The 234,439-nt window shown below is 29.9% G+C and overlaps 29 protein-coding genes, 1 long non-coding RNA gene, 1 other non-coding gene and 3 pseudogenes across 48 annotated transcripts; 20 read left to right on the top strand and 14 right to left on the bottom strand.

The window, feature by feature from the left end:
* The first annotated feature begins 4,229 nt into the window (after nucleotides 1-4,229).
* Nucleotides 4,230-6,188, top strand: LOC114187558 (cytochrome P450 71D10-like). The gene is made up of 2 exons (XM_028075837.2): nucleotides 4,230-5,187; nucleotides 5,437-6,188. The coding sequence occupies exons 1-2, from the start codon at nucleotides 4,249-4,251 to the stop codon at nucleotides 6,046-6,048; spliced, it is 1,551 nt and encodes a 516-aa protein (XP_027931638.1). The 5' UTR covers nucleotides 4,230-4,248; the 3' UTR covers nucleotides 6,049-6,188.
* Nucleotides 6,189-7,896: 1,708 nt separating this feature from the next.
* Nucleotides 7,897-8,826, top strand: LOC114186537 (vacuolar iron transporter homolog 4 pseudogene; annotated as a pseudogene).
* A 1,579-nt stretch (nucleotides 8,827-10,405) lies between these two features.
* On the top strand, nucleotides 10,406-13,487 carry LOC114186987 (cytochrome b-c1 complex subunit 6-1, mitochondrial). Its single transcript, XM_028075084.2, has 4 exons — nucleotides 10,406-10,585; nucleotides 11,526-11,610; nucleotides 13,010-13,099; nucleotides 13,184-13,487. Coding segments are annotated over exons 1-4 (210 nt in total). The 5' UTR covers nucleotides 10,406-10,583; the 3' UTR covers nucleotides 13,217-13,487.
* Nucleotides 13,488-22,326: 8,839 nt separating this feature from the next.
* Nucleotides 22,327-26,709, bottom strand: LOC114187937 (serine decarboxylase-like). The gene is made up of 6 exons (XM_028076365.2): nucleotides 26,571-26,709; nucleotides 25,527-25,879; nucleotides 24,004-24,235; nucleotides 23,723-23,916; nucleotides 23,498-23,634; nucleotides 22,327-23,017 (listed from the first exon to the last, which is right to left on the bottom strand). The coding sequence occupies exons 2-6, from the start codon at nucleotides 25,852-25,854 to the stop codon at nucleotides 22,451-22,453; spliced, it is 1,458 nt and encodes a 485-aa protein (XP_027932166.1). The 5' UTR covers nucleotides 25,855-25,879; nucleotides 26,571-26,709; the 3' UTR covers nucleotides 22,327-22,450.
* Nucleotides 26,710-29,337: 2,628 nt separating this feature from the next.
* On the top strand, nucleotides 29,338-30,949 carry LOC146885954 (uncharacterized). Its single transcript, XM_085674453.1, has one exon. The coding sequence runs from the start codon at nucleotides 29,455-29,457 to the stop codon at nucleotides 30,727-30,729; it is 1,275 nt and encodes a 424-aa protein (XP_085530579.1). The 5' UTR covers nucleotides 29,338-29,454; the 3' UTR covers nucleotides 30,730-30,949.
* A 15,259-nt stretch (nucleotides 30,950-46,208) lies between these two features.
* Nucleotides 46,209-50,193, bottom strand: LOC114186556 (WAT1-related protein At1g68170-like). Of its 2 annotated transcripts, none has more exons than XM_028074491.2 (7): nucleotides 49,886-50,193; nucleotides 49,507-49,569; nucleotides 47,961-48,077; nucleotides 47,587-47,842; nucleotides 47,330-47,488; nucleotides 47,001-47,152; nucleotides 46,209-46,597 (listed from the first exon to the last, which is right to left on the bottom strand). In XM_028074491.2, the coding sequence occupies exons 1-7, from the start codon at nucleotides 50,074-50,076 to the stop codon at nucleotides 46,387-46,389; spliced, it is 1,149 nt and encodes a 382-aa protein (XP_027930292.1). In that variant the 5' UTR covers nucleotides 50,077-50,193; the 3' UTR covers nucleotides 46,209-46,386. The 2 variants fall into 2 exon arrangements, with proteins under 2 accessions (XP_027930292.1, XP_027930293.1); XM_028074492.2 differs by having other exon boundaries at nucleotides 49,703-49,963.
* Nucleotides 50,194-57,887: 7,694 nt separating this feature from the next.
* Nucleotides 57,888-60,113, top strand: LOC114188988 (WAT1-related protein At1g25270-like). The gene is made up of 7 exons (XM_028077684.2): nucleotides 57,888-58,224; nucleotides 58,388-58,450; nucleotides 58,560-58,676; nucleotides 58,748-58,997; nucleotides 59,096-59,254; nucleotides 59,333-59,484; nucleotides 59,570-60,113. Exons 1-7 carry the CDS (start codon nucleotides 58,031-58,033, stop codon nucleotides 59,841-59,843), a joined length of 1,209 nt encoding a protein of 402 aa, XP_027933485.2. The 5' UTR covers nucleotides 57,888-58,030; the 3' UTR covers nucleotides 59,844-60,113.
* Nucleotides 60,114-72,977: 12,864 nt separating this feature from the next.
* Nucleotides 72,978-75,054, top strand: LOC114187118 (WAT1-related protein At1g68170-like). The gene is made up of 7 exons (XM_028075252.2): nucleotides 72,978-73,241; nucleotides 73,324-73,386; nucleotides 73,472-73,588; nucleotides 73,704-73,953; nucleotides 74,029-74,187; nucleotides 74,267-74,418; nucleotides 74,507-75,054. Exons 1-7 carry the CDS (start codon nucleotides 73,039-73,041, stop codon nucleotides 74,748-74,750), a joined length of 1,188 nt encoding a protein of 395 aa, XP_027931053.2. The 5' UTR covers nucleotides 72,978-73,038; the 3' UTR covers nucleotides 74,751-75,054.
* Nucleotides 75,055-75,548: 494 nt separating this feature from the next.
* On the top strand, nucleotides 75,549-77,452 carry LOC146885955 (thionin-like protein). Its single transcript, XM_085674832.1, has 3 exons — nucleotides 75,549-75,817; nucleotides 76,169-76,219; nucleotides 77,298-77,452. The coding sequence occupies exons 1-3, from the start codon at nucleotides 75,697-75,699 to the stop codon at nucleotides 77,324-77,326; spliced, it is 201 nt and encodes a 66-aa protein (XP_085530958.1). The 5' UTR covers nucleotides 75,549-75,696; the 3' UTR covers nucleotides 77,327-77,452.
* Nucleotides 77,453-79,821: 2,369 nt separating this feature from the next.
* TRNAV-CAC (transfer RNA valine (anticodon CAC)) lies at nucleotides 79,822-79,895 on the top strand. Its single transcript has one exon. It is a non-coding gene; the product is annotated as a tRNA-Val (tRNA).
* Nucleotides 79,896-85,621: 5,726 nt separating this feature from the next.
* TLP10 (tubby like protein 10) lies at nucleotides 85,622-88,963 on the top strand. 2 transcript variants are annotated; one of them, XM_028076664.2, is made up of 6 exons: nucleotides 85,622-85,852; nucleotides 86,149-86,216; nucleotides 86,757-87,188; nucleotides 87,289-87,376; nucleotides 87,756-87,888; nucleotides 87,979-88,963. In XM_028076664.2, exons 3-6 carry the CDS (start codon nucleotides 86,841-86,843, stop codon nucleotides 88,691-88,693), a joined length of 1,284 nt encoding a protein of 427 aa, XP_027932465.1. In that variant the 5' UTR covers nucleotides 85,622-85,852; nucleotides 86,149-86,216; nucleotides 86,757-86,840; the 3' UTR covers nucleotides 88,694-88,963. The 2 variants fall into 2 exon arrangements, with proteins under 2 accessions (XP_027932465.1, XP_027932466.1); XM_028076665.2 differs by having other exon boundaries at nucleotides 86,840-87,188.
* Nucleotides 88,964-91,247: 2,284 nt separating this feature from the next.
* Nucleotides 91,248-93,312, top strand: LOC114186743 (protein BYPASS1-LIKE pseudogene; annotated as a pseudogene). Of its 2 annotated transcripts, none has more exons than XR_014995658.1 (2): nucleotides 91,248-91,440; nucleotides 91,812-93,312. The product of XR_014995658.1 is annotated as a protein BYPASS1-LIKE pseudogene, transcript variant X2 (transcript). The 2 variants fall into 2 exon arrangements; XR_014995657.1 differs by having other exon boundaries at nucleotides 91,816-93,312.
* Nucleotides 93,313-94,490: 1,178 nt separating this feature from the next.
* LOC114186699 (uncharacterized) lies at nucleotides 94,491-100,164 on the bottom strand. Of its 2 annotated transcripts, none has more exons than XM_085674261.1 (15): nucleotides 99,733-100,164; nucleotides 99,546-99,637; nucleotides 98,356-98,513; nucleotides 98,113-98,174; nucleotides 97,796-97,990; nucleotides 97,632-97,686; nucleotides 97,219-97,452; nucleotides 97,056-97,138; nucleotides 96,512-96,707; nucleotides 96,322-96,381; nucleotides 95,987-96,232; nucleotides 95,563-95,821; nucleotides 95,264-95,469; nucleotides 95,101-95,151; nucleotides 94,491-95,012 (listed from the first exon to the last, which is right to left on the bottom strand). In XM_085674261.1, the coding sequence occupies exons 1-15, from the start codon at nucleotides 99,918-99,920 to the stop codon at nucleotides 94,722-94,724; spliced, it is 2,376 nt and encodes a 791-aa protein (XP_085530387.1). In that variant the 5' UTR covers nucleotides 99,921-100,164; the 3' UTR covers nucleotides 94,491-94,721. The 2 variants fall into 2 exon arrangements, with proteins under 2 accessions (XP_085530387.1, XP_027930474.1); XM_028074673.2 differs by having other exon boundaries at nucleotides 97,237-97,452; nucleotides 99,733-100,163.
* A 7,354-nt stretch (nucleotides 100,165-107,518) lies between these two features.
* LOC114188898 (bidirectional sugar transporter N3-like) lies at nucleotides 107,519-109,092 on the top strand. The gene is made up of 6 exons (XM_028077563.2): nucleotides 107,519-107,692; nucleotides 107,845-107,881; nucleotides 107,969-108,182; nucleotides 108,281-108,442; nucleotides 108,520-108,639; nucleotides 108,716-109,092. Exons 1-6 carry the CDS (start codon nucleotides 107,641-107,643, stop codon nucleotides 108,953-108,955), a joined length of 825 nt encoding a protein of 274 aa, XP_027933364.1. The 5' UTR covers nucleotides 107,519-107,640; the 3' UTR covers nucleotides 108,956-109,092.
* Nucleotides 109,093-111,341: 2,249 nt separating this feature from the next.
* LOC114187215 (akuammiline synthase 1-like) lies at nucleotides 111,342-112,968 on the bottom strand. The gene has a single exon (XM_028075401.2). The coding sequence runs from the start codon at nucleotides 112,955-112,957 to the stop codon at nucleotides 111,626-111,628; it is 1,332 nt and encodes a 443-aa protein (XP_027931202.1). The 5' UTR covers nucleotides 112,958-112,968; the 3' UTR covers nucleotides 111,342-111,625.
* Nucleotides 112,969-114,528: 1,560 nt separating this feature from the next.
* LOC114186540 (G-box-binding factor 4-like) lies at nucleotides 114,529-117,121 on the bottom strand. 6 transcript variants are annotated; one of them, XR_014995955.1, is made up of 6 exons: nucleotides 116,299-117,121; nucleotides 116,132-116,203; nucleotides 115,612-115,799; nucleotides 115,435-115,518; nucleotides 114,955-115,036; nucleotides 114,529-114,798 (listed from the first exon to the last, which is right to left on the bottom strand). XR_014995955.1 is itself a non-coding variant. In XM_085675246.1 (5 exons), the coding sequence occupies exons 1-4, from the start codon at nucleotides 116,593-116,595 to the stop codon at nucleotides 114,956-114,958; spliced, it is 480 nt and encodes a 159-aa protein (XP_085531372.1). In that variant the 5' UTR covers nucleotides 116,596-117,118; the 3' UTR covers nucleotides 114,529-114,798; nucleotide 114,955. The 6 variants fall into 6 exon arrangements, 3 of the variants coding, with proteins under 3 accessions (XP_085531372.1, XP_027930276.1, XP_085531371.1); XR_003605106.2 differs by having other exon boundaries at nucleotides 114,529-115,036; XR_003605107.2 differs by having other exon boundaries at nucleotides 114,529-115,036; nucleotides 115,770-115,799; nucleotides 116,299-117,119.
* Nucleotides 117,122-119,982: 2,861 nt separating this feature from the next.
* LOC114188983 (Fasciclin-like arabinogalactan family protein) lies at nucleotides 119,983-121,274 on the top strand. The gene has a single exon (XM_028077674.2). It carries the CDS (start codon nucleotides 120,186-120,188, stop codon nucleotides 121,086-121,088), a length of 903 nt encoding a protein of 300 aa, XP_027933475.1. The 5' UTR covers nucleotides 119,983-120,185; the 3' UTR covers nucleotides 121,089-121,274.
* A 2,294-nt stretch (nucleotides 121,275-123,568) lies between these two features.
* On the bottom strand, nucleotides 123,569-125,331 carry LOC114189150 (uncharacterized). The gene is made up of 5 exons (XR_003605575.2): nucleotides 125,194-125,331; nucleotides 124,986-125,077; nucleotides 124,824-124,903; nucleotides 124,040-124,151; nucleotides 123,569-123,915 (listed from the first exon to the last, which is right to left on the bottom strand). It is a non-coding gene; the product is annotated as an uncharacterized LOC114189150 (long non-coding RNA).
* Nucleotides 125,332-127,968: 2,637 nt separating this feature from the next.
* On the bottom strand, nucleotides 127,969-130,932 carry LOC114186880 (Late embryogenesis abundant (LEA) hydroxyproline-rich glycoprotein family). Its single transcript, XM_028074944.2, has 2 exons — nucleotides 130,015-130,932; nucleotides 127,969-128,385 (listed from the first exon to the last, which is right to left on the bottom strand). The coding sequence occupies exons 1-2, from the start codon at nucleotides 130,666-130,668 to the stop codon at nucleotides 128,299-128,301; spliced, it is 741 nt and encodes a 246-aa protein (XP_027930745.1). The 5' UTR covers nucleotides 130,669-130,932; the 3' UTR covers nucleotides 127,969-128,298.
* Nucleotides 130,933-133,262: 2,330 nt separating this feature from the next.
* LOC114188776 (protein-protein interaction regulator family protein) lies at nucleotides 133,263-137,474 on the bottom strand. The gene is made up of 10 exons (XM_028077416.2): nucleotides 137,254-137,474; nucleotides 137,078-137,182; nucleotides 136,900-136,965; nucleotides 136,473-136,649; nucleotides 136,261-136,374; nucleotides 135,916-135,987; nucleotides 134,740-134,823; nucleotides 134,537-134,637; nucleotides 134,159-134,243; nucleotides 133,263-133,919 (listed from the first exon to the last, which is right to left on the bottom strand). The coding sequence occupies exons 1-10, from the start codon at nucleotides 137,329-137,331 to the stop codon at nucleotides 133,518-133,520; spliced, it is 1,284 nt and encodes a 427-aa protein (XP_027933217.1). The 5' UTR covers nucleotides 137,332-137,474; the 3' UTR covers nucleotides 133,263-133,517.
* Nucleotides 137,475-140,306: 2,832 nt separating this feature from the next.
* LOC114188008 (mitogen-activated protein kinase kinase kinase 1-like) lies at nucleotides 140,307-146,293 on the top strand. Its single transcript, XM_028076483.2, has 8 exons — nucleotides 140,307-140,911; nucleotides 143,636-143,720; nucleotides 143,845-143,907; nucleotides 144,776-144,933; nucleotides 145,180-145,252; nucleotides 145,354-145,413; nucleotides 145,554-145,664; nucleotides 145,774-146,293. The coding sequence occupies exons 1-8, from the start codon at nucleotides 140,436-140,438 to the stop codon at nucleotides 146,137-146,139; spliced, it is 1,392 nt and encodes a 463-aa protein (XP_027932284.1). The 5' UTR covers nucleotides 140,307-140,435; the 3' UTR covers nucleotides 146,140-146,293.
* A 612-nt stretch (nucleotides 146,294-146,905) lies between these two features.
* LOC114188007 (kinetochore protein) lies at nucleotides 146,906-149,929 on the bottom strand. Its single transcript, XM_028076482.2, has 4 exons — nucleotides 148,819-149,929; nucleotides 148,422-148,668; nucleotides 147,931-148,077; nucleotides 146,906-147,335 (listed from the first exon to the last, which is right to left on the bottom strand). The coding sequence occupies exons 1-4, from the start codon at nucleotides 149,898-149,900 to the stop codon at nucleotides 147,117-147,119; spliced, it is 1,695 nt and encodes a 564-aa protein (XP_027932283.1). The 5' UTR covers nucleotides 149,901-149,929; the 3' UTR covers nucleotides 146,906-147,116.
* Nucleotides 149,930-150,816: 887 nt separating this feature from the next.
* On the bottom strand, nucleotides 150,817-165,568 carry ESP (separase). 2 transcript variants are annotated; one of them, XM_028077269.2, is made up of 27 exons: nucleotides 164,856-165,568; nucleotides 163,632-163,809; nucleotides 163,460-163,555; nucleotides 163,100-163,234; nucleotides 162,538-163,004; nucleotides 162,233-162,341; nucleotides 161,953-162,078; nucleotides 161,030-161,290; nucleotides 160,806-160,922; nucleotides 160,404-160,625; nucleotides 160,213-160,323; nucleotides 159,738-159,881; nucleotides 159,285-159,650; nucleotides 159,113-159,202; nucleotides 157,807-158,070; nucleotides 157,588-157,711; nucleotides 156,706-157,482; nucleotides 156,147-156,384; nucleotides 155,420-155,522; nucleotides 154,771-154,944; nucleotides 153,931-153,986; nucleotides 153,603-153,832; nucleotides 153,267-153,501; nucleotides 152,607-153,012; nucleotides 151,911-152,150; nucleotides 151,696-151,783; nucleotides 150,817-151,609 (listed from the first exon to the last, which is right to left on the bottom strand). In XM_028077269.2, exons 1-27 carry the CDS (start codon nucleotides 165,467-165,469, stop codon nucleotides 151,098-151,100), a joined length of 6,483 nt encoding a protein of 2,160 aa, XP_027933070.1. In that variant the 5' UTR covers nucleotides 165,470-165,568; the 3' UTR covers nucleotides 150,817-151,097. The 2 variants fall into 2 exon arrangements, with proteins under 2 accessions (XP_027933070.1, XP_085530729.1); XM_085674603.1 differs by lacking the exons at nucleotides 163,460-163,555; nucleotides 163,632-163,809; nucleotides 164,856-165,568 and having other exon boundaries at nucleotides 162,538-163,012; nucleotides 163,100-163,222.
* Nucleotides 165,569-166,857: 1,289 nt separating this feature from the next.
* LOC114187051 (Ribosomal protein L10 family protein) lies at nucleotides 166,858-168,985 on the top strand. Its single transcript, XM_028075170.2, has 7 exons — nucleotides 166,858-166,978; nucleotides 167,106-167,362; nucleotides 167,451-167,509; nucleotides 167,766-167,826; nucleotides 167,975-168,065; nucleotides 168,150-168,226; nucleotides 168,610-168,985. Exons 1-7 carry the CDS (start codon nucleotides 166,951-166,953, stop codon nucleotides 168,718-168,720), a joined length of 684 nt encoding a protein of 227 aa, XP_027930971.1. The 5' UTR covers nucleotides 166,858-166,950; the 3' UTR covers nucleotides 168,721-168,985.
* Nucleotides 168,986-170,034: 1,049 nt separating this feature from the next.
* LOC114188138 (Lung seven transmembrane receptor family protein) lies at nucleotides 170,035-174,012 on the bottom strand. Its single transcript, XM_028076684.2, has 5 exons — nucleotides 173,626-174,012; nucleotides 171,424-172,345; nucleotides 171,210-171,305; nucleotides 170,848-170,984; nucleotides 170,035-170,425 (listed from the first exon to the last, which is right to left on the bottom strand). Exons 1-5 carry the CDS (start codon nucleotides 173,862-173,864, stop codon nucleotides 170,248-170,250), a joined length of 1,572 nt encoding a protein of 523 aa, XP_027932485.1. The 5' UTR covers nucleotides 173,865-174,012; the 3' UTR covers nucleotides 170,035-170,247.
* Nucleotides 174,013-175,011: 999 nt separating this feature from the next.
* Nucleotides 175,012-176,641, bottom strand: LOC146885956 (uncharacterized). Its single transcript, XM_085675145.1, has 3 exons — nucleotides 176,602-176,641; nucleotides 175,690-175,905; nucleotides 175,012-175,457 (listed from the first exon to the last, which is right to left on the bottom strand). The coding sequence occupies exons 1-3, from the start codon at nucleotides 176,639-176,641 to the stop codon at nucleotides 175,216-175,218; spliced, it is 498 nt and encodes a 165-aa protein (XP_085531271.1). The 3' UTR covers nucleotides 175,012-175,215.
* A 3,642-nt stretch (nucleotides 176,642-180,283) lies between these two features.
* LOC114187569 (mitogen-activated protein kinase kinase kinase 1-like) lies at nucleotides 180,284-183,740 on the top strand. The gene is made up of 8 exons (XM_028075845.2): nucleotides 180,284-180,894; nucleotides 181,300-181,384; nucleotides 181,522-181,584; nucleotides 182,443-182,600; nucleotides 182,845-182,917; nucleotides 183,027-183,086; nucleotides 183,255-183,365; nucleotides 183,452-183,740. The coding sequence occupies exons 1-8, from the start codon at nucleotides 180,428-180,430 to the stop codon at nucleotides 183,650-183,652; spliced, it is 1,218 nt and encodes a 405-aa protein (XP_027931646.1). The 5' UTR covers nucleotides 180,284-180,427; the 3' UTR covers nucleotides 183,653-183,740.
* A 3,228-nt stretch (nucleotides 183,741-186,968) lies between these two features.
* LOC114189262 (protein SUPPRESSOR OF GENE SILENCING 3-like) lies at nucleotides 186,969-189,290 on the top strand. 2 transcript variants are annotated; one of them, XM_028077993.2, is made up of 5 exons: nucleotides 186,969-187,047; nucleotides 187,797-188,113; nucleotides 188,225-188,311; nucleotides 188,429-188,619; nucleotides 188,747-189,290. In XM_028077993.2, exons 2-5 carry the CDS (start codon nucleotides 187,810-187,812, stop codon nucleotides 189,017-189,019), a joined length of 855 nt encoding a protein of 284 aa, XP_027933794.1. In that variant the 5' UTR covers nucleotides 186,969-187,047; nucleotides 187,797-187,809; the 3' UTR covers nucleotides 189,020-189,290. The 2 variants fall into 2 exon arrangements, with proteins under 2 accessions (XP_027933794.1, XP_027933793.1); XM_028077992.2 differs by having other exon boundaries at nucleotides 187,797-188,311.
* A 1,137-nt stretch (nucleotides 189,291-190,427) lies between these two features.
* Nucleotides 190,428-196,544, top strand: LOC114186977 (UDP-Glycosyltransferase superfamily protein). Of its 5 annotated transcripts, XM_085674364.1 has the most exons (16): nucleotides 190,506-190,584; nucleotides 190,678-190,718; nucleotides 190,948-191,019; nucleotides 191,377-191,467; nucleotides 191,560-191,702; nucleotides 191,990-192,060; nucleotides 192,651-192,732; nucleotides 193,128-193,229; nucleotides 193,417-193,472; nucleotides 193,816-193,850; nucleotides 194,547-194,751; nucleotides 194,896-195,105; nucleotides 195,374-195,433; nucleotides 195,543-195,582; nucleotides 195,769-195,990; nucleotides 196,302-196,544. In XM_085674364.1, exons 3-16 carry the CDS (start codon nucleotides 190,993-190,995, stop codon nucleotides 196,353-196,355), a joined length of 1,398 nt encoding a protein of 465 aa, XP_085530490.1. In that variant the 5' UTR covers nucleotides 190,506-190,584; nucleotides 190,678-190,718; nucleotides 190,948-190,992; the 3' UTR covers nucleotides 196,356-196,544. The 5 variants fall into 5 exon arrangements, 4 of the variants coding, with proteins under 4 accessions (XP_027930869.1, XP_027930871.1, XP_027930866.1 ...); XR_014995628.1 differs by lacking the exon at nucleotides 190,678-190,718 and having other exon boundaries at nucleotides 190,428-190,584; nucleotides 195,543-195,673; XM_028075065.2 differs by lacking the exon at nucleotides 190,678-190,718 and having other exon boundaries at nucleotides 190,429-190,584.
* Nucleotides 196,545-202,040: 5,496 nt separating this feature from the next.
* Nucleotides 202,041-203,008, top strand: LOC114186684 (basic blue protein-like). The gene is made up of 2 exons (XM_028074661.2): nucleotides 202,041-202,246; nucleotides 202,599-203,008. Exons 1-2 carry the CDS (start codon nucleotides 202,075-202,077, stop codon nucleotides 202,796-202,798), a joined length of 372 nt encoding a protein of 123 aa, XP_027930462.1. The 5' UTR covers nucleotides 202,041-202,074; the 3' UTR covers nucleotides 202,799-203,008.
* A 1,723-nt stretch (nucleotides 203,009-204,731) lies between these two features.
* LOC114189145 (basic blue protein-like) lies at nucleotides 204,732-205,496 on the top strand. The gene is made up of 2 exons (XM_028077851.2): nucleotides 204,732-204,961; nucleotides 205,196-205,496. The coding sequence occupies exons 1-2, from the start codon at nucleotides 204,793-204,795 to the stop codon at nucleotides 205,393-205,395; spliced, it is 369 nt and encodes a 122-aa protein (XP_027933652.1). The 5' UTR covers nucleotides 204,732-204,792; the 3' UTR covers nucleotides 205,396-205,496.
* A 1,280-nt stretch (nucleotides 205,497-206,776) lies between these two features.
* LOC146885957 (uncharacterized) lies at nucleotides 206,777-207,800 on the top strand. Its single transcript, XM_085675146.1, has 2 exons — nucleotides 206,777-206,937; nucleotides 207,548-207,800. Exons 1-2 carry the CDS (start codon nucleotides 206,805-206,807, stop codon nucleotides 207,619-207,621), a joined length of 207 nt encoding a protein of 68 aa, XP_085531272.1. The 5' UTR covers nucleotides 206,777-206,804; the 3' UTR covers nucleotides 207,622-207,800.
* A 5,340-nt stretch (nucleotides 207,801-213,140) lies between these two features.
* On the bottom strand, nucleotides 213,141-218,752 carry LOC114186575 (Acyl transferase/acyl hydrolase/lysophospholipase superfamily protein). The gene is made up of 7 exons (XM_028074527.2): nucleotides 218,166-218,752; nucleotides 217,891-218,034; nucleotides 216,144-216,216; nucleotides 215,707-215,812; nucleotides 215,514-215,610; nucleotides 213,830-213,925; nucleotides 213,141-213,748 (listed from the first exon to the last, which is right to left on the bottom strand). The coding sequence occupies exons 1-7, from the start codon at nucleotides 218,664-218,666 to the stop codon at nucleotides 213,584-213,586; spliced, it is 1,182 nt and encodes a 393-aa protein (XP_027930328.1). The 5' UTR covers nucleotides 218,667-218,752; the 3' UTR covers nucleotides 213,141-213,583.
* A 7,104-nt stretch (nucleotides 218,753-225,856) lies between these two features.
* Nucleotides 225,857-227,610, bottom strand: LOC114187456 (putative plastid-lipid-associated protein 4, chloroplastic; annotated as a pseudogene). The gene is made up of 6 exons (XR_014995727.1): nucleotides 227,230-227,610; nucleotides 227,001-227,114; nucleotides 226,720-226,818; nucleotides 226,383-226,457; nucleotides 226,223-226,290; nucleotides 225,857-226,093 (listed from the first exon to the last, which is right to left on the bottom strand). The product of XR_014995727.1 is annotated as a putative plastid-lipid-associated protein 4, chloroplastic (transcript).
* Between the last annotated feature and the right edge of the window lie 6,829 nt (nucleotides 227,611-234,439).

Genomic DNA, 234,439 nt, shown 5'->3' on the forward strand with positions numbered 1-234,439 from the left:
TTAATTTTAATAAAAGCAATCATAACATTATATAAAAAAAAATTATGTACATTTTCCAGAAAATATTCAAACCCTCGTTACTGACCTCAACTAACTACTACCCCTTTATATCAATATTTATTTATTGTGTATGAGTGTGGGTATGTTTAATTTTTTAAATTAAGTATGAATATAAAAATATATAAGTACATATTAATTCCATTACCATCTCATATCGTTCTTGGTACTTATATCTATCATCCATGATTTTATATCTTTTAAATTATTAAAATATCTTTTGACAGATAATTTACAAAATTTATATTAATTTTTCTTTAATATTAACTTTACAATTTATTTATAGTTATAAATTTGATCGTTTTAATTTTTTTTTTCATAATTATTTGATTTTTATCAGGTTATTATTTGATATTTATATAATTATAATTTTATTCTTAATATTTTATATTATAAAAAATAAAATATATTATTTTGATATTAAATATTTAATAATGTATGTAAAATTTACTTTTTTACAAGAAAATAATTTAATCAATATTTAAAAGGTTTAATTAATCGTAAGGTACCCAGTTTGGTACTAGAGTGTCAAATTGGTACCCGCTTTTAAAAAAGTGTCAATTGCATCCCAACTTTTGAAAATTGCTTCAATTAGGTCCCTTCCAGACAGAGTTGACTAACGCCGTTAGTCAACGTGCCACGTGTCAATCTGTGGTTATTTTGATTTTTTTTAAAAAAAAATTAATTAATTTTTTAATTTTTTAATTTTTTTAATTTTTTTTTTAAAAAATTAAAAATGCCACGTGTCAAGTCCCTGTGTGTGCCACGTGGCATTGTCAGTGTCACGTGGCATTGTAATGCCACGTGTCGGTGTCACTATTAGATGTCATTGTTTTGATTTCGATTTGGTCCCCATTTATGTTTTTTCGTTTCAATTTAGTACCTACTTATGTGTATTTGATTCAATTTTGACATAATAATTTTTAATAATTAAAATATTTTTTAATAAAATTAAAAGTAATTAAGTATAAAAGTTTAAAAAAAATTAAGTATTTGATATTTATATTAAAATTTAGTGGTAAAAGTCATTTTAGTACTTATAAATAGCACAACATTCATACAAATAATAAATTTGGTCTGAAATTAAGAGAAACATTATAAATATTAGTACTTAATTTTGTAAAAATATTTATACTTAATTATTTTTAATCTTATAAAAAATGGATTACAAAAATATTTTAATTATTAAAAAAAAATTGGGACAAAATTGAATCAGATACACATACTTAGGTACTAAATTGAAACAAAAAGACATATGTGGGGACCAAATCGAAATCAAAACAATGACATCTAATGGTGACACTGACACGTGGCATTACAATGTCACGTGGCACTGACAATGCCACATGGCACACACAGGAACTTGACACATGGCATTTTTAATTTTTGTAAAAAAAAATTTTAAAAAAAAATTAATTTTTTTTAAAGAAAAAATAAAAAAAAATACAGATTGACACGTGGCACGTTGACTAACGGCGTTAGTCAACTCTGTCTGAAAGGGACCTAATTGAAGCAATTTTCAAAAATTGGAATGCAATTGACATTTTTTTAAAAACGGGTACCAATTTGACACTCTAGTACCAAACTGGGTACCTTACGATTAATTAAACCTATTTAAAACTATAAGAAACACAGGAACGCGAGTATGTGTATATGGCTCCTGAAGAAAATGAGAATGAGATAAAAAAATAATAATATTGATCAATCCGTCCATATCTAGACCAGCATGATATTATACTCCATGTTTGTGTACAGTAATTATTCATATATTTTAAAAAGTCTTGAATTTAGTTAACCCATGATAAATTCATAAATGTCATTGACAACCGTAATTATTCATATATTTTATACTCCATGTTTTTCTTATTACGGGAACAATATTTTAGATTAAAAATATTTATTTTTTGAAAATAATTTTTGAAACATCCAATTCGAAATATATTTTTTTTAATTGAATTTTTCGAAAAATATTTTCAGATTCATAAATGATTTTCGAAGCATGTATTTAATTTTTTTATTATTATTATTATTTTGGAAGATATTTTTAGATTTAGAAATATTTTTTGGAAAAATTTAATCTGAAAAAAAAAAATCTATTTCGAATTGATGTTTTGAAAGATATTTATAAATTTGGAAATTCACTCCGAAAAAAAATAAAAATAAGCAATGAATTTTTATTATAATTTTAGTGAAGGATAATCTGGGAACTACAACTTTTATGGGGATGTAGGAAGAAAAAAGTGGTGCGCAGAAAGCAGAAGTCAAGCCTGTGTGGTCTCGTTCTTCCTGGGCCAACTTATCTGGTGAGGAAGATCCAACTAATGCAGGCCCAATAAACCCGCTACCCATATAAATTAAGACAAAAAAATGCAATTAAAAGAATATCAAAAGTTTTATTTTTTAACTTTAAATGTACATTGAAATAATAAAAATATGAATGTAAAAGAAAACGTTATATTGAAAATGTCAAAGATCATATAAAATGATATTTTTTTGTTTAATTGACATCCGTGTGATATAATATATTTACAGAGGCGTAACTAGGACCGACAATTAGGGCTTGCAGGCCCGCAAAAAAAACGCGGGGTAGGCTAAAATAGTGAGTGTACAGGTCCGCAGTGGCCCAGCCTGCATAAGTCCACAGCCTGTGCGGACTGGGCTGTGGCCCACATAAAATTAAAAACAAAAAACTTGTACTTGTGTATATTAATTATTTTTTTATGGACTCTTGCATTAACGTTTCAAATTTTTGTATAACTGGAGAAGATAAATATTATGTATTTTTTAATGTACTAAAATTTAAAGAATACATTGTGTATGTCATTGTATGAATATGATGAAAATGTTGAATTATCAATTTATCATCCAATTTCCTAAAATCTTTATTTAATTTAATGAATTTCTTAAAGTTTCCAATTTTTAAACATCGAAAGTTTTATTATAAAAAATTTAAAAAGTAAAAAATAAAAATAAAAATAAAAATAAAGCAGGTCAGCCCGCGGGCCCGTGGACCAAGAAATATGCGGGACAGGCCAGTGTTTCCAGCCCGTATAAAGTGTGCAGGACGGGACAGATCAACCCGCATTGTGCAGGCCTTATGCGGGTCGGACTGACCCACATTGCCACCCCCAGACATAACCTTGTTTGCATAAGTCAGTTATGTCAGCAATTTATTATAGAAAAATGATTTTTTAACAATTAAATTTTAACAATTTTTTCTTACAATTTTATATCATTTTTAAACAGTATTTCATTTTTAATTTTTTTATACTTTTAAATCAATTAAAAAATATTATATCAAATTATAAGAAAAAATTGACAAAATTTAATTGTTAATCTATCATTATTCTTTATTATAACTACAATCAATGAGAAGTAAATAAACTAAGAGCGAGTACGTAATCAATAAAATTAAAAATCGAATAAATTATATAAACTAAAAGTCCAGTTAAATCTCAAATAATTATCTTAGCATTGAAACAGAAAAATATGGAAGTGACCAGTGGATCCATCTATACCATGGAAATGAGAAAAACAACAAGTCTGTCAATTTAAGTGTCAGATATTTACGATGATAACCACTGGAAAACTAGGCTGAAAAAAAAATCAACAATACATACTTTAGTGAAGCATTAATCATATTTATGATAGAAACATGGTAATAAAAAAAAGAATAAAAAAAAATAAACATAAAGAATTTAATGTAGTTCAAGGTGTATGTTTATATCTACGATTACACTAAGATTTTTTTTTTATTGTCTTATTTCTAACAATTTCATCATAATTGAATTCACTTAAATATATTGCGTACAAATTAAATAAAAAAAAACGACATTTTATACCTCAAAAAGTCCATTTACAAATGTTCAAATTATTTCCCTGAAATTATGTATCTCTTAAAAGACTTAAATTTATCGGAAAAAATACTTAAATTTATTTGTACGTGGATGTCAATATTATGATAATTATAAGTATTGTACAATTGATAATTTTTTGGTTCATGGTAGCCATAATTTTTATGGTATAATTAAGAGCCACATGTTTCATAATTGTAATCTAAAGGCAACAAATGTTGTCCACATTCTCGGGATGATAAACAACAATTTATGTGGATGACAAGTGACAACTAGTTTCCCTTAATATATATAGATATACATATATAAAGTGGTAGATGCCCTGGTTTATTCATTCATGCTTTTTTTTTCACGGTTCCTCCTAGATCTACCATCATATCATATGGCCATGGAGGTTCGTGACTACTACCATTTCTCTGTTTACTTTATTACTTCCATTCTCTTTGTTCTCTTCATCTTATACAAATTACTTCAAAGTTGGGGTTCCAACAATTCTGGTACCAATTTACCTCCAGGACCTAGGACACTACCTCTCATAGGAAACTTACATCAGTTGATAGGTTTATTGCCACATCACTCCTTAAAACTTTTGGCAGATAAGTATGGACCGTTAATGCACTTGAAACTAGGAGAGGTATCCAACATCATAGTCACTTCACCAGAGATAGCCCAAGAGGTTATGAAAACACATGATGTTAATTTTTCCTATAGGCCAAACCTTGCATCGTCCAGAATAGTTTCTTACAATAACAGTAACATAGTCTTCTCTCAATATGGAGAATATTGGAGACAAGTACGAAAGATATGCACAGTGGAGCTACTAACGACAAAGCGAGTGCAATCTTTTCAGTCCATAAGAGAAGAGGAGGTGACAGAACTGGTTGAGAAAATAGCTGCAAGTGAAGGGTGTGCTATTAATCTCACCCAGAACATTTTCCCAATGACTTATGGAATAGTGGCACGAGCGGCTTTTGGAAAAAAAAACAGATATCAACAAGTGTTCATATCAAAGATTGAGGAGCAATTGAAGCTTATGGGAGGGTTTTCGCTAGCTGATCTCTATCCTTCTAACAAAGTGTTTGAAATGATGGAAAATGTGAAGTTTGAGAAAATTCATAAAGAGACTGACAGGGTTTTGCAAGACATAATCGAGGAACACAAAAATAGAAGCAATGGTGAAGTAGTGGAAGATCTAGTTGATGTTCTTCTCAAGTATCAACAGGAAAATGATTTTGAAATTTTATTAACTGATGATAACATTAAAGCAGTCATCCAGGTTGGTGTATACTAAACTCCTAACTTTTTAGATAGGGTGTGAAATAATTTATGATTTAAATGAAAAGTTGATTGAATTTTCAAAGGAAAAATTCAAAAATTGACAACTTTTGTATTTTGAAATCTTACAACAATTCATTGGTCTTTTACTTTATATACCGCTCTAACTTTTTCATTAACTTAGGATTGTATTCGTTTCGAAACTACAATTGTTTTTAGATATATGATAATATTAAGCCATATTTTACAGGACATATTTATTGGTGGAGGTGAGACTTCATCTTCCGTAGTGGAATGGGGGATGTCAGAACTGATAAGAAACCCAAGAGTGATGGAAAAAGCACAAACTGAGGTGAGAAAAGTGTATGGTAGGAAGGGACATGTGGATGAGACAAAAATACAACAATTGGTATACTTAAAGTCCATAATCAAAGAAACATTGAGGTTACACCCACCTGTGCCATTGTTAGTTCCCAGAGAAAGTAGAGACAGGTGTGAAATCAATGGATATGAGATACCCTCTAAGACTAGGGTAATTATCAATGCTTGGGCAATTGGAAGAAATCCTGAGTATTGGACTGAAGCTGAGAGTTTCAAACCCGAAAGGTTTCTTAATAACTCCATTGATTTTAAAGGTGCAGACTTTGCATTTGTCCCATTTGGTGGTGGAAGAAGGATTTGTCCAGGCATTACATTTGCCATTCCCAATATTGAGTTGCCACTTGCTCAGTTACTTTATCATTTTGATTGGAAGCTTCCCAACAACATGAAAAATGAAGAACTTGACATGACTGAGTTGGGTGGAATTACTCTCAGAAGAAAAAATGACCTCTACTTGGTCCCAGTCACTCGTCAAACTTAAAATGTAATGTCTAAGACCACATGTAAAAATATCATAAACTATAGTTAAGGATGACTTTTTACTACTTTCTTGACAATGATTTTGTAATAAGACTATGGTTGTATCTTAAATAGCATACTACATTATGAAAGTTTATGTTACATCAAGTGTTTATTTAAAAATATTTTGGAGAAAAATTGTAGAAATTTAAATGTAATAATTACAGTATAATAGTATAGAAAGTTACAATGTTGAAATTTATGAATTTAGAAAAACAAAAATCTTTAGAGCTCTTGTTATAATTGTTATTTTTCGGTATTAGTTTATCCAAATATTAATTTCTCAAGAGAAACATCTTAAATTTTATTTGCATCTCATATTCTTCTTAGTACTTATATGATCCATGCTTTTATATTTTGTGAGTTATTAAAATATCTTTAATTTGTTAGATAATTAATAAAATTTATATTATTTTTTATATTAACTTTGCAATTTATTTTTAGGTTATAAATTTGATTGTTTTTACTATTTTTTATATTATTTCATCTTTATTTGATATTCATATTCATATAATTTAATTTTTGATATTTTATATCGTAAAAAAATGCATATATTTATTTTGATATTGAATGTTTAATGATATCATAATTTATCTGAAATTTACTTAAAAAAATAATTTAATCAATATTTAAAATTATAAAAGACACATAGGGACACATACATGTTTCCGAATGACATAAAAAAATTATTATTCATAAAGTCATCCATATCTACTGACATGATATTATATTCCATGTTTGTGTAATTATTCATATATTTTAAAAAAAATCCTGAATTTATTTAACCGCATGATAAATTCATAAATGTCACTTAAAAAAAAGACTTACTTTTTTTTTTCTTTCTACTGGAACAATATTTGTTATGATTCATGCTTCACAAGGCAAAGTGCACATTTTTATAAATTTATATCCATCAAACATGTGTTATGTCTAGTAAGCTTGTATTCAATTATACTATATGCTTATGTTACTCTTTATGTCATTGTATTTTTATTATACATTTGTCAAAAAAAAAAAAAAATCTGTAGTTAAACATTTTACCTTTTCTTAAATTTGCAAACGACAACTCTTTATTTAAATAATTAACATTTTCAAGCCAAAATCATATTCATGAACAATACATTGAAAAAGACTTAACTTTAATTTCTTTACAGCAATTAAAGAAATTTAAACTTAAAATAATTTTTATGATTCACGGTTCACAACATCTCGTGCATATTTTCGTAAATTCATCCATGCACAAATATTATAATCTACTATATTTAATTATATTCCATGCTTATTAATTATACAGCTGTTAAAATCTTTATTTCTGTATTTAAACACTTAATCATGCTAAATTCTACTTATAAAATTGGACTTCATTACTTTTCTTTTGTCATACTCTAAAAGGTATTGCTTTTTTTTTTTTTCTTTTTTTTTTATCTTAAACTCTAAAAAAAATTGTGGTATCATAGCTTTGCCATTTGAGTCTAAACATCCATTGATAATATTTTTAGTACTGACAATTTTCTTTTAATATCATAGTGATATCTCTGGTCTTGGAACATAGAAAAAAGGAAAATAATTTTTCAACTATTAAATTTTAACAACTTTCTCTTATAGTTGTAGGTGTCATTTTCTAAATAATTTTTTATTTTTTAATTCTTAATCTTTTAAAATCTCTTAAAATATCTCACCTCATGCTACTATAATAGAAAGTTGTCTGATAATCAAAATATCATTCTTCTATAAAAAAAAATGTCATCTCAAACTGCTTCTATTCAGAATATTATCAAAATTTAGTTTCTTAAAAAAAATATTTTTTATAAATGAATGACGATGCAATAACAAAAGTGTAACTTGTTGCAGCAATGGGTTTAAAAGTGTCGAACCAGGAAGTGGAAGAAGAGAGAGACGAAGAGGGAAAGGGTTTGGACTATGCGAAGAGGGCACAGTGGGTGAGAGCTGGTGTTTTGGGTGCGAGCGATGGTTTGGTGTCAACGGCAGCCCTGATGATGGGAGTGGGGGGTGTGGAAAGGGATGATCAGAGCATGATTCTGTCTGGAGTGGCAGGGTTGGTGGCTGGGGCTTGCAGCATGGCCATTGGAGAGTTTGTTTCGGTCTCTTCACAGTATGATATTGAGTTGGCTCAGCTGAAAAGAGAGGGAAACATGGATCAGAAGCATAAACTCCCAAACCCTTATTCTGCTGCTTTTGCCTCAGCCCTTGCCTTTTCTCTTGGTGCAGGGGTGCCACTACTTGCTTCCGCCTCTGTGAGTAGTCACAGGATTAGGATGGCGGTGTTAGCGGGTGTGGTGACCCTTACCTTGATTGTGTTTGGAGCTTTGAGTGGCTGCTTAGGGAAAGTTTCGAGGGTGAAGTTCATTTGTAGGATTCTGATTGGAGGATGGATGGCCATGGCAGTTACCTTTGGTTTAACAAAGCTTGTAAATGATTTTGGAATATTACTAACATGATTTACATCACCTTTATGCCTAACTAGCTACATCTTCATACTTACTTTCTTTCTTCTTCTCTATGTGTAAGCCACACTGGTTCAAGCATCCAAGAAGTGATGTTCAACATCCACCACAAATTTCAGTTGCATTCATATTTGTTAGGAGTTGGGTTTCTTCTGTTTTACTAGTTCCCTTTGCCTTTCGCTACCTTGTATTACACTGTGTGTATTTCTATTATAATAAGATTCTCCATGCAAAGTAACATTGACTGGGCTTTCTCTCAAACACCTTCCGTGCAAGTTTTACTCTCTTTTCTTATGACTTGCATATCACCCACAATGGAAGAGAAAATCGGTGTATCATAATACTTACCTGTAGATGTATGCTTTTCAAATAATATATTTTTGCAACAGTTGTTTACTCTGCCTCAGATTCCATAATTCCATAATCAATACTACATGTTTTTTTTTTGGTTATCTTTAGTTTCATGTGTTTTCTCTTCTGGAGGAGTTATAAACCATATATGAGGTAAATGGAAGAAAGATATTCTATAAAGATGGATTAACTTTTTTCTTGTTATTTTTTATCCTTGTTTCACCCTATAGATTTTAATATAAAAGTGTTATTTATTTATGCAAATAATCTCATTGCATTATGAAAATTTGGAGAAAAAAAAAATACTAATTACTGTAGTCGAACTTCTGAAATTCTTTTTGCTGGTTTAAATATTGAAAGTATTTTAGTATTATTTATAATCAAATATATTTTAGGTTAGTTATCTTTATTATTGAAGATGTAAAAGTCAATTAATATATATATATATATATATATATATATATATATATATATATATATATATATATATATAGCTATTTCATATAAATTTTTCATTGACTTGGGTGTTTGAGTTTTATTTTGTAATGGATTTTTTATTTTTTTAATTTTAGTTAGAACTCATCTAAAAGAAATTACATCAAATATGTGTATTTGGTGTTATATAAGTAGGGGTGACAATTAGGACCTGGTCTGTCGGGTGGGTCCGCGATAAAAACGTAGGGTAAACTAGGGTAGTGAACCTGCAGTGGCCCGATTCGCATAAGCCTGCAACCTGTGCGAGTCGGACCACAAACCCGCATAAATGGACCGGATCGACCCACATTGCTACACCTATATACAAGTATGTGTATTTAAAAATAAATAAAAAATATGTATATTTCAAAATTTGTAACACGGATAAATGTTATACAAGGATGTGTATTTCAAAAATTCAAGAATATCACATGTGTATATTTTTATAACTTTATTTTGTCATTTATTCCATATTTCACTTTTAATCCCATATTTTTATAATGTTAAGTAGTTTTTTGTACATTAGTATCTATCTATACCATCCTCGTGCGTATAACATTCATATCACTTAAAAGTTGGAGCTAATATATGCGGAAAGCGGAACTGGATTGCTAATAATTTAAATAAGAAATATATAATTAAACGATATCATAACTTTATTTAGAAACCACGAGATATAAGATGACTAACATGACAAAAAAAAAACTTTAATTTAAAAGAAGAAACTAAACAGAACTATGTTTGTTTTTAATTAAAAATGTAGTTACTTATTAATAATAATCTCACAATTAAAAAGACACAAATACATGTTCGAAAGTTCAAAGAACAGTTTAAAAATTGATATCGTTTTTGAAAAATATAAAAAGATACACCTTAAATCTCAACAGAGAAATATTACAGTGATTTGTAAGAAAAAGAGAAGTGAGGTGCATTTTTTTTTCTTTTTTTTTTAATTTCATTATCTATTAAATGACCATAAAAAAGATGGTAATTTTGTGCGAGGAATTGTGGAGTTAAAATGTAAAATTGAAAAAGAAATAGGCACAAAAATCTAATTGTGGTTGTGGTATAATTTGACCAATTATACCCAAATCGGATGCAACCCTAATTGGCACGGTATTATTTGATCCAAAATACAAGCTCTTCAAAACCCAACCAACGTCGACACTGCCCACCATCATCATCAAAGCTCTGCAACGATTCTGCAATGTGAGTCTCCGAGTTTCTCTCTTCCTTTTATCTTCTAGATCTATTATTTTTCTTTCATTAATGGTGGCCCTTCTTACGTCTATCTGAATCTAGGGTCTCGAAGTTTCGCTGCAATTGATTTTGTTTTTATTTGGCACGCTTGATTGCCCCAGATCCTGTGGAGATCGAAAATGATTTGGGGCTCTCTTTCAATTTGATTCAAACGTTTATTTATTTCTTTTAATGCCGGGTTTCGCGACACACTGTGCGAACTGAAAGATGGTGGTTTGCTGATTTCAAGTGTTTTAGGTGTGATCCCTTCTGAGATTGCGATGATATAAGGCTAGAGTTTGTAAGGGATGCTTATTAGGTGTATGCCACAAGCCGATGTGGTTTATTGAAACCTAGTTATTGATTAATAGTCTATATATTCGGTGTTTGTTCGCTCGTGCTTTTATTTGCGTTGTGTTATGTTGTGCGTGGGATGAATTCCTTCGAAAATGATGCTTTGATGACTTCTGTGATGGGCTTGTGTTGTGTTTAGTATAACCATAATCTCTTAGGACCCAGACAAATATGTACTGATGGAACCCTTTTTTTGTGGAAAAGATAGTCCTGGTTCCCTTCACAGATTTGCATAAGCATTGAGTTTTTTTTTTTTTTTTTTTTTTTTTTTTTTTTTTTTTTAACTTTATATGAATGGCTTTTCTAGTGCCGATTTAAATTATCTTCATTAGTAATTTATAACTTAGGTGCCACTCTATTGTCTTCAATTCATTTGGAAAGTGTGGCATATTTTTGAATTTGGTTAATTCAATTGGTACTTAAATTGTAATTGTGGTGTCACGGCAATAGCTTTTGCCGAGTCTTTCGCATGTTTTACTTTATTTTTTTTCTATTTTACGCATTCTATACTATTTATTGCATTTCATTTATGTTTGAATTGTTTTATGAATCTTAGGGCCGACGAGGAACCTGTTGATCAGAAGAGATATCTTGAAGATTCTTGCAAGCCAAAATGTGTAAAGCCTTTACTGGAATACCAGGTGTGCTTTTCTTGAAGTGTAGAATTATATTTTGGATCATTTAAAGACGAGATTTATTCTTAAATTAAATTATCAATATGATATTCTTTTATTTTGAAAATTTTAAAATCAGCTATAGATTGAGTTTTCATTTATTGGTTAATTATGATATTCCTCTTCGAGATTTATTCTTTTAAAAATTGAGAGGGTACTAGTTAGAGTGTAGAAATGAAGAGAACAAAGTACAATGTAGGGAAGAAATATTGGAGTTTTCTGGTTTATTTGGCTTAAGGTATATGATCTCATTATCTGGTGTTTTATAGCTTATGAATGGCTCGATAGATATGAAGCTGAATTATTATGTTGAGCTACACACAATGATAATCTAGCTATTTTTCTTTTATTCTGATATCTTTTTCTATTTAATTATATTCTATGGTGAATGGAAACTTGTGCTGTGTTCTTTTTTCTTTTGGAGGGGGGTAGTTGGGATTCTGGTTCCAAATAAAGGAAGTTTGTACAGAACTGCTGGTAGAGGGATTAGCAGCGTGTGAATAAGGGTTTGCTTGGTAAACTACTTAAGAGTTTATTGAATAAGTGCTTATCTTTGAAGTTTTTATGTGTATCATGTTTCTGCAATTTCACAGAAATTTGGGTAAAACTGTTTTCATGTAAACTGTGAGCTGTTTAGCTAAGCTATCACGAGAGCTTATTGAAATGAGCTGAAAACAGCTTATGGATATGTTTGACCCAAACAGAATTGTCATAAGCACTTCCAAACAGTATTGTTAAATAGCTGTAATTGCACTGCGAAATTCCTTGGATTGGTGATAGTCTCTCTTTCTACTATTGCAACTGCTAAGGGTTTTTGGCATGCATCCTGCATCCTCTTCATCCCCAGCGAGTCTCTGCCTAAATGAACTTTTGAGCTAACATTATGCTAATTTTAATGCATTTTATTTTTATTTTCATGAATTATGATATGCATATGAAATGTATGTGACTCTATGATATAGCGGAATATTGGCTTTCCACGATATTTTGCAATTTGCTTTACATGATACTGCTCCCAAACCAACACTTTCTCAATTGCGTATGTTTATAAGCCTAGATAAGCTCTTCTAACTGATCCCTAAGTGTTTTTCACATAATTTTTGGTAGTGTTTAAACACAAGTACAAAAGGAACTTAATCATAGGGAATCCTAGAAGTTACAGTTTTAATGAGAAAAAATTTCATGGGGGACTTCCTCGTGCTTCCGCTCCTCTCTTTTTACTAGAGAACTAGTACTCATATCATTTGTGGGGCACCTTAGATTTTGACTTGTTAGACGAACATATACCCAAGTGAGTGTTAAATTGACAAATTTTTTGTTCGATCTTTTTTTTAGCTGAGAAAAGTTGTCGTTTAATTTGCTACAGGCGTGCATTAAAAGGATACATGGCGATGAATCCGGGCAGAAACACTGCACTGGACAATATTTTGATTATTGGTTTTGTATTGACAAATGTGTAAGTATTATTTAGTCAGTAAATAAGCAGAGTCATTTGGTTTGCTTGTGTATTCTGTGACAAGATCATAATCCTGTAATGCAGGTCGCGCCCAAGCTATTCACCAAACTGAAGTGACAAAGAAGGATTTGATGGCTTATTGTCATTGCATTCTGTTCTATTTTCATTCCCAAATAACTTCGTCTGAACTTTCGATGTTATAATAACCAACCTATCATCCTGGTATGGTTATTATTGTGTTTATTGTGAAGTTTTGAGCCTATGGAGGAGACCTTAGATTATGATTAATAAGAACATTATTCCGAAATTTGGAAAGATGTATTCTGGAATGGATCCAACGTTGTTATTGAGTTTTGTAGTACGAATTTTCTTGTTTTTTCCTGTTTAATGGTTGCCTAAAAAAATACCCCTGCATAAAAAACTAGTCCTCCAATTACATCTATTGGTGGCATTAAGTAATGGCTCGGTGCTTCAACTTTTTTTTATCACGCGGCAGATTAATATTACCTTAAAGATATCTCGTTTCATCTGAAAAATCAAATTTCTCAAAATGTTTTAGTTATTGTGGGATGCATAGATGCTGCAAGGCAAATTGTTCGATAACATTGCCGGATCAAACATGATTACAGTTATGGAAATATAAAAATACTCTTATTGTCCTTTTAAATAATATACATAGTATTTCCAGAATATATTATTGAAATTCATTAAATTCATTAATTATTAATTTTTTAATGGTTAGATTATAAGTTCTTTTTATAATTATTGATTTCTCAATGATCACCAAAGAAAAACTATTAAGAAAAAATAATACATTTTAAATCATGATCAAATTCCTTTTTTCAATTAATTCTTGTTGTTTGAATGTAAGTAGCATTAAGCTCATCTATTACATATTAAGAAAAGAAGATACTACCAAAATTACTACAATACTCATTTTCTTTTATTGACACGTGTCATAAAAATTAGTTTTTTCGTCATTTTAAAACTCTGGTAAAAAAGGATCCGGGTTCAAATCTTATAAAAATCAATTTGTTTTTATTTTTTTCATTTATTTATGATTTCATTTATAATATTAATTATAAATGATATTATTATTTGTATTACTTTTATAAGTATTAATATTTCTAATTATTAATAATACTATTTATAGTGATAGTAGTAAAATTATAACAAATTTTAGTATTATTATTATATGGTACTATTATATATTATTACTATTAGTAGTATTAACATTATATTATTAGTAGTAAAGTTGTTATTCTTATTGGTAATATATATTATTATTATTATTATATATTTTTGTTAGTAATTACATCTCAATTTTTATTAGATTATGATAAATTATTCTTTTGTCTTAAACTTAAAAAAAAAATACGTATATTGATAAATATATGATTAGTTTAAAATTTTACTCCAACATTTCATTGTTGATATTCATACCCATTCAAATTTGAAGGATTTGTCGACCTTTATTGAATTATGTCAATCTTTGACAAAAACAAACAAATTAAAAATATTTTATTTGATTAATTGTCTAATTTATTTTATTTAACTCTTATGTTACATTTTCTACAATGAAGATTATCAAAACAAAAATCGGAATAAGATGAAAAATGAATTTCTTGAACGCAATATGGTTATTTACATTCAAAAAAGGAATAATTAAAGATTTTTATTCCGAATAAATTATTGATGAGTTCAAAGTTTTTTACTATATGATTTCAACTATAATATTAATTATAAATATACTATTATTTTTATTATTTTTGTAAGTATTAATATTTCAAATTATTAATAATATATTATTATAAATATTATTTATAGTAATTGTAGTAAAATTATAACAAATATTAGTATTATAATAATAATAATAATAATAGTTATTATTATTATATGTTACTATTATATATTATTACTATTAATATTATTAACATTATTAGTAGTAAAGTTATTACTGTTATTTGTAATATATAATATTATTACTATTATATATTTTTGTTAGTAATTACATCTCAATTTTTATTAGATTATGATAAATTATTTTTTTGTCTTAAACTTAAAAAAAAAAGTATATTGATAAATATATGATTAGTTTAAAATTTCACTCTAATATTTCATTGTTGATGTTCATACTCATTCAAATTTGAAGGATTTGTCGATCATTATTGAATTATGTCAATCTTTGACAAAAACAAACAAATTAAAGATGTTTTACTTGATTAATTGTCTGACTTATTTTATTTAACTTTTATGTTTCATTTTCTACAACTAAGATTATCAAAACAAAAATCGGAATAAGATGAAAGATGAATTTCTTGAACGCAATATGGTTATTTACATTCAAAAAGGAATAATTGGAGATTTTTATTCAGAATAAATTATTGATGAGTTCAACGTTTTTTCCTATATGATTTCAACTATAATATTAATTATAAATATATTATTATTTGTATTATTTTTATAAGTATTAAAATTTCAAATTATTAATAATATATTATTATAAATATTATTTATAGTGGTAGTAGTAAAATTATAACAAATATTAGTATTATTATTATAATAATAATAATAATAATAGTTATTATTATTATTATATGTTACTATTATATATTATTACTATTAGTATTATTAACATTATTAGTAGTAAAGTTATTACTCTTATTTGTAATATATAATATTATTACTATTATATATTTTTGTTAGTAATTACATCTCAATTTTTATTAGATTATGATAAATTATTTTTTTTGTCTTAAACTTAAAAAAAAAAGGTATATTGATAAATATATGATTAGTTTAAAATTTCACTCGAATATTTCATTGTTGATGTTCATACTCATTCAAATTTGAAGGATTTGTCAACCATTATTGAATTATGTCAATCTTTGACAAAAACAAACAAATTAACGATATTTTATTTGATTGATTTTCTAATTCATTTTATTTAACTCTTAATGTTTCATTTTCTACAACGAAGATTATCAAAACAAAATTCAGAATAAGATGAAAGATGAATTTCTTGAATGCAATATGGTTATTTACATTCAAAAAGGAATAACTGGAGATTTTTATTCCGAATAAATTATTGATGAGTTCAAAATTTTTTACTATAAATTATTTTGACTCCTCCAAAATTATTGGTCAAGATCCATCACGGGTTATTATTATCAACTATAATTAATAATCATTATTACTATCAACTATAAATATTATTATCATTATTATTAATTATAATTATTTCTATTATTATAGTACTAATATTATTATATTACTATTATTATTATTAAGAACTATAATTATTATAATAGTTATTATTATTATTATTATTATTATTATTATTATTATTATTATTATTGTTGTTGTTGTTTTTATTATTGTTGTTAGATACACATTTTTAGGGATGTCAATAGGTCGGGTAGGGTACGGGTAGTAGTCCCCCCATACCATACATGCTGGATAAATATCTGTCATGTATCCGTACCCATATATGTCAGGTACCCACTTATTTTTTTCATATCCGCAGGTAACCACGGGTATCCGCGGATATTTATAAAATTATTTAAGAAACAAATATTTAATCATAAATTGAAATAAAATAAAATACATCACTGTCAAATTTTAAATATAAAATTCAAATAAACTCAAGTTCATACAAGTCCAAATAATTATAAAAATAAATATAAAGTGACCTTCAACACAATGAAAATTCTTTAATTAGTGCTTTGATCAATAAACTCACTTTCTCCGATTGATTCCTGACAAATAAATAAATAATAAAATTCAACTGCCACGTTTTAAGTATTCTTATTTTGATTCCATCATTTGACAACAAACATACCATACACTGTCTATATAGGGTTTGATGTATATGCCCAATTTCAAAGAAAGGAAAGAGAATAATGTCAAGGGGTGTACCTAGAAGAAGACAATGTACCAATACTTGAAGTTGGAAAAATGAAGACAGAAGAAAAGACAAGATGTGCAGCTTAGAAAAAATTAGGTCACAATGTTTTTTACTAATATATATATATATATATATATATATATATATAGGTATTTTTATGAATTAAAGTTTAGTAGGTACGGGTATCCACGGGTACGGATACTATGATACTCGTACTCGCTCAGTTAACATGCAAGTATCAAAAATATCTGTACCCGTGGGTATCCATTTTTAATATTCGTTTCCTACCGTTGCGGATACTTACGAGTACATATTTTTTTGACATCCCTAGACATTTTACTTTTACTTACTATGTAGGAATCATGTTTCAATTACTTATTATTTTTATTTGTTTTGTTGTTCATTTATCTTTCCATTTGAACAATTATTTCAATTTAAAAAAAAATAGTTACTAAAATTAGTAAAACAATAAAACTGAAAAATAATTTTTTATTATAAATAATTATTTAAATTTAAAATATAATAATTAAGAGGATAAAATTGATAAAATAAAAAGGACACCAAAGATGTTTATCTCTTTATATATGTAGTTGTATTAATATTATTATTATTGTTATTATTAGTAGTAGTAGTATTAATATATTTTTTTTATCATTACGCAATATTATTATAGTGGTATTATTATTATTATTATAATTAGACACATATTTTACTTTTATTTACTACGGTATCATATTACAATTACTTGCTCTTTATATTTGTTTTGTTATTCATTTTATCTCTATGTCTTGGTATTTTTTGAATTGAAAACAAATAGTTACTAAAATTAGTAGAATAATAAAACTGACAAATAATTTTTTATTATGAATAATCATTTAAATTTAATAAATAATTAAGAGGATAAAAAAGTAAAAACAAAAAAAAGGACATAAAAAATGTGTATCTCTTTACATATTTAGTTAGTGTATTATTATTACTATTATTACTATTATTATCACTACGGAATATTATTATAATGATATTATTATTGTTATTATCACTACAAGATATTATTATTATAATGGTATTATTATTATTATAGTTAGACACACATCTTAATTTTATTTACTACGAGATCATATCTCAATTAGTTGTCCTTCTTAATTGTTTTGTTGCTGTTGTATATATCTTTATATGTAATTATAGATTATTAGTATGTCAACATTAGCCTTGGTATTTGCATTGACATTAATATTTATAAGATAAACATTATTATTATTATTATTATTATTATTATTATTATTATTATTTGTTTGTTATTATTAGTATCATTATTATTTTTATTATTAATATTATTACTATTCATAGTGATGTTATTAGTATAAGTGCTTTTTTTAATTATAAAAAATGTTATTATACTAAATACTTTTGTTAAATAGATTTTTAATCTTTTAAAATTTTTATAATTTATATTAATATTATTATTATTTTAATGGTTAAATGAATATAATTACAATTATATTATTATTCTAAACGTATTTGAAATAAATAAAAAAATTGGATACACGAGTCATATACTATTATAATTATTTTGTAAAATCAATTAATTACATAATATTGTGATATTAATTTTATTTATTATATTTAAAACTGAATTTACAAATTCATTTAATTGATAATAACATTTACAACAATATAACCTAATTTTCATGATATTTATTATATTATTATTATTATTATCAATTATAACTCTAATTATTATTATTATTATTATTATTATTATTATTAGCTCTAATTATAATAATAATTATTATTGTTATTATTATTAACTATAATTATTATGATTAGTATTACTACTAACTATAAGTATTATTATTATTATTATTATTAACTAATTTTTTTTTATTATTATATTACTATTATTATTATTATTATTACTATTGCGCCTGTGTGTATGCATTTTTTAAATATACGTGATATTATAGTAAGTGATGATAATGTAATGTTATTAAGTTATAATATATAAAATAAAATTATATTTATTAAAAGTAAAGTGAAATATATCATAAAAAATAAAAGAATAACGGTTGATAAACAGAGAAAAAGAAAATAGCAAAGATAAACAATTTTATAAAAAAGTTTGTAAAAGTAAGAGTCAATTTTCAAAATTTTTATAAATAATTATATTTTAAAGGGTAAAATTAGTATTTGAAATGTGGACACAAAAGAGATAATCTCTTTATATATTGTTATAGATTATTATTATTATTAATTAGAACTATAATTATTATAATAGTTATTATTATTATTAATTATTGTTTTTATTATTATGTTTACATACACATTTTACTTTTACTTACTATCAATGAATCATCTTTTAGTTATTTGACCATTTTATTTGTTTTGTTGTTTATTTATTTATCTCTTTATATATGTAGTTGTATTATTATTATTTTTTCACTACGCGATATTATTTTAGTGTTATTATTATTATCTATTATTATTGTTATTATTATTATTATAGTTAAATACACATTTTACATTTATTTACTACGTGATTATATCTCAATTACTAGCACTTTTTATTTGTTTTGTTGTTCATTTTATTTTTATATTTGTGTAATTATTTGAATTATAAAAATAGTTACTAAAATTAATAAAATGATAAAATAGACAAATAATTTTTATTATGAATAATTATTTTAATTTAACAAATAATAATTAAGAGGATAAAATTATATAAACAAAAGAGGACACAACAAATGTATATATCTTTATATATATGTAGTTATTGTATTATTATTATTTTTATCACTATGAGATATTATTATAATGGTATTATTGTTATTATTATTATTATTATTACTATTATTATTATTATTATTATTATTATTATTATTATTATTATTATAGTTAGACACACATCTTAAATTAATTTACTACGGGATCGTATTTCAATTACTTGTCATTTTTATTTGTTTTGTTGTTAATGTATATCTTTATATATAATTATAAATTATTATAGTTGACATTAGCCTTAGTGTTAGCATTAATATTAATATTTATAGCATAATTATTATTATTATTATTGGTATCATTATTATTATTATTATTATTATTATTATTATTATTATTATTATTATTATTATTCATAATGGTGTTATTATTATAAGTGTGTTTTTCTTAATTATAGAAAATTTTGTTATACTAAATACTTTTGTTAAATAGAGTTTTAATCTTTTAAATTTTTATAATTTATAATTTATATTAATATTATTATTAGTATTTTTAATGGTTAAATAAATATAATAGCAATTATATTATTATTCTAAAAAAATTTAAAATAAAAAAAATAAAAAAATGTTCGCTCAATTAACTATATTATATTGTGATATCAATTAACTATATTATATTGTGATATCAATTCTGTTTATTATATTTAAAATTGAAATTTTTATTGCATCACTTAGATTTACTATTTCATTACTTTAATAACAATATTTACAACAATATAACTTAATTTTCATAATATTTCATTATATAATACTTTCACTATTTTATTATTTAATATACAAAATAAAATAAATACGTCCCGTGCATACGCACGAGTCAATATACTAGTGAATAATTAAAAAAATATGAACGAAGAAAATCTAAAACATATATATGAATTTATTGGAGCTCTTCATTTATTTTTTTATTTTAGTTTTGTTACGTATTGATGGATGTCCAAATTTCAAAGAGAACGTACTTATATGTTGTTAGGAGACAAAACTTTAAAACATTTACCAAACAAATTGTAATTTATTGAGTGGATCTTCAAAATTCTGAATGCACTTTCTGTATCTACAACTTTTGTTGACATAAGTAAATCCAATTCCAGGAGAAACTCATTTATGTCGAGTTTCTATTTTGTTTGTCTTCTTTAAAGATGGTGTTTTTTTGCCTCCTTCATTTTAGTTCCTTGTCTCTCAACAAATCTGCTTGTACACTAATCGTATATTTTCTTTGACTTGATCTCTCTCTGCATTTACAATAAGCAAAAGAGTTAAAATTTCAACTTAATTACTCATTTGTATTTGAATACTAAGAATATTTTTCTCATAAATCAAGGTAAAAAAAAAAACAAAGTTCAAACATAGGGAATTTTAACAATATAATTCAATTATGCTCATAAATGAAGCGACACAGACACTTAACAATAGACAAACAGTGATAAATAACTAAACAGAAATTCGTTGATAACTCGTGCTTCGGAATTTGTGGACTAGTAAGTGTTCATATATATGGAAGTTAGTTTTTGTTACTTCCAAGTTTGATGCTCCTTTATTTTTCTTCAGCGGAACGCGAGTATTTTCTGCGTGTTGATACTTTGGAATTAGAAGGTTTGTGACAGTGTTATGTCAATCCTTTTATATATATATATATATATATATATATATATATATATATATATATATATATATATATAAATATATATATATATATATAAATATATACATATATATATATGTATATATATATGTATATATACATACATATATATGTATATATATATATATATGTATATATATATATATGTATATATATATATATATATGTATATATATATATATATATATGTATAATAAAATAAATAAAAAATATATGTATAAAACGAAACAGTTAAAAATATAAAAATAGTAAATTAATTAACAATTATGTATACCTACCCCGTGTATAAAGGCATGGTTAATTTTGATCTTTACTAATTGCTCTCATGTAGAATCATTTTCAATTTAGTACCAACCTTTACATAGCTGATAGTATGATGCACTTCATTTACATTACATGTATAAAATTGACATGAAATTATATATATGATAAAATTTCATGTTAGTTCCTGGAACGAGAGAAGACGCAATTATAATCCAAAGGGTACTTACTGATATGTAATCTTAGACAAGAAAAATCATAATAAAAAGTTGTAAGATAAGTAAATTCATGTTACTGGTGTAAGCTCTGTTCTTCCCTAACCTTCTCCCTCTCCACCACAATTTTTCTTTTTTTTTTCCTTCTGAAGCCCTAAGACAAAGCAACTAATACAGCACAAGACAACTCTCGTCAAACTAAACAAATTCTCAAGAATTCACTGCATTAAGAGACAAAAAAATATGATAATAAATTCAAATTACGATTTTTTTTTCATATATATATGTCTGTTTTATCTGTGACTTAAAGATAAACCAAACATAGACATTAAATCTTTTATCCTTTTGTTTTAGCTTTTACTCGGGTTACGAAACCAATGTTGATAACAGGCTAAGTAGCGGAAAAAGTAATAACAATTAAGGCATAAGAGTACGGACAGCAAAGAAGATTCTAAATGTTATTAATAACATAAAAATTCTGAGAACAAAGACAAGTAAACTGCATAACACTCCAAAAATCAACTACAGCAACAAACTCTGAATTGGATGCTGCAATTACTTGTGCAAAGCACAAAGGCAATTCTTTTCACCTACATCCGACGATATACAGTAAGGTTGATCCTTCCCATCTTGAAACCAGGTAGCACGCTTCTCCAGAAGCTCGTTCAGAAAATCATTCAGCTTCTCAATAGTGATGTTTGGCATGACCACCACATGTGCAATATTCCCCTTGCATGCTAACTGCCACTTGCGTACAAATTCCTCATCATGTGGCCTCTCAAACACAACCGTGCTGCTCAGCTCATTAAGCATTGCACCAATCCCAGCCTCAACAAGGCGATCTTTGAAGTAGTGTGCATTTCGCAAGCATTTCTGAACTTCTTTCTGAAAACCTCTATATCCTTTCCGATTCAAGGTATACCAAAGGAATATGGGAGCATGACCATTCCGACTACCCATGATCGTGGCATCCCTAGAAGCAAGGTACTCCACATCCCTAGAGAGAGCATTGACATAATTCAATCTTGTTATCTGCACACCACAAGGCATGGGACAACCTACAAATTTGTGGCCAGAAACACTGACACTGCCAATAGGCTTCTTAAAAGTAACTTTTGGAGCCTGAAAGCAAATACAACAAATGCAGAATATGGTGAGGTTCACACAAGATGGGTTGACCAAGAAGCATGAAATTTTAATCTTGCCTATTTCTAAATATAACCAATATATAACAAAATAAGCATTCCTTGACTTTAAAATGGAAACGGAATGATACGGTTTCATGGGCATGTAAAATAATAGTGACAGTCACATTTATACTTTATATAAAGTGGGTTGATCAATAAGCATTAATAGACGTTCTGCTATCATTAAAATTATGACTTTATAGCAAAAGCACAAATATAAGACAAAATGAGCCACCGGAAAATTGACAGGTTACGCAAGGAAGAACCAAAATGATGAAAATTAAACCATTAAACCAGAACACAAGTATAAGAACACATCACGATTTTCTATTGGAACAAATAAGGACAACAGATGAAAATCCCATCATTAGATCTCATACAAGTTAAAACAATTTATAGTAACATCTTCACATACTCGTTTCACGAAAGGCATCATGAGACCAAACAAAGCCCCGTCACAATGGATGTAGAATCTGTCCTGTGAAAATCCTGCTTCTTCAAGTTTCTTTATGACCATATCAAGATCATCCACAGCTCCTTTCACAGTTGTACCTGCAATTGTTTCAGTTGTAAGGGTTAGAATGAACAAGGTAAAGAGGAAGGGAATGGGAGAGAGAGAAGAAATGACTAAGAAACTTGCCTATGTTCACATTTACAATTGCTGGCTTGTCCTGATTTTGAAGAAGCTTGTCCTTGAAATCATCACAATCAATCTCCCCAGACCAAAGAGTATCAACCTTCACACATTCCATTCTGTACATTCGAGCAGCTTTAAAAACAGAATAATGTGACTCTCGTGAGGCGTACAAAATCCCATGTGGGAAAACCTCTCTCCTGCACAAGTCATATAACCATATTAGATGTTCTTTACAACCTTGCCAAATTTTGAAGATGAACAAAATAAGACTAGCTAAAACTAACCCAACAAGGATGCCATGGAGATTTCCTTCTGTACCACAGTTTGTAATATAGCCCCAATACTCGTTTTTCTCCAGTTCCCACAGTCGGGCAAACCAATCCAAAACACCAACTTCAAACTGTCGGGAGTGGACACCATAGTTGCTTTCAATAAATGGATCTCCCAAGTTGTTTATGGAAAAATGCTGAAGTTGTGAGAGTGCACCATAATCGAAATCCAAATTATAGGGGTACCCTGGAATAAGTTTTTCATAAATTTAACGAGTTATACTCAACTCTAGAGGGTAATTGAAGAGGGCAACAAAAGTTATGCATAATCCTGATAAAACTATTTGAATACTGTGTGTTTGTGAACATGGTATACCAAGGCAATATCAAGATAATTCAGAAATAACATCGAGGAAGTTATCAATTCACTCTAAGAATATAACAAAATATAAACAAGGGCAAAGTGTATTACTATTACATTGAGGAAGTTGTAAATTCATTCCAAGGTAATAAAACATCAACATGCAGACTTCAAAATCAGGTAGTATTTAGCTCCAGAAGAAGACAGATTACTATGTAATGAAGCCACAAATTATCAAAAGTATCAAACACTGCAATAGACACAATCAAGAGTGCTTCCTAAAGCTTGGAAATGAAAGATTATCTACCCAAGTATAAAATGATGAGGGAATAATCACCCAACTAAATTGGCACAGGTCCAAAAATCCTTGAAAAACCAAGAATATTATATCAAAATATCTCAATTTGAAAATTCAGGACTTGAATTTACGTCCACACACTGGAATCTCCTATATTGCGTCAATTTATTCTCAAGATTTTTTTTATGAAAATCATCAAGGTCTTGGACTTTCAGAGTTAGAAACCATCAAGTAAATCCAGACTTCAGAATACACATAGGATTTACGTGTAGATGATTCTAATTCTAAGGAGATCATTTTTATGGCTATGACAATTACAACAAAAGTTGTAGTAAGAAAATAGTTTTTTTATGGACTAGCATATTGTCATCTAATGCATCGTTATGTGAAGAGTCTTGTTATATATGTATAGAGTTTACATTATACACTACATGAAAATCCTTAGAATAGAGGTTGTCCTGCTACCCGGGCTCTAAAACACTGTTTGTGACACCTGGATTACGCAGGTAGGTTGAATGAATTCCAGAGTTATGACAAGAACATGCTGGGATTTCCGCTACAGATAAAAGAGAAACATGAGCCGAACAAAGGATGACATGGGAGCAGATGAGCTAAAGAAAGAAGTACAGGTTCAGTGCTAATTGGTGATTGGTAGTGCTAGGTTAGGTTGATACCAGCAATAAGCAAACTGAATTTACCACATACGTATATCAATTGCTTAGTCATAAATCAGAGTGTGAAACCTCTCGTAAATTAAGCAAAATCCCAAGGGGAAAATCAAAAGCAGTATCAAGATCTGTATGGATTGATTTTGTAAAAAACGTACGTAAATGTAGTCAAAAAGCAATAAGATCACCAAAAGAGCAAATATTGTCAAACCTAAATGATGTTTTGTCCTTTCAGTCAAAGCTCTTTTGTATCTGGCCAACACACCAGCCATATAAGCTTCCCGGTCCCCAGTAACATCGTCGTCTGCATCAGGCTCTGTGACTTCCAGACACATGGTATGGATATTTCTTCCCAGAACTATTAGTCTTTTCTCTTTTCCCTTATTGATCTGCACCTCTTCATTGACACTGCCATTGTCTACAAGTGAAGAAGGTACAGGATCCATGATTAAAGCTGTTGCGTCAAAATCCTCAGGCAACGGTTCAACTGCTCCGTTGATTCTCGAGTCCTCATTTAAAGTGTGAACACTCCCAACCATTTTTTTATCAGCAACACGAAAGCACCTGAAATAAATGGATTGCAAGAGCAAATTAGAAAAATGAGAACTAAAATCTAAAAAAAAGATAAAGCAAAAGACCAATTAGCCCAAAGACAGATGTGAGAAACCGAGTTTTCACATATGAAACCAAGCCATCACTCAAATCCGTGTATAGATTTAAGGAACACAACCTACCGAACCGCACAGTTTCTATCAATCAAAGACAAAACAAGACCGCGCAAAAGGAGACGGAACCGTCAATGCAAAACAACATTTATACACAGATCTATTTAATTTTCCTTTGAATACACATATTCAAAAGAATTAATTCTAGGTCATCATTGTGAACTCAGCCACCAATAACAAAACAAAGATTAACATTCAAATGCTCAATCAGCAGAAGATAATTCAACCACGTCTTTAAAGCCATAACTAAAGCAGCGCGTATTCCTCAAACACTCTGGAAAAGTAGCAAGGACTTTTTGCTATGACCTATGGCTTCACAGAATCACAGCATAATCACGTGTACAGCACATGCAAGCTGAGAGAACAACGATCTAAGCAATGAGAGATGGTAAAATGCAGAAACACGATACGGAGAATAGAATAGGCACACAATATTGTTAATACATTAGGAGATCATGCATAGTTAAATTAAAAGACGTAAATGGAAGTAAGATGATAGATCTGAGAGAACATGAAGAAGAAGAGCTAACCGCAAAGAGAAGCGTTGGAATCGACAAAGGAAAGAGAGAAACGGCGAAAGACTCGGCCTCTGGCACAAGAGAGATGCAATAATGCGGGCCAAAAGGAGTAGCACCACTGAACTTCCCTCCTTTTATACCTGCATCAGATTCCTTCACGCGCTTCAACTGACTACCCTACCCACAGGCATGAGTCTGAGGTGGACCACATTTTTTCTCCATTGTCCCTACAAAGATCTTAGAATCTATGCAAATGAGTTCCCTGCAGTTGCTGTTTCAGGCGCACGAAATCTCAACCCTTCGATTTATATATATGATTAAAAGTCTACTATGAAAATTATAATGATCCTTAGATCGTAACTGCACCGCCGTGCAGGTGCTTTTTAACTGTAGGAAGTCCTTGCTTATAAAATATAAATAATAAGTACAAGATAGAATCTCCTACTTTCTTTTTTATTCTTTAAATTGTATAATATAATATAAAACACGGGTGTGTTGGTCTGTAATTATCCTTGGTTACTTTTTAGATTCTAAAATTACCTTGCAACATCATTTCCAAAAATAAAAAATCTTAGGAGATAGAAAAAAAATGAGAATGTAAAAATCAGTACAAATAATAGTAAATTTAATATAAAAAATGAAAAACTTAGATGTGTTTCGGTTTTGAATTTAATTTAAACATGTATTTGGTCTGAAAATTACATAAAATAATTTTTTATATAAAATTTGAATTTTAAGATAATAAAATAATGTTTAATATTTATTAATAGTTAAATTTCATTTTAAGTTAGTAAAAATCCTTGAACCAGTTCACAAATGTAACTTAATGCCCTGCTGAAAATTGATGCTTTTGCTTGCTTTTCTCTTTCAAAACATGTTGCTTTCATAAAAAATCATCCACCAGATTCTTTTTTTAGTTTTTCATAGATACACGAATAAATTAAATACACACAAAAATAAACATTTCAAAAGCGATGCAACAGGAGATTGTATGATCATTGATAGTTTGAGAAAAAATTATTATTGTTTTGTTTACCATTTAAACTTGTATGGATTTTGACATTGACTTTAGAATAAGTATCCTCCTATATTATTTGTCGGGAGCAATCATCTATTGACTAGTAAGGACTGAATCACCTTACATTGGTTATTTATACTGTCTAGGTTGTTTATTTTCTGTTTTCTTTATATATAATTTTTGTGAGGTTGCTATATTTATAATCTTAATTTTAGCTTATATAAATAAATGATTTACAGAATTATATAACTAAAAACTAAAAATATTACAATATGTCTGCGATGAGTAAAATATAATTAGAGTATAGACCACTCTTCAAATATACTCATATATGTTTATTAATGTTTAATTAACTCTAAATAATATTATATTTAAGGGTTGAATGTTTTTTTTTATTTCTTAATTTTAGTAAAAATAATAATTAGTTTTTCTTTTCTAAGTTTTAAATTATTATATTCACTCAATTTTAAAAGTGTGTGAAGTTTTATTCTTTAGTCCAATTTTATTAAGTTTATTTAATGTTTTAAACTTGTTTTATAGCATTTCTCGATTAATATGGAAGAAAAAATATGTCAAATATAAAAAACTTAGATACTATCATAAAACATGTTTGAAATATTAAATAAATTTAACAAAATTTGATTAAAATGACTAAATCATGCATTTCTAAAATAAAAAATTAAATTGAAACAAAATTTCGAAGAAATATTAATTACAATTTCCACCGATAAATAAAGACTTATATCAGCTCTAATATCTTATTTATTTTGTAACTTTTTACTTAAATGCAGTCATTTTATAAAATTTATATTATAACTATTTTTTTTTTGTAAAAATATATATTTCTAAAATATTAAAATATTTTTTACTTTTATGATTACTGTTTTATTGTTTAAGATTCATAATTTTAAATTTTATACATGTCAATATTATTTACCAAGATTCAAATATTAAATTTTATATCATATCAACATAATTTAATTAGGAAGTCACTTAGTAAACTTACTAAGATGGTGTAAATGACTCTAATGAAGATACCTATATAGAAAATTTGACATGTATCACTTATGTACGAAAATGTTCATGTACAAGTATTTATAATTTATGTTCCTTGATTATTTCTCATTATGTCCTTTTAATTTTCAATACATTTTGTTTTTATTTAATTATTATTATTATTATTATTATTTTTATTATTATTAGATTTCAATACCACCTTAATACCTCTTTTGTGTTTATATCTCTATTTTTTACTTAATCTTATATCACATATATCCATGTATTATAACATATAAATGAAAATAATAAAATAATAAAATATTATAAATATTATAATGGTAAAATATTTTTTTATTTTTTTTTATTTTCTTTAAACAATTTTCAATGACACTTTAAAATAAATAATCGAAGAAACTATTTATTATTGGGTGATATAAGAAACAAGGAATAACCAAAGGTAAGATAGTATATGAAAAATACATTTTTCCATGTTTTATTATATATTGGTGGGTTCCTATTATGCTTATACTTATTTAATTTGTTAGTTGCTAGTCAAAATAAATTAAATTTAACATAGACAATCAAAGGCAGGAAGTTCAAAGATGTTTTACATACTTAATAAACTATTTTTTTTTTCATTTAAGTTCATGAAGATAGTAAATTAATTGTATTTATAAAATTTTAGCAATTGGTTAACTGGGTATTTACTTTTTTTTTTTTTCTGTAAGGAGAAAGGAAAAACTTGCTACTCGCAATGATAGCGCGTGAAAGCTGTTTCCAAATCCATTGAGGACCCCCAAATCTAAAAAATGTGAAAACCCTAGACATTTTATTTCCCTATCAGAAGCTTCGATCTGAATAATAGGAGTTTCACCGGCGATGAAGCTCCTCGAATCGAAGAAACGAACAGAGGTGCAGCCAGAGTCATCTGAAAATCTTTCAGACTCCGTTCCGACACACAAAAAAACTAGGGATTTGCCCAACTTAACCGAATGTCATGCGTGTGGCTTCAAGGTTGACGTCTGCTCCGGTAAGAACAGACTCCGAACCCTTTATAGCGAATGGCGTGTAGTTCTCCTATGCAAGAATTGTTTTTCTTCCGTTGAATCTTCCCAAATGTGTTCCTATTGTTTTTATGGAATGTCTCTTGAATCATATCGTTGCAATCAATGTCAGCGTTCTGTTCACAAAACCTGTTTTTTGAAATACAAAAATGCTCCTCCGTGGTCCTATGCTTCTGTGGGCTCTGAATTTTCTGTCTGTGTGGATTGCTGGATTCCTAAACACTTAGAGCTTTCCAGAAGAAGAAAAAGAAGAGTTATGGGTGGTGAAAATGGTGGGATTATACTAGAGAAGGGTAGTTCTAGGGTTTTTCCCGATGAAAATTTGGAGAGGTCAATGGAGGATTTGGTTGAGGACGCAAAACGAGTGGTGGGGGAGAAGGTTGAAGCAGCTGCTAGGGCTAGAGAGGGGGCAATGAAGAAAGCTTTGGTGGCGAAAAGGGCGGTTGAAATTGCAAACAATGCTTTGGGTCTAGTAGCAAATAAGGAAGAGTGTGGTTTGAATCCGCTTCTCAAGAGGGATGCTTTTGAAGTTCTTGATGGCTCTGAATTGACTTTTGAGTTGCATCCGCAGTTTAATTGTTTGCCTAGGATATCAAAGAGTTGCTGCTTATTGAATACAAGTTCCCTGGATATTCCTATGATGTTGTCTTCTAGTGTTGATTCGTCTTGCAAAACATCAAACTCAAGGAATACCGATTATCGTTATAAGCATGAAGTGTCCTGTGATGATAAGCTATTAGCGGACTCTTGTAAATCTTTATGTGAGCCTTTGGTTTCTGTAGGATCTTTGGATAGTGGTTCTTCAACTGGTCTGAATGTTCTCTGTATTGGCAGAAGTGGCATGGAAACTGGTTCAAAAGTTGGTGAGCCCACAGCTGAATCTGATGGTGAAGGGATCGGGGAAGAGCTGCAGAAGGAAGGGGAGGGAAGTTGTTCTGACAGGATAATAAATGTTAGTGAAGATAGTGGCATGGAACTTGATCGTAAGCAAGATGATTCTGCTTTGCATAGGGAAAAACTATGCATTGGGCAACCAGATCGATATTTCTTGAAGTATAGTAGGAGAAATTGTAGTTTGAAATCAAACTGAGATAGTAATTAGCTAGCACAAAATCTGTTAGAATGAGTTAGGATTGTACATACATTGGGGTTCCATGGCACTCAGTCATTCAATGTTTGTTTGTGAAAGTGGATATTTTAGAAGCCATCCTAGGAGGGAACAGATTTACAGTTTTTTTTTTTTTCTCTTATTTTGGTTAAAACCTAAAAAAGCTCTTTGATATCTTTTATGACTGTTATCATTTTTGACATTGTGGCCTCTCTTCTGCTTTCGTATGAAAAATGAATAAAGTTTTTGTTTTAAGAACGTTAAAGTTGACTGGAAAAAGCAAGAATGACAAGATAAGTATTAGGATTAATTTCATTGATGACATATTGAAATGATAAGCTACACATGGCTGAAAATAGTACTTCATAGCACACCTGTTAACTGTTTTACTTTACTGGCATTTCAAAGACATTATTCCATAACAGATTTATTTCTTAGGTTTTTTTTTTCTTGATTTCGTCCTATCAAATCTCTTATTTATCGTTTTACTTAATGCTTTGGAAAATATTTTGCAGACTGTGTACCCTTCATAGTTTAATTTTCAATACATTTTGTTCTTATTTAATTATTAATATTTTCAGATTTCAATACTACTACCTTAACGGGAAAAAGTGAGAATGATAAGTATTACTAATTTCATTGATGTCATATATATTGAAATGATATATATTGAAATGATAATAGTAATTCATATCACACCTGTTGGCTGTTTTACTGGCACCTCAAGGACGCTATTCTATAACTTAGATTTCTTTCTTGATTTCGTCCGTCTTATCTATCAATTCCTTACTCATCTTTTTACTTGTTTTAATGCTTTGGAAAATATTGCAGTTTTGAAAATGTGATTACATTGACCATATATATAAAATGGTTAAGTAGGATTTGACCAATCAGTTGTATTTTTAATATGATCTCATCTCACACTAATTATCTTTTCTAATATTTGCTCTTAGATAGATAATCATATAATAATTTAATTATCTAATTGAAATATATAATTATAAAATTTGATATAATTTGGATTGGTCAATCGAGGATTTCTTAAAAGAATTATACTTTTTAGATTTTTTTTTCTGAATTTTAAAATCTATCTAGTTTTAACACTTTAAAAAAAATATCTTAAAAGAAATAGAAGGGGAATTTCATTAGACTAAAAATAAGAAAAAAAAAAAGAAGAAAGGAAGATGGTGAATAAGTATGTATGTGAATGGATTGTATTTGTAATGAAATTTGTTTTAAAATGTATCCGAAAATATTTTTTGTGGAAAAACATTTCACATGAAAAAGTGCATGTTTTTTCTGCCAATTTTTTTTTTTTGTAGCAATAAAATTTACAAGAAATAAACGATTTTTTAGTAGTCTTTAGATGCAAGAAAGGAAAATATATTAAATTCATCTTAAATATCTTGACATAAATAAATTGAGAATGAATTGCATTATATTTCAAAATTATTATTAAAATAATATATTAATATTTTAAAATTTTACAATAAATTTGATCAGAAGTTAAAAAAAAAAAGCTGAGTAAAAAAATAGTTTCACTATAGATCAAATTTTAATACTCTAAAAATAATTAATGACATTACCTTTTTTTTATTAAAGTATTTGGCTAAATTTAGTAAATTATTTAAATATGTTTAAATGTAGCTAAATTTAAAGTTAGATTGAAATATTGGAGGAACATGATCATTTTTATTTGGAATATACATCTAAATAAATAATTTTTTTATTGTAATTTATTACCGTAAACTTAATTTTTTTTAATTTGGTGTTAATATATATTTTTCTAATTCATTTTAATATTCGTCTATTTTACTTAATTTGATCATTACTTACGATGCTTAAGTAATTAATGATCGTTTAAATAATTAATGGACAATGAATAGTGTTCATCAATGAATAATAGTCGTCACATATTATTTCATAATTTTTTTTTACTTTTATTTTTATTTAAAGAAATGTTCACTTGTCAAGTCAAGTCAAACTTGTGTTATGTGTCAAGCAACATTGTATTATGTGTCAACATTGTATTTGATATTCAATTTAGTTCACATATTTTGTTTTTGTTCAATTCAAACCAATTTGTTTTTAAAATGAAACAATTTTTCCTCTCTAAACTAATACCAAATTTAATTATTATATAAATATTATACTAATATTTTTATTAAAATTCATATTTTTATTACATATTTTTAATTTAGAGTTAAAGTTGATTTAAAATTAAAATAAAAATTTTAAAAGTAAAGATTAACATCATTGATTTAAAATTTTAAAAAATTAAAAATAAAATAATATAATCGATTAATATAATATTGTATGATATTTTTATGTAGTTTTTATTTCTTTACGTGATTTTTAACCTCTTATAATTTTAAATCCAAAATTGGTCTCTTCTTTTAAAATTTTCATTATAAATTTAAACTAACTATAAGAAAAAATTATTTAATAAAAATATGATTTTTAATAAAAATATCATTATAAAATTTATATAAAAATTTAATTTAATTTCAACATTTTTTATAATAAATTAAAAAAATACAAACCAAATAGTATTTAAAAAAAACGATGGTGTCCACACACCTTTTTCGATTATATACAATTACTTTCAGAAATCACACCATAAAAAGAAAAAAGAAAAATAAATTATGTAACTGGGCATGCATTAATAAGGATAATGACATAAATACCACATTTTTCCCTTTATTTATATATACATATATATATATATATATATATATAAATAAGGGATTTCCTCAAACATTTTATAATTTCAACTTTATTCTTTACAATTTAATTATTTATTAAATTTTAAAAAATTAACGGTTACTTTTACAAATTTTTATAAAATTATTTACTTATTTCCTTCTTCTTTTTTCTCCTACTATTCATCAACAATTATTTTTCTCATATTTTCTCCATACATTTCACTTTAATTTTTATAAATATACTTTTATTTTGTTCATTAACTTAATAACATTACAATATTATTAATTATTAATATAATTCAAAAAATACGTACACACAAACGCGATAGCACCTGTGTTTACGCTTATTTATATATATATATATATATTCAACACCTCCAAAAAAGTATTTTTATTTTAATATATAATATAAATTGAGATAAATCAAATAAAAATATTAATTTTTTATTAGACATTAGACAGAGGTGGAAGGTAAATAAGTGTACCTTGGTGTATATTTTGTCAAATAAGGTTTGATGTATATGACCAATGTCAAAGAAAGGAAAGAGAAGAATGTTAAGGGATGTAAGTTTGCGGGTACAGGTATCCACGGGTACGGATACTATGATATCCGTACCCGCCTCGTTAACATGCGGGTATCAAAAATACCCATACCCGCGGGTAGCGGGTATCCAGTTTTAATATCTGTTTTTATCTGTTGCAGATTTTATCCACGGATACTCGCGGATACGAATTTTTTTGACATCCCTAATCATGGATAAATACCCCATTAAATTTCCTCTTTCATCCCATAAAAAGCTTCCCAAAAATAATTTTTAGAATTGTTTATTGTACTTAGAGAATAAATTCCAAAAATTATAGGGTGCAGAAAGAAAATGATGTTCTTTCTTTCACCCTTTACCGCCCTTCCTGCCAACGACCACATGACCACATATAGAGTGTAACAAGTTACTGGCTTCACCTTTTAGTGTGTATAATCAGTGGTTGTTCAGATTGGTGCCAGAAGACCATCCTCAGATAAGGAAAGGAACTACTAATAAGGAAATGAATTAATATACTTAAGTCCAGCAAGAATTTGAAAAATCTCTGCTTGATTTCAAACATTTGAATAACATCAATTTTCTTTCTGTCCTTACTTTATTTTTTTTTTCTTGTGTTGCATTTCTTAAAATCCGTAAGAGAAAGAAAAAGAAAAAGAAAATAAAATAAAGAAAATACAAAAAGTAAAATAAAATAACGATGAAAATAAAGATAAAAGTAAAAAATGAAAATAAATATGAATTGAAATAAAATAAAAATGAAAAGAAATAAAATAAAATAAAATAAAATAAAAGTAAGATAAAAGAACACTCAATCAGTTTTTGATATATATACTTTTCCCTTTTTCTTAATCATCATACATTCTTCTCTTCTCTTCTCTTATACAAAAAGCATATACAGCATATACGTAACATCATAAATTGGATGCTAAGGTATGTTTGTCCGTCTTTACATCATTTGGAGGAAAGTTACCATCTAAGCTGATTAATATCATATCCAAATATATTTTACCATAACTTAAAAATAATTATTGAACACATCAAATTTAAAATAGGAATTTCACATACCTCATATCACACATACAAGATTTTCAAATCTAATTCAGAACTCAAACGAATTACATACACCCCGTGTATATTTTGGGTAAAATTGAAAATACTCTAAAAGTTGAGGGTGGAGAAGAAAACAATGGGTGTAGAAAGAAGTCTCCTTTCTAAGATATAATAATATTATAATATTTAATTCTCAATGTTTGTGCGGTGTAAAAATGGATTGTATAAATTTGTGCGTTTTACTTTGTGATTTGTAGTTGATTAAATTGTGCACCTTAATGCGTGATTTATAGCAAATTAAATATTTGTGCACTGCAGGTGCGTGGTTTATGGTGAATTAAACTTGTGCGCTTTAATGCGTGATTTATAGTAGATTAAATCCGGTGACTCATCCTGAGATTTGTAGCAGATTAAATTCATGCGCCTTAGTGTGTAGTTTATAGCAGATTAAATATGTCTAGCTTAGTGCATGGTTCATATCAGTGCGCTTTAGTACGTGGTTTATAACAAATTAGACCAGGAAAGGATACCAGTACAAATGTTGTTGATTTTCATTTTTATTTATATATATAAAAGAATAAAAAAATGAAATAATAAAAAAAGATTAAAATTAAAATTAGATAAAATAAAGTTAAAAAATAAGATAAAAATGAAAATAATAATATACATATTCGTATTGTGTTTTTTTTTTGTATTTTTTTTCTTTTCTTCCAAATTATTTTTTAACTTAATTTTATTTTTATTATTTATCCGGATAAAATGTGGTATCGAAGCACTATCACCATCGTGTGGCCATGTTCTTCCGCTCGAAACTCACACTAGCCGCCGGCAATAGCCGCCGACGATTTCTTCTACCCTTTCTCTGTTTTTCTTTTCTGATTCTGTCACTTTGTTGGTTTTCGGTGTGTTTTGAAAATGCTGGAGCAATGACTACTATTGTTTTTTAGAATAAGGTATATGTAATATAAGATTATGCATATGATAATGCAGATATTCAGACAGGTATCACTACATTTTATTTTTCTAATTATTTCAAAAGATTATCTGAAATAAAAAATTATTAAAACTATATATGAGACGGCGTGGTCGATGATATATTTAAATTTAAATGACTTTTAATATATATATATATATATATATATATATATAATATAATATAAACTATAAATCTATATTAAAAGAATATTAGATCACTATGCATTAATGAAAGCAAGGCCACTATGCAATTACACCATGCAATGATACCGAATTCAATGCAGACAAATGTTTCACATCAACTCACAGTGTAATAAGAGCTTTGCGTCTGGACTCTGCTATCATGTTTAAAGTTAAATTACCATATTTAAGTTCATTTATTACAATTTTTTGACTATGCATTTGGCTTTTTTATTTGAAAATTTGTATTTTTTATTCCAAATACATGATGGAAAGGGACGGAGAGGAGAGACCCTGTTTTGAAAACATTCAGTGCTTTTGGAGCCTGGAATCATCTTCTTCGACCTTTCACACTTTATTCAAACTATATTCCATCTTTTAAATCCCGAAACTAGGTTTCAGTCTTCCAAATGTAAAAATGAATGAAGGCCGGAAGAGAGGTTGAATGTGTTTTGTGAGATTTTGGTGTTCTCGCATTTCAGAGTGAAATATGGATGGATGGTGGGATGAAAGTGAGTTGTGTGACGAGACAAAGATGAAGATGAAGGTGATGTGCGGTGCGTGATGAGATGTGAAAATGCCAGAAGTTCAGAATATACCTCTTGAAACTTCTTCCTTCCCAGAACTAACTTGGTTCCTTCCCAGAACTAACTTGGTGTTCTTCTCCCAGCTTTACTATGTGATTTATAGTTGATTATATTTGTGCATCATAGTATGTGATTTACAGTCGATTAAATATTTGTACACTGGTGCGTGATTTATGGTGGATTAAATTTGTGTATTTTAGTGTGTGGTTTATAGTGGATTAAATCCGGTGACTCATCCTGAGATTTGTAACAGATTAAATTTGTGCGACTCAGTGCATGGTTCATAGCGAATTAAATTCGTCTGCCTTAGTGCGTGGTTCATAGCAAATTAAATCTATGCGCCTTTAATGTGTAGTTTATAACAGATTAAATATGTCTAGCCAGTGGTGGATCTTGCTCGACATTTGTGGAGTGCCAAAATACACTTAAAATTTATATATTTAATTATGGATCCGTAAGATTATTGAACTCAATAATAATTGAATCAATACTAAAATTTTTAGTTATATTTTGTTTTTAATGTAAATAATCATATCGTTAGCAAAAAAATTCATCTTCAATTTTATTTTGCAATCTTATTTTGATAATTTTTATTGTAGAAAATTATCTTTTTGATATAGTTGTAGAAACAAGAAGAGTTAAAATAAGACGAGACGGATTAAAAAATCAATCAAGTAGATGTAATTGATTTCCTATTTTTGTCAAAGATTGATTTTTTCTATTTTCTTCTTCACTGTAGCTTCCATTTTATCACTTTTTAAATAATTAATTTATTCTTTCATTTCTTCATCAATATACTTATGTTTTAAAAAAAAATACTAAAAGATAATTTATCATAATCTAAATAAAAATTGCGATATGTAATTAATAAAAAATATATATGATAATCAAGTCACAATTAAAAAATTAAAAACCAGTTATTAAAAAACATTTAGTGCATTTTTTTTTCTTCTATATTTATAAAAATGAATATACCAAATGCTCGTAAGATAAAAAATAATATTAATTATTAAACTAATATTTTACTATTAATTGAGAAAAAAAGAATTACTTTTTTCTTCAATAATAGAAGAAAGCATACAAAAATGAGAGCACAAATAATGAATTTTTGTTCTAACTTCCTTTTTTCTTCATAAACAAAAGAAAACAAAACAAGTAAAAGTCTAAAGTGGATACAATATGTGAGAAACTCAAAAAACAGTGTGAGAGAAAATAAAAAATATCTTAATAAATTTATTTATTTTTTATTAAATTTAATTTTATGCTTTATTATTTATTAGCATTAAATGTTATATTTTATAAAATAAATAAAAAGGTACCTATTTTAATTCTTATCAATTCCCAGTATATATTTTTATTATTTAAAAATTTTCAAAAAATCAAATTTCTTATACATAATTTAAAAAATTAAAAACAAAATAATTTTCATATAACATAAATAAAAAAATTTCAAAAAAAGTTGGGGGCTACAACACCCCTCTGTACCTTGGTTGATCTGTCTCTGTGTCTAGTTTAGTGCATGGTTCATATCAGTGCGCTTTAGTGCGTAGTTTATAACAAATTAGACCAGGAAAGGATACCAATACACATGTCTTTATTTTCATTTTTCCTTTTTCATATATATATATATATATATATATATATAAAAGAATAAAAAAATTAAAATTAAAATTAGATAAAATAAAAATAAAATAAAATAAAATAAAATAAAAATAAAATAAGATAAAAATGAAAATAAAAATATATATATTCGTATTGTGTTTTTTTGTATTTTTTTTCCTAATTATTTTTTAACTGAATTTTATTTTATTATTTATCCGGACGAAACATGGTACTAACCTATGTGTAAACAAAAATAATGTGGTATTTTCCCCTCATCTTCTCCATCAGTTTGACTCAGCTGCCCACACAGCTGAGTCATTAAAAAGCTCATAATCACGAAGGTGGGATGGGAGTTGTGTAACTCTAGTTGATCTTCTAGCACCATCAACAACAATAGGTGCTTCTTGTTCCACTGGATTTTCATCTTCAAATAACACTTTGGAAGTACTCAATTCTTCTTTAGCGGTTCTCCAGGTCCAGCTGCCTGATTCATCAATTTGAAACTGGATCAAGCAACTTGTATCCACCAGTCACGTGGTAACCGATCAGGCACATGCTTATAACACAATGAGCCAAAGATTCTGAGGTGTGAAACGTTGGGTTTGACACCTGTTCATGCCTCTTCTGGTGTCATCATATCTATACACTTGGTTGGGCACCAGTTTTGTGGAGGTACTCTTTCTGTCTGTGTGTATTTGTGGCATACCAATGCACTGTTACATTGGATTTCTTCAATCTATATAAAAAAACTAAGAATTAGTAGTCTAAAAACCCATGAGAGCATGCAAATGGCTTGGAAAAATACCAAACCAGTGAAACCTGTCAAAGTCAGTGGAATGGATTTATGTGCAGGGTAGTCTTTATTTATTTGGGTAGTGGCTAACATAAAAAATGGCCTATGTCTATGTCCTTTCAAGAGTATGAATCCAACCAATCAATGTAAAAAGAGTCATCACAAGTTCTGTAGCACTAGCCTACATGCCTGAAATCACAAAAGAATGAAAAATAGGGACAAGTCTCACAAAGGGAATAGTTTGTCAAATCTGATTTGCAAACTCATTTATCTTGTACAAACTGCTCAAAATGAATGAATGAATCATGTAACAATATACTAAGAACTAATCAACTCAGACTAACTTCTACTGATCCATGGTTAGTTCAAAACCATAATAGTGAACGTATAATGGTGCAATTTCTAAGAACTCACCTAAAAACACTAAAAATCTATATAAGCAAGTCTAAAATGACAAAGCAACGCTGAAAAACATATTAGCAACTCAGAATAACAAGAAAAACCGAAAATCAATACCAAAATGTACCAAATTCATCAATAAGTTAATAAACCAGTAAATTTTAAAGCTAAAATTATACTAAAATCTACTTCTATGAATTGCAACAGCAAGGGATATATCCAATTTGTTTGTACATGGTAAGGAGTGGATATTCTAATGTTTTAATCCATACTTGCTGAATAGTGCAGCAACAACCTGATTACAGAAATAGGATCCTTCATCACTAATTATTTCCTTTGGCATTAGCTTTTGTGGCTTTAGCCTCCATCAAGATGATCCACTGAATATAAGAACAGAATATAAAAACTCATCAGGATCCACTGAATTTTCTATACGGCTCAGATGATCTGCTACTTGATTTCCAGCTCCACATCTATTTTTAATTGAAATATCACTCATATTAAGTTGAATGTAATTGCAAATATTTAGATATTTCTTAGAATTGAAATCAGTGTTTATGTATTTTATTTATTGTAAATCATATTTTTTATTAATATTTTTAATTTGCAGGTGGAGTTAGAAAAAGAAGAAGTTCAAGTTCAAATTGATGACATAAAGAGAATGTACGGGAGTGTTAATGAACACTTAGAACAAGTAAGTATCACACATTATGACAAGTTAATAATATATTTTATGAAAAGTTGTTACCTATTTCTTTATGTTTAGTTGTTACATAATAAAAAAGATATAATAGATACACAACAATCAAAATAATTATATTAAATATATAAACACAAACTAGATCTATAAAAAAAAACAAAAACATATAGATTGCATTCGGTTTTTTATATTCTTCCCTGCAAAAATAAATTTGGGGTCTAAGGACCGATAAACAGATTTGAAAATATTCTCTAAAGATTCAAATCCAAAATTAAAAACAAATTAGAACTTACAAGTATATAAATATTTTTCTGACTTGAAATGATTATTTATATATATTTTTATTGTAAATTATACATTTTATAATATTTACTTCAATTTGCAGTTTATGATAGATCATGGAAGGCTAGGAGAAGAATTGGAGTGGAAAGAAATGTACCTTGAAGAAATCAATCAGCGTCTACAAAGGGTAAGTAATGCAATTTATTTTTATCTTATAAACTAGACAATGACAATTAAATAACATTTTTAATCGTAAATATTCATTATATATTTTTATTACTTGTTTTGGAAACATGTTCATAAAATAATTAGTAAGTTTAAGTTGCAAAAGCTTCAAGACTATATCATAAAATGATTCAAGGTATATATGTATGGTGAAGTAGCCAAAGAACAAGAATGGCCTAAAATCACTTCAAGAGTTGTAACCAAGACAACTAAGTCATTACAAGTTCTAGTTAAACTAGAAAACAGGATTGTATCATACAAAGAATAAATTCATCATGGCTCGAGTCTCACTAGGGTGTAATTCTGAAAATTGATCTTAACCAAACCCTTTTCATGAAAAATGGTTTAAAACTATCTATGCATGAGTGAATTAACACAATTAAAGACTCTATCAAACTGAAAATTGGTAATCTAGCTAGATTTAAACCAGAAAACAGCAAAATCAGATAAATAAATTTCATTGATGTTGTGAAATGCTTTTAAAACAGAGAAAATATAAAAAAGATGTAAAGAATAATTCTAATATATTATTTCAAAGAATAGGACATCATATATATATATACGCTTAAATTATAACTAATACAATATTTGACATATCTCAACAGAAAAATCTAACACTGTATGCAAATGCATGAACATGATTAAAAGTTCATCAAAGTTACATATCTTTTTACAATTAATTTTTTTATTTATTTTTATATTCTTAATTGGAATACTTATCTGATTTTATATTTACAGGTACAACAGAACAAGAAAAGAAATGATGTAAAAGAAGCCTTTTGGAGAAAAATGGTGGAAGGGGTTGCTCAGATTGGTGCACTCATAACCAGTCAGGTTATTAGTAGAAGCATAAATGATGATGTGACAAGAGTCAGTTCTACTTCTTTAGTAACCACAACTCTCCTAACTCCGATGGTTGAATATCTTAGTAAAAAACGTAAAAATAATAGAAAAAGCAACAATCAACGACAAAATAAGTATAAATTATTTAAAATTATGATATTATTAACCGTGGGGTATTTTTTGGTAGTATAATACCATTTATACTAGCCATTTTCTTTGTTAATTTTATACCTAGAACAATAGTCATTGTTGGAATTACCACTTTGGCTCTGCTGATACTTGGTATTAAAGAAGGAAAGATTAGAAAGTTGTCATACTTCAAGCATTGCATGACGGTTGTAATTGGATGTTGGATATCCATGGCCGTATCAGCAATGTTATGTTTCTATTATGTTTGTAAGACCTTTGACATTGAAACTATCATCTAGGTTAGATTTTATGTTTGTATTATGTTTGTAAGACCTTTGACATTGAGACTATAATAATATTTAATTCTTAATGTTTGTGCGATGTATAAATGGACTGTATAAATTTTTGCATTTTACTATATGATTTGTAGTTGATTAAATTTGTGCACCTTAGTGCGTGATTTATAGCAGATTAAATATTTGTGCATTGGTGTGTGAGTTATGGTGGATTAAACTTGTGTGCTTTAGTGCGTGATTTATAGTGAATTAAATTCGGTGATTCATCCTCTGAGATTTGTAGCAGATTAAATTTGTTCGCCTCAGTGCATGGTTCATAGCGGATTAAATTCGCCTGCTTTAGTGCGTGGTTCATAGTAAATTAAATTTGTGCCCCTTAGTGTGTAGTTTATAGTATATTAATATGTCTAGCTTAGTGCATGGTTCATATCAGTGCGCTTTAGTGCGTGGTTTATATAACAAATTAGACCAGAAAAGGATACCAGTGCAAATGTCGTTGATTTTCATTTTTCATTTTTCATATATATATATATATATATATATATATATATATATATATATATATATATATATATATATATATAAAGAATAAAAAATAAAATAAGAAAAAAAAGATTAAAATTAAAATTAGATAAAATAAAAATAAAACAAAATAAAATAAAGTTAAAAAATAAGATAAAAGTGAAAATAAAAATATACATATTTGTATTGTGTTCTTTTTTGTATTTTTTTTTCTTTTCTTTCTAATTATTTCTTAACTCAATTTTATTTTATTATTTATCCGGACCAAATGTGGTACTATAAAATTAATGATGCGCGTGTGTAAGCAAAAATAATGTTCAACTCAAACTTAAGCCACTACATGTGGAGCACTATCACCGTCGTGCGGCCATGCTCCTCCGCTCGAAACTCAGATTTGCCGCCTGCGATGTCGGCGGCAGTTGTTTCTGCCCTTTGTTGTGAAAATGTTGGAGCAGTGAGTAATGTTTGTTTTTTCTGTTTTATTTGGTGAATTTGAGGTTGTTGAAGGTGAATGGAGAGAAAATGGTGAATGGAGAATGTTTTTGCATACAGATAACACATAGCTATCTAAACACAAAAGCAGTTATATTATTCATGCAAGTGCTCTCAAAACCAGTTATGTTGATGCAGTGCGTACCTGCTGGAGACTTTTTTTAATGGTGCCAATGGTTCTCCTTTCCCTCTTTTTCGTTCTCTGGATCGCAAACAAGGAAATATTTTTCTCTGCTTCAGACAGGAGGCCACCCTTTCTCCCAAAGACCAAATATAGAGCGCACGTTACTAGCTTCTTCAAAAATGTTAATAACATCAACTTACTGTACCTTACTTTCTTTTTTCTTTTTCTTTTTTCTTCTTCTTTTGTGTTGCGTTTTTTTTTTGAAGGAAAATGAGATTTTGACAAAAAATACGTTGACAAAGTTTACAGACTTTTTATAAATAAGATTAAAGTAGATTAACTTTTTATTTTTTAATTAAAAAAAATAATAAAAATAGTATTTTTTACTTTATTTAGTAGTTTGTCAAAATTTGTCAAAATTTTTTTTGTTAATGTATCATTTCCCGTTCTTTCCCTGTTGGCGCAACAAATGCACGTTCAAATTTTGTTTCTTATGTGCTTTTGGGTCTTGGACAAAAGAGAAATGTTGGGGTGGCTGGAAGATAACTTGCCTCGTACCTTTTGATCATTGACAAGAAAATTCAAACAGGGCATATAATGGGAAACTAGCATGACAAAGGGAGAGAGCCGTTTGAAGGAGGACAATTTCCTAACACCCGGGGAGAGGATTTTACAATCTTTCAAAAATACAGTTTGATAACACACAGGAAAAGGCAACACAGAGGGAGAAGGCGATGCTCTCTGGAGAGACCTTGAATAGAGAGGATTACAGAAGAAGAATATAAAACGGGAGAATAGCACTTGAGAAAGGGAGAGAAACGAGCGAGCCAAGGAGGAAAGAACTGTGAGAGGTGAAGCCACCAACTGATAAAGACTGCAAGGTAGGTACTTAGGTACTTCCTCTGAATACTCAAGTGCTTGAATGTTTAAGATTAAACTGATGCAATTGTGTGCTTGAGAATGTGGTCGTATATTGCGTGTCATTTATTTGGCTCATTGAATCTGTTGTGTGCGTCATTTTTCTTCTTTCATTCATTCACCTTTGTCGAAACCAATCATCTCCATTTTCATTCTCCTGCAACCTGACAACATTCATCTTTAACTCACAGCAGCATCATATTTCACTCTTGTTCTTTACCAACGACTAAGCACCCACACTCAGTCCTAACCAGTGCCACCATCCCTTTCGGCTTTCATCTTCAAGCACAGACTCATACCTTCATCCAATATCAAACTTTTCTTCTTCATTTTTTCCATCACCATCGTTCATAATCCGCCAACACTTTGACCCTTGAATCAGCCACTTATACTCGGACACAGACCCATTCTATATTCATTTTCATCAACACCGCAGGCATCACTGTAACTCCTCACCATTATCATACACCCATAATCACCTTCATACTCTATCTGCACCAAAATAATAAAAAAACAGAGAATCTCCGTTCACACCAAACCGGAGCCAGGGCCAAATATTCACGTTTCATCTTTCCAATCACACACAAATTCATTCTCCCATGACAACCCAGCACAAATAAAAACAGAAAAGAGTCGGAGTTTCGCCTATGCGGATCATGTGCGAACTAGCTTCTCCAAAAATGTTAATAACAGCAACTTACTGTACCTTACTTTCTTTTTTTCTTCTTCTTTTGTGTTGCATTTTTTTTAAGGAAAATAAGGTTTTGACAAAAAATATTTTAACAAAGTTTACAAACTTTCTATAGATAGGATTAAAGTAGATTAACTTTTTATTTTTATTTTTTAATTAAAAAGAAGTAATAAAAATAGTACTTTTTTACTTTATTTAGTAGTTTGTCAAAATTTGTCAAATTTTTTTTTTTAATGTATCACTTCCCTTTTTTTAAACTCGTAAGAGAAAGAAAAAGAAAATACAAGTAGTAAAATAAAATAACGGTGAAAGTAAAAAATAAAATAAGTATAAACCAAAGCAAAATATAATAAAACAAAAAAAAAGTAAGATAAGATAAAAATAAAATAACAACAAAAACTAAATATATATTCTTTCTTAAATTTATACATTTTTTTTCCATCTTTTTATCTTGTATTTCCATTTCTTTTACATCAATTTTACTCTTTATTATTTTTTTATCGTTGTTACCAAGATGAAATTGGGTATTGTCACCGTATATCATCGAAAATAAGGAAATCTTTGTCGTTATCTGTGGTCATAGTCGATAACCAGTTGTGTCACCGACTATGATGTATTGATTCGATTTGTGTCATGTATTTATGTTTGACACGTATCCGAATTTGATATTTTAGTACACTTTGTCGATATTTATCCATGATAAAAAAAATACAACACAAAAAAAAAAGTAAGGTAGAATAAGAAAATTGATGTTATTAAAATTTTTGGTATGAAAAATATATTTTTGGGTTAAATATGTTTTGATTGTTGCCTTTTATTTAATCTTCTTTTTGCTTGTGCACTTTTGTAGTTAATTAAATAAATATTAATTTAGAAATTTTTATACCATAAATTACAACGAGACAAATTCTAATCGTACCATCCATAAATTATAATAGTTTTTTTTCAAGAAAGATAAATAAAACAATTTAATAAATTATTACAGGAATTGGTTTTTTCAAGAAAACCATGTTTTTTTTTTTCATTTTTATGGTGTTTTAATTCAACTTGACATTTGATTTGAAAAGGAGTAGAGTACATAAGAAAGGAAAATTTTGTACCAATTTGGGAAATTTACGTTGAAATCCTATAAATTACGTGGATACCCACATATCCTGAATATTTAAAAAATGTATATATTTTATAAATTCTTAAATTAAATTATAAAAAATATAATATAATATAATATAATATAATATAAATTTTAATTTTAATTAAATTCAACCTAATAAAATATAAATTAAATTTAAGTTAATAAAATATAAATTCAAAAATTCAAAATTTTCAAATAAATAAATTATCCTCTTACCTCGTCCAAACACACCATAAGAAAAATATCAAAATGATACTACAAATAGGCTAAGCCATTTTTCAAGTTATGCTGTATATATAGAAAATGAAGGAACAAACAAGAGAAATGAATTTATAATTAGCCATGCCTCACCTTCTCCAACCCTACAAAAAATTCCCATAGCATGTTGGGGGCAATTAGAAAAGAATGGCAAGCTATCTACATTACTTGGCATGTTTAGGTCTTCTGACATATTACTTCTCTCCATTTACTCCAACCGCAATTACTTCATTCGCCTGGCTATTGCTATTGTTGCTCTTTTTTTCTACTGCAGGTTTGACCATTATTTCAACTGTGTCTAATTTATGGGTGCTTTCTGATGAAACCGCTTTCTTCATCATCTCTTTGCTTTTGCCCCACAAAACCACGTATAATCCGCAAATAATCATCACCGATCCAATTATGCTGAAATCAACAAAAACTAAATAGTTAAAGGCTTCCATTACCATCTATGTGCCAGCAAATTTCAACAAAAAAAAAAAAAAAAATCCCCCATTGTATCAACCAGAGATGGTATACATAAAATAAAAACTACTTTACCATGATCCAACTCTACATCCCACCCAAACACCAAATAGCTGTGTGGTTTTTCCTTTTTTGGAGGATAGGCCAAATACTTTATTGTAAGTTGATGAGTGAGGGGATATGTCACTTAGCAGAGAAAATAGCTTCGATGTTAACCATATGTAACACAACTATAGTTGTATAAAATTTATTTTGTAAGGGTATACGTATGTGTATTGGAGCATTACATAAGCATTAATTATTGCAAAGATGAGACAACGACAAGCATTAAATATATATTTACCTGCCAAGGTATAACTTCTCGTCCAAAATAGTGGATCCAGCAAATGCCACAACCACAAGCATAAGAGGGCTAAAAATAGAAACAAACAATGGACCTCTGGCGCGTACACACCACGAAATCACAGCCACCATCACTCCAGAAACCACTATACCCTGCATCAATAATTCACACATGAAAAACCTAAGTATATGGCCTCAATTAGTCAATTATAGTAGTATATTCAGTGACAGAACATGATAGTCAATGACGAAGACATGGAGTTAGTATATATGAGTCCAAATAGAAATAAACATAAAAAAAATAATGAATAGGAAGGATAGAATACATACCGCATAAGCTACAGTGAAGAGTCTGATATTCCAACCCAATCTCCACTCATTCAAATCCCTTTCAACACAAAATGCATAAGAAACGGATAACAGTGCCCCCATTAGGGACATTAAGGCTGTGCTTGAATACGGACAAGGGTATCTTTCACTCATTTTTGCCTGCGCTATAAGATTACTCATCAAAACCAAAACCATGTTCATATAAACAATTCTTCAAACACCTAAACGTCATTGGCTAGAACGCTAATGAAACCGACCTGAATGATAAGCCATAGTGCATAAGAGACGTTGCTTGCGACAGACGCGAGTGCACCGAATATGGTCATAACGCCAGAAGTAGCGTGTGGATGTACGACATTGCCGTTTGGATGGTTGAAAAGATTTATGTGGAACGACAGCATCTGAACTTCTGGGCCTTTCACGAAAGTTAGAATCATTGCTCCACTAATTCCTGTTATCGTTCCAATTATCTTCGCTTTCCCTGCTCCTGTTCTTAAATTCAATCTCTCCAATCTCAACACATTCAACCAAAAACACAAACATATTATATTGGACTTTCATTTTAATCAAAAGTTAAAACGACTACAATCTGAAAATATTCATGGGTGCTTTTACATGCAAAGCTTCTTACCCGAAAGAAAGGGATATGATGAAGGTGAGGGCTGGGATGAGATTGGATATGGCAGTAGTGAACGTTACTGAAGTTAGAGCGATTGCTTCCATGTTTAGGTTTTGAGGCAATGCTCCACTGCGTATAAATCATCACAAGTATTCTACATATTCATCAATTGCTACACAAATATAATACACACAGAATAACACACCACTGACTAAGAACACAATGAAAATGTAATATTCATATTTTGAACATCCACCTATAAATAAATAAAAAAATCAGTTAACAATTAATATATTAATATGTTAGTCATGTTTTTCAACTGAATATATATTTTAATATAACAAACGAATGAGAAAAGGTGGATTGATATTATTCTCCTCGATTATTAGTTCTTATTCTCAAGTTTGTAGGAATTCCAATGTTAGTTAAAGATTCATGTTAGTGAAAAAAATTAAGACGAGCCGCATATAAAAAAAAAGTTACAAACTCATTATCCTAATATTAAATTAGAATTGGTGTTTTAATTTGTTTTTATATGAAATTATCCATACTTTATCGGTATTAAATTTCTTCAATAGTTGAAAATACTTTTCAAAAATAATTTATAATGTCTGGAAGAAATAACATTTGAGAAGAAAATGGTCAGATAACTTTTGTTTTTAGAGGAAAAGATAGACTTAAGTAATTAAAAAGGAAAATAATATTTTGATACTCACTTTGTGTGAAGTACGTGCTTGACAACTATTTTTAATAATATAATATTATAAATTTGAAATAAAATAATATTATATATAATTTTTAAAGAGTCATATAAATTAGGAGATATAGTGATCCATTATTATATTTAAGAAACATGAATTTGATAGAAAAAAAAAAAAAAAGCCATGTAAAACTTTGAAGATGAATGAAGCTAAAATGGGGTTAAATGTTGGGGTGGTACAGTACATATATTCCATACTAATTTCAGAACTTATTCCTTTGTTTTGGCCTCTTATAGCCTTCAGTTTAAAGCTGCAAAAATACCATGTCTCCTCGTTCAAAAGAAATCTATCCATTTAAAGAAACTCTAGAAATCTCTCGCACTTAAATCTCGCAACAATAATAATTGATGGTCCCAGCTGAACTTTAAAAGTATAATTGAAGAGGATAATTTGATAAATACCAATAATCACCACCTTCATAAGGGTTAAAGAATTAAAAAGTTATTAATATGTTGCTTAACTTCTTAATTAATCAAAACAAACACTCTAATAATTAGGCTTAGATTAATATAAGAAATTACTCGCACAGATAGAGAAACTTGAATGTTATTTATTACTTATAGTAATTAATTAAAACTATGGGGCATGTAATGATTGGAATTATATAATGATTTTTGAGAAAAATGGGTGTTAGTGTGCATGGTTGAATCTTAACGTGTATAGCAACTCCTTTTCAAAAGTTGATGAAAAAACAAAAGAAAAACCAATGAAATGAAGTAGCAGAAAGAGTTAAGAGAAGGTTACGATTCTACGTGGAAGAGCATATATGGAATATGAATAAAGAACACATTAGCTACCCAATTAAGCCGCATACGAATGCCTGAAAAAGTATCGTCCAAGTCATCTTCTTCCTCGTCTTCCTGCAACAAACACCATATTCATTTTTTTATTCATCGTCATCTTCTTAATTTCTTCATGTGGGTACCATATACACTATTGCTATTGCTTCTTAATTTATCCCAAATAGTAACCAAACAAAATGAAAAGACCCACCCACAAATCATTTTCTTGGCTTCTTAAGTGGTTTGGTTGGAAAAAAAAAACCATTCTTGAATTTCGATTTGACTGCGAAACAAAGAATATTCTTTTCCATTTTGATCATTTCCAACATCGTAGCTAACAAAAATCTGCAGACAGAATCAGAAAATGAAAGAATGAGGAAAGAGGAAGAAGAACCTTTCAATAAGAAAAGCCAGTGGAGAAATGAAAGCAGTGGCAAAAACATAGCGGTAAGCAACGATGATACTCAAGTTCATGCCATCGTTAAGTGCGAGTTTGTAGAGAACATTGACCCAAGCATTTGCAACCTGCACCAACACCATTAGCAGAACTGGTTTCAATGCATGCACCACGTTCCACTTCTCCATCGCAGTGTCTTGATAAGTACCAAGAAAACAAGAAAAGTGAAAGAAAGAAAGAAAGAAAAAGAGAGAGACGCAATATATAATTTATGTTGTGATGCACTTGGGCTTGCACAGAAAAGAGAAGAGAGAAGTGTTATTTATGGACAGAGGCAGAGTCAGTGCACTGTAGATTCCACAAAAATAAGTGGTGCTCAATTATTTTCCACACTCCTTTTTCTGGTTTTTATAACACCAAAAAACAATAATATCATTTTTTTTCTATGACATAAAATCCAATTCGTAATAAAAATACTATTTAACTTAATAAAGAACATTATTTGGATTTATAAATATAAGAATATAAATTGTTGTAATAATTATTTATAATTAATAATCTTATTGCCCTAATTTTTAATTTGTACTAATTTTTGGACAATTTTATCGTGAGTTTTTTCTACTGATTGAGGTCATTAAAAGTTGTTTTTCTAGATACGGTTGTTTTTATTGTGAATTCATTTTTAGAGTTTGCTGTCACTTCTCGTGTAATTAAAGATAAGATTTGAAGATGTCAACGTTGTGTTTTAATAGCTTTGCTACAAAAAAAAAATTGTTAGTCATCATTTTGTAACAGTTAAATAACTTGTTATAAATGTTTTTATCTTTGTTAATTTTTTTAATCATCTTAATTTTTTATATTATTTTAAATTTAATTAATACTTTGAAAAAGAAATAAATGTTTTTTCTTTGACTGAAGATCACACTGGATTGTAAAGAGAGTGGTCATTATTAAGAATAAATATTAGTCTGATTAAATTACATGAAATTAATGTGTTCTTTCAAATAAAACCTTTAAATTAGCTAAAGAAATTTATATGCCGTGTAATTAAAGATGATTCTTCGAGTCCGCCAAAGTTGTGTTTTAATGGCTTCGTAAACACGAACAGCTGAAAAATAATTTTAGGCTAATATTTGGATACGACATGCCAAAATTGGGGATTTTTTTATTTTAAATAAAAAAAAATAGACAAACATCTAGAGACTTCACAATTAATTAATTAATTATATATATATATATATATATATATATATATAAAATTAATAAGAAGTGTTTAAGTTAATGTAACTACCTCGGGCCTGGTCCATTCCTTTTCTTTCTTTTTTTTCCTTTCCTCTTTATCTTTTTTTCTTTCTTTTACGTATTCACTTTGTAATCTATCCCTTTGATTTTTTTTTTATTAATTTTATATTTAAATTTGAGTTTGATAGGATCAAATTGAATGGCATTAGTAGTACTAATGAAATTAAATTTTATGTGTATCATTTGGTGTAATATATTTACTGGACATAATTCTATTGAGCAGATCTTATCTAGATAGATTCATGATTAATTTTAGATTTGATCTGCCCATAATATTTTGATGTGTTTAGCGCATTTGATAAATTCATTCACTAAGCAAATCTTAATCCGAAAGCAATTAAGAAATATTTTTATTAAATTTTCTAAGCAAATTTTACTATGCTAGCTCTTTTTTTATTGTTTTTGTTTATGTTTTGGACATAAATATTGTGATTTTAATTATAGGATAATTATGGTTGAATTAATGTATGATATGTTGCAATAGATAATAATATTAAACATTATAACTTATAATGAAATTTGTGTTGTCAGATATAGTTAAAAATGAATATGGTATTAATTTCTAGTAAGACATGTTTAATATATTTTATCTTTATTAGTTATTTAATTTTGTACCTATATGCCATCAATAAAACTTTAGTGTATGCATGATAGTATAAAGTCTGAGGTTTTAATTATTTGATTTTGGGTAATTTTATTTTTATTTTTTTCAAATTAGATGACATTATGATATGATGTTGGGTAGACTATTATTCCCTATATTATTAATATCAAAAATTAAAAATAACATTTATCCAAATCAAAGGATTAGAATTTTTTAATTAAATAAAAAATATAATTTCTCAATTGAAAGAAATAGAAGTATATTTAAGCCGTATAAAAATAACTAAACAACACATTATTGTATTAATTCTTTTTCAATGTCATTCCTAATTGCATTTATAAAAAACGAATACAAATCTATTAAGTTTGATTAATCATTTAAAGTATATTTTTGTAAAAACCATAAAACGAGTGAATAATATTAATTAAAAAAAATGGCGAAACCAATAATATTAATTCTATCTTGTTGGAAGTCCCACGTCGACTAGAGATAAGGTCAATTCATAATATATAAATGAGATGCAAACCTCACCTTACAAGCTAGTTTTGTGGGGTTGAATTAGGCTTAAAATTCACTTCTAAAATCTTTATAAACTTTTTAGGACAAATTATTTCACGAATGAGATGAATATATCTTGGCGTAAATTTGTTTTAAAATTTTTTCTTATAAAAAAATGAAAAATTCACTTAAAAATATATGTTATAGATATTATATTTTTTTTTAAAAAATAGATTAAACAGTATTTTTAGCAAAGAAAGATAAAGTTGGGAAAAATAGATATTTTTGTGGGAGTATGATAACAGAATAAATCATTTGAAAAAGAAAATGAGACTAATAAGTGGACAAGGAGCTTCTCCGGTGAAAGTCTAGTGTGTGCAGTGGAAGTCAACATCAGCTGCATGAATCTCAAATATGAATTATCAAATCAGAATATTTTCATACGCTCTTTTGTTATTTGAACCTGTAATTTGGTATGGAACTGTATTAGTTCGGTTCAAGCTATTTGAATGAATGGTTTTTATTTTAATGTTAATAAAACCATTTTTTTTTCTTAAAAAAACCTAAACCATAAACTTTATTCTCTCCTCTGATGCGAATTGTTGAATTGAATATTATCTAAATTACTATTTCATACATACACATATTTGAACTTCAAGTGCGTGCCACGTAAAATATTTTATTTTAATATTTTGAGTGGGTTTGTGTGGCTGGGAAACTGTGTAACTTGTTTTCAGTGATTCGCCAGATCCATTCCATTTTTATCATTTTTTAAGGCAAAAGTTCTTTGGTAAAAAGATGACGAGCGTGCGTAATTCAAGAACCAGAATACAATCTTACAAAGCCAATAGATTTTGGTGTTGGTTAGATAAAACATCCTGTGTTTTTACAACTTTTTATATATATATTATTAACGACAAATAAAAAATTATCAAATAATTATATATATTATTAATATATCATTTCTTGATTAATAGGGTGAATGTGCTCGGAAAAGGTGGATAATGATATTTTAACTACTAAATTTTAATCACTTTATCTCATAACATGAAGTGTGATCTTCTAAGTAATTTTAAAATATTAAAAATAAAAAATAAAAATAAAAATTACTTAGATGATGACACTTAAGATTATAAAAAAAATTATTAAAATTTAGTAGTCAAAAAATCATTTTCCTTTTAAAATACTTTTAAGCGTGTTTCTTGGACAATTGTTTGAGATTGTAACTTTGAAGTTGATGTAGGTTGGGATCTAAAAGGAGAAGCAAATGTCATTTTTGATGTTTCATGCTACTTGGTTAAACCACAAATAGTGCACACCCAAGCCAAAGAACACATGTAAAGTAGCAGAAAAAGGATGAGAGTTAGGTTAGTGGGGGTCGCAGGATTCCATTATTTTGTTTCTGAATAAACTAAAGAGAGACAAAACTTTTAAAACTTTTTTTATATCTTCAATCTTGTACAACTTTCATTGCTGAAAAAGAAAATCTTTAATCTTTCGTACCCTCTCAGTAGAGTTGAATTGAAGTATTTAACGTGAGGATAGTGTAAAGGGTTTTTAGAAATGCATTAACTATGGGGCAAGTTTCCTTTGATATATATAGCAAAGTTATTAGTGCATGGTCCTTGACGTGCACTTTCTTCTTTGGGTGAGAATGCACTAGCCCTCGTGAAAATGGACTGAATTTTCCACCAACTTCACCCACAAAAGCAAAACTTAGCCTCTTCCATTAGAAGCAATCACTTTTTTTTTTGCTCAAAGTGTTTAGTGATCACTTGCCACCTACAACCTACTCCAATCATCCATGCATGCTTTCATGCTGAGTTTTATCTTTGAAGAGTTTGAAAAGATTGGTAAAACCCAACAAAAATAGAAAGAAAAAAGAGAGGCAGAAAGTAGATTGGATACCCTTCAAAACGTGCCAAATACCTTCTTCCACCATCGCATCTTTTGGCAATGAATAACATTCCCACTATATACTCATTAATTAATCTCCTACACATTCCTACACAATATTTTTTTCAAGAAATTCTCTATTTATTGAGTTCACTTCTCTAAGTGTGTTTGAACACTAATTAATTATTGAAAAATTATATTTTGACTCCATTTTTTTTTTTACTTTCATTCTTTACTCTTTGATGTAATTTAGTGTGAGTCCTTAAATGGTTCAAAAAAAAAGATAGTAATACATTAATCAATTATCCACACTAAGTCACGTCAAAAAGTAAAAAATGAAAGTCAATAAATAAGAGTCATAGTATCATTATCTTTAATTATTAATCAATTGTAATTAACTCGATTTATAATTAACACTTCATTAACTATATCCAATTTCCTGATTATACTTGTAAAGTCCATACACTTTTTTGGTAATTATAAGTTAATAATATATATTTTAATACTAAAACATTTTTTTATAATTATACGATTCCCAATAAAATAAGGTTCTTCCCTCTCTTCCTGAGAGGAAAAAACACTCACCTCTCCGAACTCCTCAACATCGACTATTACTATGTTTTATTTATTTTTTTTGTTAAATATGATTTTTATCCCTATAACTTTTAATTAATATTAAAATTAGTTTATCTTTTTGAAACTTAAATTTAAAATTAATGATAAAATACAAATGAAAAATATTAAAAAATATTTTTAATTGTTTTCTTTTTTTCAGATAATATATTCATTTTATAAAATATTAATGAAAAATAGGTATTATGTGCTTTTATATTTTTTAAGAAAATATAAAAATAATAATAGTTAAAAATGATTTATGATGTACAATTACATGTAAAAGTAGCTTACATTTTTTTTATAATTTTAAAATATAATTAAGATAAAGAATATTTATATAGGACGTTGGTGTTGCTGTCTTTGAAGTGTGAAGAGGAAAAGGGGTGCAGACAACATAGCGGTCCAGGCCCAAATGGAAACTCTCTTTCAAATACACGCTGATTTCGCTTCATTCAACCCTACGCGTGTTAGGGTTATGAGAACCATGTTCCATCCATTGCGGTAAAAATTCAAGAAAAAAATTCAACTTAATACAAGTTAAAAGTCATACATTAAATAGAAATGGAAGTTGAATAATATATAAGAAAAAAAAACATAAACACTAAACTTATGTCTTGTATGATAAAAACCCAACAAAAATTAAGATAAGGAAAAATGTATTGAGATAAATGGGTGGGACAAACATATTTTGTCACGATAAAACTTGACTTACCCATTAAAAATCCAAGAATATGAATTGAATATTTTTAAATTAAAAATATGTTAAGTACAATTATTTTATTTATAATATACTATTTGAAAACTATGGAACATACACACATTCATTAATTGGTAGCTGTTAAAGTAACCAAGACTAAAAATATAGGGTGAATCTTAGTGGTGGCTGCGTTTGTGGTGAATGGAGAGTAGTCAAGAACATTCATTATTCATCACCAATTACTCACACAACAGAGGAAGTAGTTGTTTCAATTTTGAACTCTCACTTCTCATTACAACATCAAAATACGCTTTCTCCTCATCAAAATAACTCCATGAACACAACAAATATAGTATTGTGAAAAGATGTGTAAAAAGGTACTTTAGAACAGTGGTTAAATTAACGAATCTGGGTGCTCCATAGAACAGTGATTAAGTACCAATACTTTCTATATAAATACTATAAAATAAAACATTTCTATGTGCCTGCACTACTTGTAATATTTTTTTTCTCCCTTGCCACTTCAAGCAAATTTGTAGGTCGTTGAATACGAAGATGGAGTTGTCTTTTAACACTAAATAGATTCTCAGTAGTGGAGCCCCAGGAATTTGTTTCAACCTTTAATTCTTTTTTGAGTTTGACAAGTTTCTTTTTTTATATTTTTTTCTCCTTTTATTAACTCAATTACAAATTTGATTTTGTAAAGATAAATTAAACCCAAACTTATTTTTTAATATAATATCAGTGTGATATGTTGATACTATATATTATTAAGTTATTGAATCACATGTATGAAAAAACACATATCTCTACATCAAGAATAATTAAAAAATAAGTTTAATTCATTTTTTTAATGTAAATTAGACTTATCATTCCTTAACTCTGTGTTGTTTTTCCTAATACTAAAATTAAAAAAGAACCATGATATCTTTTCGATCTATAATGTTGTGCAATCATCAATGAAAAGAGCTTGTTGTTGGATTTAATGATAAATAATCTAAGTTATCAACAAAACAATGGGAATGCACTATAATTTGGTGGTAGTTGTATTACACCAAAAGGAAAAGTAGTTCTATATACACAGATGTGACACTAAGTTATGTTATTTATTTTCTTTGTACTAAATTCTTTTCTATAACTCTTTCAAATTAAATTTTAATAAGAAATTATTTGGCAAATTTGACTTCCAGTCGGCAATATTTATTAATCGTTTGATAACTTATTTGAGTTTAACAATGGTTGTGATAATTGGTATATATTAAAGATATATTTAACAAGTTTATCTTTTATTTTTATTTTTTTAACTTTGTAGACATTTTTTTAATCTTTTTAACTTGTGAACAAGAATGTTAAGTATTCTTTTTATACATAAGTACGACCATGCTGACACATGTAGTAACCAATACGGCAATTGCTTTTAAGACAAATATAAGTACTTTTAGATATTTTAACAATTTTTAATTAATTAAAAATTCACTTTTATAATTCACATAGTAAATATTTACATCAAATGCAATTTCATTTCTAAGATGAAACTCTATATCAAAGTTTTTATAATGAAACTCTAATTTTGATTGAAAAGTAACATTGAAATCCCTCAAACAAATAGTTTTGTTTTTAGAAAATAACACCAAAAACATTTAAATATATGCATGTAATTTTTGCTCTTGATTATATATATAGTCGCGTTGCGATTTTACTCTTGTTCAAACATATTACTACGAATCCAAAAAGTAGAAATCAAGAAGTTAATCTGAATTGGACTAAATGTTTAAAAAACTGTTTAGAATGGTTGTAAGGAAAAAATTATTTTGACCATCTACTTTTTGTTTTATTTAACAACTCTAAATAATAATTATAAAGTATTAAATTAAATCATTTAAATAAAATATAAATTAAATTATTGAATAAAAGATTAATAAATAGGGTTATGGAATGGTATAGTATAAGTTTCAGAGAGTGTTAACTTGTCACATTCTAACTTTAAGAACTAAGCACTTGAAAGAAAAGGAAAATTATATATCATTTGACACTCACCTTTATCTTTTTATCTCCTGTGAATAATTTCCAAGTCCTATTAATATATATTACCAGAAAAAGGTACTCTGAATAATATATGGCAAGTGTGGAATGTCCCTGCTCCTAGTCTCGTAGCACCATGTCTCAACATATCCTGTGAACTGTGCTATCTGACGTACATGCAAACACCATTAACACATGCCTGCAAAATTAAACATTAATTTTTGACTTAACCTTTAACGCCATGAAACCACGATGAAATGCACTTGATGTAGCAAATTGACTAACTCGCGGTGCTTCCTTGAATTTGCAGATCTCAGTGTTTTCCACCCACCATTTTTTTATATATAAACAACCCATGCTTCAGCCATAAATAACTCCATACCGCTTTCTACGTTCTTCAATCGCAAACCCTTTTGCACAAAGTTACTTTTGATCACATAGACACACACATCTGCTTCAAGTGTTAGTGTAACAGTTGGTGACTGTGAGTGATTGCACTGTGTGAGCAATGAGAGATATAGGGAAAGTCGTGCATGGCTTGAAACCAGCCCTGCTGATGCTGATGGTGCAGATTGCATTTGCTTCCGTGAACGTGCTCTACAAACTTGCCATAAATGATGGAATGAGTGTGAGAATAATCACTGCCTACCGTCTCATTTTCGCAGCAGCTTCTACAGTTCCTCTTGCTCTTATTTTTGAAAGGTCCATACACAAATTTTTCCATTGTTTGAGATTATTGCATGTTTATGTCTCTGCCAATTTTTACGTGACATTTTCATAATCTTGCATCATTCAATAGTTTATCGTGAGCTTCGTATGTTTCTATACTTCCTATGTTTACTGTGTCCAATGTTACTATTTGCAGGAAAAACTTACAAACGCTGACTTGGAGGGTGATTTTGAAGTCATTTTTCTGTGGACTATTCGGGTAATTACGTACACTCACTCAATTTCGTTTAACAATATTATAAACTGTATCATGAGTAAAGCTTTCGACATTATTTATGTTCTCACATGATGATGCAATAACGTGACAGGGGAAGTCTATTCCAAAACCTTTATTTCGAGTCCTTGAAATTGATTTCAGCAACATTTGCTTCCGCTGTTTTTAACCTCATTCCTGCAGTCACTTTTATCTTGGCCGTCACTTGCGGGTACGTATCACTCTTCAACATATTCAGATATTCAATGTTCGTAAACTAACATTCTTTCTGAATTTCCATAGTTTCGAGAAATTAAATTTCCAAAGGGTAGCTGGTAAGGCTAAGGTGTTGGGAACGATAACCGGAGTTGGCGGGGCAATGATGTTGACCTTTCTCAAAGGTGTAGAAATCAACATTTGGAACTTCCACATTAACCTTTTGCATAAAAAGGGTACCACGGAAACACTAAATGGTGACTCTGGAAGTAAATTGCTAGGAGTTTTTTGTGGTCTTGGAAGCTGCTTGTGTTTTGCATTATGGCTCATTATTCAGGTTAGCTTAAGCTTAAGCATTAATTACTGAAACTAATTTGTCTGATTAGTGACAGTGTTGTGGTTATATAATTGATTACTATACATATGATACTTCAGGCTCAGATGAGTAAAGAGTTCCCAGGCCATCACTCAAGTACAGCTTTGATGTCAATAATGGGGGCAATTCAAGCCACTGTTTTTGCCCTGTGCATTGAGAAGGATTGGAGCCAATGGAGATTGGGTTGGAGCATTAGGCTTCTAGCTGCAGCATATTCGGTATTCTAAATACACACTTAACAATTAATTAGCGTATTAGTTTTGTGAAGTAAAATTAATATATTGGTGTTTTTGCAGGGAATTGTGGCTTCTGGAATAATGGTTGTTGTGATAGCATGGTGTGTGAGAATGAGGGGTCCATTGTTTGCATCTGTTTTCAATCCTCTTCTGCTAGTGCTAGTGGCCATTGCTGGTTCCTTGATGTTGGATGAGAATCTATACGTAGGAAGGTATGTACCAAATCTAATGCACCTCAATTAACATTATTCCATAATGATGATTAAGTTATTAGTTTACTGAAACATGTTTAATTAGTGTGATAGGAGCAGTGCTAATTGTGATGGGATTGTACATGGTGCTGTGGGGTAAGAGCAAGGAAATGGAAAGAGTGAGTGACTTAGAAACTACTCCAGAATTAGAAGAAATTGAGGTTGTTGTGACGTGTAGGGCAACAGAGGATGATAAAAGTGTGTACAGCAACGACAAGTACACCTGTAGTGAGAGGAACATTATTGAGAAGGATAATGATGATGCTTCAAAAAGCAGAGATGAAGGACAAGACAACGAAAGTAATGGGAAGAAACCTTGAAGGCCTAAAAAGTACAAGGAAGAATATAGAATGACAGAGGGTACATAGTTGGATGCAAAGCAAACTCATCTTTTCTTTTCTTTTTTCCATTGCTGCCACCTTCAAAAGGGAAAGATTTGATAGTTTACCCACACAGATGACAGATCCAACTTTATTCATAACCACTTCTAATAATTTCAATCTAAGAAAATATTTATTCTTCTCTTGAAATAATATCTGAATGTAAAGTGATTCATCTTGCAACTATGGAAGTGGATGAAGTACGTTTTCGATGCCATGCAAATTTACATTTAACACAGTTTGCGCTGTTATGAGTGGACACAAACATGTTCATCAAACCTTTGGGTCGCTGTTTGTTGTCGTTCGAGGTGACTTTTGGGTTTTTTCTTTCCTCTCCTAGGCCCATCTCGATTAAAATGACACACGGGAACAAATATAAAATATATTTAATTTAATTTGATTTGTTTAATTTTAATCAAATTGAATCTATCACTCAAATTGGTTTAATTTGAATTATTAATTTAAAATATTAAAGTATTAAATAACTTATATTTGCCTTTATTTGTGAGAAAGAAAATTTTATACAGAATTATTTTTTTTAAAACATTAGGATGGCAAGTTAGCATTCAATTCTCGTGGGATTCAAAATGCATTAAGATTATAAGAGATTAAAAAGTTCAGAGAAACATGTTAAACATATTATAGAAACAACTCATAGTGATAGGGATGTGGTTGACATTATTACTGACACTAGTAATAGTGTCTTTAAAGATAATTCTAATGTCAACAAAATCTAATTAGGAGTTTTATGAAATTTTTTAACAAGGACTCGAACAAAAATTTTATGAAAAAAAGATTCATTTCACTTTTTTTTATTTGATTTGATTTTGTTACTTTTCTTTTATTCATGTATATTTAATTATTTTTTTCATTTCATTTCTATTCTTTTAATAATAAATGTTCTCTTCCAATTTTACTATTAAGTCACTTGTTTTAATTTTATTTAGTCTTTGAGATTTTATCAGTTTTATCAATACTGTGTTCCACTAGTTTATTACTTTATTTTAATTTTGGTAAATCTTTTACTAAGCCTATTGAAGTTTTGTTATATTTTCTACTTTCTCTTAGTTATTACTATAAATGCAAGCAATTGCTATATAGCTATATAAGGAAAACTACCTTAAATGATGGAATGTAATATTACTACAATTGTTTGAGATTTGTTTGATACTTTTTGGTGGATGGAAGTGGTTCATATTGTGCACGCATACGCATTAATAACGATGGATTTAAAAGAGTCCTAATAAAATATATTTGATACCATAGACAAATTGAAAAATAAGTTCAAAATTGCATCATTTTAATCTTTAACAGAATACATAGTTTAAGTAGAATTTGAGTTGCAAACATGTTTTGAAATAAATTAGGATATGTAAATTAACTATTACATTAATATAAATATACTTATAAAGCATTGTTTCATTTGGATTTAATCATAAAAATTATTTTTTATTTAAAATTAATGATAAAAATAATTTAGTTTTAAGAATGGTATTCTAACTTTTAATATAATACTTTATTTAAAATAAATTAAAATATAAAAACTGATAATTACATAAAAATACATATAATCATAGAGTTCCGAGCTACAGTAAATTAGCACGTATTTACTATTAGGCGTAGTTATTTAGAATTAATTTTGTGAAAGCTTAATAATAAAAAGAATTAAGTTATAAATCTTGAACTGTAATTAACATTCGGCTATTTAAAAGATTTAATGGGAAAAAAAATTAGAATTCAACATTCTTAATTAGAAGTCCATAGTCAATTATGTGTTAAAATAATATTGTTCAACTTTTCTCCTGATCACAATTGTTTCCACTAAAATTTGAAATTATATTCATTATTATATATTAGTATAAGAAAAGCTTGACTCGAATATTTTAATGGATCAATTTAAATCAATTAACATAACTTATATATTAATCTAATCATATATAAGAATTTTGTTCTCCCTATTGTCATATCAAAACTTTTATACATCAACAAAAGTAGGTCGAATCTGTCGCAATAATTTGATTTAAAGCAAACAAATTGAGTATAGGACAACAGAAGAAATTTGAATAGAAAAAAAAAAAGTACCTCTTAATTATAAGGTAATACATAAGAAAAAGAAGACAAAAAATATATATATTATTTATGAAATTTTCCTTTTTTTCTCTTCCGACCAAAAATACAAAGGTATCATATACTTTTATCATCCCTAACTTTTGAGAACCGTCTATTTTACTTCCCTTTTGATGTACATAAATATTGCAAGAGTTGGCACAATATGCAACTTACATTGTGCTGTTTTAAAAGTGTGTTTTCAAAGAATAATATTAGATGCATAGCTATCAATATGATTAAATTTATGGAAAGAAAGAAAAATATATCTGGCTTCCAAATAAACAAGATAATATTACAAATTCAATTTGACAAACCCAATGATAAGATTGTTTAAATATTTCATTTGAATGTTTGTATACAGATTGCCCAATAATTTATTAGTCTTTATATTTAATTCAAATTAATTTACTACTGAAAATAGAAAATAGTAATAAAATAATTAATGTTATACAAAATATTTCAAATAAATATAATTACATTTCATTCAGGTGTAAATTCATGTGTTTGTCATCTTATACGAATGAATATAATCTACTTTAATAATTTACTTTCAATAATATTATCCATAACACTTACATATTTTTTCAACAATATATTCCATAAACATTATCATTTTTGTATATTATATTTTTGCGTTATATTTTAAATTATGTGTGCTTATCATTTTGTAAGTAATGAAGGGTTATTAAGAGAATATATTTCATATATTATGAACAAAATTACTTTTAAACTTATGTATAGAAACAAATTATTATTATTATTTAGTATATTGTAATAAGTAATTTAAAAAAAAAACATGTTTAACTATTTTATTACTTTTATCTTTAAAACATTGGTTGCGATACATTTAAAGATAAATTATACTATAATCAATAAAAATTGTACTTTTACTTTGAAAATAACAATACATTATAATTAATTTATAAATATCTGAGTAAATTAAAATTAAAAAAATAAAAACTTAAAAGTAAAATATTGCGAGGAAAAGTAAAAATAATACTGCAAAGCAGCAACTATTGATAATATAAGAAAATTATAAAAAATTATAAAAATTAATTATATGGAACTACTTTATTCGCAAAAAAACAAAAAGGATAACTGCATTACTTAAATTAATTGAATTACACACCTAAAATAACATAGGTATTTAATTGTAAAATATTAATTCATCATCTTAATGACTTTAATTAAGGTGTTTTATAGTTAGCGGCAAAGTAATTGTAATTAGGAATGAAAAACAAAACAATAAAAAACATTAGGTATATAAAACTAACAAGAAAATTTTTCTGGAGAAACCAATTAAAAATATATTAATTTATACATGAAACGTGTTTAATTTTTTTTTTACAACTTCTAAATCCCTTATTTTAAAAAATAAATAAATTCGATATAATAACATGAACTAAATATTTAGAGACGTAGAAAATTGTTATCATGAGATTTTCTCTGTTCTAATTGATAAAAAAAATTATTTTAGAGGTAATATCCTCGCTCAAATAATAATTTTATATACAAAGTCTATCTTGTATTAAAACCCCGACACAATTTACAAAACTAAGACTTCTTAAAATGATACTAAAATAAAATTCTACACAATTAGGTCGTGTGAGGTATTTTAATAAAAGTTTATATAATATTTTTTTACCTCAGCCTATAATTCAAATAATTAAATGGCATTATTCAAGATTAATACATGACTTATGGTCTCTGAAAATTCTTAGAAATGATAGGTTAGGATAGAATTAAGACAATAATTATTCAGACTTCAACATGTTTCAAATTCAAAATCAACTTTATTTTATTTGAATTATTAATATACCCATATGTATTTAATACATATTTCAGTACAAGTGACCTCTTCAATTGATTTTTGAGTATATAAGATTCTCATAAGTATTATAATTAATAATTATAATCATCATTTCCATTAATAAAACATTGCAACAAAATCATCACATCACATTAAAACATCAAAACAGATAAATGGATATATCCATATTTATGTCCGTACCTATTTATTTACTATTTCAAAATTCAATTATAAATTTTAAATATATTTAAAGGATTTAATTATCTTGAAGATCGAGAGGTCCGTACAGTACATATAAATCTTAATTTTAAATTCTTATCTTCTCATGAGAAAAAGAATGACGGACAAATAAAATAAAGTTAATAAACTTAAAATTAATTTTAAGAAATGATGAAAAGAAAACAAATAATAGAGTTTAAAAATATTTTAAATGTTATATTTTTCTTCTATTTAAATTCTAACAATATTTTTTTATAGTTATAAATATTATAATAGAGGAAAAAACTAAACTAATAAATAATTCAAATTTAAATATAAACCTTTCGACTTTTGAACTTTATTCTATATTAAATATTGATAAAAAAGATTTATGTCAATAAATTATTATATTATAATAAATCAATACTTTTATACTACTTTCTTTGTTCAATTGCGGTAATAAAAGTAAATATATGAAACTGAGTCGGGAAACAAAAATAATAATATAAAAAGTCATTGAAATAATATTTTATATAATAAAAAATCAACAAATAAAGATGTCAAAAAAAAGAGAGAAAAAGTTAAATGTATATTTTAAAAACAATTTGATACACCGTAACTTAGATTGCAGAAAAGAATAAAAATATATAACTGAAAAGGAAAAAGTACCATATGGAAATCTAAAAAAACTTGTTTATACATTAAATGAGCCGAACTCTTTAGAGTTTAAAGAAATTAGAACTGTCAAAATGGGTAATTCGGTTCGTCCCGGCTCGATCCATCATGGGTTAATAATTTAGTGAGTCAATCCAACTTGGCTCATTTTTTAGCTAGTCAATAAAGTTCGAATCTGGTCCGGCCCACCACGGGTTGACGGGTTAAACGGGTTGGCTCACGGGTTCACTTAATTAAAAAAAATACATTTTTTTATTTTTTTTTTCAGTCAAAACTAAATTGTAATTCTAATTAAAATCTAAATAAAATTTAATACAATCCAAATACAAACCAAAATAAAAAAAATACAAATTATTCATGTGTTGGATAAAAAAAAAACCTAACATGACCCAGATGTAAAGTCCAATTTAATAAAAAAAATAAAAAACACTTGTATGACCCTTTTATCTACGGGTTGGTGAGCCAGGTTGGCTCACCACGGGTTCAACTCGGGTGAGCCGGGTTCTAGATGAGCCGGGTCAAAAATCAACCCGTATTAAAATTTGTAAAAGAATTTCAACCCAACCCGACTCGAACCCGTGGTGAGCCGAGTTGGCTCGCGGGTTCCAACCCATTTTGACAGCTCTAACAAAAATTATTTAAATGAAATTAAAATTAAGATACAAGAATAGATAATATAAGTTTTCAAAATTTTTTATGTTACTCGGTTAAGATTTTATTTGATTTACATTAACCATTAACAAAATTAATAATATTTCGTAGTGACGTAATATAAAACGAAAAAAAAAATGTAAAAGAAAGATGCAATAATAATGGTTGTGGATTATTATTGTGGATTTTAGCTTTAATGATTGATAATTTATTAGTGGAATTGTAACAATGTTAGAAACAGCAATGGTCCATTGGTAGCATTGATACAATTTGCCCCCTCTTTTATAGCATGCATTGTGCAATTGTTGCAGATTTAAATTAGTGGAATGTATATGCTTCGTTACTAACCAACTCTTCAACAATAGTTTCCATGTCAAATTATACACCTACTGCCTCCTTATTGTCTCTCATAATTGTTTTCTTTCAAGTCTAATGCTCTAAAACACCTTTTTCTTCCTAAGACTAACTGTCTCTTTGTTTTTAAGGATAAGGAATGAAGAATGATATGTTTACAATTTTAAGAAAAATCATGTGAATAGTGATGATAAATAAAATTATATTTATTGGTATTGTTTAATAGATTCCTCCTCCTTGTATTAATCGAGTATGAAAAAGAACATAGGTAATATTTGAAATTTTAAATTGTGTATTTACTTAAATTAATAAAATATTTATAATTTATAAAATATGTATTATAGAACTTTTAATTTACTTAAATCAATATATATATATATATATATATATATATATATATATATATATATATGATGTCCAAGAGATCTTGTTAGGATATGATTTTTAAATAATGGCCATGATACTACGTTAAAAGTGAAGTTTAAGTCTAACTCAATTCCATAAAATCAGCTTCTAAGGTGAGGTTCCACCTAAGAATGACAATACAGGCCAGTCCGGCCCGTCCTGCCCCGCACAATTTATGCGGGCTGTAATCACTGGCCTGCCCCGCACAATTTATGGGGCTGTAATCACTGTCCTGCCCCGCACATCACTTGGTCCGTAGGTCCACGAGCTAGCCCGCTTTTTATTTTTTTTTTAAAATTTCTATGATAAAATTTTAATATTTAAAGTTTGAGAAACTTCAAGAAGTTCACAAAATCAAGTAAAGACTTTGAGGAGTTGGATGATAAATTGATAATTCAACATTTTCATCATATTCATATTCATACTATGACATACACAATGTATTTTTTTTTTAATTTTAGCACATTAAAAAATACATAGTCCATAAGAAAAGTAACTAATATACATAAGTGCAAGTTCTTTTTTTTATGCGGGCTTGCAGGCTGATCCGCACGGGTTGCAGACTACTACGGGCCAGGCTACTATGGGTCTACAGGCCGGCCCGACGAGCCAGATCCATATTGTCATCTCTACTTCCACTCCACTTATATAATATGAAATTGTTTTATTTATAGTCGATGTGAGACTTCCGACCAGAAGAGATATACGATAATGAAATTCAAATCCACTTCACCACCAAATTGTGGTCGTGAACAAAATGGTTGAGAAGTGAGTGATTGTTATAGGTTTTTTTCTCTTTCAAATTCGATCTAACCCACAAATTCATCGCACCTTAGAATTCACCACAATTGTGCACCATCACCATCATATTAGCCAATTGCACAAGTCAGTGTTATTTTCATTCAACAAGTCATTTGAAATTATGAATAAAAATAACAAAAAGAAGTAGAAGGAGAAGGAAAGAAGTAACACCACCTCCTACAATCGCCACCATACATCATCATTGTCGCACTTTCTGAGCACCTGTAATTAAAGAAAAGAATTGGAAAAACCGGGAAAGTTTTAAGAGGTTGTTACTTAACAACCAAGTTCTTGCTTTGTGCAGGTAAAAGAGAGAAAGGAAGATTGAAAAGGACAAGGTAAAATTATGGGTAGAAAATGAGAAACCCCTGTAATCCTTATAAAAGGAGAAGAAAAAAAAAAAAACTTTTGACTTGGTTCTTTACATTCTTATAGTTATTCTACTAGATAGTGAAGAATTTTTGTTTCACGCAGTTCTTTAATTTTCATTTTCACATTGAAAATTTGTCGTATACATTTTAAAGTTTTGTTATTTATTTATTTTCATTTAATGCTCATTTTCAAGTTAAACAAAGTAACAGGGTAGAACATTGACTATAAAAAGTTGAGAGCATGAAGATACCGAATGTATTTTGATGTAAATTGTATGGTGGCAATGTAACTACAAAAAGTGTTTGCTCCATAAGTCACTAAGTCTGAAGCTTGTAAAAACAAAAATTGCTATGTTTCACTCTCTGTTCAAACCAAATAGATGTATGCTATAACTGTGTAAAATATGCTCTGAAATAAGGTTACTGTGGCTAAAGATGACTTAAATAGTGAAATAGTTTGAGGAGTTTAAGTGTTTGGGGGTAAGAGAGAAGGGGATAAGTATGAGTGTGAAAATTGAATCAAGAATCGAATTGTAAGAAATGTAATTTTTTTAGATATCATTTTCTAACTCGTGATTAATTAATATATGGTTAAATAGGTGAATTGTAATGAATAGACTCAATTTATATTTATTGTAATATGATAAGTATATAAAATAATTATTAATGAAAAAACAAAAAATAATTAAATGAATTAATTTAATCCACTTAACTCACATTACAAAAACATTTTCTTATAAAAAGTTTAACCTTGTATTTGGATTTTGTATTTCAACGATGTCAAAAAAATTAAAATACTTAATAATTAAATTACTTATCATTGAATTTTCTTTATTTTTTAAATAATTAATTTGAATATAGTAATTGAAATATTTTAAATTTTAATTTTCTTGTTTAGATAAATGAATTTAATTTTTATTTTACGATGAACTCAATTCTATCTTTGAGCCTAAGTATATTTAGTTTGACGCTTAATTCGGTACGACTTATCTTGACTTTTGGTTCAAGTCGACCTTCGATTTGACTTGACTTTCAGTCCGGCTAGATCTTCGACCTAAACCACTCTATTCGACCTTCGATTCGATTTGATTGTGCTCGACCTTTAATCCAAACCGGCTTGTCTCGACCTTTTACCTGATCCAACTCGACTTTTTGGACCAGTAGACATCTTCTGTCATAACCAATGAATAATTCCACAACTTGAAAATGTTTTATTTCTTTCATTTTTTTACTGTATTTCAAATTCTATTGTTTTAGTTATTTGAAACACTTTCTTAAAATTTATAAATTTCAATTCTCTTTTAATTTTCTCATTCAAATATATTATTTTCCATACAAAAATTTTAAATTCTTCAAATAAATAAATTATTCTCTTAAATTATATTATCCAAACACCCAATAAATGCATTTAATTAATTCCTATAAGGCATGATTAGTTCACTTGAAAACACTCCTTATATGTAATTTATGAGGTGTGGTGGAAGTACTGTTCACAGATGGAAAGAACATGCACATTCACACATTTTTGCCACCAAAAGTTATTCCCTTTCAAATCATCACTTTGATTCATTGAATCATGCTGCTTGCATTTTGCCCTTTTAGGGATATATCTCACCACCATCGCCTTTCTTCCTTTAAAAAAAAAAAAAACTTTAAACTTCCACATATTATTAATATAAAAATTAAATTGTTAGCCATAATTAAAAAGCATAATAAATAAAGTTATTTTAAAAGACTATTATTAGGTCGATATTATCGGGTTTATTATCCACTGATTATCGTTAACACGCTTAATCTTATCTGAATTATTTGAAACGGGCCTACAAGGTTTGAAATGTTGAGAACACTAAGACGTTAGTTGTAAAACACTTCTGAGACATGTTCTGCTTCACCCTTCCTCGGCAGCACACAGGCACCAGTGTCAAACTATGATCACTACTTCAACTTTTAGCTTCATTTATGCAAAACATTGTCTAACTTTTACCATTTCATTATTATTTTTAACAAAATTATACTAATTAATATTTTAACGAATCAGATTCTCACAATATATGAATAGTTTAAGTCAGTTATTGGTCTGCCATGAAATTATGCAAAGTCATGAAAAAATATTGCACCAACACAAATTCAATGTACTACATTAATTACTAATACATTATACATATTTGTTTATTAGTTATTTATTTGTTTATATAAACAAAAAAACTAGAACTATCAAAACGGATAATTCAGTCCGACCCGACTCGACCCACCACAGGTTGATTATTTAGCGAGCCAACCCAACCCGACTCACTTATTAATGAACCAAAAAAATTCGAACCCGACCCGACTCACCACGGGTTGGTGGGTTAAACGGATTGACTCACGGACTCATTTAATTAAAAAAATACAATTTTTTTTTATTTTTTCGGTCAAAACTAAATTATAATTCTAATTAAAATCTAAATAAACTTTAATACAATCCAAATACAAATCAAAATCACAAAAATACAAATTATATATGTGTTGGCTAAAAAAAACAACTTAACATGACCCAAATAAAAAGTCCAACTTAACGAAAAATACTTGCGTGACTCTTTATTTGTGGGTTGGTGAGCCAATCAGGCTCATCACGGATTCAACCCGGATGAGCCGAGTCAAAAATCAAACAATACTGAAATTTATAAAAAAAATTCAACCCAACCCGACTGGAACTCGTGGTGAGTCAGGTTGGCTCGCGGGTTCCAATCCATTTTAACAACTCTAAAAGAAAAACTAAAAAAATAAAATAAAAAACTCATGACTTACCTCTGAGTAAAAATTAGGGGATAAGATTTTACTACAAATGGTTATATTGACTTATATAAATATCATCGGATAACTTTTTTTGAAAGAGTCATTCATTTAATTTTGAAACAAGAAAATAGTAGAGATATGAATAAATGAAAAAGAGAATCAAGAAACAGTGAGTTGCAAATACATATACCAAACTAATACCAAAAATAGTTGAAATATTAAGAGTGTTGTAGAAAGGAATATCAAGAAGGAATATATTTGATATATGGTGGGTTGTGAGGATAAGGGATTTGGTGCTGCCAAAAGACTTTGTTCCTTTGATTTTGTGAAGTACTTGTGAGAGACTCAGAGAAGGAGCATCGGAAAGTGGCTCCACGAACCACTGCGAAAGTAATGCTCTCAACACAGGTATAGAGTCAAATATACCACATGTACTCTATTTTTATTAACAACTTGTGCAATCACTTTGTGTGGATTATAAATTCATAATTTTTGTTTCACTTTCCAATAATCCTCTAGTCCTTTTTGTACCAAATAAACATTTAACTTTTCAAAACCTTCTACAAATTAACAATAATGGGATTTTTCTTTTCCACTTTTGTTTTCGATATTGCCAGATATCATTTACAAGCTTATCTTTCGGCTACGATTTGATACGATACGATGGAGTTAATAACAATTATCTCTAAAAAAATTTCATTAATCAAACATTAATGAAACAGTACGCAAACGAAGTGATGCATGATTACGCCTTAAAATATAGTTAACAAGATCAATTTAGAAAGACGAAAAGATACATGGCAATTTCCATAAAGCCATAAAACGAGATATATAGCCCCAAAAGACAAGACTTTTCAAAAGCCAGACGCATGGAAATTTTGGTAAAGCAATGATTTTGATGAATGATAAAAAATTGAGGAGGCTTTGGTTTTGGTTTTGGTTTGAAGGTAGCAGTAGCATATGATATATAAGTGTAACATTAACATAGCAATGAGTATGAATGTAGCATATTCTTCTAAAACATGAAACCAAAAACATTGGATAAACTTATGTGGTCGTAGGCCATGGTTGAGGAGCAACATTAATTGAATCTGCTGAACGGTTCAAGTAATCTTCGCACAGGAATTGGTCCAGTTTGTCTTCCACTGTCCTCTGCATCTGTCAGCTTCAAACCAAAGCAATGCCAAGCCAAAAGCGTAACGTCCAATTGGCAAGACGTCCCGATTGACCTATTTTTTTTTATTTTACTTTACTTTTTATTATATTATTATTATTTTATGCCTTGCACGTGCCAATACAACTTAAACCTAAAACCACGTCATATTAATCAATATGATGACACGAGTGATGAATATTATGTTTGGTAAACATGTTAAATCAGCTTCTCATTAATTTCTATCATTAAACCGAAAAAGTCGTTTGACTGATTAGTTGTGTTTGGTAGTATCTCATTAACCTTGTAGCTTTTATGATACATTACTTTAAATATTTTCCTTTTAGGTTTATATTTTTATTATAAAATAATTATTTTTTATTTACTCTTTTTGTGTAATACAATATTTTTTTTTTGTTTTTGTTTTGTATTTCACTTTTTAATTTTATCTTTATTTTATTATTTTAGAAATATATTTCAAAATATCAATAATAAATTAGCGTGAGAATATTAATATGCAACGATATTAAAACATAATAATATGTCCTTTCAAGATTACCGGTCAACATAAATAAAGTGTAACTTTTTCGCTATGATATTGGAAGAAACTAAAATATAACTTTTTATTTAAGTGTATGTTGTACTATTATATATTTGTTTGATACTTTGACACATGATATAGTAGAATGTACAACATGTAAAATTATTGATTGAAATAGAAAAAAAATTGACTAAGTTTTAAATTAAAAATTATAAGATTTTTTAAACAAAATTATACATACATAAAATTATATTTTTTATGAAATAATTAAATAATTCAATAAACTAAATAACTTTCGCTTAACTACATCAACTAACTTATGCTTAAACCAAATCAATAAACTAAACATTTATAGTTATGTTTGTTCAATATAGTCTAGTTTTTATTAAATATGCATATATACATATTTAGTTCTTTAAAATTATATTGAAGTTAATTATGGTAACGATTTTTCCATTATCAAAAATAAAGATATGTACATCGAAAGGTTCGAAAAAGAGGTCAAACTTTTTTTCATATGAAAGTGGTCATTCATAATATTCCACGGTTCGTATTGTCACGTTTAAAATACCATTTCTGAATATAAAATAAATAAACGAATATAAATTAGTACTCTAAATAGTATTAGTATTAATTATCAAAGATTATGCTGTTTACTTCTCTATTCTCTTTATTCGTTTGTGCTAATTTGTAAATATACTGTTTTGATATAATAAGTAAAAATATTCATCTATTTCATTTGTCTCTTTCTTGACATTCAAATCGTTCAATCTCATTACTCACCTTTTCTTTATATTTATAATTTTTTTTCCAATTAATTTAAATATTCCCACTCATCAAAAAACAATATAATTTTCTTCTCTCTTTCTTCTATACTTGATTCACTTTCTTTTCTTTCTTTTCTTCCCATCGAAATGCAATGTTATTAAATGTTACATTGATTAAGCTGTGAAAGAAATTTGTGGTGATAGTTTGGTAAGCAAAGTTTGGAAGGACGTACGTATAATGCAGCAAAGCAAAGCAAAAGGAAAACCAAGTTTTGTTTAAAGAAGAGATGATTGAATATATTATATATATATGGTTTTCTTTTGTGAGGTAAAGTTGCATAAAAATAATAGAAAATAATTGGCGAAGTCCTTGGATGAGAAACACTATTTGGAATCTGCATCTTCATTATTCATGTATGCATCCCTCCCTCATCATAAGTATAAATACCCCTTTGCTTCTCACTCCATTATCCTCACATCGCTCCCAATTTCCCATTTAAGCTCACTTTCAACCAAACAAACACAATGGTAGAAATGAAGGGAGTGATGAACGCAATGCATGGGTTGAAACCAGTGTTGCTGATGGTGTTAGTGCAGATTGCATACACTGCTGTCAATGTGCTTTTCAAACTCGCCATAAACGACGGAATGAGTGTAAAAGTTGCTACAACGTATCGTCTCGCTTTTGGATCTGCTTTCACTGTTCCTCTCGCTCTCATTTCTGAAAGGTCCATCATCATTTCCTCACTCTTCCACCTTCTTCTCTTTGTTACTTTAAACTCAAGGGTTTCTCTTTTTTCTTCTGTGCAGGAAGAAAAGACCAAAGATGACTTGGAGGGTGCTTTTCATGGCATTTCTTTGTGGATTATTCGGGTATAGTGATTACTTACTATTAACTGTAAATGCTGATTAATTACTTAATTAATCAATCATGAACCAACTAATGTTATTATTACAGGGGAAGTTTATTTCAAAACCTTTTCTACGAGTCCTTGGCTTTAACATCAGCAACGTTTGCCTCCGCTCTCTACAATCTCATTCCAGCTATCACCTTTGTGTTGGCCATCTCCTGCGGGTAATAATAAAAATCATCACTTGCCACCATCTAACACTGTTTTTTTTTTCTTTTTCTAAATATTATTCATTAATCATGCAATTAATTGAAGTTATTTTTGTTAAACTTTGTGTAGTTTGGAAAGGTTGAATTTGAGAGCAGCCGCAGGAAGGGCCAAGGTGTTGGGAACTGTAATTGGGATTGGTGGGGCAATGGTGTTGACTTTTATCAGAGGTGCAGAGATTAATATCTGGCCCTTCCACATCAACCTTATGCATCCACGTCAGCACCAAGAGAGCCACGTGGCAGAGTCTAGCAATACATTGTTGGGGGCTCTTTGTTCCATAGCAAGCTGCTTCTCTTTTTCTCTCTGGCTCACCATTCAGGTCTGCTCAAACTCTTTAATTTAACCTTTTTCAGTTGCATTTTTCATTTCTGATATGTGGGTTCTTGTGGCACAGGCCAAGATGAGCAAAGAATACCCTTGTCACTATTCGAGCACGGCTATGATGTCTACATTAGGAGCAATACAAGCCGCAGCTTTTGGTTTCTGCTTCGAGAGAGATTTCAGCCAATGGAAGTTGGGTTGGAATATTAGACTACTTGCTGTCGCTTATTCGGTATATATTCTTATTTTAATATTATCATATATAATTATATAAGAAAGTTTTTGATTTGAGTTAAATTTAATTATTGCAGGGAATCGTGGCCTCTGGAATAGTAGTTATTATTACAGCATGGTGCATACAAATGAGAGGGCCTCTGTTTGCGTCTGTTTTCAACCCTCTGATGCTTGTGCTTGTGGCTATTGCTGGTTCTTTGATGCTGAACGAGAGCTTGTATGTAGGAAGGTATGTTCTGGATCTTAATGAATTTTATCATTTGGGTGTTGATTATACATAGTATTCATGACATGGTTTTGTTTTGTGTTGCATTTAGTGTGGTTGGGGCAGTGCTGATTGTGTGCGGGTTGTACATGGTTCTGTGGGGTAAAAGTAAAGAGATGAAAAACATCACTCAGTTAGTGCCATCAGAGACCATCCGAGAAGCCGAAGCCGTAGAAGTTGTTGTCGTGTCCACGCCAATGGATTATGAAAAGTGCGACCACAACAACAACCGAAGCGAAATCACTGCTACTACAAGGAATGTCGACAAAGATTGTGGGGATTTTAACAAAAAGTAAGGAAGCTGATGAAGATATTCGACTATAGGCGGAGTAAGGGATTGGTCACACTTGTTTTTGTGTTTGATTCTTTTATTCCACTACCAGTCAATCAACTACACTACACTTTACTCATCGTCATATATAATGTAACTGTACCATAAACTTTAACAATTTCCACTACCAATCAAGGGCCTAGTGTAACAAAATAATTTCATACGGGCCTCTACTTTGGGCTTCTGGCCCATGAATTGTAAGCATTAGAGAGGTCGTTGTTTTTTATTTGCCAACCAAAATAAATAAATAGAGTATACTCTATTCTGAACTTGCATTCGAAACTGATTAAAAATTTGGACCAACTTTTTATACTCTCATAATACCTGTTTATTTTAGTAAGTATTTATTTTTATAAAACGGATTAAAAATGAGTATAAATATAATTTGTAGTATTTTAAGTGAAGTGAAAAAAAGAAATTGTCGAAAATGATGAGGCATGGTTTTTGGATGCGGTCACCGCTTGAACCGAACTTGGTTAAATCCACGTGGCTTGACACTATTGACACGCAATTTAAGTTACGGGTAGCAGAGAGTAGCTATCACAATCTGATATAGTAGAAAGAAACATATGCGTGAGAAACATGACTACGAAATGATTAATGGACAGAAATCCATCCACACAAATACCACAACTGAACGCATTCATGGGCCTTTCTTTCATCCCGCAAAAACATTGTCTGGGCCTTTCAAGATAATTTAAAGAAAATAAAATACGCGTTCTTGTTCTCAAATTCCAACGGTCTTCAAAATTGGTGGCTGTTTTTATCGTGAGCAGTGCATGCGTCTACGGCGTTCAGATATGGCTTGGCATTTCTGTAATTTCATGGAGTAAGGATGGTCGTTTAGTTAGCGTGAAGTGGATAAATATGAACCCAAAACGTACTTTATTTCATTAGAGTGAAAGGAGAAGATGAAGAAGATGATGGCTGCGATGATGCTTTTTCTTCTCATCGCTTCGCAAATGGAGAGCGTTGTTCCCGACGCCGCCGATTGCCTCGACGGTTGCACTACTGGCTGTGTTCAAAGAGACTGTAAGTCATCAATCATCGTTCTCGTTACCATTTCTCTCTTTTTTTTTCTTTTTTTTTATCTTAAATAAATCTTCATTTATGATAAAATATCTTGATTCGTTTCTTTACTTCTATTCTATCTCTGATTCCTCTTTCACTGTGCTTAAAACTGTTGAATCAGCTTAATCATGTAAAATCACACTACACTCCAAACCTTAATGGAAGAATTTGCCTATCGTTTAATCACGTAGTACAAACTGCTTTTACATCTTCAATGTTTCGCAAAATCAGAAGAGGAAATTAATAAAATTAAATTAGATGTAGATTTATTAAGATCTTTATGATGATGAGAGTTTAAAATGTGGCATGCAGCGAGGCTTCAACAACGATGTGAACGCAAGTGCAGCATCAGATGCGGTCCAGGTAATAATCCTATATATTTTTTTGGTCATACATTAGTGTAAATACGTTTGTCTTATCAATTTAATTAATCAATTATGTGTGCTTAAATTGATTAAATTAATAAATAAAACAGAGTCTTAAATTTTAAGGCCTTCTTCGAATTGTTTAAATGGAGGGATTTAAAACGAAATGAAATAGAGTGCATGTCATTTTTATTTTTATTTTTGTTAAAAGCTACTAAGTAGAGTTAATTTTATTTTTAATTTTAGATTCGTTAAGTTATACTTTCATCTCTTTACATTGTGTTTGATCTTGGTATTTTCCTTTCCTGAATCTTATGTTTGTGCTGTGCCATAGGGCTCCGAATTCATTTCGGGATTTCTTACACTTCTTCTTCTGGGCTTTTGAAACTCTTAGGTTCAAAAGAAAACTGTATAATGCATTCACATGATTTGGGCTGGCAGAAATTATTTGACGGGTTATACTCAGAATTTAGTACATAAAATTAATTTCAAGCTCTTACATCACAATATTTTTTATGAAATTTTTTTTAGGAACAACAATGAAAACTTTCATGGTATCTTTCTGTTCATCAAAGTTCTTTTTAGGAAAAATAAATAAATAAAACTTTAGCTGTATTTTTTTTAATAACGAATGTTTTTATTTCAAATATAAATAGAAAAGCTACATTTACTTGAAGCGGGTTTGTTTGAACAAAATGACTTATAAAAAACTTTGGGTTTTTTTTTTCTGTTAATTTACCGCGTTTAAGAACAAATGAAAAATGATTGTCAGTTATCTAATGATTTAAAAAATGTTGATATTTTATATAAAGTGTTTTTTCATAGGTCTATCTAAAACAATCTTTTATTTTACATGAGTTTTAGAAGAATGTATTATTTTTTACTCGTTCTTTAAATCTGTATGTTTTTAAAGCATAAAAACTGGTGTCAATTTTGAATATCAGTCTTGGTGGTGTAGTTGGTTATCACGCTAGTATACTCACTAGAGGTCCCCGGTTCGAGCCCGGGCTCAGACATTTTTAATTTTTAGATACCATTTTTAGGTTTTGTTTTAACTTTTTTATTAAACTTTACAGATTCGACAATCAACGAGGAAATGGGTTGATAAGTAAATGAAGGAGCGAAAGCTAAGCATGGTTGTTTCTGTGTTTGTAATAACATCTAAATAAGCATCGTTCTGTGTTCCGAATAATGTTTTATCGTATAAGGCAATAAATCCATTTGCAATAAACTACTGTCTACGTTACCAACACTTACTTTTATGAATTACTAGTTCCATTTTTTATATATTTCACTAAAAATATATTCTCAAATCCTCTTTGGTTGGATTAGATAAGTTTGTATTATACAAAAAATGTTGTTAAGTTGCGCAAATGAAAAGTTTTTCTGTCATCACACATAAGAGAAATATACATCGGGAGGATGTTCTTATATGAAAGTGAGAAAAAACAAATTTAGATTTCAGTGGCTTTAAATTTTTATTTCACGTGTGGCCCCTTGAGAAAAAAAAGTCACATGACGTGTTTTATTTTCTATCATTTATATATGATCTAAGGTTTCTCACCTAATATTTCTAAAAACTAAACGAATTTTAAGTTGATTTATGACTTGTATACTTTAATTAGAGAATAACATAGTGTAACAAAATAATTTGATATGGGCCTCTACTTTGTGCTCTTAGCCCATGAATTGTATGCATTAGAGAGGTGTTTTTTTTTCTTATTTGCCCACCAACATAAATAAAAAGAGTTCGGAATAGATTGGAGTGCCGAATTCAGAACAACTATTTTTTATACTACAATAATTGCTATTTATTTTAGTAAGTATTTCTTTTATTATTTTATATTTATAAAACAAATTCAAAATGAGTGTAAATGTAATGTGCCTTATTTTAAGCGAAGGAACCAAAAAAAAAAAAAAGATATAGTCGACAATGATGAGGCATGAGAAACATGAATACGCGTGAGGTAACGAGTAGATGAATGGTATCTTTTTGAATGGTATATTTTGTTCATGAAAACTACTTTAGGGAGAAAAAAAACTTTAATTGTATTTTTTTTATAACGAGTGTTTTTGTTTTAAATACAAATACATAAAAGATATTTATTTGTGTTATTAATGAAAAAAGGAAATGTTTTAACTAAACTACATAGAAGTAGATGAATTCGAGTAGTAACTTCTTCGTACCTTACCTTCTGGATATTTATCCTACTTGTTGGATAAATATTCATCTCGTACTTGTATTCATATCTGTTGGGTATCTGTTATGCACGTATGCGCCTATTTTTTTCATATTCACGAGTACTCGCGAGTATTTACAAAATTATTTAAAAAACAAATATGTAATCATAAATTGAAATAAAATAAAATAAAATACATGACTTTCATGAATTTTAAATAAAGTTCAAATAAACGCAAGTTCATATAAGTCTAAATAATTATTAAAATAAATATAAAATGACATTTAACACAATGGAAATTCTTTAATTTAATAAGTTCACTTCCTCAAATTGATTCCTGAAAAATAAATAAAAATAAACAAATAATAAATCTCAACTGGGTGTACGTGGAAGAAGACAACATACCAAAAAAATGAAGATAAAAGACAAGACAAGATATGTAGCTTAGAAAAAATTAGGTCATAATATTTTTTACTAATATATATATATATATATATATATATATATAAGGGTATTTTTGTGAATTGAAGTTTATCGGATACGGGTATTCACAGGTACGGATACAGACTTTCATCTCGCACGGCTCCTAAGTGATAAAAGAAAGAGGATAAGTTCTTCTTTCTTTTTTGATTACTTTCCTCGCGTATGTATAAGACCGAATCCTTTTTATTTTGAATTTTCAAAAGGATTACTAATCCTTAACTTTTCGAGGAATCCTTCATCAATGGTTGTGAATGATCTATTTTTCTCAATCTTTATGACTTGTTCCTACGGAACCGAGATCGAAAACATTAAGAATAAGAAATAGAACCGTCTGATTTGATTCGTTCTCAATAGCCACGAGATGATCATCTTAGGGTGATCCTTTTGTTGACGGATGCTCCTATTATACCCGTAGTCTCTGAAGGATGAGAACTAACTATGTAGCATCTACATCGAGAATTCAAGTATTGTATACGTCATTAGTCCGATCCTTTGTAGGAACTACCCGTAATAACAAATTTGCAAAATGAATCTGTTTATCATAAAGGGATTCGTTGTTCCTGACTCTGCTTCACCTTAATTGTTATTTGAACAAGTAAAATTATGTATTGGTCGGTGTGGGAATAACATTTCTCTTCGGCATGTCCATTTTTAATTAACATGTGGATATCAAAATACTTGTACCCGCAAGTAACAGGTATCCATTTTTAATAAAAAAAAATTGGCATCCCTAATCTCGAGTATTTTTTTCATAAGTCTATCTAAAACAATCTTTTATTTTACATGAGTTTTAGAATAATATATTATTTTCTAGTCGTTCTTTAAATCTTTATGTTTTCAAAGCATAAAAACTGGTGTCAATTTTGAAGCAAAAGGTGTAGCTGGGTTTTACTTAATGTATCATTATATACAGAAATAGTTGAACATTGACATATCTGTCTGGGTGGTGTAGTTGGTTATCACGCTAGTCTCACACACTAGAGGTCCCCGGTTCGAACCCGGGCTCAGACAAACATTTTTCAATTTTTTTTAAGAACCCTATATTCTGAAATCCTCTATGGTTGGATTGGTTAAATTTGTATCATACAAAAACGTTGTTAAGTTGTGCCGATGAAAAGTTTTTCTGTCTACATTGGGATGATCGTTCTTATATGAAAGTGAGAAAAACAAATTTAGATTATACAATCGTCAATGGCTTTAAATTTTGATGTCACGTGTGGTCCCTTGAGAAAAAAAGTCATAACATCTAAGGCTTCTCACCTAATGTTGATATCTTTATTTCACTTGAAAATTATAAAAGATAACGGTTATAAGTCGTTTAAGTATATATAAGTAATGCTTAAACATTTCTTAGAAGTGTGTTACAATATTACCTATTACTACAAATTCCAAACACAAAAACAATCTTTCGTACATAGATTTATTTACAGTATAAGAAACTTAAATTTGAGAAAAAGAGTATCAAGAAGATGTTAATTAGTTCAAACAATATATATATATATATATATATATATATATATATATATATATATATATATTGATGAAGATTAGTTTACTAATATCTATATAAGTAAAAACATTAAACAGATGGAATTGGAATTATAGTTTGAAATCAGCAAAACATTAAAAAGTCAGGAAGAATTGGAATTAATTTTATGGAAAAATGAAAAAATAAATGATGACTTCTATTTTAGAAAAGGATAATAATATTTTAACCCACATTTTTTTACTCACTATTTCAATTTTTATCACATCATATCACTAAAAAACATAATAAATAATTTAATAGTGATTGAAATAATAAATTAAAAGTGAGTCAAAAAAATATAAATTAAAATATTATTATCTTATAGGAAAAAAGAATGTCATGTTTCTTACTTACATCTTTCTCGTGCATTATTAATCTTCTATTAGTCATAAACAAGTACATATTTTCAAGGTTGAACCTAAGATATTTTAAATATATTTAACAACTATATCGCCAAAATGAGTTTAAGTACGTGAAACAATATTATTTACCGTAAATTTGACTATAAATTTAAATTCGGTTGAGTGTGAGTTGACATATTACACATTAAAAACAAATTTTTATTTTTATTATTTTTTTACTATAATCATTAAATATTTGTAATTATGTACACCGACAAAATCTTTAAATACTATAATATTGTTAAATAATATTTAAATAATTTTGAGATTTAATTTATTTATTATTTGATTATATAAGTTCACACTTTAATTTTCGATGTTTAATAAAATAAGTAAACAATTTAATTGTATTAATATAAATAATAGAGTTAAGTCAATTTACTCTAATTATAAACATTGTATTAAATTTATAAAATAACTATAGTATATAAAACATTTTAAATAATCAATTCATGTAAATAAAATAAATTTAAATTTTAACACGGTTTATGTAGACTAACCCATATAAACCAAATTAAGCCATTGTTTGCAACTTACTTTTTTAACTTTTTTTTCCATTATTTACAACAAATAACATATTAAATGGTTATTTGTATACACTTACATATTTTTTTTATCGACAAGGTAGAACAAAGATAATGCAATAAATTTGAATTTCAATCGTTACAAAATAAAAATATAAAAAAAATTGAATCCAAGCATTAATTTCTGAAAAAGCAACAATTGAATTTGGTGATGAAGAGTTGGAAGATTTTGACGAAAGGCAAAAGTAGTTGGGTCTATAATTCAGTCTTGTTCTTGGCTCATAATGGTGCCATGAAATGCAACTCCCAAATACCTTCACAAACAGGAAACATGGACCCTACAACTATCTTCAAACCTATGTAATCCACCTAAATTCTGTTCTCTCATAAATTCATAGGAAAATTATATTTTAATTTATATTTTTTGACTCATTTTTAATATAGTACATCAATCATCATTAGATCATTCTTTTTTACTCTTTTAGTGATGTGATGTGATGATCTAATAATGGTCGAAGTTGTGAATTAAAAATAAGTCAAAAAAATGGGTTAAAATATCATTGTCCAAATCTATCATGTATTTCTTTTTATTTATCTTATATTGATCTTATCTTTCGTCGACATGAGATTACCAACACACTTTTTCATGTCGAGACATATACATAATTCTAACTCATAAATATGAGAAATATTCTTTAAATCTAATTCAATTTTGTAAAAATGATTTATAAAATTAAATTTGCAGTCCCTTATATACCCAAAATTAATTTATACCTGGTCTATATAAACTTCTAACATTTAAACTAAAATTAAACGAAAAAACTAGTTAAATGAAAACTATATAAAACATTATATTGGTAAATTTAAATTTAAATTAAACGAGAAAAAGAAGTTAAAAGGAAGGTGTATAAAACACAATAGCTATGGTAAGGTAGAGCGATAATAATTGTATGAAAGTTGAATAATGATTAATGAGCGTTGTCTCGTGGTTGGTCAAAGTCATACTTTCAAACCAAAACTCCAACCTAAAACAATCAATCATTAAACTTAGTTCAACAAATATTATTTTCGTTGGTCATAAATAACACCTAAATCAAAATGATTTAAAATTTATGAAACTGAAATGGGAAGTGTAGTTTATGAAAATATTAAAATACCGTTTCGAAGTATTTAATTGGTTTTACTACGATTAAGAACTTTGACACAATAGCATAAAAACGGAGAAGAAAAAATTGCAGTTAATGAAAGTTTGGGTGGGAAGAAAAAAAGTAAATGAAGTATTATACTTTGACATTGATGTAAAATCATTTTATTGCGCAAGCTACCTCCTGCAGTATAATAAGGTACCAGTTGTTTCCAATTTATCCGCATGAGTAGATATGAGTACTAGTTTACCTATTAGATCAATATGTTCCGTATTTGTTATACGGGAATCTATATTTTTTTTTAATATTTATGAATATTTGGTGATATTTATAAAAAAATAATTTAATATTTAATAATATATTTTAATCATAAATTTAAATAAAAATATAATGTATAGTATTTATAAATTTTAAATAAAATATAAATAATTTATTTAAATAGAGTTGAATAACAGTTTATAAAAAAAACTAGATATTTTAAAACTAATTAATAAAGAATAACTCATTCAAACTCTCAATGTATTAATATTTTAATCATATTTTTTTAATTATCTTTTAATTTAGATTAAAGTATAACGCATGTACATATACTATGATATCTATATCTGTCATATTAACATGTGGGTATAAAAAATAAAGTTAAATATGTTTTTGGTCCTTTAACTTTTAGTGAATTTTACAATTAATCCATTTCGAAACTTTGGATCAATTTAGTATTTCATCTTTCGAAATATGTGGATTTAGTCCTTTTAATCAAATTTTGTTAGATTTATTTGACGTTTCGTACACATTTCATGATTGTGTTTAAGTTGTGTATATTGTTTGACACATTTTTGCTTTAATGTTAAGTTAAATACTATTATAAAATGCGCTTGAAATGTCAAATAAATTTAACAAAATTTGATTAAAAGGACTAAATCCACGTATTTCGAAAGATAAATGACTAAATTGGTCCAAAATTTCAAAATGAACTAATTTCAAAATTCACTGAAAGTTAAGGGACCAAAAACATATTTAACCCTCAAAAATACCCATATATGTTAGCTGCAATTATCCATTTTTTATCAGTTACAAATTTTATCCGCAGATATCATGGAGACAAACTTTTTTGACATCCCTAATTATTCTTTTCATGTTTTTTTTTTTTTAACTTTAGTATTGCTTTTAAAATATAAATTAAAGAAAATATATTTAAAAAACTAGCTGATAGCTAAAATTTTATACTTAAATTTGGGAAAATATTGAGTCGTAAATATTTGATATTGTGTTGTTGTAATTTAATTAGTTTTTGAGATAGATATTTTTGTAAGTTTTTTTTAATTAAAGATGAATTATTTTGGTTACAACTTTTACTATTACAATTATTTTTAGTAAAAACTTGAAATAAAGCAACGTAACATAATTTTCAATAATTGTGATACTTTTATTGTATGAAGAGACAAAGAGAATAAGTAGTGAAAGATGTTGCTGCATCAATCTTAAAGAGTATTGTGTTGGAAATGTAAAAGGAAGAAAAATACTATTACTTGAAACAAAGATTAAAAAAGAATACAAATGAGATATAACATCAAACGTGTAAATAAGTGAAAGCATACAAATAAATACTTTAGTAAATTTATGCTGTGTGTTTCAGATTAGAAGGAAATAATATACTAGAATTTTCCCCTTCCAACACAAAATTTATAAAAAATTATAAATCAAAGGTAACATATATCAGAAAAAAAAAACAGTATTGATTATAATATTTATTAGCGTTTTGAGTATCATATCAGTATTTGGTATCTCTAAATTTTCAAATTATAAAATAAATCTGATTTCTTTTAAAATAAAGATAATAATTTTATTTTTTAAACAAATTAAAGAAAAAACCCTTGATTTTATACAAACTAAAAGTATTAATTCCAAATTATAACAAGGTTAATAATTCACTATATACACTATAATGAATATATGAATTACAAATAAAGTCTAGAAATTAACATTATAGTGCTTCATTTATTTACGACGATTTATAAAAAAAAAGTATATATGATATATATTAATTCGTTATACTTAGGAGGTTCCCACTCAAAGTCACATTCTAAGTTTCTTCTACAATTATTCTCTCAAAAAGGCTAAGATGAATTTGATCTTCTTGAAGGTGTATGCATTATTATGACACCATTGTATCATTAATTAACATGAAACGGGAAATACTTTTATAATTTCACCGAATATACTTTATTAGACTTTTTATCATTCAGTACCATATAATATAATATAATACTTTTCTTTTTCAGGTTGTAATTTTGAGTCAATACATTGTTTTCTTTAGTACATTTTGATGATTATAGTAATAAATAGATAAGTATGTTGATATTATAAAGAACTTAAAAACAAAATAATGAAGGTGAAAGAACATCAATAACGACAAATTAGCGTGATAAAAAAGATAATTAACTTTATTAGGATATCATTTTCAGATAATTTGGATATATTATTTTTTAATTAGTAAATCAAATTTTAAACAACAATAAAAATTTCAATGTGTTATTTATAAAAATTATTACCTGAGAGGTTCTAAATAAATATAAATAAATAAGACAAAATTATGGTGGATGGATAATAAAATAATATTTAAAAAAAAACATATATAACATTCAATCGGTTTAACGTGAAAATAAACATTATTTTCTGTGTCTTAATAATATATAAGAACCGATAATTTAGAAACCTCCCTTTCAGCTGCATTTAAATATTCATTGAATCCATTCATTACATAATCCTATGTTTTAAAAAGTCGTTGGGGGTTTCCTTCAAATTAAACTGATGTGTTTAGTTTGAATTTTCATAAACTATTGGTAGAAGGAAAAAACATGTCGGAAAAAACAGCAGAAGAAATAGAAAATTGTTAATATTTGGAATAAAACATATAATAATGATAATGATAATGGCGGAGAGAGTGAGCACATGACATTACTTGCTGCTTGGCGCAACCTTTATGGTACCATTTCTTCACGGAGACCAAGTGGCTACATTAAACAGAATTACGTTCATTGTTAAAAAATAAAAAAATCAATATTTTATATTCTACATCTTTTAAATAAATAAATAATTGAACTACATTGCTTTTTATTTATTTTTTTACTTCAAGAATTACATTTAATGAAAGTTTGGAGTCCGGACATGAGAGAGGAAGAGTAAGAGAGAGAAGAGGGAGGTGTAAGAAACTGGGAAGAGAAGATGTTGTTGTTCCCATTCTGACCTAAAGCTTGTGTCTTTCTGCTTCGTTGTATCTTCTGCTGTGTAAAAGTGATCCCTTTTGATTCTTCTGTAGATTTCATACCAGGAACTAGTGCTAATACTTCACCCACAGATCTCTGTATTCTGGGTATGTTCTTTCCCAAATTCTAAGTGTTTTCCGTCGTTTTAATTTTTTCTTTTATTCTGACAGTTTGTGGAGGGTTTCTTCAAATCTGGGTCTTTTTAAATTGTACTGGGTCCCTGTTGAAAATGCTGGGGTAAAGGGTCACGGTTTTCAGTTTTGTTAAGTTTCTGGAAGGAAAATGGTGGGGGTAGAAATGGGGTTATTTTGTTTCCAGTGTTTGTGGGAGGCAAATCTGAAATGATACAGTGGGATTTGAAGTTTTGATGAGTTTTCTTCTGACACTTTGTTGTTGTTTGCAGACGAAGGCTGGTTTTTGATCCGGCTTGGGAGTGTTGATCGACTTGATTTTAACTGCGAGTTTAAAGAGGTAGTTTCTTCTGGTCCTTGGTGTTCACAATAATGGCGAAATATAAAGAAAATTGAAAGCTTTCCATTTGTGTACCTGCAAAATTGGCCGCTGAATTGGTGATAAATTTTCCAAATTTTTTGTAATTAATTAGTTTTATGTGGTTAATTGCGATTTCAGTATAAATTCCAAATACGATTTACAGGATAACCAAACCCTGGCTTTTTCAATAATGGTGGACACAAAATGATGGCGTTTTTGCGTGTGTGTTTGTTACCATCTAATCATGATAATGCTATTTTGAGCTATCCTTTTCGATTGGGAGTGATGACCAAATATGTAGTCTTTGACACGCGTGTTGCTTCTGGCATTTCACTATCTGCTTTCGAACCCTATTGACTTAAATTGTTGGCAATACATGTTTCACTAACTTCATGCTTAAATTGGAGAGTTTGAAAACTGTGGTTGATTCATAGGAGTGTTTGTTTTGGATTGTAGTCTTAAGAGAGTATTTTTTGGTTGGAAAGATGAAGATTAATAAGTGTATTTGGTGAATGGCAGCCATTTGGTGACAGTGGTTGGATATAGTACATCAGAAGTTCACACATGAGATATATATAACTATTGTTGGGATCCACCTGCAGAATGTCATTCCGCAGCATAGTTCGTGATGTGAGGGATAGTTTTGGGAGCTTGTCTAGGCGTAGTTTTGATGTCAGACTTACGGGTCATCATAGAGGAAAATCTCAAGGATCGGTGCAGGATTTGCATGATCAACCTCTGGTCATTCAAAATAGCCGCTGGGCGAGTTTGCCCCCAGAATTGCTATTCGATATCATTAGACGGCTAGAGGAGAGTGAGAATACATGGCCTTCTCGAAAGCACGTTGTTGCTTGTGCTGCAGTTTGCCAGTCTTGGAGGAACATGTGCAAAGATATTGTTAAGAGCCCAGAGTTCTGTGGCAAACTTACATTCCCCGTGTCCTTGAAGCAGGTTAACTTTACTTTTTGCTCAAGATTTGTTAGTTTTTATTAACCAAGCAATGTTATGGGTTGAAGCAACACCCTGATTGTTTGCTCCTTTTGCTTTTCAGCCTGGACCACGGGATGGAATCATTCAATGTTTTATCAAACGAGATAAATCTAATTTAACATACCACCTATTCCTTTGTCTCAGCCCTGGTGAGTTTTCTATTTGCACATTTTGTTAATGCTCGGTTTTGTATGGCTGCATTGATCTTTACATGCTGTACAAGATTTGTTTTTGCAGATGTTTACTCTGTATGCATGTGTGTAGATCTTTGCATGAGTTTATAGTGTGTAGATCTTTACTTGCAATACTGTAATTTATACTTGAGGCAGTCACTGCCAGTGTTAGAGGATAATTTAGTTTCTGTTCATATTTTCTCATTATTTGCTCAAACCAGTCTTCACTCATTGCTCTGTGAATGGAAATATGTTAGTTCTCTTATGATTGGTTTCTGTGTTTATTATTTCCCTTTAAGGCTGATTTGAAGAGAAAGTGTGATCTTGTTTGATAGCATTACTTTGATTTTTGCAGCTTTGTTGGTTGAAAATGGGAAATTCCTCCTTTCTGCTAAGAGGACTAGGAGAACAACTTACACTGAGTATGTCATTTCCATGGATGCTGACAACATCTCTAGATCAAGTAACACTTACATCGGAAAGCTGAGGTGAGTTAGTTCACTTCTTCCAAAAGAACTGTTAAATCATGATTTAAAATTTTAGAACAGGGAACTCATGAGATTTTGTTGGACTTTCAGATCAAATTTTCTTGGTACAAAGTTCATTATATATGATACGCAGCCTCCATACTCTTCAGCCCATATATGCCCTCCGGGAACTGGAAAGACGAGCCGCAGATTTTACTCGAAAAAGGTGTCGCCGAAAGTTCCATCTGGGAGTTACAACATAGCTCAGGTAACATATGAACTAAACGTGCTTGGAACAAGAGGCCCCAGAAAGATGCACTGTGTCATGCACTCCATACCAGCTTCAGCACTGGATGCAGGTGGCACTGTTCCCGGCCAGCCGGAGCTTCTTCCCCGTTCCCTCGAGGACTCGTTCCGGAGCATCTCCTTTTCCAAGTCTCTCGACCGCGCCATCGAGTTCAGTAGCTCGCGGTTTTCCGACATCAGTGAATCCATTCTCGACGACGATGATGGCAAGCTGAGACCTTTGGTTCTGAAAAACAAGCCTCCAAGGTGGCACGAACAGTTACAATGTTGGTGCCTTAATTTTCGCGGGCGAGTAACCGTTGCCTCTGTTAAAAACTTTCAGTTGATTGCTGCCACCCAACCTGCTGCCGGAGCACCCACACCCTCTCAACCGGCTCCACCGGAACATGATAAGATCATTCTTCAGTTTGGGAAAGTTGGGAAAGACATGTTCACCATGGATTATCGGTACCCTTTATCTGCATTCCAAGCTTTTGCAATATGCTTGAGCAGCTTTGACACCAAATTGGCTTGTGAATAAGATAAAATGAGAAGGCTTTAAGCGAGAGAGCTAATGAAACAGTGATGATGGCATATTTCCCTTTGTTTTAGTTTCGTTTTCCTATTTTCATTATCAGTGGCATGGCATGGGAATAGGCAATTGTTGTTACTGAATTGTAACCGTAGTGCATCTCTGATGTAATAGGATTTCAGAGCATTTTTAACATACGATGTTGCTATGTTTCTTTGAGTTGATTCTGCCAAAACAGACCGTGATTTAACATATTTTAGGGTGTGGTGTTGTCTGGTACATGTTTGGTAATTGAGAGAGGAAGGTGTAAAGTGTCACATGGTGGTGGGCACCGAATAGATTGGTGTTGGGAGTTGTTTGGGAATGAGGAAAATAATGGTGCGTAAGGAGAATTATGGACATGGGTTGTCTCATTGTTGGACCCATTCCAATAGTGATGTTTCACTTGTTTTTGGAACATATTCATCTTTCAACTAATTATTGTACAAACAAGTGACCGTGTCAGTAGGTTTGATAACTATATAACATCACTTCAACTTCTCCTCCTAAATTTCTATTAAAAAAAATAATTTATTCAATTCTTAAAATTTTATATTTTTTAATTGAGTTTTTGTTGTTAGTCATGTGGTTGGTCATTTGTATTGTCAGTGGTTAAAGAATTTATATTTCTCATTAAATCTGTACTCATATGATTTTATAGTTCCAATCAAATATCACATTTAAATAATAATAAAAAAAATTGTACATTATATCTATATAAAAACATATTTTCATTCTAAACTAAATATTAAAATTAAAATCTCACCTCAATTGATGATAAATATAATTGGAAAATATAAAGATTTTGAACGTTAAATTGAACAATATTTTTAACAGATACTTAATTGAACATAATTAAATTTATAAGAAATTTAAATCTAAGTTAAGTTATATTTTTATTTTCCTCGTGAAGACACTAGAATAATATTAATCCAAAATAACGATCATTTTACTTTAATTAACAACAAATACTTAGTTTAAGTTATGAAAGAATTTCATTTATTCTTGAACAGTGTTAGTTTAATTATTGCTTAAGAAATAGTACCACTTTAATTTATATTCATGAACTAAAACGAAAAAGAAAATGCAGACAATAATAAGGTAGAAAACTTGAAACTTTTTTTTTTTTGAAAAATTTCACTAAGCAATTTCCTTTCCAATTAAGAATTTTCTATCCACTTACTTTAGGCAATAGAGTCTAGTAAAACAGAAAAAAAAAACACTTTTTTTAGGCTTTGTAATTGTCCATGTGCAATTCTAGTAATTATGCTTTATAACATGATTCATCACTTCCTTAGTAATGATAAAACAAATGGGTCATAGCATTTACTAAAATTTTGATAGAGAGTATAAACCCAAAAGTAATGTTTTTTTTTTTTTTAATTGTAATGATTTGTTTAAGTTGAAATAACTTTTCATTTTTGTTGTCTTCTTATAAGTTAATAAGATTGGAGCGTTGAATTGTAGCATGAGATTTGGATAATATGATTGAAGATAAGAGACGTAGTGGTTGGAAGTCAACTAAACATGTTGAGATAAAGTCAAACAATTATTAGCCACCAATGAAGAATCATAGAGCTTCATATCATACACAGCAACCACAAAAAATGAAAGCAAATTTTTTTTTACTTTGATTTATTATTATATTTTGGGAAAATAGCACCATATCCCCAACCTCCCAAAGCTCTTACAATTATAGAATAATAAAAAAGTCTTAGACATTAAATAAAATGTAGCTGATTTAAGTCCACTCCAATAAAAAAAGTAGCAAAAAAAGAAAAAATAAAGGTGCACATTTTATTTTTGTGAATAGTTTATTATAATTATCAGTTTCTACATCATTGAAATTTTATTTTGTGGGCTGCTAATTAAAAATAATTTTAAAAATCATATGAAGTTATTGTTTTATTAAACTGCGTAACCAATCTAAATTTAGTTTTGATTGAATTTAATTTCATATTAAAATTAAATTAAACTATGTGATATATTACATACAAGTTGGTGATTCAGGACTTTATTTTTTGTTAGCAAGATGTGAAGTCTAGTAAACTTGAATAATTAGTTTTTTCGACAATAAATACTTATTAATTCTATATTTTATTGATTTTTATTCTTGAAAAATAAAAAAAAATGCATCCATTAACACTTTTTTTCTAGTTCAATTTAGATAAAGCATATTAATAACAATCAATAAGTAAAAATAAAACATTTCTTACTTAAATAATATCTTGTTTCTTCTTATTTTTAGTACTTTGTTTTCCTTTGCATAATATGATAGTTTAGAATAATATTTTCTTTTAAAAAAACCTGGTATAAGTGTTTTTATAAGTTTATACATAAATAATTTTAATTTACACAAAAAAAAATGTTTTATTTTTTCTTTTTAATTTTCTGTTAAAAATAATTATAAAAAATTTACCCATGCCTTTTGTCTATTTTTAATCCTATTTGGAACACCCAAAAAAATGAGCCTAAATATTTTTTAATTTGAAGTAGCAAGAAAATGATCTATTGCATTCTCTTATTTTCCCCAAAAGAAAAATAGTATTTTTAATTTTTCTTGCTTCAGCCGGCATCAAGCAAAGCGAGAAGTTTGTGAATTGGCCATGTCCCATTGCCACTGTTCTACGCTTCCTTTCCTTATCTGTTACCTCTTCAACCTCCCAACTTCCTATTTTCTTTGGCTTTTCACCTGAAACCTGAGTTTAACGATAAAGGTACTTAATTTCTTGTGTTTTTCTTTTTCCTCCTTGCATGGTTTTCCTGCATTTTGTCTCTGACGCTTAATTGTGTGGTGTTTAGAACATAATTGAATCTGGGTATTAGGATATTAACAGGTTTTAGCGTCGGGTGGGATGTTAAGTTTCATTCTTGTTCGTAACGTTGCTTGCTTTTCAGTGAGTTTGAAATGAAGGAGATCAAGATCAAATTATTGGAATTGTAATTTTTTAAATTTGGTTTCTAGTCCAGGATCGGTGTTTGTGTGATTTGTTTGCTTAAAGGGATAATTTGATCACTTAAGGATTAACTAGTAGCACCTTCAATGTTAATTATGCTGAACTTCTTAGCTTTTTTTTACTCGTTGGAGACAGTTACTTGGGATGCAAATTGAAGCAAGGAGTGTCCACGCAGCTATTTTTGATTGGTTCTATGTGATCTGAGGTGTTTGCTCACTGTTTTTCTGGAAGGGAATTTTTGTGCAGAGTTGTGACTTGTGACAATGTCCTCTACTGATAATAATCACAACCCTTCTCCACAAGTTTCTTCCTTTGGCCGCTCTATGTATCGTCTCAGGCAGGAACAGGTTCATTCTTTGGAAGAGAATCACAGATCCGGTACCAGGGATTCGGAGCTTGAATCATTCCAAAAGCAGGTTACTGATCGATTTGAGGACCTGTTCAGGGCCAGTGACGATGAATTGCTCTCAATTGAGTGGATACAGAAGCTTCTGAATGCTTTTATCTGCTGCCATGAGGAATTCAGAGCTATTCTGTTGAACAACAAAGAGCAACTCTCGAATTCCCCTCTGGACCGATCAATGACTGAATTCTTTGAGAGGCTGGTGAAGGCACTTGACATTTGTAATGCAAGCAGCAACGGGATTGAGAAGGTTCGGGCGTGGCTAAAGCATTTGGAAATTGTCTTGTGTGCGTTGAGTTCAAATCAGAGAGCATTGAGTGAAGGCCATGTCCTGAGGGCAAGAAAGGCACTGATGGATTTGGCAGTGGCAATGTTAGACGAGAAAGATTGCAGTTCAGTTTTTCCTCAGCGTAACAGGTCTTTTGGTCGGAATAACACGAACAACAAGGATCATCGCCGCCACTTCACAGCTCTTTCTCGATCACATTCATGGAGTGTATCAAGATCCTGGTCTGCAGCCAAGCAACTTCATTCAATTGCAAGCAATTTGATTCCCCCTCGTGGGAGTGAAATTGTTGCAACAAATGGGCTTGCGATTCCTGTTTATACCATGAATTATGTTCTGTTGTTTGTTTTGTGGACTCTTGTTGCAGCTGTTCCTTGTCAAGATAGAGGCCTGAATATTCAGATGTCAGTTCCACGGCAATTCTCATGGGGCGTTCCGGTTACTTCACTTCATGATCGGATCAAGAAACGAGAGCGACGAAGCTCAAATGGTTTGTTGAAGGAGATAAATAAAGTTGAAAGTTGTGTTCGGAACATGACTGATTTGGTAGATTCAGTTCAGTTTCCAGTGAGTGATGAGCAGAAAATGGAAGTTGAGGAGAGGGTGAAAGAGCTAAGTGTTGTTTGTGGAGCCTTAAGAGATGGATTGGATCCATTGGAGAGGCAAGTGAGGGAAGTGTTTCGGAAGATTATGACTTGCAGAGCTGAGGGACTTGATTACACAAGCTAGCTACGTTATTATGCATGCAGATGCAGTGCCATGAAAGTGTTGCATTTCTTGCTGGGTACCATTGATCATCAAATGTACATTTTTACATCTTACCACCATTTTGGAAGGAGGAAGAGTGATTAGATCAGTTTACCAGAAAAATCAACCTTTCTTGTAATGGATTGTATTTATGTCAATACTCGTGAACAATAATGATGATATGATTATTTGAATATTTCTGATTTCTCTCATACTTGTGATGCTGTTAATTTTTTCTCTCATAAGCTTAACTATATTTTTAATTCTTTTAGTTTGGATTACATGTGATATTAATCTTTTGAATTTGATTTGAGTTAATTAAGTTTATTGTTAAGGTTTTTTATCCTTACAATGTTTGACATGACATGACTTGCCATTAGACAATAATTTCTTTTATCTCCATGCAAATAAGGAGATGTTGTCTTTTAGTTTATTCCATGAAAAATACAGTAAATCTGTTTTCTAGTCAGTGTGACTTCATAGCCATGGAAGGTTTCTTCCTGCCATAGCAAACAGGTGAGTAACGAATATTAAAATTAAAAAAAAATAAATTAGAGGGATTAGAACAAAAATGGATATATTTATTAAAAGACCTATCAATTATTTCCCATTTAAATCCTAATTTCACATTTTATAAAATCTTTCCAATTTTGTTATTCGCTATTTTAAAGCTATTTTTTTATCGAGAATGTATCATAATCATACACCTAAAAATATTTGAATGGAAAAAGAATTTGAAGATTATATGGAAGAAAGTTTCTGAAAGCACTATATTAATTTAATATTAAAAAGCAAAAAATAAATTATTCTAAGAAAACATAAAGAACAAATTTATACAACTAACAGAATGAAAAGTGTAACTAATCTTTTTGTTCTAGAATATTTCCTTTTTGGTACAAAGTTGTGTATGACTGAGCATCGATCTTTTCGTACTAATGTTGCTGATTAGCAGCTTTATATATTTTATTTCAAATTGAGAAGCAACAGAGTTTAAATTTAGCAGAAAACGTGTAATAATGTCAAGAATTGTTTTGAAGTTGCTGCCATTAACAAGTCAAGCAAGAATCTTGAAGTGGAGGATAATTCTGCTTTTGTCAGTTGGATGATGATGAATTGTTGAAAAATGAAGCAAGAAGGAAGAATAATTGATCCTTTTTTGGCCTTTTATAAACGTCCAGTATAATATGCTTGTAGAGTAAAAGACAAATTAACGGTAAGCATGCGCAAATTGAGGGAGCTGATAGAATCAAACTCTACAAAAGTGAGATAAAAAAAAAAAAAAAAAGCATCAGAGTTAGACCGTAGACAACGGCAAAACATTTGGCATAAAAACAGTTGACACGACACTGGACCACTCCAATTGTAAAGTGTATAGAAGAGATAACTTTGACTAAAATTCTTTGAATTCCAATGGTTTTTGTATACAAGGTTTTACCTATTTTCCTAATCCTACACATGGTGTTGGTTGTGCATGCCAATTCCAACGAAAAAAAATAATTGCATTGCCATCTAAGTAGTGCTATGATCTCAATGCAGTATTCACAATGAATCTATTCACTGAGTTGTGGAAGTGATGTGTCGTGCAATTTCCCTGGTATTCTAATACTAACAAAACAGCTCTGGAAAAGACCACATTATGAACTTGACAAAAATGTCACATTCCAAGAATTCAATATGAGCAGCACGTCCAATAATTGTGTTGAAGCTCCTCTTGCCGTAGGAAGAGGTTCCGAAGTTAATGTCACAGCGCATGACAACACGATGGTCAGAGTTAGTTCTGAGTTGGTCCAAGCAATTATTTAACATCTCCAGAAACACTTTCCCTTGTTTAGAAAAGTCCAACGTAGCTGCTGGACTCAGTTCTATTCTGGCAGAATGATATGGAACATAACCATCCTGACACGTCATGTGCAGAAAACATTATGATATGATAACAAGTTCCGTATTACAAACATTACAAACATTTAAAGAAAATATTTGTTACCTGAGGTGAGGATAAAAGAATCACATTCTTAAAGTTTGTCAGTGTCTTCTTCTGTAGTACAAGATAAAGAACAGCATTATATACTTTGACAAAAACCCTCATAATAATTAGAGAGTTGGGATGAGAGAGCAATAGATAAGGCAAGGTAATTTGAATTCAATACCTTTGAAAGATTGTATATGAAGGTGTTCTCAAGATCATGGTCATCAGTGAAAGTTAGTTGGTGGATGCATTGTGTGCCCTTGATCTTCTTCAAGAGCCACAATCCTGAATTGAATAGAGAGTTCGAACTATACATGTAACCCAAGTGTGGACCAGATATAGAAACGTATGTACACAAGTATCTTAGATATGGCTCCATGATGCTTTCTGAAATTAAAAATAAAAGAAGGCACGTTAATGTCCTAGTTTAAATTTTGAAGGGTATTATTATTCTTCATTCCTTCAAAACTCTGTAAATACCTGCCAAAGCAGCTCTCACAATGAGGTTCCCAATAGAATGACCAACAAAGCTAATCTTAATATCTTTCAAGTTTCCAACTTTTGAAGCTCTGTCCATCTTCTTTTTCAGAAAAGAGATCACTTCCTGAGCAAGCCGCAATCCCATTTCTCTGAAGTCTTCAGATGTTTTGTCTTCGTTTGACTCAGACATAAGAACATGTATTTTGGGGTCTAATAGAAGCCACTGGTTCCGAATAAGCCGTAAATCTAAATGATGTCCCTGCTTGTTTAAGGGGCAGAGGGTGTACTTAGTCAGACAAACCAGTCATTAAACAACAAATTTCATAAACTTCTATTAATAGTAAGAGACAAAATCATCAAAGCAAACACCAATAACCAGAGTAAAAGACAAAATCATCAGAGCAAACACCAATGTGAAGCTTGCCTGAAACCCGTGAACAAAAACAACTACTCTCAAAACATGGTCATTTTGTTGTGGGTGATTCCCAGGCAACTTGATTACGGCTTTAGATCCATTTTCCAGGATATGTTTATCTTCGGCCTCAAAAGGAAGGAAATATGACTTCACTCTGGTAGAACGGTACATGTTCTCCAAGCGTTCTACAATAATGATAGGAACACGCAAAGGATCTTCATATATATACATGTCTTGAAGTGATCGATTGTTGATCTGCATTGAATACAGATGACAAAAATACAAATCATCAGGAGAAACAAAAGTTGTAATCATAAACATTCCACAAGTAAATAACTACTTGCCTTCATTTGTGCTATACCACGCCTATGAAGTTCAGCTCGCATTGTTGCAGTCTGAATGGGCTGAAAATAAAATCATTTTTAAAGAATTTGATAAGCTAATTCACATGAAGCCAATAAAATTATTAGTTTCAAACTCATGAGATAATTTATGAAGCTTATGGATCAGATATAGTGTAAACTGTATAATTACATCATCACTAAACCTCCTTGTACTTGCTAATCTACCACCACGTAAGCTACGATACAATGATGTCCCTTCAACTCCATTACTCATGTACTGGTGAGGCATATCAACCTTGGAGTACATCATCCATATTGACCACTCAGTTCTTCGATCGTTAGCCCATGAGTTACGCAGAAATTCCAGTATCTTTGTTTTATTTTCCCTGATGAAGGAATGAGAATAAAAGCGAAGAGAAAACCCATGTCATTGACTAGAGAGTGCTTAATGTTATTATGCTCGAAGATATTTATCTGAGTGCATCTTTCTAATAAAATAAGTAACAAAACATGTTTAGAATAACTAAGCCTGTAGATCAGGCTCCTTCATGCCTAATTATACTATGCAAAAATGAACACAGAAAGCAGCCTTTTCCAGATACCATATTGGTCATAACAGATACACAGACACTGCAGCATTAACTTATTGGAAATGAGGCTATAATGACCTCTAAGGTTGCTGAACTCATAATTATTGGGATGTGTAATCACTACATAAATAAATTTGAGTATACCTGTGGAATTTCAGAAATGTATTCCAGAGATATAAGATCTGACTCCCAATAGACTGGAAGGAGTTTAGCATATCATCCCAAGACTGTTGAAGGCAAGAAGTATTATTGAGTGCACAAAGAATCTAAAACATTAAAAAGGCATAACAGATAATAAAGCATTCACTTTGCCAGAATTATGAACCTCAGCATTGACTTTTGTCCCATCAGACAGTTGAAGTGATGTCCCATCATCGGTATTTTTTTCATGAGCAGGAGAAGGAGAATTTAATGATTTAGTAACAACTGAATCAAAATTAATTCCGGCCAAATCAATAGCTTGGTTAATTCCTCTGCTTATTCTTAATAGGTCATCAAGCAGAATATCATGTGCAGCCATCAACTCTTTGACGAACGCAGCCTGGTTTGAAAGAATCAGATACAACTGTAAGCAAATATATATTGAGATAAAAGTTGCAAGAAATTAAGAATCTTATTCAATACTGTAAATCACATTTACAATATCAAATTAAACACTTTAATGAAGCAAGGATTGCTGCTATGAAGTTATAAAAGATTTTCTATCATAACAGAACACACCTTGTTTAACCTAAGGTAGTCTTCACGGCCAGTTCCTTCAGAAGCCAAAGAATTACTGGTACAATATTAACGTTTTTCAGAACAGAAGTTATGTTACTATCTAACAGAATTTATGGCAATGCAATGGTTGCTACTTGAACCATAAAATATGAATTCTGACAAACCTTGGTACCTTCAGTTGTGGTGTGCGATAACCAGATTTTAGTAGACTGATATGAACACTAGTATCAACAAGAACTGCATGGAAAGCATCAAAATATACAGGACAATATGAATGCAATCCCAGAAGAGCTTTAGGAGGGATTCTGTACTCGTGAACTGAAGCTGCACATGCATCCAATGAACTTTGTATCTCTGGCCTGTTCAATTACAAAACAGTTTAAGAAGTCAGAACCTCTAATCATAATCAAGTCCAGTTCAATCTGTGTCCGATCTGTAACTTTCACTCAATGAATAGAACAGGAGAAAGAGAATAACTAACCCCATTTCAGGTGTTGGAGTGTGAAAGAGCTCAAACTTCAAGATAACAGCAGAGGACTTCGCCTGGGGATAAAAATAATCATCAGCAAAGATATTTCTTATAGAAGAATAAAAAAGGAAAACATGGCACTTTTTCTAACACTTTTTTGCACTTGACTAAAACAAAAAGGTTATCCTTCATTTCTTATGTATACTACAGGTTATGGTTTACATGGAAAAATAACAGCGAGAAATTAGAAGTTACCTCATGTACACCATAAGATAGATAGAATGAGATCATTATAGAGAGAAATACATCCTGCCTTGCATATCTGATCCGGAATGATGGTGTTGAAAAACTGTTATCTTTATCATCAATCATCCAAACTCCACAAAAATTGTCAGCGCTACTAACTTCAGGAGCTGCAGCTCAAAGAAAAGATGGACACTAAGATTTCTCAGTCTAAGAAAATATAGTGCTAGACTGCAAACTAACTGAGCAAAAATGTAAACCCCCAGCATATCCAGCATGCTAGTTCTAATATCTCACAAAAACAAAAGGGTAATGCAGTTCAAAATAGTAGACATAAAGAATTTGAGAACATATCCCAATCAAGAATAATATGAAGTTGAATACAGAAAAATACACAGGCACTGGAACCCCCATTCCACATTTGTTTGCACACAGAGATATCCTTGACACTAGCTGACAACTTATCCGAGAAAATGAACAACATTAGCAAAATCATTCAAGGAACAAAAAGAATAAGTTTGGAATGGTTAAATAAAAATTATGATAAGCTCAAAGAATCAAACCCGATTTGCTTGTATAGAAAAGTAAAAAAGAAAACGGAAGAAAAAACAAGAAAGTTCGGTTCTTAACCCAAAAAAAGGCATAAACAAGTTAGTATCAATTTGTGGCTCATTGATATAACCTTTTCTTGGAATAAAACCTAATTACAAAAACTTCAATCATTTGTTTCCAAACTAAATAGCGGAATTCGGCCACTTCAGCATAGCACAATGAATGAGACATATACATACGAGTGACGCCCATGTTAAACTCCATTCAGAAGACAAACAGAACACCACACTCATCAATCATCACAACTTATCACTTTGGTGTAAAAATTGAAATAGACCTACATAAGATATAAAAACAGTAGGTTCCATGTGAGAAAATGTTTGTGCGAAAATCCCAAACACTCCCACCCAAAAGGAGCCCTTGAACATCACAGGCACAATAATATCACAGGACCAAAAAAATTGTGTTCAAGTTAACTAAATATAGATTACGGCAAAACCTAAAGTCAACAACTAGAAAAGCCTTATCCCATAAAGTAAGGTCCGCCACATGAATAGCCCCACCGGGCACGTTAAATACCAAATTCTCGAATTGAAGAACATAACTGCAACTAAACACTAATATTTCAAAATATTAGGAATGTACTTCACCTTCATACTGAACAACCCGGGCAGGAATCCCGGGATAGGAGTCGTCATCGTCATCGTCCTCCCATCTCATGGTAACCTTGATTCTGTACCATCTGCACAACAACAACAAGAACAAAAAGAACTTAAAAGACAAGTTTTTAAATGTACATAAAACAAAACCACACGAACGACATAAATAAAAGATTACCCTTGTTCGAAAAGGTCGAGATTGTGAAACCTATGAATGTAAACAGCAACTTCGTAAACAGCATCCAGCATAAGGGGTTGGTGATTTGGCTTACCAGAGGAGGGAGGTTGGTGGTGGGCATTGAGCAACCTTTTGGTTGACAAATTGGTTTGATTCAAACCCACAAACCATCCTAGTCTCCGAAACATATGTAGTGTGTGATGCAGGCAGACACAGTGATACTGAATGCCCAAATGATCATCACTCAGAATTTCAATGGAAGTTGAGCAAAACCCATTAGGTGTGAATAAAAAAGAAACAACTTTACATGGAAAATATGAAGGCTGAGAAGAGAATTGCAATGTGCGTGGGGTGAGGGGATTTGATTAGTTAGAGTTGGGAAAAGTTGGGACTAAAGTGGAAGAGGGGAATGGAGTGTAGGCGTGGAAACAACAAGAAGAAAGCATAGTAATAGCAATTGTTTTTCTTTTTTTGATTAATATTAATATTAATAATTGATGGTTTTGGTTGGCAATGGTTGCACAAGAGAGGGACCCAAAGAGCATCATTTTCGTCAACCCTTTATGGCAGGTGATGTTTTGCTGTTTTTTAATCATAAAAAAGATCACAAAAAGGTAACTTTGAAAATGGCACCAAGGCATGTTGTCGTGTCGGTGCTGACACACACCCCATTTCTACTTTTCCTTTCATGAAGGTTTCAACTGTGCAGATCGAAATTAACGGGCAGTTTCCTCTTCTATCTTCTACTGTTACTTTACCCTCATCTTCCTCTCTCTCTCTCCTCTGCCTTCAGTTATTGCTGTTGATATTATTCTCTGTTGATGATATTATTGTTGGGGATATTTGTACCATGATATTGTTTGGATTTGTTATAATATAAAGGATTTTTATCATAAAAATATTATTATTGACTCATAAAATGAATATTTTTAAACTAAGAATTATATATTTATTTCTTTTTATTGTATTTAAATTAAACTTTGTGTTACTGTAGAGTTTGAAAACAAATATTGACGTTAAAAGAAAAGGTAAATGTGATAGGGATAACTTACAATTATTCATGTATTCAAATTAATGTACATAAACTTTAGAAACATTGAATTCTTATTTTCCACACTTTTTCAAGCCCAATTTTTCTTATTATAAGAAGTAAAAGAGGGAGAACTTTTCTGTTTTGTTTAAATTTGTTTACATAATCACAGTGTTAGTGTTGTCATTGAGTCAGTGCAAATATTTATGAGGTGGTTTACTTTCCTTAGTTTCATTTGATTAATCTAAAATCATTTTTAAATAGTAAAAATCAAGTTAGAATGTACCTTCTTAAAAAAATAGAACTTTTAACTTGTTTTTGTAATATTATCTATCTATAATACTTTTATTTTGTATAAAACATATTAAAATAATAGAAAAAGCATCAATATTTTAAAGTGTTTTTTTTTCTTATCAACAATAATAAACAAATTAATAAAGAGGATATTTTTATGTCCATAAAATACATACCTAGAAAAATAACTGTAGTACAAAATAGGTCATGAAGACATGTATTTTCATAAATGTTGTCTTCTTTTTTATAAGATTTCAAACGATCTGCATATTTATAAGAGTATATTTTTTCATTATAATATGAACGTCTCGTTGCAATGTATTTTTATTTTATTCGTATTTTTCTAAAAAATGATTTCTTTCCAGTATAAACAATTAACACAAAAAAAAGTATCTTTTTATTTTTTACAGGATCCTTTTATTATTCTTTTTACATAATAATGAAAGGTAAAAGGTATATATACATTAATTGCTTCTTATTTTCTTAATAGAGATTCATTAGTTTCAAACTTTGACATTAATATATATATATATATATATATATATATATATATATATATATATATATATATATATTCAATTATAAATATTAATTTAAAAAAAATGTCGAATTACAAATATTACCTAGTTTTAAATTAAAGTTAGTCAGTGTATGTTTTATATAAAACTGAAATGAAACAATAATAAATAGTTTTTTAGTGATTTTGTATCCTTAAATAAGAAATACTAATATTTTTACGAGGAAAACGTAATAGTATTTAGCATCTACAGAAGTAAAAAATGATCGTAAAAATAAAATAATAATTGTTCTATATTATACGTCTAATGAAAAGTCGTATATTTAATATAACTATATTTTAATTGCTAAATTGAATAACTCTACCTGTTTCGCTTTCTATAAACTGTTTCAGAGAAAAGAAGATTGTTTCCAATAATTGCCTTTTTAAAATTTAATGAGGCATTAAATACTTTTCTGGATTATGCTTAATTAATACTCATGCATTTATTAATAACCGTATCAAAACCTTAAATGTAAAGGAGAGAATATTTATTAAATGCAACAGATATTACTGTTCAAATAAAAATAGTTGTTACGCATTTATAAAATTACTATTCTCCCCGTTTTTTAACTGACTTTTTTTTTTGTTTTTATTTATTTATTTATCGTTTCAATATTTAAAATAACAATCATGTCCTTTCCATTTATTATATAAAATTTAGTAAGAGATCTATAACACCATTAAAAATTAAAGGCTACAAATACAACTCAAAATTGAATTACCTGCATTAAATCAATACCACAAAAGTTAAAAAGTTTCCAACTTGATCCTCAAAACAAGTTCACATTCAGAAATTATAATTAACAAATACTGTAGGTTCCCTTAGTCAAGTTTCCCTGTTCTTCAAAATATTCCAAAAATAGAAATAGATAAGGAATAAAAATCATCCAAATAATTTATTGTTTTGTTTAGACTTCAAGGAAATTACAAAAGAGAAAAGAGCAAACTACTTGAGGACAGAAAGAATAATAGGAGATGAAAGAATGTAAAAGATAAAATTAAAGTTGAAGTTATCTCAAATCATGAATTCTTCTATTAACACCCCTTCTAATTTTCGTATACAACAAGTCCGAACTCATAAAATTGTATTTTATGCAGCATTCCTAAAATTGTTTTTAATCTCCAATTAAATTACATTTTCTAAATACATTTTTCATACTAAACCTTTTTTAATTTTCACTTATAACAAGTCTGAACTAAAAATTTACTTTAGACATGTTTTATATAAATCTTTCATGCTAAACCTTTTTAATTTTTATGTACAATAAGTTCAAACCTGTAACACTTTACTTTACACACCACTCCTAAAATTGTCTGTAATCTCCAACTAAAACATCGATAACTAGACATTAAAACCAACTCACACACATCTAACACATTTTAAATACATCTTTCATGTTAAACCTTTTTAATTTTTGTGTACAACAAGCCCAAACCGAAAACTTTACTTTACGCACCACTCCTAAAATTTTCTTCAATCTCCAACTAAAACACCCATAAATAGACACTAAAACTTACTCACACACATCTAACTCATGTTCTAAATATATCTTTCATGCTAAACTTTTTTAATTTTTCTGTAAAACAAGCTTAAACTCATAGGCAACACTCCTAAAATTGTCTTCAAACTCCAACAAAAACACCCATAACTAGACACTAAAAGTAACTCACATCCATTTAATACATATTCTAAATACATCTTTCATGCTAAACCTTTTTTAATTTTCAAGTACAACAAATCCAAACTCGTAAAACTTTACTTTATGCATCACTCTTAAAATTATTTTCAATCTCCAACTAAAACACCAAGAACTAGACACTAAAATTAATCCACACACATCTAGCACATGTTCTAAATATATTTTTCATGTTAAACCTTTTTATTTTTTGTCGTGCAACAAACTCAAACTTATACAACTTTACTTTATACATCACTCTTAAAATCGTCTTCAATATCTAACTAAAACACCATAATTAGACACGAAAATTAGCTCACACACATCTAATGCATATTTGAAATACATCTTTCATGCTAAACCTTTTCAAGTTTTGAAACAACAAGCCCAAACTCATAAAACTTTACTTTACCAATCACTCCTAATTTTATCTTCAATCTCCAATTAAAATACTCATAACTAGCGAGTGAAACTAACTCACGCACATTTAACACATATCAAAATTTATCTTTGATTAAAATAAAAATTACACGTAGTTTAAATTTAAGTATCTGTTTTCAATTTATTCCATTCACTCGGAAAAATAACTCATCACCATATTATTAAATATCTAGAAAGTATATTTTTATTTGACGTTAGTCACTATTTTTTCTTATACGACCCGAACATATATTTTAGAAAAACAAGATTAATAATCACACAATACCGTTATTATATAGAGATAATTTAATAGAGAAACAAGATATATTGGAACCCACCATTCGTTCCTTTAAGATTTGAAATTTCCATATACAATATAGAAATGCATGTGAAACAAGATTAGAGACGAAATTTCATTTCGATTTATACGTACAATCAATAAAATTTGTGTTCAATTGTTGTGAAATTCTTATATAAAATATATAAATGTCAAAGTGAAGGTGCCATGAAATAAAAATTGAACGTAAGATAAGAGGTTGATCTTAAAATAAAAGTTAGACTAAAAAATTTGTCAAACCAAAAATGGGGAAGAATCTCATACAAAATTGTCTTGTATATGAATAAGAGGATATAGAAGAGAGTGGGAGAAAAACACACTCAACATGCACAAAACCTCCTTTTGAATAAATAAAAGTGTACTAAATTCAAATAATTCCAAGTTTTGAATTGTGTTTGCCATTATCGTGGAATCAGTAATTATGGTAACAATGAAGCTCAAAAACAAATTCATTAATAAGTTTTGTCATGGCCTTTCAATCTGATTCTCACCTTTTTACTCAATTTTGCCTCCAACATTGTCTCTTACTTACCTATTCCTTTTCGATTATTCCCCCTAGTATCACATGCGTGTACGGTTAAATTAAATTAAATTGAATAAAATAAAATAAAATAAAATCATTCATCTTAATCAAATACTTGTATAATATAAAAAAAGATTTGCATAACTACAGCCAGAGAGGTTGTAAAAGAAAAAAAGCTAATACTAGAGTGAAATAATGTCTGAAAAAGAAAAAAACAAATATGATGAAAATGTAATGTAATATTATTTTATTGAATGAATATAATTGCAAATTTTAAATAACTAAATAATGTGATGTTATATTTATACATGTTGACTTTATGTATTATAATTGCAATATCACGATATTAAATTAATTATTGTCGCGTGTAATATTTGAGTATGGATTCTTCATATTTGAAGATTTAAAGTTGGTGTTCCTATTCTTAAAAACGGTAAAATATAATGATTTCACATGACCAATCGGTAGTGTTATGCTATAAAGAATAAAAATTGAAATTTAATATGCTTACGGCTAAAAACTTATTCCCTTCATCTACTGTGACTAAGATTTAATATTCTTTTACATAAACTTAAAAACAACGATAAATATATATATATATATATATATATTTTAAAACAGTTATACTAAAATAATCTTTCTTTTTCAATAGATATGTTATTTTTTGTAAAATGGATAAATAATTTGAAGACAAATTGAAAAAAAAAAAACTTGATTCGAAGTGAGAATAATCATTAATTAATTTATTTTAGATAATTAAAACTACATTTGTTACTATGATGAATTGTTGGACGAAGGAAACATTATGTACTATAAAATGATGTTATATAAAAAAGTGTACAAGTAACTCTTTAAAAAATGAATATGAATCGTAGTAATTGCGTGTCTTCAATGCATAATATTCGTGTATTAATTAAAATTGGCAGCACCTACCTTCAATGCATACCTTATTTTGATGTCCTAAAAATAAAAATAACATGAATGTAGCATTTATGAAGATTACGTAATTATTATTTTGTTTCATAATGCACACGGTTGATGTATTAAATTAGGGTGACATGGTTGATGGGGTGTTCTCAAATAACAAGTCTTTCATAAACACGAAAAAAATATTTTCATTTGATATCACACGAACGAACATAATTTTTATTCGTATGTGAAAGCCCAAATAAACCATTGTAAAAAATGTGTAGTGTAGTAATCAGACAATCTTTACCATTTGCTAGAATGAATGAATTTCATCTTACCACTCTAAAAAAATTAGTAAAATAAAGTGAGTGTAAATTTTCAATGTTTAATCAAGACATGGACCAATTTTATATAAACAAAAAATCAAAGGAATCTATAGGTAATATTTATTGGATCTGGTAACCAATGTCCTAAGAGTACTGATTAAGGATAATTAATATATATTGAATCGTACAAAAATACATATTTAATTATGATATTAAATAAAACCTGACTTAATAATCAATTTTATTTTATTTAAAGGACAAAAATAATTATAAATGTTGTACAAATGTATTTAATATTTTATTTAATGTTCACTGATACAAATTAAAAAATAATTAAATAATAAAAACTATATTTTAATATTGTTAAAAGTTGAATATAATTAAATATAAAAAATTTAAATTAACAGAAAATAGCAAAAGAAATAAGGTTAAACATGTAAAGAATTTACAAAAAAAAATAAATAACTAAAGTATCAATTTGAGCATAGATCTTACAAATCTCAAAGACCTTGTTTTATATCATTAAATTATTGTCTAAAAATTTAAAAAGATATTTTTGTCTTTATAAAATCTATTATATACATTTATATTATTTTAATTAATATACTTAATTATTTTAATTTTAAATATAAAAATGATGAAATCAATGCACATTAATTATCTCTTAACTGTGACACCAGTCAGCATTGTCCATATTTATTTGCTTATTAAATTATTAGTAAAATGATTTTCCTTACGACAAAATTAGAAATATTTGTTTGAAGTTTACACGACTAAACCTATCCTATCCTATGTCTACCATATATACTTGAAACCAAAAATTCCATAGATTTTCATAATCAATAGCGGGAATATTCTTAAATATTTGTTCAGTTTCAAGGCCATAAGATAAGAAAGAGAGATTAGTGAGTTTGTTAGTTAAGGTAAAATATTTTATGCCAAACACTAATGATATGTATAGCAGAAAACTGAAAATCACTTGTGTCACTGTGAATCAAACGACATCATCTGAATATTTACTTCATGCATGGTGAAGAAAACTACACCAAATTGCTTCTTCATATGTTCCATAATATCAGGTAGAACCATCTTTTGCCACAGAGTTCTTCTGTTTTCTAAAGCAAATAATCAAAAGATGCAAAAGAAATATTAATTAAGTGTATATTTTGTTAAGAGAATATTAATTTGTTGGTATGCAATTAACGTTTATAAACGATGGGACTGAGATCCTGAATTGGGAGTAGTAGAGGAGCTCAAGCAATGAAAGCAATCCCAATGATTGAGAAAAAGGGATTCAATAGTAAGAATGAAGAAATAATAACAAATGTGTTTGATGGAGTATCTTATTTTGTCCTGCTCCTACCTTTTGCATAGCCAGAAGAAGCCTTCAAAGCAAGAAAACCTTGAGTATCAGACAAAACACCAACACAAGACCAAAGAAATAGTGTCACCATGCATGCACTGTGTAAAATTTGCATGGCAGGTGTCAGCATGTTATTCAGAGATGTAAAATTTGTCACGTAGAGAAATGAAGTGCCAAGTGCCACCAAGGCAAAATGGTTTTTGGGTACGCTACCTACTAAAACAGATTAATCCCTCACGAACCCTGAATGACTTCATTACGCAGTACTAACATTCTCACTCATTCCCCTAACCAATAATAACGATACATGCTTTTATCTTATATTGTGTATAAATAGGAGGAGTTGCACAACACAACACATCCTCATTCACTTCCTGCACCAGATTGAAGGGGTTGCTTTGGAATAAACCCACCAAGGTTTCCTCCTCACAACCCCTAAAACTCTAAACACCAACACTCCAATCATATATCATGGCCATCTTGGGGAGTCACAATCCTCTTGCAGCCACTTTTGGCATATTAGGTAATCTTCAACTAAATCTTCTTCTTCTTCTGCATGTGCTCAAATCATATATAGTTGAGTTATTGGTTGATCACAAATTCATTCCCTCAAATGCTTGTTCAGAATATACCATAACTAACACCTACGTAATATTCTCCTTTTCAATTCTTCAGGAAACATCATTTCCGTCATGGTATACCTGGCTCCGGCGTAAGTACACCATTCATTCTCTGTATCAGATTTCCTCATTCTGTTTAAATATAATTAGATTTGATTTTCCCTTGAATGAATTCTCAGGCGAACGTTTCAGAAAATCTACAAAAAGAAATCCACCCAGAGTTTCCAATCTCTACCTTACTTGGTGGCATTATTCAGCTCTTCCCTTTGGTTGTTCTATGCATCATTCGACTTCAAACACTCCCTTTTGATTATCACCATAAACTCCTTTGGATGCGTGACAGAGATCATCTACATTCTCATCTTCGTAAAGTATGCGGATAGGGATGCCAAGGTATGTGTGTGCCTCAACTCAAAATAACTAAAACTTTTTCCATAATTTCTCTAGCTTACTGATATACCTAACACACCTTCGCCAATCTTTAATAACAGAACTTAACCATTAAGCTGTTTGCGGTAATGAACTTGGGGTGCTTGGCCTCGATCGTTTTGGTAGTGCGTTGCGCTGTCGATCAAAGCAAACGAGTCTTAATCATTGGATGGATTTGTGACGTGGTTTCAGTGATTGTCTTTGCATCACCTCTGAGCGTTGTGGTAAGCAAAATTTTCAATTCAACCAAGAGATGCTAGAGTCAATTTGCAATACTCTCTAACTAGATATTTGCGTGCAGTTCCAAGTTATAAGAACGAAGAGTGTACAATTTATGCCCTTCTGTTTGTCATTTTCCCTCTTACTGAACGCCATAATGTGGCTTGCTTATGGTTTGTTCAACAAGGACATGTGCGTTGCGGTAAGTGCCTATTACCACTACATAAAATTAGTAACAGAACTTCATCAGATATTAATTAATTTGATTACTATTGCAGATGCCAAATGTGGGTGGTTTAGCACTGGGACTGCTTCAGATGTTGCTACATGTGATTTACAGGAAACGTGGTGCGACGGAGGAGGTAGCGACGGAGGATGCAGTGAGAACCATTGTGGTGGTGATGAATCCATTGGGGCCTGCAGAAGTGTTTCCAATAGCAGTGAAAGATGAACATTCTGAAGGTGGAGAGGACGATGCAGAAGGGAAAACCGTGGAAGCCAACGATTGCCCTCTGTGATACGTATAAATAACACTACTTTGTTCTGTTTTCTGCTGCTGCTGCTGCACATGATTCTCTGAATCATTCTATCATCTTATGTTATGCTTGTTCAAACCTTAATATCAATCAAAATATGCTTTACCTTAACTAATTAATTCATTTACTTCCTTTTTCTCAATACTTCCATTGCTTTTACGGGTTAAAGGACAATTAATTAACAACGACAATCAAAGAAACAAAATCATCTAAAGTTTTGTACCAATATCGATGGCGTGATTAATATAATCCACCGCAGCTTTTTGAGATAACTTTTCTTAGTTAAACTTCAAAATCACTGTGGTTGGTTTTGTGAACGAAAATCGAACTTCAAAATGGGTTTTGTGGTGTATTTATTACCTTAGCTACTTTAACGGTGGCTGTTAAAACACAAAAGGTTGATTGTGCATGAAAAAGCGAAAGATATGTTTCCGCCAATAGTGTTGCTTTTTCCTCCTTTTTGTTAGCGTATCGTATCAGTTCATGACTGTTAGTATCAAACATACGAGGTTTACACTTTGTCACACGATCACAAACGTTAAAATAACGTTATAATCTCTTTCTGAAAACAAAAAATTAAAATAGTATTTATATCAATTAATTTCCCAATGATGACACAATCATATATATATATATATATATATATATGCTGAATCTGGGCCTTTAGAAAATTGAAGCCCAAAAACACTTGTCCAAACCAATAGGACAAAACTATGTACACAAATGGGCCTGTATTCGAACAATGGTCCGTTTAAATTTCACTAATTTATAAAATTTATTTTCTTAATTCATGATATTAATTAAGGAACACAATTCGACATTATACATGTATTATTTAATTCAATTAATATTATTTTGTTAGACAATTTCTTTAAATTAACAGTTACGAAATTCATATCATCATTATTTTTCACTACTTCAAAGTTTCATATATGTTTGAAGTTCATAAATCTAGATATTTTTAATTGAGTGTTTAACTTTTTTATTGCATTGAATAATATATATATATATATATATATATATATATATATATATATATATGAAGTATATATTTTTAATTTTTTTTAACTTGTCTTAATGTACTAAAAAATGTGAAGTCATGTGAATAGAGTAAATCGATGATTAATGTATACTTATAAAGTATCTTTTATCCTATTAATTAAAAACATGTTAACATCTATCGATAACGATAGTTCTTTAGTCACATGATGTGTAAACTATTAAAGAGAACATGAACTTCGTCATCTCATATATTTTCAACCAAAGGAATGAAAATAATTTGTCTTTATACACTAATTGTTATATCTTTCTATATTAACACTAAAATCTTACATTTGTTAACATATGAAAACAAGAAAGATGAAGGAACAAAATAATAGTCATGACACCTAATTAATTGAAAAAAATAAATAATATGTACTCATTTGAATTGAAAAATATATATAAAAAAGAATCCAATACTTAATAGACTAAACTAATTATCAGAACTTAATGGCAAATGTACAAATTTATGAAAAAAACTAAAAGTTAATTATTTTTTCAAAATATGTTTTTATGCGTATATTGTTTTATTAGATACTATTTTCTTAAATATTGAAAATGATTACGAAATTTACATTGTTTTAAATAACTTTTATTCAACCGTAAAGAGTGTCTATACAAAAATTATTTAGTTTATGTTACAATTAGTTTATTTATTTAAATACCGTGATCTATTTTATATATGTTATTTAGTGATGTTTGGTAAGGATCGAAGATAAGAGTAGTTGAGCTTTAAGTCAATTCCTGGTGAGAAATTTTTTGTTTTCCTACCTAAATCATTTTAATAATATACAGTGGAACTTACAGTAATGAAAAATTGTATATTGCTTATCGTTCCGGCCAATTTTTTTTTCATCGTTTAGTTGAAAACAAAAACTAATTCAACTTTCGGCTTCTTTGTGTATTTGGGTTCGATTTCATCTCGAAATTGCAAAGAAGTCTGTAGATTTTTTTTTTAAACAGGATTAAGTCATCAGGATGGACAACGATATTAAAGATAAAGTAATCTGTTAGTATTATGGTGCTTGATTTAGTCTCATATTGCTTAGAATTGTAATTTGTGAGATGTGATTTTTTATTTTACTATATAAGAGACCTTATGTAAAGCTTTGAGATATACTAGAAATAAACATACTTCCAGTGTAATTGTGAACGTAGACATACTTATACGTCGAACCACGTTAAATTCTCTGTGTTTTTTTTTTCCTTTATTCTTTTTCGATTAAGAAGAACGACAGTACAGAAAAGGACAGAAAAAAATTTTCAACGATTCTATTTTACAAATTTATGATAAAGAAACCCCAAAATACAAAAAAAAAAACTTCAACTTTCTCACTATTCTCATCACGTTGGTGGATGGTGTTTTCTTGTGTGGATTCATTCAACTATCAAAGTTTTATTACCAGACACTGATATTTTAATATTATTATTTTTTATTACTATTTGATATTATTTTACGTATCTATTTACTTTTTTTTCTTTTAAAAAAACTATTTTACCTTTATAAAAATTATCAAAACGGAGTAAAATAACTTTTTTTTCAATTATTACGTAATATAAGGTTGTGATTTGATGTTGAATTGAGACATAGTCTATACTGATTGAGAAGATTCAGAGAATAACAGAGGGATTAAGCAAAGCATAGTGTAAAAGATGGTGATGTTGTTGAAAGAGAAGCATGTGGTGGTGATCGAGGGTGACGAAAGCTTCAACTCCACCGTCTCTGGTATCCATCAGAGCGATGGTGTTACTAACCATCTTATTCACACTGCAAGCCCACACTGCTTCGCCCCAACCAAAGTCAACCTCACCCAGTGGAAACCTGCACCAACTCGAACACTTATAAACAACACTATTCTTCTTCATAACTTCACCTCTTTCCTTCAAACTCTCCATAACCACTCCAAAACCACCATCTTCTTTCAACTTCTCTGCCTTACTTTCCACAAACTCCCTCATACTCTCCCTCATCCTCTTCACCATCACCTGCAACTCCAACTGCGCCTCCTCCTCCACCGTCACCGCGAATGGCCACACAAAGTTCCCCAAGGCGCCGTCCGCCACCGCCGGCTCCATCCGGGGACGGAGGTTCACCGCTTGGAACAAAACCGAACGCTTGAACGGCGCCGTTTCCGAGCGAGAAGCCGAGAGGGCGCATTTCCATATCAGTGCAAGCACCACCTCCACCCTCGAAGGTTCAAACGCGCAACCTTCTCCTATTCTCTTCTTCAGCGCTTTCACCTTCGACGCTTCGAAAACGAACCTCCTCGACGTGAAGTTCTCCGACGAGGCGGTGTTAATGGACGCGGTCACTGCAGGAGCGGGAAGCTCTCTCGGAGGAAAGAGCGCTGCGCCGGCGGCGAGTTCGGGGTCTCTCGTAGGGGTTTCTCCGGCGCACGCGGCGGTCCAGGTTTTGAGGAGTGCGATGACGGCTGCTATGTCGGCGATTTTGTGGGAGAGAGAAATGGTTACGGCGGTGCCGCCGCAGCGAAAGGAGGTGAAGCGTACGAGGAGGAGCATGGCGGCGTTTGTTGAAGTTTGGTTATCGGTGGAGGGGAGGAGACATTGGAGGGTGTGGAAGTTTGGGGCTTTGAGGATGTCGGAGAGAGAGGTATTGGTGTGGGATTGGATGAAGAGGGCACCGACGTCGTTGCAGTGGAGGGTGGTGGCGCTATGGAGGTTTCCGGCGAGAGGGTAGAAGCGGGTCAAGGTGTGAGAGAGTGAGGTTTGAAGGAGTTGGGATTTGGTGGAGAAGTGTGGAAGTGTGTGAGGGAAGAAGAAAGTGATGTTGCCATGGATGTTTGGGAAAAGCTGGTCAAGTAAAGAGAGTTTGAAGATTTGGAGGTGTGGTGGTGTGGCTATGGAGGGTTTTATGTATCTTCTCTGCTCCACCTCAAACTTTATCTCTTCACTCATTTTCTTCTTACCTTCTTCTTCCTTCATTCCAACTCTCTCATGCTTAGGTTACTTACATTACACCCTTATATAATAGAAAAAAATATATATGTTTTGATAAAGTTTTGTCGGCCAAATTTTTATAATTCACACGTGGTAGTATATTAATGGATGTAAAAAAATTTGATGTAACTTAAGAAGAAAAGAAAAATGTTTGATATGTTTTGAAAAAAAAAATAATAAAAAGTATTATAATCCTATATAATATGTCCACTCTATTTTCATGCATAATTTTCTTACTCAAACAAGAAAGGGTGAAAAAGTCAATTTGTCCTTTCAAAGTTTCAAATTAAGTTAATCTAATAATGTCAACAAGTTGAAAAGTTATATAAATATCTTCAAAAGTGAAAAATAAATCTCAATATATTTTTAATGTTAATTTTGATTTGTTAAACTTAACAATTATACTTAAAGAATTCGTTGACATTATAAATGTACATTTGAACTATTTATTTTGATTATTTTTAAATTTTCAATTAAGTTTTTCATTTCTATTTTTTTATCACATTTTCAACATTTTTGTTCACACATTTCATTTTTGTCTCATTTACTTTTATATTACGGTAGTCATTTAAAACTAAATATTTATAGTCTTAAGGTGTATTTTATAGTCTCAATGTTAACTTTGAAATACTTTTTACACTGCCCTTGATCAAATGAATATTTGAGATATTACATGAAGCACGTGAAATGAGTATTTGAACCAGAGACATTTTTTAAATATTTTAAGAAATTTCTTTTCCTTATAAGTTACCAAGGTACATAAAATTTCTTGTATTAAGTATTTTATTTGTATCTTTTAGATTTTAGACCGAATTTTAAAACTACAATATCTTATTAATTAATATTATTTTTAATGTTTCATTTAGTATCAATTAATAAATTAATAAATATAGAGAGAGGATATAATTTGATTGAAAACCATAGTTTTCTTTAATTTTAAATTTAATCTCTTTAATTTATTTACAACCAGTATAATAAAATATTTATTATTAACAGTAAATACATACTTCATATTATATTTTATTCTTTCTAAATGTATTCAATTTCACTTTTTATAGTTACAATATTTTTGAAGAAAATTATGATGATCATTGTTTGAGTTCATGATATTACACAACATGTCTATTTTATTTATATTTACAGTAACTCCTGTAAAGGATACACACGATAATTAAATTCAAAAATCAAGGGATTAGTATGATGCAAAAAAAAGTGTGAATGTAATGTTTCAAGTGCTCGAGGAAGGGAAGATTAAGGATAGAAAAAAAGTTGTGTACTTCACAAGTCTCATGAGTGATTAATGTAATTTACTAATATTTTTATTACATTTTTAATTTAAAGCATATATTAAGTTTTGATATAGTGGTTAAGTAACTTGCCAATATATAACAACATAATATTTTCTCCTAACTCAAATACAAACAAAGAAAAAAAAAGTAATAAATGTTTCATATATTTAAATATAAACCAATTTCAGCCATTGTTTAAATGTTTAATATGATTTGAAAAGTATGATATTTACATTTTGAAGAAATAAATTGCAGACTAGATAGGCATTTTGCAGTAAAAATTATAAATGAAAGTTAGAATACTATTACAACATAGTCCATGTTTATCAGTGTATCCTCCCTAAAACATGAAAAAACAGACGATCTAATTAACATTACTCATACATTCTAATTTCAACTCCCTTCCCCCAAATATATTAAAACATTACTTAGCTTCAGCTTCAGCTTCAATATCCATCAATAGTGAACCGGTAATAAGCTTCAGCTTCAATCAAATTAGTCCATTTTCTCTATGCAGCAATGTAACTTGGAATGATCCTGCAAAATAATCAGCAAAGCTATGTGTGTATAAATTAAGCTTTCAAATCTTTTCCTCTCTGTTTCATATTTACCCTTCAACACTATCATGCATCATTTGTTTGGTATCTACACTAGGACTTCAAAACTAGTCCGTGAGGACTAGCAGCATATTACATCACCACTGTGCTGAATTCACTCGCCGAAGCATTCGTCTTGGTTTACTCTTCTCCTCAACTGGAATAAGGCACTCCATCAGCTGCACCAAAAAGAGTAAAAGGACACTGAATCACATTAACAGACATGCAACAACCACTTAAAAGTTAACTATGAAGTTCACTTCACTCTCTAAACTCTAGAAACAAAAATATTACTCCTGATCTCCGATTCATACTTAACCAAGAGATGTAAATTTAGGTATTGAAAGTGATGCACTGTATGTAGCAGGTTTAGAGTTCCAAGAATATCTTTCCACCAAATTCCAAGGATAAGTGGACACATGGCACATTTGAGAGTAATTCAGTGAGATTCAATAGTCCATCAAGAATGGTAGGCAAGACAATTTAATGGGCAAAAGACTATATGATCTGAGTGAATGAGCCAAAGGTAGTTCTTGAAAGATCCCAAAAGAAAGCAGAAATTGAGATTAGACCTAACCTAATTTAACCACTGCAATTATATGGGTAGGTGGATTGTGTCCTTCACATTGCTACAGCAATTGTATGGTGCAGCTGATCAAACCTAACCCACATGTTTGAAAGGCAGTTAAAATGTGAACATTAATTGACTTCTCTGTGAACATTATTATTACACTTCCTTCCTAGGCTGACTCACCCCATGAACTGCTGTTGTTCGAATTCAGCATTCAATTCATAGTTATAAAAGCAAATAAATGAAAGTTGACTTGTTTTCTTGAGGCATTCAAGAATTACGCCAGTCCAGTTACATCATCACCCAGGTTGAAGCAGAAGGGAAGTGGATACTGTACATACCTGATTGAACCTCTGCTTTCTCCTTTCAGCCTGCATACAACAATACCCAATATTTCATAAACTCACGAATCGTATGTTAACCAAAAGAACACGAAAATCTCCAGAAAGAATCGACCAAGAAAAGGCAGATTTTCACAGAAGATGCGACCCGAACAAAACGATTTTTCTTTACCAGTTAAGGTTTGAAGTTCACACTTGAATCATAGAAAAGACAGAATAGAACTCGGAGTGAATTTGGACAATGTTAATAACTTTATACATAGTACTCTGGATTCGGAAAAAGAAAAAGAGAGAGAGGGGAAACTCCTCATAACAATAATAATAATAAATTAATAAAAAAGATGAGGTGTGATGAAACAAACCTCTTCCTTTAACAATCGAGCATTCTCTTCCTCGAGAAGTGTAACCAAAGACTCTAACTCAACTGTATAAGCCTGGAAACAACATACATCATCATCATCATCATCACAAACTCACACTTGCCGAACAAGTTTCAAATAAAAAAAAAATTGAAAAAAAAAAAGAGAACCTGTTTGCGTTCCCTGGACCTAGCGGCAGATTCTCTGTTTTTGATCATCCTTCTCTGTTTCTGAAGAGTAGCCCTATCCACGACGGCTTCCTCCACGGCCTTTCTCTTTCCCCTTCCCCCATGAGAGGGCGGAACGGCGTCGTTTCTGGCAACGGAGGTCAACAACAAATCGTGGAGGCTGATTGCCATGTCCTGAGACTCAGCGCCGCCGACCACCTCGTCCCATACCTGGCTCGAAATCGAACTCTGCGCCGCCACATCGGGATTCGTCGTCACCACCACCTTCGACGATGCCATGTCGTCTTCCGATTTCTGCGTTTGGTGTTAGTTATTATTATAGAGAACAGAGAATAGAGAATAATAGGGAATAGAATAGGGAATAAATAAATAATCATCACCAAACTCTCCTCACTTCTCCCAACACATCACAACAAAATTGTTTTAAGCCTAAACCCTGCTACAACTTTTAACACCTTCTGATTCCTACGTAACAAACACTATTCATAAATTCCATCACAAACTAGCCATTAATGTTACTCTCTAATTTCCACTTTTGCCCCGCAGGATTTCAAAATTCATCAAATTTTGTAATATTTAATATACTTGTATGTTTGTAATTGCAATATATTTTGTATATGCAACAAAATAATGGATTTTTAATATTGGAAGTATAATTCGGTGGATCGAGAAAAAAATGGAGTGGTTGGTGGAAGTGTTAATAGTGGAAAGACAGTGTTTGGTAGATTTGGTAGGATTGGTAGAAGAATGAAGTTTGTGTTAAGAAAATGGTTTTGAAGAAAAGATGGATCATGGACAGCACAAAAGATTCGTGTGGGATTAAGTAATTGATTTGTGAAATGTTAGGAGATTTAAGAAGTAAATAAATGATTGGTGGAAAATAGAGTCGGCAGAAACCAATTAATATTCTACTATTCTTTTTTTACAAGAATGCAATAAATTAGTAGCAACATGTCACACTCAACAAAAGCAAAAACAAAACATGATTATTCATGAAAAGTGGATTGAACGTGCATGAAAATCTAAACGCGTTTTCATTACCGGTAACTGCCAAAAGCTGAATAAAAAATTTTAAATTTGCCCTTCTTTCTTTTGGATCTCTTACAAAGAACTGTAGTGAGGTGATTAAACTTTAGATAGTAAATGACCGCATCATATATAGCTAACAAAAAATTGAAACGTGATTGAAAAAACTAATGGGTAGTGAAAATAGAATTAAAAATTATAATAATCACTCACCTTCTATACAAAATTGATTTCTAAATATTTAAAATATTTAATTTTATGTAATTTGATATAATAAATAATAAATAATATTTTTAATTATTTTTATACAATAAAAATTACATGAAGTAAGTTAGTCTTCAATCTGTTTGATAATGATCACGTGAAACAAATCATTTTATCCAGAATTTTCATATTTTAAATTGCATTGACCATTCGCTTATTGATCAATGATAATTCTGGTAAGAAGTCTGAAATTGCGTGGAACTGTATGATTTTTTTGTTTAAAAAATGAGTTTATATAATAATAATAATAATAATAATATTGATAATTGTTAAATTGCTTTAATGTGATGGCTGATCAAAAGAGATAAAAATTTCCTAACAGATAAGTTTTGGGTTTTACAAATCTAACATATAAGCCTGACATATCCAACAATAAGAAAAATGTTTTCTGTATTGGTAAAAAGAAGGAAAAAGTGCGAAGTATTTTAGTCACGCTGAGATTTCTTTCATATTAAATATTAAAAATAATATGTTTAAGATATTCACTTGAAATATTTTAGGTGTAGGATTTCAATTTTACAAAATTTCATGTTAAGGCGAGATTATAATATGAAAAGAAAAAATCTCAGAACAAACTCTCAAAATCTTAAAAAACTTGTTTATATTCTCATATAAATAAAAATTAGATTGAGACTAACCAAAATTTAATTAAATGAGATCTATGATTAGAATGGAAATAAGATAGTCTTATATCTTAATCTAATACGCAATTAACTTTATGTCAAAAAGATGTTAGTTTGAGTTACAAAATATACCTAATTTCATGAACTGGTGAATGGGAACAGCACCTGCATTATAAAAGAGATACGTAAGTCTAACACGTTTTAATTTTTATAAACTCGTGTCTATGTATTATAGAACATTTGTCAGTGTAACACGTATTCAAAAGTTTTAATATTTATTTGTCGGTTGTGCAAAACTTGTGCGTGTATGGGTTTACATAAACCACTATTATAAAACATTTCCCAGTATCACATCATGTATATGCATAAAATTATAACTGTTGAAAGGTATGATTGAAAATTATTATCAACATAAAAATGTAATAATAAAGAAAAAAATCAGTTAACACACTCCTTACCACCGGATTCCCCACCTAATTTTGTGTTTAATGTGTATAAATAATTTATTGAAGTTAATGATTTAATTTAGAATATTGTTCAAACTACGTGTAAAAATTGTTATCTTGATAGAGATACTATAAGAAAATAAAAATGGGTTCATAATATTAGTAATTTATTAACCAAGTTAATAATTTATATTTGGGTCAATTATAATGTTAAAATAAATTAATTATACAACTTTTTGCACTTAAAAAAGAACAAGTTGGTGTGACATAATCAAACCGGAACATATAAAAGGCAAGTTAGTTTCTTGACATATGGTGGAAGGATGATACTTCACCTCACTATAGGAAAAATAATTTATTATTTTTAGAAATTAAATGAGTTTTGTGTCAAATCATCCTTACCTATTACACTTACGAGGTAGCAAACAATTGATGATTATCATTCGTAAAGTGAATGGTTTCTGCAGTTCTTATCTAGCCAAAAAAAGTAAATATTTGAATGACAATTTGTAAAAGGATTTTAATAAAAGTTTTTTTTAAAAGAAAAAGTAATGAAAGATAGCGAAAAATATTATCAAATGAGTTGTCCTTACTTAACAAGTAAATTACATTGACAAAAATTTGTTTCTATAAATAAACTTTTAAACCAAACACTTAGTTAAATAACTGTACTAAAACAACCTCATTAAAGAAGTACTTACGGAAAATGTTTATATGAATATAGTTTCTCTTTGGTTAATTAATACAAGAGTAAAAAATATCCGATAAAAATGAGTTTATACATTGTTCAAATTCTTATGTGATAAAACAAGTTAAATAATAAATTAAATATATGGATTAGTTCAAAAGTTTTTTTAATTCTTTTTAAACGACACGATAATTTCAGCTTGACAAGCAAGTAGACTATAATAATCTGTCTCGTAATCATTTTCGTTTGAGATTACAAGAACCTCTATGAGATGTTTAAAGGAGAACTAACCGCAATATGGTATTATGAAATTTTTTATAATTGTTGTCCTATTCATAATTTTAATATTGTGTATTTATAAATAAATTATATAATGTTATAATTAAAAACTGCAATACAAATTTATTATCATAGATATAAATATCTTTTAAGTATAATATAATTAAATTGTAAAATAAATTTTGAACAATATACTCGTTTATGTTTGTTAACTGTTACTTAGTTTTAACCATATTAAGTTTAAATACGTTAAGTTGTTTTTTATTTTATTTTAAGAAAATAAAAAATGTGATGTTTTTTTAGATAGGTGTGCAGGAAGAAACATATGAAGGGTGCAGGAAGAAGCGGGCTGTAATTTATTTAAAAAGGGGAATTGAAGTACAAGAAGGCCCAGTGTTAAAAAGCCCATGAAAGAAGGTCCAGAAAGAAAAGGGGAAGAAGGAGGGTGGGAAATTGGCAATAAAAGACTAAAGTATGAAGATAACGGTAGAACTAATATTTTGAAAGAAAAAAGGCGCGAAAAGAAGAAACCTGATCTTGAAAATGTGGAGGAGTTTTGGTGGAGTGTGGGTGAGGTGCATCGTAGTAGCGATATTGCTGAAGGCCGTTAGTGTGATGTGCAGACCCACAAGAGAGTTTGATTCCATGCTGAGCACCGTACGGGCCAGAGGGTACGACCTCTTCTGCAACGCAATCGTCACCTCTGATCTTCAAATGGACATTCTCTTTCATCAGAACGACAACAAAGCCACCTCACGCGCCTTCACCTTCTTCGCTCCCACCGACGCTTCCCTCTTCGCCCTCGACATGACTCAGACCGCCTCCTCTTACACCGATACGCTCCGTTTCCACGTCGTCCCTCGCCGCCTATCCCTCGCCCACCTCCGCCTCCTCCCCGACGGTTACACGCTTCCCACGCTCCTCCCTCAGCGCTTTCTCCAACTTACGCGCCCCAATTCCTCCGCCATCGCCGTCGGCGGCGTCGACGTTGCTTTCCCCGGCCTCTATTACGGCCACTACTTCGCCGTTCACGGCCTCGCGGGAATTCTCAGTCCCCGATCCAACGATTATCCTTCGCCTTCTCCTTCGCCTTCGCCGGCGGAGTTGGCTCCTCCGATTCGTTCAAGAAGCAGTCCTAAATCGCCGGCGAACCAACCAGTTCTTGCTCCAGTACCGAATTTCGCTCCGTTGCGCGTTTCTCCGGTTGACGCTCCGGCATCGGCTACTTCGCCGGTTGGTTCTTCAGAAGAGGAACCTGAGTGGAAAGGTTATCCTCCGGCAGGTTTGCCTCCCAGATATCCTGGTTCAGCAATATCACAGCCACCGGAGGGATATTCCGACGCTTTGGCTTCAGCTCCGGCGCCTGAAGCATTAGAAAGAATGAGAAAGTGTCTGAATCCCGTTGGAGGATTGGAAGAATCTGACATGCAGTGCCATTCAGCATGAATCGTGCATTTCAATTTGAGTGACACTCTCACTGCCACCGAATGCAAATTAAGTTTCCTTTTTGTTTCTTTGGCCTTTTGGAGTTTTAGAAATTTCAGTGTATATCTCTACAACTAAACAAAAAAAGTGATTTGTTGTTGTTGCTTACACTTGCTTGCTCCCTCATTTTTGCCAATTCTCCATCAATAATTAATTAGATGTTGAAATGACAATTAATTAATGAACAAGAATCTTACTGCTATGAAAAAATCATAACAAATACATGAAATTTATTATACTATAATAACTATGATACCATCAAAAAGGAATCTTGAAAGTGTAATATTGAGACAAAATTGTTTACAAAGATGATAGTAATGGCAATATTTTGTAATTTCATTTTACAAAAGGAGCTTTCTTGAATATCAGATTTTGGTTTCATCATGTAATAGAGATTGAAGAGTGAAACCTGCTGACTTTGACCAATGGAAGAATTTGTTAGGTTAGGAATGTATTGTGTATTGAATAAGTTGAATGGATGGTCAACATTCTGAATTCTTCCTCAGAGAATCATGCTATAATTTTTGTTTCTTCGTTAGAAGAATGGTACGTGGAATGCACGTAAAACTTTTATTTTCTAAGAGAATAGAAAAGTTTGTCAAATAAGAAACGTATCCACGTGCTACTGTTATAGTAAAGTAATATTAAAATTATTTAATTTATAGCGTTATATTTTTCATTTTCCTTTCAAACCAAATAAAGAAAAGTATTTATTTCTCGAGTTTGTTGTCATTCAAAATATACAAAGAGATCGATTCACCACTACGTGTTGAAGACAACAAATTCCATAAAGAAGAAATCATTTAAAACAGAAAACAAAAGAAGCAGTTATTATTAACTTTTTTCTATTATTGGTTGAAAACAGAAATCGTTTATGTTAGAGTTAGGGTATTAAGTCGGTCTCCTTTATGAGGAAGGAACAGAATAAATCAAAATCCTTATGAATGAAGGAGTGGATAAGTAACTTGCAGAAGCATGTTTACAACCCAACGCGCAAACGTGTGGTTTAAACATAGAAAGCATGATGATGAAATGATGACAGTGGCACCAAGAAAAGGAAGAAAGAAAGAAGCATGATGGTGACATTAATTGAATGGTAATAAAGATCACAATAAAATATAGAAGAAAAGAAAAAGGAAAAAACTAACGAAAAGATTAAAGAGGGAAAAAGACAAAGGTAACACGTATGTATATTTAGTAAGCGATAAACAATAGTTTTAAAAGAGCCTATAAAACGATTTCTGGGTTGTGTTTTGTTTCAGCGTTTTTACTCAATCTCAATGGCATGCGAAAAGGGGAAGAGTTGTGCGAAACGAAAAAAACCTGGTATGTTCACGCAAACGGAGATTGAGATGGCGAGGCAGCTCGTACAACTTAGCAACAGCATCACAGATTCTAGCAATGGCATCACAGGTAGCTTGAACAGCGGCGAAAGCGTGGAATGGAAATGGAGAAAGAGGAACGATAACGATATTAGTGATGCAGTAGAAGATGTGTTGGCAGAAATAGAAGAAGATGAAAGCTTAAGGAGAAGAAACAACAGGTACCGCTACATTCAAGATTTGTATAATTCCACAAGATCAATTGAGACATGAGCACTGCAATGTTCAGAAGATTGAATAGTATGTATATATTAGCGTGGTTAGTCATGTGTGAATGGGATTTTATTCAAGAATTTTTTTCAGATTACGCTTTTAGAAGTTCAACAAGGTTAAAACAATAGTATGCATCGAAGATGAATAACTTACAATTGAAGAAACCCACAACGTCGCATGTTCCTAGGTGTTACTGCATTTACATAGTCGAGTTGATAATGGATTAAGGCAGCTTCCATTTACATTGCCACAATAGAATCCAAAATCCAACTATAATTTAGTAATAAAGGTATGAGATTACTTTCTAAAATTATAATCCAATCTGGGTTAATAAATAATTGACTTCAGTAATTTAAATTATATTCCAAAATTATCATACTAGCAAGAAAAAAAAGATTATTATGACAAACAATTCAGAAACATGATAAATTCTAGGTTTATTTTTCTATTTTATCTTCTAACAATTCATTAAAATTAACTATTTTAAATTATTTTATGACTTCTGTATATAAAAACTAGTCATTTCAGATAATCTAAACAAAATAGATAGTCCTAATATAACTACTTTTTAACTTATGTGTCAAAAGATCAAATTTATTTCACGCAATCTATTTTAACTATAATGAATTATATCTTGTGGTTTATCGCACACTGAATGTACCACAACAAAACCCCCCACATCAAGCGGTAGCAGTGGCGGTACGTTAGGAATATAAACAATCTAATTCGTACGGTGTCGTACAAACAATAGATTAAGACAAATATAAAAATATTCATTATAGTCGAAATATACAGACGGGCATTAACAAGTTTAATATGCAAAGTTTAAACCGTTCCACTATCGCATAAGAGAGACTGATAGATAATTGTCGAATAGCTATCAAGTGAAACGTGAATTTCACCAATCGGTGCTAAAGTTCAAACGCATACAGGTTGGCTACAAAATTATCAACAATATACATTCACTATAAAGAACATAGAATGTTTGATTGATCAATTTGAAAAGAATTTCGTATAAAACTAAACATCTAATTCTTCGTAACTAAGAGCTTCAATGCTCAAGATGGAAGACACATTCTTTCAATCGCTGCAATTTACTATGATCAAAGTTTCTGCTCGGTCACTTGAGGTTGCTTCTTTTACAATAAGCATCAGAGAGGCAGGGTCGACAGTCCAGTCTTGCTGTAGTACATCTAAATTATACAACCAAGCATGTCAATAATGATAAGAAAGAGAGGGTGCAGACAGTCCAATCCAATTACAAAATATAATCAATATCCAATTTCAAAAGCTTCTAGGATAGTGAAAATTACTTACAATTTGTAGCACCATCCTCATTCATTCCCATAAATAAAGCAATGTCTTTAATGCTTGCTTATTGTTGAATAAGCAGAGAGAAGCAGCTGAAACATCTCCTCTGTGTAAAGTTCTGGAAAAGTTTATTGGTGTTAACATTTTCATCGTACTAAACACCAGATATAGGTGCACAAAGCTATTCGGAAAGCAATATAAAACAAGCATATTTTATCAAACAGTACATTACTACTTCACTACTTTTATGCAATATCCATACATCCTCTATCTTCAGTACATGTTAGACCAAGAAATTACAGCATTCGTCAACATATTTTCCAGTTATATGTGTAAGGAAAGTCCAACCAAAACATTTTTAATTTTGAGGTTTAAAATATAATACATTTTGTTCTCGCCAAACTAATTATACGGTGCCATTGCTTTCATCCATTATTACGTGAAGAATAACACTGCATACTGTTACATAAAACCATTTAAACAAATTAATTGATCCACACACGCACGCTTCACCAATTTCCCGACCCAGAAAGTATAACACATAGTCTATAATTAACATTCAACCACAAGTAACATGAAACGGGATAAAAAAAGTGAGGACAACATTTTTTATGAAGCTATGATCTAGGATAACAGCTTTCGACTCAGAAACACAACAGAATTTACATATATACAGTTGGATTGTTTAGAAGATATTCGAAGTGACAAAGTGAGTAAAGTAATAGCCATTTCGTTCAGATATACAAGAATGTAAAGAGCGAAAACAAGAAGAGAACTAAAAGATAGATACATGTCGTGAACATAATAGTGAGCGAGGAGGTGAATGGTGTAGGGCCAATCGTCCTTGTAAGCAATGCCATCAACTGCAACCTGAGTGAGGATTCATGAATTTGAAGTAAGCCACAAACGCTAATGAAAGAGGAAAAGGAGCAAGAATCAGATAGACAGCTACCTGAAGCATTAGGTTATCGCATACATCCGCAACTTTGTCGTACGACTTCGAATCCAACGTAAAGAGAAATCCATCACTCTCCGATCAAATCCCTATAACAGCAAAACCCAGAAAACTCAAACTAATTAACGCTAACCACGAAATTCAAATAAAATGGTCAGTTAATAATTCTCTTACGCTACCAAACACGGCATTAGCGGAGCCATACCTCAATTCGATGCGATTGAAAAGCTCAAACCAGCTTCTGATTCTCCGGCGGAAACGTATATAAACGCTACGGTAACGACGTGGTTTTTGCATTTCTATCCGTGACAGTACCAAAAGGTGTGCGCTCTTCCAGCCCAACGAAGTATTGGGTGCCTGTAAGTAAGGCCCATAAGGCCCAATATTAAAAAAATATATTGGGTGACTGGGGGGTCTTTATTCCTGCACCTCCAAAATTTCTTCTACACTCAAAAATTTCTTTAAATTCCCAAAAAATCTTTTGACTATTTAAGGAAACCAGGAAACACCACACCCCCAAAATTATGTCGACTTCCGAAAATCAAAATATATTACCGGAAGTCGATTTTCGGAAATCAAAATATATTACCGGAAGTCACTTCAAGAAGTCAAAATGTATCACCGGAAGTCAACTTCCGGAAGTCAAAAATTATCACCGAAAGTCAACTTCCGAAAGTAAAAAAATATTCTCGGAAGTCGACTTCCGGAAGTCAATAAACATTCTCCGACTTCTGTAAGTCAAAAAACAAATTTTATTTTAAATATTTTTAATTCTTTTTAAAATTTATATTTTTTAACTTTTAATGATTTTTTTAGTTTATTATTTTATTTATTTTTTATGTTTTCATATTTCTTGATATATTTTTTTTTAAAATATTAATATCTATATATATATATATATATAATTTTATTTTTATTTAATATACTGAAAAATAAATATAAATATAAATATAAAAATAATTAAAATTAAAATAATATTAAACTTTAAATAAAAAAACAAAAAAATTATTTTGCTTCATTTAATTTTATTTAATATTTAAATTCATTTTAAAATAATAAAACTTTAAATTGAAAAAAAAAAGATAAAAAAGAATACATATATATATATATATATATATATATATATATGTATATATATATATATATATACATATATATATATATATATATATATATATATATATTCGTTTTTTTTAATTTTTAATTTCATTATTTATATATGTTATTTTAAATATGATTTTTTTAATTCTTTTTTATTTTAATTAAATTTTTAATAAATTATATAAAAATAAATTTAAATTTAAAAACATAAAAAAATATATAATTGAAACAATTTTAAAATTTTGATTAAAATTAAATATTTAAATTTTAAACAAAATTAAAAAATTCAAATAAAATATAAAATACTATGCATATGAAATATATAAATAAAATAATTACAATAATATCAATAAAATTAAAAATAAAATTAAAAAATAATTTAAATTAAAATAGTAAAACTTTAACTCAAAAACAAATATATATATATATATATATATAGATAGATATATATATATATATATATATATATATATATATATATATATATATATATATATATATATATTTAACTTTAAAGTTTTATTATTTTAATTTAAATTATTTTTCAATTTTTTATTTAGTATTTTTATTACTTACTTTTTTATTTTTTAAGTAATTTTTTTTTAAAATTATGTTTTATAATTTTTAATATGTGTTTTAAAAAATAAAATAAAATAAAAGTTAGAAAATATAAATTTTAAAAAGAATTAAAAATATTTAAAATTGACTTAATTTTTTTATCTCCGGAAGTTGACTTCCGGTAATGTTTTTTTATTTCCGAAAGTCGACTTCTGGTAATGATTTTTGACTTCCGAAAGTTGACTTCCGGTGATATGTTTTGACTTTCAGAAGTCAATTTCCGGTGATATATTTTGACTTACGGAAGTTGACTTCCGATGATATATTTTGACTTTCAAAAGTCGACATCCAGAAGTATTTTTGGGGTGTGATGTCCGTGAGTTTTCTTAAATGGTCAAAGGATATTTTGAGAATTTAAAGAAATTTTGGAGGTGCAGAAAAAATACTTGGAGGTGTAAGAAGAAAGACCCTAACTGGGGTTACGTTGCCGTATGGTGGTCTTGTAGTTGGGCTAACATTACCGAATAATTGTAAGAAAAATTATTAATCATCTATATAAATATTACTTTCCTTCTATATTTATTTTATAATTTGAAAACTATTGACGTTGTTAATATGTTTTCAGTTATATTTTATTTACAAATTATTGTAGCAGTAATTTATTACAAGAAATGAGATATATAAAAACGAATATTTGGCATATATACATTAATATAAAACATTAATAGGTATAGAGATAAATGTAACTATAAATGCAAGAACTTTAATTTAACTAAACACTTTATTTATTATTTATTTTAAAGCCTTTTATAGTGAATGTTTTGAACTCAATCGATGAAATAAGGTAATCAACCTATGAAATCGATTAACTCATGAAATGGACAGCATTACTTTTTCAATAGCGGTGGAATATTCTAGATGGCAAGAGTAAGTTAAGTGAAATAAGTTTGGATATAGCAATCGCCAGTGATGCACATACCTATTTTTATGAAGTATGTCATAATTACAATAATTGAAGTGGTAATCAAATTAGCGAAAATAGAAGTAGCTTTATAGGTTGACGCATTGTGATAGTACCCTAAAATCCGCGAATAGAAAACATCACGAAAATTGTTTTGTTTCCTCAATAAGGCTCTTGGTGTTCACTTTAAATTTTCGACCCCAAATGATTAAAAACAATTGCCATATAAACAGGTCTTCTTCTTACATGGAATTTGAATATTAATCAAATGAGCAAAACTTGTTGTGATGCACTTTCCAAAAGCAAAAAAAGAAAAGCTGAGAGCGAAAAAGGTTGAAAAGTGGAGAGAGGAGGAGGAAATTAACAAAAGCTCATCAGCAAGGAACGATACCCTCACCCACTCATTTGATCTACTTTACAGTTTACACGTTGTTCCGCAGATTTTTGTCTTCTAAGTGAAGTAACCTATTCAAAAGAATTCTGCAAAATTCTCAGAAAAATGTTAAATGCCCTCTGGTTTCATATATTTTCCAAAACCTGTTCCCTCCAATAACCATTTCAAAGTCCCTCTAACACCCTACCCAAATTTTCTCTCCTCGTTTCGTCCTTAAATTACTCGAAGAAACGAGGATCGGGTGAGAAATTGCGAGGAAGATAAGGATATTGACACTGCCAACAACAGTGATATCATCAAACAGTCAATCCATCGAATCCACACTGCTTGTAAGACAGAGATTGCTTTCTTGGACTGATCACAATAGCACAATCCACCGAAACCTGTGTAATTCAGTTCTTGTCGTTAATATATGAGTAAGAGTAAAGGTAAAAGAGGTTAATGAAAAATGTATTACTCTAACAGCAGTAAAATCAGAATGTGAACACAGAAGAAGAAGACCCCATGTGCCGCACCGCAGGAACAGGATAGTCACATGGTGAAGACTTTTCTTGGGCTTGAAAGAAAATTAAAGTAGCGTTTGACATTTCACATTTGTAAGCTTGGTTTTTGGTCTATTCTAACTTTAAATTGTAAAGTGGAAACAGAGCATGACAAAACATGCACAGTTAGTTAATCTGACATCTAATTGCATCACCCAAGGTGAGAGGAACCCAAAGAAAAAGTAGTCCACCCCATTAAGTTTTCTTTTTCGAGAAAAAAAAAATGGCGAATTTTTTTGGGAGAGAAAAAGGGTACTGAGGACAAACACCATAATGAACATTATTGAGCTTCGGTTGGTGTTGATACCGTCGTCGTGTAGTAGTTGGTAGCCTGGACTACGAATCCAGCGACCCGATTCAACACTTGTGGGGCCTTCAAATTTTACCATTTTCTTTGCATTTTCTAATCCTTCCTTCTTCGAGTCTAAACTAAACCCCCAATTCCACAGTTTTTATATTCCTAATTTCCCATCATAGTCCTGGTACATTTAAAAATTTTCCGATTCCTCGAAATTAAGGATTTCACCATTGTTATGCCCATAAAACAGAGAAACTGCACTAATCAAGGTGAGAAAAGTTCTACTGATGCGCTCAAGTTATTGGAATGTCTGGCCATGCGATTCAGACAAATGCATAGAAGAGCGTGAAAAAAAAAGGCACTTAACAGCTAGAAAAAAGTGGTACCCCGAACTCGATTTCACGGACTACTAGTAAATAAGTTTAAGAAATATAAGTCTGGTTATTTTTAAATTAAAATGCTTACTATATTTAAAAACAAATATTTTCTTTTAAAATGTAGAACACAAGAATATTTAAAATCAATCTAAGAGTGAAATATTAGTAGAATCGTAATTTCATTAATTAATTAAGAGAAGAGGAAATGTGCCTGTGTGGGAAGGAATAAAAAAAACGAAAAACCAAACACTAAAGTGGAAAGGAAAGGAACATCCTTGGGGATGTATCCAAAAATGAGAGAATGTGATCCAGCAATGCAAAAGAAGAAAAATATGGCAAAAAAAATAACTAAAAATGAAGAAAACAAGTCAAAGAAGTACAGAGGAGACGAAGGGGATGAAGAAACAGAAGCCTAAGATAAAATTCAGACAAAAAAACTGAATAACAATGTCTTCAAATATTAATATTAAGGTAAAACAAAATAGCTTTCGGCGCAGGTTATGTACAGTAACCGTAGAGTAGTGTTCTCAGCGGCGCACTTTAGCGAGAGGAAAAAAAAAAAGAGGTAAAGAAAAAGTAGAGTGGGACAGAGGGTAGTGGAATTGGCGGTTGCGGCCACTTCCGCCATAACATTTCTCACTCACTCTCTCAATCTCTGCCATGGCAGAGAGATGAGTAAAGAACCATAACCTTCAATTCCAATTTAAAAGAAAGAGAAAAGAAAAATTGCGAAGAAGATGCATGTTTAAGAGTGAAAATGTGAGGTAACCTAAATTAGGAAAGAGGCAAATTTACCTGAACGCCAGGGGAATCGAAGTTCATGACGCGGATCTTGGCGGAGACATCGCCCAGGACGCGGAGGTCCACGCGGTCGTTGAGGGAGGCGTCGCGAATCAAGTCGGCGGCGTCGGCCTGGAGGAGATTCACGCGATCGACGGAGATGGTGGCGATGACCTGGCGGTGGCTATGGGGCTGCTGGAAGAAGCCGGGGACGGTGGCTTTGCCGAGGGGGATCCCGCGGTACATGACGGTGAAGCTGGACTGGCCGTATCGGATGCCAACCTTGTTGGGGTTGGTGGCGGCGAAGAGGAGGCGAATGGTGAGGGTGAGAGAGGCCGTGGAGGGGGGAGTGGATGTGATGCCCATGTACTGCACGCCCACCTGCTCCAGATCGAACTGCGGCTTCTTCGGTTTCACGGCGAGGATTATCACCAGCACCACCGCTAGCACCAGCAGCGCCAGAAACGAGAATAGAAGGAAGAGACAACAACAGCACCCTTTGAACGACGCCGACGACGACGAGCGAGCCGGCGTTGTGGGGTGGTACTGCCGGTACCCGTTGTAAGACGAATGTGCTGCCACTGTCGGCGCCGCTTCCGCCGCCGCTGCCGGTGGCCATTGTCTTCGCTCGCCGTTTGGATGTGGGTGGTGGTTTGCACTCGGAGCCATTCTCTTTCTCTCTCTCACTCTCTCTCTCGATTCTTTGTTCTTCTACAGTGCGTGTGAGTGTGTAGTTCTAGCAATCAGAAGAAGTTCGGAACCGGACACACAGAGAGAAAGAGGGAGTGAAGATGGCTTTTGACGATGAGGGTGACCCCTCTTTGTTATTTGCCAAAGTTAATGTATCTATAAAATAATACATTATATTACATTACTCATAAAATTTATTTAAGACTTTCACAAATTTCACAAATTTGTTTATGTGCTTATGCTCTGTAACTATTAATAAATTAGAAACAAATTTGGGATATGATTGTTACACACATTAATAACTGACTCATTGTAACTGTAAACGTGATCTGAAATAGTGAAGAAGACAATACTAACAATGTTCTTAACCGGAATATATATAAAAAAAATGTAAATTAAGAGAATAAAAAATGGAAATTCGGATTATAATAATTATTTGGAGAATATTATCTTGGTTCGGATATTCGTCAACACTGTGATGTGTCTGCATTCTAAGATTGTGTTCTCGCACAAAGTATATTCTTGACATTAACACTAATCTACTGTTTTATAATCAATTACCATTATGTTGTCTGAAGATTAAATCAGTGCCATTTGATGCATAACTTAGTGTCATTATTATAAGATCTTAATGGTAGGAGGTTGAATAATAGGAACGAAGTGTTACCAAAAAAGAATATTTTTATGGAGATATAGTTTCACGTGTGAGTTAAAATTGTATACAAATTTGAAAGTGGGTGTCTACATCACAAATTGTGAAAATATTAAACATTTTGAAAGTGACAATGACGATGAAGATTATCTTGAAAGTTGAAACGGTGCTGACGAATAGCTGCAATTGAAGCGTGTATTCTCCATGTTTTAGCTGAAATAAAATCATTAAGTTTGCATATTTCTTGCTCTGTGAGATGAGAAGATATTGAAGCCCGCTGCACCATAAGACTTTGAATTCTGGGCCCAACAAATTGGGCTACAATGTATGTTTGTGGCCCAATTTAGATTGAGGAACAACGTGAGTAAAGCACTTGGTTAGGTTATTTCAACATCAATTTGATGATTACGTTTCTCAAAGGTATCACAAGTTGGTCACATTGGGAGACATAATTTGATTAGTTAAAGGCAACTATACAACATCTTTCTTTCTCACTAAGAAATGCCTACAACTTGAAGAAATTCATTCTTACCAATTCACCTTCTTCTTCTCTTATTATGATTGAAAGATGAATGTTTCTATTTTGATGACAAACCTTAATTGAGGATGAACACGTATATTTAGAATGAAAAAATAATGTGTCAAAATTTTGATTAAAGGTGAGTAAGATTAAGACTGAGAAGGAAAAAAAGGAGGAGGGTATTGGTATATTGAATTAACTAAAGAGAATTAATGATATAAGACGATAAAATAAAACAGAAAAGAAGAGGAATTAAAGGAGAAGTTTTACAATCCCTCGGAATCATTTTCCCATCTTTGGTCGTTGGAAAGTTTCCTTTCTTCTTTGTTTTAGAAAAGCAATGTCGCTCAGAGCTATCCAAATGATGTTCCTGTGTTCTTCATTTTTTGTTACGTCCAAAATGGAACATAATAAACAATCTCTTCTTTCTTAAGGCAATGATGCTTTACACATCATCACATCGTAGACTTCTATAACTTTTTACGCAATTTTCTTTTATAATACAGAGAAAAAAAATAAAAATTGAATTAGTTTAAATAGTAATTTTTTTAATTAAACTCAATTGAGTAAAAGAAAATACATAAAAATTAAAGTGAATTATCACTAAATATAAATAAATGTGGCCTGTAGGATAAAAGAAAAATAATATTTATAATATTCTGCAATATGCTAATATTTGTATACATAATATCCACTTATAAGAACGTCCGCATATCAGTCTTATCCAGTCTTGTATTTTTCAATTTCAAAATATTCATTTTCTATACACATTTTGTTTAAAATAGAGTACTTTGACTTTTTTTATGAAAACGAACCTGTTAAGTAGAAGCACTCCTAATCCATTGCCATGAATAGAAGTTAATAATAAAAATGCACAAACTTTAAATGGTGACGTAAGTGCGATGACCAGGTAACTAAGGCATTAATTTTAAACAATTACCAGGTCAGTACTCTAAAATGGTAATGTCAAAAATTATATATATATATATATATATATATATATATATATATATATATATATATATATATATATACACACACACACACACACACGCAATTATTAAATTTACATGGTTAATTTTATATCAATTTTATTTTTGTATGAAAAATCAAACCAAAACCAAAATTATAATTATAATTTTAAACCAACTCGAACCATTGGAACATGAATAACGTAAAGCTCGTCACACTTCAACAGAATCAAATTCTGACACGACTTGTCTCAGTTCCCTAATTTATATTTGTAATTCAAATATCGAATTCATGCCTACCTACAACTAAATATTTGCAGATACTTTATCAAGATTAATACCCAAATACATCTAGAAAAAACTCGTTACAAAAAATATTCTCGTCCCTAGTTTTAGTTTATTGCTCCCTGTAAAATATTAAGGCCAGATGAAAAGGAACGCGATTTGAATTGAAATGAATGCATGCTAAGTTTGCTCGTTAAGGGCACAAACCCGACAAACATGATGAGCATTAATCTAATTCTCCAAAGGGTGTTAACAGTAGAAAGAGAACAAGTGATAAAGTTCAGGTTAATACCAGAAAATAGAAAGGCTGCAAGTCCAAATAAGTAAGCTTAAAATAGCAAGGTATAAACTAAAAAATTATATAACTCAGAACTAACGAAAATTGTGACCTTGTGCATGATCACTTCCCTTCCGCATTGTCGGCATCAGGTGCAGGATCTGCAATGGCCTTACCTGCTTCCGACTTTGTTGTTTCATCAATCCTCCTACCAGAGTCATCGTCTAATTCATCATCCATCATGTCATCCTCTCCCACATTTATATCTTCCACATCATCATCATCATCTTCATTATTGTTTCCACCTGGGATCTTTCTTTTCTTGGGACCATGCTCCAGCCTATGAGTATCCAACTCTTTGTCCATAGTCTCCTGTAAATTCTGGTCATTGTTTGCTTTCCTTGCGTTCCTTGCATTCTGCCATCTCTCCAATTCCTTCTCAACATTGCCAAGGTACTGCTCCCTAATCTGTTTCTGGTACTCAGACACTTCCTCTCTTCTTGCATTCTTCCATTCCAGGAATGCCTGCAGATTGAAAAAGGTATACATACATATTACCAAGAAGAAATAAGATATGTTATAAAATACCATAAACCTGAATCTAGTGCGATAGTGAGCAAGCACTCGTAAACCCCAATTTAACAACAATAAATAACATCATTATTTGAGATTTAACAGGTCAATCCTGGTTCGCTGTACATGGTGTTCCAAAATCATGTTTTAAGATGAAGACCAAGAGAAATTGAATGTCTAAATTTGTCAACCTCTTCTTTGCGCTTCTCAAGTGACGTTGGATCTTCATCCAAGGGCTTGTTAGGCAAGTAGTAGATTGGAGGTTCTGCTTTAGTCCTACAAAAATACATGCAACAATCAATCAAAGGTTCAAATAAAAACTTTCACATGTCTATCTAAAATCCTGCCATTAGCAGGAAACATCCAGTCATCAAGTTGAGTCAACACTACACTGCACATGAATAGAAACTTATCTTCGTCTGAGTAAAATGTGAATATGGACACTTTTGGACCAAAATTAAAAACAACCTGCATAGTATACATGATTTGATGTCAGATATAACTAGACCAGATTGGAAGATACTACATGATACTCATGCCTCATTAGTTTACAATTGAATAGGGCAAACCTTATAAAATTGCTTAGTCTTTTATGATGCTCACTCCAGCGAAGAAACAGCAACTCCAATTTCTTTTCTTCTGTCTTAGCAGACACACGAGCCCTAAGGGTCTGATGAGAATAAAGGAAACAATATATTAGTTAGTGAGGATCAACATGAAACTTTGTTGACTATTATGAATAGAAAAATAATAGTAATCATCGAAAGCTAACCAAGTCTCTCCTTCGATTTTCAGCAATCTGCTCACGCTCTTCTTTCCTAAGCCTTTCACTTTCTTCACGTGCCCTTTGCTCCGCCTAGGAAATAATTTCAAGGTATATGAGATTATTCTGAAGGTTCGGATGCTATTATAAGTGAGAGAGAAGACAAAGTGGCAAGAAAAATTCAGTGCTTGACATGTTGCTCAGAGAGCTTGAAATTGTCACAACATAAAATATTGCATTGAAAAATCCCTCATATAATTATATGATGGCACGTTGCACCCCAATCTAGTCACTGATTGACTACTTCGTTAATTTTAGCCTTGGACAACCAAATTGGAACTTAAGTTAATCAATAACTCTGACTACATTTTCAGGTACATATCACAGTCACATGAATGTACGCGTTTCCATTAAAAGAAGTTGTAACAGCCTTTTTTGGGACTTTGGACCACGTAAAACTTGTCCATTCAATTAGCAGGCATTATAATCCCAACCGCTAGTCATCTACGTATCATATACTGTCACTAACCACTAAGATTGATGGCAAATTAGATTAGGCTGGGTGAAAATTTGATATAAGGTCAATAGATTAAGGAGGGAAACTGCAACTGGGTACAATAATCTGAGTTGGCCAACGGCAACATTAATTTCATGCATATGACAGAAATAAAGAGAAACAAATAATAGAAAGCATTATTTAAAATTGACTTACATATGATCAACCTAGATATGCTGCGGTTATCAATGCAAGGGGATGACTTAATAAAAGATAAATATGTATTTCTAAGTCTTATAATAAGACATGAACACACTTAGATGTCCCACTATAAATGCAAGGCAGTGGCTTAATAAAAGATGAAAACATAACAAGACCCAGTTGACAGTATACAGATTCCACAAATTCCACGTATTAGGAACATTCAAAATGAGCATTTATCTAACACAAAAAGATCTAAAAATATTCATTCATCAAAATGTTTCAGTAAGCTTTTTTATAAAATATCAATTCATATTGCTATTAACAAAGGTGATAGTCACAATTTATCCAAAGGTATAGTTCAAAATTATACATAACCTTGTAAACAAGATAGGCTCACTGAATTTTTTTTCAAGGACGTTATTATATTTATAGTCAGTGATGGCATTGGGTACTGCATCTTAACAGGAGAATGGACATGAACTTACTCTTTGCAAGGAATTGGATCTTCGCATGTATGCCTCTGTTCCCGAGAGTTGCATGTCTTCCTTTCTGAATTTCTGAAATAGTTCAGAATAAAGGACATGTAAAATATAGAAATAATAATGTGAACAAATGGAGTTGATGAATAAATCAGAGACACCTGCTTACATAACGGAAAAACACTCGTAAGAACGTTAAAAGTGACACTAAAACAGTGTGAGACAGAAAATTCAAGTTAAAAGCATTTATTGAGAGAAAGCGATAAGTGAGAGAATTTAAATGTGCACTATATATAAACTACAGAGCTGATCTTAGAGATGTCCTAAAACCAAGCAACTAATTTAACATACCTCCAGAGTTCCCAGAAGCTGACCCAACATTCTTTTATTCCTATTAACCAAACTGGGATCCTCATTCTTTGGCAGTACCCTAGGAACATGTTCCGCGGTGGGAATATCAGAAACCTGACATGGACAACCGGCTAAAGTTTTAGATATACAACTTTAGACCAACAATTTTTAGATATACAACCTGACATGGAAGAAAACACATTTCTCTTTACCGCCTTGGAAGTTCTTTGATTGCCATCTCTCTTAGACCATCCACTTTGGTGAGAATTGAAGAGGTTTCTATCACTCTGGACCACTGCACCGGTCCCATTCACACCTTCAACAGCTGAACCCTTCTCCTTTCCATCCTGTCCCGCATCAGCATCTTCAGGCAACTCGCCATCATCCACCTTCATTCGCAAACACACCTTTAGTTAAAAACACATCCTGTATTCCCCTTGTGGAAGAATGATGTACAGGGGGAGGCCCACGACAACAATGAATTTTGAAGCAACAGACCCACCCACTTCTCATATATTCATATATTATCAACAATCGAATATGGGCAAACAAAGCCCCAGAAAAACGAGAGAAAAAAATAACTTAAAAATCAAAAGTACCAAGCATACACAACCAGATTCAAGAAATAAGTAACAACACCTTAACCACAGCGGATGAAAGCCGTCGTTTCGCAGGAGGTTGATCTTCAGAATCATTCCTGTCTCCCTGAACAGTAAATTAAAAGTGCCAACACAATTAAATCTAACACCATGATATTAATCTTTTCAAATATTTGAGAAAGAACCCTAATGAGAGAGTGAAATTCAGAAATACTAACAGAGCGAATGAAGGGTCTTTGGCGAACACCACCATTAGTTCGAAGGGCAGGACCCGCCAAGGCACCTCTGCGGAGGCCACGAGGATCTCGAAGCCTCTCCGTAATCTACAAAAATCAACCAACATTAGAAAGAATCGAACACATTTAAGATATCTGTGTAGAGACAGAAAGAAAACCTCGCGCTGTTTGCGAAGAAGCTCATCGATCTCGTTGCGGAGTACTTCCTCCGTCTTTTCCACCGCCGTGTTCCCCATCGGCGTCAGCACTGCACTCCACGGCTACCACCGTTTATTGCCTTACGAAAACCCTTGCTCTCTAACTCCTACCTTGTTTCCTTACCCACCAGAAAAAACCCTTTTCTATGCTAACCTTTTTTTTTTCTTTCACTAATTACTTTGTTTTTCTTATTTATATGCTGCTTCCTTTTTTATCTATAGAAACTACGAAAAAACGATGAGAAGAGTTAATTAAAAATGAAAAAGGTATTTTATGGTTAACTTTTTTCGCAAAATAATATTTATTAAAAAGGTTAAACAAAGTATAATTATTGAAAACAATAATAATAATAATAATATTAATATCTAGATATTCATTCTTTTATATCCACATTTCATAATATATCGATTATATCCTTTATAATATAATTATTTATTAAATTTTTAAAAATTAATGATTATTTTTATCTATTTTTTATAAACCTTTTTATCTTTTTTTATTTTTTTTATTCATCAACAAATAATTTTTCTATTTATTTTACTTTATTTTTAGTAAATATAAATTTATTTTATATATTAACTTAATAACATTATTATCACCTACTAACATACTATAATTTATATTTAAAAAATTACACACATGCACAATAGTGTCTGTGTACTAGTTAATAATAATGAAAATTATTTTCAATAATTTATTTATTTGAAATCTATCTTTTAAAAATATATGGGTTTTGAAATTTTATATATTTTTTTAAATTTCATTTACAATTAAAGAAATTTGAAATTATTAATAAAATTAATTAATTTTAGAAATTAATCATATTGCAAATATTTAAATGTAAAAGATTTTGAAATACTAAAAAACAATTCATTCATGATTGATTAATTAATGCAGAAATCTTTGAAAATAATTTATATAACTATTATCCATAGCAAAAGCAATGTTTAAATCATATTTCAATTCATGTTTTAAAATAAAATAATTATTATCTTAAAAATAACACATTTATACTTATCATTTTCTTTTACAAAAACCTTCTCCGTTTGCTCGACATGCATAAACAACTCATCATTTTTCTTTATCAACTTATTTACGATGTTCTTTAGCGTAGTGTTCTCCATCTCCTAACACTTCCTTAATTATTTCTACTGTTTGAATACTTTAGATCATAAGAAATAAGTTATTGATTCACAAAAAAACCAATATAAATAACGATTATTATCTTTTACAGATATGATAGTTTTAATCATCATAAATTATGTGTATGATAATTTTAAAAATTGTCACAATTTGTATCATAAGAAGATATAATGTAACATTTTCAAAACAACCATCAAAACATCCGACATCTATAATGATATTTAAAAAAGATTTTTTTTTATCAACATCTCAAAATATCAATTTTATCATTTAAATATAATAATTTATTAAATTTTAAAAAATTGATCATTGTTTTTACAATTTTTTATAAATTTGGTTATCTCTGTTTATTTTCTTTTTTATTTATTAATGGTTATATGTTTCACTTTATTTTTAATAAATATAATTTTTATTTATATATTAATTTAATAACATTACAATATTATCACCTACTAATATAATATCACACATATTTAAAAGATACAAATACATGTACACAATAACATCTTTATTTACTTATAGATTAAATTAATAAAATACAGTAATATATTAAGAAAAGTCAAAGTTGGCTCCCAATACAAATAAAAAGAGATTATTTAGAAGATTTGGTCCAAATCAATTCAATTTCATGTCTCTATATATATTGTAAATATTTATTTATTTATTTAACCTTTATAAATACAGCTTTTTCTATTGATTTTTAAACAAATTACTCACCATAAATACTAGGATGATTCTTAATATAAATTATGACAGCTAAAATTGATATCATATCGTGGTTAAAAAACAGTTTTAATGTAAATAATAACGTTTCGAAATGCTATTCACATCATATAATAGTGTTTTGAGCTGTCATAATTTAAATATTATACTATTTATAATTATCCACTTTATATTTATTGTTTCATTATTCAATAAAATTAATTTTTATAATGATAAATATTAATATATAAATTTATAAAATACAAAAAATAAATTTATGATGTAAGATAACAAAGTAATTAGATCAATGATTCACTATTACAGCCATATAAATATAAAAAAAAAAAAAAACATTTAGAATCATGCCCATAAAGTAATTAAATTCATGATCTTAACCCTAATTCGGTGACAGATATATTTTAAGTTATAACTTGGTACACGAATCACACCAAATCATTTTTTAAATGACATCAGTCTAGGCTGGAACATTCACTTAAATATGTGAGAAATTAATCTGTTTTTAGAATTTTTTTTTTTTTTGGAAAAAACTTTCATTAAAAAACAATTTATTGACCTGACTGTAGTCTTTGGGAAAGTGGGAACCTTCTTAACTCTGGTCTTAAAATGTTAATTTTAAACTTAAGTTTCTATTACAACGGGGTGTTTGTATTTTTATATAATATAAATAGATCAAATGGATTCTGCATGTGAAACACACTTGGAACCTTCATTCACCCAACCCTTAATATTCAAAATTCTATGATGTTTCAATGCACATTCTTACATATCGATCTAGAAACCCCTTTGTTACTTTTTAGCATTATTAAATTCAGTTTAAACAATAATCTGTTAATATTATATCTGTAAGAAGCAAATTAGCCAGACTTATTATTTAATAAATTCAACTTATTCCTTTTAGTGCAAACTGTTTTGTATAGATTTTTCAAAAATTAAAAAAATTAATAAAGTTATTGTTATAGTTTATCAATCTCAAATTTTGTAGTATTTTATATAACACAAAAATAATACATATATACTTAATAAAATAATGAATAAAATTAGAAAAGATGGAAGGAAAAAAGAAATAGTGTGTATACGCGTGTGGAAGAACATCACAGAAGGAACAAAGACTTCACTGTCTCTATTCCAACTCTTGCATTTGCCTCGCAGCTACTCAACTCAACTCATAATTCACCTTCTCTCACTCTCTCTATATAATGTGTGTGTCTGTGTGTTTGCGCCCTAAGTTAGGGCACGCGCAAACACACAAATTACATTACATTATTTCACTTGACAAATGGATAGTGCAACTGGAAGAATTGACGCGGCGATTAAGAGTAGTAGTGATTCGATTTCGGGAAACGGAGAAGGCCGCGTCCATGGATTTGGTTGGGCAGTGGACAGCGCCGTAAGGAGTACGATTGCGTCGAATTCTGAAATATCCTCTGTCCATGGATTCGGTTGGGCAGTGGAGAATGGCATCAAGAGTAGCACTGCGCCAAATTTCGAAACACAGGACACTGTTCATAGTATCCGTTGGGCGGTGGACGATGCAATAAGGAGTAGGGTTGCACCAAATCCCGCTCCTCTCCACGGTTTTTCTTCGGCCGTGGATAATGCCATCAGCAGCAAGGTTGGTGCCGAAACAGCAGCTGAAGCTGAAACTGATTCTGAAGCGGAATTGAAAGAGGCGTGGTATGTGGAGGGGTCATGGCAGAAGGGTGAGATGTTAGGGAAGGGCTCCTTCGGCACAGTCTATGAAGCCATCTCAGAGTTTGTATTCTCTTTTCTCCTCATTTCCTTATCAATTATTCTCTTACCACAAATTTTAAATCATCATTTTTTTTCAAAATTATATAACAAAATATTTATAAATCAATTTATGCCTAAAATAACAATAAACATTTTTTTTTGTCTTTTTCGACGCTTAAGTTCCAAACATGTAAAAATTATTAATAAATAGTTACTTTATTAAAAGAGTATTTTTATTTTCTAAATATAGTATAAATGAATGATCTCTTACTTTTTCTACTAGATAGGATAAGCTTTACGCACTGTTAGTTTCATCCGATTGTACTTTTTAAGTGAATTTGCAAGCACAAATTTCATGCAAAAAGCGTGTTCCTTTTTATGCGATATACAATGAAATAAGAGTGCAAATTTGAGGATTGATGATTTAATCCATCCACTCAAAACTGAGATAATTTGCTTATATTTCATATAACATTACGGAATCGTTTGAAGGTGAGTGCTGGTTTTACTTCTAAAATTTGGGAAACAATAATAGGATGTGTGTGAATTGAATGCACTAGCGGAAAGAAAGTAGCGTGGACTTTTGAATGCAGCAAAATGGCACTGTGGTGGGTCGTTGGCGACGAAGATGAAGGAGGTGTTGGGGTGTGGTGGGGGAAGAAGATGAAGGAGGTGGTGGGCTGTGGAGGAGGTGGTGGGGGATGAAGCTCGTACATGTGGCAGAGGAATGATGGTGCATTCAAGGGTATATGCACCGGGTCCATTGTGTGTGTGGCACTGGTTACGTAACCGTGCAAAGAGGAGAATGACATTGGTCGTGTGTGTTTTGTTTTGTTTTTTAACATTTTTTTTGTATAATTTTGTTTAAAATTGAATCGTATAACTTTTTTTTAAAATTTAATTGTATACATTTTTTTACATTCATACAAATTTAAATCTTTTTATTTTAAAATTTCATATAATTTTAATATTTTTAATTCGTATTAATTATTTGCAATTATTTTTATAACATCAAATTACAAAATCATTCTCTTTTTCTATCAAGGGTATTTTGATAATTTTTTAATTCTATCTATCTTTACAATTTATCTTATCTATCATATCAATTAAATCTTTATAGAATTTATCTCGAAATCCACTTACTCCATCCTATAAATTCACTAAAAAAAACACACAAATTCATTTATTCATATCACACAAATCCATCTTCACATTTTCCTCCAAATTCATACATTCAAAGAAACACACCCTTAACCTAATTTGGCCCATATAAGGACGAAACCTTACAGTTAGCAGTTAAAAATATTTTTAATTTTCATCCGCGAATTAATATTGCTAAATTCGTGTTTAATTTATGTTAATGTATTTTTGTTTTTTTGTCAGATTTAAATCATACTAACACTTTTTTTAGTGTTTTTCAATTCGTAAAATTAACCGTTAGTTTAAAACTGGCGTGATTGATAAAATAAAGAATTTTATTTAGGAGAACAATATGTATTTTAAATTTAATTAAATATCATATAATATTTTTATTTTATATAAATTTTTAATTTGTTATTAATTATACAAGTAGACCTCACAGAAAGATCGTTACTTTTAAATACTTTTTTCAGTCTTTAAGGCTTTGTTATTATAAGTAGTTTAATATTGACATAACTGACAAAATAAAAACAATTATTGAAACGGTGATTTTTTTTTTTTTCAAATTAACTTAATTAGATTATTTTCAAGTATGCAACTCAATTAAATGTTGTATTTCTTATTATATGTTATTAATATAATAAGTATTTTTTTTTAATTTTCAATGGTTGTGAATGATTTATATTACTTTTAATATTGTTCTTACTTTTCAATACAATAATTTACTTTAAAATATAATATAATTTACTTTTACATTTTAATTCAGTCATTTTTAATAATTGTACTATAATTTATTTTTGTAATATATCTATAATAAAAAATATGTATTAAAAATAAATTAAGTAGGTATTAAAAATACAAAATATTTTTTAGAAAAATACAAAATTTAAGGTTAATATGTTAAAAACAATAAAAATAATTTTCATAATACTTAAAAATAATTTATATGTTATTACCATATTTATATAAAATCATAAATATATTGTTTAATTTAATTAATTATGTACCTAAAAATAATCTAATTATCTTGATTTACTATATTACAATAATTATATCAATTATTATTTTTTATTTTGTTACACATATAGAAGTTTTTGTATAAATGCTATAAACACTGTTTCACTTCTAAATAGTCTTGAAAATACAAATTCATGTTATTTAACAGGTTTACATAGCAATTAAATCAACTATGAAAGGTTAAAATTAAATGTGATTTTTACCGTGAGTGTATTTATTAACGATTTATCCAATTCACTTATATTATGGTTGAAATTTACTATAACACAAAAGCTTTTCTCACCCAATACACCTATATGTATGTATACATCATGTACATGTCTAGAATGTAGAATCATAACATCCAAGAAACATTTTATTCCGCGTACATACATTCCATTGAAAATTAATAACTTGTATCGAAGCATTTTTTAAGATACTATTACTTATCTGTGATTGAGGACATTATCTACGGAGAATCTAGTTATGAAATTCTTCTTCACCCCTAACTGATAAAGACTTTACAAAGGACTCCGATTATTTTTATTTCACACCACTGAACATAGACGATTTAGTTAGTCATCCGTTTCCTTCTGGTTTTGTTTTCAGAGATGGATTCTTTTTTGCTGCAAAGGAGGTGTCTTTGCTGGATGATAGAAGGCATGGCAAACAATGCATTTTCCAACTTCAGCAGGTGAGAGGATTCGGTATATAACTTGTTTTCTCATCAAACCTGTTAATATATTATGTATTCTTTTCTAACTTTTACAGAAGCATTTGATTTGATTATATATGAATATTTTTGGCCTTCCATTCAGGAAATATCTCTTTTGAGTCAGCTCCGGCATGACAACATCGTTCGATATCTAGGCACAGACAAGGTATGTTGCTTTCTAGCTGGCAAGTCTATTATAATTCATGTGTAGGGCAGATTTAATAGTGGGGACGTTAGGCTTGTTTAGTGTGTTTTATCCAAACATGCATCCATACTTATTATTTAACAGTCTCTCTTTGCTCCCCTGAATATGATTATGGTATTTGGGAAAGAATACTCACACTTTTAGGAATGAATAATGTAAATAGTCATTATGTACATTTACCAAGCATTTATTTGGCTGAAATTTTTTGGTTCATTAAGCCTCTTGAACATTGAGGCAAATGTACAGAAGTACATGCTAATTGTTATTTACAAAGATGAATGGTCACGGGTGTCAAACGACATAGCTTTATTTTATAATTAGAAAAAAGGAGGGAATCAGATGCCAAGGGGAGGGGTTAAAGTATTTTTCTGTTTATCAATGCATAGTGCAAGTTCATCAAATGTGTTTGTTTTGATATCTTTGAAGTTGTACGAGTCTGATTGAGTTTAAAACTGCAAACGCATATAAAAGTTGCCCCATGATGTTTTTTCTTTTAGATTGCTAAGTTTTTCTCTTCTTACTAAATCCTTCACCCTTAGCAGTTTTACAGAGTTAATACCACTCTCGTAAAATTTTCATGTTTAAATGATGTAATAGATCGTCCATTAGAGTATATATATATATATATATATATGAATTCCTTCTGAAATATAAGGATGATTTCTTGTACGATTACTTGTACTTTCGTCTGTACATGACTTGCTTTTGTGTCATTGTTTAGGTGATTATCCTGAACTATTTTTTACCTGATTGTATTAAGAGTAATTGCATTTCAACTATTTTCTCTTCTCTTTATTATTATTGGTATTTACATTCCATTATTTCTCAGGATAATGATAAGCTGTATATCTTCCTCGAGATTGTAACAAAAGGATCATTGGCAGTTTTCTATAAAAAGTATCATTTAATGGACTCTCAAGTTTCTGCATATACAAGGCAAATTTTAAGCGGCTTGAAGTATCTTCATGATCTTAATGTGGTTCACAGGTAACATGAGTGAGGTTTATATCTTGATGCAATTCAACTGTTGTAGCCAGTGTAAAAAAATTGCTTACTTGGAAACATTTTGATTTTTTCTTTTGTATCATGAAGATTCTATTGATATCCTCTCTAAACGAGTATGTAAATCACATTCTTAAATTTGGATGCAATGGTAGGAAATAGATGAGAGAGATACTTTTTAATTTACTTGGACTTGCTACATTCTAATTTTTATTTCATTCAAATTACAAGGGACATCAAGTGTGCCAATATACTGGTTGATGCAACCGGGTCCGTCAAGCTTGCAGATTTTGGTTTGGCAAAGGTACTGTAAGCAAAACCCACTTTCTGAAGTCAACATCTTATCGTAGCAAATTCCAGATGTTAACTACTTGCAATTATATTGTTGGTCTTTTTGCTTTGTAGGTTACCAAGTTAAATGATGTTAAATCAATTGGAGGCTCCCTGTACTGGATGGCCCCTGAGGTTTGTCTCTCTCCCTGAATTGGTCGTATAATTTAGTTTAGCATTTATACCAATTGTCCTCACTAGATTCACAATCACCATTTTCAATCATTTGAAGTTTCGTAATGTGCCTATAATGAGTTTGAATTGTTGGATCATAGGTTGTCAACTTGAGGAGTGGTGGATATGGGTTAGCAGCAGATATATGGAGTTTAGGATGCACAGTGTTAGAGATGTTGACTCGTCAACCTCCTTACTCTCATTTGGAACCGGTATGTCTGATACTTTACAATCTTTACTATCGTCTTTTCTTTATCTTCATTTCTATATTCCTAGATTCATTGTCTAACCCTCAAAATACTTTTCATTTGTTACAACCAGAAGCAAGCAGTAGTTCGAATTGGCAGGGGTGAACTTCCACTAGTTCCGGAATCCCTATCCATAAATGCCCGAGATTTCATTCTTAAATGCTTACAACTTAACCCAAACAAACGCCCAACTGCTGCTCATCTACTGGACCATCCATTCGTAATTGCTCAACAACCGGATCATCCATTCACAAAGACATCTTCTGCTGCTCATCTACTGGACCATCCATTCGTAACTGCTCAACAACCGGATCATCCATTCACAGAGAAGACATCTTCCGAACTAAGGTCTAAATTAGGGTTTAAACTAACAACGGCTCAAATCAGATACCTGAACGGAGATCAGATACCTGACGAACTCCAAACCAATAAAGTCTAGACAATTTAGACTGATCAACGCTACTTTTTTTTTTGTTAAATATGTTTTTGGTCTTTCAACTTTATGTGAAAATTGACATTAGTCCCTCTTCGAAACTTTGGTTCAATTTAGTTCCTCAACTTCAATATTGTGTGGATTTAGTTTATTTTCTTAAGTTTATTTGACATTTCAAATGCATTTCATGATATTTTCTTAGCTAATATTGAAGTCAAAATGTGTCAAACGGTATAAATATCTCAAATATTATCATAAAATGCATTTGAAACGTTAAATAAACGTAACAAACTTTGCTTGAAAGAACTAAATTCACGCAGTTCTGAAGTTTTAAGGAATGACTACTTCCAATTTTTACTAAAAAGTTGAGAGATAAAAAACATATAACCCCTTTTTTTGTAATTGTTTGTTTTAAATCAAATATGACAGACCATGATTTCAGGCTTGAAATCTCAATATGTTCCTAGTGCGAATGGCTCTACACACACTCAAGCAGGAAATCTCCTCGTAACATTTTTATCACCCATAACATAAGCATCGTATTTGAGACATTCCTACCAATTGTTCCTTTTCTTATTTCTTATTTTCACGATACAAAAAAATCAAATTACAGCAGTTACTTTTCCGCACGAGGAACTTACAAACTAGTAACATTTATAGATTTTTCAATGGAGGTTGTCAATGTTGGAAAGATTGCCCGAGAAAAGGCAGCAGGTGACACAATCTGACTACCAGAAATCGATAAAACAAGAAATCGCTTGGAAAGAGGTAATGGGTGTGAAAAGACCTATGATATCAAATTGATCAAATGGCTAACATTGATGATTTGCAGCGGTCCATCGTTTTCTCCACACAGAACTTTCTGTACAAAAACAAAAGGGGAAAAAATTACAGAAATTAAATGAAAAACCTTGTTAGATCCTTGACTTTATAAAGACTAGTCGACATATAACTTTCTGTACAAAATTGTCAAATCATTCGTATCACTGATGAAGTCTCATTTTTTTCTCCAAATGTCCCCCTACAGCAATTGAGACAGCAGCTGCTGTTTCTGATAGATCCCTCCTCATCTCTGAAATTTTAGACCCCACATGTTCTTTGAACTTAGAGACTGAATCAACCAACTTAAAGAGTTCACCAGCACGCACTTGAATTTCTTCTTCACTTTGTTTAATCGCTTTCTGCAACTTCAATTGGGAAGTCTTGACGAAAATGGAAGTTCATTAGATAAGGTATCGTCACATAAATCACACACTACATTCAAATTTAAAAATATGTTGTGTTTATACCAAAAACGGCTTGATGTCCCTAGGATCATCTAGAACAACGCACACGAAAGCTAAGTCTCAAAATGAATGTATTAATGGATTCAACATCATGCAAGAGCAGTTCCCCTCTTCACTCAAAGTACTTCCACAAAGACCATCAACACGAACTAAGCATTAAATAATGCCGAAGAAGCTAGAAGATGAACATAGCAACTATTATGCGTTCAAAATACTTACACAAAAACACTCGTTCAGGTGCACGGTATGAATAGGAACTCAAAGAGAAAAGTTCATAGAAACACAACAATACAATGTGAGAAAGAGGATAGCAAATTAGATAAGTATTCATTCAAAAATTTAACATGTATCAAATAATGAAACAGACTTGTCGACGTGGATAGTGAAATTTGTTATAACCCTAGTTCATCGAGACACAACAACAGCAAACACATTCTCCTAAACTTGAAGGATTCTTAGCATCTCAAATTCAATATATTATTAAAATATATAATCACAAAAAGGAAATTACCTTGAGAACCTCTGCTGCCTCTTTTTCCATTATATCCATTTCATGATCTTTTAACTTGACTTCCTCCAACATTTTATTAGCTTCAGCATAACACGCGCTTGTGTATTCCTGTGTTTCCTTCTTTTTCTTGTTTAGTTGAGCTTTCATCTGTTAGATTAATCAACAAGCAACAAGAATGGAGGTGAAACAGAAGTCATCACAATAAAAGTTAACTCGTCAGTTCAATACCCAGTGAAATTTCAACAGAGTGCAACGGAACTATCTAGCTGTGCAAGTTCCAAATTAGTGAAAACACTAATCAATGCAAGGCATGCTAACACTTAAACTTTCTAATATAAGTGTTACGATCCCCGTATATCAAGTTTGTTATTATCTATGTCAAACAAATCATTTATCATATCTAATTCTCAATCCACTATTACATAAGCCAAATGAAAACTAATTACATCAGATACCACGTGACAAACATAGCCATACAACAATACACTTACTTCATCAATGCGCAACTGCACTGCTTCTAGCTGATTTTTTTTGTGTTCAAGCCTCGCAGCATTTTGATCGGACTTCTGCCGAGTAGAGGTGCACTCTTCTCGTTTTTCCATAGAAACCTTTTTTATTTCATCAGCAAAGGATATAAGGGCAGGTTTCAGCATGATTTTGTGATCAATGCCCATTATCTCAGCAGGAGTAGTCCCCTTGCCATTCAACACATACTGAATTCCATTCCCAATCTTCAACCTACAACCACACTCAATCAGTAACATTGACATGACCTAAGAAATCAAGACTCACTGCAATGCAATATTCGTTAGCTAGCATCACACACAATTTCCTTGATAATAAATATAGCATGGCAGTGAATAATGAAAATGGTGGTCAAAATGTAACCTCCTAAGGGCTTGGTTACAGTCCAGAGCGAGAGCTTCTAGGTCGTTGATTTTGTGCGAGATAGTAGTGTCGATCTCCCACATCTTCTCTTCCCACGCATTTCTCGCATGCTCCAGCTCCGCAGTTTCCCTCTCCACAGTCTGTAATTCTCTCTTCATCCTCTCCACGTCCCTCGGATTGATGGTCTGCGTCTCCACGCGCCGCTTCAGCTCCTCGTTCTCCTCGAGGATCTTCTCCCTCTCCGCCTCCTGCGCTTTCAACTGCTTCTCCTTTTCCGCCAAAACATTCTCCGCCTGCTCGATCCGCGAAGACAGCTCATCGATCATCTTGTGGAACTTATTTACGTCGTTCTCCAGAATCGCCTTCTCCTTTTCCAGCGCCTCCTTCGGCGAGGGCGAGGTCCGGAGCCGCTCCAGCTCAGCATTCAGCTCCGCCACGGAGCGCCGCGCCTCGTCGAGGCGTTCCTTGGCCGCGGCAGCCTGGTGTTGGATCTTCTCCTGGATGCTGCGGTCGACTTCCTCGACGGCATCGTCGTCGCCGCGGATGTAGTGCATGTAACTGTTGACAGTGTATTGGTTGATGGCGTTGTGCTGTTTGGGGGAAGAAGCGATGTGGAAGTGAAATTTGGCGATCTGAACTAGCCAGTGAATGAGAGCGAGGAAGCTTGGCCATTGGTGAGGCGCGGCTGGGGAACGGAGAATTGATTTGTTGATTTTGAAAGGGTAATTGAGGCGTTTAAGGAGGAAAGGAAGATCCTCTTCGAGTTTGGAGGAGGGGAAATCGAGGAGGGAGAGGAGGAATTTTAGGGTTTCGAGGATGTCTTTGGCAGAGGGGAAGGTTGTTTTGAAGGTGATTGGGAAATTGTGCGAGGAGAGGAAGGAGTTGATGGTGGAAACCACCGTTTGCTGGAACTGCCGTTCTTTGTAGAAATCGAGAGTGGGACGTCCGCCGACGCCGACGGATGAGGGGCGGCTGCTGACGTCGGAGTCGCGGGAAGGGTACTGGCGGTGGTGGAAGTCGACCGGAGTGGGTGGCGGCGGAATGAAGGAGTCCTTCGGTTGGCGACGCGCGGTAGGTCTCATCCTGAGATTCAAATTTGAATGTGTTAGTAATTCTCACTCTATTATAGGTGCTACATGCCAAGTGTACAGTAATTATTAAATAATTAACTAACTATTTAACTATTCAGAATAAACTTTGGAGAAACAAGCTTTAACAAAAGATTAATTGGAATTTTGAAATAAGTGCGACGAGTGAGATTACGCGCGACAAGTGATGTAGGAAAATATAACCTTAACGCATGTAAGTACGCTAATTATGTTTCATTTTAAATATTAGATTTTATTTATTTATATAAGTATTCGATACAATTTTTTAAATGGGATAAAAAATAACAACAAAAAAGTGAAAGAAAAATAATGCATTTCGTGTTTTTTATTTACATAATAATTGACATAATTTAATGAACAGATAATATTTCAGATTAGTAAATTGTTGAATTTTGGAAAAAAACCGGACAAGTGAAAAAAAATCACAATCCTAATGCACATAATTACGTTATTTATTTTTCATTTAAATTTTAGATTTTATTTATTTATATAAGTACTATATATAATTTTTTAAATGAAATAAAAAAATAACAAACAAAAAAGATAAAGTGAAAAAATAATGCATTGTGTTTTTTATTTACGTAATAATTGGCATAATTCAATGAAACAGATAATATTTCAAATTAGTAAATTGTTGAATATAATGGACAAAAAAAGTCATAGATTACGAAAATAATCCTGTAAAAAATATTTTATCTAATTGAACTAATAAATTTGATGTACTAAATCATTCAACCTAAAATTATCTCATGCGTTTTAAAAGGAAAAATGATTATTTAGTGCATGGACATCTTTGAGACATTATTATTAGTCTGTCTGTTAACATGAAAGTTGAACTAATGCATTATGTTACACTGTTATTACCGTTACACACACTGCAATGCGACTATTATTTAACTGCAGTTCGAGTGATCATTGTAAAAATAGAAATTAGATGAGAACATATAGTTCGAGTGTTAAGTATACAACATTCATTTATCAGAACATATATACAAATTGAACTCCTACACATGGATACAATTCTCCTTTGCTCTTCTCGAGTGTGGAACGACAGAGATGAATGAAGAGATAATGAAGCCTCACTTTGCATGCCCCCTATAAAGAGGCAAGAAAAAATAAATAAAAAATAAAAGTTAAAAAATATAAATGCTGTTGAATTGGTGACTCCGGTTAAATGTTCCTTTTCCTCCAAATTCCGGTGGGAACCCCATAACATACTGGAGATGCCCCTGTCAAGAAAGGAAGAGTGCAAACTTCCCGGGCCTGACCCATGAAAGCTCCAATTTTGCGTCTGTGAGCACAGTTCTTAGGTGACTGGTTCTCGGCCAACTGTAATTTCTTCTGCGGAGCTTTCCTCTTTGCTCTACCCTTGCAGCCCTTCAAGTTCATGGCTTCAAATTCTTCAGACAGTAAGTTGCATTGACAGCATTCCGATGACATATCTGATCTTTCTTTCAACCATGCATCGTACATTGCCTTACCAAATCGATCGATATCCTTGTCTGTCACTTCCCATAGATTGCCAACAATGGCCGGAGAACCAGCCAGCAGATATGACAGGGGAATGCCTTGGGGTGCATATTGACCAGGTAAGGTCAATGAACCACTACTGCACCCCATCAGAAGCGTAGCAGCACATTTATCTAGTTTCTGAATCTCTTGCCTAGGAATGTACTGAGCTCCTGGAAAAACACTTTTAGTTAGTGATATAAATATAGGGAGCCACAGGGAATTACACATATACTAAGTGTTATGAAAAACATGTTACCACTTCCATGCCCAAAATATATGAAAAGGTCATGACTTTCCAGTGCTGAAGCCAATTCTTTGATGGTCGGTCTCGAACCAGCCTTTCCCTGTAAAAAACAAAAGATAAAAGAAAACATATTAAGTAGACTAATAGAAAAAAGAATTAGCAGGGATATAAAAAAATGTGCAATATTTCCTCACTAGTAGTCTCATCAAACTCAAACTCTACATTACCTCCAGGTTTTGGTCTCTAAAATAATTCTCAAACTCAGTCTGAGTGCCACAAAGATCACCATCTGGATTTAATAAATAAAAAGCATCCAGTGGATCTATCAAAGGAAAGGGCACTAAATTCCTTCCTACTTGCTCCTTATTGTCGCTGCCTTTGTGAAGGACAGCAGAAATGCAGCTCACAGAAGGCATGCGATAAACCTCCTGTTTCCGTAGAATGGGCAAGTTTTCCCAAGGAAGCATCTGTTTCAGTAGAGTTGTTGAAGCCAATAGTAAAAATAAACACATCAGACAACAGGTAAAACAAAGAATACATACATAGCTCAGTTTTGAAAACATAAGTTAAAATGACATTTGCTTGCAGCTATTGTTTTTCTTAAAACTGAGCCACAAATTTCGCTTGGCAGATGTGTTAAGGACTGGCAAATAAGAAATTACAGAATTGAGAATAAACAATTTGGTCAAATCTGTTGAAAATATTGCCGCTTCAAATGTCAAACGTAAGCTCATAAATCTCAGTTAATAAAATCTTTAAAGAAATAAAAACAAATATTCAACTATTCACAAGAGTTGAAATAAATTTAAAACCATAGAAGAGTTCTATTAATTTGCTGTACCATCGAACATCAAATAGTTGACCTTAATGCTTAAAATTAATTCATAACTACATAGTAAGCGAGTCAGAAATAATTCACTAACCTGCACCTCATGGTCCAACACAAGAATTATAGGTTCTCTGTTCATAGAGTCATCCACTTCCAGCATATTTAATGCCTCGCTTAACAGCTCAAAAGCAACCTCAGACGACATTCCAAATCCATTGGTGGCATTTAACAATATCCCCTTTTTTGCTTCATCACAATATCCTACTTTAGCAATGTAGCAGTCTTTCTTCGAGCATAGTTGAGAAACCAATGTTTTCCCATCACACACATATTTAGAGCCTCCAAGAATAATTTTAAGAAGGCCCTCGTTAGCATCCAATTTGCATTTAGATCTTAAATCATTCACAAGATTCTCAAGCACCAAGTCATAATTTTTGCAGTTCACCCATTCTCCAAGAAGAAGACATTTCCATGAACCAAACCACGACTCTTCAAGATTCCTAGTGAGATATGACAATAGCACAAGAGATAACATTTAATTTCTTAAAACTTTAAGATTACCACCATCCAAGACAATGATGTCAACGTGAGCAGTGCTATTTTAAAGTTTGAGTTCATTAATAAAGAATGGACAAAGCGTTGCATTGAGCACATACTGTTTCAACTACAGAAAAGATTGCAGAATGTGCAGTGTACATTCCTAAATCAAAGTGAAAGCAAATTAACTTATGAAATCACGATGTAGTGAACACACCTCAGGAATTTATCAAGACGGTGATCAAGGTTCTTTCTCCGCTTCCACCATATCATCCTATTCAGTGTTGTATCTTCAAAAGGAGATATTGTTGACAAGTAGTTTTCTTCTAAAATTGTTTTGAATGCTGGAGCCACATCATCAACAACTGTAAAACCCCATGGACAACGCCATTTTTCACTATGTTCCTCACAGTTCAAAAAGCTGCCCGAACCAGTACTCACATCACCCTCATCTGAAGATGGTGATGAAAAATTTTAAATTACCTTGTTCAGTTAAAATGGATAAGCTTAACACTTATATCAGAGTTGTACAGTGTTTACAGTAGCTAAATACCTTGTAAAATACAATCAAGTGGAAGTAACATTACAACAGGATCGTTCTTAAAGCTCAGTCTTGACACCAGCATCCATGCTTGAACACATGTGGGATAAGGCAACAATTCCTGTAGTAAACTAACATAATCATGCCCAAGCAAACTTATACTGATGATAGTTGCTGATGGGAGACCGGCCAAAAACTTCTTCACATATTCTGCAAGATCTACAGTGGTATCAGGCACGAGCCTGCAACAGGAAGGAACAAAGACATCAAGATCATTGCTTCAAGTTATATGTCAACCAATTCTTTGCTTGCTTTACAGTGCAAAAAGAACAACTGCTACCTGAGTAAGTCAGATGTGCACTCCCTGATGCTAGAAGATCCCGTAACATGTAAACCCTGAAATTGTACTTATATTATTTACATTTAAGGAACTGTGCTTCAAAAGGCACAATACAGCATTGAACAAGCAATAAATCTTATACACGTTTGTGTTGTACTAACAATCAGAATTCATGCAAGTGTGTGAAGTGTGCAGGGATCTGAAATGCATAATTTGTAGGTTCAAATGCACGTTTAGGGTTTAGGATTATCTATGGATGAGCATTGCGTTAAATCTCATTTTCAGAGGCCTGTGATAAAAGAATTCGCTCTTCAAAAACTACTACACTTGTCATGAGGCTTATTTTAAAATGCTATTTACTTGCAGGCTTATTTCAAAAACTACCATGTTGTCAAATGATCCTAAGTTATATAATCTCCGGTCCTTCTAAAGCACAAATAAAGGGATGCCAAAAGGGATTGCAGTGGCTCCTACAAAAAGCATAAGCATTGTTGACCAATAGAAATCACTCTTTAGGATCAATAAATAACAGCACAGATTTCCCAAACATTAGAGAGTTCATTCTGCCGTCTAGGCTTAGTTGAATACCCCAAAAAATGGATGAAAAATGTGAAATCAGAAGGTAGTCCCTTATGGCTTCTCCGTTCACATGGGTAACAGACATGAGTATAAAATAAAAAATGTCATATAGCTACTAATGTACGGCAAAAACTGAATAATAATGAGTGCAAAATTCAGGATTTTCCAATTGCTAAACCAAAAATCAGTGCTTCTATTCAGAAGTCAGTGTTCATAATGCATATATAAAATTCCTTATATTAATAGACAAGATATGCCTACCTTGCATCTCCCAGTTGGATGTGAAAGAAATTGATGAGTAAGATGAGTTCCAATTGAAGCTTGGTGGAAATATGAAGACCAATAATTTTCACCCAAAACTCTGCTAAAAGACAACAGAGAGAATTGTTTGCTGATGGAAGAAACTACACACATCACAGCAAGTAATTTTGACACCTGTCACAGAGTATCATCAGCACACAAAGGTCATAAACCTGCCCAATTGGTGGTAGGAAAGTAACAAAGAGTCAGGATTAAGAAACCCCACACACATTTGCACTCCAGAATATACTGCAACTGCTTTACAGAAAATAAAGCATATCATGATACGTTATATCAAATTTCTAATGTTCTCGAATATTGCATTTACTTAAGTTTCAATTATCAACATGAAAGAGAATAAATAATAAAGTATTGTAAATATGGAATGTGGATTTCAGCTACCACAAATGTAAACATTGTAAAAGGGATGTCAAGAACTTCAAGGGTTTCAACTTTATTTCATGTTTCAAAAACAGTCATGACAAGTAATCTGGAATACTATGAATCTACAACCAAGAAAATGATAGTATTCATGATCATGAAACTGTCCAAATAAACAATAGAGTGAAAATTGTCCCTTAACAATAATAGGAAGATAAAGATGTATGACCTTTTGAAAGATTACAGGACTCTCGCGAGAAAGTACAAAGGCTACCATCAACCAAGAAGCCAGGTCTTCAAACTTTATGGACAACAGATTACAGAAAATGTTCCTGTAAGGCAAAATCAGAGTGTCAGGAGTTAAAAAATAGCCCCTTGCAAGACAATGTTTCAAGAGGAGCACCATGTATAGCAAAACACCAAGCAATGACGTTCAATCAACACTTCCTTAAGAACAGAAGGATCTGGCTGATCAGAATATTAAGAAAATGGAACATTTTCTAATACGATATTCATAGACAAGTTATTAATCAAAGTGTAATTCATTTACTTTCCTTCAACTCTGCATTCTAGTGGAGGATCTCTTTTAGAGAAATCTACGCAATGTCAGACCATTAACAGTGAATAAGCAGCAAAAAGTGGAGTTTAGTTAAGAATGTTCCATGACCACACAACAATTTCAATTGCAGCAAGCTTATAATTAAAATTTCCTTATTGATCGAGAGGGTACTCTTTTTAAGCAAGACATTGATTCTGATTATAAATACATGTGAACAACATGAACATTCAAAGAAAGCACATAAAAAAAGACGTGACATTTGTCAGTTAATCAGTCACAGCTACATCCAGGAAGATAATGATAAAGTACATTTTGGACATGAATATGCACATAAATTTGTTTTCTCATAGAAAAATAGGAAGGTACATGTACGAACCAAACTAATTGGGACAAATACCTTGCAAGCTTGGAATGATAGCTCTTCAAAGAATACCAGCATATGTCATGAACTATTTCTGAGCGTTCAATAGCAAATATATCTCCCGGGATCTCCCTTGCAACCAAATGATTAAAATAATCTAGAGGAATAGATGAAAGCGCATGGTGGAATGGGTTTCTGCTGACAAGAATTGATATGCTTCTAAGAAGAAATTTATGCGTTTCATCAATTTGACCAGGATACGCAAAGCATTTCACTGTAAAGAAACATATTAGGAAATTAAAGAAGCAAACAACTTTATCCAATATAAATACAATGCCCTAAATGTGCAAGCAAGAAAGTGGTAAATTTGGGAAACTGGTAAATTTCAAAGGATGCAAATAAATTTCAGTATGAAAAATTGTCCAAATTTGGGAAAGGATATTCTCTAGAAGTTTACCTTACTAAAAAAAATGCCATGTAAACTACAAGTGTTTTGAAAATAAAATGAGAAGGATCGTATTTAGATGTCAACTGAATGATACTTGAATTTACTCAGCAGCTGAATAAAGCAGAAAATGTGAAAGGGCAATCATACCTACTCGGCTGAGTAGCTTCATTGAAAGTTGCCTCCGGACAAACTCCCACTTAAGATTAATAAAATCATTTAGTAAACAAGATTTTACAACTTCAGATGGAAGACAGTACCAACACCTCATTTTCGAGAGAACACAAGTTGTTGGACACCTTGAATTAAAGGGACAATCTGTCTTGCTCAAAACTGACCCATTTTTACTAAGTACCTCAGATGAATAAGAAACATGATTCTCCTGGAGAGTTTCACGTACTTCTGACTTCCTGTAAATGCTTGTATCTTCACTTTGAGAAGATCGATATCTAGAACGAGTTACCCTAGTGTTGTTCTGAACCACTAAGTGTGGTTCCTTTGGTAAAACCTTTGCAGCATTTTTTGTCTTTCTGGTTTCTCGCCCTGCTTTCATGGATTTATTTATATTTTCACTGGCTTCTTTCATTATAAAACAAGTACAAGTCTTACCAGCAGGACATTTTGTATCCGTTGCAGTTCCATCATTGCCGTCTTCAGGACAGCTAAGAGGATTTTTCCACTCGGAAAGATTTAGTTTATCCAGAGCTGACATATACCAATTTTTTGCAGTCTCTTTAGACATAACCCCGTCACAGGTGCCAAATTTACTTTGACATAAATCTCCAAAATACTCATACAGAGTAACTTCAAGCTTCAATTTACACTTTGAGCAACAAAATGATGTGCTACTTTCCTTTAAAATCTGTTCAGCACTTCGAAGTTCCTCTTCTGCTAAATCCCAATGTGTTTTCTTAATGTATAGTTTTCCTGGTAAAACACACCACAGAAACGGCAAATCAATTTCATACCATCCAATGAATGGAAGCATATCAATCCAATCAGAGAGAAAAAATGCAAAAGTAATTTTTATACCTAAAGAGGAAGAGAAAGCAACTGTAAACAAAGGCAGATTTAGTGAACAGGATATGGCTTTCCCCCACTTAAGATAGGTTTCAGCCTCAGCTCCATCTCCAATCATTTCATGGATGATTCCTACCTGCAAGCACAAACGTTGTTGAAATAAGATGCATTACAGGCCTTGTCTAAACATGTTTAATGTCATATATGAGGACTATGGGATAGAAATCAAACCTGAAGTGTGCTCTCAAGATAACACTGCATAACTTTCCATGCACTAAGATAACTGTCTTTCAAGTCCCATGATATAGAATCAAATAGAAAAATTTCGCTCACAGCTGATAAGTTTAATCCAATATTCTCAACACTATCTATAATATTCTTTGAGGAATCAACTATTACATGGTGCTCTTCATTCTGCATCTGAACATTATGTGCAAACTTTCTTTGGAAGAGTTTAGCAAATAATCTATGAGCTTCTTTTGCAGAGGAAAGAGCCTAATACATTTTCAAAGAAAAAAATAACTGTAAGTTTGGAGAAACAATGTAAGTTTAAAAAAAGGCATATATTTAAAAAAAAAAATACCAAAATTTGTTTCATTGGTAGGTCTTCTGTAAGCACCATACCTCTAACAAGATCTTTCAGAATGCAATGATTAAAATTGGGCAACTTTCCCTCCAAATTAACTTTTTCTTATCTCTAAGTGTGTGTGTGTGTGTGTTGTGTAAAAAACTTGATAACCTCTATATTACATGCGATGTTTTAATCTATGGTACCAACCTTTTATATTCAATTACTACCTAAAATATTCATTTAATTGACAATTGTTCCTATCATATCCTGTCTATTACAAACAACAAATGGAAATAGCATGACTTGTAACGACTGAGGAAACCAAGAGTCCTTTCAAGAAGGAAAGTTTGATTGGAAAAGCAGACAACATATTTCCACAGCCAACAGACAAATATTTCTGAAGTTCAAAAATTGTTATGCTTTGTTTTTAAAGAATTAAGATCTATTTAGACTATAATCATGTAAATGGACATAGTATTCTTTTACATTCTTATATTCATCTCTGTTAGATATTGTTAGATATTGTTAATTACAATATCAAACAATATCTTCTATTTACTCTATTTATTTTCAATTATTCTTTTTAGTTGTACCTCTCTCTATTATAAGTAGATTACTTTATGTGTGATTTATACACAAGGGAGATTAATCTCAAACCCTATTTTCTTTATATTCAACAATCTCCACTTTACCTAGTCTGAATACATCTTCACTATTGATGTACTCAATCAAGTGAACCTTAGGGACACAAGTTATCGCATCTAAGTCCAACCCAATTTAGTTAGAAACATGAACATCAAGAGTTCAAAATCAATTACAAATTCATCACTCTTGTAATCCTTTACACAAACAGTACTACTTAGGACAATCAAGAACATGCTTCAAATATCACTTGTCTTTAGTTTAGAAGTTAAGGGCCTGGTTATCCGTAACATAAGAATTGAAATAAGAACTAATACAACTTACCTCTATTAAGTGTCCATTTGCAACAAGTCTTGGGCACAAATCATAAAAAAGACACCCGGCAAGAAATGTAGAATGACTTGGGACAGGAACCTGGCAGAAGATTAATAGAGTACAGAGTGATGATTTTGGATAAAAGGAAATTGTGATAAGTTCTGTCTTAAAATGAGCTTACATTTGAAATCAGATCAAGAGCTGTTTTTTGAACTTCCTCAACTGTGATGTCTGTTTGAAAAGAGCTCTCATGACTGCATGTATTCCTATGAGAGCTGGCAAATAAGAAAGAAAAATTCTGCTGAAACCCTATCAATGATGATTGATTTCCCTGAAGATAACGTATCCAGAAATTAATATCTGAAAGTTCTCTGAACTCATCCAATGAGTTCAAGATGAACTCCTCACTAACAGGTGAAACACAGAGAGCATGACGTAGATATCTACTTTCCCACATTAACGTCAACCACTTTTCAATTGGAACATTCTTCCATTTAAACATTTTAATCAGCAGTCGATATGCATCATTGAACAGTTCCATGAAACCCTGAAGATATGCCATGAAAATAAGAAACCGTGACTATAAATCTTACACAAAAATTACAGAAACCAAAATGATTAAAGGGAAGCAGACCTTCAATTGTAGTAAATCAACGATGTTATAGAATAGAATCATTAAACTGTCAGATAATGTAGAACAATCTCCCTCTTCTAAGTGATTAAGATGTGATGTACTCAACCATAGATCCAAAGCAGCCTTGACATCTTCAAAGATTTGCTGCTTGGTGTATAAACCAAGATAAGCTTTTTGTCAATAAAAGAAATGTATTAAGGTAGAAAAAGAAAAAAAAAATTATTGCAAAGCATTAGCATAAGAAATTCCCTTTACAACAATAAGAAAATATAAGCAAAAGAAAAGGAAAAAACATTAATGGTGCAAACCAGCCCCATCCCTCAACATAATAAAAGAAACCAAGCTAAGTCTTAATAAGGAAGCTGTTGAATTTAACATCACTAAATGATCATGACATTGTCAATGATAGCTGTCCATCTTAAAGAAAATATGAATACTTTATTGACAGTGAAAGTTATAAGCATATTTTTGGTACCTTCGAATTAGATTCAGCTTCCTGTGTACATATTGCACGCAAGCAATATGTCACACACAATTGATGATGAATGGAATTACTATCAGTACATATGTCACCAGAAATCTCCCTCTGTTGAAGAGAAATTACATCATATTAAAGGCAAGAGAGATTAGATGTTTGAGGGAAAACAGAAGAACCAAAAGGCTTACCATAATAGTTATTGCTTCTGACAGACACTGGATGCATTCCTTGAGACCACTCATGCCCCTAACCCTGATTGCCTTTCCCTTTCTAACTAGAATTTGTGCCATTTGAAAACGACTATCTGGAGTGATATATATGTCTTGCAGAAGAATACCCGTGATTTTCATTTGCATTTTCTGACATATTTCGGAGTATTTAAAACTCATCTCCTCATATGCAGTAAGCTCCTAATCAGGCAATAAGAATAAAAAAAGACAACTGATAAACAGGGCAAATACGCATAAATTTAAACAAATAGCAGCAAAATATGATGAAAATTCTGTATGAAGGAAATATATATATATATATATATATATATATATATATATATATATATATATATATATATGTATATACACAGACTGAACCTGCTCCAAGATCATGGCAATATTCCTCTTTGACAATCGCATAGAAGATGATAGTATGCAATACAAGCTGGGAGAATCAATTCTCTCACCCACCTGCGTAGCACGTTTACATTCTATCTGCATACCATTACCAATACCAAAACAATGTGAGACTAAAAAAGTAAAGTTGAACTGAAATGGGAACCTTCCAAATTACTTAACAGTAAATACTTCAAAAATGTTACCTTCACCCACTGCTTTACAACAGGTATTGGAGCTGGAAGCCTCTCAAGCAAATCATTAGCAGCGAACCAGTTTTTAAGGATCTCAATCACCTTTTTGTTTATCTTTACATTGTTGACATCATACATAATATCTAAAAGAAGAGCACTTCTGGTGCAAGCCTCCATTACAAAATCCTTCAAAGTACCTTCTGACAGGTTAGCACAATGATACTTAATACAGAGCCATGAAGCTTTACAGCATAAGTTTAGCACCTTTGAAGCCTGCAGTGATATGTCAGACAGAAACGAAAGTAAAGCACTGAAACCTAAATATTTGTATTTCTTTAATTTTCCAGAGTCAAAATCAATGGTAAGAAAATAGAAATCTCAAATGGCTGCTGGTAATTTTACAGTTTATGCATGTTTCCACATAGATAGAAACACTTTTTCACACATTTTTAATTGCTGCATTTCTATTTCTTGAAACCAATGGAAATTTGAAAATCATTGTGTCCTAGCAAGTAGTTCTTTGATTCAGTTCAAAGTAGAGTGCACCTTTAGCACAAGTAACAGAGTGAGTTGTTTGCTTCATTTCAACCCTAGTGGCCTTGTAAAGTAGGTATGGTAGAGTTAAGAAAATCAAAATACATGAACCCTTAGTAAATATCTTAAGCTTTCAGGGTAAAACAATCATGATGTATCAAATAAGATTCAAGGAATTTATTTATCTATAATTCAGTGGTCTGATTGACAGCTAAAAGCTTCCATCAAGTCATAAAGCTTCTGGTACAATATCTCTTCTACAATTTTGGTTTTCCAAATCTGTGACCAAGAGCACATGAATACATGAATTCCTTGTGGAAACATCTCAAGAAGCAAATATACGTTTGTGATATATTATATCATTAAATGGAATATTTTAACAAAAAAGGGGAATGAAATACCTTTTCTAGTTGCCTGTTTCTGTACAAAACTACAGCAATATTGTAGAGACAAGCAATTACATAATTTATTCCTTCTGTTTCAATCCATTTGCTAGCAATGATCTGCTTAATTAATTGCTTGCTCTCCTGAAACACCAACAAAAAGCTATTTAGCCGTTATAACACAAGATCCAATAATATTCTGACGCTCTGCTGATAGTTTCAGAAATTGAACATCTTATTGTTTAGTTGAAAAACAATTGTAGTAAAAATATGACCATTTCAGGGTAACAAGAAGAACCTCGACTTTAAGATTGGTTCTAATGGAAAGGGTGAAGGCGGCTACAACTACATTAAGCACTGTTTTGTTCCTTTCATCAAATCCATCTCCATTGTTTTTAGGCACGAAGCTGCAGCCAACAAGAAGTGGAAATTAGACATTGACATAGAAAACAATACAGTGTGAAATTATTCCTAACCTGTTAAGATATCTTATTTTCTATAAAATCAAAATAACAAAAAAAGAACTTAGAAACTACTCTTAATTATTAGTATCACAAGAAAATTAGTGTAAAAGAAGAGAAAAGTTCACTGGATATACTATACCTTGTACTAGAAAGTATAAGATGACAAAATGTATGGAATGCATCTTGAACAGTGGACATAATAGTCATATCTGAAGCATCGTCCACTTCAGAAACTAATTGTTTCCTTTCTGAATTAATTGATTTAGCAAGTGGTTGGCATAGAAATTTCAATGCCTCTACATAAACTGACTTGTAAGTCATCGAAGCCTGACTATTGAAACCCGATGGTGTCCACGGGATACCAGCTAGGCATTGATCTTCCACGCTGGACGACATACAATTTCTTTTGCTGCAAATACGCAAGGAACCAAGCAATGATGGTGACTTCTGAAGTATTTTCTTGTTTTCAAGTAAAGTTCCAAGCAAACACCCAAATTCTGCACTGCCAGGTGATGCAAGATCTCCAGTTCTGGACCTTAAATTACAACTAACAAGGAGCAATCCAGCAGCATAAAGCCTCAGTATTGAATTAATGGGTGTCATAACCTGCCCAGCTACTTCAATCAAAGTGGAATACAGAATGTGGAGAATAGCATTGTAATTGAAAAGCATACACAAGAGAAATCTTGGTAGAAGAATACCTGTTTGAAATGTTCTGCTATTTTGTTCAAATACGCTGCAAATGCACAACAAAAACTAGCATTTGCAGTTTGACATTTATTCACACAGTAATAAACAAGTTCAGCAAATTCTGTCCCTGTGTTTCCTTCCTCAACCTGAAAGGATAAATATAATAGATGAATATAGCATGAATAAAGGGCTCCAACAAGAAAATAGCAACTTTATTATTCAGATGGAAAACAAGCTTTTAAAAAAATTTAACCCTATAAATAAAAAAAACAAAAAATAAACAAAAGAAGCCCAGTAAAACATCTAAATATATGTAATATACAAATGATAGAATATCTAGCACCCTGAGTAGAATATGTGGTAATGGGTACCTTGCACTCAAGAACGATGCAATCCAATATGTCCATGATATACAAGGAATTACAATCCCGCAATGCGAACAATGAAGAACACATCCTGTGAGCAATCTGCAATTAACATTTCATGAAGGTGGAGGTAAAAAATTTGTTGATGCATATATCCAAAAGTAGAGGCCTACATTACCTTGTAGACTTGATCTTTGACTGGAGACTTCACATATTCAGTCAATGTCGTACAGCAAAACAACATCACCAATTCCCTATCCGGAAATGGCATCCTCCCCAGTAAATTTAAACTACACTTACCCAGATGAATTACTAACATCCTGTGCAACTTCTCATATGAGTTAGAATCCAATTCCCTGAAACAATAAGTTGTATAAATAGGCAACTCAATAGCTTACTAGTTACAAAATGGTAATTGTGGCAAAAACAAGACTAACCCAAACTAAACTCTATGTTGGAGCATTTTGAAAATTGAAAATAAAATACAACTCAGAATTTAAAGACAGCTGACAGACAAAACAAAGCTTGAGACAAGCACTGGCTTCTTCATGTAAGGTGTCTCCCTGGGATACTTGACATCATATTTGGGCACAACCACAGTTTGGAAGTCACAAGTAAAGAAGAACAGAATAAAAGTAAATGAGAAAGTACAACAAGAGAAACCAAGATAGCTATTCTCTAACTTTCTGGATGTTAAACAGGTACAATTGGGGAACTCTATCGATATTTTCTATGGATAGACAAAGTGCATGAATTGAGCTGAACTATTATAAAACTGAACCAAACTTTAAAAGTGGTTTGAGAGAGCCAAATTTAATTGTATAACGGTTTAAGTGAATTGAACTGGACTATAGCATGGTTTGAGTGAACTAAACTAAATTGAACTACATGAAATTGCTTGAACTATATTAATTGCTATGGATTATTTAGATTATTACCAGTAAACATCCCTTTTTGAAGTACATTTTCAAATATCACAAGTTATAGTTCAATTTAAGCAGACTTATGTAAGAGTAATTAAAATTTTTAAAACTAAATAAAATAATTAAGTTCATTTTTTTATTTTAAACAAATCAATTTTTTTAAAGCAATTCAATTCAATATCAATTTGGTTCAATTCAAATGTTTCTAACAACTATTTACAGGGTTCAGATATGCACACCAGACCACTTTTGCCAGTTAGACAGCTAGCAAAACTGATTACTGAGTGTGACACTGGCTGAGTAAGAAGGAGTCCAAGACATGCTTAATCCAGAGTTCCTGGTGTCAGAGCAAACTAAGAGTCCACGTATTCACAGGTTAAACTATAGCAACCGAAATATACACTATAAAACACACACACAAAAAGAAGCAGAGCAAAAAAATTATAGGCAGCAATGGAAACAATAACAGTGGAACGTACTTGAGCCAAGGAACTACTTCCTCCACCAACTGAAGCACCTTCTTGAAATCGCCATCTTCTTTAGCCAAACCCGCGGATGCACACCTCACGAGGCTCACGGCAATGTCAACTACCAACGAACATAAGTCTTTACTGCCTCCGCCGCCCTTGTCTATTTCAGGGAGAAGCTTGCCCTTCCTCTTCGGCGGTCGAAGCCTCTCAAGAACTCCCAAACCCTCGACTTCGGCTTCGGCGAAGAGTGCGCAGGACTCGAGGCAGTGCATCAAGCGAAGTCTCTGGAATTCGACGGAGAATGGCTTGGAAGCCAACTGAGAAGCGACGGTGTCCAAGCAATCGAGGCAGAGCCTGTAAACGCGGAGCAGTTCGTGTAGCAAAACGGCGTCGTTGGACTTGGAAAGCTCCGGGAGGCGTTTGGGGAGGATGGATAGAGAAGAGTTGAGGAAGGAGAGGAAGCGCTTGGCGAGGGAGCGAATTAGGGTTGGGTCGGGTTTGGATTTCTTTGTTGGTTTGAGATCTGCTATGGGACGGAGGTAATCGGAGACTAGGGCGTGGATGCCGGAGGAATCGGAGGACTGAAGCTTCGAAATGAGAGATGATTCGGACGGAGCAGCCATGGGAAGAGAGTGAAAGAATAGATTCAAGAACCGCAGAGAAGGAGTCTGAGCTAATTTACAAGGCGCCAAAAACACGCTCTTCCTCTTTTATTTCAAACTTCGGAGATGGACGGAGCATCATATATAACGGTCTTTCTTTCTTTTAAGGAAAACATAATATTAAGAGTAATTTTTACGCTATTTTCAAGAGTAATTTTTACGCTATTTTCTGAAAATTTTGTAAACGTTCCATTTTTTATTTTGTATCTTTCATATTTCTCTTTTAGTTGTTTTAGTTTTTATTAGCAACAGTGTTAAATTAATAATCATTAAAGTGGGAAATTCAAACAGAGAACGAAGGTATTTGATTAAAGTTTCAAAAACCCAATTTAAGAAAAAGATTACTCGTAGAAATTGTAAGAAAAAATATGATTAAATATATTTTTGTCTCTCAAGTTTTCCTAAAATTTAGAATTAATCTCTCATCAAAATTTTTATCAATTTAATCCTTATTTTTAGAAATGCGTAAATTTAGTTTTTTTAATCAATTTTTTTAAAGTTTATTTAAAGTTTCAAACGCGTTTATGATAGATGCAAACAATTCAAATACTCTGCGCTTGAAATCCTAGATAAACTTAACAAAATCTGTTTAAAATGACTAAATTCATACATTTCTAAAAATAAATGATTAAATTAATCAAAATTTTCAAAGAGAGACCAATTCCAAATTTCATTAAAACTTGAGAAATAAAAACATATTTAACAAAAAAATAATATTCATTTTAAATTAAGTACATTGTTTTACATATCTTATGTCTATTGTTTTCTATCATTTTACTTTTTTATTTATTTTTATAGTATACCAATAAATTCTAATCGAGATATCTTATTTTTTTGTGTGTTTTATTCATTATTCATTATTTTTTTTTCTAAATAATGTCTTCCCTATTTATTTATTCTCTCGTTCTTTTACCCTATATCTCAATTCAGGTGACGGTTGATAGTTGAAAATGAAAAAGTTTTTAAGACAAAGGAAAAAGGTTTTTCAACACACTTATAAAGGAATAGAACAGTCCCTTTTGATCGAGATTAAATATTTTAGGAAATAATAAAATACTCATCAAAACAAAATGCATTTGGTTTCGGAAATTTGAAAATACTCACGTAAATTCTTTTTGAATTTAGAGTTTAATTTCCAAATTAAGTTTAAAATATCATTTCTTAATTTTTTTAAGAGGAAATTTAAATATTTAAAATATATTAAATATATTTTTTGATTCAAACATTTAAAAGTAAAAAATAAATAAATTTGACTGACAAAAATAAATTGTACACAAATAATGGGCTTACACAGAAAGCCCATTTAAAATACGCAAAGCCCAACCCGAAAAGAGGAGGTAAAATACTGAGTCTATTATATGATACTTCGTCACAAAACCAAAACCCTACAACGAGAAGTTGCACAGCAAAAGGGTTAAGCAAAGAGAAAGAAGAACTTCAAAATGCCGAAGTCGAAGAGAAATAGACAAGGTATGCACTTTTCGTTACTCTCAATCTTTATTCTCTAGTTATAACTCTGATGTTGTTGTTGCTGTTGCGTGTGATCGAAATTGGAAGCGAAAAAGATGGTTTTGTTGACGTATTTGAAAAAACGCAGTTACGCTATCGAAGACGAAGAAGAAGGGAAGGGATCATAAAGAGGCGATAGTGAACGGAATAAAGGAGGCGGCAGAAAAGTACGCGTGCGTATACGTGTTCTCGTTCGAGAACATGAGGAATCAGAAATTCAAGGAGTTTAGGGAACAGTTGAAATCGAGTAGCAGGTTCTTTCTCGGCTCTAACAAGGTAATGCAAGTTGCCTTAGGTCGCTCCGCCGCCGATGAGATCAGTCCCGGCATTCATAAGGTTTCAAAGGTTGCATTCTTACTCCTTTCTTTACAGTTTCAATCCATATTTTATATTTTACTTTTGTCTACTAATTATATGCTTTTTGTCCTTTTAGTTATTGCGGGGAGATGCTGGCATGGTTTTTACGAATTTGTCTAAGGAAGAAGTTGAAAGGTATAAGGAACACTGAAAAGAAAGTGCAATGTATTATCTTTTTATGTTTTCAATGTACGTATCTGTTTTCTTTTCGTTATCTGTTTAGCATTTTAATGTAGTAAGATTAAAAGACTAGGTATGTATAGTAATGAGCAAATTTATGATTGGTGTGTGGGGCATGCCTTTGCGTTCTGTGATTTTCCAACTATGTAGTCATTATAGGTGTCCTGTTTTCTTTCTCACACAGATTTGAGTTTTGTTGGTTCTTTTACAGGCTGTTTAAGGGATTTGAAGAATATGACTTTGCAAGAACAGGAAGCCTTGCCACGGAAAAGGTGTTTAGAGTCTATTTCTTTTGTAACTTCTGACTTTTCCATGCAAAGGCTGTGTGCTGGAAACTCTTCATAGAACATTTATCTTTCATAATCGTTGGATACTCCGTTCAATTCTGATTTACACGTTCAATTCTAATTTCACTTGTAGGTTGATCTCAAAGAGGGACCCTTGGAGCAGTTTACGCATGAGATGGAACCTTTTCTCCGGAAGCAAGGCATGCCTGTTCGATTAAATAAAGGTACTTTATTGCAATGTTTTGTAACTTCGGTATGAAGGCACCTGGCCAGTGGACATGCATCATTGGTTTTTCCAATATTTACAGGAGTTGTGGAGCTTGTTTCCGATTTTGTTGTTTGTGAGGAAGGGAAACCATTGTCACCAGAAGCTTCTCGTATACTGGTTAGTTAATTTTGTACTGTTTCCTGCATCATCCATTGCGCGTGTTGTAACATTTTTGCAGTAGTGGAAAACCTTTTTGATTGGCAACAGCTATCTTTTTCATTTTTCTGCGAGGAGTAACACTGCTATTTTTTTTAGGAAATATTGCGCTCTTGAAATTACTCGTACTCTTTTCCAATTTTTCTCCGTAGTATAGTCAATAACTTGGGTTAGTAGGCATGCATGTCGTGCGCACTTAGATCATTCTTGTCTTGGTTAATTTAACAAGTACTCTGTATTTTTTAAGTGTTGGTAACTGAGTCTATAACGATGGTGTCCCATTATTAGTGCTCTGTAAGATTGCGAAACTGACATGCTGACGTAGCGATTGCTCTTGATTGCAGCGTTTAATGGGAATCAAGATGGCTACATTTCGTCTTCACCTAATTTGCAGGTGGAGTCCCGATGAGTTTGAGCTATACATCGATGGACCGGAAGAATCAGATGTAGAATGATCATAGTATCTCTCTTTTAAACTTAGAAGATTCATGGAGCAATCCTCTTAAAAAAGTTTGAACATTACAGATATGACGCAAATGTGATTTGCAGCTACAGTGTTATAGCGACTATTGGATGATGTACTTTAAGATAAGTTGATTTTTGGGAATGTTTAGGAATTATGTGAACTAGGCTGAGTGGTTAACAGGGAAGTGGCGTTTAGCCGTTATCTGTAACTTTATGAAAAATTCAAATTACTGTGATTCAGTTTTGATCGATTTAGATTTTTGTCTGCTGGTATATAATTTCTATTAATCTTGAAGTTTAGAGTACAAGTATCTGTTAGTTGTGAAAACGGTACTGGTTTGCAAGTTTTCTACAAATTTGTAGAGGATACAATGATGCTTGGAAATGTCAGTGAATTCTCTAATTTAAGTATTAGTTTGATAAATATACCTAGTGTTCCTCAAATGAGATTCAAACTCGCCATCTTATGATAGGCAGGTTATTTTGAGTGATATACTGTTTATGCAGATTTAGATAAAAAGCAAATGACCTTGGTGTCTTTTTAACTGATTTGCGTTAATTTGAGTGTGGGGATTGTGTTTGTTTTAATGAGAGGAGATTAGTTGAGAAAGACGGGTTATTATGTGATTACGGAAGTGTTCTACTTTTTTCGGTTTAGTCATTAGGGCTCTTCTAACTAAATACGAGAAAAATCTAAGTTTAGTCAAATGTATAAAATAGTGTATATAGTGTATAGTACCACATTAATATAGGAATATTTACAGAAGATATTGGAGTTTTAGTACTTGTATACAGACACTAAAACAAAAATAAAGTGGTTCATTATTAATAAATTATTATTAATTTATTAAATAATAATTTAAAGCTAATAATTAAAAAAAAAAGAGTTAAGTAGATGGTAGACATTGACTGGAATATAAACGGTAAGTATTGTTATTATTTATGACTTTTAAATAGTTAATAATAGATGAACTAATAGCAAATAATAACAGAAGATTTTAAAAACAATATTTACTTTGAACTTCATATCTAAACTCTAATAGTGAAATAATGAAAACGAGATTATAGAGTTACACTTCTGCCTCTATTTTTTTTAAGAAAATAAAATTAAAGAAATAATGGATTGATTTGTAATATAATGTTATAGATAAATGTAAATAATTTGTAGTATATTGAGCCGTTAAATTTTGTGTAATTATTTTTTACATGCTTCTCTGTTCTTTTAATTATACACATGATTATTCCAAGAGCCGAAGAGATTTCGAACTCAACGACAACCGTGAGGGCGGAAAAAGCAAAAAGAATTTTGATCATCACCACGAGCAATCACTCGATATACATTAATTCCATACAGAACAAAAGGTATTCTAAAACAAAGAATATCAAGTTGTTCTCTTCCGGTACAAAATGAACAAAATTTTACAACACTTCTTGAGAAGGGTTGTGGCACAAACCTAAGACTTGGAAACCCAGCTGTATAAGCAGTGCAAGTGTGGTTAATAAAAACTGTTAAGAGATCATTCCCTTTTATCCTCCTCTTCTGACTCGTCTTCTTGATCAAGGGATCCATCAGTTCCTACATTCTTCTCTTGCCGAGCTAAGCTTAGTTCAACTTGACCTTCCTGCTTTTCCTTAGTGAGAGACTGAGCTTCTTCGTCATCAGAATCTTCTCCCACTTTCTCCGAATACGCATACCTATACATAGATTCCAGAGAGCAAATCAGACATAAGAAGCCAGCACAACATCACAGCAACATTAGCTTCATATAAATATAAATGAATAATCCGATGAAGCTAGCACAAAGTTCAACTGGTACCAAATGCCCAGATGCATCCCATATTACTGCACTTATGCACCATAATATGCCTAAGTCAATCCAATCCACGATGAATAACAGTTAAGTTTTGTACAGTCTGTGGACAACAAAGGTTTCCTTTCAGGACATCGCAATTTCATCAGAGGAACCATAAATCTCAAATGCTTGTAGCCTAACTGTTGTTGAGATTCATTTAATGAATCGCTTTGACATAGAAATATAACCAATGATAAATATGGGGAAGAAAATGTCATGTTACAACAACAACAACAAAAAAGCCTAATATCACTAGGTATTCACCTTTGAGAACTTTGGGATGGGGCCCAGAGATAGCATATAACACAGAGTAATGCAAATGCTATAACGTCCCAGAATGCAGTGATGATCCAAGCACTCTGCCAGCGCTCATTGAAAGGGTCTGTAGCTTTGAAGTATACCTGTAAAAGAAAAATAGTAGTGTGATTGCAATCCAGATGACAAATTAAAAAGATGGAAGCAATGTGATGTGACAGTAAAATTCCATGATGCAAAAATGCGGTATCTAAACAGTGAAATTCAAATAACGCTTTTTTTTGTAAAATAGAACACCAATTTAAGTTATTCATTACAAGAAGTACATGTTATTTTTGTGCAAGATAAAATAGATTGAGTATAAGCCTCACCTCATATCCTATCCAAGCAACTGAGGAGATCACTGTTATTGCCAATGCATTTGAGAATTTCCTGTATATATCCAACTTAACAGAACTTCGTTTTGCCTGACAAACCACACAAACACAAATCAAACATATTGAGGAAGCAATTCAGAACAAATTCAGAATAGACACATTTAGAGGTATGGTGCCCCAAAATAATAGCAATTTGAGGAAAAGATACCTGTAACTGCTCCAGTGTTCTTGAAAGTGATGTAAAAATCCATAATATCAAAAATGCATCTAAGAAAGCATCAGGAAGAACAAGAAGGAGCCTTGCCCTTCCTGATACATCATTGATGGTCCCCACATATTCAGTAATATTCAGCAACTCCGATGCTAGAAAGTAAGTTATTCCAAGTAAAAGAACCTTTGATGTAAGACCACCAAGTGTGGGTCGCACAACACCGTAACCCATTGAAACAGAGAGAATGAGAAGCCGTGATATTGTTTTTCTTATAGTCCCAACAGTGACAACCCATGTTGTGAGCACAATAGGTCTCATTCCAGTATTGTTGAAATTGACATACTCAAAATACCAGAGAATCATCTCAAACAATCCAAGAGCAATGACGGCTGTGATACAGTGCTGAAGCTGAAGTACATCATCCCAAAATCTCACATACTGAAAAAACCAGACGATGCTAAGACAGACATAAGCCAGTGCCATAAATACATAGAACTTCTTTAACGGGGCCATCCTACCAGGCAAATACCCATCAGGGTTTTTCCATATTGTCTTCCCACTCATTACCATGTCCTTGAGTTTGGGGTCACAAGCTACAAAAAACAAATTATACATTCCAGTCTTTTTTATGGAAACTTTCTGAGAATCTAGACTTGAAATTACAGATTTTCCTTTGAAATTTACATCTAAAACGACTGGCCAATTAATATCTGTTGCAGAAGGCCTCCTAATAATATCTCCTTGCTTACAAACACCCATCTTAGCTAAATCAGGAGTGCAACAGATTGCCCGTTGTCCACCATAAGCAGAGCCACCTATATCATTTCGATCAGCAGCCTCAAAAATTATGATGTGTACTGGCACGGAACCACGCGCCTTGGCTGCAGCTTTGGGTCTCCTAAAGGTTATGTTCTCAAATCTATCCCACAATCAAAAAGTCAGAGTTGTGCGCTCAAAGATTATGCAAGAGATATAAATTATTGAATTTCATATGCATATTCTAAAATTTCAAAAAGAGCAGCATTAACGATACATATTTGTCATGCTTCAAAGTTGGGGTTTCCTCATTGGTGCATATTTTCCCTCCCTGCTTATTAGTTTGTTGGTTAATAAAGATCACAGCAGGAGTTTGAGAAGAGACATAAATTACTAATTTCATATGCATATTCTAAAATTTCAAAGAACAGTATTAAGATACATATTTTCCATGCTCCAATGTTGACGTTTCCTCATTGATGCATATCTTCCCTGCTGATTATTTTGCTGGCTCATAAAGATCACAGCAGTATTTTGAGATCGATATATGAATTATTAATTCCATTTGCCAATTCTAAAATTTCAACGAACAGTATTAGCGATACATATTTTTCATGCTTTAATGTTGGGGTTTCCTCATTGATGTACATCTTCCCTGCTTATTGGTGTGTTGGTTCATAAAGACCATAGCAGTATTGTGAGGAGGAACAGTACGCTATATGCTTCTATAAATGCTCGTAATACTTTAAGAAGAAAATATTAAAGCAAAAAAAATACATTTCACGTCCTCGAAGCTTAAAATCCATTCAATACTTTCTTGACGAGTGCTAACACCATACTTTCTACTATTGTTAAAATTTATTGAAAACTACAAAGTATAAGTAAAACTCATTAAATAAGTGAAACTCTCAAAACTTTGCGATATACAATAAATTTCATCCAATATTAGTGTGTCAGATACTGAATAGCTAGCATTTCTATAGTTTCTGAGGAAGATTTTGCAGGAGCATCTCGAATCATTCTTTGAAGAAACTAATGTAGAAAATCTAACCTAACTAAGAGTTCATATTGAATCTTAGCTGCCGCATTCATAAATAACGAATATATGACTCTAACTTCTAACAGACCAATTAATAAGTCCAGGCTCCGGAGGATGAAAAGGAAAGTAAGACTAGTTTCGCTTAGCTCTCAACTTATCTTTACTCCATTAATTAGTGTAGTTTAGTTTCCCCCCAATTATACGTAAACCATTGAGTACATATTTTCCTCCAAATAGTTAGGAATTCACGAATCCACCCAAATCAGGTACAAGTAGACCACGTATTTCTCTTTAAGTACCTCACAGTCCCAGATTCAGTCAAAATCAAGCATGTGAAGAGTTTTGCCACAAATCGACCAATCTCGCATCTGAAATCGAGAGAAAGAGAGAGAGGGAGAGATTACCGGATGTAAGAACGGCCGTCATGGATGGAACTGCCTTGGGAAGCGGTGGAAGCTTCAGCGACGATAGCTTCGCTGCCACCGGCGAGGAGGTAGGCATTGCCGACTTCTTGGAAAGGTTCATGATCGTAGATGTGGATAGATGCGAAGGTGGTGACTGCGATGGAAGACAGTAATATATATACGAGTGAGGCTGCGAAACACATGGATCTCGATCTTCCTCTCGCAAACGCTGAATCCATGCCGATCCACACTCTCACTCACTCAGATTGGATCGCCGAAAAGAATGCGCAGAGCGAGAGAGAGAGAGAGTAGGAAACATGTCGGTATGATATCGTTGCAACGTCACTCTCCCTGGGAGAGACGAGAGTAGACGCTAGCTTCACGCGCGGATTAACCACGTCATCACTCATATCTCATTCATGATTCCTAATAATAAAACTAAATTAAAGATGTAAAAAAGAATAATTATATATTTATTTAACTGAAAAATATCGAAAATCGAGTGCATAAAAAATGTTAAAAATAACAAAGTTGATTTATTCATGTGATGTAATTTTTTTGATACACTCTTCGTTCTATTCATTTTAATATTATACTTTAATAGTATAAATATATATTATATATTAATTTGATACAGATTTATAGTTTTTTTTTTCTTACCAAAAAAGTAATGGACATTGAAATTTTGATACAGATTTATTTATTAAATTATATTTAAATGCCAATTAATTAGTTAAATTTAAAATGGTATATCATTTTGTTTTTAAGTAACTATGTACAAATAAAAATAAGTAAAACAAGTTATGTATGTGATGAAGGATGTAAGCAATGATACAAGAATGGGTATAGTTTATAAATTTGTGTAATTAAATTTTTGTATATATTATAAACTTATGTAAATAAAACAGTGTAATAAATACTAGCTTAACACAGGTGCTATTGTGCCTGTGTATGCATTTTTTTAATATGCGTGATATTATATTAGTAAATGATAATATTATAATGTTATTAAGTTAATATATAAATTAAAATTATATTTATTAAAAATAAATTGAAATATATCAGAATTTGTTAAATAAAGAAGAACAGAAGAAGCAGAGATATTCGATTCTATACAAAATTTGTTAAAATAACGGTCAATTTTTAAAAATTTAATAAATTATTATATTTAAAAGATAAAATCGATATTTTGAAAAGTGAACCCAAAAAAGGGAATCCCTTTATATATTGTTATAGATATTTATCATATTTAGTTTTAATACTTTCGTATAATAACTTTTATTATACACTCTTTCTTCACCATATCTCTCTTTTATTATCACACCACTAACATTATATTATTCATAATTTTATTATAATATTTATATAATTTGATCTCACCTTAACAATTATCTTAGAATCAAATGGCTTTTGATACTAACTGTTGAATAATCATGAACAATAGGGTTGATGAAGTTAATAGGATACAAAAGAAGTACCGATCATTCTCACAATTCATAAAGAACATTCTGCAAAGCCTTAAACATTCTGCAAGTCCAATAATGAAAGTGCAGAGTTCTGAAATGAAAATCTGAACGAGAGTGTAGATGATTAAGGTTGCGGTTGGTAACGATCGAGGATCTGTCTCAGAAGAACGACGCCAAGTCCTATCTCAGTGCTGGGTATGAATTCGTTGACGTTATCCAACAGTATATCCTCTTCTGTGGACCTCTCGTTTGGTTGCTTTTCACTTCTATACAAACTCAGAAGCTGTTTCTCAAACTCCTCCAATGCTGTCATCTGCCTGTAAACCACCCTTGACCGTTTCCTTGTGGGGATGTTGTTCCCAAAATCTGAATTTTTCACACCGAATCAATATGATCGAAGGAAAACGATTATTTGACTACTAAATTTTGACAACTTTCTCTTATGATCTTAGATGTTATCTTGTAAGTGGTTTTCCATTTTTTCTTTTTTTCATTTTCAATATTCAAAAATCACTTAAAAGATTACACTTTGTAAGAGAATGTTGTCAAAATTTAACAGTGAAAATATTCATGATAAAAATGAGATGAAAAGAGATACCTTGTTCTGATATATAATTGAAATCTGGGTTGGACTCATTGCTGTTTCCATGCTCTGAAAGTTGATCTGAGACCTCAACATTGATATGATTTTCACCATAGTTCTTGTAATGTTTGGGGAGATAATTCTCAAGGTGCCCTTTCAACTTGTATCTTGATCCACAAGCGTTACACAACACAGGTTTCTCTGCTGGTCCGTTTCGCCAAAGTGGTGTAGCTTTTCAAATTATGTGTTGTAAGAAACATTGTACGTGTATTCTTTTTTATAACTTAAATAGTATACATAACTTACATTTAAGCAAATAAAATACTACTAACTTAAATTTATTTTAAAGAAAGTTAAAATATATATGTATATATAATGTTTCTGTTTTGAATTAAAATATAGTAGATCTGACGTACGTTAGTTGTAAGTTACAACATGTGTTTAATTTAGTCAAGTCAAAGTGATGGAGATAATTTATATTTTAGAAATAACATATTTAATTTATTTACACAAAAAAAATAGAAGAAAACCAGATGCAGTTATAATATTTTGTTTTAAGTAATAATAACTTAATGAATAATTAATTATATTATTTATGAATGGAAGAGTAGCATTAATAATTTTTATCAAGCTTCTACATTAAAATACTAATTTTCTCAAATTGATGCTATTGTTTCTAGTTTCTTTTTTATATATATTTTCTTTAAAAAAATAAATTTTTTTAGTGATATTTTTATTTTCTTTTATTTCAATTTTTAATGAAGCAAGTGTATCAGTACACCTGATTTAATCAACAAGGCATAAAAATCTGCATTACATTCATACATGTTTCTTCTATTCTTATAAAGTGGTGCTCATATTTTTTAATAAAAAATAATTTGTGAATGCTAATAAAAATATAAGAACATACATAAAGAGATTACTTACTGTTAATCCTGCAATGCGAACATGGACCTTTCTTCACCATGACTGACTCAGTGCTTTTGTTTCTCAACTAAAACAACACAGAAAATAACTCACTGTGTTAGTAAAATAAGAACAGAATTTTAATACTGAATTTTTTCAGTATTTATATTCAATATTGAAATATAAACATTAAATAACGAACGGAGAAAAGAGCACTGAAATCCATATTTATAATTACATGAATATCTAAATTTTCAGAACATTGTTGTAAGGCTTCTTCTTCAATCTACCAACACAACCTCATGTTCGCTTTGTTTGGTTAACAAATAAGAGATAGAGAGAGGGAACATAAGTATCTCAGAACAAAAAACAAAAATAGAGGAAAGTGTAATAAAAATAAATGTGGAGAGATAAAATAAAAATATTAAAAAAATATAATTGATTATTATTTATATTTCCAAAACATAAAGTAACGCCAAATTTTATCATTAATTACTTTTATAAATATATTCAATTATGTCTTTTTAGGTCACAAGTTTTCCATACTTTTGACGCCTCATAGCAAAAGTTTGCAATAGTCTGTCCCACATGAATTCTATTTATTCTTTTGCTTTTCATTTCCTTTTATATGAAGTAATGGGGTTTTTTAAGCCAACCTCACATTGCTATAAATAGTATTTTTTACCGGTAGTGAGTAAAAAATACTAATTCATTGTTCTCTATGATTATTAGTTCAGTAATTTTTTATTAGTACGTAATTTTTTTATTTCATGTCAACTTTTCAACTTATGAAAATTCTTAAAGATCATTTCTTTGTTTAAAGTACTTTTTATTATTATATCTTGTTAGACTTTTTTATATTAAATGGTGTATTGTATTTAAAGTAATACAAACATCAACTTTATTAATTTGACATTTACGCAGCTATAGATTTTTTCTTAATATTTAATTCCCAAAAGAAAACAAAATGTATAATGTAAACCTCGTGAATCTCGTGCCCACCCACACAAATAATAATAATAATAAGAAACTATTTATATAATAAAAGAAAGAGCAATGGTAAAACAAAAAAACCAAAAACAAAAAACATTTGGTAGAAGGAAAAATGAGTATTGGTTTCATTCATGATACATCATATTTTTTTTAAAGGTTAAATATTTGTAGAGAAATCTCAAGTAGGTCCTCCCATTTTTATTTGACTCAATTGAGTTTCTATTTTAGAAAATTCGTTACAATCATGTCCTTTTCGTTAGTAGTACAGTAACAGTGTTAACTATGTACCATGTGTCAGCACGTGATTTTTTTAATATTATTTTTTTATTTTTTAAAAAAAATATTAAAATTATTACGTGTCAAACTGACATTGTGTCACATGGCAAAGCGAGTGTGACATGGCAGTGGCACATGTCATTATTGGATGTAAAAAGTCTCAATATAGTCCTGTATTTATTATTTTGTCTCAATTTGGTCCTAATTTTTTTAAAACTAAATTAATTTTATCCCCATACCAAATTTAATTTTCAAATAAATTTTACAATGATATTTTTATTATAATTGAAGTTTTTAACAAAATTAAATTTATTTAAATGTATATTATGCATTGTACTTTACTTAAATATTGTTTCAAATATTTATATATCAATAACTTTTAGCAAATGTTTGTATGTATGTATCTATGTATGTATGTATGTATGTATATATGTATATATGTATGGATGCATGTATGTATGTATGCATGTATGGATGCATGTATGTATGTATGCATGTATGGATGCATGTATGTATGGATGGATGGATGCATGTATGTATGTATGTATGTATGTATGTATGGATGCATGTATGTATGTATGGATGGATGCATGTATGTATGTATGGATGGATGGATGTATGTATGTTTGTATGTATGTATGTATGTATATATGTATGTATGTATGGATGCATGTATGTATGGATGTATGTATGTATGTATGTATAAATGCATGTATGTATGTATGCATGCATGTATGTATGCATGTATGGATGCATGTATGTATGTATGTATGTATGCATGTATGTATGTATGTGTTTATGTATATGTGTTTGTATGTATGTGTGTATGTATGTATGTGTGTATATATGTGTGTATGTATGTATGTATGTACGTATGTAAAGGAGGAATTCACCCGTGGAGGGGCTTGTGTCTGATTAGCTATTTGGTGAGACAATAGTAGGGATGACAAAAACACTCGTTCTCGCGCATATCCGTGCATAAAATCTGCGATGGGTAGTTAGTACCCACATATATTTATTAACCGCGGGTAATGGGTATTTTAATATCCGCTTGTAAACAAGTCGAGAGTTCAAGTGTCGTATTATCCATACCCGTTACCTTCAAAAAAATAAAAATAAAAAATTTATATTGGATTAAATTTAATTTAATTAAAATTAAATTTAAAATTATGTTTATCAGGTTAAATTTAATTTATCTTTTATAATCTTAGTTAAAAAAAATTATAAAATGTTTTTTTAATATTCTCGAGTATGTGTGAGTTAAATAAGATTTTACAAAACAACAATATGATATGAAAAATGAAATAAGACTTCACTGAACAAATAACATAATATAAAAGGGAATGAGATCATAAAGAACTTAAAATTTTGGATGTGATTATAAAATAACATAATACGAAAAAAGATCATAAAGTCAATTAAATTAACCATATTATCGATTGATAAAGAACTTGAAATTTTGGATGTGATTATAAAATGAATAATTATATTATTTTATATTTAAAAGATACATATATGTGCTATAGTTACGCTAATATTTATAAAATGATATACAAAATTTATTTTCCATTAATTTTTATTATTTTGGTGATTGCATGTAGTGCATTAGGCATAGAACCAATTCTGCAAGGGCCCATATGTATTCGGAACAAACTATCATTAGCAAAGTAACAAAATAAAATCACTACAAAGAAAGATATGAAAAATTAAGCTTTTATTTCATACTTTCTACAACTTCTGCATCTATCCTTTCCCGTTGCATATTTATGCAATTGAAATGAATTTATATTTATATAACAAAATAGAATTCCTAACAAATTTATCCGATTTTATATAAGTTATATCAGCATTTAAAAAATATAATTTTCACCTAACTTCAGTAAATACTGAAAGCATGTTGAAAAAAATTTCAAATTTGCTATTAATTTCTCCTTACGGTCTTTCTAAGGACCCTCTAAGTTATACTAATTTTAGTATATCAAAAACACTTTTAATACACTTTAAATTAAAATATCATGTGCTGCGATTCTATGTGCCTAACACTTAGAACCTTCGTTCTCGCAGCCCTATATTCAATATTTAACTTCAATAAAATAATTAGTTAATATACTCGCTAGCTTCAATGCAAAGGCTGCTGCTTCTTATTTTCCTGGAAAAAATGCAATAACTTTCATTAAAAAAATCAATATAAGTTTATCAGCATTTTTTATAATTAACTTTTAAATTAAATTTATTCGATTAATATTACATGCAATAATCGATTTAGAATTCATCATTCAAATATTCTTCATCAATTAAATAAATTTTCAATTTTTTTAAAAACTAATCATATTTAGGACATAGTTTAATAAAACAATTAACCTATCAAGAATGGTATAATTTTGATATAAATGAAATAGTGTAAAGGTTGGCGGTTAGTTTTAACGCACCAACCCGTGTTTTCCAAAGCAACACTTTTTCTGCTCTTGCATTTGCCTCGCAACTACTCAATTCAATTCAACTCATCTCTCTATCTCTCTGTGTTTATATGTGAGTGTGTTTGCGCCATAATTGAGCACAATGTTCTTTCACTTGTTAAATGGATAATGCAATTAGAAGAATCGATGCTGCTATTCAAAGTAGCAGTGATTCAATTTTGGGAAAAGGAGAATACCGCGTCCCTGGATTTGATTCGACAGTGAACAGTGCCATAAGGAGTAGAACTTCGTCAAATTCGAAAATATTTTCTGTCAATGGATTCGGTTGGACAGTGGAGAATGCCATCAAGAGTACCACTGCACCAAATTTTCAAACACACGATAGTGTTCATAGTTTTGGTTGGGCGGTTGAGAATGCAATGAGGAGTGGGGTTGGGCCAAATCCCCCTCCTTTCCACGGTTTCACTTCGGCGGTGGATAAAGCAATTTGCAGCAAAGTTGGTGCCGAAGCCGAAGTTGAAGGCGAAACCGAAGAGTTGCCCAACAGAGAGGGGTACGCGGTGTCATGGCAGAAGGGCTACATGTTAGGGAAGGGCTCCTTCGGCACCGTCTACGAAGCCTTCACAGAGTTTGTATCTTTCTCCTCACTTTCTTACCAATTATTCTGCTTTTATAAGTCAAACACAAATTTAATGTCATCGTTTTTCAAAATTATATCACAAAATATCTGTAAATCAATTTATGCCTAAATTGATAATAAACAGAGTTTTTTTTGCGTTTAAGAAAAGGTAATTGTAAAAAGGTAAAAATGAAGATTATTATTTTTTCTAGTTATTAGTTAGATGTGATTTTATCTGCGACGGATTTAATTATGAAATTCTTCTTCGCTCGTAACTGATAAGACTTTACAAATGAGTCAAATTATTTTTATATCATCCAATTTCGTGTAAGTTGTACATAGACGATTTGGTTAGTCATCCATTTCCTACTGTTTTTGTTTTCAATGATAACACATACATTTTCTTTTCCCCAGTGATGGAAACTTTTTTGCTGTAAAGGAGGTGTCCTTGTTGGATCATAGAAGCCAGGGCAAACAGAGCATTTTCCAACTTCGGCAGGTGAGAGGAGTTGGTCTTCCCATCAAACGTCATAACATACTTTATTTTCTCATCAAACTGTCAACATATTATGTATTTTTTTCTAACCTTTACAGAAGCATTTGATTATATATGAATATTTTTGGCCTTCCATTCAGGAAATATCTCTTTTGAGTCAGTTCCGGCATGACAACATAGTTCAATATCTAGGCACAGACAAGGTATGTTGCGTTCTAGCTTGCAAGTCTATTATAATTCATGCGTTGGGCATATTTAAAAGTGGGTTTGTCTGACTTGTTTAGGGTGTTTTATCCAAACATACATTCATACCTATGATTTAACAGTCTCTCTTTGCTCCCCTGAATATGATTATGATATTTGGGAAATAATAGTTACACTTTTAGGAATGAATAATGTAAAGAATCATTATGTGCTTTTACCAAACATTTATTTGGCTGGAATTTTTGGTTCATTAAGCCTTTTGAACATTGAGGCAAATGTACAGAAGTACATGCTAATTGTTATTTACAAAGATGAATAGTCACGGGTGTCAAATGACATAGCTTTATTTTATAAATAGAAAAAAGAGGGAATCAAATAGATGCCATGGGGAGGGGTTAAAGTATTTTTCTGTTGATCAATGTATAGTGCAAGTTCATCAAATGTGTTTGTTTTGATATCTTTGAAGTTGTACGAGTCTGATTGAGTTTAAAACTGCAAACGCATATAAAAGTTGCCCCATGATGTTTTTTCTTTTAGATTGCTAAGCTTTTCTCTTCTTACTAAATCCTTCACCCTTAGCAGTTTTACAGAGTTAATACCACTCTCGTAATATTTTCATGTTTAAATGATGTAATAGATCGTCCATTAGAGTATATATATATGAATTCCTTCTGAAATATAAGGTTGATTTCTTGTACGATTACTTGTACTTTCGTCTGTACATGACTTGCTTTTGTGTCATTGTTTAGGTGATTATCCTGAACTATTTTTTGCCTGATTGTATTAAGAGTAATTGCATTTCAACTATTTTCTCTTCTCTTTATTATTATTGGTATTTACATTCCATTATTTCTCAGGATAATGATAAACTGTATATCTTCCTCGAGATTGTAACAAAAGGATCATTGGCAGTTCTCTATAAAAAGTATCATTTAATGGACTCTCAAGTTTCTGCATATACAAGGCAAATTTTAAGCGGCTTGAAGTATCTTCATGATCGTAATGTGGTTCACAGGTAACATGAGTGAGGTTTATATCTTGATGCAATTCAACTGTTGTAGCCAGTGTAAAAATTGCTTACTTGGAAACATTTTGATTTTTTCTTTTGTATCATGAAGATTCTATTGATATCCTCTCTAAACGAGTATGTAAATCACATTCTCAAATTTGGATGCAATGGTAGGAAATAGATGAGAGAGATACTTTTTAATTTACGTGAACTTGCTACATTCTAATTTTTATTTCATTCAAATTACAAGGGACATCAAGTGTGCCAATATACTGGTTGATGCAACCGGGTCCGTCAAGCTTGCAGATTTTGGTTTGGCAAAGGTACTGTAAGCAAAACTCACTTTCTGAAGTCAACATCTTTTCATACCAAATTCCAAATTCCAGATGCTAATTGCTTGCAATTGTGTTGTTGGTTCTTTTTGTTTTGTAGGTTACCAAATTAAACGATGTTAAATCAATTGGAGGCTCCCTGAACTGGATGGCCCCTGAGGTTTGTCTCTCTGCCTCTGTCGTATATGTTTGCCATAATTCCTCGAATTGGTTGTATAATTTAGTTTAGCATTTATACCAATTGTCCTCACTAGATTCACAATCACCATTTTCAATCATTTGAAGTTTCGTAATGTGCCTATAATGAGTTTGAATTGTTGGATCGTAGGTTGTTAACTTGAGGAGTGGTGGATATGGGTTAGCAGCAGATATATGGAGCTTAGGATGCACAGTGTTAGAGATGTTGACTCGTCAACCTCCTTACTACCATTTGGAAGAAGTATATCTGATTTTAAAACTCATCTTTTCTTCATCCTCTTTAAAAACTAGACAATGGTGCTAAGTACTTTTGATTTGTTACTGCAGATGCAAGTGATATTTCAAATCGGCGGTGGTGAACCTCCACCTGTTCCGGGATCGCTGTCGATAAATGCCCGAGATTTCATTCTTAAATGCTTACAAGCTGATCCAAACAAACGTCCAACTGTTGCTCAACTATTGGACCATCCATTTGTAAACTTTTGCACCACTGTTAATTATGGAGACCAATTTCAAGTACCACATTGAAGATTAATTTTTACATTGAAGATACGTATTTAGATATATTCTTTCTGTACATATTTTTATAAGAAAATAAAATGAATTTGTCCATCAATTGAAAAACAATTTAACTATATGATATGACACAAATTCTACCCATTAACTTATATGCAAAGTAAATTTTGCTTAAAGAGATTCATTTCCATTTTTCTTATACTTTTTTTTTCCTAAAATTAATTTGTCAGGTTTGGCCTTAATATATATTCTAAAGTTTAAATATATATTTTGTTAAACAGTTAAAAAATATTGTTAAGAGTATAAATGGTTGAAATTTTGAAAAAATAAAAAAAAAGGTTTGATTCATATTAGATTAATGTTGTCAAATTAGAGCTATATCATGTTGATTGTCATGACACATTAGGTTGGCTCGGTCACACAAGTTAACTTAGATCTTAACTTCTTCCTTAAATTGCAAAGAGTAAAATCAAGTAAACACTAATTTAAATAAATTAAAATATTTGAAAATCAATTCTTAATTTCAAATCATTTTAAAACCTTATCATTATAAAAAATATTTAAAAATTTATGAAAAATTTTATTCTAACTAGCTTAAAAGCGGGATTATGGATTAAAAGATGAGCTTATTTAAATTTTCTCTGATCAAAAGTTTTTAAAATCAGTTATTATATTGTTATGAATAAATATTAAAAAAAAATAGTTTGAGATGATGTACAAAATAATAATTTGTTTTAGAGATAGTGTATGAAAGGTTATCTAAATAAAAGGAAAAATCTTTACTGATACCTATCTAATATTATCTTTCATTTGTCTATTTAATCAACCATCTTTTAATTTACTAATTGTTTTATTACTTAAATTATATTTTAATAATTTTAAGAAAATCTTAATGATTAATTGTTAAAACAATGTCACTATATTTTTATTTATTATAAATATTAATTACATACAAAAAACCATTTATAATGTGCAAAATACATATAAAATGATTAGATATAAGGGTAAATTTTGAAAAACAATTGATGCGAAAATACTAATAACTAAAAGTAAAAAGTAATTCAAAATTTTTTATTAATTTTTAATATAAAATAAGTGTTCAGTTCAATTTATATATATATATATATATATATATATATATATATATATATATATATATATATCAGTAACATATTATAATTAATTTCTTGAATAAACTCTTCTGATGTTTATCTAGGAGTAACCAACTCCTTTTAAGATAATTCAATATATGCTTGTAATTACAATATATAATACGATACTTAATATTTTTAAATACACAATAATTATATTTTTAATTTTTAATTTTAATAATTATTATAAATTTTAATTCAAAAAAGAAGATGAAAAAGATTGATGAAGAAGATAAATTATTATTTTTATAAGTTTGATATTAGTTGATAAAGCTTCTTAAGAATGTATCTAATATTTTGAAATATTATATTTTAATATGATAATTAATATTTTGAAATATATAATATGATAACTAATATTTTGAAATACACAAGAATTATATTTTTAATTTACATAATGGCTTAAATTTTTTAATTTTAGTAATTATTGTAAATTTTAATTCAAAACAAGATAAAAAGATTGATGGAGAAGATAAATTATTATTTTTATAAGGTAGATCTTACTGGATAAAGATTATTGGGAATATATATTATTTTGAAATATTATATTTTAATATGATAATTAATAATTTGAAATGCATAAGAATTATATTTTAAGTTTGTGTTATGATTTATTTATTTATTTATAATTATTATGAATTTTGATTCAAAATAAGATAAGAAAGATTGAGACAGAAAAAAATTATTTTTCTTATAAGAAAAATTATATTTGATAAAATAAATATTCTTGAGAAGTTAGATTTATCTCGAGTCAAACTTACTTTTAGTTGAATTGAAGTGAAACTCACATTAGATCAAATTAAATCCTTATAATATTTAGACAAATAAGTTGAACTTGTATCATGTTGATATTACAACAAGTTGAAATTCAAATAATCTGATGTTAATATATTCATAAATAAGGTTAATCTTAAATTGAATCATATTAAATTAGGTTGATTAGTCGAAAAAGTTAACTTGGATTTTAAACTTCCTCTTAAGTTGCTAATAATAAAATTTAAATAAAAATTAATTTATAATTAATGTAAAATATTTGAAAATTAATTTATAATTTTAAATATTTTATTATGTGAAAGATGTTTAAAAAATAATTAAAATATTTACCGTAAGTGGATTATAGATTATGCAGGCCAATAAAAAAAATTATTTAGATTTCTCCGACTAATAGATTTTTACATAATATTATATTGAAATAGATAAGTATTAAAAATGGTAGTTTGAGATGATATGCAAAATAATAATTTTTTTTAGAGATACTTATCCAAAATACAAGATGAAAAATCTTTGCAATAGTTATCCAATACTATATTTCATTTGCCAGTTTTATATATAGTTAATCATTCACCTTTTTAATTTACTTTTTTAATTAATTAAATTAAATTTTTATAATTTTAAGAAAATATTATTTATTAATTGTTAAAACAATGTTACTATATTTGTATTTATTATAAATATTAATTGCATACAAATAACCATAATGTGCTATGTACATATAAAATGATTTGATATAAGGGTAAATTTTGAAAAAAAAAATGCCAAAATACTAATTACTAAAGGTGAAAAGTAATTCACAATTTTTTTATTAACTTTTAATATAAAATAAATGTTGTGTTCAATTTATTATATATATATATATATATATATATATATATATCCATTTAAGCTAATTCAATTTATGGTTATAATTACAATATATAATATTATGATTAATATTTTCAGATACTTAATATTTTGAGATACACAAAAACTATATTTTAAATTTATGTTATAATTTAAATTTTTTAATTTTAATAATTATTATAAATTTTAATTCAAAATAAGATAAAAAGATCGATGAAGAAGATAAATTAATCTTTTTATAGGGAATATCTAACTGGATAAAAGATTTTTACGAAGTTATATAGTATTTTCAAGTTTATATTTTAATATGATAATTAATATTTTGAAATACACAAGAATTATATCTTAAATTCACATTACGATTTAACTTTTTTTTTATAATCTTAATAATTATTATGATATTTTTTTAAAAAAATAAGATGAAAAAAGATTGAGATAGGAGATAAATTAATATTTTTGATAAGAAAGATTCTATTTGATAAAGATAAAGATAAAGATTCTTCAGAAGTTAGCTATATATAATAACATGGTAACTTCAGGAGCTAAACATCCTTTGTATGCAAAGCACTTTTGATCATAGCAGCAAGTATCCTCTCATCATCGTCACTCACTACTCTAACCGTGCGAGTGCTCTTGGTACCGCATCTAACTCTTTCAATTACATGCATTATTGGTTTCTTTAATTAGTCTATGTTGAAAGTCATGCATGGCTAACGAATAAGGCGATTTTAAAGTATATAAGTAAATACAAACTTTACTTTACATTCTGGTTTTGTGAGATTAAGTTAGGCTTACAGTCGGTATTAGAGTCATGTATTAAGTCTCTCTTAACAATATTTGTCGAGATATTGTGCTTCCAAATATTAGGAGGTTTATTGTTTGTTGAACATATCATTTCATCCCCCGTCGGATCATCCATTAATATATAATTTCATTCTCCAAAGTGTTGAAATCTGACATACAAACCTCACTTTACAAACCAATTTTGTGAATTGAGTTAGGCTTAAAAGTCCACCACTTTACCGTCACTGCTGTAATAGGTGCTCTTGCTATATATCTTCTAGATGTGAATGAATGTGCTATTGGTGATTATATTATTTTGATCAGAAAAAGAATTCTATGTGTGCTATAACATTTGCTTTCTGCATTCCACCTGATTGAAAAAAGAGGAACACAGGGATTGTGTAGTTAATCAATTAGAATACGTTGTCTCCCTCTACAAATTGAATCTCAAGTAAAAAGATTCAATTTTATTATAGGATTGGTCGTGGGTTTTTGAAATTTCAGAGATGGGTAATCAGTGAAACCTGTTTTTGACACTGTCACAATTATCCTATAGTTTGTTGAGGTGATTAATATTTATTCTCTGCTGTAACAATTTTCAGGTCCTGTTGAATCATGGCCGGAGATGGTGTTGATACTTTTCCAGATTTGCTAAGTGTGTACAGAACTTCCGTTCCCAAGAACAATAGTATCTCTCAAAACTCTGTTCCAAATATTTGGAGAACTTCAAATATTATTGAGAAGCTGAAGCTGAAGCTGGTAACGAGGGTGACTAACAAAAGCAATTCTATGTCTCCTGAGGACAAAAGCAACACTCCTCAGTCAGTATTGACTCCAACATTGGAGGAAGAGGAGGAGGAGTTAAATTCACCTACTGGAGTTGATGCAACTACATCTGAAAAATCCATAGAAACCTATGGTGAAAACAATGATGACATTGTTGACAACATATCTGATATTAATGATGACATTGTTGACAACATATCTGACATTGTTTCGGAAAGTGACGATGATGATTGTTGTTCTTTAGATGACATTGACTCGGACACTGGGGAGAGAAGCCATGATGATAAGATAGTCAATGAAGATTTGGATGATTTCAATCGTCACTCCGGAGGTGATTTTTCCCTCTCATTCATGATCACATTAATTTTATTTCAGCAACAGTTTTCATTCTTTTACTCCTCTTTAATGTTTCAATTGCATGTTTTGCTGATAGATCTATGTTTCTCAGATAAGCCAAATTTGGAGTTTGAAATGAAATCATACCAAGAGATGGTTGAGAGAGAGATAAAACAAACCGATGATAGTCCTCCGAAGGAAGAACACATCAAATCACAAGTCTCTGCTGATTCTTCATGTGAATCAAGTGAGAAGTTAAATCTGGGACCAGAAGAAAACCATGTTGATAGACAGAACAAGGAGGTAAGGTTATAATGATATTTTTCATATAAATAAGATTCAGTATGCAAAATATGATTACAGTGATCTATATTTTGAATATGATTTAGAAAATCCTTCTATGATTGATCATTTTGATACTATTTTGTAGATGGACGTAGCAGAAAATAGTTTCCAGGACCAAATCCAAGTCATTGAACAAACTGTATCAGCAAAGGGAGACCAGTTTGTGAAATTTGAGGAGAAGGAGAAGGACAAGGAGATTATGCAGTTGGTGTCGGAGAGAGAGAAAATAATGAGAAATCATGAAGAGAAATGGTTGGCTCTGAAGAAGAAACAGTGGCAGGAGCTGGTTGAACTTGAGAAGGAACTAGAGAATGAACTGGCGCAGCTCACGGATAAGTACACTTCTGACATCAATTAAAAAATCACACCTCAAATCATAAGAAAAAGTTGTAAAAATTAGTTGTCTACGTATAATTATCCTTATTTCTAAAAACTAAAAGAGGAAAGTGGCTAAGGTCAAAATCATCTACTCACATTGGACAAGTTTTACTGATATCAGAATTTTGGTCTCATTTTACTCCAAAATGTAGTTTTTGTTCTTATTGTATTTGTAAAGCATTCTTTGCTTACAAGTGTCCTGTTCCTGCACAATTCTCATTCATTGATAATGTAATAATTTTTATGAACAATAAAAGGTTTATTTTGAAGATATATGCACTGTCGATAGTGAAAAAAAAAAAGAAATACGTGATAAATTTGAGTAGTCGCATAAAGTTTTGTTGACGTAATGGAACTATTATCTTCTTAATTATGAGTTATATACTAAATTCTTTACATTCTTTGAATATATTGATAAAAAACACAAGCATGTTCTCTATATAGCTTCAATGAAATATAAAGAATAAACAATTTTGTTTTCAACCAAAAAGAACAATGAAACTGAAATAAATTTTATTTTATAATTTATTTTAATATTCAATATAACTTTATATTTGTAAATATAACATACAAGTAAAAGCAAATAGCTAACATGATAATACTTTTGAATTATTTGTTATATTGTTTTAAATATAACCTTTTTACTCTTCACATTTCATTATATGTTCTATCTTTTGTATTTTTATAGAGTCTACTTAATAATTTATAAATCATTCATTATCTTTATTACTAAAAAATAATTATTACATTTTTCTACAATATCTATTAAATATTTTATTTAAAATTTAATTTAATTTCTTAATTTTAATTAACTCGAGCTTAATATATTATTTAAAATAATTATATACAATATATTTTGTTAAAAATATATATAAGTAACTTAAATATTTTTTTATCATAAAATTAATTAAATTTTTTATTTAATTTTATAAAATAAAAAAATATATTAAATTTAGTTATATTTTTATAATTTTAATTTTTAAAATCTCGCACGAGTAGAAATGCCAGTAATGAACATTGACATGAAACATAGGTCGTAAGTGTGACGGCCCAGGCCCAACAGAAAAATAAGGTCCATTATTTTACATTTTTAATATCATTAATAATGTTATTTTACATTTTTAACGTCATTGTAATAATATGGCCGATATTTAACAACTATTATTATTTTTAAATTTAATAGATGCTTATACATACAAATGGTTTTTCATAATCTTTTCAAAAGGCATAGTCCAAACTACTGTAAGAAAGAAGAAGTTATCAAAATTAATAATGTTTTGGAGATACTTAATGAGATCTAACTTCACTGTTTTAGAAAAATCTAATTAATTTTAAAACTATATTTTTTTTCTTCAAGAACATCTTTAAAGATTGAGAAATTTGTAAAGAACTTATAAACATGGCCATGTATATATAAAAAAAAAAATTGAAAAAAGAACCTAGGAGGAAGTGAGGTATCTTTGGGAACAGAGGAAAATGGAGAGAAGGAAGCCCAAAGCAGTGTTCATGGCCTTCGGTACCAAAGGCGATGTCTACCCTCTTGCTGTCAGTTTTTCTTCTTCTTCTTTCTAAGTTGTTTTCCACTATTTGTTTCCCAAAGTTTTTTTTTTCTTCTGTTGCTCTGGGTACACATCATAGGGGTAATGCTTACAATTACGAGCTGAAGTGCTGAAATTGTGGTACTGTTTAGTTTAACCTCTTTTCCCTCTTTAACTTTGTGTGTCTGTATAATTAATTGTATTTGATTTCTCATTGAATTGTTTATGAAATGAAATTTCTGACTACAGAGACAATTCTCTTTATCAGCTTGTATATGCACTTATGTGGTTTGACATTACTTATTGCCCATATTCTATTTCATGGTTAGATTGTCTTGAAAAGTCTGCATTGAATTATTGTTGATTGCAGGCCATTGCTGCAGCTTTTGCGTGTGACCAGAACCAATACGATGTCATGTTAATAACTCATTCGGCACACGAGGTTTGCATTTTAAACATCTACCTAAAGTCTAAAAGAGCATTATATTAGTTTTTGAATCACTCTGGGTATCTTTAGTTGACTTTAGTATTGGATGGAACATCCTTTTTAGGAATGAAAGAGTAATGGATTCTTGTGATTGTGATTTTTCTTATTCACCAATCACCGCAATTCTTACTTTGGTAGTTGTGACTGTTTGCTTATGTGTTTTTCGGTAAGTTATCAAGAAAATTTTAAGTAATACAAAGAAACGACTTTTTATTGTTTTGGCACTGATGTTAACATTGTGAATTTCTGCTTCATTTTATTTGCTTTTCTTGCTGTTAATGGCTGACACTTGAGCAAAATGTTTCCTTTCAGAGCTTAAGTATTCCCTTGGCTCAGAAACATGTTCAATTTTGGCCAGTTTCATCGCCTCCAGTTCTTTGTGCTGATCAGACTGATGCTGAAGGTTTGAGCAATCAATTTGGTTCTAATTATAAAATACGAACCCCTATTATAAGGGGAGAAGATAAATTTCTAACGGTTCTTCTATCTTATCAGGGAAAATGGAGTCATCTTTTTTCTTGCAGAAAAAGAAAGTTACAAGAGATCATAGACAAGAATGCTATTCATTAATTGAAAGGATATTTGGAGATGGCCCAAGCTTGGACGGTGATCTTATTATGATAAATTTTTTTGCTTTGGTATTCTAATTCTTAGTTGGAAACTGTATCATAATAAATCCTTTTGAATTTGATCTGGTTTCTGACATAATTGTGGGAGAGGGAATTAATTGAGTTAAAACTTGTTAATATCAATTGATTTATAAAAAATGTTCTTATTGTTCATTACTGCATGGGAAATGTAGAATAAGTTGTATGAAACTACTATTACTGTCCAAAGACATTTAATACCGCTGAAATATAAAGTTGAATCAACTGCATTTTCTAGTAGCAATTTGCTAATTGAGGAGATTTTTGTAATCCTTCAGGAAGGATGGAGCCTTGCTGAAAGCTTTTGTGTCCGTTGCATTGTGGCTGCTCCTTATGTTGTTCCATACAGGTACTTAACAAGTCCATCCCCATCATATATGATATCAAACAGTCTGGAATTTGGATACAGATATGATTTTTTTTGGGTGAGCAATTACAGTTTTGTAAGGGCATCAATGATCAAGAACTCGTAACATTTAGAACTCATATTATTGAAGTTTCATATAACAAAACATATAAATTTTGAAAATTAGAAAATATATCCTGACAGTATTATTTATCTTGGATTATTTATTAGTTTTTCCCGTGAACTTTTATAACTTTTTAGAGTTCTAGAATAGGCACAAAAGAACATTTAAATTTTAGTTAGAGTGCTAGTATAGGCACAAAATATAGAACTGTATTTGGTAGGTTAAGAAAACTGAATCACACGGTTCACATGAAAAACACTCTCACGTTGTAAGTTGCTTGCATTGCATTGATTGGCGTATAAGTTGTTCAATAATATCTTTATTTTTTCACGTAAGTACAAAACTTTTTTCATGAAAAAATACTCTCAAGATAATTGAATATAAAATGTTATATCTAGTTGATGATTGCCTATATAGTTTAGGAAGCTGCAACTGATATTGATCATTCAATCATTGATTTATTGTGCAGTGCACCTTCAACATTTGAAAGACAATTCCAATTAGAACTTCCTCTTTTGTATAGATACCTCATTGATGCTCCTTCTGGTAAGGTATTTCTTAATTTTTTATATTCTAATTTTTCTCAGTTTGGAAAGATTCTGTTTCAAGTTATTTTGTTTATTTTCCTACTTACTAACACGGCACGGAGTTGTAAAGAAAGATAAAAGGTTATAGTCTCTGCTGCTGCAGTTATATTAGGGTCAGGGAGCTTTTTAAACTTTAGGGTTTAGGGAAGGAAAGGGGAAGACAAAGAATTATGGCTAACACTGATGACTAGAATGCTACACCTACACAAATACAATACTCTAATTCCCCTATCTATACTTCTTATTAGGTCAAGACTGGTACAAACCCAAGCCCACTATTAACAATTGTAATATCTTATACGAGAACTAGAACTTATATATTGATTTTGTCATTTTTAAATCATCTTGATGTCCTGTAGGTCTGTTGGAAGGACGTGATTCATTGGATGTGGCCTCTTTTCACAGAAAATTGGGGATCATGGAGAAATGATGTCTTGCATCTTAGTCCATGTCCTTTTACTGTTAGTGTTTTCTATACTTATCTTTTTTCTGCCTTAAAAAAATCATTTCTATGCCTACTAGTTTGTGTTTCAAAAAATGTATATGCTGCCTGAGTTAGGTTGTTATAGGCATGTGCCTTTGCTGAGAAGTATGGGACACCCTCATTTCTTTAGATTCACTCAGGCACCCTTGTTTTTATTATTTCAGGATCCTGTAACAGGCATACCTACTTGGCATGATAGACCGCAATCTCCTCTTGTGATGTAAGTAATGGACTCAAATTGCAAAAGTTGCTCTCAATATATATTTTTTTGATGTAACTCTCTTACAGAACACTCTGGATTAAACTTCATATTGTTGTTCTTTTGGCATTGTTGCTTGAATATTCACTATGTTGTCTGTGTCCTAAGCTGGATACATGTTGCATGGAACTTTGAAATGATGTATTTTAAGTCCCTACCAGTTACTGAGGCTTTTAGGGTTTTCTTTGTATAAAAAATACTTGTATTTCTTTTTATATTTGACTTGTAACAGCTGATTAAATCCCACAAAAGGGCCAGTGATTGTAAATTTACACAATCTTTTTAATTCTTATTCAATGAACAGGTATGGTTTTAGTAAAGAAGTAGTTGAATGTCCTGGTATGTTTGTTCTTCTCTTTAATATAATTATCTCATATCTATCTCCGTGATGTTGGCTGTTTAGAGTTTGAGTTGCTTGCTTTTGTTTTAATCCATTTGTCATTTATTCCTTTTTCTGTTTTCTTTCCATTTGGAGGTTTTATTCTCCTGATATTAAACCATAAAATTGGGATAATGTCATACGACAGTTGTGGTAATGCACTAAGGGATGAAGAGTAGTGCTCCAATTAAACGCTTCTCAAATTATGTTGTCGCATTCGAATGTGCTTTCTGGAATCTCTTATGTTGGAATGAAAATAGAGAAGTTATCTAGACATTGGACTTGTACAGTATCTATCTTGTAAAGTTTTGTTCCAGTCAAGCACTTGGTAAAACATCAAGTAGAAATTTGTTCAGAAATCAAAGCCTGTGTCAACTATGATTTTTTAGTTGGAAAAAAAATGTGATTAATTTGTAATGATAATTTTTCTTTACTTTCGTTTTTTTTTTTAGTAAGAAAGCTTTATGAAGCCATGGTTAGTGGGGTATATCTAAGTATCTTTCACTCTTTTTGAAGTATGAATGATGCCTTAGACATTATGCTTTACTCTTGGACGCTTTTAGCGAAATTTGATTTTCCTTGGAGTATGATTTCTCTACTAAACTTGTCTGTAGATTCTTGGTTTAATCACCTGATTAAATTTAGTGCATTGACAGCATATTGGCCTTCAAAAGTTCTGGTTTGTGGTTTCTGGTTCCTCCCTATTGAATGGCAGTTTACGTGTAAGAAATGCAGAGATATTTCCGTACATGATTCGTCAGGGCATCAATATGCTAAAGATGACTTGTGTGCCAGTCATTTAGAGTTGCAAAACTTTATAAAGACTACACCAATTTTTATTGGACTCAGTTCTATTGGAAGGTACAATTTCCACTTTCCAATTCATGTTAAACCCAAGCCTTCTTTCGAATTAGATTGGTGTTGTTCAACGTGAAGGACTGGTGTTTTAGATTCATCTTTAGTCGTTATTTGTTTATTTTTTACTGATTTTGTATTTACTTGCAGCATGGGTTTCTTAAAAGACCCGTATTCATTCATATGCGTTCTTCAGACTGTCCTAAGCACCACAAATTACAGATTTATTCTATTTACAGCTGGATATGAACCCTTAGAATCAATTGTTCGTGGCATTGCCTCTGAAGCATCATTTGAGCAGAAAAATTGCAGTGAAGATTGTGTTTCTCTTTGTAATGGGCGACTCTTGTGTTTTTTTGGGTGAGTTTTCCTTGGTTATTTTACTACGAAAAAAATTTGAGGGGCTCCCTTTTCAATAGAATAACTTGGATTCGGCACTCAATATTTTAGATTTAATTAAATTTGGATTTCTGATATAGTTTAGTGTCACTTAAAGTTGAGAGTATGTTTTCTTACCTTCTTATCTCCTCTGATATTAAAAGAAGTTAATGTACCCTTTCCAATTTCTTTTTTTTAAATGGAAGAAAAATTGTAGAAGAGTGACATGTTTCTTATATAATGTAAATAGTTCCTTACCATACGGTTGGCTTTTCCCAAAGTGTGCTGCTGTAATTCACCACGGAGGCAGGTAGAATAATTTGTATTCTGATCCCCACCTGTTTTGGTATTATCACTAAATTGAAGCATTCAAGAGACATGCTGACTAATATATATTTTTTTGCATGGAATATAATTAGTGGAACTACTGCTGCTGCATTACAGGCAGGCACACCGCAGGTTGGCACTTTATTCCTAGCTAGATCAAACCATAACAAGATTTATGACAACATTATAGACACCATAAAAGCCATTGTTAAAACCATGCTAGGTTAAACCCAACTCAACAAAACTCTCTTGAAGCTGATGCATATAATGGTCGTTTATTATCAGATATGAAGTTGATATGGTGGAACAAACTTGCAGGTAGTATGCCCTTTCATGCTAGATCAGTTTTATTGGGCGGAGAGAATGCATTGGCTTGGCGTTTCACCTGAACCACTCAGCAGAAATCATTTGCTTCCTGATAAAAATGATGAAACAAGTATTCAGGAAGCTGCGCGTCTACTATCAATGGCAATCCATGATGCATTATCACCATCAGTCAAAGCACGGGCTGCAGAAGTCGCTGAAAGAATAGTGCTTGAGGTAACAACTAATCTTAAAGTAGGCGATTTTACATATATATTTTTTGTCTGGTACACTATTTAGAACTAGGTTTTCATGAGTAAATGAGATGTATTGCCATGTATTATATGACTTTTAACCTGTTTAGTAATCACAAGTCTTTCCTGGTTTGATTTGTACTCCGTTATGTCAGATTATGAAAATTTCTTAGTTTACTGGTTAGAACCTCTTATGAATATTTTTTAGATTTGATCTGAAAACCTTAAGCTTGTGGTTCCAAAACTAAACATTTTGTTATGCATGTATACATTACATGATCCTTCTACTTCCAGGACGGCGTAGCAGAGGCAATTAAGCATCTCAAGGAAGAGCTGGGTTTGAATTGAGATATTGAGTGCGACTGAGATGTTCCAAGATTCACCCTCTTCATGAGTAGTTCAATTTCATGGTTTTTTGTTACCAATTCATCTTAGGATTTGTCAGCATTGAATATGTTAGACTTTATGAAGGGAAGCATACTTATTGGTAGATAATAGTTTATCTAGTAAGTTATCTAAATGCATAATTTCTCTTCACTGATAGTTAATCTAAATATAAAGATAAGAGTGTGATGGAAAATATAATGATTCAACTTTGATGAGAAGTAGTATAAAAGATAAGAGTTTACTTGAAAAGATAATATTTTATGATATGATGACCATTTAAAACTCAATGTAACTAAACACTCATTTCCCCCTTAAACAATAAATTTAAGGGTATATATCGAGTGTATCTTAACATGTAAGTGAAAATATTTAAAGAGTAATATATTATATTTTTTTAATTATATTAATCCTTACCTTATATTTTATGCATAAAGGTAAATACATTTTTTATCTAAGAAAAAGAAAGTTGTTTAATTAGTGAATCAAAAGGGTTAAGAGAAATGTTTTGCAAGAGGATTTCAAATTAATTAGATAAAGTTTAAACTTTACGTGTTTACGTGTTTTTGGTGTTCTCTGATGAAAATGAAACTCCTTTTGAATAATCCACGTAATAAAATTCCACATGCTATGAAATATAATTTCAGTTTTTGTTCAAGAACACTAAGAAGTTCGTAAAATATTGTGTTTAAGTTTTATTTTCTTAAATTATTGTTTTTTTATACAAATTTTAGGAGGAGAAAATAGCGTGGCGTTCAATGTAGCGGGGAAATTATGCGAGTGGAGTAGCATTAACATTTTGTTGGATAATTAGTTATTTCGATAGTAATTATATTAATCCATATATAATATTAATTCTGAATTATATATTTTGAATATATTTTTATTTTATATTATCTCGAATATAAAAAAATTATTTTCTAAATTATATATTCTTCTGCAGTATAAAATTTATACCCCAAATCATACGATTCAAAAATAAGAATTTATGGAGGTGTGAAAAGAAAATTTATGGCATGAATCTCTACATCGTGGATATGGAGTTCTCCTCATATCCTTTGGCAGATTCCTTTTAAGAAATGAAGAATTGGTAATTATAAATGTATAAACCAAAAATATGGAGTTCTCATAATACACTTGTTTTTTAGATAAACGCACTTGTTAAAGATTTGAAAACAATTTTTTTTTTTTAATTAAAGAACCTATTTTTAAATATCCGAGAGTTAAAAAGAAATAGAAAAAGTAATATTATAAATGAAAAGTAACGTACGTTTAAATATTACAATGTATTATATTTCATTAATTATTTTTTTAGTTCATTAATAACAGTTACAATTTGTTATTTTATTTACTGTTTTGACATTATTTGACACCTTGGTTGAATTGATAACTCTTAGTAACTCAACGTCGACTACATCCTAAGCAACTAACGAAACAATTTAATTTTAATTTATAATATCACAAGTTTAAATTTTATTTCAAACGTTTATTAAATAAATAGTTTAAGTAAAAAACTGCATTTAAGGACATTATTTACAATTTAAAACATATTTTTTCTTATTATTAATAAATCAATAGACATTCTTAAACTAGGAATATTAATTAAAAGATTATAGAAGATATTAATTATAAAAATAAATTAGCAGTTAATACACTATTATTTATCACAGTAATGTTAATGAAAATAAATATTGTATAATCGTAAGTTCATGAATTGTAAACATTTATACCTTTAACTGTTTATTTTCCATTCACATTTAAAAATAAACAATTATTTAGGGTGTAGGAGGATGAAATCCTGGGCTATAAAAGCTTTTCCTTGGGTTCGTATTTGAATCATATTTGAGTTGGCGAGAAAAAAAAAATGGCAGAGGGAAGAAGCATGAGTGCAATAGTTGTTGTATCGTTGTGCATGTTGGTGCTTTGCTCTGACATGGCTCATGCAGCCCTCTTTGTGGTTGGAGGTAGAGATGGTTGGACTACAACCGTGTCTTCTTGGACCGCACAGGTTTATAAGGCTGGTGATAAATTATGTGAGTATCTAGTTTTTACATGTTTTAGATTCGAACAATGATATTTTGACTCTTACAATTTGATTCACATTAGTCACATCATGAAATATAAAATGTGAGTCAAATTGTGAGAGTCAAAATATGATTTACCTCTAGATTGTATATAATCTTTTTACGGTAAAAATTCAGATCGACTAGATATAAAACTAGTTTAATATATGTAAATTTCATCTTACAAATCGATTTTGTAGAATTGAATTAAACTTAAAGTCTACTTCTTAACAAACGCAGTGTTTTACTACGATCCGAAGAAACACAACGTGGTGGTAGTGGACCAGGGAGGATACAACTCGTGCACTGCTCCGGCAGGAGCAAAAACGTATAATACAGGACATGATTATATTCAGCTACAGAAAGGATCAAGCTACTTCATTTCCTCTATTCCTGGTGATTGTCAAGCTGGGACGAAAGTTTCAGTTACTGTTCAATAACCTTCTGTATAAATAAAGCTTTCGAAGTTCTTCAATAAAGATATTTTCGTTCACGATATATAAATGAGAAAGATTTATATTTACTCTACTTTTTTTTCCTTCTTCTACTGTTGTTCTTTGAACTCTTGGTTACGTGAATTTAGTTTATTTCTGGAAGCAAAAAATAAAAGAAATAATCAAAATATTAAAACTGGAATTTCATCTTCTAGTACTATTTCACCGTTAGGTTAATGAGTTTCTTCGTACTATACAAATAAAAGTTACAACATTTATACCTCATATATACTCATATATAAAGTTATTGAAGAATTTTATCCTACAAGTTAATATTCTTAGAAAATTTTATACGACACGTTATACTTCTTCAATTCGTCTAACACTTTGAACATTTCACATTTCTTTAGTATTTTGATAAACAAAAACACAATGTCAAGAGAAATAAATGAGGAGATAATGTTTTTAGCTTTGTCTCCTCTCTAATTCAAAAAGTAAAATATTTAGGTACTTGTATGTTTTCAACAATTTTTACCGGCACAAAAGGAACATTTAACTACTACATTTCGAATATTTGTATCAATTGATTCAATAAAAAAAAATATTTTACATAAAGATGTACAAAATTTCACATTAGAATAAAAAATGTAAACATATATCCCTTAATGTGGGATGAATTATAAAAAAAAATTAAGATCCTAATAAAATGTTATGCCATCATATCACCCCATTCTTCAAATAAACCTTTTTAATAGATTTGTTGAGTAAAATATTAGATCGTTTTCGAAGATAAGTAGTAAAGAGAGAAGAAAGGATTTCCTAAATATACATTTTTTTTCTCTCAAATAAATCAAATAAAGTGAATTTTTATTTAAAACAGTTTAGAAACAAAGTAATTATTTATTTAAAACATTATTTTATTATTTTATTTCTAATTAAATTTGGAGATTTACTGAAAATTATATAATTGATTATTTCACAGTCTAATTAGTTTTTTCTAATCTTATAGTTTTAAATAATTAATTATTATTTAATATAATTAAATCTTTCACTATACTAATCCATCTCATAGCATGGCATGGCATGATTGTGTTAGTTGTCCGAACACAATGCATCACAAAATAATTAGTTATAATTAACCTACTGTATAGTTACATTCTGAATCACTGTTAAAAAGCTTTTAAATTGATTAACTTTTGTCAAAGATATGACTGATTTCATAATAAATAAATAAATACAAACTTATCAAACTAATACATTAATACACAACACACAATATTCCCACATAAAAGCAAACACAATGTAATTGTTTAAATACATTATCAAAAAATATTATTTTAAAATAAGTATTTTAAGAGTTTTGATCAACAAATAATAATACATATAGTTATTGTGCATAAATAATACTTCAGCAATACAACAACATGAAAAAAAAAAATATTATCTAAATTTTATCTTTTATTTATTTTAAAACTAACCGTTATTTTAATATTTCAATTGAATTATACAAATTGGATTGACTAGAAAAGAAGGCAATTAGTGAGCAAATGACGATTTTATACTTAAACTCAAAGTTCGAGACATTAATCATCGATCATTATTTATCATTATATAAGAGAAACTCACAAGATATTCTCTCTAATCATACTTACAATATTATAATTTTAAATTATAATTTTAAATTATAATTTTGTACAAAATAGTATATAATAATTTTTTTAATATTTGAAGTGTATTTCCTATATAGTATGCGTGTTTAGAACAATAAATTCTAATTATAAGTCAACCAGGTAATGGTGAAAAAAATGTATTTTTACTATGTTTCTAGAAGAAGAGAATGTTTTTATTGGTGTCCTCTAAAAGAGATTTTAGTTTTTATTTTAATTTGAATGGTTTATATGAAATAAGTGAAATTTAATAAAGTGACGAGAAAGTGATGAATTTTTAAATATCGACACTTATATAAATCATTCACAATCCTAAACATAATCTTAGCTTGAATATATATATATATATATATATATATATATATATATATATATATATATATATATATATATATATTTATGTTTTTTTTAAGATTTAAAACTTTAGTAATTACAACATATTTAATTAATATATATATATATATATATTATTTTAAAGAATATTAGTTTAGGAAACAAAAGTAAAATATTTTTTGTGTAAAAGTCAATTCTATAGATTTTTTTTTCATTTAGTAAAAAAAATATCAATGGATGAAAGGATAGGGTTAAAAAAATAGTATAAAAATAAAATTAATACTATTTAAATATAATTAATTTTCTCATCTAATAAATGTTTAAAAATTCGTGTGTTAGATTAATAGTAGAAATCGAAAATTGTAAATTAGAATAATCAAAATTCCGAGAGCTAGTTTCAGTCGTTATGTATTGAAAAATTCACATAAAAAAATACATATAAAATTGAAGTTTAACGTAGTTTTCATTTTATTATATAGTTTAAACAAATTTCTCAATTTTAAACGGAATAATCAGTTAAAATCGCTAATAATTTTTTTATAATTTAATGTACATGTAAGGCAAACCCATGCTAATATTTTTAAAATTAAATAGATCAATTTGAACATAACGGAAAAGTTATATGATTATAAATTTGATTAAACAAGAGTTATACTTTTAGAATGGAGTGACCTGAATTTTAATATATTTACAAATCGAGAAATTTGATTAAATCTTTCATTAACAAAAGACTAAATAAAATAAATAGATCGAGAAATTTGATTAAATCTTTTATTCATAGAAAAAAAGTAAAGCCATATATTTTTAACTAAAATGCTAACTTTATTTAGTTAATTTAATTGACTCACTTGGACTACATATTAATTAAACATAATCACTAGCAAAATACATCCCCATTTCTCGATTAAATCTTTTATTTATAGAAAAAATTAATTAAGCCATATATTTGTAACTAAAATGTTAATTTTATTTAATTATTTTAATTGACTTACTTGTACTACATCAATTAAACATAATAACTCTCTAAAAACATGCCCCTTGAAATAAAGAGAAGAGGTGGAAAAACAAATGTTAAAACTGCTAACAGTTTCCGAGTTTTGTTCTATAAAAACCCTTGAGTAGCTTTATGTTTTTCACACACATATTCTGAGTTGTTGATCTTGTATCATAGTAGAACTAAAACAAGATGGTTCAGGGAAGAGGCATTAGTGCAACAATGGTTGTGTTGTGCATGTTGGGACTTTTCTCTGAGATGACTCATGCAGCAACGTACGTGGTTGGAGGCCACATCGGTGGTTGGGCCTTCAACATCACTAGTTGGCCTGATGGCAAGAATTTTAAGGCTGGTGACACACTAGGTTTGTACCATTTTCATATAAAATTGGTGATTCATTATTCATGAATTTCTAGACTCACATACGAGATGCGTATATCTCGGTCGGTGTGAGAGAGTGTGTTAGAAGTTCCACATCGACTAGAGATAAGACAATTTTATATCATATGAGTGGAGTGCAAACCTCACCTTACAAACTAGTTTTGTAAGGTTGAGTTAGACTTAAACTCCACTTCCTACTAAATTTAAAGTTCACTTTTCAACATGTATCTAAGTCATTATCGTAGTCTATCTTGATGATAATTGTTATTTTTATATTAAACATAATGTTATATCATTATGAATTTTAAAATTTTATGTAAATGTGATTTATGCAGTATTCAACTATAATCCGCAATATCACAACGTGGTGATAGTGGATGAGAGTGGATACAATTCGTGCAGTGCTCCAGCAGGATCAAAAACGTATCAGTCAGGACATGATAGCATCACTATTGCCTCAGGAACAACCTACTTCATCTGCACTAATGCTGGTCACTGCGGGGCTAAGATGAAAATGGCAGTTACTGCACCTTGAATTCTTTTCCTCTGCATTTCATTTCTGCTATTTCTGCTATTTCTGCTTTCTGGTTCAAATGTTAGAACCACGATGATCATATTAATTATATGTCTATTTTGGAATAATGCAAAAAAGAAAAAGGTCAATGTATAAGGCTGATTTAGTCACAGTTCATTAAAGTTGGTGTGTTTTATATCTCTATATATATTGTTAATTGAAATTATGGTTGGTTCCCAAGATTTCAACAATGGCAATGAATATATCTTTCTACTAATTTTGTGTATACTATTTCCTTATTGATATAAAGAAATTTGGAAAATATTTAAACTTTAGTTTTGTGAGAATAAATATATTATTTAATTTTATTTCCTTTAAATTACGTTGTTTTATTTAGTTTTATATTTTATAATTATAATTTAATTGATACGAATAATATGGTGTGATTTGAATTATAAAAGAAAATGTTTAAAATATTGTAAAATATACAGATTAATTTTATTATTTTAATCCTATCAGAGACTTAAATGATTTATTCATTTGAATATTGTATAAAATAAATTAGTCATTTGAATTTCGGTTATTATTCACACTATAAGAAAGTTGCATATATGTTATTAATATATATATATATATATATATATATATATATATATATATATTTCAAAATTTTATGTCATGCTAATTTAAATCAACATATAAAGATTTTTTTCTAATCACATGTAAAAAAATAAACCATGATAGCTAGTTAGTTGTGAAAATCATGGAGTTGATTTGATATATGCAAAACTCAAAAAATGACAAATAAAAAAAGTATAAAGTCAAAAATTATATTAAAAGATTAAAAAATTAAGTTGAAAATATTTCAAATATTTTTTTTTTCCTGTATCTAAATTCTAATGTAATATTTACTCACACGCAAATATCAATAATCATGTTCTTAAGATTTTAGCAAGGTCGATATTATGGAAGTTTTGATGTAAAAGCTCTTGTTATTCTGTCGAAAAGTTCGTTCTGGTTAAGTTTGTGGTTGTTAATTTGTTGTTGAGTGTGAACATTTATTCTTTATTTTGTGTATTGGTGTATTTACTAGCATATTATTTTTTTTTCTTTTTTTATAAGGGTTGAGGCAACCTATTGTCCCTATTTTCAATTCATATTGTTTATTGCTGATAAAAAAAATATTAATAAATTTTATAATATTATTTAAACAAAATCATAAAAAAATTAAATTATTAATAATTCAAATTTAGATATTAATCTTTTAGTTTTTGAAATTTAATCTATAATTAGGTTAGATGATGATAAAAAATATTTATGATAGTAAATTATTATTATAATAAATAAAACGTTTTTCCGTAATTATAACAGTAAAATTATACTTAAAATATTAAAAAAAATATTAAATAAAACTTGAATTTGTTTTCCAAGACTGAAACTTCATAAATTGATTTATCGAAACTTGAGATGTCAATGTTTATAGACTCTTAATTAAGGTTTGTCTTCATACATAATGTAATTAAGAGGTTAAATATATTTTTAGTCCATCAATTTAATTGTTAAATTAGAATTAATTATATTTTAAACTTTGATATATTTTATTTCACATATTTTAAAAATGAACGAGTATAATTCTTTTAATCCAACGACATTAAATTTTATTGAGTTGATTAGTCTGTATTTCATACCGTTAAGTTAATACATGTCAAATGGTGTAAATAGTTCAAATACCAACCTTAAAGATATTTGACATGTCAACAAAATTTAATACAATTAAATAAAAAGAACTATATCTATTCATTTCTAAAATTTAATAATTAAAATAATTTGAAATATGAACTAATTTCAAAATTATAATTTAACTCTTTAATTAACTTCAATTATCTTAGAAGAGGTTGTGGACCACAACTCGAGAGGAAGGTCCTGAGCTATAAAATCCCCCCTTGGTTCTATTTTCACTCACATTCATATTCTAAATATATTGGTGTTGTATTTTGCAAAACCATACAGAAAAGATGGGTCAGGGAAGAGGTTTCAGTGCAATGTTTGTATTGTTGTCCGTGTTGGTGCTTATGTCTGAGATGGCTCATGCAGCCACCTACGTTGTTGGGGACAAAAATGGTTGGAACTTTAACACAAACAATTGGCCTAATGGAAAGAAATTCAAGGCCGGTGATGTACTAGGTATACTCTCTTCTTCGTTTTCTTTAAACACGTTGCAAACCGTGTTAAATTTAGTGTTACGTGTCAATTTTTAATTTTTTAAAATTTAATATTATTTATGAAAAATTAGGAATAAAAACTAAATTGAAGAATAAATCTGACACTTTTTGAAAAAAAAAATCAAAAGAGTATTTTAGTCTGAATATTTTGTAACTCTTGATCTTATAATTATTGTTTACGTGTGGATGCATGCAGTGTTCAACTATGGTCCTGGCGCACACGATGTGACGGTAGTTGATGCGAATGGATACAAGTCATGCGATCCTTCAAAAGCATCAAAGAAGTATAGTTCAGGGCATGATGAGATCACACTTGCATCAGGAACAACCTACTTCATCTGTTCTTTTGCTGGTCACTGCCAACAAGGGATGAAAATTGCGATAAATGCTGCATGATTCTGTAAACACCTTAGATCAAGATTATATAATCCATTTTGGTGGGTGCCAAATGTATTATTGAGATAACATGACTTCAGTCACAATAAAATATAAATATTTAATATATTTGCTAAAAAAAAATATCCATAAGAGTCTTATTTTATTAAATGTGTATAGTATAATAATTAGTTTAAATGGCCGTTACCAAAATTTTAGCTACTTCTCATTATTCATCTTAAATCAATCTTTTCAAAACTAATTAAGAATCAATAATAGAAACTAATTTAAAATTAATACTAATAAATAGCTAAAAAATGGATCGCTAATGTTAAAAATCAATTTATATATGTTTAATTTTCTTCTCTCTCTCTATATATATATATATATAATATGCTTATACTTTTGAAACTAAACAATTGATAATAGATTATGGTAAATATAAAATTTACTATTTTTTTAATTGGTAAAAATTTGAAAAAAACATATTTAGTAAAAATTAATTCATGAAAGAAATATCAATAAAAAATTATTTGAATATAGATATCAAATTAAATAAAATTATTTATATAAATAATCAATTTTTTAGAAAGAGTTAAATTATAAATATCACTACAAGAAAACTTTTAAATAGTGACCAATAATTATTAGTAACTATAGTAACCAATTTAAATACTAATTTATAAAACTAAAAGCTATTGGTTACTAAAATAGTAATTATTATGAATAAAAAGTTATAATTGATCACTAAATTAGTCTTTAAAATTAGCTATAGTTTTGGCTACCAAATAAAATTGATCACTAAAAATTAGTTACTTATGTTTGGACTATCAAAATAACTTAGTTTCTAAATTGATATATAATTAATAAGTGATTAATTTAGTGACCAATTATAATTTTTTATTTATAATAGTGACTACTTTAATAACTATTAATTTTTAATTTTGTAAATTGGTATCTAAATTATAATATAATATATCTTTTATAATATATAACTTGAACAAAATCATATAAAGAAAAAAAATTAAACTTATAATAATTTAACTTTAAATATTAATCTTTTATTCTTGAACTTCAATTTATACGACTATTGATAAAAAATATTTATAACTAAATTATAATTTTATATTAAATTAAATATTTTTTATATAATTGCAATAATAAAATTATATATATGAAACTAGATTAAAAACAAATAGTAAAAATAATTTATGAAACCGAGATGTCTCATTTATTGTGAAAGGTCGTCATCTTTATAAGCTCTTAATTAGTGTGTCCACACATCATTTAATGATTCAATTAAATTAAAAGAGTGGTGGGACCACAAGTTGAAAGGAAGTTCTTCAACTATAAAATCCATGCTTTGTTCTGTTTTGACTCACATTCATATTCTAAAGTTGTATTTTGCAAAATCATATAGAAAAGAAAAGATGGCTCAGGGAAGAGGCTTGAGTGCAATGTTTGTATTATTGTGTGTGTTGGTGCTTCTCTCTGAGATGTCTCATGCAACAACCTATGTTGTTGGGGATGACAAGGGTTGTTCGTTCATTGTCTTTTTCAAACATTAATGTTTTTTAAAGTTATCGTTATGTTCTTCATGTTAGGATTTTAAGGAGGGATTATTAATAGGCAGAACAAACATCAATGAGATATAAGTTTAACCACATAAAATATTGGTACCACTTTCAATCCAAAACCTTAAGGTAATGGGTTTATGGGTTTTTTATTCTTATATAATGTTTTACTTTCTTATTTATAGTCAATGTGAAACTTAGACTCACACTTAAATTTCTAACCATCTCTCCTTCAAGTGTGACATTGACATCTTGATATAATATCCTTATATTAAATATTATTATAAATTTTGACATCTCAATTATACCGATAGACTCACACTTGAATTCCTAACAATCTTTCCCTCAAGTGTAACATTAATATCTAGACATCTTGACATAATACTTTTATATTAAATATTATTATAAATTTTGACATCTCATATCGATATTTTTACGTAAATATTTTGAACATTTATTGTTAATGGACGCAGTATTCAACTATAATCCTTCCTTTGACGATGTGACGGTAGTTGATTTGAATGGATACATGTCATGCGATTCTTCAAAAGCATAAGAAACGTATCGTTGAGGGCGTGATCTCATCACACTTACCTCAGGAACAACCTACTTCATCTGTTCTATTCCTGGTCACTGCCAGCAAGAAATGAAAATTGAGATTCATGCTCAATGAAATACTCACAACATATATCTTTTGGCACCTTTTTTTCATCCTTCTTTTTTAGGATTCTATTATATCATTCCTTTTGGTTCAACATATATGTAGAAGTAGGTGCCAATTTTTGGTGGGTGCATGTGTATTTTATTAATATGGGATGACTTCAGTCACAATAAAAGATAAATCTTTATATATATCTTTCTTTTTTATTTTTATTAATTTTTTTTAAGTCATTCAATTTTTCCTTATAAAAATTCATTCGATTTTTATTTCTAATTTTCATTATTTGTTTAAGTTTTAAATATTAATTTTAGATCAAATTTGAATATGAATACCATTTCATTCATTAGCTGACCTCCCCCAAAATTAAAAGTTATCTCATATCTGAATGAACACGATTTTTTTTTTTTTTTGAGAAATAGAAATGAATTTTGATGATGTTCCGATTTCAAGTCCCTTAAAATAATATAGTAGGCCCATCATTGTTTTTCAGTATGTTTAATATTTTCACGTTTGAAAATGAATATTAAGGATAATTTAAATACAACTTATTTTTTAACTCTGATACAAGTTTTTAGAATAAAATCATAATGAAATTTTAAATTCTAAGAAGAGAATACCTTGATGTTATCTAAATATACTTATACATAGTGAAACGAATATCATTAATTGTCTAATAATACAATTTAGTGAGAAGGATTTGGCTTTCTAAAAAAGTAATATATATATATATATATATATATATATATATATATATATATATATATATATATGTGAAATGATTTGACGTATATATTACAAAAAATTATTGTAACATGTATATATAAATTGTAATTAAGCTTATTTACTAATTTGGTCTCAAATTGGAGAGGACGAAATTTAATCATTTTAAAAAATTGGGTACAAAATTGAACCACAAATTTAAATTGGGGTATTAAATTGAAAATAACTATTACCACTACCATGTGTCATGATTGTAAGCTGCCACGTGGCACGATGATAAACTGACACGTGGCCGTTTTTAAATTTTTTGAAAAAAAAATTAAAAAAATTAAAAATTTCATGGCTCGACACATGTATTGTACGAAGACGGTGTTAACTCCAACTTAACGGAGAGAACCAAACTCTTTAGAGAATTGAAGTACTAAATTGAACAAAACAAAAGTTTGGGTACCAAATTGAACTTAAGCAAAAAGTTAGAGCATCAAATCAGTAATTATACAAAGAAAATATTTATTAATGGAATTTAAAAAAAAAAAATCAACTTCCGACATGATTTTTTACATAACCATATCATAATCAAAATTTCATTCTAACTAAGGATTCTTGTGATTCTGGACGATCCAACTACAAGAGCACCGATAATGGAGAGCTTCTCCCACCATTTTTTTTTTCTGCCCGACTCTTTGCTCTTAATGTCAACCTAAGAGCAGATAGCTAATGCGTTCTGCTTTTTTAATAGGATTCTATACAAAAACTTTGATATTAATTTTACTAACAAAATTTTTACACAAAAATATTCTTTAGTAATAAAAATGTTAAATTAACGAGTATGTATTATTTAGAAATATTTCTATCAATAATTAAAATCCTAAAATTGGTTAATAAATTTTTTTTATAATTTTTTTTTCGTTTATTAAATCTGAATATTATTTTATTGACAGAGCTTTTTTCTGTCAATAATTTTTTTTAATAATACGATATTTTCTTTTGTATATTTTCTTGTGTATATTTTTGCCAACAACCTAATAAAACATTAATTATATTAGTGTATTAATATAAATCTTAATATACACTTATATTCCGTAATAATTATAATCTCCAAAAATTAAACCCAAGATATTATAGAATGACTCATACATGAAAAATACTATAATAATAATAATAGTGGTGGTTGGTGATTCATTTATATTTATGCATATCAGTTATGAGTTTCTTTACTGGAACACACACCAGTTTTTTGTAGTTTGTTCTTTTCTATATTCTCAACACTGTTATCAACGGTGCATATAAGTTTTTATAGAGTAGTAGTTAGACACGTGTGAATTATGATTATATTTATATCCATTATCAGAACTTTCACAACCTATAACATATCTGGTCAAATTATGGTGTAAAACTCATTAATATATATGTGTAAGGTGGATTTAATAACTTAGAAGTGAATATTGTTTAAAAAATGGTTAAATTATGCAGTATACCCTACAATTACAACACATCACGATTGTTTAATAGTTTTTTTTATATTGTCCTTTGAGCATCAAAAATACTATATTGATATTTTAAATATTATTTTAATATATTTTAAAACGTTAAATTTAATGATAATCAGTATATTATGAAGACATAGCAGAGAAACAACACAAAAAACTAACAGAGAATCTAAATTCTTGTTTAATATTGATGTTAGGTATGCAATGATCATCTATATATAAACTTGCATTGCATGTGTCTTAAAGAATTGTCTGTGTTTACCTAAAAATTTCTGTAGGAGTTATTAGGTTAGGAATCCAATGCTGCAACCACAGCACTGAAAGCCAATGGAATTTAAGTAAGTGGAGACACATGCAATCATCCATATTCCTTTAAAGTTTGAAAAGGTATACAAAAAGGTACAGCTTCACCATCATAACAAGCCAAGACAAAAGTTTTTATTGCCTCAAACAAGAAAGAGAAAAGTAGAACAACTGCTGCATATTCCTCTTTTCATGTTGGAGTTTGATGGTTGACTTGCACACCAGCCAAAACAATACACAATACAAACAAATAGAATCACAGTAATCAAAGGAGAAGTGGAACATGATCAATGCAATTTACGTTTCTACAAGTTTCTCTCACATCTTCACTTCCACCCCAAATCATACACTTGAATGAAAAACGAAAAGTAATTAAATACCTTCAAATCTTGATGTCTATCTAGCCAAAACAATAATCTTGCCTCTTTAGTAAGTGCTTTCATCAAAGCTTGCTGTTTCTGATTAATGTGAACCTGCAAGAGAAGTTAAAAGAGAAAACGCATTTTCAAATAACGCTGGTAAAAGATTTGGAAGAAGATCCATGTTACGATACACGATGAGAATTTAAGTATGAGTTTAAATTTCACGTTAAGTATAATAAAAGTGAGAAAAATAAGTAATATAAAAATGAAGATCATAAACCTGAACTCTCAAAGAAGGTTTCTCAGAGAGACAGATACACAGAGTCCGTTTGGCATGCTGGCCACCTCCATATGAATCGTGTTTGAAGACACTAATGGAGGTGGACAGAATGCCAAAATGTCTATGGAACAAGACCTCTGAGAAACCCTAGAGAGCAAGGAAAAGCACAAAGAAGTGGAGACCGAAGAAGAAGAAGAGAGGTTGTTGTAATAAAGAGAAATGAGGAAGAAGCAACAAAGTTTTCTATAATTGTATTTTGAAGTGAAGATGGGTTTTTGTAGAGAGAAGTGGCAGCAGCGTGCATGGAGTTGTACGATCTGTGGGTATGGTGGGCGCTTGTGTTGCAATAAAGAAAAAAGACTTTTAATTGAAACCTTGGTTTTGTCTGCACAAGTTTACTACTAATATGTGTTTATGTCTGTGTAAGAGAGAAATGTTTTGCATTGAAAATTCAGGTGAAAATAAGGTTTGTATTGTAGGTTGCAGAATGTGGGTTTGTTTTTTTCTTTTCCCTTGACTATGTGATTGGTGTGTGCTTTCACTGTGCTTTTCTGACTTGCTGCAAAAGAAGGATGCAAAATGGGCTGTCCATGTCTCCCACTGAGATTATAATCACTTTGTCAACCAACTGTTCATCAATTCAATCTTTTTGTTTGAATACAAATAGTGCTGAAACTATTTTTCTGCATCAATGCAGTAGCAGTTACCATAAATATATACACATATATATGCAGCATCATGTTATGATTATTAGAGTGTGGTGTAATGTGTGGGAATTAATGTCTAGACATAGTAAACAAAACTAATCTGCCAAATGTTGATGATGTTGGTATATATAAAGTAACCAATTAATTAATTAAAATCACGAAATGGTTTTCTCAAGCACATTTTTGTGGAAATTCAGCCATGGACAATTAATGGCCATCTTATTTATGTCTGGTCGATTGAACCTGTAGAAAATTAAATGGAGTATTCTGTAAGACCTGACTAAAACTTGGCATTAACTTGGACTTTACTGATTTATAAATCAGACTTGTGAAAATTCAGAAATAGTTTTTGTTAATTGAGTGTGGTTTATGAATTCGAAATATGATATGTTATTTGATTGGGATATTGGATGAGAGTTTGAATATTTTGGGTTGTAATTAGATCCAATTGTATGGAGTATAAGTTGATTGTTACATAAGGTGGGATAGAATATTGATATTGAAGGTTGGTATACTCGGTTTGTGTTCTTCTCAAACGACCAAGATGTGTTAGATGCAAGGTGTAAAAATAGGTTTTGTGGAATGAATTGGTAATCAAGCTATACAACGTGGACAATACTTTGTATCATCACTTTAGCAATTTTGAGTTAAGTTCACTGATTAGATTTATGTACAAACCTATTTTATAAAACAACAATTATATTTAAAAATAAAGAATTTAAATGAGAATTATAAAATATTTTATTAAAACACTAAGATATATTAATATATATATATATATATATCTAAAATTAAAATTAATTTTAGGGTTAAATATGTCTTTGGTCCCTCAAGTTTCAGTGAATTTTGGAATTAATTCTTCATCAAAATTTTATACCAATTTAGTCCTTTATCTTTCAAAATATGTGAATTTAGTCCTTTTAACCAAATTTTGTTAAGTTTATTTGATGTTTCAAGCGCATTTCATGATAGTATTTAAGTTAACATTGAAGCAAAAATGTGTCAAACAATATAAATAATTTAAATACTATCATGAAATGCGCTTGAAACGTTAGATAAACTTAACAAAATTTGGTTCAAAGGTCTAAATTCACGCATTTTAAAAGATAAATGACTAAATTGGTCAAAAATTTTGATAAGAGACTAATTCTAAATTTGGCTGAAACTTGAAGGACCAAAAACATATTTAACCCTTAATTTTATTAACATGATTTAAGTTTTAAAATAAAAACCTTGTTTTAAAAGAAATTAAATATTTTTTAAATAAATGGAAATGATTTGTTGATCAACTTAAAATCAGACTGAGTTAATAAAATTTAACCTATTTCAAATATCAACGGAATCAAATTAACACAAATTTACTAAGGGAAAACCCAATGGATCAGCCCATTTTACTAATCAGATTTTTCAGTAAATTTTTAATTCGGCGAAAGTGTTTTCCACCTCTCATATATCTGTGTGTTTATCTAGACTTTTCCATACCACTTATCTTTAAAAGGAAAATTATCTCAAACAATTCTATAAATTTGTTTAGCAAATATTAATGGAGAAAACATAAAAATAAATCAAAACATAAAAACAAGTAGGTTTAAATTTTCACTTCAATGACGAGCGATAATATTTAATAAATTATTTACTATGAAAATTACTAAAAAGAAACTCAAACTAATAATAGAACAATAGCAACTGTATATAAGATTGTCCTTAAAAAAACCAGTTGAAACTCTAACTTAGTTTTTGTATACCACAAACATCACATTCGAGAAAATAATACCAAAACTTTGTCTGGCACAGAGGAACTAGCTGTAAATTCTATTTATAATTCACTACAATTTTCAAATTACATTAACCTTCTGACTGGTAAACTTAAACATATTACCTTTTCTTTTTCTTTCTTTCCTTCCTTTGATTCTATTCCAATCTACAATAAATATAAAAAGACGAGATCAGTACTCTCATTCTGTACTTCTCCCCATGAATTTTTTTCCTAATTTGATGTTCCATTACAAGGAAGCAATGTTAGTTGATTCGAATTGTCTGTAGTTTCCTTATGCATCTTCAATCCACACAGTGAACTATCATCATGAGTTCGTACATAGGACCATCATCAATCTATTTCGCACTGGATGCAGTGCTGTTTCCAAAGGCAGGACTACCATCTTGAACTACTGCTTCAACTGGGTTTTCCTTTGCCCAGACAGCAGCATCGAGATATCCAAACTCAAAGAGTTGGTCAAGAACTGCATCTTCAGCTGGTTCAAGTGCCCAGTTGAAAAGCTGCAATGATTTTCATTCAGAATATTCATCTCCACTTACCCTTACCAAAATTATTATGTTAATTCACAGAATAAGGGTTACCTGTCGTGGGCTACATGCATTTTCTGGATTGCAGTCTGGACTAATTCCTATCCCTTCCAATCCCAATCGACTTGCTGGGAAAGCACAAACGCGAACCTGTGAAAGTGGTAGATACTAATTTAGGTTGAAACGAGACAACAAATAAATGTGATAAATCATAGATCTGTTTAGTAACATCTGAATTCAAATGCAACAATTAAAGTGCATAAAAATAAATATTTTCAATCATTTCAACCACACAAACCTGCGAATCCCCATGGTTCACCTATCTCTAGAAAACCTTTTGACTTTTTCATCTTTTCATAAATGATCTGAGAAAGTCGGAATCATTTTCCATGGCCATCATGTTATCCTAAATCCTCAAATTTTTTAAATAAATTGAGGTTGGATAGCGTTTGACCATCTAGTAGTTGTTCGACTAAGTGGTAAAGTCCACGTTCTGAATTGGTTGGTTCCTATTTTTATGCAATTGATTATTGTTAGTAGAATAATGGTTATCTACTGTTGTTTTTGTAGTATTACGAATACATAGGTAATGGTTATCTACTGATTAATAAAGAAAATGCACTTCCAGAATTTTCGTTATACTGCAATAGTTTCATTATCTATATTTTCAACAGTAGTATATATGAGTTTAGGTTCTCGGTTTAAAGTGTAAATAAGGGAGATTGGAAGCAGATACCAATAGGTTAAGTTTGGGCATACACTGGAAAGTGAGACAGAGAGTCTGTCAATCTTTCATTTTTGATTATTTTGCAGTAGCAATAGACAATGGTCACTGACAACTTTGTTAAATCATTCATTCCCTGTTTTTGTGGAAATTATGACCACTGAAGCATGTTATGGAGAACTTATTTAGGTTCAAGGAGTATTGGCAGGTTGTTTTTGAAGGAATTGAGAACCAGCAACAGGCACGGCAGTGACAGAGGCTCCAAAAAATGAAGTTCAAGGACTGTGCTTAAAGTATTTAAAGGCAAAAAAATTATCTTTTACAAGTCACTGACCGTTAAATCTTGGAAAACATCATTTGCACAATCACGTCCAAACATTTGGAATTCCATAAAAAAAGTGTTCTACAAGCGCAAGGAGGCAGCTGCTCTTCAGGTTGAGTTTGAAATATTTTGAATTAAGTGTTATGAACAATTTGAAATTACTTCTCTCGTGTGATGACTATTGTCAGCAAGATGTGCACTTTTGGAGACAGCTGAAGAAACTAGCATTGTAGAAAAGATATTTCGGTCTTTGGTACCAAAGTTCAACTTTGTTGCATGTGCCATAGAAGAATCAAAATACATTAATAAACTCTCACTTGATGGATTGCCAAGTTCATTAAAAGTGCATGAAAAGAAGTTTAAACAACTAGAAGTCAAGGAACAAGCGATGAAGCTTCTGTTAGTACTCATTCCAACAATTTTTTAGTGGAAGGGGTAAAGGTAGAGCACGAGAGGATCGGACAAATCAGAGTTGAATCAATGTCGGTTCTCAGCTATTTACTTTGATAACTTATGATAACTCGCCGAATTCCCCTTTTCAGCGACATGTCATTCAATTTTAATAAAAAGTTCCCAGACAGACCAAAGAGAAAAAAGGACACATTTTATAAACCCCTCACCACTTAAACAAAGGTTTCAACAAATAATTAATTAATTGAATCAATAGTCCAATAAGTAAATAACAAAAATACCGTTTGTGCAGCAGATGTTGGTGGCATAAACAAAGTCAAACCCCCATCAATGCATAACCGATTCCGAAACACCGTTGCTGGCCTTGGGGCAAGATATCTGGAGTGAGTATGAGAAAGTTTTAAATTTACTTAATAATCTATAACAAGTAAAGAAATCACATTCAATGAAGGAAATATAGTACTAACAAATCACCCTGGGATAAAGGAAGAGGTAAACACTGCATTGATGAGATCTTCCTTGGAATCAAACTGATCTACCAACAAACCCCTGGGTCTCCAAAGAAGTTGTGTCACAGCAACTGCAACAGAAGTGCAACATAAACCACAGCAAGACTTTAAATTTTTTCTCCACTAATAAAGATAACTTTTACGTCATTTTTTGGCCCAAAAGTTCAAAAGATAAAATAAATCCTTATTTCCACTTTTTTAATAATGTAATAAACTGAGGCTATGAATGCAATTTTAAAATCAAATTTGCAAGTGCAATTGTTGATACGCTATATCTTTTTCTAGTTTAGCATGTGTTACTTCCACCAGCTCTAGAAACATAACAAAAGGATTTGCAGTTTTGTTCTTTGCACGAGACAGTTTCATGACAAAAACTAACAGGTGCTGAACATCCAGAATTACCTCGGACTCTCCCATTAGATCTTATATGAACATCATGAGGCAAAAACTTGTCAAGAATGTCACGTAGAACAGCCTGTGAAGGGAAACATTGAACCAAAATGGTGAGATTTGAACTTCAAAAAGGAAATGATTTAGTTACATATTCACAGGTAATTGCAGATCTCGCAGGCTCTTATTTCAGTTCAGAAACTCACATTTCAATTGAATAAAGTTTCATTAATAGCTATACCTCAAAAGCAGATATATCTAGTAAAAGTGTCAAAGCGGCCTTTTCTTTTACCATTTTCTAACGGATACTTAATAAATCAAAAGTTCCAATTGTATCAGAAGAAAGTGGCATTACTCTAAAGGCAAAAAGATTTGGGGTTATCATTCATTACATAACCTAGTACTAGCCTAATCAAATCCTAACTATCTGGTTTTCTTTTGGCCTCCAAATTCACAAAAAGTCTCATTTCATTTTTCACTTATTTGTCTTTGTGATTCTTGTTGGAGATCTAATATAAAATCATTCATGTTGTATTTATCTAATTGCTTAAGCTTTTGGCAAAGTTGGTTCATGTCATGGTATCAGAGAACTTGTGCATCAAACCATTCACGTAATATAAAATTGCCCAAGCCCTAAAAGACCCTTTCAGGGGATTGTGTTAGAAATGTAATATAAAACCATTCACGTACCTTTCATCAAACAACTCAAACTTTTGCAATAATTGATTAATGACAGTTCTAATTCTTAACCACAATTCACACTTCATTCAAAATGAGACTACATTTGTCTATATAATAGACCAAGCCAGCAACTGATTAACAAGTTTTTATCTAACACATTTGTAGTTACAGACAGAATTGTCAAACATTCAAAGGCATGGGTACCATGGTTCTGCGTTGCAACCTATAACTGTGACATTATCGGATAAACATGATCTACCTTCAGGACTACTTTGAGGGATGATTCTAAGAGAGTTTATATTTAATTTTATGAAAAAATAAATACTTCTAGAGGGAGAGCAGGGAAGGTACAAATTAAAATAGACAATAAATTCCCCCTAAGCATAAAAAAAAAAGTAGGTGGTAAAAAATGCATGAAAGCCTTTCAATCTTGTTACAAACAAGAAAAAGGCAACCTTCTTAAACAGTTATTGGATCCTGAACACATTAGAAAGGTCATATTCAGTCACGCACAATGCTATCCAATAATAATTTCATGTGAAACAAAAATACCCTTAAATTTCCAACCAAATGCATGCCCCAAAGACGTACATAGATTGTACATTGTTGCATTTGTTTTTCTCTATGGAGAACCTTCAAACCTGGATAGCAGAAGTTTTTCCGAAGCGCATGGGCAAACCTACTGCTCACCAAGCACCTCAAACAAACTATTTCATATAAAGGAGGCTGTCTTAGCACAGGAACACTTTGTTCGGCTATTTCAAAACTAGAGAAGCACGTAATAACATATCAAGAGAAGGATCAGTATGAGGCTTACAAACTGCAACAAATCATTCGTACTGCGGTCAAGACAAGACTTGTACAAGACGGAGCTGTGGATTTCCAAATTACTAAAATTCTGATACTACTAGTGCAAGCGAGCAACAAAAGTAAAGAAAAGAAAACACAGTGGAAGAGTGATATAGCCTAGATACATCAGAAGAAATTATAGCCCGACAAAATTCCATATATTTAATCAGTAACAGTAACAGTAACAGAGCAAGTATATAAAGTAGTGTGAGAATTGAGGTATGCGTACCCCCAAGCGAAACGCAGTTCCTCGATTCCGACAATCTTCAGCCAATATTTTAGTAGCAGTCAAGGCTTCTTCCATGCTAGCTCCGGAAGCAATCACAGCACACACTATTGCTCCGGCAGAGGAACCAGCTAACGGCGTCGTTTCCTGCATCAGCATCACAAAACTCTCTCCCATTATACACACAATAATACATCGATCCAGTATAGCATAATGTAATATATATATATATATATATATATATATATATATATATATATATAAACCTAATAGGTAACCTTAATGTAACCATTTTGAATGAGAAATTGAGCAACACCGAGATGGTAAGGGAAGAGAAGTCCAGCAGCAGAGAAACTAAAGCCAGGGGTGGTGACCACGCGCCTGAACCTATTCCGCTCCGCTTCAACGTCTTCCATTCTTTGCTCCCAAACCACGTCCGGATCAATCTCGTCCTCCACCACCGCCCCAATTCTCTCCTCGGCGTACACTTTCCCTGAAGAATTCACGAACGCAACCGAATCCGAATCACCGACTAGGCTGCTTCCCTTGTTGCGGCTCTTGATGAGGCGCGACGCCAACCCCAGGAAGAGTTCCCCTGTCGCCACTGCAAAGGATTTCTTGGCCGTGGCGTCGTCTTCAACACCTCCCTGAGGCTGAGGTGGAGAGAAATTGGAGGCGAAGGTGAGGAATTGGGCGCGTGGACGGAGAGGAGGGGAACTAGGTTTGAGATTTGCATGGAGAAGGTGGTGAGCATCGGAGGAACAGATGCTGGGACCCATCCCTGACCACGCAGAGTCGCAACACACTCTCCTCTTCTTCCTTGTGTTGCGTTTCTATGGTCGGTTACTCAGTTGGTTATTGGTTATGCTGCTGCCAGCCGCATATTTAACGTTTTCTCCTTCCATTATATTATTATTATTATTATTATTATTATTATTATTATTATTATTAGATTAAATCATTTCATTCGTATTATTTTTGTAAGTAAGGAAATTTTAAGTAAGTTTTTTTTTTCTTTTTAATTATATTTTTATTTTGGAAAGTTTATTGTAATTAGGTTCCAGTAATAATATATTAACAATTTTAACTATTGGATATTTTTTACTTATACTACTCCTATTATTTCTTGGAAGCACCCAAAATTTTCAAAATGGTAATTTTACTTTTTTCGTTAAAATGACCTCTAAATATTTATTTTAAGTTTTTTCCTGGAACAAGCTTTCAGAATTTCTGAAACAAGATCTCTAAAATGCATAAAATATATTTTAGAATAAAATTTCTCAAACAAACTTTTGAAATGTATACGATATATATTTTTGGAATGAATTTTTCAGAATAATTTTTTCAAAACAAATTTCCAGAAACATATAACATAGTACATTTTGGAAAAAGTTTTTAGAATGAGCTTTTTCTCACATTTCCTTCTGCTTTTTTTTTTTTTTTCTTTTCAGCATCATATTTTCGTCTTTTCAATCCATAGGCCTGATTCATTATTTATTTATTTATTTCCTTTGCAGCATCATTTTTTTATCTAGATTAAAAGCTAATAAATTTAAAGAGTATTTTAGTATTATCAAAAGTGATGTATAGAGTTTCGTTATTCTACAGCCATTGCAGCAACATATATGCGTAATCAATTATTTTTATACGTTTATCTTTAACCATCATTATATACAAATTAAATGCCATAGTGATTATAACATTTATTCTTACAATCAATGATAATAATATGATTTGTTTCTAAAAATATTTCATTAATTGATTAATTAATTACATTAGTTGTTTTTAGTTTTCTAACTATCAATGCATAGTTTTTCTTTTCCTTGAAATCTTCTAAATTTGGCATTTGCAATTAATAATTATATGATTAATTTTTAAATATTTTTTATCAATTAGTGATTTCATTAATTATTTTAATAAAATTCTTTAAGTATGAATGGAGTTTTTATTGGTAATTGGTAATACTATAATAATTATATTATTTTTGTTATTAATATTTGAATCAATAAATTTGTTTTGTTTATATGTTTTAAGTTGTTTATATCTATATATGTTTCTATCACCAATTTGAACATAAGTTTCATGTTTATCTTTTTTTTCTTACAAGATCCATAATGTATAATATGGCTACATTTTAACTTAACAACATTTCATATACACTTTATTTTAATATAATATATAATTCAAAAGTTTAATTATAAATTTTAATCATACAACAATATTATTTTACTATACATCACCGATCAATTATTATGTCAATTTCACAATTTAAGATAAAAAAACAAAACATACTCAACACTAATTAGTTATTATAGTGTCAATGTCTAATTATTTATCATAGTGTCAATGTTTATACCGATAACAACGTCTGAATTATGATTTTTATTTAAAAATTGTAACCTCAAACTCATGTTACTATATATCTTTTTTAATATGTAATACATTTCACAATATATTACATTTTTCATGCTTTTATAATTATTATTTTTTACGGGATCCATATAATGCACAATATATTTATCCTATTATATTATTATTATTATATTAGTATTTATATTACCATTATTCAATTATAATTATTATTATTTTACATTATTATTAGTAGTAGTAGTACTAATGAATATTTAGCATTATTATTATTTTTATTACCAATATTACTATTATTTTATTACTACTTTTATTATTATTGCTATTATTCTGCATTATTATTATTATAATTATTATTGTCCTTATTGTTTGTACAAGATTCCTGCTGCATACGTCTTTCTTTAGCAATAATATGTACAAACACATTTCATGTTTCTTTAACTTTTTTAATATATATATTACTTTTGTTTATAATATTTCAAGTATAATCATTTTTTTATTTTATATGGAAAATTTTTGTTTATATCTATATGTGTGTTTAATAACAAATTTTAAGCTCACCTTCAAAATTGTATTGTATTTATTTTGTATGGATCCATCCATAACGAATAATATACCAACATTTTACATGAACAATGATCATATATAAGTGTCTCATCTAGATGATATAAATTATTATTATTCGATTTGTATTATTATTATTATTATTAGTATTATTGTGTTCAGGATTTATAATGTATAATATGTCTACATTTTATTTTAATAATAACTCATGTAATCGTTTTAATAGGAATTATATGTAACGATATATATATATATATATATATATATATATATATATATATATATATATATATATATATATATATATATATATATATATATATATATATATATATATATATATATATATATATATATAACAATGTACGTGTGCGTACGTGTGTGTGCATATATACGTGTGTTGTTAAAATTAAAGTATGAAACGAAAGTATCATAAAGATTTACATCATCAATGTTTTTTTAAATTACGAATGTGTCAGTAAAGGAAAAATTCCTATTGATGTTTCATGAAATGTAATATATCATTCGAACAAAATCGCTCAAAAAAATGTAATTGAATTGGAATTGTAAAGAAAAAAAAAACATTGTATGTTTCGTGAGATATGATACATCCTTTGAATGAAACCCCACCAAAATAAATATATATATATATATAATAAAATAATAAAAAAATACCTAAATACTTTGGATTTTTAAAAGTTGTTTTATCCTAAATTATGTATTATTTATTGATACCTCTATTTTGAGTCATAGAGAATCAAAATTTTATAATGGACATGTACAATGATAATATTATTCATCACCGGTAAGAAGAGGTACATAATATAATAATATTTAAAATAAATTTATTTGATATTAATTTTAATTGCAAATATCTAAATTTTCTTATACTTGAAATGATTATTTATATATTTTTTATTGTAAATCATATATTCTTTATTAATATTTTTAATTTGCAGGTCATGTTAGAAAATCAGAAACTTCAAAATGAAATCACTTGCATAATGAGTAAATGAGGATATTAATAATCCATTAGAATAGGTTATATCACAATTTTCATATTAATTTTAATTAGAAATATCTAAATATTTTTTATAGTTAAAATGAGTATTTTATATATATTTTTATTGTAAGTTATATATTCAATATTTTTAATTTACAGGTCATGTTAGAAAATCAGAAACTTCAAAGTGGAATCACTTATATGATGACATTTAATAAGGACATTAATGATCCGTTAGAACAGGTCATATCACAAATTATTCTTTGTCTTTTAACATTCTGGATATGAAAGCTTTGAAAAATTAAAATATGGTAAAGACTTTGATTTTACTAAAATTCATACATTTTAACCCATCATCTAGAGATGATAAAAAGATTTTAAGGATAATAAAATAAAGTTTTGAATAATTGGTTTCACTTAAATTGTTAACCTAATTCTAACATTAATTTCAAGTGTTTGGTAGAATTGATATCCATATTTAAAATTTTAAAGGATAGCTGCTATATTTAGTTGAAAAACTTCTAATATCCTCAAAATGGATTTAATATACTTAAAAATATAATAATAAAAAGTGACTTTGAGTGGGAATTCAATCCTAATAAAAATTTCAGGTTTAAAACATTTAAATTAACTAGCTTTGAATTAAAATCAACATAGTTATGTAAAATATTTATGTAATTATAATTTGGTGTACAAGTAGAATTTAGTGATAAAACTTTTAGAAATAGGTTTCACTACAAAGTTGTTCACATAAAAAACTATGAAGTGCATAAATTAACATTTTTTATTAATGTCATTTTCTTACAGGACCTATAATCCATGTATATGGATTTACCATCTTTTATAGATTCAAAATACATCAAGATGTGTTAGTCCACTTGAATTTGATATCTATTTTTAGGTTGGAAAGACCTTTACATTGAGTTGTTTTGAAAGATAATCCATAGAAGAATTTTAAATTGATATCTGTTTTTGATAGACTTAAAACTATGGTACTACAAATATATAAATATTTTAGTGACTTAAAATGAATATTTATATATTTAATTAATATATTTTGAATTATTTATTTTAATTTGCAGGTTTGGACAAAAAAGCAAACTTCAAGATAAAAAACTTTGCATGAAAAAACTTATAAAGATGTTAAATAGTTAGATCGAGTAACTACATATATATTATCTTTCTTTCATAGAATACATAATCATGATTTGTTTGTTATTTATTTTGTATTATTAACTTTTTAGTAAGTTTGTTCATGCATAGGCACCGCAAACATGTGAAGTGCGTTTGTGTGCATGTGTGTTAAAAAAATATTAATTATTATATATTTATATTATTAAAGTTTTTTTTAATTAGAAGATCAAATAAAAATTAATGTTTAACATCAATGGAAAGATTCTTGTTAATGTTAATATTAATTATTATATATTTATATTATTACTTTTATTACCAATATTACTATTATTTTACTACTACTTTTATTATTATTGTTATTATTCTATTATATTATTATTATTATTGTTTATACAAGATTCTGCTGCATACATTTTTCTTTAGCAATTATATGTACAAACATATTTCATGTTTTTCTATCTATTTTTCCTAACTTTTTTAATATATATTACTTTTGTTTATAATATTTCAAGTTTAACTCTCTTTTTTCATTTTGTGTGGCAAAATTTTGTTTATATCTATGTGTGTTTTTAATAACAAATTTTAAGCTTAACTTCAATTTTGTGTTGTATTTATTTTATATGGATCCATAAATCCATAACGGCTAATATACCTATAATTTACATTAATAATGATTGTATATAAACATCTCATATAGATATAGATGATATAAATTTTAATAATTGTATACACACATTTCATGTTATTCAAACCTTTTTAACAGAAATTATATGTCACACAATAAATAAATAAATAAATAAATATATATATATATATATATATATATATATATATAAAGTATAAGATTTACATCATCAAAATTTTCTTAAATTGCGATTGATATTCAATGTGTTAGTAAAAGAAAAGTTTCTATTGATGTTTCATGAAATGAAATATATTTTTCGAACAAAATCACACAAAAAAAAAGTATGTAATTAAATTTAAATTGTAAGGAAAAAAATATATTGTATGTTTTTAGATGTAATACATCCTTTGAATAAAATCCCACAAAAATAAAATATATAATTAAATAAAAGAAATACCTAAATACATAATTAAAATTTGGATTTTTAATAGTTGTTTTATTGTAAATTATGTATTAGTTAGTGATACCTCTATTTTGAGTCATAGAGAATCAAAACTTTATAATGGACATCTACAACGATAATATTATTCATCACCGGTACATAATCTAATAATATTTAAAATTAATTTGTTTGATATTAATTTTAATTGCAAATATCTAAATTTTCTTATACTTTGAAATGAGTATTTATATTTTTTTATTGTAAATTATATATTCTTTATTAATATTTTTAATTTACAGGTCATGTTAGAAAATCAGAAATTTCAAAGTGAAATTACTTGCATAATGAGGAAATGAGATATTAATAATCCATTAGAATAGGTTATATCACAAATTATCTTTTGACATTAATTTTAATTACAAATATCTAAATATTTTTTATAGTTAAAATGAGTATTTTATATATATTTATTATAAATTATATATTCAATATTTTTAATTTACAGGTCATGTTAGAAAATCAGAAAATTCAAAGTGGAATCACTTATATGATGAGATGTAATGAGGACATTACTATCCGTTAGAACATGTTATATCACAAATTATCTTTTAACATTAATTACAAATGTCTATAGATTTTTTATAGTTGAAATTTGTATATTTTTTTAATATTTTTAATTTGTGGATCATATTAGAAAATCAGGAATTCCAAAATGAATCACTTATATGATGAGATTTAATGGAGACATTAATGATCCGTTTGAACAGGTTATATGACAGATTATTTTTTTGTCTTTTAATATTCTGGTTATGAGAGCTTTAAATAATTAAAATAAGGTAAAGACTTTGATTTTACTAAAATTCATACATTTTAACCCATCATCTAGGGATGATGAAAAGATTTAAAGATAATAAAATAAGCTTTTGGATAATTGGTTTCACTTAAATTGTTAACCTACTTCTAACTAACATTAATTTGAAGTGTTTGGTAGTATTGATATCCATATTTAAAATTTTAAAGGATAACTACTATATTTAGTTGAAAAACTTCTAATATCCTCAAAGCGGATTTAATATACTTAAAAATATAATAATAAAAAGTGACTTCGAGTGGGAATTCAATCCTAGTAAAAATTTCAGGTTTAGTGATAAAACTTTTAGAAATAGGTTTCACTACAAAGTTATTCACATAAAAAATTATAAAGTGCATAAATTAACATTTTTTATTAATGTCATCTTCTTACGGGACCTAAAATCCATGTATATGGATTTACCATCTTTTGTAGATTCAAAATAAATCAAGATGTGTTAGTCCATTTGAAATTGATATCTATTTTTAGGTTGGAAAGACCTTTACATTGAGTTGTTTTGAAAGATAATCCTAAGAAGAATTTTAAATTGATATCTGTTTTGATATACTTAAACCTATGGTACTACAAATATATAAATATTTTAGCGACTCAAAATGAATATTTAAATATTTAATTAATATATTTTGTATTATTTATTTTAATTTGCAGGTTTGGACAGAAAAGCAAACTTCAAGATAAAAAACTTGGCATGAAAAAACTTATGAAGATGTTAAATAGTTAGATGTAGTAACTACATATTATCTTTCTTTGATCAAATACATAATCATGATTTGTTTGTTATTTATTTTGTATTACTAAAAAGTTTGTTTATACATAGGCACCGCAAACATGTGCAGTGCGTTTTTGTGCGTGTTAAAAAATATTAATTATTATATATTTATATTATTAGTTTTTTTTTTTTTAATTTAGAAGATCAAATAAAAACTTATGTTTAAAATGTTACATCAATTGGAAAGATTCTCGTGTTTCGTTAAATTATATCATTTGAATAAAATTGTACAAAAAATAAATATACAAATCAGATGAAGTATAAGTATTGAGCTGAATTTTATAACTCAGTGATAGCATTAATTATGTGCAAAAAGTAAAAATTGAAGCCACCACAACCTATCATTGAAGAATCCACGTCAAATAGGGACTCTATAGGATGGATCCACCATTCTCAAGATGAACAAATTACCTCTATTACCTCTTGATATTCTGCGAGGATCACGCATCACAAGTAAATTCAGACTTAAAACTACAATTGATATTGAATTCAAGAAAGGAAAGAAACAGAAGAATGTGAGTCAGAAACAACAAATTATACTATTATAGTCACTGACTTACCTTAAATCTTCATCCAAATAAGTAATTTCCAATTGACCACGACCACTCCCAGGTGATTTAATAGGTATCTATACAAATTATCAAATTATGTTAAATTTTATTCTGTGATGTTTGATTAAACAGTAATAATGACAGTAATTTCAATCACTACATGACCTACCAGATTAGCTATCTTGAAGAAGTCAAACTTGACAGCAACCCTTCTTGAGTTAAGAGGCACTAAATTTGCAGTGGCCTGCACCAACAATGGCAACATGTACATTCCAAAGCATTGCAAATTCAATAGCCTTAACATTCCAACAAGTCATGCTAATGAAACTACACTCAAGAAAATTCAAAATAAAAAGCATAATCTCTGAACTGAATGGAGCCAAATTTTGGTTCTCATTTCAACAGACTAACACAAAATTCACAAGAAACCAAAGTCAACATTGTCTGTGTTTTAATCCACATAAACAGATACTTAAAATAGTTCTTAGAACTTTGAACTGAAGTACCTGGTTGTAGAAGGGCCAAGTTTCAATATTTTGAGCTCTCAAAGTATCCACGTTAATTGCCTGATAGATCTTTCCATTTGGTCGCAAGTATTTCGGTCTCTGGGATAATTACACTACAATTAATCCTCAAAAATTCAAAACAGACCACACAGAGTGTTTTCCAAATTCACATGTTCAGTCCAACAAAAACAAGAAACAAGAGTAATAAGAAAGTGATCTTAATTCAATTTGGGGCAATCTGAATTCATAAATCCTAACAGACTAAACCCTAACAGACAAACCTGTGTTTGCAGAATCGATTGAGATGTGGTATACAAAAGCTCCCATTTCCCATTGAGCAAATCGGATTTGAGAGGCTCCTTCACAAGATTCACAGACTCAAGTTTACGAGCAATCTAGATCGATAAGACCCGTTATAATCACAACTCACGAACAATAAAACCCAAAGACACAGTTAAAACATAACCACTAAAATAATGTAACATGTGAATTCTTAGTTTTCACTTGGACCTGGTCCACACGTTGTTGGTCCTCGAGAGTAGTCTCGGCACCTCTGTCAAGGGGTGCAATTGTTTCATAGAGCTCCTGCTTGAGGCTGCCAACATCCCTGTCTTTAGTTCGAAAACCTGGGAAAAATGAAATCATGTTCCTTCATTTTCCATAATCAGTTTCTTGTAATACGAGGTGGGAGGTTTTCAATTTTTGTCGTGAGGATGATGAAAATAGAAGATTTGGCTTTGATGGATAGGAATCAATTATGCATTTGAACGACAGAGTAACAGTGGGATTGGAAAGAGCCATTGAAAATGTGTTATGATAATGCACATTGAAATTAACTGTAACCAACATTCATAATTCAGTTAATAGCACTTTGAATTAACCAAACTTGATGAGAATTAATGATGTACACATGTGGAACTGAAATGGCCCAAATAAGTGGCTGACATCTTTAGGAATCTATTCCACAGAAACTGATGGGCCGAATCTAGTCAAATCAACGGCCCAAACCAAATCATTCAACCCAAATTTCTTGTCTTTTCTGTCTGCACCTTCTTTTTTTCTTCCTCTACCCCAATAAAATGTAATATTATCCTTAAATAAAATATATTAGAAACCTTAAATTTACTTTTTTTATTCTCACTTTTTCTTATTCTTTTTAATTTTTCAGAAATACTTCATCTACTTCCACTATTTCCTCTGGGTCATTTCCTCCTTCACCATCATTAATATTGGAATAGTCAATCTGAAAGGAGAAAAAACGGTGGAGAGATAGAGCATTTCTGAAGAAAAAAGAGAAAAACAAGAAAAGAAAAGGTGGAAATAAAAAGTCAATTTAAAATTTTTAATGTATTTTATTCAATAATGAAATGAATATACTACATTTTATGGGGATGCGATTAAAGATTAAAGGGGTGTAGGAAGAAAAACCCAAATTTCTTGGTTCCAACATTTTCACCTTCCCTTTCTAAACAACAACTCTTGCTTAAAGGAAGAGCACAAGTGACATGTCCAAAGATTTTTCTGTAAAAATATTGCTTTAAATGATCTATTCCCTTTTTTTTTATTTTATCTAAATTATATTTTAACTCAGTTAGAAATTAAAAGAAAATGTCAAATGTTGACAACTTATTTGTTTCGTATATTAAATATTGGGTATCTTTTCGGAAATAGATTTTTTGAAGTTGTAATAAAAAAAAATTGATCTAATATAAATATTTAAGAAAGAAGAAAAATAAAAATTTGATATGTGGATAATGAATGAGGTGGAGTTAGTAGGTTGTTAGGAGAAGACAAGCATGTGTGAACAATCCAACCACCAAGAAAGTTGCTACGTACTATATCTATCAAATCCAAATTCTTGGTGCTTCTTATTTTTTTCTTTTCTCAATGTTGTTGCACCAAACTAACCCTCTTTTTTCCCCAAACAAACCCACATGTTTTATATACTTTTAGAAATATTAGTCAGAAAGATTAATTAAACAATAATAATAAGTTTTTTTTTTATCTAATAACCGTTTAAAAATTTAATGGACCGTATTTTTTATGTCAACATATTTCAAATTAGAAGGTTTTGTAAATTAAATCTTAATCATTTGAATCACTCGTGTAATATAAATATCTACTCGATAAGATTTTGAGTTATAATAAATTACATAAATCTATTTACCAGATTTTCAAAATAAAAACGGTTTTTTGTGTGAGATTCCTTTGTTTTTTCATAAATGCTGTTATTATTATTTTTTTTGTAAGGTACACGTGGCAGTGCATTTCTTAAGAAAATAAATAGTATATTATTATTTATTATTACTATTATTGGTAGCATGGTTTATCCAACACAACTGTTGGTATATCTGTTCCGTTGTTTCGTACCTAATAGTAGTATTTGTTAGGGTTGTTCTTCTCTCCCTTTCGTCTTAAAACCTATTTTCTTTTGTTTTCTCTGTCTAGCTATCTTATTTATTCTAAGATGTTTTATAGTTTTAATTTTGCAAATATATAATTTATAGTCAAGTTTCTATTTTCAACAGATAAAAATAAAGCATCTATTGAGAAAACAAAAATTACTTTACCACTGCTGTTCCAAAATATTTATTATTGTTGCTATTTAAGAAATAGATAAACTTTGATATTTTAAAAAGGTTAAATTATATTTTTGTCCCCATTTTCGTAGCTAAATTTGAATTTGGTCCCTCAATTATTTTTTATCCCAATCTGGTCCTTATTTTGGGAAATTTGATGAAATCAAGTCATTTCCGTTAGTGGTGTAGTAACGGTGTTAAATGGGAGTGCAACATGTCAGTTCCCGGATTTTTTTATTTTTTTTATTTTTTATTTTTGAATTTTTATTTTATTTTTTTAAATTTTTTTTTAAAAATTAAAAATTTGCCACGTGTCAAACTGACATCGTGCCACGTGACAGTGATAGTGCCACGTGTCACTATTATGCCATGTGTCATTTTCCTATTCTCAATTTGGTCTCAGTATTTTAATTTGTTTCAATTTAGTCCCAATTTTTGTAAAAATTATTCTATTTTGTCCCTCTCTAAATTGAAATCAAATTTAATTTCTATATAAATGTACACAAATATTTCTATCAAAATTGATATTTCAAGTAAATATTTTTAACAAGATTAAGTTTATTTTAATTTATATTTTAAATTAAACTTTATTTAAAATTGTTTTAAAGTTGTTAATAGAAAATAATACTAATAACAAAAAAATTCATAAATTATATTGATATTTTATTACATTATACTTTAATTTTTTTTTTGAATTTATATTTTAAATAATTGCATATTTTTAAAATGTGTAAAATTCAATAATTTTTATACAAATATTTTAGTTGGTATAAAAATAATAATTATATAATTTAAGAAAAATTAACTAATTTATGTAACAATCATAAACAAATAAATTTGAAATTTGAAAACATTTTTAAGTAAAATTGAATGTGAAACAAATTTAAATAAACTTAGTTTTATTGAAAATATATAATAAAAATATCAATTTGAATAAAAAAATAAATTTAATAAAAATATTTGTATAACATTTTAAAATTTTTGTTTTAATTTGGAGGGGACGAAATTGTATCATTTTTACAAAAATTGGGATTAAATAGAAACAAAAATTAAAATATAGGGACCAAATTAAAAATGAGAAAATGACACAAGCGATAATAGTGACACGTGATACTATCACTGCCACGTGGCACGGATGTCAGCTTGAGATGTGCAAATTTTTAATTTTTTAAAAAATTAAAAAAAAAATAAATAAATAAAAATAAAAGTAAAAAAAATATAAAAAAAATCCAGAAGCTGACACGTGGTATCCCATTTAACACCGTTACTATACCACTAACAGAAAGGACTTGATTGCATCAAATTTTCCAAAATAAGGATCAGATTGAGATAAAAAAGAATTGAGAGACCAAATTTAAATTTTGTTACGAAAATGAGGACTAAAAGTATAATTTAACCTTTTAAAAATAAACGCAGCCTGTTTGGATATATATGAATTTATTTGTATTATATCGTTCTTTTTGTTATTTATTATATATTGTTTAAATTATATCAACTTTACTTAAACATCTTTTTAGGTGCTTTTATAACAGTTGTTAACAAAATATTTGGGTTCAAATCGCATTTAAAAACATAAACCAATAATTTTATATCTGCTAATTTCTCAGATAATTCAATTACAGCGACTTAATTTTGTTTTCAACAGACTTTTTTCTTTTTCTTTTAGGATGTATTTTTTATGTACAAAAATGGATCGAACTTAAATACTTGAAAATTTATAATAATTCACAGTTAAACAACCTAAATTATGGCCTAATTTTAAAGGTGGATTGAGGAAACATGTAAATAAAACCTTAATTTTATGTTACGCTCTTTCCTAAAACCATAACTATGATATTTATAGCATTTACCTTAATTTATAACTATTTTTAAATGAAATACTAAAATGAATAAAAATCAGAATTTTAACATCTTAAATCATATTGGGACATGTATGATTATTTAATTTAATGCATATAAAATAATTTTATGTTGACATTATCAATCTATCATATTTAATAACTGATTAATTTCATAATAATTATGAAAGTCTCACATCAATAGTGATATTTCCATTGATAATAGAATTATTTTGTAATAATTATTCTAAAAGTTATATTATCGTTTAAATGTAATTAAATATGATATTAGGGTTATTTTAAATTTTCTGTGTAGGTAGTCGTTCCCATTACACGAGTTATGAATTTAAAGTTAAGCTACGTGTAAACATTTAAGATTATGAGTCATAAAATTAAAGTATATCTTAAATATATATTATTAAATTAATATTCATTACTCTTGATATTTATATAATATTTTTTTTATATTTCACATTAAAAGAAGAGGAAATATATATATAATTTTAAAAAAGAACTTGATAATATTATATTTTATTTATTGTGAATTAGAGATGAAATGAAACTATATTAATGTGAATTATACCAAATATGCACCATTTAAATATTCAATGTCTTCAGTATATTTTGACTGCTGCATTGAATCTTTCTACCCCGTATATAAGAAATATTATATTAATTTAAAATCATTTTAGTTTATATCAATTTTTTGTTTTTTTTTTTTTATGTTTGCTCGTTAGATATATTTAGGATGAGAAGAAAAATTGTTTGTAAAATCTATTATATATCTTAATACATATTTACGAAAATATTTTTTCTCCCATTTAAAACAAATTGGGAAGAAGAGAATTACCATATTAAAATAAATAATAAACAATACATGAGTATGAAGTATTCGAGAACACAAATTTTCATTTAATACGAGAACCCAACATCTAAAAACGTCAGGATTAGAATCTCAAGCTTCCAATATGTTTCTAACATTAGAGTTACTAAAAAATATTGCAATATAACAAGAGAAATACGAGATGGAAAGACGATTAAAATTCACATAAACTTCAATTGCAATTTTAGAATAAAAGTACAGAAAAATGTTTATTTATAATCTTCAGAATATTTTAAAATTTTTAATATATGTCGTTCAAACTCGTTTTTAAAAGATCAAGCCTTCAACATTTTCTCATCTTACCTAAGAAAATGATAAAGAATCGTTATTTTCTTAATGAAGGTTGTACTTTTTTTTATGCTAATGCCACATAAATAAATTATTAGCAAGAAGAAGGCTCAAATAAAATATTCTCCCAAATTAAAAATTGTTTGTCAAAAAAAAAGACACTTGTGGACAATTACGGAAGATTGAAAGAGCATGTGTGGGTCACGACCCCAATCTTTTTTAATTTTGTTTAAATTATGTGTCTAAATTTTTTTTGAATTATGTATATTTTTAAATTCTTTAAATTATATGTACTTTTTAAATTAGATAGTATATTGAAAAATTAATAAAAATTAAATTATGTATTTTTTATTTCTTTTATAAAATATAATATTTAATATTAGTAAATAATAAAATATAAAATCAAATATATTAAAAAAAATTATTAAGATAATTTTTATTTTTTATTCTCATTTATTTTTAATTTTTCATAAGTTATATTCATTTCTCACCCTTATTTAAATATTCTCCCAAACTAAAAATTGTTTGTCAAACAAAAGAAAGAGACATTTATGGACGAATGCAAAATATTGAAGGAGCAGTGGGATCATAATCTCCAATTTTTTCCATTTTGTTTAAATTATGATGTAGAATTTTAAATTTGAGTACTAAATTGAAACAAATTTAAAATTGTATATTATTTTAAAATTTTAGGATCAAATTAATATATTCCGACTAATTAAATTAAACTTAAAAAAAAATCATAGTTTGAATCAAATAAGTGACTATATTTTTTTTCCTAAAAAATAAACCCTATCGTGAAAGACTAAATACGTGAAGAAAAGAAAAAATGATAACTACAATCGATCATAAATAAATAGTTATTTAAAACGTAAACATTAACTTTGCCCTACAAATATTTTTAAGAGCTTAGGTTTTAGAGGGCTAGTTTTTTAGAATATTTTTCTGAGTTTCTAATTAATGTATTTCAATTATTCACAAAAGTAATGAATACTTATATAATATATTATTCAATATTTAATTTTGTACGTAAATATGAAGTTTTCCAAAATGTAAAAAAATCGTCCAGGGTCAAACTTGGTCATCAACTTAGAAGACTAAAAATTTCATTTTTTTTTTCATTGTGTTATGATTTATGGCCATGTGTACACGTTTGACTAGTGACTTAACCAAACTATCATAATTTATCATTAGTTGCATGTTTTACTCCAAAATTAAGAAAACAGCAAATATGAGAAGTTTTATATGGTCACCCAATAATAAAATATTACATACACTAATATTTTGGGTTCGAGGTTGGATGTCTACTTAATTAATTTTCAAGTCCTTCAAGTCTTTTGTCTTGTTTTCTATCTCGATATTCTTTTTAGATTGGAGTGAACGTATGATGGATTGATAAAAACGATAAATACGGTAATTAATGTGAGATAAGAGTTTCAACAGTCATATAATCATAACTCAATTACTTTTAATTCGTATTATTTATTATTGTCCTATTTATGTTTAACTAAATGGTTGAGTGATTTTCACACACGTCGTCTGGTTGATGATGACCAATCGACCTCACCACAAATTTATAAAAAGGACCAAGATAGAATCTTCTAACTAGTCTAATTGGGACCTGTTCGACGCAGTCTTATGATCCAAATTGTAAGTTTTAGTCGAGTTGACAATGACTGAAAAACTGAGTGATGTGTTGTCAGACACTTAATAACATTTTTGAAAGTCTTCTTTGAAGTAGTCTCCACATAACTGATTAATCACGGTTGACTTGACCGACCGACTCATTAGTATAACTAAATTTGTTTATTTGTATACACATTTACCAACAGAAGCGGACCTATGAACATAGGGGGACCATGCCCGCCCCCCCCCCCCCCCCCCCCAAAATTTAAAATATTTATATATATCTATATTTAATATATTTCTATTATTTTTTTTTTGTTTTTCACATTTTCAATTTTACCTTTTTAATATTTTTAAAAATAAAACTAATTATTTTATTGACATTATCTTTCAAGTGATCACTTATTTAATTTAATCATTTTTTTATTTGACTATTTTTATTTGAAACTTAACTATTATAAATGAAAACTAATTATAGTAAAATTATAAAAATTATTTGTATTTAT

This window comes from Vigna unguiculata, chromosome 6 (genome assembly GCF_037176805.1).
Source record: "Vigna unguiculata cultivar grain cowpea cultivar isolate G323 ecotype 2 chromosome 6, ASM3717680v1, whole genome shotgun sequence".
Lineage (NCBI taxonomy): Eukaryota > Viridiplantae > Streptophyta > Magnoliopsida > Fabales > Fabaceae > Vigna > Vigna unguiculata.

Bases quoted from the DNA above. Each gene is read 5' to 3' on its own strand.
- TLP10 (XM_028076664.2), top strand. From the start codon at position 86,841: ATGTCATTCCGCAGCATAGTTCGTGATGTGAGGGATAGTTTTGGGAGC. The intron at 87,189-87,288 runs GTTAACTTTACT...TTTGCTTTTCAG, and splicing joins TCCCCGTGTCCTTGAAGCAG to CCTGGACCACGGGATGGAAT. The intron at 87,377-87,755 runs GTGAGTTTTCTA...TGATTTTTGCAG, and splicing joins ATTCCTTTGTCTCAGCCCTG to CTTTGTTGGTTGAAAATGGG.
- ESP (XM_028077269.2), bottom strand. From the start codon at position 165,469: ATGGCTGCTCCGTCCGAATCATCTCTCATTTCGAAGCTTCAGTCCTCC. The intron at 162,079-162,232 runs GTTCTTCTTGTT...TTGGTGTTTCAG, and splicing joins GAACCAATCTTAAAGTCGAG to GAGAGCAAGCAATTAATTAA. The intron at 154,945-155,419 runs GTCATACATCTT...ACTCTGTGACAG, and splicing joins GTCCTGTAATCTTTCAAAAG to GTGTCAAAATTACTTGCTGT.
- LOC114188138 (XM_028076684.2), bottom strand. From the start codon at position 173,864: ATGGATTCAGCGTTTGCGAGAGGAAGATCGAGATCCATGTGTTTCGCA. The intron at 172,346-173,625 runs GTAATCTCTCCC...ATTGTGGGATAG, and splicing joins GACGGCCGTTCTTACATCCG to ATTTGAGAACATAACCTTTA. The intron at 171,306-171,423 runs GTATCTTTTCCT...GTGGTTTGTCAG, and splicing joins GAACACTGGAGCAGTTACAG to GCAAAACGAAGTTCTGTTAA.
- LOC114187569 (XM_028075845.2), top strand. From the start codon at position 180,428: ATGGATAATGCAATTAGAAGAATCGATGCTGCTATTCAAAGTAGCAGT. The intron at 180,895-181,299 runs GTTTGTATCTTT...TCTTTTCCCCAG, and splicing joins GTCTACGAAGCCTTCACAGA to TGATGGAAACTTTTTTGCTG. The intron at 182,918-183,026 runs GTACTGTAAGCA...TTTGTTTTGTAG, and splicing joins CAGATTTTGGTTTGGCAAAG to GTTACCAAATTAAACGATGT.
- LOC114186880 (XM_028074944.2), bottom strand. From the start codon at position 130,668: ATGGCTCCGAGTGCAAACCACCACCCACATCCAAACGGCGAGCGAAGA. The intron at 128,386-130,014 runs GTAAATTTGCCT...TGAATTACACAG, and splicing joins TCGATTCCCCTGGCGTTCAG to GTTTCGGTGGATTGTGCTAT.
- LOC114186556 (XM_028074491.2), bottom strand. From the start codon at position 50,076: ATGGAGAAGTGGAACGTGGTGCATGCATTGAAACCAGTTCTGCTAATG. The intron at 47,489-47,586 runs GTCGGTTTCATT...CTTATAGCGCAG, and splicing joins CACTATGGCTTATCATTCAG to GCAAAAATGAGTGAAAGATA. The intron at 46,598-47,000 runs GTAAATATATAT...TGTTGATTTCAG, and splicing joins GAGAAGTTATACCTTGGCAG to CATAATTGGATCGGTGATGA.
- LOC114187051 (XM_028075170.2), top strand. From the start codon at position 166,951: ATGCCGAAGTCGAAGAGAAATAGACAAG. The intron at 167,510-167,765 runs GTATAAGGAACA...GTTCTTTTACAG, and splicing joins TCTAAGGAAGAAGTTGAAAG to GCTGTTTAAGGGATTTGAAG. The intron at 168,227-168,609 runs GTTAGTTAATTT...TCTTGATTGCAG, and splicing joins CAGAAGCTTCTCGTATACTG to CGTTTAATGGGAATCAAGAT.
- LOC114186987 (XM_028075084.2), top strand. The intron at 11,611-13,009 runs GTGTGCTTTTCT...AATTTGCTACAG, and splicing joins AGCCTTTACTGGAATACCAG to GCGTGCATTAAAAGGATACA. The intron at 13,100-13,183 runs GTAAGTATTATT...CCTGTAATGCAG, and splicing joins GGTTTTGTATTGACAAATGT to GTCGCGCCCAAGCTATTCAC.
- LOC146885954 (XM_085674453.1), top strand. From the start codon at position 29,455: ATGAAGCTCCTCGAATCGAAGAAACGAACAGAGGTGCAGCCAGAGTCA.
- LOC114187558 (XM_028075837.2), top strand. From the start codon at position 4,249: ATGCTTTTTTTTTCACGGTTCCTCCTAGATCTACCATCATATCATATG. The intron at 5,188-5,436 runs GTTGGTGTATAC...CATATTTTACAG, and splicing joins ACATTAAAGCAGTCATCCAG to GACATATTTATTGGTGGAGG.
- LOC114188008 (XM_028076483.2), top strand. From the start codon at position 140,436: ATGGATAGTGCAACTGGAAGAATTGACGCGGCGATTAAGAGTAGTAGT. The intron at 145,253-145,353 runs GTACTGTAAGCA...TTTGCTTTGTAG, and splicing joins CAGATTTTGGTTTGGCAAAG to GTTACCAAGTTAAATGATGT. The intron at 145,665-145,773 runs GTATGTCTGATA...TGTTACAACCAG, and splicing joins CTTACTCTCATTTGGAACCG to AAGCAAGCAGTAGTTCGAAT.
- LOC114188988 (XM_028077684.2), top strand. From the start codon at position 58,031: ATGAGAGATATAGGGAAAGTCGTGCATGGCTTGAAACCAGCCCTGCTG. The intron at 58,225-58,387 runs GTCCATACACAA...TACTATTTGCAG, and splicing joins CTTGCTCTTATTTTTGAAAG to GAAAAACTTACAAACGCTGA. The intron at 58,677-58,747 runs GTACGTATCACT...GAATTTCCATAG, and splicing joins ATCTTGGCCGTCACTTGCGG to TTTCGAGAAATTAAATTTCC.
- LOC114187937 (XM_028076365.2), bottom strand. From the start codon at position 25,854: ATGGTTGGGAGTGTTCACACTTTAAATGAGGACTCGAGAATCAACGGA. The intron at 24,236-25,526 runs GTTTGACAATAT...AACTTATTCCAG, and splicing joins AAGGACAAAACATCATTTAG to GGTACCCCTATAATTTGGAT. The intron at 23,917-24,003 runs GTTAGTTTTAGC...TGACTTGTGCAG, and splicing joins CTCCATGGCATCCTTGTTGG to GAGAGAGGTTTTCCCACATG.
- LOC114188983 (XM_028077674.2), top strand. From the start codon at position 120,186: ATGTGGAGGAGTTTTGGTGGAGTGTGGGTGAGGTGCATCGTAGTAGCG.
- LOC114188007 (XM_028076482.2), bottom strand. From the start codon at position 149,900: ATGAGACCTACCGCGCGTCGCCAACCGAAGGACTCCTTCATTCCGCCG. The intron at 148,669-148,818 runs GTTACATTTTGA...GTGTGGTTGTAG, and splicing joins TGTAACCAAGCCCTTAGGAG to GTTGAAGATTGGGAATGGAA. The intron at 147,336-147,930 runs GTAATTTCCTTT...ATTTTCGTCAAG, and splicing joins AGGCAGCAGAGGTTCTCAAG to ACTTCCCAATTGAAGTTGCA.
- LOC114188898 (XM_028077563.2), top strand. From the start codon at position 107,641: ATGGCCATCTTGGGGAGTCACAATCCTCTTGCAGCCACTTTTGGCATA. The intron at 107,693-107,844 runs GTAATCTTCAAC...TCAATTCTTCAG, and splicing joins AGCCACTTTTGGCATATTAG to GAAACATCATTTCCGTCATG. The intron at 108,183-108,280 runs GTATGTGTGTGC...CTTTAATAACAG, and splicing joins ATGCGGATAGGGATGCCAAG to AACTTAACCATTAAGCTGTT.
- LOC146885957 (XM_085675146.1), top strand. From the start codon at position 206,805: ATGGCTCAGGGAAGAGGCTTGAGTGCAATGTTTGTATTATTGTGTGTG. The intron at 206,938-207,547 runs ATTAATGTTTTT...CACTTACCTCAG, and splicing joins GTTCATTGTCTTTTTCAAAC to GAACAACCTACTTCATCTGT.
- LOC114188776 (XM_028077416.2), bottom strand. From the start codon at position 137,331: ATGGGGAACACGGCGGTGGAAAAGACGGAGGAAGTACTCCGCAACGAG. The intron at 137,183-137,253 runs GTTTTCTTTCTG...TGATTTTTGTAG, and splicing joins TTCTTCGCAAACAGCGCGAG to ATTACGGAGAGGCTTCGAGA. The intron at 136,375-136,472 runs GTAAAGAGAAAT...TGTCCATGTCAG, and splicing joins ATCAAAGAACTTCCAAGGCG to GTTTCTGATATTCCCACCGC.
- LOC114189145 (XM_028077851.2), top strand. From the start codon at position 204,793: ATGGGTCAGGGAAGAGGTTTCAGTGCAATGTTTGTATTGTTGTCCGTG. The intron at 204,962-205,195 runs GTATACTCTCTT...GGATGCATGCAG, and splicing joins CAAGGCCGGTGATGTACTAG to TGTTCAACTATGGTCCTGGC.
- LOC114187215 (XM_028075401.2), bottom strand. From the start codon at position 112,957: ATGAAGGAAGAAGAAGGTAAGAAGAAAATGAGTGAAGAGATAAAGTTT.
- LOC146885956 (XM_085675145.1), bottom strand. From the start codon at position 176,641: ATGGTGAAGAAAGGTCCATGTTCGCATTGCAGGATTAACA. The intron at 175,906-176,601 runs GTAAGTAATCTC...TAATTTGAAAAG, and splicing joins TTCGCATTGCAGGATTAACA to CTACACCACTTTGGCGAAAC. The intron at 175,458-175,689 runs GTATCTCTTTTC...TGAAAAATTCAG, and splicing joins CAATTATATATCAGAACAAG to ATTTTGGGAACAACATCCCC.
- LOC114186699 (XM_085674261.1), bottom strand. From the start codon at position 99,920: ATGTTTCGGAGACTAGGATGGTTTGTGGGTTTGAATCAAACCAATTTG. The intron at 96,382-96,511 runs GTAATTATACAG...TTTTATTTTCAG, and splicing joins CAAGGAGGTTTAGTGATGAT to CCCATTCAGACTGCAACAAT. The intron at 95,470-95,562 runs GTATTTACAGAG...TTTTAATTTCAG, and splicing joins TGTGAGAGCTGCTTTGGCAG to AAAGCATCATGGAGCCATAT.
- LOC114187118 (XM_028075252.2), top strand. From the start codon at position 73,039: ATGGTAGAAATGAAGGGAGTGATGAACGCAATGCATGGGTTGAAACCA. The intron at 73,589-73,703 runs GTAATAATAAAA...AACTTTGTGTAG, and splicing joins GTGTTGGCCATCTCCTGCGG to TTTGGAAAGGTTGAATTTGA. The intron at 74,419-74,506 runs GTATGTTCTGGA...TGTTGCATTTAG, and splicing joins GAGAGCTTGTATGTAGGAAG to TGTGGTTGGGGCAGTGCTGA.
- LOC114189262 (XM_028077992.2), top strand. From the start codon at position 187,810: ATGGCCGGAGATGGTGTTGATACTTTTCCAGATTTGCTAAGTGTGTAC. The intron at 188,312-188,428 runs GTGATTTTTCCC...TATGTTTCTCAG, and splicing joins TTTCAATCGTCACTCCGGAG to ATAAGCCAAATTTGGAGTTT. The intron at 188,620-188,746 runs GTAAGGTTATAA...ACTATTTTGTAG, and splicing joins TTGATAGACAGAACAAGGAG to ATGGACGTAGCAGAAAATAG.
- LOC146885955 (XM_085674832.1), top strand. From the start codon at position 75,697: ATGAAGAAGATGATGGCTGCGATGATGCTTTTTCTTCTCATCGCTTCG. The intron at 75,818-76,168 runs GTAAGTCATCAA...TGTGGCATGCAG, and splicing joins TGGCTGTGTTCAAAGAGACT to CGAGGCTTCAACAACGATGT. The intron at 76,220-77,297 runs GTAATAATCCTA...TAAACTTTACAG, and splicing joins CAGCATCAGATGCGGTCCAG to ATTCGACAATCAACGAGGAA.
- LOC114186684 (XM_028074661.2), top strand. From the start codon at position 202,075: ATGGTTCAGGGAAGAGGCATTAGTGCAACAATGGTTGTGTTGTGCATG. The intron at 202,247-202,598 runs GTTTGTACCATT...TGATTTATGCAG, and splicing joins TAAGGCTGGTGACACACTAG to TATTCAACTATAATCCGCAA.
- LOC114186575 (XM_028074527.2), bottom strand. From the start codon at position 218,666: ATGGGTCCCAGCATCTGTTCCTCCGATGCTCACCACCTTCTCCATGCA. The intron at 215,611-215,706 runs GTGATTTGTTAG...TACTCACTCCAG, and splicing joins ACCTCTTCCTTTATCCCAGG to ATATCTTGCCCCAAGGCCAG. The intron at 213,926-215,513 runs GTATTTTTGTTA...CCACTTTCACAG, and splicing joins CAACATCTGCTGCACAAACG to GTTCGCGTTTGTGCTTTCCC.
- LOC114186977 (XM_028075065.2), top strand. From the start codon at position 190,516: ATGGAGAGAAGGAAGCCCAAAGCAGTGTTCATGGCCTTCGGTACCAAA. The intron at 191,020-191,376 runs GTTTGCATTTTA...GTTTCCTTTCAG, and splicing joins TAACTCATTCGGCACACGAG to AGCTTAAGTATTCCCTTGGC. The intron at 193,851-194,546 runs GTATGTTTGTTC...GTGCATTGACAG, and splicing joins AGAAGTAGTTGAATGTCCTG to CATATTGGCCTTCAAAAGTT.
- LOC114186540 (XM_085675246.1), bottom strand. From the start codon at position 116,595: ATGGCATCGTCGAAGGTGGTGGTGACGACGAATCCCGATGTGGCGGCG. The intron at 115,800-116,131 runs GTTTGTTTCATC...TGTTGTATGCAG, and splicing joins CTCGATTGTTAAAGGAAGAG to GCTGAAAGGAGAAAGCAGAG. The intron at 115,037-115,769 runs GTATGTACAGTA...TTTTTGGTGCAG, and splicing joins GAAAGCAGAGGTTCAATCAG to CTGATGGAGTGCCTTATTCC.